The sequence below is a fragment of the Bufo bufo genome, chromosome 4 (genome assembly GCF_905171765.1).
Source record: "Bufo bufo chromosome 4, aBufBuf1.1, whole genome shotgun sequence".
NCBI lineage: Eukaryota > Metazoa > Chordata > Amphibia > Anura > Bufonidae > Bufo > Bufo bufo.
Window position 1 is genome coordinate 489734035 of NC_053392.1, and position 288358 is coordinate 490022392.

Consider the following 288358-nt stretch of genomic DNA (forward strand, 5'->3'; position numbering starts at 1 on the left):
TTGACATAGAAATTCATATTCCATTAAGTTCATGAAAAACGTACAGTAATCCGGTCCTATACAATGCAGATGTCTGGAGTGGGACAATAATGCAGGGCTTTCAGAGAGAGATGGGGTAGTTAGATATATACATGTTGTCCATTATGCTATAATATATCTACCCCGTGTCTCCCTTGAAGCACTTACATCTGCATTGTATAGGACCGGATGTACGATTTTCTTGAATGTACAAGATCTGAATTTCTATGTCAAGTCCACAAAGATGAAGCACAGCTACATTCGTTAATGAGGTAAGTTTACCGGCAGTTCTATGTAACTCCAGAACACATGTTGCCTTCAAAACAGACTACAAACTCTGCTCCACTGGATGACAGTGGAGGTGCTCCCCGGTGCCTGTCAGCCCCTTCCTGGTGAAGTCTGCCCCGGGCTGTGTGCGACTACCCCCCGTGTGTAGTCAAGCATCGCAGCTAAAGGCTTATTCAGCAGCATGACATGCGATCGATGATCCGGGCTGCGCACTGGAGGCAGCCGCCGAGAACCCTGCCAGTAGCCGGGGACCATGACAGAGTCATCAACGAGAGGAGGGGAACTGATCCCGGCGGCAGAGCCAGGGACACTTCCACACCCGGGACGAGGCAAGCTGGTTCCTCAATGGCTTCTGTGCTCTGACAGGCAGGGGACGGCTGGGTGCTGCCGATGGCTGGAGCATGGCGTGTGTGTGGCGCTGATAATGTGTGGGTCGTGCGAGCATCGGTAACCATGACTGTTCACAGACAAAAGGAGGATGAGAGAGCAGCTGCTAAACCCCGCCAGTCCTGCTGCCCTCTGGCTTGGAGGAATCAGCACACGGCGCGGCAGGCTGCGTTACCGCAGGATTTTTCTCCAGACTCGATGTGCCCAATATGGAAACTAAGAAACAGACTAGTGTGGGCAGCGCGTAGAGCGCTGTGAGCCAATTGGTATCTGAGAAGTCTATTTACCAGTATGGTTTATGTATGGAGGGCAGTGTCCAGAGATCACACAGAGGACTAAGGGTTACACTATACTAGTGCTAAAACGATTAATCAATTGAATTGATTTATTTGACACTAAAAGCAAATGTGGTCAAGTTCCCTTGACATTTAAGATCTACTGTTCCTATTAATGCTTATGCAAAAAAAAAAATAATAAATAAAGGTCCTGACCATCCGGACCAAGCTCTAGCTCACTCTCCTGCATTACCACCCCCAAGATGTCCCTCTCACTGTCGCTGTCAAACAGCATCACAGTCGATTCTTGGGGGCTGGGGGCTGGTCCTGCACTAGGTGGCGAGATGCTGCTGCTGAGAACCAGGGCAGAGGACTCTGTGCCACTGGTTTGGGTCACGAATGACACCACTGCCTCGGCGTCCTACGATAAAATGGGTCGGCTGCCGCGCCCAAAGAAATCACGAAGAAGGAGGACGCCCTGGCCACCTGCGCCCGCCCCTCCGTGGGTAGAGGAGCGGCCCAGCACTAAAACCAACTCCCCTACCACTACCACGGCTGACTGTACGGCCACCTGCACTCATGATGTTGGTTTATATATTGACCCAAAAAAAAAAGTAAGTAAAGAGTGAATTTGGTTAAACTTTTTTGGGGTGGGGACAATGGTGCTGTAATGAACTAAAATATACAATGAACCCAAAAACTGTAAAAGCGGGGGGTCTCAGCCGAATCCAATACATTGCCTTTACTTTTAAAGGAATATATGGATGTGTTCTTCTCCTCGAACCCCAAGTTGCTACCGCCCCATAGACCTTATGATTGCACCATTGAATTGGTAGAGGGGGCCAGATATCCCAAGGGACGTATCTATAATCTTTCCAGACCTCAACGCAAGGCCATGAAAGAATATATTGAAGAGAGTCTCAGTAAGGGGCACATTAGGCCTTCTGTATCACCCATGGGGGCAGGATTTTTCTTTGTCAAAAAGAAAGATGGAGGCCTCAGACCTTGCATCGACTACCGGGAGTTAAATAAGATTACGATCAAGAATCAATAGTCCCTTCCATTGATTCTTGATTTGTTTAATCAGGTAATGGGGACTTACTGGTTCTCTAAAATTGATCTGAAGGGGGCATATAACCTGATTCGAATTAAGGAGGGAGACGAGTGGAAGACAGCTTTCAATACACCAGCTGGACACTTCGAATACCTTGTAACGCCTTTTAGACTCAGCAATGCGCCAGCTATGTTTCAAAACTTTATGAATGATATTTTTAGAGAATTCCTGGGTAAATTTGTAATTGTTTACCTTGATGATGTTTTGATTTTTTCCCCTGATTTTGAGAGTCATGTGTGTCATGTGAAACAAGTGTTGGAGGTTTTGAGGAAGAATCAATTGGCGGCCAAACAGGAGAAATGTGTTTTTGGGGTACAAGAGATTCTGTATCTTGGGTATGTCCTTACTCCTCATGCTTTTAAAATGGATCCCAGCAAAGTATTGGCAATTTTGGACTGGATAAGGCCATCATCCTTAAAGGCCAACATTTTTTAGGATTTGCTAATTATTACCGTAGATTTATAAATAATTTTTTGTTAATTGTTAGGCCCTTGACCGACTTGCAAGGCCAGTAGGCAGGGACAGGGGTGAGGGTGGAGTTCAGTGGTCACTACCTTACCCCCTGTGAGTGTGACGTCACTGTTAAAGGGGCTGGTACTGTGGAGGTCACTGTTAAATGGGGCGGCCACTATAAAGGTCACTGTTAAAGGGGTGGTCAATGTTAAAGGGGCAGGTACTGTGAAAGTCACTGTTAAAAGGGCGGTTACTGTTAAAGGGGAAGTAACTATGAAAGTCACTGTTAAAGGGGCAGTCATTGTGAAAGTCACTGTTAAAGGGGCGGTCACTGTGAAAGTCACTGTTAAAGGGGCGGTCACTGTGAAAGTCACTGTTAAAGGGGCGGTCACTATGAAAGTTGCTGTTAAAGGGGCGGTCACTGTGAAATTCACTGTTAAAGGGGCGGTCACTGTTAAAGAGGCGGTCACTGTGGAGGTTACTGTTAAAGGGACAGCACTGTGAAGGTCATTGTTAAAGGGGCGGGCACTGTTGAGGTCAATGTTAAAGGGGCGGGCACTGTGGAGGTCATTGTTAAAGGGGCGGGTACTGTAGAGGTCACTGTTATGGGGGAAACTGTCTATATCTTTTTACGACACACGGAAACATAAAATTAAATAGATAAAATATACCCGTACGAAGCCGGGTCCTTCTGCTAGTCTCTTATATATATATATATAAATTTGTTTCTGTCTGTCTAGATGTCTGTCTGGGCGTTCTTTATGCACGATTAAACGACTGGACCAATCTTCACCAAATTTGACACACAGGTACATCAGGTGTCCAGGAAGGTTTTTAGACCGTGTCTCAGATCTCTAGGACTTACCGCTCCTGAGATATTCCCAAAAAATGACCTGCATTTGCCAATAGAAGCCAGCAAGCCTTTCACTTAAATCCGAACTGCCATTTACACGGTCACATGTCCCTTATTAGCCAATAGAAGCTCGCAGGTCCTACTCCAGGTTGCCAAACCAACTGATCACAGGTTTTAGCAGTTCGCAGGTTCTCAAATATTCAGTCATATGACGGCACAATAACACTGCTACATGCATGGGTGGCAGGGGACACTATTAAACGTATGGGCGCTGTGGAGTTCACTGTTAAAGGGGCGGGAACTGTGGAGGTCACTGTTAAATGGGCAGGCACTGCGGAGGTCACTGTTAAAGGGGTGGGCACTGTGGAAGTCACTGTTAAAGGGGTGGGTACTGTGGAGGTCACTTTTAAAGGGGTGGCCACTATGAAAGTCACTGTTAAAGGGCTGGTCAATGTTAAAGAGGCAGGCACTGTGGAGGTCACTGTTAAAGGGGCAGGTACTGTGAAAGTTACTGTTAAAGGGGTGGGCACTGTGAAAATCACTGTTAAAGGGGCAGCCACTATTAAAGGGACAGACAATGTGGAGGTCAATGTTAAAGGGGAGGGCACTGTGGAGGTCATTGTTAAAGGGGTGGGAACTGTGGGGGTCTCTGTTAAAGGGATAGGCACTGTGGAAGTCACTGTTAAAGGGGCGGGCACTGTGGAAGTCACTGTTAAAGGGGCGGCCACTATGAAGGTCACTGTTAAAGGGGTGGTCAATGTTAAAAGGGCGGGCACTGTGGAGTTAATTGTTAAAGGGACGGGCACTGTGGAGGTCTTTGTTAAAGGGGCGGGCACTGTGGAGGTCAATGTTAAAGGGCAGACACTGTGGAGGTCACTGTTAAAGGGGCGGGCACTGTGGAGGTCACTGTTAAAGGGTCGGTCACTATTAAAGGGATGGGCAATGTGGAGGTCACTGTTAAAGGGGCAGGCACTGTGGAGGCCACTGTTAAAGGGGCTGGCAGTGCGGAGGTCACTTTTAAAGGGCCGGGCACTGTGGAAGTCACTGTTAAAGTGGCAGGCACTGTGAAGGTCCGTCCCTTTAATAGTGGCTGCCCCTTTAGGTCACTGTTAAAGGGGTGTGCATTGTGGAGGTCACTGTTAAAGGGGTCGGCACTGTGGAGGTCACTGTTAAAGAGACGGACACTGTGGAGGTCACTGTTAAAGGGGCGGGCACTATGGATGTCACTGTTAAAGTGGCAGGCACTGTGAAGGTCACTGTTAAAGATGCGGTCACTGTTTGAGGGGTGGGCACTGTGGAGGTCACTGTTAAAGGGGAGGCCACTGTGGAGGTCAATGTTAAAGGGGACGCCACTGTGGAGGTCACTGTTAAAGGGGCAGTTGAAGAAATGTGTACTCCGCACACCATAAATTTACTGTGGGTGCCCGTGAGAGTTGTAGAACAGATATAAGGTTAATCCACGGCACTCCAAATCATGTGCAAATTTTTACATTTTATTGTGTTTACAGATTACCATTGTATACATCCAGAGTAAATGATTAGTATGTAGCCACATAAATCATAGTTCCCGGACATTTCGGTCTAATATGACCTTCCTCAGCGGGATCTAAAGAAACATATAATATAGCTGTGGTCATAAAAAATTCTGGTATACAAAACAATCTGGTAAGAAAAGAAGAAATAGGGGGAAAAAATTGTCCAATCCGTAAATTGCAAAAGAGGATCACAGAATGGTAAGTAAGTAAAAAGCCGAACCTGATCATAAAATGATAACAAGTCAATTTCTGTAGTGATATAAGAAAGGGGATAGGTCTATGGTAAGTGTGCTGATGAGATGAGCCTAGAGTTGGAGGAAGTAAGGGTTAATAGATAAAAGTAGAGGAATTAGGGTTGTTGAGAAAGCGCCAGCAAGAGATTAGAACGTAAGAGCTGTATATATAATTACCTTAGTGGCGGTGCAGTAGGTATGACGCTGGATGTGGCGTGCACGTGTGCCATTGTGCAATAAATAGTATCGGCGGCTGGTGAGGAGCCGTCAGAGCGCAAGAAAATTACGCCAGTGCGTCCGGAGCCGTGAGTGCGGTGCGCGCATGCGCACTGAGTTAGAAGGTAGAGTGTGGGCAAGGAGGTATGCGCAATTGGCGATCCTCAGAACAGAAAGGGGAAAAGACAGGGAGAACTTATAAGTAACATAAATTTTTATAAGGCGCATGTGCTGGTTGCAGTCTGGTGTATGCGGACTTCAGTATTAAAGGGGAGGACATCAGCATGTCAGGTCTAAGTGCCAAGTTGGCGCAAGCGCATCGAATATATGGATGTTCTGAGGAATGTGAATGAGAGGTCTATGCAAAATATTGAAATGAAACGGGTTACTCAATAATATAACCAGGGACAGTGCAAGGATTTTTGCCGCCCTAGGCAAGATAAAAATTGCCGCCCCCCTTATCAGATGATCTGCCCATATCATGACATCACATATGTTCCACCCCTTTCCCCGCATTAAAATTAAAAGAGAGTTATATGTTGCAATAAAGCCCCCTATTAAGAATGGTGGAGAATAACTACCATAACTTAAGCCATAGCTAAAGAAACAAGCCTGGGGCGAAAAACAATAAGGCCCCCCCCCATGACACTTGATGACTTTTACAGAAGAAACTGTATATTGTGTGGCACAGTGTTTGCTATATGTGTATAACATAAACATATTTCATATGAAAACTTACAGTTACTTGGCTTGACCCTTGGGGATCTCGGACACCACTTCAACACTTGGCTGGGGGGCTCGGCGGAGCTGATGTGTTTTATCCTAATGAGAAAGATTTCATTATAAGAATTTGGAGAAGGGGCAGAGGAATAGCAGAGCAGGGAGAGGCTGGTGCTGCTACTAGAGGGTCATACCATGGGGGAGTAATAAAGCCCACCATAATGCCCCCCCCCCCCCGTAGAAATAATTCTCCTTATAATGTGACAGTGCAAAAAATACCCCCTTGTAATGCCCCCAGTTGAGCTAATGTCCCCATAGTGCCCCCATAATGTGCCAGTATAAAATACCCTTATATAGTGCCCCCAGTAAATGCCCCCATAGTGCTCCTCTCCCCCCTCCCTCCTAGTGCCCCCCCATTATGTACCAGTATAAAATGCCCCATATATAGTGCCCCAGTAGGTGCCCTCAGCGTTCCCCATAATTTGTAAGTATAAAATACCCCTTCTCAGTGCCCCCGTAGATGACCCCATAGTACTCCTCTCCCAACTTCCCCATAGTACCCACCATAATGTGTCCCAGTATAAAATGCCCCTATACAGAGCCCCCATATAAAATAGCCGTTCATTGTGGCCTCAGTAGATGCCCCTATAGTGCCCACCAATAATGTGCCAGTAAGAATTGCCCCCAATGTGCCAGTAATAAGTGCCCCCATAGATGTCCCCCAATAATGTGCCAGTAGCCAGAGCCCCCCTATATCATGTGCCAGTAGCCAGAGCCCCCCCTATCTCATGTGCCAGTAGCCAGAGCCCCCCTATCATGTGCCAGTAGCCACAGGCCCCCCCGATCATGTGCCAGTAGCCAGAGCCCCCCATCATGTGCCAGCCCAGTAGCCACCAGTATTGACAACAGCAAAAAAAACAACTTATACTTACCTCCATGTCAGCGATGCGATGCAGGCCTCTTCCGGCCTGTGTCCCGCGCTGTACGGCTCAGGGCTCAGGCGGCGCGATGACGTCATTGCGCCGCCTGCGCCGGCCTCTGATAGGCTGCCGGCCTAGTGCCTGCAGCCTATCAGAGGAAGGGGAAGGGACACACCTCTCCCTCCCCTGCCTCAGCACAGTCATCTGTATCGCTGTCCTGAGGACGGCGATACAGATGACTGGAGATGAACGCTTACACAATGGAAGTGCTCATCTCCGTGTCCACAGTCCTGACTCCTGCCTATAGTTAGTTGCGGGCCGGCGCCCCTAAGGACTCTATGGAAGTGCCCCCCTTGCTTACTAGAGCGGCGGCGCAGCATGAGGGGCGCCGCCGGCCACTTAATCATCGTTTATTTTTTTTTAAACCGCACGGTTCCGGCGCCCCCTGCTAAATTGCGCCCTAGGCGGCTGCCTAAGTCGCCTTACAGGTGGCGGCGTCCCTGAATACAACCATAATGTCAATTGTAACAATGCCTTAATAACATTATAAATAACAACGTTGTAGTGTAATATAAAGTATATAATAACACAGTAAGATCTTGAAGGCATACATAGAAATCGCATCAAAGATCAAAAATCAAAAATCAGGGAAAACTGCTAGCATGCAGTGAGAGGGGGAAGAAAAAGGGGGGGTTAGGGGAGGGGGGGGAAGGGAAAAAAGGGGGGGAAGGAAAAGGGGGGAAGGAAAAGGGGGGAAGGAAAGGGGGAAATTCTCATCCACGTTTGCCTAGTCCCCGTCAACGAGCCTGAGAAAAGAGAAGAGGCGGGTTATAATCAAGATAGTACAAGGAAATCGCATTCTCTATTTAAACCTCTTGGTTCCAATGTGTCCAGTTTATGGATCCAGTATGATTCTCGTTGTTGTAATTGCAAGATTCTATTGCCTCCACGTCTTGATGTTAAAACCTGTTTGATAACTTGGAATCGAAACTGAGAGATTTGATGTCTGCATTTCTTAAAATGTGCTGGTAATGGTAAAAGGAGCTGTTTTGTCCGTATAGTCGATTTGTGTTTACAGATTCGATCACGGATATGTTGTGTCGTTTCACTGACGTGAGCTAGGCCGCATGGACATTTAATCAGGTAGACAACAAAATATGAGTCACACATAAAGAAATCCTTAATAGGAAACCGTTTGCTCGTATGTGGGTGTGTTATGAAATCACCTTTTGTAATATTGGAGCATTGGACGCAGTGTAGACAAGGAAAGGTTCCATATTTTAGATTTTTCAGAAAACGTTGTTTGGGGACATTTTGAATCCCTCCAAAGTCTGCACGGATAAGCTTGTCTTTTATATTGGGACCGCGTTTGTAACAAGTAAGTGGGGGATTTTCAAATTCCTTCACTAATGGGTAGGCTCGTTGTAAGATGTAACAGTTCTGTCGCACTAAATTGTGAATTTTGGGCATAAGTGGGTGGTATGTAGTTATGCATGGAATGCGGGGAGCGTCTTTCTTAGATCTTTCGAGTGGCCAATTGTTTGTTGGGTTATGTCTTGTCAGTTGTGGTGGGTATCCCCTATTGATAAACTTTACGCTCATTAAGGATAATCACGTAGTTCTTATTGAGGGGTATGTGACGATCCATTCTACCCTAGTGATTTGTGATTGTGAAAGTGCTCTTTTGGTGGTATTGGGATGACAACTTGTATAATGCAGTTGGCTATTTCTGTCAGTTGGTTTGTTAAAAAGATCGAATTGATGGTGGCCTTGGGTATCTTTTTGTACTAGTGTGTCCAGAAAGCTGTCTAGTGTGTCCAGAAAACGGCACCTGAGGGGTTAATTGCGTGGACAGCAGCTCCCTGTCAGAGGTCGGGTGCCGGGAATATTTCTACAATGTTTGCATTGGTGGACAGTGCGCCCTCCCCCCCCCTTCCCAGTATTAAAATCATTGGTGGGCAGTGCGCCCTCCCCCTCCATCATTGGTGGCAGCGGCAGTTCCGATCGGAGTCCCAGCAGTGTAATGCTGGGGCTCCGATCGGTTACCATGGCAGCCAGGACGTTACTGAAGTCCTGTCTGCCATGGTCAGTTACTCTGCAGCATTATACTTACATGCGGTGTGGCCACCCGGCGCTGCTCCTTCTTTTTTTTTTTTTTGAACAATAATTTTTATTGAAGGATTTTATAACAATAGGTTACATAGAAATGAAAAGCAATCACATGTACATATTGAAATAGGTAACATTATGGCAAATATGTAGTTATTGTAAAGTTACACTTTTTTCACAGCATACGGATGCAAATGTTGAGCTTGAAAAGGTAGAAAAGTTGTATGGGTACATATAAAGGAGCAAGAAAAGGGGAAAGAGTAGATACTTGAGTCGGCTGTAGAAAAGTAAGCATGAGTCAAACTTTACACTCTAATGGAGGCACTAGGAGGTAGATTACATCTCTTGTGGTTCAACCAAACTTCCCATCTCTTCAGAAATGTTATTTTCGTATTATTAGATGATGCCCATAAACCTTCATATAAGCAGCTATTATCCAGGGATCTGCAAATCCTATTAACATTGGGAAGGTTCCCAGATTTCCAACAAGCAGCTATTTTCAAGCGAGTTATAAATATTAAGTGGCTAGCTATATATCTAAAGTGATAAGGAAGGTCTATCAGTCCTACAGACAACAAAGCCATCTTAGATGAAGGTTCAATAGGGTAGCAAGCTAACGAAGATATAAATTTAAATATTGAAATCCATAGGACTTTAACAGTCAGGCAATCCCACCACATATGTAAGAAGCTACCTGGAACTTGACCGCATCGCCAACATTCTGGAGATGATTCGGGAAAGATTTTATTTAGATATAAAGGTGTTCTATACCATCTATAGAGTATTTTCCTCGCTCCTTCTAAATAATCAGAACATTTAGACAGTTTGGATACAGAGGTGAAGGCTTCAGACCAATCAGAATCCGAGAGGTCAGAGCCTAGCTCATGGTTCCAGAGGTCTAGGGTATGCTGTAAGGGGTTAACGCATGACTCTTTCAGTAAGGTATAGCCTTTAGTAATGCCTTTATCTAATTTTTGGGCCATGTGTATCCATTGTAAAAAAGCTTGGTTGTTTGTATTATGTGTAAAATTTCTTGGGGATTTCAGTAAGTGTCTTAATCTTAGATATTTATAAAAATCTGAATTGGGGATATTAAAGTCTTTATGCAGTTGAGCGAACTCTATAAACACATCGTCCTTCCATAATTGTTTGACTTCAGTAATACCTAACTCCGCCCAATTATCTAGTCTAATGTCTGGGATAGCTAGCTCACAAACCTTCAGGGGCATTGCAAAAATTGAGGTATTAATTAATTTATCTATTCTAGCAACAGAATACCAGGTGTTTAGTATTGTTGTCAAGGTTAATAATGGAGAGTTATGTTTGATACCAAAAGCCGCTGAAGCAGAAAGACGCAGGTTTATGTTGTAGGAGCCCATAATAGTTTTTTCTAATGCTACCCATTTTTTTGTGGAGTCATCTTTGAGCAAATATCTCAGTTGGTCAAGTATAGATGAGACATGATAATGTTTAATAGAGGGTACATTGAGACCTCCTGTTTTGAGTGGCTTGTTAAGTATGAGGGTTTTCACTCTGGGTCTACGTTTACCCCAAATGTGGCGATTGATTAGTGATTGGAGCTTAGTTATGTATCCAGAGGGGATAGAGATAGGGATATTGCGAAACATGTAGATAATTTTGGGTAGAATAACCATTTTCAAAGCAGCTATTCTCCCTAGCCAAGAAATGGAATCCATCCTTAGATTGTTCAAGGAAATATTAATTTTATCATATAAAGGCCAAAAATTGACCTTGAATAGTTTGTTAGTAGGAAAGGCAAGTTGAATACCCAGATATGTCAAGGACTCGTTTGCCCATGGGAATTTATATAATCTGGAAATTAAACGCTTAGTAGATGTGGGTAAGCCCAAGTCCAGGATTTGAGATTTATTTACATTTACCTTATAGAAGGAAGCTCTACCAAACATAGATATGATGTCATTAATGGCAGGTAAAGCCATAGTTGGGTTTGACGTAATAATTAAGACATCGTCTGCAAAAAGGCCTATGCGATGGTCTACTTCTCCTACTGTTATCCCTTTAATAAGCAAAGAGGATCTAATATGTTCTGCGAAAGGTTCCATTGCAAGCGCAAATATCAAGGGTGACATAGGGCATCCTTGTCTGGTTCCATTCTTAATATTAAATGGAGCAGAAAGAAAACTGGACGAATATATAGAGGCACTTGGATTAGAGTATAGAGACATTACTGCTGATAAGTAAAAATCCCCAAACCCAAACTTTTTTAATGTTGCGTAAATATAATCCCAGTGTATTCTATCAAATGCCTTCTCTGCATCCAAGGATAGAAGCAGAGAAGGAGTTCGAGTGCTCCTTCTTCATGTAATTATTTTACATATGAACCCTACACACGTAGAGGCTTAAATATGTATAAGCAATGCGCCGCACAGACCTATGAGTTACAAGAAGAAGGCGCGCCAGGCAGCCACAGCGCATGTAAGTATAATGCTGGAGAGTAACTGACCATGGCAGACAGAACTTTAGTAGCCTCCTGGCTGCCATGGTAACCAATCGGAGCCCCAGCATTACACTGCTGGGACTCCGATCGGAACTGCCGCTGCCACCAATGATTTTAATACCGGGGAGGGGGGAGGCACTGCCCACCAATGATTTTAATACCGTGGGAGGGCGCACTGCCCACCAATGATTTTAAAACCGGGAAGGAGGGGAAGGGCGCACTGCCCACCAATGCAAACATTGTAGAAACATTCCTGGCACCCGACCTCTGACAGGGAGCTGTGATCACATTAACCACCTCCGGACCGCTGTACGCAGATTCGCGTTCCGGAGGTGGCAGCGCTGCGCACAATCACGCATATACGCGTCATCTCGCGAGACGCGAGATTTCGCTCAAAGCCGGCCCGCGCATGCGCATCGCGGGCCGGCAAAATTCAAAGAACAAGTTTGTCACCAGCCTGCCAGCAACGATCATTGGCTGGCAGGCTGGCGATTTTCAAAAAATCCAATCAAAAGTCATATAACAGATCATATTAGTAAATATGATCTGTTATATGGCTTGTCTGCTCCTGTGCTGGTCCTTTTCGTCGGTTGGATCCAGTACAGGAGCAGACTGAACTGTGAGTACACCAAACACTACACCTTAGCCCCAGATCACCCCCCTGCACCCCAATTAACCCTTTGATCACCCCTTTGATCGCCCCTGTCAATCACTAGTGAAAGGAAAAAAAGTGATCAGTGTAAACTGTCACTTTTTTTTTTTCACTGGTATTGGCTGTTAGGTTTTAGGGATAGTTTAGGCCCCTTGGTTAGGTAGTTAGCGTCAGTTAGCGCCCACCCCACCGCACCGCAGTCACTTTTATTCGCTGAATAGCGTATCGCTAATCAGCATTTGTACTTTTATAGTATCTGTAAGTGATCAAAACTGATCACGGTCAGATCTATAATAGTATTAGTGTCACTTTAGTTCGCCCTCCACCCAAAACGCAGCGTTTGCCCGATCAGGCCTGATCAGTCGCCCACACGTGCGTTCACCCACACCCGCCCCACCGCAGTGACAAAAAATATATATTTTTTGATCACTGCACATTCATTTTACACGCACTGCGGCGATAAAAAAAATCAGTTTTGATATTTTTTATCAACCGCAGCGGCCTCCGGTACTTCGCTAGCCTCCCCTTTGTAAGACAGGCTTGCTTTTTTTCTTGGGTAGTCTCAGGGAATACCCCTAAATTTAGTAGTCCAAATGTCAAACAGGGGGTATTCTTCTGAAGAGGCCTACAGGATTCTGACCCAGTCGGATGAGGAGTGGGAACCCTCATCTGACGAATCTAGCGGGTCAGAATATGAACCTGTGGAAAGCAGTGGCTCTCTGACCCAAAGTTCGGACGAGGAGGTGGAGGTCCCTGGCAGCACCAGGCGTACCCGGCCCCGTGTCGCTAGACCACAGGTTATGCAGGATCCGCTTCAAGAGCAGCAGAGTGGGGCTGTCGCTGCCGGATCACGTGGTGAGGCATACACCAGCAGAGCAGCCCTCCCTGGACCTAGTACCAGCACTGCCGTACAACATGGTGACGTGGCGAGCACCAGAAGGGCAGTTGAAGCTGGTACGGTGGCACGTGCACTAGTTACCCCGTCGCAGCCACCGCACAGACAGGCCCGTAGAGCCCCTAGAATCCCTGAGGTGCTGGCAAACCCTGATTGGCAGTCACCAACTTCAGCCGCACCTGTAGTTCCCCCTTTCACCGCCCAGTCTGGAGTTCGGGTTGAGACAGCTCAAATCGGTTCGGCCCTGGGATTTTTTGAGCTGTTCTTGACTGCAGAGCTCTTGGACTTAGTCGTGGCAGAGACAAACCGGTATGCCACACAATTTATATCCGCCAACCCGGGAAGCTTTTATGCCCAGCCTTTCCGGTGGAAACCAGTCCAAGTTTCCGAACTTAAATTTTTTTTGGGCCTTCTCCTCAACATGGGCCTGAAAAAAAAGCATGAATTGCGGTCATATTGGTCCACGCACCCGATTCATCACATGCCCATGTTCTCTGCTGCTATGTCCAGGGCACGATTTGAGGCCATCCTCCGTTTCCTGCATTTTAGCGACAACACCACCTCCCGTCCCAGAGGCCACCCACGCTTTTGACCGGCTCCACAAAATTCGGCCCCTTATAGACCATTTCAACCAGAAATTTGCAGATTTGTATACCCCCGAGCAAAACATCTGCGTAGACGAGTCCCTAATACATTTTACCGGGCGCCTTGGCTTCAAACAGTACATCCCAAGCAAGCGTGCCCGGTATGGGGTCAAATTGTATAAGCTCTGTGAAAGGGCCACAGGCTATACCCACAAATTTCGGATCTATGAGGGAAAAGTTCAGACCCTGGAGCCGGTCGGTTGCCCTGACTACCTGGGGAGCAGTGGGAAGACAGTCTGGGACTTGGTGTCACCCTTATTCGGCAAGGGGTACCATCTTTATGTGGACAATTTTTACACAAGTGTGGCCCTCTTTAGGCATTTGTTTCTAGAACGGATTTGCGCCTGTGGCACCGCGCGAACTAGTCGCGTGGGCTTCCCCCACCGGCTTGTAACCACCCGGCTTGCAAGGGGGGAGAGGGCTGCCTTGTGTAACGAAGAACTGCTCGCGGTGAAATGGAGAGACAAGCGTGACGTTTACATGCTCTCCTCCATTCACGCAGACACGACAATCCAAATTGAGCGAGCAACCCGTGTCATTGAAAAGCCCCTCTGTGTCCACGACTATAATGCGCTCATGGGAGGGGTGGACTTCAATGACCAGATGTTGTCTCCGTATTTAGTTTCCCGCAGAACCAGACGCTGGTATAAGAAGGTGTCTGTATATTTAATTCAATTGGCGCTGTACAATAGTTTTGTTCTCTACAGTAAGGCTGGGAGAACACGATCTTTCCTCAAATTCCAGGAAGAGATCATCGAGAACCTCCTTTACCCAGGAGGTTCCGTGGCCCCATCCACCAGTGTAGTTAGCCGTCTACACGAGCGACATTTCCCCAGTGTCGTTCCTGGTACCTCAACCCAACCGTCACCCCGAAAAAGATGTCGTGTCTGTAGCAGGAGTGGAATAAGGCGTGACACCCGCTATTTCTCTCCTGACTGTCCTGACCACCCTGCCCTATGCTTTGGTGAGTGTTTCCGGAAGTACCACACACAGGTACACCTAGCATAGGGATTGCATCTCACAGGACAGGCACACAGGGCTATTAGGGCCCTTTTACTCTCAGCTGCTGCAAACCTCTCCTTTCACCTGGGATAAAGTGCATAACGTACTTCGCCACATCTTTGGGCGATTTGCGCTTTGCACATTGTCCCATGGGGAAGGAGAGGTTTGTTCTATAAAGGTAAAAAAAAATAAACAAAAAAAAAATTACCGGTAAGTAAAAAAGTTAAAAAAGTAAAAAAAAAGTTAATATGTTCTGTTCTAAAGTTAATAAAGTTATTGCTTTGCGGCCTGGTTTTTTCTTTTTTGTTTTGTTTTTTTTACCTTCCAGGTGGACCAACCGATCGACCAGCTGCAGCACTGATGTGCATTCGGACAGAAGCATTGCGCTGCTGTCAGATTACACGCAAGTCGGTGTATGCGGCGCTGCAAGACGAGATTTCTCCTCTGCAGTAAAAGATATGTTTGCCGAGGCATATGAGCTGAGGAGGTGGCGGTGTTCATATACTTTGGCAAACACTTTGTATATATAAAAAAAAAAATCCCGGCAATGATTTATTCATCCACATCGATTGATGTGAATGGAGAAATCTGGTTTGCCAGGGCATACGAGCTGAAGTGGGTATGGATGTTGGGCGGAGCTCCTATGTCCTGGCAGACGCCTTTCCCCTCCTTTTTCTTTTTTTGGCAGAGATTTTTTCATCCACATTGATCGATGCGAATGAAGAAATCTGTGCCGTTCATTTTTTTCTTTCAGCCCAGAGGCTGAACGGAAAAAAAAAATCTCATTACCCGTATGCTCAATATAAGGAGAATAGCAGAAACTCCTAATGCTGGGCATACATGTAATGATTGCGGAGACCCTCAAATGCCAGGGCAGTACAAACACCCCACAAATAACACAATTTTGGAAAGAAGACACCCCAAGGTATTCGCTGAGGGGCATATTGAGTCCATGAAAGATTGAAATTTTTGTCCCAAGTTAGCGGAAAGGGAGACTTTGTGAGAACAAAATCAAAAAAATCAATTTCCGCTAACTTGTGCCCAAATTTTTTTTTTTCAATGAACTCGCCATGCCCCTCATTGAATACCTTGGGGTGTCTTCTTTCCAAAATGGGGTCACATGTGGGGTATTTATACTGCCCTGGCATTTTAGGGGCCCCAAAGCGTGAGAAGAAGTCTGGTTACAAATGTCTAAAAATGCCCTCCTAAAAGGAATTTGGGCACCTTTGCCCACCTAGGCTGCAAAAAAGTGTCACACATCTGGTATCTCTGTATTCAGGAGAAGTTGAGGAATGTGTTTTGGGGTGTCTTTTTACATATACCCATGCTGGGTGAGATAAATATCTTGGTCAAATGCCAACTTTGTATAAAAAATGGGAAAAGTTGTCTTTTGCCAAGATATTTCTCTCACCCAGCATGGGTATATGTAAAATGACACCCCAAAACACATTCCCCACCTTCTCCTGAGTACGGAGATACCAGATGTGTGACACTTTTTTGCAGCCTAGGTGGGCAAAGGGGCCCACATTCCAAAAAGCACCTTTCGAATTTCACAGTTCATTAACCTACTTACCACACATTAGGGCCCCTGGAAAATGCCAGGGCAGTATAACTACCCCACAAGTGACCCCATTTTGGAAAGAAGACACCCCAAGGTATTCCGTGAGGGGCATGGCGAGTTCCTAGAATTTTTTATTTTTTGTCACAAGTTAGTGGAAAATGATGATTTTTTTTTTATTTATTTTTTTCATACAAAGTCTCATATTCCACTAACTTGTGACAAAAAATAAAAACTTCCATGAACTCACTATGCCCATCAGCGAATACCTTGGGGTCTCTTCTTTCCAAAATGGGGTCACTTGTGGGGTAGTTATACTGCCCTGGCATTCTAGGGGCCAAAATGTGTGGTAAGGAGTTTGAAATCAAATTCTGTAAAAAATGACCTGTGAAATCCGAAAGGTGCTCTTTGGAATATGGGCCCCTTTGCCCACCTAGGCTGCAAAAAAGTGTCACACATCTGGTATCTCCGTACTCAGGAGAAGGTGGGGAATGTGTTTTGGGGTGTCATTTTACATATACCCATGCTGGGTGAGAGAAATATCTTGGCAAAAGACAACTTTTCCCATTTTTTTATACAAAGTTGGCATTTGACCAAGATATTTATCTCACCCAGCATGGGTATATGTGAAAAGACACCGCAAAACACATTCCTCAACTTCTCCTGAATACAGAGATACCAGATGTGTGACACTTTTTTGCAGCCTAGGTGGGCAAAGGGGCCCATATTCCAAAGAGCACCTTTCGGATTTCACAGGTCATTTTTTACAGAATTTGATTTCAAACTCCTTACCACACATTTGGGCCCCTAGAATGCCAGGGCAGTATAACTACCCAACAAGGGACCCCATTTTGGAAAGAAGAGACCCCAAGGTATTCGCTGATGGGCATAGTGAGTTCATGGAAGTTTTTATTTTTTGTCACAAGTTAGTGGAATATGAGACTTTGTATGAAAAAAATAAAAAATAAAAAAATCATCATTTTCCACTAACTTGTGACAAAAAATAAAAAATTCTAGGAACTCGCCATGCCCCTCACGGAATACCTTGGGGTGTCTTCTTTCCAAAATGGGGTCACTTGTGGGGTAGTTATACTGCCCTGGCATTCTAGGGGCCCAAATGTGTGGTAAGGAGTTTGAAATCAAATTCTGTAAAAAATGACCTGTGAAATCCGAAAGGTGCTCTTTGGAATATGGGCCCCTTTGCCCACCTAGGCTGCAAAAAAGTGTCACACATCTGGTATCTCCGTACTCAGGAGAAGGTGGGGAATGTGTTTTGGGGTGTCATTTTACATATACCCATGCTGGGTGAGAGAAATATCTTGGCAAAAGACAACTTTTCCCATTTTTTTATACAAAGTTGGCATTTGACCAAGATATTTATCTCACCCAGCATGGATATATGTAAAAAGACACCCCAAAACACATTCCTCAACTTCTCCTGAATACAGAGATACCAGATGTGTGACACTTTTTTGCAGCCTAGGTGGGCAAAGGGGCCCATATTCCAAAGAGCACCTTTCGGATTTCACTCGTCATTTTTTACAGAATTTGATTTCAAACTCCTTACCACACATTTGGGCGCCTAGAATGCCAGGGCAGTATAACTACCCCACAAGTGACCCCATTTTGGAAAGAAGAGACCCCAAGGTATTTCGTGATGGGCATAGTGAGTTCATAGAACTTTTTATTTTTTGTCACAAGTTAGTGGAATATGAGACTTTGTAAGAAAAACAAAAAAAAAAAAAATCATAATTTTCCGCTAACTTGTGACAAAAAATAAAAAGTTCTATGAACTCACTATGCCCATCAGCGAATACCTTAGGGTGTGTACTTTCCGAAATGGGGTCATTTGTGGGGTGTTTGTACTGTCTGGGCATTGTAGAACCTCAGGAAACATGACAGGTGCTCAGAAAGTCAGAGCTGCTTCAAAAAGCGGAAATTCACATTTTTGTACCATAGTTTGTAAACGCTATAACTTTTACCCAAACCATTTTTTTTTTACCCAAACATTTTTTTTTTATCAAAGACATGTAGAACAATAAATTTAGAGCAAAATTTATATATGGATCTCGTTTTTTCTGCAAAATTTGACAACTGAAAGTGAAAAATGTCATTTTTTTGCAAAAAAATCGTTAAATTTCGATTAATAACAAAAAAAGTAAAAATGTCAGCAGCAATGAAATACCACCAAATGAAAGCTCTATTAGTGAGAAGAAAAGGAGGTAAAATTCATTTGGGTGGTAAGTTGCATGACCGAGCAATAAACGGTGAAAGTAGTGTAGGTCAGAAGTGTAAAAAGTGGCCTGGTCTTTCAGGGTGTTCTAGCACTGGGGGCTGAGGTGGTTAAGGCCTCGTTCACACCAGGAGTGCGTTCCGGCCTGATTCTGTCCAAAATGCACTGCACCGCATTGCTGCCGGCTAACTATATTGTGGGGCAGGAGGGGGCGTAGTGGTCTGTTGAAGTGATTGGCACCATAACCATGCCCAATGGCTGCAATGTGATCGGCTGCACAGGATCGCAAGGCACATTATGCAGCATTTTGACCGAACCTCAGGCAAAATTGTGCCTTGTGATCCCGTGCATCTGATCGCCTGCGGCTGTGGCTACGGTGCCATTAACTTCAATGGATCGTCACACCCCCTCCTGCCCCACAACATAGTGAGCCGGCCGCGATGTAGTGCATTCTGGACAGAATCATCTGGTGTGAACGAGGACTAAACTTAGAGTCATTTCACACCACAAAGACACAAAGAACGCAAGCCAGCCACCTCCCTGCATAAGGAAGCGTGGCGGTGCATTGAAATATGGTTTTAGTTAAAAATTATTTTTTGTATCAGGACAAGTAGATTGTCATGAGGGACAAGTAGATCGAGCCCCCGCTTTAGTCCTTCGACACCTTCGAGTCCTTCGTCCTTTCCACGCCCCTGACTAGAGATGAGTCGTTGATCCAGGGAGTAATTCTGATTGCCTGATTGGAGTCGGGAAGGAATTTTTTTTCCCCTTAAGTGGGTAAAATTGGCTTCTACCTCACTGTTTTTTTTTTTGCCTTCCTTTGGATCAACTTGCAGGATAACAGACCGAACTGGATGTATTTTTTCGGCCTTATATACTATGTTACTATGTTACTATGTATCTTCAGTAGCTATATAGGCTGCGATTCCAGTAAAATACTAATAGTTTTAAAACTTTTCAATTTCTAATGCTAAATCTATAAAATATTGACCCTATAAAGGTAGATAGCGCTTTTGATATTTATTCATTCCGATATTCTCTCCAAGGTGTCCACAGTTTTAGAAGGCTCTTATTTGGTAGCAGCTCTGATTCTAATAGATCGTGACAGAAATGCACAGGGGAGCGTACCCTGCGCTGAACTCGTATTAAAAATAAAATCTTGCTAACAGTAGTGTGAACTAAATGGGCATGTACTAGAAAGTGAAGCAGGCTTTATCGAAAGCCACAATAACATCTTTTCCTTTTCCCAGAGTTAAATTATACTTTCTTTTCCAAAGGTGGAATTTTTTTATTTTTTAGCAAAAATTAAAAATACAACATGACTAATGTAAAAAATGAAAATCATTGATCGTATATTAAATGACAATCTTTTTCTAACAAATCTAGAACCAGCCCGGTACCTCCCATGGAGCCAGAGATCTCCCCATTCATTGTTCTGCTAGATTTATATCAAGCTGACAGCTGAGGGGAGTGTCTTTTCTGCTGGAGCTCAGAGGGCGTGTCCATGCTCTTCCTATCACAGCTCAGGAGGCAGTTGAAGAACTTAGCATGTGCGACCATCTCAGTGAGCAGTACAAAGAAATAAGAAAAAAAAACAGCAGGTGGCGCTATGCAGATACATTTTATTGAATAACTCAGATACAAAAGTAATCAGATCCAGGTGCTGGTTTGAAAGCTGTAGAAAATGTTTTTCGTGGGACAACCCCTTCAACACATATGGAATATTTAACCCCCTCCTGATGCAGGAATTTTTGCTTTAGTTTTTTTTACTCCCTGCCTTATAGGAGCTATTGCCTTTTAATTTGTCCATTCAAATTGCTGTATAAGGGCTTTTTTTGTGGGACAAGTTGTACTTTCTAATGACATAATTTAATATTGCATACAAAGTAGTTGGAAGCTAGAAAAAAAAATGCAATTCCGCAATCGTTTCATGGGTTTTGTTGTACAGTGTGCACTGTATGGTAAAAGCGAAATGATAACAGGCCTGCTTCTACCATAAGGCAAGATCAGAATCTCGCCTCAGGTGGCAGCCTCAGGTGTGCTCCCCGTGCCCGTGCTGCCGACCGCACATTGCGGTCCGCAATGCGCGGGCACCGACAGTGGGGATGCAGCATGCGGATTGCGACCCCATTCACTTGAATGGGGTCCGCGATCCGTCCGTCCCGCAAAAAGGTAGGACAAGTTCTATCTTTATGCGGAACAGAAGCACAGAACGGAACCCCACGAAAAAACTTTTTAGTGCTTCTGTAGAGTTCCGTTCCGTTCTTTCGTTCCGCATCTCCGGATATGTAGACCCATTCAAGTGAATGGGTTTGCATCCATCATGTGGAATGCACACAGCCGGTGTACCGTGTATTGCGGACCCGGCCGTGTGCAAGAGTCCTTAGGGTGCGGCAGTTTGCCTCTGGCTCCCGTCCCTGCTGTTCAGCCTCATAGGATGAGTGAAGCGAGCTTCAGATCCTAGATTTTAATTTTTGCGCATGTGGTGGTTCCAACAGTTGTAACTTTTTTATTTTTTGGACTACCAAAATAATTTTTGCAACATGTTTTTATGTGACACATAGGGCTTTTTTATATATATTTTCACTTTTTTAGTTTTATTTGGTGCAAAACATTTTTAAAAAGTCATTATATATATTTTTTGTGTGTTTTATAAATTTTTTATTTAATTATATACACTCACCTAAAGAATTATTAGGAACACCTGTTCTATTTCTCATTAATGCAATTATCTAGTCAACTAACCACATGGCAGTTTCTTCAATGCATTTAGGGGAGTGGTCCTGGTCAATACAATCTCCTGAACTCCAAACTGAATGTCAGAATGGGAAAGAAAGGTGATTTAAGCAATTTTGAGCGTGTCATAGTTGTTGGTGCCAGACGGGCCGGTCTGAGTATTTCACAATCTGCTCAGTTACTGGGATTTTCACGCACAACCATTTCTAGGGTTTACAAAGAATGGTGTGAAACGGGAAAAACATCCAGTATGCAGCAGTCCTGTGGGCAAAAATGCCTTGTGGATGCTAGAGGTCAGAGGAGAATGGGCCGACTGATTCAAGCTGATAGAAGAGCAACGTTGACTGAAATAACCACTCGTTACAACCGAGGTATGCAGCAAAGCATTTGTGAAGCCACAACACGCACAACCTTGAGGCGGATGGGCTACAACAGCAGAAGACCCCACCGGGTACCACTCATCTCCACTACAAATAGGAAAAAGAGGCTACAATTTGCACGAGCTCACCAAAATTGGACTGTTGAAGACTGGAAAAATGTTGCCTGGTCTGATGAGTCTCGATTTCTGTTGAGACATTCAAATGGTAGAGTCCGAATTTGGCGTAAACAGAATGAGAACATGTATCCATCCTCTGATGGCTACTTCCAGCAGGATAATGCACCATGTCACAAAGCTTGAATCATTTCAAATTGGTTTCTTGAACATGACAATGAGTTCACTGTACTAAAATGGCCCCCACAGTCACCAGATCTCAACCCAATAGAGCATCTTTGGGATGTGGTGGAACGGGAGCTTCGTGCCCTGGATGTGCATCCCTCAAATCTCCATCAACTGCAAGATGCTATCCTATCAATATGGGCCAACATTTCTAAAGAATGCTATCAGCACCTTGTTGAATCAATGCCACATAGAATTAAGGCAGTTCTGAAGGCAAAAGGGGGTCCAACACCGTATTAGTATGGTGTTCCTAATAATTCTTTAGGTGAGTGTATATATATATATATATATATATATATATATATATATATTTATTTTTTTTACATATTTTTTTTATATATTTTTGCCACGTAATTCACTGGAAGGAGCCCCAGTTACAGGTGAAAAGAGCCTCCTATGGGGGCTTTGTACAAGATAGAGCTGATCAGGGTCTACTGACCCTGCAATTCTGCTCTGCCGCACCGGTGATAACGTGATCGCAAGGTCCTGTGCCACTTCCTCTGTTCGCTCTGTTCTGAGGAGAAGGCAGAAGCTGTCACTGACCCAACCTGCTCCTGCTGGAGAGCAGGAGATATAATCCAAGGCAGTGCAGCACTCTGGGAAGCAAGACCATGGGCGCAAATAGTGGCTGAGTGGGCCGCATGCGACCCATGGACCGTGGTTCGTGCACCCCTGTTTTAAACGCACCAATGGGAACCAGGAAAGTACTATTACCACATAGGGGCAGTAAATGAACATTATAACTGTAAGGGGGCATAAAGATGGGCACACTACTGTGTGGGGCACTATTACCAGCTGGAGCACTATGTTTTTGGCACTAATTTTTGGGAGGGTAGCTATAGATTAGACATCATTATTTCTTAAGTTGAATTTTGGGAGCATTTTACTACACAAGAAGCAGCGATACGATACTATTAAAGTAGAGAAGTTTGTGTAGATATGTAAGGACTGGAAATGGTTTTCTACCTACCAAAGAAATCTAAGCAGCAGACTCTGCAGAGACAAGTCATGGTGTTCCGGGTCGGAAAGTCACCTGTGAGTGACTGGATTTAGCTTTACTGTATTCAATTATATGGTGTGCAGACTACCTGTGTAGAACTGATGTTTACTACTACGGTATATGGTCACTGTATGTTGGTAAAATTGGCCTTTGTATAGTGTGTTTTATTCAGGGACAACACAGTAGTATTATTCAGACACCATCTGGTCGTAATATGCAGTTACAATGTGGTGCCATCATTTGTCATTTATAAACTGGTATTACATAGTAACTGTATGAACTTTTGGTTAGTTACGCTGCTATCTGCAAGTTCGTCCCGCTCATTCCAGGTCTAAAATTGTTGGCGTTTTGTGGGTGGATAGGTCATCAGTATCTGAAAGGTGGGGGTCCGACACCCAGGACCCCCACTAATTAGCTGTTTGAGAAGGCAGCGGTGCTCCTTTACGGCCTTTTATCTGCTTTTCCTACACCAGTAACATCACGTTCATTGTTCACGTGGCCTCTTTGCAGCTCAACCCTATTTAAGTGAATGGGTCTGGGTGCAATACCAAGCACAGCTGCTATACAATGTACAGTGCTGTGCTTAGTGAGCAGCAAGAAGTTAGCGGCGCTCACGGGAGAGCCGTTGCCTTCTCAAAACAGATGACCAGCAGGAGTCCCAGGTGTCAGACCTCCACCAATCAGATACTGATGACCTATCCATAGGATAGGTCATCCATGAGAAAATCTCAGAAAACCCTTCTAGAGACCCGACATCCACCATACATGTACAGCCAATGTTGGGAAGGGGTTAAAGAGCACACTTCGCCTGCATGGTGTGCTCTCCATTTACTGCTGTGAGACTCCAGAAAACAGTTAAGCTAGCACTCAGCTATTTTCAGAATTCACATAGAGGTGAATGGAGGGATGGCCGCACATGTGAGGCTTGTTCTCCATTCACTTTGGGGCCCTCGTTCTTGAGATAGGAGAGGATCCCCCAGAGATGGGATCCACACCTGTGGGGCAATAGTGGCATATCTTATTGATATGTCATAAAGGTGCCAGTTGGGACAACTCCTTTAAGCATTAACTGCGCATTCTTATCTCTATAAAATTACGGTAAGTTACATTTTAAATTTGACGTTACTGATTTAGTGTATTTAATTCCCTATTGTGGTTGCGGAGGGGTGTGTGGAGAGGGGGAGGGGGGCACCAAAAAGACTTTCTGCCTGGATGCATGTAACCTAAGGCCGGCCCTACTTACCAAACTAACTTTTAGCAACTAAAGTTGCATGAATTGCATCTGAGAACACAATGTGGATTTTAAAGAAGATTCATTATTTATCCCTTCTTCTGAAGGTTTTCAGAGTCCGACTGCAGATCTTGAAAACAATCTACTCCATTACATGGATGAGTAAATTCATGTGAAATCTGAAGCAAATACACAAAAGCTTTCAAGGTCACAATTCTAAACCAGATAAGCCATCCGCATTGCACATCAGCTGCGTTCTTTCTGTGTGATTTTCTTTTTTCTAAGTACTAAATGTAAAATCCCAAAAGATTTCACAGCTTAAAGAGTGACAGAGAAAATGCAAAGAGCAAACGTCACTTTTGGAAGTCCGATCTCTAAACTACAGTATCAGTATTTGTCTAAGCCATGCAGGTCAGTGCACTAGTAAATATTAATATAGTGTAAGCTAAATATCATTATATACCGTACACTGATGTTCACACATGGAGATTTCTGCAGAGATTGATGGTATGAAGTTCAAGTAGCTTATAGTAATAGTTAAAGAGGACCTGCCCCCTCTTCTTAAATGTTAGTTTTAGTAACTACTTGCATTCATCATGTAACACCAGTTCTGGAGCATCTATTCCTATGAGTCTATGTTGTGCCATTCCTGTATTATTCCTGCTAGAAGTTTACAAATAAATCGCCAGCAGTCTACAATTAAGTTACTTCTGGGTGTTACCAGTAGTGGATGTATCTAAAGCTGTCCAACGAGTGCTGCTGGTGTCAGACTGTGCAGGGGCACACCCACAACTGGAACACACCCACAGATGCTGGCAATTCATTCTGAACTTCTAGCAGGAGTAATACAGGAATGACACATAGAGTCATAAGAATAGATGCTCCAAAATTGTTATTATATGGGGAATGCAAGCAGTTACTAAAACTGACATGTCTTGGAGAGGTGACAGGTCCTTTTTAAATCATTTTTTGCAACTATAAAAATTGTATCGTAATTTTACCACATGCAAAAAAAATTCAAGACAAATTACCATATTGCATAGCGGTCTTAATGTTCAGGCCCCCTCGCTAATGTGCTCTAATCTTAATGTATTCTAAAGTCTCCTGATGTGTCTGGGATTTGAACCCACAACCTCCAATGTATCAGTGTATCAGAGGCAAAGCATTTACCCTCACAACCATAAAGGAGGCATTGCAACTGATTGAAAAAATTTGACACTTCTACTGTTATAGCTGGCTAAGTGTACATCTATACACATGACAGCTGCTATATCTATACACACCCAGCACTGCTATATCTCTATATATATGCAGCTGTCATGTGTATAGATGTACACTTAGCCAGCTATAACAGTAGAAGTCTCATATTTTTTCAGTCAGCAGCAAGGCATCTCTTATGGTCTTGTGGTTAGATGCTTTGCCTCTGATACAGAAGGTCGTGGGTTCGAATCCCAGCAGAAACCTTTTCTGAAATACAAGCACTGACTCCATATATGGACATACAGGGCGGGACACAGGAAGAGGCTGCATCGCATCGCTGACATGGAGGTAAGTAGAAGTGTTTATTTTTATTTATTTTTTAATACCCGACTGTTACTGCCATGGGGGGAGCGGGGGGAGCGGGGGGCACTTGATACTGGCACATGGGGGAGGGGGGTTGGCACCTGACCTGATACTGGCACCTGGGGGGGGGGGTTGGCACCTGATACTGGCAAATGGGGGGAGAGAGGCACCTGATACTGTGGATGGCACTGTTTAGGGGAGGGGGATCTGTGTATGGCACTATTTAGGGGAGGGGGATCTGTTGATGGCACTATTTAGGGGAGGGGGATCTGTGGATGGCACTATTTAGGGGAAGGGGATCTGTGGATGGCACTATTTAGGGGAGGGGGATCTGTGGATGGCACTATTTAGGGGAGGGGGATCTGTGGATGGCACTATTTAGGGGAGGGGGATCTGTGTATGGCACTATTTAGGGGAGGGGGGATCTGTTGATGGCACTATTTAGGGGAGGGGGATCTGTGGATGGCACTATATAGGGGAAGGGGATCTGTGGATGGCACTATTTAGGGGAGGGGGATCTGTGGATGGCACTATTTAGGGGAGGGGGATCTGTGGATGGCACTATTTAGGGGAGAGGGATCTGTGGATGGCACTATTTAGGGGAGGGGGGTCTGTGGATGGCACTATTTAGGGGAGAGGGATCTGTGGATGGCACTGTTTAGGGGAGGGGGATTTGTGGATGGCACTATTTAGGGGAGGGGGATCTGTGGATGGCACTATTTAGGGGAGGGGGATCTGTGGATGGCACTATTTAGGGGAGGGGGATCTGTGGATGGCACTATTTAGGGGAGGGGGATCTGTGGATGGCACTATTTAGGGGAGGGGGATCTGTGGATGGCACTATTTAGGGGAGGGGGATCTGTGGATGGCACTATTTAGGGGAGGGAGATCTGTGGATGGCACTATTTAGGGGAGAGGGATCTGTGGATGGCACTATTTAGGGGAGGGGGATCTGTGGATGGCACTATTTAGGGGAGAGGGATCTGTGGATGGCACTATTTAGGGGAGGGGGATCTGTGGATGGCACTATTTAGGGGAGAGGGATCTGTGGATGGCACTATTTAGGGGAGGGGGATCTGTGGATGGCACTATTTAGGGGAGGGGGATCTGTGGATGGCACTATTTAGGGTAGGGGGATCTGTTGATGGCACTATTTAGGGGAGGGGATCTGTGGATGGCACTATTTAGGGGAGGGGGATCTGTTGATGGCACTATTTAGGGGAGGGGGATCTGTGGATGGCACAGAGGGGGGGGGCCATACATTTTTTTTACTATGGGGCCCATGCATTTCTAGCTACGCCCCTGACGCACCTAGATTTTTTAGGAGGAAAATAAGAAAAAATATATTTTGAACCAAAAAGTGTGCTTTTGGTGGGTTTTGAACTAATAGTGGTCTGTGGATGACGCACTGTTATGGGGGGATCTGAGAATGACCACTGTTATGGGGGGATCTGTGGATGATGCACTGTTATGGGGGGATCTGTGGATGACGCACTGTTATGGGGGGCTCTGTGGATGATGCACTGTTATGGGGGGATCTGTGGATGATGCACTGTTATGAAGGATCTGTGGATGACGCACTGTTATGGGGGGATCTGTGGATTATGCACTGTTATGGGGGATCTGTGGATGATACACAGCAAACTCAAAGCAGCGGTCAGGCCGGTAGCGTAACGTCACTCACTCAGTCAGTCATGCTCCTGCCAGCTTCATTAATGAACATTTGGGGGGGGGGGGGAGTGCATCTTATAAAGTGAAAAATACGGTACTTTTTTATTTTTTACTATTGTCATTAGAGATGAGCAAAGTTTTGAAAAATTTGATTCAGCAGTTTCACCGAAGTTAGCTAAGAAATTCGATTTTTTATTAATTCATTTGTCATGAATTGCTATAAATCAGGTATATCCAGGTCACTCTGCCTTAGGGTACGGCCACATGCGGCCATGCTGCAGTGAAGAACCACACAGCCAATTAGCCTGCAGCTGCCTTTCATTTAATTATGAAAAACCGTACTGTATAGTGCTCAATTGTTAAGGGTTGCGCTGCACCTTTTAGGAGCTGTTGCTGGTTAGGGGTTTGGCTGGTTAGGTTAGAGGGACAATATGCATATTATTGCTGTTCTTGCCTGCTATCTCCTGCAGGGTATTTGACAGTAAACACTTAATATTATTCAGCTCTGGCATACCCACTTCTCCAGCCGCGGTGTTCTCCAGCCCTACAGGTGGGAGCCCTTCTTCTGCCATCTGCTTTTCCTTCTTTTATACATCATCTAATATCAATAAGAATACATCATCAAGAACATCCAGCTCCTCTTCTCTCTGCATCTTGCTGATTTTTGTAGGACATGGAGACCAAGAAGGATGATTTGGAAGAAGTAAAGCCAGCAAAAAATGAGACCTGGTGCGCCTAAGGGGTGTAGACTGGATGGTATTGGTTGGCGTGCTGGCACCGGAATTGACTTTTTTTCTGCCATTTTAGAAAAAACTGATTCGTTACCACGTAACGCGAGGAAATTCGGATTCGTTGCCAATCAAAGTTTTCCTAAACTTTGGTCCGAATTCCACTTTGAATGCTTCGCTTTGCTCAACACTAATTGTCATCGACTTTCGGCTGTGTCTGTGAAGCAAGCAGGGTTGCCAACCAGACAAATTGGAAAACTATAATGAATAATAAAGATTATAAGTAATCCATGTCTATAGCTCAATATATTGATAGGATGATAGGAACTCATTACCAGCATTTACTGTGAGCTGTAAAATGATGATAATTACCACCAAAATAATGTAGTCAAGTACCAAAAGCCTGAAAAAAATCATGGACACATTAATTTTTTTTCACAGACACAGGAAAAAAATTGGTCTATTCCTTTACGTCCTACCAGCAGCACAGATGGGGTTAACTACCCCCCGTGGACTGGTAGGACCGGCAGAATTTTAATGAGCCCAAGAACCAATAATAAAGATTTACAACACTACAAAAGGAGGGGACACCCACCAGCCCATTGTGTTCTTTTCTGTCTGGTGGACTGGCGGTTCCCCTCCGTTTTAGGGGAAGTATTTATCTTTGTGCTGGCGTTTTTCTTTTCCTAAATCCACCGCCTATTTCTGCTGTATTTTTTATTTCACCCCTCTTGCGGGGGTTGTTTTTTCCTGCTTACCTCCCCTCTCCTCTTGCTGTCGCCCGGCGCGGTGTTTTCGGGGCGGGGGGGGGGAGGGAGGTAGTTATCAGCCTTAACTTACCTTAACTTAGGCTTTTTTTTGAGGAAAATTGGATCTAAGGATTAGATCCACCTGGGGGCGGGAGCTCCGCCCTGTGGGCGGTGCCCTCCCTATTTAAAGCTCCTGCTGTTTCTCATTCTTTCTCTGGCAGCACACGCTTTCTGAGCTAGCTCCCAGAGCCCACTAGTACTTTGTACTTTCTCAATTTGTGCGGTTATTTGTTGCGGTCTTGCTACTACGCTACTTTGGTGGGCCTCTGCTTATGCTTCGCCTGATGGTTTCAATTTGTTCATAATTATTAATTCTTTTTTTTTTTGCAGCGATGGCTTCCCCTAAGGACCCGGAGTCCCGGAAAGCTTCCTCAAAGAGGAAGCACTTGTCCTGCTTTGATTGCAGTATGCTGCTGGATGACAATTGTCCCTACTCAAGGTGCGAGGCGTGCCGTAGATCACAGTCGGCTACGGAACCCACCATGCAAGAGATGTATGCGTGGGTCAAGGGATATGTGGATGAATTCATCAAGGGAGTAGTCAACCTGCTGGACGAGAGGCTTCCTACCCCTACTCAAGCCCCCATGGAGACCTCTGCGCCCGTGGAGAGGCCCGCTGCAATTTCTCTAGGCTCCACCTATTCGGATGAAGAAGAGCTAACTTCCTGCTTTTTCCCACCAGAAAAGACCCAAAAATTGCTAAAGTCCATCAGGTCGGGGGATCATGATGTTGACACCGGGGCGTCCTCCGATCCCGCCGGTCGGGCACAGCGTGTCTTTAAGGCGGATGAAACCCTCCTTTCCGTTATGATAATGGAATGGAATAAGCCTGAAAAGGCCCTGTCCTGACAAAAAAAATTCAGGACCATGTTTCCCATGGCAAACTCCTTGGTGGAATCGTGGGGTTCCATTCCCAAGGTGGACATGGCTATTACCAAACTGTCCAGACGCACTCTGGTGCCAGCAGACGATGGGTCTAGTCTGCAAGACCCCCTTGACAGGAGGGCAGAGTGCACTCTGAGGAGAGGTTATTCGGCTGCTGCAGCCTCCGCGTCTACCGCTATTGCGGCTACGGAAGTCTCTTCCTTCCTGCGCTCCCGTCTCAACCAGATACAGACGGATGTGGACGAGAGAGTGCCCCGGGACGATATTCTGGCCGCATTTAAGACCGTTAATTTAGCCACGGACTTTCTGTGCGATAAAGCACAGTTGCAACTGAAGCTGGTAGCCAAGTCGATGGACTTAGTTTCCGCAGCCCGCAGGCCCTTATGGCTTAAGCCATGGGTCGCGGATAATGCATCCAAATACAATCTATGTGGTTCGCCTTTTGAGCCTGACCGCCTGTTCGGCGCTCAGCTGGATAAAATTATGGAGGATCTTTCTGACAAAAAAGGGAAGAGTCTTCCCCAGCAGCCCTTTCGGGGTCGGGGCAGACAGGAGCATGGCGGTAGATCCGGCCAACAGTCTAGGTCACGTAGAGACTGGGGGGCGCAGCGAAAATTTTCAAAGCGCCCTCGCAGAAGAGCTAAGGAGGCTAAGCCCTCCTGACTATGGGCCTCTTGCATGCTCTCGGTTGACCCCCGTTACTCCTGCCATCCTTCCCGAAGATGTTCCCATTCCTTGTCCCCTGGTGCCTGTCGGGGGGCGTCTCGCCCAGTTCAAGGATGTCTGGGCTCAGGAGATTCTGGACCCTTGGGTCCTAAAGGTCATTTCCGAGGGCTACATAATTAACCTCAAGTCGCCTCCCCCGGACAGATTTATTGTCAATCAGTGCCTCCTGCCTGCCAAACAGGCAATTTTGGAGGCCTATATTCAGGACTATATCCTCAAGGGCGTTCTGAAGGATGTTCCGGCAGGAGAACGGGGCTTAGGGATCTATTCTCCGGTTTTTCTAGTTCCCAAGAAATCTGGAGACCTCCCGATGATTATCGATTTGAGATTTTTCAATCGATTTATAAGGAAGGTAAAGTTTTGCATGTAAACTATCAAGTCAGTCATCCCTCAGTGGGACTTATAAGTCGTGCTCAGGGGTCTAGCATCTCCCCCCTTCGAGCCTTTGGAGGAGGTGGATTTCAAGTTCATGACTCTGAAGTTAGTCTTCCTACTGGCAGTAACTTCGGCAAAGAGAATCTCAGAACTTCAAGCCTTCTCGGCCTCAGAACCCTATAATATCTTTCTTCAAGATCGGGTTCTCCTGAGATTCCTTCCATATTTCAGGCCTAAGGTCCCTTCATTTCACAACATCAATCAGGTGATTTCTTTACCAGTTTTACTTTCTCCTTCTCCCTCCTCCAGGGATCCTGTCAAGCATCCGTTGGATATCTCGAGATGCCTCCAGATCTATGTGGATAGATCCAATAAGTTCAGGATAGATGAGAATATCTTTATCCTGTTTGCCGGTAAGTCTAAGGGCCACAAGGCGTCCAAGGCGTCGATTGGTAGCTGGATTAAGGAGGCCATCAGATAATCTTTTGTCTCCCAGGCTTTAGATCCTCCAGAGTTTGTGAAGGCCCATTCCACTAGGGCCATCTCCTTCCTCTGGAGATGATTTGTAAAGCTGCCTCCTGGAGCTCTGAATCCACTTTCATCTCCCACTACAGACTAGACGCCAGGGTAGCTGAGTTTTCGGCCTTTGGGCAGACTATTCTTAGCTCTGCCAGGCATGAAGGCCCTCCCTAGGGGTTCTTCTTGCTATCTCCCCATCTGTGCTGCTTGTAGGACGTAAGGGAATCGTTAATTTCTAACGATAATTTTTTTCCCCTTAGTCCTAACAGCAGCACACAAATATCACACCCTAGTAAGGTTATTCTTGCTATAGACACAATGGGCTGAGGGGTGTCCCCTCCTTTTGTAGGGGTGTAAATCTTTATTATTGGTTCTTGGGCTCATTAAAATTCCTCCGGTCCTACCAGTCCACGGGGGGTAATTAACCCAATTTGTGCTGCTGTTAGGACTAAGGGAAAACAAATTATCGTTAGAAATTAACGATTTTTAGTGACTGTTCTGAAATTTCTGGACAGTTGGCAACCCTGGAAGCAAACTCCGTATGCTGACATCACCTGATCACATGACTCCCGCAGCTGGCCATTGAAATATCATGGGTACAAGTTTAGAACCACAGCTCCACTGTAATGTAATAAAACATTTTCTAAGTAATCACCCTTTTATGCTCTGGAAGCCCTCTGAGGTTTGGAGTCTTGCCCATAGCAACCAATCAGATTCCACCTTTCATTTTTCAAAGGAGCTCTTAAAATTAAAAGGTGGAATCTGATTGGTTGCTATAGGCAACTAAACCAGTTTTTCTTTACACCAGTTTTGATAAATCTCCTATTCATCTCAGTGGGAAGACCTATTTAATTATGGAGTTGCGAACACTGGCAGTTTGTAGATCTTTTTACTATTGAATTTACTTTAAAACTTCTTCAAAGTGTACAGAAATATTCCTTAGAAGCCAAACTTCTTAATTTATAATAAAAAGTACAGTACGTACAGATACTGTACTTGAAAAAAGGTTTCAGGGATAGCAGCTAATTTTTACAAGCTCTATGTATTAGGGTACTTTCACACTTGCGTTTTTCCGGTTCCGTCCTAGGGGCTCAATACCGGAAAAAAACTGATCAGTTTTATCCTAATGCATTCTGAATGGAGAGCAATCCGTTTGTATGCATCAGGATGTCTTCAGTCCAGTCGCTGTATGTTTTTTGGAAGTAGAAAATACCGCAGCATGCTGCAGTATTTTCTCCATCCAAAATTCCGGTACACTTGCCGGAATGCCGGATCCGGCATTATTTTCCATTGAAATGCATTAATGCCGGAACCGGCCCCAAGTGTTCTGGAAAAACTGATCCGGTTTTGCGGTCTGAGCATGTGCAGACCTTTAAAAACGTGAAAAAGATAAATACGGGAGAGACAGATCCGGTATTGCAATGCATTTGTGAGACGGATCCGCATCCAGATCCGTCCACAAATGGTATCCATTTGCATACAGATTGCCGGATCTGGCAGGCGACGGAACTGCCTGCCGGAATCCAACAACGCAAGTGTGAAAGTACCCTTACCTGGCCTTGCATACACAACTGTTGCTAGCAGTAAACCTACACAAGAGATTATCTGAGTTTATAAAAATACAGAACAGTATCTGTGTCTGAATGATTACCAGGTGATGCTAACATATCTTTGAAGTTCTTATTCTTCACTTTCATTATCTTGCCCAGCTTTATGCCACACAGTTGCTTTCATGTTATCAGTGTTTTCTGTGGATGGTATTGTCAGGTTACAGGACTACATTTACTGCCTGTTTAGGCCTCATGCACACGACCGTATTTTTTTGCGGTCCGCAAAAACAGGTTCAGTTTTTCCGTGATCCGTGACCGTTTTTTCGTCCGTGGGTCTTCCTTGATATTTGGAGGATCCACGGACATGCCTGGCCGTGCGGAGCCAAACGCATCCGTCCTGAATTACAATGCAAGTCAATGGGGACGGATCCGTTTGACGTTGACACAATATGGTGCAATTTCAAACGGATCCGTCCCCCATTGACTTTCAATGTAAAGTCAGGAGTTAATATACCATAGGATCAGAGTTTTCTCCAATCCGATGGTATATTTTAACTTGAAGCGTCCCCATCACCATGGGAACGCCTCTATGTTAGAATATACCGTCGGATTTGAGTTACATCGTGAAACTCAAATCCGACAGTATATTCTAACACAGAGGCGTTCCCATGGTGATGGGGACGCTTCAGGTTAGAATATACCAAAAGAACTGTGTACATGACTGCCCCCTGCTGCCTGGCAGGTGCTGCCAGGCAGCAGGGGGCAGCCCCCCCCCCTGTAGTTAACACATTAGTGGCCCCCCCTCCCCTGTAGTTAACTCATTGGTGGCCAGTGGGCCCCCCTCCCTCCCCTGTAGTTAACTCGTTGGTGGCCAGTGGGCCCCCCTCCCTCCCCTGTAGTTAACTCGTTGGTGGCCAGTGGGCCCCCCCTCCCTCCCCTGTAGTTAACTCGTTGGTGGCCAGTGGGCCCTCTCCCCTCCCTCCCCCATCTAATTAAAATCTCCCCCCCCCCTATCATTGGTGGCAGCGGAGAGTACCGATCGGAGTCCCAGTTTAATCGCTGGGGCTCCGATCGGTAACCATGGCAACCAGGACGCTACTGCTGTCCTGGTTGCCATGGTTACTTAGCAATTTGTTGAACCATTATACTTACCTGCGAGCTGCGATGTCTGCGTCCGGCCGGGAGCTCCTCCTACTGGTAAGTGACAGGTCTGTGCGGCGCATTGCTTAATGACCTGTCACTTGTGGCCACCAATGTGATAACTACAGGGGGGGGGGCCCACTGGCCACCAATGTGTTAACTACAGGGGGGGGGCTGCCCCCTGCTGCCTGGCAGCACCTGCCAGGCAGCAGGGGGCAGTCATGTACACAGTTCTTTTAGTATATTCTAACCTGAAGCGTCCCCATCACCATGGGAACGCCTCTGTGTTAGAATATACTGTCGGTTCTGAGTTTTCACGAAGTGAAAACTCAGCTATGAAAAAGCTTTTATGCAGACGGATCTTCGGATCCGTCTGTATAAGGCTACTTTCACACTAGCGTTCGGGGCTCCGCTTGTGAGCTCCGTTTGAAGGGGCTCACAAGCGGCCCCGAACGCGTCCGTCCAGCCCTAATGCATTCTGAGTGGAGGTGGATCCGCTCAGAATGCATCAGTCTGGCGGTGTTCAGCCTCCGCTCCACTCAGCAGGCGGACACCTGAACGCTGCTTGCAGCGTTCGGGTGTCCGCCTGGCCGTGCGGAGGCAAGCGGATCCGTCCAGACTTACAATGTAAGTCAATAGGGACGGATCCGTTTGAAGATGACACAATATGGCTCAATCTTCAAACGGATCCGCCCCCATTGACTTTCAATGTAAAGTCTGGACGGATCCGTTCAGGCTACTTTCACACTTAGAAATTTTTCTAAGTTATAATGCAGACGGATCCGTTCTGAACGGATACAAACGTCTGCATTATAGGAGCGGGTCCGTCTGATGAAACATCAGACAGACCCGCTCTGAACGCTAGTGTGTCCAATGGCCACGGATCACGGACCACGGATCACGGACACGGATGCCAATCTTGTGTGCATCCGTGTTCTTTCACGGTCCTATTGACTTGAATGGGTCCGTGAACTGTTGTCCGTCAAAAAAATAGGACAGGATACACGGATCACGGTCTCGGCTGCAAAACAGTGCATTTTCCGGAAAACGACACAACGGCCACGGATACACACAACGGTCATGTGCATGAGGCCTTACAAAGGCAATACAATGAGACACTGTTTTGCTACACAGACACTTCTATATGCTGCCCAGAATGTGAAACAGGCATCCCTGGAGAAAAAATTAAGGGAAAGGGGAAAGCCCGGGAGAATTAAAGAGAAGCAGTAGGAGAAGAAATCGGGATGTGGGTGAACTGGGCATTTACTTTGAAAGAGAAATTCTGGTGGGTCGGTCAGGTCCTTAGCTGCTTCAGACAGTGCTATCATAGAACTTCAGGGTATCTGCAATTCAGCCTCCATCCCTGCACTCCTGCACAACAATGCATGCATTTCTGTGGAAAATATTGTACTGTATATCATGGTTTTGCTGCAAATCACATCAAAACGAGAATGATGTACACAGACAGATATATGCAGGAACCGCTTGTCTGAAGTATTTATATTCCAGTGGCCTAAGGACCTGAAAAAGGGCCACATTTCCAAATCACTTTGCCATATCACAGGTTGCTAGGTCACAAGAACATAAAAATTCCAGGGTGAGACGAAAGAGCTGTAAATTATATGTGTACGTGTTGTGTGTGCATGTAGTGCAACATATGGTATAAAGGTGTACATATAACTGTGCATATGTAGTACATACCTGTGTACAGGTGAAACTCGAAAATTTTTTAATATTGTGCAAAAATTCATTTATTTCAGTAATGCAAATTAAAAGGAATTGCATTAATGCAGCTTAAAATTAGAATTTTGTGAAAAGGTTCAATATTCTAGGCTCAAAGTGTCACATTCTAGTCAGCTAATTAATCCATGTCCCCTGAGCAAAGGGTACCTGAGATTGTGACTTTGGGGTTTCATAAGCTGTAAGCCATAATCATCCAATTTATACCAAATAAATGCTTGAAATATCTCGCTTTGCATGTAATGAGTCTATCTCTTATGTTAGTTTCACCTTTTAAGTTTCATTACTGAAATAAATGAACTTTGCAGGATATTCTAATTTTTCGAGTTTCACCTGTATATGCAATGCAAAGTATAGTATATAACTGTACATGTTATTGCATGTATAGTATATAACTGTGCATGTAGTACATACCTGTGTATATCTAGTGCAAAGTATAGTATATAACCGTGTATATTTAGTATATACCTGTGCATATGTGGAGCAAAGTATAGTATATACAGTACCTGTGTAAACGTAGTATATACCCAAGTATATGGATTGCAAAGTATAGTCTATAACGGTATGTATGTAGTGCCATTTGTGGTACCTAGTCATCAGTATAGCAAAAGCGGAGAACCTCTTTAAGCCCTTTTCGATCTCCGGCATACATGTACGGCGGCAATCGGCACTTTAATGATGGTGCCCGCCAGGGCTGGGACAAGGTCCACCACCAACAGAGGCTGAGCTGCCAAAGTGCGCCCCCCCCCCCCCCCCGCCATTTAGATATGTATGTTTGTTATTAATCAGACATCCACCCCACCCCAGCCCGGCAGGCGCGGCAGCGGCAGCGACGTGGTCAGTGGCCTGCGTGCCGCCCAGAGGCTGGGGAGCTGGCCTGCGCCCTGAGGCTGGAGCCTCCCCAGCCTCTGTGGCGGCCCGGCCCTGTATATATATATATATATATATATATATATAAAAAGTCCAGTAGCTAGAGTGCCACAATGATGATTAATTATCAAGCTCTGTGGGCTGTTATCATGGAAGTAAAGATGAGAATGCTGTCAGGGTCCCAGTCCAAAAAAGGCCCATTCCAAATCACTCTGGTCTCCTTTGCAGTACAGTAGGCATCCGACCCATACATTTTCAGTTTAACCACTTGAGTTCACCATGCAACAACAACTCTCAAGCATCTTTTCTTATAACTCTGTCATCTGCCACCCCTGTATTATTCCTGCCAAATTCATGAATAAATGTACAACTGAGTGTTATCAGTTAGGATTGTGACCCTGTACAGTCTGGCAATGTCCAGTCAATCCTGCCAGCGACACCTCTTCCTCCCCAATCTGGTAAAACCTGGTTGTACATTTAATCATACATTTCTAGTAAGAATAATGGAGTAATAACACAGCATTGAGTCATAAGAATACATGCTCTAGAATATTCATCTGCATTCAGAAAGTCTTTTTTTCACATTTTGTTATGTTGCCCTTTGCTAAAAAAATAAAAAAGTCTTCCCCAATCATTCTGCACTAAATCCCCTATAAAGAGAAAATGACAACAGAATTGTAGAAACTTTAGAAAATTTATTAAAAATGGGAAACTAAAATTTAGCATGGATATAAGTATTCAGATCACATGTTTTCTGTGACACTTCCCATTTCCCTTGATGATCTTTGAGATGTTTCTACACCTTGATTAGAGTCCACCTGTGGTAAATTCAGTTTATTGAACATGATTTGGAAAGACAGATTCCTGTTTACATAAGGTCTCAAAAGCGGACAATGCATATCACAGCAAAAATCATAATGAGGAAAGAACTGCCTGTAGAGCTCAGACAGGAATGTGTGAAGGCACAGATCTGGAGAAGGGTATAAAAAATTGTGCTGCACTGAAAGTCCCCAAGATCTTAAATGGAAGGAATCTGGAACAACCATGATTCTTTCTTTAGCCAGGGGTATACTAGGAACTTAAAGTGGCCTTGGAAAAATACCTAAAAGTTGCCCCGATATTGTAGGTGGGTCCAATTTGACAGAAGACAGGGAAACACAAGTAGTGTGTCATAATGCAGCACAAAATACTGCTTTAACAGGACCAAATACCACAGTGCAGCATAAATTACTGCTGTCCTCACCATAATATTCAACTGTATCACTTTCCTGAGGAAGGTGATACAGTTGAGCTCAGGAGGGCACCTGCGGCCGTTGGCCAGGTGCATAAGTACCTGATGCTCCCAGCATTAATTAAAATGTTTTTCCAGGATTTTATAACTGATGACCTATCATTTGGATAGGTCATCAGTATGTGATCGGTGGGGGTCCGACACCTGGGACCCCTGCAGATCAGCTGTTTGAGAAGTCAATGGATTAATACAAGGCATTTACTAATGTATTATGATTGTCCATATTGCCTCCTTTGCTGGCTTGATTCCTTTTCCCCCCACATTATACACTGCTTGTTTCTTGGGGTTATGCCCCTGCAATCCAGCAGCAGTGGTCGTGCTTACACACTATAATAAAAGGCGCTGGGCTCTCTGGTGGTTGGATACGAGCAAGGTATTATGTGATGGAAAAGTGAATCAAGGAAGCAATATGGACATTCACAATACATTAAGTGACTTGTATTAACTTTATCTACATGATAAATGCCATTTGCTGAACCCTTTTAAGATGAAACATATTCTGGTCCTTAAAGTGTTAATGAAGTTGTCCTGCCGTTTATATTAAGGACCTATTGTCACTATAGATCATCAATATCTGATCAAAAAGCATAAGCCCACTCCCCACGCCAAGGTTGTCTCCTCGAGTGGGAACCTACTATAAATTTGGCATGGCACTGCATGGCGACCACTGATGGTGCAGAACCGCACCAGCAGGCAGCAGGACACAGCAGTTAAACAGCACTTCTGCTGACTGACAATGCCCAGACACTGGGCACCACTAACCCACCAGCACAGCACCACAGCTTGAATGGAGAGAGCACTTATTACACTGTACCGCCGAAACTTCGGAGACGAGGGGCTTCAAACAGCTGATTGGTGGGGGTGCAGGGCGTCGGACCCCTGCAGCAGGGGTGCTGTTTGACTGTTGTGTCCTGCCGCCTGCTAGTGCGGTGCTGGGCGTCTGTGGTCACCACGCAGGGTGCCGGGTGTTGGACCCCCCTCGGATCTGATATTGATGACCCATCTTGATGAAAGGTCATCAATAAATGTCAAGACAATTCCTTTAAGCAAGTTCCTAGACCCAATGGGGTATACATTTCAGCAGGCAAAAATAACATTTTATTTTAAAAAAATGATCATGAAACTTTATATCCAATGCCTTGCCTGCAGTCAAATTACTTCTTAATACCATTTGCAAAGATGTTTTATCTTGGTCTATGGCTGCTATGCAATGGCATGAACATTTTGGAACCAAAGTTGTGGCAATACCAAGCAAACTTTGCAGAATTCTCAAACTTTAAGGCCCCTTGCAGACGAGCGTGTCCGGATAAGGTCCGTATGCGTTGCGGGAAAATGCGCGATTTTTCAGCATGAGTGAAAAACATTGTAATGCGTTTTGCACGCGCGTGAGAAAAATCCACTTGCTCGCGCAGCCCAGCTTCTCTTAGGGTGAGTTAAATTTTTTTAAAAATTTTTTTAACCCCTCCAGCCCTATTGTACTATGCATTCTGTATTAAAGGATAACTGTCACATTTAGACCATAATTTCAATTTTAATATACAGTTGCAAGAAAAAGTATGTGAACCCTTTGGAATGATTGGCAGTGGCGGCCATCTTAACTGAATAGTGAGATTGCAGTTTTATGCAGACTGGTTGCTAAGGGCTGAATCTTATTAAATATGGGGTACGTCAGTTCAATTGTAACTGATTCTGCAATATCATGTTATTAGTAACTACATACAGTTGCAAGAAAAAGTATGTGAACCCTTTGGAATGATATGGATTGCTGCACAAATTGGTCATAAAATGTGATCTGATCTTTATCTAAGTCACAACAATAGACAATCACAGTCTGCTTAAACTAATAACACACAAAGAATTAAATGTTACCATATTTTTATTGAACACACCATGTAAACATCCACAGTGCAGGTGGAAAAAGTATGTGAAACCTTGGATTTAATAACTGGTTGAACCTCCTTTTGGCAGCAATAACTTCAACCAAACGTTTCCTGTAGTTGCAGATCAGACGTGCACAACGGTCAGGAGTAATTCTTGACCATTCCTCTTTACAGAACTGTTTCATTTCAGCAATATTCTTGGGATGTCTGGTGTGAATCGCTTTTTTGAGGTCATGCCACAGCATCTCAATCGGGTTGAGGTCATGACTCTGACTGGGCCACTCCAGAAGGCATATTTTCTTCTGTTTAAGCCATTCTGTTGTTGATTTACTTCTATGCTTTGGGTCGTTGTCCTGTTGCAACACCCATCTTCTGTTGAGCTTCAGCTGGTGGACAGATGGCCTTAAGTTCTCCTGCAAAATGTCTTGATAAACTTGGGAATTCATTTTTCCTTCGATGATAGCAATCCATCCAGGCCCTGAGGCAGCAAAGCAGCCCCAAACCATGATGCCCCACCACCATACTTCACAGTTGAGATGAGGTTTTGATGTTGGTGTGCTGTGCCTCCTTTTCTCCACACATAGTGTTGTGTGTTTCTTCAAAACAACTCAACTTTGGTTCCATCTGTCCACAGAATATTCTGGCCAGTACTGCTGTGGAACATCCAGGTGCTCTTGTGCAAACTGTAAACGTGCAGCAATGTTTTTTTTGAACAGCAGTGGCTTCCTCTGTGGTATTCTCCCATGAAATCCATTGTTGTTTAGTGTTTTACGTATCGTAGATTCACTAACAGGGATTTTAGCATATGCCAGAGACTTTTGTAAGTCTTTAGCTGACACTCTAGGATTCTTCTTCACCTCATTGAGCAGTCTTGCAGTCATATTTACAGGATGGCCACTCCTAGGGGGAGTAGCAGCAGCGCTGAACTTTCTCCATTTATAGACAATTTGTCTTACCGTGGACTGATGAACAGCAAGGCTTTTGGAGATACTTTTATAAACTTTTCCAGCTTTATGCAAGTCAACAATTCTTAATCGTAAGTCTTCTGAGAGCTCTTTTGTGTGAGGCATCATTCACATCAGGCAATGCTTCTTGTGAAAAGCAAACCCAGAACTAGTGTGTGTTTTTTATAGGGCAGGGCAGCTGTAACCAACACCTCCAATCTCATCTCATTGATTGGACTCCAGTTGGCTGATACCTCACTCCAATTAGCTGTTGGAGATGTCATTAGTCTAGGGGTTCACATAATTTTTTTACCTGCACTGTGAATGTTTACATGGTGTGTTCAATAAAAACATGGTAACATTTAATTCTTTGTGTGTTATTAGTTTAAGCAGACTGTGATTGTCTATTGCTGTGACTTAAATGAACATAAGATCACATTTTATGACCAATTTGTGCAGAAATCCATATCATTCCAAAGGGTTCACATACTTTTTCTTGCAACAGTATGTAGTTACTAATAACATGATATTGCAGAATCAGTTACAATTGAACTGACGTACCCCATATTTAATAAGATTCAGCCCTTAGCAACCAGTCTGCATAAAACTGCAATCTCACTATTCAGTTAAGATGGCCGCCACTGCCCTCACCCTGAGGCTAATCCCACCTGCCCTTACTAGCCAGTAACAATAGCCCCCAAAAGTGTCAGTAACCAGAGCCCTCCCCATAAAGGGTTAATCTCCTGCAGCACAAATAACTGTATTGTTTGAGAACAATTTTCTGTTTGGGGATGTATTTTACTTGCAGAAATGGGGGACCGCGATGGTTTCGAACGTGGCCCCGCTCTACAAAAATATATTTATGTCATCATTTGAAGAAACCGTGTCTACAATAATACACACTTCCGGGCACATTAATTGATATGGAAAATATTTACTGACAACATTTTCCGCATATGGAACCTTCTTTGAACAACTAAATATGGCTTGCGCTGGTTTGAAATTCACCATAAGTCGACCATCCCGAACAGGATACCTTTTCTTGCCATTACCATTTCACTTTCATCAATATCACCACTCCATTTCTCAGTTAAAATACCTGGTTCTGGAACAGGTGAAAAGACCGAGAAGAGGTGGTGATATGAAAAACCATCTGCTGCGAAGAGAGGCTTATTGGATACATACACTAAGTACATTACAGCCTAGGGAACTTAAAAGAGGATATGAGATTGCACATTTGATGTAAAGTGATATTTATTTTATTTTGTTATATACTTCTTTTCAGGCAGCTTCCTCCAGGTAACATACTCTGGATATATGGATCCATTAAAACTTTCCTTGGTTCCTCTGCCTCAGATGACAGGGTGAACTTGGTTGTTCCCAAGTAGTTTGGTCTGTGGTGGAGAAAGGAAAGAAGAATTTAGGGCCAGTGAAATACAGAGACTTATGCAAGGAGGAGGGGGGGGGGGGCTATAATTTAAGATTTGGCATCTATCTATCTATCTATCTATCTATCTATCTATCTATCTAATAATTATGTCTATCCATCCTTCTATCCTCTCATTTATGAATCCAAACATTCATTCATCCTCTCATCCATGCATCTATCCATCCATCCACCCATCCAATCAACCAACCTTTGATCCATCCACCTATTAATCTTTCCATTCAAATATCCATGCATCAATCCATCCATACATCCAACCAAGCAGAAACCAATCATCCATCCGTCCATATATCCGTTTATCTACCATCCAATGATCCACCCAGCCAATCATCCATCCATTTACCTTGTTCCAATAACAGCAACCTTCAGATAATGTCCCTGCGCTCCTTGACTCCTCTCCTTGTGTCTCAGAGGACACAAGGTAAATACGGGCACGCCGAGGTAGTTTGTTCTGTGGTGGAAAACAGAATTTAGTATCAGTGAAATACAGGGAAATATGCAAGGGGGGCTATATCTATCTATAGATCATCTATCTATATATCTATCAATCTATATATCTACCTATAAATCTATCTAATTTCTATCTGTCTGTCGATCCGTCCTCCATCCATCCATTCATTCACACACCCAACCAACCATCAATCCATCCACCCATCAATCTTTCCATCCAACTATCTATCCATACATCCAACCAAGCAAAATCCAACCAACCAAGATCCACCCATCCATCAATCCAATTATCTACCATCCAATGATCTATCCATCCATCTATCCATCCAACTAACCGTCCTCAAATTCATTCATTCATATCATACTTCTATTTACCTTTCGGCATGCAAGGGAATGGGGGGGGGGGGAGGCCCTTAGTGGTCTGTAGATAGGCAACAGTGTTTAGCAGAAGAGACTCTGCCAGACTGCATGAGTGACTAAAAAAAGGCGCTGAGACAGGAATACTCTGCCACAGATCCTGGATCACCAGTTTTGTGACCATGGAGGCAGCCGGACGACTGAGCCACAGACCCTGGGCATCCAGCGTTTGGCCATGGAACCATCCCTCTGAGCACGATAGGGACAGCTAGCTCAGGCATTTCCTCAGCACAGAACCTTCTGCTGCCAGAGAGGAGACTGGAGAAGCCAGCTCAGTGCCTCGCCTGTATTATTTTGCGCTTGAGTTCCTCCAATAAAGAAGCACACTGGTTTACTGCAGGCCCTGACTCTTTGGACTTTTTGACCCTAGCCTGTTCTGACTTCTGTCTAAATCTCTGTACTGACCTGCTTGTCCTGACCTTGGCCTGTCCCTCACTACAGTTATGCCTGATGCATTGGTCCTCTGCACCGGTGTCTTTTGACATGGTCAACAGTCAACCAAACAGAGATTACTCCAAGAGCTAGCGGCTAGGTGGTTCCCCTGCAGCGAAGTCCAGATCCCTGTGTAGGGTTTAAAGGGTAAATACTAGGGGGGACACTAAGATTATGCCTTAGAAATAGGCCCAAACAAATTTGTTTTAGTGGCACACCAGATCCACAGACACTTCGTAATATGGAGATCCCATGGCTATGTGCTTCATTTTATAAATATACTTACGATGAATGCGGCTGAAACATCTGAGCTCAATATTCAGGAGGGAGGTCCCACTTTTGGCCATATAGTGTATATTATAGCATCTCCTAGAAGCAATGCTCATAGGGTAGAATACTTTTCATGGAGCATTTATTTATTTGATGCACTTATATAGTGCTGACATATTCCACAGCACTTTACAGACATTAGCATCAAGCTGTCCCCAGTGGGGGTCACAATCTAAGTTCCCTATCAGTATGTAAACACGGGGAGAACATACAAACTCCATGCAGATGTTGTCCTTGGTCAGATTCAAATCTAGGACCCCAGCACTGCCAGCAGGGCTGGGACAAGGTCCACCACCAACAGAGGCTGAGCTGCCCAAGTGCGCCCCCCGCACCCCCCCCCCCCCCCCGCGCCATTTAGATATGTATGTTTGTTATTAATCAGACATCCACCCCAGCCCGGCAGGCGCAGCAGCAGCAGCGACGTGGTCAGTGGCCTGCGTGCTGCCCAGAGGCTGGGGAGCTGGCCTGCGCCCTGAGGCTGGAGCCTCCCCAGCCTCTGTGTTGGCCCGGCCCTGGTGCCCGCTTGTGCGTGCAGCGGACGCCATAGACGTTGTGTCTCTGCTGTTTCAGGGACCTGTGGCGGATGTATGCGATGAGCCATAATGCTGATCACATACATTTAACCCCTCAGATACTATGGTCAAATGTGACCACGGCATCTCAGTAGTCCATAAGTGGGAGCCGCAAGCTCCCACTCCCATAACAGCGTTAACAGGCGGAGACCGGGTAGCTTGTTACATTATCGTAATAGCCAGAAGACTCAAGCAAGCTTCGGTAGCTATTACTGAAATATATATGTAATATTGTAAATGAAGTGTTCAATGATGGCTATATAGCCATCACAGAACACAATGAACAATCTATAGTCACCCAAGGTGACTTAAAAAAAAAGTTTTTAAAAATATAAAAAAAACCATAAAAGTTCAAATCACCCCACTTTCCCCAAAATAAAAATAAAAATACATAACCATTGAAAAGTACACATCATGGACATTGCCGCGGTGAATGGTGTAAAAGAAAAAAAAATGGCCAATTCGCAACTTTTTGTTGCTTCAACTCCCCAAAATGAGCTAAACTCCTTCAAAATGATATCATTGAAAAGATCGCCCTGCAAAAAATGAGCCCTCACACAGCTCCATACACATAACTACAAAAAAGTGATAGGGGTCAGAATACACTACATTACAAAAATGTGTGCCCTGTCCACAGGATAGGGGATAAGTGTCTGATCACTGGGGCCTCTGCCGATCAGTGGAACGGGGGCCCGTTCTCACTACCGTGGATTGAGCGGTGAATCACGCAAGTGCACTGCCGCTCCATTCGAAAGAAGAGCATGCGTCCCCACTCTAGTTATTGGTGGGGGCTCCAGCAGCTGAATCCCTGTCGCTCGGACACTTATCCCCTATCCTGTGCATAGGGGATATGTTGTTGTAATGGGGCAACCTCTTTAAGTGAACAGATTTTTACCCCCAGTCATTAACCAGTAATTTGAGAGATCAGTGTCACCCATGAATCAGCAACTTTCAAGCTGTCAGATGAACTCTTCAGTCTGTAAATCACTGCACTGATCATTGATTACTGGGCTTGTATGTGATAAGGACCTGTGCCAGGGAGTGTTACCAAAGTCCACAGCACAGTGATAGATATTGCCATTTAAATACAACTTTTAGACCATCCAACATTGCCGTACACTGGCATCACTTCATAAAGGCGAGGCTGGCAATAGACAGCTGCTTCTGTGGTGGTAACTTTACATAGAATGTTTGGAGTGGCACAGTGGCAGTGCCACTGGGTGGTAAGTGGCAGCAGGAAACAGTGGCAGTTTGGTGAATAAGTAGAAACCAACCAAGGAGGGAGATGAAGCAGCCAATAGGTCTGGATAACATGAATTCAGGAAATACATCCTAAATGTTCTTGTATTCTAAAAGATTGAAATGACATGAGAATGGCATAAGATTTGCGATGGGCACCAGACAGGACAAGTAGCTGGATATACCTAGCCCAGGGTTGGGCAAATCTGTAGCCAGGGCACCTAAAAGCCTCTCTGGTGTCGTTCTGACATATTTTCTATCTATGGCTATAGATGTTCTTATATGAATATTATGAGACAGTAATATACTTGTGCCAAATAAACAGAATGACATGTATTACATACCATAGAGTGTATGGATGTACAACAGAAAGCCTATGCACAGTGATAGTGTTATTCCACCTAGAAATGTATGAAAAAATTGGACCACTGGGTTTTAGTATTCCCTTTGTGTTCGTATATAGTGTTGAGCGAATTGAAGTCCAACGAATTGACTTTGATCCGTATTTCAGGAAAAATTTGATTCGCCATGAAGGCGAATTTCCTTGCGCTTCATGGTAATGAATCTATTTTCCTGAAACAGTTGTAAAAAAAACAAAAAAAACCATACTCATCTCATTAATTTGCTCGTGGAGTGGCCATTTCAGCCATCTTAATTGAAGAAGCCGTGTAAAGTGTTTTTTTAATTTCCATTCTAGCACAACATAACAAAATGGGAAAAAAGTGCAAGGATCTGACACTGAGGACTTTCTGAATGCACTGTATATAGTGGCCTCATACAATGTTGAGCCCAGTAATTGGTTGCATTGGTCATCTGGGTATGGGGCACATCATTGCTACAGCCAAGTAAACAAAGGCCCACTGGGACCACCAGAATATCGGTGTTGGACCAGCAGGAGATTTATCAGATATCTAGTCTTTTGTTATTTTATGTCATTTCCTCCCCCTTGACCAATTATTTTCCAAAACCTGAAAACCCCGTTGTAATGAGTGAGGCTAAGTTGCTATACCAAACACAGCTTATAGTCAAGACAGACATTGTGTCTGTAATTATTGTGGACAGATCTTTGGAAGAACAAAGAAAGGGAGGATAAGACACATGGTCCAGAATGGAGGAAAAATAAGCTGCCCTAAACTCTCTGGCTGTTGAATGTGAACTTGGTAGATGGGCCCTGGCTTTTAAGTTACTTGTTACGGTCCTGATGCAAACCAAGGATGTGCCCTTTTGGTGTTAAAGACCTAATTGTTATGATCTCTGGAGTTTCTTTTAATTTTTTATAAGACTTTAAAAGTATTTCTATGTGGTATCGCTAGGATATGCCGTCAATGTCAGATAGATGCAGGTCCCACCTCTGGGACCCTCTCCTATTTCTAGAACATGCTCCCTGAAGTGAAGGTGGATGCAATATGGAAGCACGGCCACCCTCTATTTACCACTATCGGAGGTCCAAAAAATAGCTAAGCGCTGGAGGTGGCCGTGCATGCACAGTGTGCTCTCCTATCACTTCTATGGAACGTCTGAAACGTGCTTGCTCGCCTATTTTTGCAAGTCCCATAAGATTCAATGGAGAGCACACCACGCTAGTGTAACGCCCCAGAGTGGCATTACCACCTTTTACACCTCCTCACTATCTTCTATGGTTGATCCAGTGTCTTCATGTGTATTTATTTCCATGTCCTGCAAAATGTGTGTATTCATTTCCATGTAACTGTTATGTATAATGTAATGTGCCTGGTTCACCAGCAGATGGTGGCAAGCATGGCAGAGCTACAGGGACAGAGGATTGAACCTTCTTTCCATTCTCTTCTCTCCCTCTAGGAAGGAGTTTAGCTAGTAAAGGTCAGTTGAGTGGACCCCTGCCAAAGGGAGGTTGTGCTGCCGGGATCTTGTTCCTGTTGGACAAGCCCTGCTTAAGCCAGCAGAGCACCATCAGCTCTGCTGGACCTGGAGCCATGGAGAGACAGCTCTCCCGGATAAAGCAAGTTAAGTTACAGCATACAGCAAAGGAAAAGTTCCTATTTAATCCTGACAGGACTGTAGAGCTAGAGAGCAACTGATGTAGCAGGGCTGAGTGTTTGCCTGCCAGAATTTATTCCAAAGCTTGCTGGTGACCAAGATAAAGTTGGAAGATTGTTGCCTGATGAAAGTTTATTCAAGTAAAGCTGTTATCAAGTTCATCACAAGGTCTGGACTCCAATCATTTCTTTACACCACCATTCAACTACCTCTTTTCCTGCAGCGGACGACGATGCCTGGGGTTCCAGTGTATCCAGGTAGGAGCACCATGACAAGTGCTATACCACTAAGGGACATTAGGCCACCCTTACACCACTCTGGCATTCCTACAACTGGGTGCCATCCACATCACTAAAATGGGGCCTTGTGCCCTCGTTGCTGAAATGCAACTGGCATCACGACAAACTCACTTATACCATCTTAAAGGGACCTCAAGTAGTGCCTGTTGGCCATTGCACTAGCACAATGCATTTTATTTAACTTTGGGGGACCCTTCCTGGAGATAGGTGTGGGTTCTACTTCCGTGACCACTCCTATCTTATATTGATGGCATATCCTATCAATGGGCCAACCCCTTTAAACATTTAAAGTGATTTTCTAGGACTTATGAGCTGTTTCTAGCAGTGCTGGAAGCTATACAGTGGATAGAGTCAGAAGCAGAAGGTGGAATGGATGCTGAGCTGCAGTACACTGCCTCCGGAAACTACATGGTGGACAGAGCCAGTGGCGTAGCATAGGTTGCCTGCACCCGGGGCAAGCCAAAAATTGCGCCACCACCCACCCACCCACCCCGGGCACGCCCCTTTTAACAGATAATGTAGTAGATCACTAGCAGTCCTATGTAACACCACAAATAACAGTGATAGCTCTCCGTGTACAGATAATGTAGTAGATTCACCTGCAGTCCTATGTAACACCTCAGATAACACAGTGATAACTCTCTGAGTACAGATAATGTAATAGATGTTCCCTGCAGTCCTATGTAACACCTCAGATAACACAGTGATACCTCTCTGAGTACAGATAATGTAGTAGATGTCACCTACAGTCCTATGTAACACCACAGATAACACAGTGATAACTCTCTGAGTACAGATAATGTAGTAGATGGGTGTGAGCCCCCAGAATTCAGAACACGCACAGTGTGACCTGGTCTGGGACCAGGATGCGGCAGGGTGGGCCAAATTCTTAATCTCCTCCCCCCAACCCTACCGTGAAACAGATATGTGGATGGACATTATTATATACAGGAGAATACAGCACCATACCTGTTACATCCAGTGACGTCCCCTGGGATAAAGACTCTTGATCAGTCCTAGAATCCGGATCAATATCACTGATGTCTATTATAAATTACCAACTGTAGAAGACAAGCCATGAAGCGTCCATCCACATGTTACACATCATCTACTGCTGCTGAGCCAAACTTATGAACTTGAGGTTCTTATGGAATTTGAATTTGCAATTGGTGGAACTGTAAGTAAACACACATATAACTGGTTCAGTATACAGTTCTAATCACTATATTAACAGTAGGAACATTATATAACTGTTTTAAATACCTATTTTGGCCTCTCTGCTTCCTTAAAACACAGCTGTTAGTGGAGTGAATGTCTGTTCAGCTTCTTTCCTCTGGTGTAATGATTCTAGAAGCTCCTGCCAGGGGAATTTCCCACACAGGCTGTGTGTGAGGCTGACTGCGATTGGTCAAGACTCCTGCCCAGCAACAACAGTTTAACTCTATGCTTTCTGTTGTTTCTGCTGTGTCATTGAGCTTACCTTGATTAGGTGGTACATATAGGTGTGCTTGCTCCTCCTCCCATCGGTTGCTTGATGCACATGGAGGTGACTAGGAGCAGCACACCATATGTGCGGTGTCTGAGCTCCTAAACATAGAAGCCCAACGGCTTAGGTAGGTTTAGCGTAGGACCCTCCTGACCTGAGACCACCTCGGCACGTGGTAGGCGGACACAGATGTGTTTTGATCAAAATATATTGGCTAAATGTCTCAGATTTTATTACATCAGAGCGAGGGCTTGGTCCCTATATAATGCTTGCATCTATATTATTAAGTGCATTATTATCTTTTTTTCTGTAATTTTTTTCATAAATGTTGCCAGGGACATCCGCAGATTTATCTATCATATCGGGGTTTTTTTTGTTTTGTATTTTTGCAGATTTTATCTATTTTTTTACAGATTTTATTAAGCCCTTTGTAAATTTCAAATGCTACAGCTGACCCCTCAGATTTTATTTTTTAAATGCCTTTTTTTGTCATTTAGTGGCATTTTTACAATAGCTGTAAGCCATGTGGGGTTTAATTTTAGCTGTTTATACTTGTTACATACAGGAATACATTTTCCAGTGTAATCACCCAATGTGGATTTAAAGCTCTCCCATTTATCCTCAGTATTAGGGTCCATTCACAAGTCCGCAATTCTGTTCCGCATTTTGCGGAACGGAATTGCGGACCCATTCATTTCTATGTGGCCGCACAATGTGCTGCCCAGATCCGGAAATGCGGACCCGCACTTCCGGGTCTGCATTTCCGTTCCCCAAAAAATAGAACATGTCCTATTCTTGTCCGCAATTGCATATTCTATTATAGTGCCGGTGATGTGCGGTCCGAAAAAAGCGGAACGCACATTGCCAGTGTCCATGTTTTGCGGATCCGTGGATCTGTCGATCTGCATAACACACACGGATCTGTGAATGGACCCTTATTATGTGACAGTAGTCGCTCCCAGTCTATGACCTGAAATGTTGCCCTCAACCCAGGGAATTTGGCCTTTTTAAAATTCAGTGTTTTTGCTCTCCCAGCCAGAGTTTGCTTTTTATAGTTCAGGGGGAATATAAATATATATCTCCTATTATGACCACTGTACCAGCCTGTTCAGCATGCTCTGTTTGATTATACAGCTAAACTTCTATCTCCTCTGTGATGTTAGGGGGTCTATAGGTTACCACCCATAAGGTTTCAACATTCTTACTATCATCACCCTCCTCACATACAGGCACACGCCACCGCATTTTCTATTGACCCTATCTATCCTAAATAGTGTAAAAACCTGAATATTAAAAGCCCGTTCGTGAGAAGACACCAGCCACGTCTCAGCCATACCACTACATCTATGAGTTCCTCTATTACCATAGACTCCAGCTTCCCCATTTTGCTTGCTAGACTTCTGGCATTTGTGAACATTTAATGTGACTATTGTATGTGACTATTTCCCACATTCAGTTCCTGGATAGTGAATATCTGTGATATTGTGGGTACCTTCGTTTATATTGTTGGTTTGTAACAGGTCCATGTTACCTACTGTAGAGCCTGTAACCAACCGAGAAGTCGGCCCAGTTCTCCATGAACCCAAACCATTCCTTTCTGCACCAGCTTCTGAGCCACTTATTAAACTCCCTAAGCTTCCTCTCTCTCTCTAGTGAGGATTGTGGCACTGGTAGTATTTCTGAAAACACTACCTTGGAGCTCCTGGACTTGAGCTTTTCTCCTAGTTCACAAAAATAATTTTTAAGGACCTTCTATCTCCCTCTAACTTTGTCATTGGTACCAATGTGTACCATGACCGCCAAGTCTTCCCCAGCCCCACCCAGCAATCTGTCTATCTGATCCGCAATATGCCAAACCTGAGCACTCAGAAGACAACACACTGTTTGGCATTCACAGTCTCGGTGACAGCAGTGGCGTCGCCAGGGGGGGCCAGAGGGGGCCACGGCCCCCCCTACATCATGCTGTCCCCCCCCCATGTGCCCCCCCAACTAAAATACCCCCCCAAGTTAGCCGCCACAGTCGGGCACAGGGAGATGAGCGCTTCCATTGCGCTCATCTCCATAGTAGTCATCTGCCTGCCTGTGCTGCGGCGGTGCAGGGGAGGGAGAGGCGTGTCCCTTCCCCTTCCTCTGATAGGCTGCAGGCACTAGGCACTGACGTCATTGCGCCGCCTGAGCCATACAGCGCGGGACACAGGCCGGAAGAGGCCTGCATCGCATCGCTGACATGGAGGTAAGTATGAGTTGTTGTTTTTTTACAATAGTGTTACTGGCACATTGGGGGGCTTATTACTGGCACATTAGGGGGGCGGCTTATTACTGGCACATTGGGGGGGGCAGCTTATTACTGGCACATTGGGGGGCTTATTACTTTCACATTGGGGGGGCTTATTACTGGCACATTGGGGGGGCTATTGCTGGCACATGGGGGGGCTTATTACTGGCACATTGGGGGGGCTTATTACTGGCACATTGGGGGGCTCTTGTTACTGGCACATTGGGGGGCTCTTGTTACTGGCACGTGATGGGGGGCACTTGTTACTGGCACGTGATGGGGGGCACTTGTTACTGGCACGTGATGGGGGGCACTTGTTACTGGCACGTGATGGGGCACTTGTTACTGGCACGTGATGGGGGGCACTTGTTACTGGTATGTGATGGGGGCACTTGTTACTGGCACGTGATGGGGGCACTTGTTACTGGCACTTGATGGGGGCACTTGTTACTGGCACGTGACGGGGGGCACTTGTTACTGGCACGTGATGGGGGCACTTGTTACTGGCATGTGATGGGGGACTTATTACTGGCACGTGATGGGGGGCTTATTACTGGCACATGATGGGGGGCTTATTACTGGTACGTGATGAGGGCTTATTACTGGCACGTGATGGGTGGCTTATTACTGGCACGTGATGGGGGGCTTATTACTGGCACGTGATGGGTGGCTTATTACTGGCATGTGATGGGGGGCTTATTACTGGCATGTGATGGGGGGCTTATTACTGGCACGTTGGGGGGATCTTGTTACTGGCACGTGATGGGGGGCTCTTGTTACTGGCACGTGATGGGGGGCACTTGTTACTGGCTCGTGATGGGGGGCACTTGTTAATGGCACGTGATGGGGGCACTTGTTACTGGCTCGTGATGGGGGCACTTGTTACTGGCACGTGATGGGGGCACTTGTTACTGGCACGTGATGGGGGCACTTGTTAATGGCACGTGATGGGGGCACTTGTTACTGGCACGTGATGGGGGCACTTGTTACTGGCACGTGATTGGGGGCACTTGTTACTGGCACGTGATGGGGGCACTTGTTACTGGCACGTGATGGGGGGCACTTGTTACTGGCACGTGATGGGGGGCAGTTGTTACTGGCACGTGATGGGGGCACTTGTTACTGGCACGTGATGGGGGCACTTGTTACTGGCACATGATGGGGGGCACTTGATACTGGCACGTAATTGGGGGCACTTGATACTGGCACGTTATTGGGGGCACTTGATACTGGCACGTTATTGGGGGCACTTGATACTGGCACGTTATTGGGGGCACTTGATACTGGCACGTGATGGGGCACTTGTTACTGGCACGTGATGGGGCACTTGTTACTGGCACGTGATGGGGGCACTTGTTACTGGCACGTGATGGGGGGCACTTGTTACTGGCACTTGTTACTGGCACGTGATGGGGGGCACTTGTTACTGGCACGTGATGGGGGCACTTGTTACTGGCACGTGATGGGGGGCACTTGATACTGGCACGTTATTGGGGGCACTTGATACTGGCACATTATTGGGGGCACTTGATACTGGCACGTTATTGGGGGCACTTGATACTGGCACGTTATTGGGGGCACTTGATACTGGCACGTTATTGGGGGCACTTGTTACTGGCACGTGATGGGGGCACTTGTTACTGGCACGTGATGGGGGGCACTTGTTACTGGCACGTGATGGGGGGCACTTGTTACTGGCACATGATGGGGGCACTTGTTACTGGCACGTGATGGGGGCACTTGTTACTGGCACGTGATGGGGGGCACTTGATACTGGCACGTTATTTGGGGCACTTGATACTGGCACGTTATTGGGGGCACTTGATACTGGCACATTATTGGGGGCACTTGATACTGGCACGTTATTGGGGGCACTTGATACTGGCACGTTATTGGGGGCACTTATTTCTTGCACGTTATTAGGGGCACTTATTACTGGCACGTTATTGGTGGGCACTATAGGGGCATCTACTGAGGCCACAAAGAAGGGGTATTTTATATGGGGGGCTCTGTACAGTAGCATTTTATACTGGGAAACATGGTGGGTACTATGGGGAAGGGGGGAGTGGAGTCCTATAGAGTCATCTACGGGGGGCACTAAGAAGGGGTATTTTATACTTGCAAATTATGGGGGACACTGAGGGAATCTACTGGGGCACGATATATGGGGCATTTTATACTGGTTCATTATGGGGAACCCTAGGAGGAAGGGGGGAGAGGAGCACTATGGGGGCATTTACTGGAGGCACTATATAGGGGTATTTTATGCTGGCACATTATGGGGGACATTAGCTCAACTAGGGGAATTACAAGGGGGTATTTTTTGCACTGTCACATTATAAGGAGAATTTTTTCTACGGGGGGGGGGGGGCATTATGGTGGGCTTTATTACTCCCCCATGGTATGACCCCCTAGTAGCAGCACCAGCCTCTCCCTGCTCTGCTATTCCTCTGCCCTTCTCCAAATCCTTATTATGAAATCTTTCTCATTAGGGTGAAACAAAACATCAGCTCCACCGAGCCCCCGGCCAAGTGTGGAAGTGGTGTCCGAGATCCCCAAGGGCCAAGCCAAGTAATTGTAAGTTTTCATGTGAAATATGTTTATGTTCTACACATATAGCATACACTGTGCCACACAATATACAGTATACCTCTACACTGTACCACATAATATACAGTATACCTCTACACTGTGCCACACAATATACAGTATACCGCTACACTGTGCCACACAATGTACAGTATACCGCTACACTGTGCCACACAATATACAGTATACCTCTACACTGTGTAGTCTGTTCTATAAGCACCCTTGTTCTGTGGCGGCGGAAAGAAAATAATCTGGAAGTGCCGCTCCCAAGACCAGGCTCTGGATCCGCCACTGGACCGCTCACAGGAGTGTACATTTCTTCTAAACTGTAATCCGTATCCTCTGACCTGCAGAAATCAGCACTCGCTCGGTAACAACTAACAGGCAGTACCTGTAGGCTGTAGCCTGGCCCTGTTACCGAAGCTAGCTGAGTGGTGTAAGGTTAAGGTACTAGCGGAGATGAGCGGCCGCTTAATCCTGATTTAAAGTTAAAGTTACTGCAGGATATGGATTACAGTTTAGAAATGTCAAATGTACACTCCTGTGAGAGGCGGGGAGGGCGATCTGTGGATGACACCGTTATAGAGGGGGAAATGGGGATGACATTGTTATAGGGAGGGGGTCTGTGGATGACACTGTCATGGGGTGGATCTGTGGATGACACATATAGCATAAGATGCTATATACGGTATGTGTCATCCACAGATCCCTTCCCCCCATAGCCATGTCATCCACAGATCCCCCTCCCTATAAAAGTGTCATCCACCGGCAGCTAGGACATGTTGAAATCGGAGTGATTTTTGTATATTTTTTTTTAAACCACAGACAGCAGGACTTTTCTTCCCTGTTGCGGTTTTAGGTATTGGGTAATGTATCGCAGCATTTCTAAGCTACTTGTGTAAATGTATAGTTGTTATAGCTGCCCCCCTACTTTTGTCCTGGCCCCCAGTGTGCCCCCCCAAAATTTGAAAGCTAGAGACGCCACTGGGTGACAGATGACCCTGTCTGTCCTCCTAATAATAGAGTCAACTACCACCAGCACCTGCCTGACCTTTGCTGCACTCCTCTTCCCATCCATCCTACAGCGGTTATCCTCCTGGTTGCTAGGAGCAATTCTCTGCTGCAGTATTGCTGGCCCTGGACTTTCATCCTTAATATCAGACAAACAGGCATATTTACTAGGGTGTTCCAGCTCAGAACTAGCCTCCCTGGCACTTTTTCCTGTACCCCTCCTTGTAACATTAACTCAACTACTGACCCCGTATTCCTGATCTTGCCCTGCTCCACCCACCCCAGCCAGTGCCTGCACAGTGAGGTCTAAGCCTCTCTCCAGGTTTGCAATCTTCTGTGTGTTGCAAGCTGTGCATTTAGATCCAGAATCTGGGTTTCTAAATGTTCAATATGCTTGAATCTAGGGCAAATTTATTCACCCTCTGCAAGGCATGCATACATTCCACAGGACACACACTTAGTAGCATTATGCACATGTCTAAATGAGGATGAACAGTAAAGAAAAAAAAGAAACAGTATATATGACTTTAAATTTAGACCCCTGTAATTGGAGAACTTGCTAGGATCAAGCAAACAATGCACAAGGAAGATCTATTAAACCTTGGTTCCTATGTCCTTTTGTTGAACTATAGTAAAGAGATCCCAGCGGGCGTAAATCTTCAATTGATGTATCCTTTATTTCATAACAATGTAACAATGGACGCGTTTCGGCCCGTCCAGCCTTCGTCAGCTCAAATTAATACAATGTTTCAATATCTTAAATAGCAAAGGAATCAATCACCTGTGGTGACGTCAGACGTCCACAAATGTGTGCGGTCCTCAAATCAATATAATCCAGTTCTCTTATACAAAACAACTATAATCAAATAAAATAACAAAACATAAATGCTGATGTAATGCCGATTCAACTTGCAGCAACTCATCTCTGATTTGCTGTCTGTAAGGGAATGCAAAATTGTTAAAGATTTAATTTAACGGCAACACAATTCACATATGCATAATCTCATATTTCCTATTTAATCCTCTGGGTTGTAATGTACCCAGAGTGTGGATCCAATAGGCCTCTCTTCGTAATAATTGTGTCTTGATGTAACCCCCTCTCCTGTGTTGTTTCACTTGCTCCAGCACCTGGAATCTCAATTGAGAGATTCTATGTTGGTGTTTATGAAAATGAAAAGGCAGGTCGGAGCAACAAATTGCCTGTGCGAATATCCGATTTATGTTTGCTAATGCAATCTTTTACCGCTTGTATGGTTTCCCCTATATACACCAAACTGCAGGGACATTTCACCAAATAAACGACATTAGCAGAATTGGAAGTAAAAAAAACTTAAATTTTAAAGGTTTTTCCTGTATAGGGATGGTGGAAGGAATCTCCTTTAATTATATGGGAACACTGTATACAATGTAAACAAGGGTAAGTGCCATTCTTGCCACTACCAATTGTCTTCTGTATTAATGCAGTTTTTATAGTGCCAATATCTGCACGTACCAGTTGATCTCGGTAAGTGGCACTACACTTGTTGCAAATCAAAGGTGCATTATTGAACTCAGCAATCTGTGGGTATGCCTTACCTAACAGTGGCCAATGTTTGCGTATAATACCATCAAATTTTCCATTATATGGATGGTATTTATGGATAAATGCAATACGTAGGTCCCCTTTATTTTTATTTTTCTCTTCTGGGGAAATAGCTTCTGTTAATATCTGCGATGGATAACCCCTCATCTCAAATCTTTGCAACATCTCATCTACCCTCTGTCCCTGCAATTGGGGATCGGAAACAATTCTTTTCACCCTTTGTACCTGTGATTTGGGGATGGATTTCTTTAGGGGTAGAGGATGTGCACTTGTATAGTGCCGCACACTATTCTTATCAGTCTTCTTCCTATAAAGATCTGTATGCAAATTACCCTCCTCATCCTTGATAATCAATGTGTCTAAAAAACTAATCTCAGTCTGATCATATGAGACTGTGAATTTTAACTCGGCAAACACCCCATTCAGTCGATCCAGGAAGGACGCGAGGGGCTCGAGTGGCCCCGCCCATACACAAAACACGTCATCAATATATCTTTTCCACAACAAAACATGGTTCTTTATATACATGGTTATCCTCAAATGATGACATGAAAGCGTTTGCGTAGGGTGGGGCCACATTCGAGCCCATCGCGGTCCCCCGCCGCTGAAGGTAGTAGACGTCACCAAACATAAAATAATTTTCATATAGCACCAAAACGTAACAATTCCATGAAAAATTCTCTCTGTATGTCAGTATAATCACTAGTTTGCAACAAGCGTGAAACTGCGTGAAACTGCCTCCACCCCGCCATCGTGACTGATGGAGGTGTAGAGGCTGACCACATCTATCGTGACAAGCCAGCTTTCCTTAGGAACCGTGTGTATCTGTTTAATAATGCTCAGAAAAGGTGATGTATCTAAAAGGAAAGATGCTGTCTTTTTTACAAGGGGTGTCAAAACTTTTTTCAAAAAATGGCTAAAGGTGATAAGATAGACTCAACTGATGCCACAATGGGGCGTCCTGGGGGATCCACTAACTCTTTATGCCTTGGGGAGTATATAAAACACCGGAGTAATTGGTGACTGATTAATTAAAAAATCACAATTTTTTTTATCTATCACTCCCAAACATGCATAATGATCAATGACACCCAATATCTTATTTTTTATCCTAAACACTGGATCACTATCAAGAATCATATAAGTATCCTTGTCTGACAATTGACGCATTATTTTACATACTTAGCTTTATCCAGAATGACAAGCGATCCACCCTTATCAGCGGGTTTTATAATCAAATCTTTATCTTCTGCTAGGGACCGGATCGCCTGTCTTTTTTCAACTGTCACTGGGACTCAAATCAGGATCTTGTTCTGATTTAGAAAATTGGGCTTTAAGTCTTACTCGTCTAAATAATTGTTGCAGGTCAATGTCCATCTGGAAGCTATCAAACTTCATACTTGGACTAAAAGACAACCCCCGTTCTCAATTGCATCGGGTTGATAACCTTAGATGACAGATTTATTACTAATGAAGAGTCTGTACCTGTGACCGGGTCTGTACACTCTGCGATGGACCGGCTACAGTCTCGTCGCCGATGTTTACGGCCCGCCGGCCGTCCCCCCTGCGAAAAAAACGAGAGTGAGGCTCCTGACGTCCCGTCGATTCACTCCCGGAACTTGAGGAATAATAGTACTTGCGCGCTGGTCTTCTGGCTCCTGGCCAGGAAAGGATTCTTGCCACTTATATACCTTTTTCAGTAAGTAATCTTCATTATCCTGTAAAAATTTTGATCTCTTTTTCTCCTCCGCCTCCTATTTATAGCTAGCAATGTAAGTATCAACAGTGTCTTTTAATTTGGTGAACTCGTCTGAGCTCAAGGAATCCTGCAACTGGCGCTCCGTAGTTTCCACTTGTTCCTTAATGTCTATGATCGCCCTCTGCAAGCGGTCCACCGTCAGCAGTATCAAATCTAATGAACATTTATTGATAATCTTTTCAAAGTCGCTGCAATAGGCCGTATCTTCCGAAAAGAAGGTGAGCGCAAATGAACTCGCAGCCCCTTTGGAATTCTATTCAGCTTATGATACTCAGCCAATGTTGCTGCATGTAACTCATATGAAGTCACTCTCCTCAATTCCCGCTCCCAGTGTCTTTTTTTGTATTCACTGGTTGGAATGGTGAGGAATTCACTAGTTTGCGTCACCTGTGACAATATCCTTGTTGCATCGGATTCATTGAAACTCAGCGTAGATGTCGTAGTAGACATGGAGAGGTCGGTGCACGTACCCAAGACAATAAGGTGTAGTAAAACGGTCAACACTTCAACCCCACAGGACGTCCGCACGGGAAAGGAGACTCCTCAAATGTAGTACCCCGAAATAAATCCATCCCCAAATCACAGGTACAAAGGGTGAAAAGAATTGTTTCCGATACCAAATTGCAGGGACAGAGGGTAGATGAGATGCTGCAAAGATTTGAGATGAGGGGTTATCCATCGCAGATATTAACAGAAGCTATTTCCCCAGTAGAGAAAAATAAAAAATAAAGGGTACCTACGTATTGCATTTACCCATAAATACCATCCATATAATGGAAAATTTGATGGTATTATACGCAAACATTGGTCACTGTTAGGTAAGGCGTACCCACAGATTGCTGAGTTCAATAATGCACCTTTGATTTGCAACAAGCGTAGTGCCACTTACCGAGACCAACTGGTACGTGCAGATATTGGCACTATGAAAACTGCATTAATACAGAAGACAATTGGTAGTGGCAAGAATGGCACTTACCCTTGTTTACATTGTATACAGTGTTCCCATATAATTAAAGGAGATTCCTTCCACCATCCCTATACAGGAAAAACCTTTAAAATTAAAGTTTTTTTTACTAGCAATTCTGCTAATGTCGTTTATTTGGTGAAATATCCCTGCGGTCTGGTGTATATAGGGGAAACCATGCAAGCAGTCAAAGATCGCATTAGCAAACATAAATCGGATATTCGCACAGGCAATTTGTTGCTCCGACCTGCCTTTTCATTTTCATAAACACCAACATAGAATCTCTCAATTGAGATTCCAGGTGCTGGATCGAGTGAAACAACACGGGAGAGGGGGTGATATCAAGACACAATTATTACGAAGAGAGGCCTATTGGATCCACACTCTGGGTACATTACAACCCAGAGGATTAAATAGGGAATATGAGGTTATGCATATGTGAATTGTGTTGCCGTTAAATCAAATCTTTAACAATTTTGCATTCCCTTACAGACAGCAAATCAGAGATGAGTCGCTGCAAGTTGAATCGGCATTACATCAGCATTTATGTTTTGTTATTTTATTTGATTATAGTTGTTTTGTATAAGAGAACTGGATTATATTGATTTGAGGACCGCCCACATTTGTGAGCGTCTGACGTCACCACAGGTGATTGATTCCTTTGCTATTTAAGATGGTGAAACATTGTATTCATTTGAGCTGACGAAGGCTGGACGGGCCGAAACGCGTCCATTGTTACATTGTTATGAAATAAAGGATACATCAATTGAAGATTTATGCCCGCTGGGATTTCTTTACTACATTTGAGGAGTTTCCTTTCCCGTGCGGACATCCTGTGGGGTTAAAGTGCTGACCGTTTTACTACACCTTTTGTTGAACTATGGCCTAGTGGTAAACTATACACTTATCTGTAATTTCGACACTTTTCTGTAATTTTGAAGTACTGTACTTGGCAAAACCTCACTGCACTCGCAAACCTTGCTTGCAATTTCTGTGGCTTGATTTTGCAGTCATTGAATCGATCATGATCTCCTCTGTATACTAAGATCTCCTAAGTATTCTAGAGTCAAATGTGAATCCATCTATTCAACAGTTAAAGCTTGGCCAAAACTGGGTCATGCAACAGGACAATAATCAACAACAGAATAGCTGAAGACAACAATCGAAGTGCTGCAATGACCAAGTCAAAGTCCAGACCTCAACCCAACTTATATTCTATGCTTCCTGGGGCTGGCTCCACACTCCTTCTCCTCCTGGCCTATGATACACTGCTGTGCTCCTTTGCTGTAAGCATCCGGTTTGACATGGCTGCAACCAATCACTAGCCACAGCAGTGACCAGCTCTCCTTACATCATGACAAATGGTCACATGACACAAGGGGATCCAGTCACTGCCTCAGGTAGTGATTAGCTGCAGTCATGTAAAACCGGACATTTACAACAAGGAAGTATCGCAGGCCGGGAGAAGGAGCGGATAGGAAGCTAGTGCTAGGAAGGAGGTAAGCTTCCTTTTACAGGTCCCTTAAGGCCTTCTAAGGACTAGATTTTTTAATTATATCCTGAGAATTCAAAAAGTGTGTACTTTCTTTTTCTCAGGAATGTATATATATATATATATATATATATATATACACTCACCTAAAGAATTATTAGGAACACCTGTTCTATTTCTCATTAATGCAATTAACTAGTCAACCAATCACATGGCAGTTGCTTCAATGCATTTAAGGGGGTGGTCCTGGTCAAGACAATCTCCTGAACTCCAAACTGAATGTCAGAATGGGAAAGAAAGGTGATTTAAGCAATTTTGAGCGTGGCATGGTTGTTGGTGCCAGACGGGCCGGTCTGAGTATTTCAGAATCTGCTCAGTTACTGGGATTTTCACGAACAACCATTTCTAGGGTTTACAAAGAATGGTGTGAAAAGGGAAAAACATCCAGTATGCGGCAGTCCTATGGGCAAAAATGCCTTGTGGATGATAGAGGTCAGAGGAGAATGGGCCGACTGATTCAAGCTGATAGAAGAGCAACGTTGACTGAAATAACCACTTGTTACAACCGAGGTATGCAGCAAAGCATTTGTGAAGCCACAACACGCACAACCTTGAGGCGGATGGGCTACAACAGCAGAAGACCCCACCGGGTACCACTCATCTCCACTACAAATAGGAAAAAGAGGCTACAATTTGCACGAGCTTACCAAAATTGGACTGTTGAAGACTGGAAAAATGTTGCCTGGTCTGATGAGTCTCGATTTCTGTTGAGACATTCAAATGGTAGAGTCCGAATTTGGCGTAAACAGAATGAGAACATGTATCCATCCTCTGATGGCTACTTCCAGCAGGATAATGCACCATGTCACAAAGCTCGAATCATTTCAAATTGGTTTCTTGAACATGACAATGAGTTCACTGTACTAAAATGGCCCCCACAGTCACCAGATCTCAACCCAATAGAGCATCTTTGGGATGTGGTGGAACGGGAGCTTCGTGCCCTGGATGTGCATCCCTCAAATCTCCATCAACTGCAAGATGCTATCCTATCAATATGGGCCAACATTTCTAAAGAATGCTATCAGCACCTTGTTGAATCAATGCCACGTAGAATTAAGGCAGTTCTGAAGGCAAAAGGGGGTCCAACACCGTATTAGTATGGTGTTCCTAATAATTCTTTAGGTGAGTGTATATATATATATAGTCCAGAAAATGAACGGCACTCCAGTAGGTCATGAACAAATAACTGCTTTAATCACCCGTGCGGTACAACGTTTAGGCTCAACACTAGAGCCTTTTCCAAGGCTTGCAAAAGGCTCTAGTATTGAGCCGAAATGTTGTACCGCACGGGTGAATAAAGGAGTTATTTGTTCATGACCTACTGGAGTGCCGTTCATTTTCTGGACTATTTATTGGGGTAATAAGCCTATTCCCTCAAGAACATGCACCCAACCTTTCACTTTTTGCCAGTGCCGCATTTTTCTCTGATATATTTATATATGTATTTTATTTAAGACACCAAACCTGTTGCTACTTGCCAAACAGATAATTTTTGGAACACTTGTACAAAGCAAGCCATTGCCACTTTTGATGTCAACATGTATGTATAAACACGGTCAGACACCTTTCTCCAAAAGGGATCATTCTTGGATCGTTTTTAATTTTTTTATTTTTTTGAATGCAAAACATCTGACAGTGCTGTGTGATTTTAAATAGAATGTTTTTAACACTAGCTATCATGCATTTATTTCCTTATAGCCATATATGTCACTAGCACTTTGTCATTACCAGTGTTGTCTTGGTGTTGAAAAGGGTTGTATACAGTTCTAGGAGATCTCAGAGTGTCATACACAAATTTTAGTTAAAAAAGATTGTCCCCACACAGGAGTGGTGATAAAATAATTAAAGAACATACAGTATACTCACCTACTGCTACTTCTAGCACTGCCCTGATCCTCCCCATCACTGCATCTATAACTTCTTGGTTGCAATGATGACATGCTGGCCAGCCTCAGTTATACCACACATGACTGCTGAGGCCAGTGATTGGCTTCAGCAGTGTCAGAGTGTAATGGCACGTCATCACTGCAGCCAAGAAGTTGATATCATGATTTCAGTGACAGACAGAATCAGAACAACAATGTTGAAGGTAGATACAGATAAAATAGCTGAGTATACATTCTTTCATTATTTTATGACCATTCCTTCCTGGAGTGAATTTTTTTATTTTTTTACTTGGACAACCCATTTAAGGTTTTTCCTTTTAAAAATTATATATTTAGATATAAATCTAATTGTTCTCCTGCTGGTCCCCATCTACTAACCAAAAAGCCAATTGACCGCACTCGGAACCAGCAATTATCTTCTGCATAGTACAGAGGTGTGGGTGGTGGTGGAGGAATGCCACACTATCAGCAGTCTAATGGGGTAACCTCATTGGGGTTACACAGGATTGTGTGTGCAGAGACAGAGTTTACCTGTCAGATTTGATAAATTTGGAATAATTACAAAGGAAAGCACTGGTCTTTCCTATAAGGAAAAGGCCACAAGATGTACTGTTGTTCAATGAGTGGGTCATTAATAAATTTGTGGACGTGGATTATAGTTGTATGTTTTAAAAATCCTTCAAACATAGTTTACAAACAATAACATTATTATTAATATTTAAGAATAAGGGTACTTTCACACTAGCGTTTTTCTTTTCCGGCGCTGAGTTCCGTCCTAGGGGCTCAAATCCGGAAAAGAACTGATCAGTTTTATCCTAATGCATTCTGAATGGAGAGCAATCCGTTCAGGATGCATCAGGATGTCTTCAGTTCAGTCTTTTTGACTGATCAGGCTTTTCAGAAAACCGTAGCATGTTGTATTTTTACCTCTGGCCAAAAATCCTGAACACTTTAACTGAACGCCGGATCCGGTCTTTTTCCCATTGACTTGCATTAACGCCGGATCCGGCGCTGTGTGTTCAGTCAAACCGGATCCGGCTTTTGCATGTTAAACTCGAAAAATGTGAAAAAAAAGTTAAAGTCCATAAATGGCGGATCCGTTTTTTCCAATGCATTTTTTCATTGTGATCAAAATCCTGATCAGGATTCAAATGTAATCCGTTTTCACACGTTTTTCCGGATCCGGCGGGCAGTTCCGGTGTCGGAATTGAATGCCGGATTCAAACAGCGCTAGTGTGAAAGTAGCCAACACATTCAAAACTCAAAGGGAACCTTGTTGAGGGCAGCATAGTAAAGTGAGAGACCCACTGATGTCAGCAGGCTAGCATTCACCACAGTCTAGCTGGCCCCGTGCCCCCCTACCTCCTGACCATGACTGGCAGGTTTCTTTCCTGTTACAAATCGGGGAAAAAAGTGTCAGTCATGGCAGGAGGCGGGGAAGGGCAGGGGGACAAGTCCCCCCGGACTCACCTCCCTCACAGCGCACTCCAGTGCTATGATGTTCTGTAGCCCAGAAGTGACAGATCGTTGAAATAAGCTATGCTGTCTTCAGGTTCCCTTTAACTAAAGATGAGCAAATCAATTTGTAAGAATCTATATGTCTCAGTTGCAGCTGTGACGGGTGTACCCAAAATTTAGGAGCCATTTGATTGATAGGGCTTGACTGACATCTCAGCTAGCCCCGACAATCCCGCACCTATTCGGAGCAGCAATTGCGCTTGTGTCGATGCACTTGTGGGTAGCGGTGCCTGAACAGTCGCTGCAGAGCTTGTGGAAGCACAGCTTTGGCATTTGCGTCTCTACTCTGAGCAGCGGTGCAGGCACGAGATTATCAAGGCTGACTGAGATGTTTCTGTCAATCAAGCAGCAAGGGGAGCGACCTCAACTTTGGGGACACTCCATTGCAGGTGCAGAACTGTGCTTGATGAGACAAATAGATTTTTACTAATCGATTCGCTCGTCTTTAAAATTAACGTCTGAAATAATTTTTGGGGTATTTATCCAATTATTATTTGCAGGTAGAATTTTATTTTCAAATTATACAGTATTTAAAGAGAACCTGTGTTCATTGTAATATTTTTTGCACCAGGAATTTTTCTGTAATTTCTTAATAAATTATACTTTTGCTGTTATCTTTAATAAAAACCCATACAATGTACTGATAATAGTGATGAGGAACCCTGCTTCTACTACCTGTGTATGCCCCGCTAGCATCTAGGTACACCCAGACGTTTAGCGGTGCATGCAATATTATTAGGGATGAATTTTGGGGTGTCCGTGACACGGACCCGAACCCGAACATTTTCGTAAAAGTCTGGGTTCGGGTTCGGTGTTCGGCGCTTTCTTGGCGCTTTTTGAAAGGCTGCAAAGCAGCCAATCAACAAGCGTCATACTACTTGCCCCAAGAGGCCATCACAGCCTTGCCTACTATTGGCATGGCTGTGATTGGCCAGTGCAGCATGTGACCCAGCCTCTATATAAGCTTGGGTCACGTTGCGCTGCACGTCACTCTGCTGATTCAAGCATAGGGAGAGGTTGCAGCTGCGACGTTAGGGCGAGATTAGGCAGATTAACTCCTCCAAAAGACTTCATTCTGTGATCGATCTGCAGCTGTGGATCATTGAAGTGCTAATATTGACTTGCACACTTTTTTGAGGCTGCCCAGAGCGTTTTTAGATCACTTTTTTTCTGGGGTGATCGGCGGCCATTTTGTGACTTGTGGTGCGCCAGCACAAGCTATCACCAAGTGTATTTAACCATCAATAGTGTGGTTATTTTGTGCTATATCCTACATCAGCTGCAGGCTGAGCCTGTGTCACCGAAGTGCATTTAACCATCAACAGTCTGGTTATTTTTTGGCCATATACTACATCAGGTGCAGGCCGAGCCTGTGTCACCGAAGTGCATTTAACCATCAACAGTCTGGTTATTTTTTGGCCATATACTACATCAGGGGCAAGTTGAGCCTGTCACCCAGCGCCAAAAAAATAGACCTGACATTTCTATTCAACCAAATCTGTACTGTTTTAGCTGGTCAAGTTATTTGTAGTGACCTTAAAAGCACATTTTTTTTTCTGGGTTGAAAAACTATTCCCAAATTTGCCATTCTCAAAATAACTAGTTTCTGGTATTTGAGGCCTACTTGAAATCTATCCCAAAAAGGATATCTTACATTGAAGGTGCTGATAGTGTCATTCAGAAAAACCTAAGACACACGCTACCGTGCAGATAGAAGTCTGATTCTGTGATTAAACCTATACCTGTCACACAGCGCAAAAAAAAACAGGCCTCACATTTCTATTCAACCAAATCTGTACTGTTTTAGCTGGTCAAGTTATTTGTAGTGACCTTAAAAGCATATTTTTTTTTCTGGGTTGAAAAACTATTCCCAAATTTGCCATTCTCAAAATAACTAGTTTCTGGTATTTGAGGCCTACTTGAAATCTATCCCAAAAAGGATATCTTACATTGAAGGTGCTGATAGTGTCATTCAGAAAAACCTAAGACACACGCTACCGTGCAGATAGAAGTCTGATTCTGTGATTAAACCTATACCTGTCACACAGCGCAAAAAAAAACAGGCCTCACATTTCTATTCAACCAAATCTGTACTGTTTTAGCTGGTCAAGTTATTTGTAGTGACCGTAAAAGCACATTTTTTTTTCTGGGTTGAAAAACTATTCCCAAATTTCCCATTCTCAAAATAACTAGTTTCTGGTATTTGAGGCCTACTTGAAATCTATCCCAAAAAGGATATCTTACATTGAAGGTGCTGATAGTGTCATTCAGAAAAACCTAAGACACACGCTACCGTGCAAATAGAGGTCTAATTCTGTGATTAAACCTATACCTGTCACACAGCGCAAAAAAAAAACAGGCCTCACATTTCTATTCAACCAAATCTGTACTGTTTTAGCTGGTCAAGTTATTTGTAATGACCGTAAAAGCACACTTTTTGTTCTGGGTTGAAAAACTATTCCCAAATTTGCAATTCTCAAAATTGTGGTGAACGGGAACAATGAGGAAAACATCTAATAAGGGACGCGGACGTGGACATGGTCGTGGTGGTGTTAGTGGACCCTCTGGTGCTGGGAGAGGACGTGGCCGTTCTGCCACAGCCACACGTCCTAGTGAACCAACTACCTCAGGTCCCAGTAGCCAGCAGAATTTACAGCGATATTTGGTGGGGCCCAATGCCGTTCTAAGGATGGTAAGGCCTGAGCAGGTACAGGCATTAGTCAATTGGGTGGCCGACAGTGGATCCAGCACGTTCACATTATCTCCCACCCAGTCTTCTGCAGAAAGCGCACAGATGGCGCATGAAAACCAAGCCCATCGGTCTGTCACATCACCCCCATGCATATCAGGGAAACTGTCTGAGCCTCAAGTTATGCAGCAGTCTCTTATGCTGTTTGAAGACTCTGCTGCCAGGGTTTCCCAAGGGCATCCACCTAGCCCTTCCCCAGGGGTGGAAGAGATAGAATGCACTAACGCACAACCACTTATTTTTCCTGATGATGAGGACATGGAAATACCACCTCAGCACGTCTCTGATGATGACGAAACACAGGTGCCAACTGCTGCGTCTTTCTGCAGTGTGCAGACTGAACAGGAGGTCAGGGATCAAGACTGGGTGGAAGACGATGCAGGGGACGATGAGGTCCTAGACCCCACATGGAATGAAGGTCGTGCCACTGACTTTCACAGTTCGGAGGAAGAGGCAGTGGTGAGACCGAGCCAACAGCGTAGCAAAAGAGGGAGCAGTGGGCAAAATCAGAACACCCGCTGCCAAGAGACTCCGCCTGCTACTGACCGCCGCCATCTGGGACCGACCACCCCAAAGGCAGCTTCAAGGAGTTCCCTGGCACTTCTTCAAACAATGTGCTGACGACAAGACCCGAGTGGTTTGCACGCTGTGCCATCAGAGCCTGAAGCGAAGCATTAACGTTCTGAACCTTAGCACAACCTGCATGACCAGGCACCTGCATGCAAAGCATGAACTGCAGTGGAGTAAACACCTTAAAAACAAGGAAGTCACTCAGGCTCCCCCTGCTACCTCTTCTGCTGCTGCCGCCTCGGCCTCTTCTGCTGCTGCCGCCGCCTCGGCCTCTTCTGCTGCTGCTGCCGCCGCCTCGGCCTCTTCCTCTGCCTCTGGAGGAACGTTGGCACCTGCCGCCCAGCAAACATGGGATGTACCACCAACACCACCACCTGCGTCACCAAGCATCTCAACCATGTCACACGGCAGCGTTCAGCTCTCCATCTCACAAACATTTGAGAGAAAGCGTAAATTCCCACCTAGCCACCCTCGATCCCTGGCCCTGAATGCCAGCATTTCTAAACTACTGGCCTATGAAATGCTGTCATTTAGGCTGGTGGACACACACAGCTTCAAACAGCTCATGTCACTTGCTGTCCCACAGTATGTTGTTCCCAGCCGCCACTACTTCTCCAAGAGAGCCGTGCCTTCCCTGCACAAACAAGTGTCCGATAAAATCAAGTGTGCACTGCGCAACGCCATCTGTGGCAAGGTCCACCTAACCACAGATACGTGGACCAGTAAGCACGGCCAGGGACGCTATATCTCCCTAACTGCACACTGGGTAAATGTAGTGGCGGCTGGGCCCCAGGCGGAGAGCTGTTTGGCGCACGTCCTTCCGCCGCCAAGGATCGCAGGGCAACATTCTTTGCCTCCTGTCTCCTCCTCCTCCTACTCAGCTTCCTCCTCCTCTTCTTCCACCTGCTCATCCAGTCAGCCACACACCTTCACCACCAACTTCAGCACAGCCCGGGGTAAACGTCAGCAGGCCATTCTGAAACTCATATGTTTGGGGGACAGGCCCCACACAGCACAGGAGTTGTGGCGGGGTATAGAACAACAGACCGACAAGTGGTTGCTGCCGGTGAGCCTCAAGCCCGGCCTGGTGGTGTGCGATAATGGGCGAAATCTCGTTGCAGCTCTGGGACTAGCCGGTTTGACGCACATCCCTTGCCTGGCGCATGTGCTGAATTTGGTGGTGCAGAAGTTCATTCGCAACTACCCCGACATGTCAGAGCTGCTGCATAAAGTGCGGGCCGTCTGTTCGCGCTTCCGGCGTTCACACCCTGCCGCTGCTCGCCTGTCTGCGCTACAGCGTAACTTCGGCCTTCCCGCTCACCGCCTCATATGCGACGTACCCACCAGGTGGAACTCCACCTTGCATATGCTGGACAGACTGTGCGAGCAGCAGCAGGCCATAGTGGTGTTTCAGCTGCAGCACGCACGGGTCAGTCGCACTGTGGATCAGACACACTTCACCACCAATGACTGGGCCTCCATGCGAGACCTGTGTGCCCTGTTGCGTTGTTTCGAGTACTCCACCAACATGGCCAGTGGCGATGACGCTGTTATCAGCGTTACAATACCACTTCTATGTCTCCTTGAGAAAACACTTAGGGCAATGATGGAAGAGGAGGTGGCCCAGGAGGAAGAGGAGGAAGAGGGCTCATTTTTAGCACTTTCAGGCCAGTCTCTTCGAAGTGACTCAGAGGGAGGTTTTTTGCAACACCAGAGGCCAGGTACAAATGTGGCCAGACAGGGCCCACTACTGGAGGACGAGGAGGACGAGGATGAGGAGGAGGTGGAGGAGAATGAGGATGAAGCATGTTCACAGCGGGGTGGCACCCAAAGCAGCTCGGGCCCATCACTGGTGCATGGCTGGGGGGAAACACAGGACGATGACGATACGCCTCCCACAGAGGACAGCTTGTCCTTACTTCTGGGCAGCCTGGCACACATGAGCGACTACATGCTGCAGTGCCTGCGCAACGACAGCAGAGTTGCCCACATTTTAACGTGTGCGGACTACTGGGTTGCCACCCTGCTGGATCCCCGGTACAAAGACAATGTGCCCACCTTACTTCCTACACTGGAGCGTGATAGGAAGATGCGCGAGTACAAGCGCACGTTGGTAGACGCGCTACTGAGAGCATTCCCAAATGTCACAGGGGAACCAGTGGAAGCCCAAGGCGAAGGCAGAGGAGGAGCAAGAGGTCGCCAACCCAGCTGTGTCACGCCCAGCTCCTCTGAGGGCAGGGTTAGCATGGCAGAGATGTGGAAAAGTTTTGTCAACACGCCACAGCTAACTGCACCACCACCTGATATGGAACGTGTTAGCAGGAGGCAACATTTCACTAACATGGTGGAACAGTACCTGCGCACACCCCTCTACGTACTGACTGATTGTTCGGCCCCATTCAACTTCTGGGTCTCCAAATTGTCCACGTGGCCAGAGCTAGCCTTTTATGCCTTGGAGGTGCTGGCCTGCCCGGCGGCCAGCGTTTTGTCTGAACGTGTATTCAGCACGGCAGGGGGCGTCATTACAGACAAATTCAACCGCCTGTCCACAGCCAATGTGGACAAGCTGACGTTCATAAAAATGAACCAGGCATGGATCCCACAGGACCTGTCCATCCCTTGTGCAGATTAGATATTAACTACCTCCCCTTAACAATATATTATTCTACTCCAGGGCACTTCCTCATTCAATACTATTTTTAATTTCATTTTACCATTATATTGCGGGGCAACCCAAAGTTGAATGAACCTCTCCTCTGTCTGGGTGCCGGGGCCTAAATGTGTGACAGTGGCCTGTTCCAGTGGTGGGTGACGTGAAGCCTGATTCTCTGCTATGACATGAAGACAGATTCTGCGCTGACATAAGGCCAGATTCTCTGTTACGGGACATCTCTCCTCTGCCTGGGTGCCTGGGCCTAAATGTGTGACAGTGGCCTGTTCCAGTGGTGGGTGACGTGAAGCCTGATTCTCTGCTATGACATGAAGACAGATTCTGCGCTGACATAAGGCCAGATTCTCTGTTACGGGACCTCTCTCCTCTGCCTGGGTGCCTGGGCCTAAATATGTGACAGTGGCCTGTTCCAGTGGTGGGTGACGTGATGCCTGATTCTCTGCTATGACATGAAGACAGATTCTGTGCTGACATAAGGCCAGATTCTCTGTTACAGGACCTCTCTCCTCTGCCTGTGTGCCTGGGCCTAAATGTGTGACAGTGGCCTGTTCCAGTGGTGGGTGACGTGAAGCCTGATTCTCTGCTATGACATGAAGACAGATTCTGTGCTGACATAAGGCCAGATTCTCTGTTACGGGACCTCTCTCCTCTGCCTGGGTGCCTGGGCCTAAATGTGTGACAGTGGCCTGTTCCAGTGGTGGGTGACGTGAAGCCTGATTCTCTGCTATGACATGAAGACAGATTCTGTGCTGACATAAGGCCAGATTCTCTGTTACGGGACCTCTCTCCTCTGCCTGGGTGCCTGGGCCTAAATGTGTGACAGTGGCCTGTTCCAGTGGTGGGTGACGTGATGCCTGATTCTCTGCTATGACATGAAGACAGATTCTGTGCTGACATAAGGCCAGATTCTCTGTTACAGGACCTCTCTCCTCTGCCTGGGTTCCTGGGCCTAAATGTGTGACAGTGGCCTGTTCCAGTGGTGGGTGACGTGAAGCCTGATTCTCTGCTATGACATGAAGACAGATTCTGTGCTGACATAAGGCCAGATTCTCTGTTACGGGACCTCTCTCCTCTGCCTGGGTGCCTGGGCCTAAATGTGTGACAGTGGCCTGTTCCAGTGGTGGGTGACGTGAAGCCTGATTCTCTGCTATGACATGAAGACAGATTCTGTGCTGACATAAGGCCAGATTCTCTGTTACGGGACCTCTCTCCTCTGCCTGGGTGCCTGGGCCTAAATGTGTGACAGTGGCCTGTTCCAGTGGTGGGTGACGTGAAGCCTGATTCTCTGCTATGACATGAAGACAGATTCTGCACTGACATAAAGCCAGATTCTCTGTTACGGGACCGCTCTCCTCTGTCTGGGTGCCGGGGCCTAAATATGTGACAGTGGCCTCTTCCAGTGGTGGGTGACATGAAGCCAGATTCTCTGCTATGGCATGAAGAGACTGATTCTCTGCTGACATGAAGCCAGATTCTTTGCTATGGCATGAAGAGACTGATTCTCTGCTGACGTGAAGCCAGATTCTCTGCTATGGGACCTCTGTCCAATTGATATTGGGTCATTTTTATTTTTTTTATTTTTATTTTAATTCATTTCCCTATCCACATTTGTTTGCAGGGGATTTACCTACATGTTGTTGCCTTTTGCAGCCCTCTAGCTCTTTCCTGGGCTGTTTTACAGCCTTTTTAGTGCCCAAAAGTTCGGGTCCCCATTGACTTCAATGGGGTTCGGGTTCGGGACGAAGTTCGGGTCGGGTTCGGATCCCGAACCCGAACATTTCCGGGAAGTTCGGCCGAACTTCTCGAACCCGAACATCCAGGTGTTCGCTCAACTCTAAATATTATTTAAAAAATAACTTTTTTTGTTTACTTTTTTGTTTATTTTTAGCCCCCAACTGGCTATGGGCACCTGCTAATGGCACCAGCTTTAAAATCAGACATTTGCTGTACATGTTAAGAAGGGGTTAAAATCATGACTTCCCACTCCCCCCCCCCCCCCCCCAAAAAAAAACCTATTTTATATCACTGTAATCATTCTGACCTATAGAATAAAGAAAACATGTTTTTTATGTTTTTTTGTGAATGGGGCAAAATGTGCAACACATAAATAGTGTCAGAATTGTGCGGTGGACAGTATGATGGCTCAGTGGTTAGTACCTTACAAAGGGGAGACATAGGTAGAAATCCAACCAAGGACAACAGCTGCATGGGGTTTGTATGTCCTCCTTGTATTTGTGTGAGTTTCCTCCTACACTCCAAAGACATAGGGAATTTAGATTGTGAGCTCCACTGGGGACAGCAAGTAATGATAATGTCTGTAAAGCACTGCAGAATATGTCAGTACTATATGTATAAGCAAATAAATTGCTGTTTTTTGCACTCCCTCCCCATTTAAAGAACATTAATCTCTAAAGACTGTGCCATTGAAAAATTTAAATTAGGGCTCATGCACACGACCGTATACCCTCCAAGACATACGGTCCGTGAGCGGGCCATATGTTCCGGAGCGGCATACATCGTGTGCATGGGAGCGCACAGCATCATAGGTTGCTATGATGCTGTGCGCATCGGGCCGCACGCGGGACTATTGTCCTGCACTCATAATATCATACGAGTGCGGGACAATAGTCCGGCTGGCAGCCCAATGCACACAGTGTCATAGTAACCTATGATGCTGGGCACTCCCGTGCACACGATGTATGCCGTTCCGGGACATATGGCCCGCTCACGGACCGTATGTCTTGGAGGGCATACGGTCGTGTGCATGAGCTCTTACCCTGTAAAAAACAAGCCATCATACGGTTTTGTCAAAAATAAAAAGTCTCATAGAAGCCAGGAATAAATAAAGCAGAAAAAGGAAAAAAAATAAGCTGTTAAAGTCAAAATACCTGTAGCCGGAAGGGGTTAAAAGTGATTGTGCATAGGTTCTGTATAGACGGAGTGTGTGCATTCAGAATCATTTCCCTCGGGCCCACATACCTCCAGCATCTGAACTGTAACCACAACCCCCAGCGAATCTTCATTTATATTAGGTTTTGATGCACACAACAGTTGTACACTTTTATACAGTTTTATTCAAACCCTAGTACTTGACTTGCCTTCTGTTAATACAACATAACGCATGGAGATGAAAGACTGTTTCTTGCAGTTTCTTTTTAAATAACATTGAGGAACGGCAAACACAATTTAATACCAGAAATCCAGTGATTCAAGGAAATAAATACAAGTAGTGTGAGCATTGTTGAGCCATTTACATGGGTTGTAGCCACTATAAGTTTGGTTGGTACTATGGTTTTTCCATTATTTAGTAGTTTTATTTTTTTTAGTTTACGTTCCGTTTTTTGCGTCTCTTATACGGTCCGTATACGGAACTATTCATTTCAATGGGTACGCATGTACTCTGTATGCATTCCGTTTCAGTATTTCCATTTCTCCGTTCCGTTTAAAGATAGAACATGTCCTATTATTGCCCGCAAATCAAGTTCCGTGGCTCCATTCATGTCAATGGGGCTGTAAAAAAAAAACGAAACGAATACGGAATGCATCCGTATGTCTTCTGTATCCGTTCTGTTTTTGCGGACCCATGTAATGAAAATGTTATGCCCAGCCCAATTTTTCTATGTAATTACTGTATACTGTATATGCCATGCTTCAGAAAAACAGAAACCCAACGGAAAAATGGAACGGAAACGGAAACACTACTGAAACAAATAACGGAAAAACGTATCCATTCAAAACAGACTGCAAAACACTGAAAATGCCATACGGTCGTGTGCAAGAGGCCTAAGTTGGACAGAACTGTGGGGTTTGTTTAGGGAAATATGTCAAATAGGAAACAGTATATTACTGTAGATGTGGTAGTTGTAAAGACAGTTCACAGGTCAAGTATTTCTAGATCTAGATTTCTTCATCAATAACTTATTATGTATCATGATGCTTTAGCACTCCGGGCTGCTCACATCCATTTGGCTTTTCTAGACCAGCTATCGAAGATTCTCCCCAAATCCCTACAGTACTTTAAAGGGGTTGTGCAAGAATGATGGGGTGGCAAACCTCCCCCTACTTAGCCAAACCGTTAATGGAACCTGCTTCCCGGAGCTACCTCCCCACTCCTTCTCCTTCCAGCCTGTGATTCTCCGCTGGGCTTCCTCGCTGAAAATATCCGGTTTCACATCGACTGAAGCCAAGTTCCCCTTACCCCATCACAAATGACGGAGACCACTGTGGCCAATAATTGGCTGCAGGCAATGTCAAAATGGATGTCTTCAGCAAGGGAGCCCAGCAGAGCATCACAGGCTGGGAGGAGAAGGAGTGGGGAGCTGGAGCCAGGAACCAGGTAAGTAACCTTCCCTTTACGGGTCCAGCTAAGTGGGACCCCCATTCTTGCACAACCAATTTAAAGTTTTATTCTGAGATTTTAATATTGATAGTCTTTCCTTAGCATAAGCCATCAAAATCTGATTGGCATGGGTTCGACATGCCGCACCCCCACCTCCCCATCAATCAGCTGCTTCAGATCACAACTCCTGTGCCAGAAGTCGGTGCCAGAATTACACAGCTCCGTCTTTTGTGTAGTGGATGGAGATGGTTCCTGCGGCGCTGCTCCATTCACTTCAGTGGGAGAAGAACTGCATTTACCAGCTCAATCAACTACATAATACATTAAGCTCTGTAGTTCTGGAGACAGATCTTCTATGAAACAGCTGCAGTATTTTAGACCCCTACCGATCAGATACTGATGCCCTATTTTGAGGATAGAACATCAATGTTAAAATACCGGAAAACCCCTTAAAAGGGAATCTGTCAGCTCTTAAATAGCCGCTTACTACAGTAAGCATTGCATAGTGTAGCGATTGCCGATTCAGATGATGAGATTTGTATATTTTTACTGACCCCGTTTCCTTGCTGTGCTCCCACAAACCAGAAGTAAACGGATCTGAGAGGACTCATCCTGGAGTCCTCTCCATTATGTACATGCTCAGCAGTCCTCTTGATAAAGTTATTGCCAGTTCGTGGGAGCACAGAGGGGGAACAGGGGTGAGTATAAACATGAAAAGACATAATCTGAATCAGAGATTGTTCCACTATGCAATGCTTACTTCCGTTTTGGGGGCTGTTTATGAGCAGACAGATTCACTTTAACAAGAGAGTAGCAGTGTATTCTACATATTGTCAGTTCTCCCAAATCATCCTGCTGGTATGTGATCTACTAACACATTAGGTTCCACCATACTACAGTTTTGCAACATAAAATTTGACTCCTCAAAGACCACATTCATGATTTCCTACGAGTCTTTTTATCTCGTATGAGTAGTCTTATATTTAGTTACCTATTTGATGGCACAGGAATGTCTGTGATTCTGAAATGCGTGGTTAAGGTGATGTCTGAATGTCACCAACTGGAATCACATGGAGCTACTTGTAATAAACTCATGGCACAAGTAGATCCTTGGGTCTCATAATTATTAAATAATATTTTAGTACTCTTCACTTGCTCTTCTAAAAATAAATACCAATCACACCTTTATGCACAGTCTCTGCAAACCTACTGCTGTTTAGCTATGTACAAATATTGGTGGGATATAGTTAAGTCACATGAAGTGACCAACTCCAAGTCCAGCTGTAGAAGTCCTTTCAAAGTGTCTTCTTTCCATCTCTTGCTACACTCTGTTTTTCAGTGAGTAAAGTTCACTTGTAGCTCAAAGACACAAACAGTGCTCTGTCCTACTTCTTTCTTTTCATTGCCAGGTAGTCCAGGTCAATTTTCTGCTGTCCATGGCTGCTTACAAGGAATTTCCAACCTCAGCCAGTGTCCGTTTCTTCTTGGTTTACAGAAAACTAGAGAATCAACGGTCCTGTGGACATATAGTATGAAAAAGAATGAAATATGATTACAAAGTTTCGTAGGGATATTTTGGGGACCTAAACGGTCATAAAGTATGGGAACCTGCAGAGTACCCAGAAAAGCAATTTTTAACCCGCTTCTACTGTAGGTGATTTGACCAAACAGTTTAGTGGATCTAGCCCGTTCAAGCACTTGGATGTGTCTAGTCAACTTTAGAGTCATTGGTGGATGTGGTGATATGACTTTTTTCTATTCTCTGCAGGTTCCCACAATGCAATCATGATTGATAGCACCCTCAAATATCCATTGCATTAATGAATACAGTGCACATTATTATAAAAGACATCATCCTCCTCAAACCATTCAGCTCAGACATTGTGTGAACCATTAATCCTCTGTCCCATTACATAGGTATTTTAGTTGGAGTAGATTACTTATGTGGTTTGGGAAGAATATGTAACAAAACCGTCCAGTAGGATCCCAAAAATATTACTGGAACTAATGGCTTGCCCTAATGGTTTACACTGAAGCTCAGATTTCAACCTCTAAGAACATGGTGATACAATGGGTGAGTGCATCCTCTGAGTTGTATTGGGCTGTAATATGGCACTCATAGCTTACTCTGGGGATCTACTGTACCTGACTCATACTCTCCATACTAAAAAGCAATAGGCATTCATTGTGCTGCATGTGATGCTCTGTTTGGCACCGTACTGTATGTCACAGTTAGGGCTCATGCACATGGCCGTACCCGTATTGCGGCCCGCAAACAGCAGGACTGCAAAATAGGGGCCCCGGCCGTTTGTGCACCGCATCATGGATGCGGACCCATTTGTCGTCACTGGCCTAGGAAAAGCTGATAGAAGGCCGTGGCGCTACTGCCAGTGCCACTGCCTTCTCGAACAGCTGATCGGTGGGGGTACCCAGTGTCAGACCCCCACTGATCAGATACTGATGGGCTCTCCATAGGATAGGTCATCAGTATAAAAGTCTCAGAAAACTCCTTTAACATCCAAGTAGTTATTGAAAAAGATATTTTATACATTAAAAATGTATATGTCATTGTACCTCAGTGCTGATCAATTCCTCCTTGGTCTCTGTCCCATTGTGGTCTTGAAGGTGCTCCATAGTCTGTACTTCCATAATATCCATATTCGGGTGCATGTTTGGCTTTTCATTCTCCCATTTGGCAAAACCTTTGTTCTTGGTTGACTTACTATAAAATTTGCATTTCATCTTAGGAAATGTATGAGAACCTGTGTCGCTCCAGCCAGAATCAGCCCACACTGGATCTGTTTGTGTAGCCTGGCTAGTTGTAGACCTCTGTAATCGGACTGAAATTTTCCTAGAAGACCCAGTGACCAAAGTGATTGCTCGTGCATCCAGATCTTGACTTTCTCTTCCAGAAGGGGGGAACTCAAAAACTTCATCTTGTGCTGCAGAAATTCATAGTGTTAATTAACATACGGCACCTTATTCTTGTGTTTGCAATACAAAAGAAGTATTGCTAGGGTATAAGGACAGGAATATATCTAGCTAGGGCTGATTAACTACCCTATGTACAAAGTTTGAGCATTATGACATCCCTCCCTTGACTACTAACTGACTTACAAGGATTAGGGCTGCATTATCCATTCATGCAATAGGTCGTGGGGGTGCTCCTAGCATGTTGATGAAGTGCACCCACTGCGTACCCGAGTCTGTTTCAAATTTCACTTTTTAAAACCATTACATCTCTTCCATGTACAGAAATTTGTGATAGTAGTTTTGGTTGTGGCCAGTGACTCTGCAACCATTCACTGGGCAGATGTGACCGTTAAGGGATTTTCAATTTCAGATTGGTGGGTGTCTGACTACCGGTAATCAGTTGTTTGAAGCAACCCTGATGCTTGGATGAACACTGCAGCCTCTACATAGTATACCAAGTACAACTCCATACATTGTTAACCCTTTCAAGACCAAGCCATTTTTCACCTTCGTGACCAGGCTTAATTTTGCAAATCTGACATGTGTCACTTTATGTGCTAATAACTTTGGAATGCTTTTATTTATCCAGGCTATTCTGAGATTGTTTTCTCGTAACATCTCGTACTTGATGTTAGGGGTAAATTTGGGTCTATAACTTTTACCTTTACATTATAAAAAATCCCAAATTTTAAGAAAATTTGGAAAAGAAAATTGAATTTTCTAAATTAGAATTTCTACGCATTAAAGGCAGATAGTGATACCTCATTAAATAGTTTTTACTTAAGATTCCCTATATGTCTACTTTATGTTGGCATTATTTTGAAAATAACATTTTATTTTTATAGGACGTTAGAAGACTTTTAGAAGAATTTAAGAAACAATTTTAATTTTTTTCTATAAAATTTTCAAAACCGACTTTTTTAAGGACCAATTCAGTTCGGAAGTCACTTTGAGGTCCTTACATAATAGAAAAAAAACATAAATGACCCAATTTTAGAAAATACACCCCTCAAATTACTCAAAACTGGTTTTACAAACTAGGTTAACCCTTTAGGTGTTCCACAAGAATAAATTGAAAATGGAGGTGAAATTTACAATTTTCAGTTTTTGTGCAGATTTTTTATTTTAATACAATTTTTCCTATAGGGTTAACAGCAAAACGAACCTCAATATTTATTACCCTGATTCTGCAGTTTACACAAACACCCCATTTGTGTTTGTAATCAGCTGTATGGGCACACGGCAGTTCTCACAAGGAAAGGAGCAACATATGGTTTTTGGAGAGCAGATTTTGCTGGATATTTGAAGGCACACTAAGGCACCCCTACAGAAGAAACCCCCCAAAAAGTGACTCCATTTTGGAACTACACCTTTCAAAAAATGTATTGAGGGGTTTACTGACTACTTTTACCTCAGAGGTGTTTCATAATATTTAGAAACACTTGGCTGTGAAAATGAAAAATGTTATTTTTTACAAGAAAAAGTCGCTTAAGCCAAAAATTTTCACTTTAGCAGGGGATAACTAGTTTTGAGTGCGAATATTCGAATAGTAAATTTTAATCACGAATATCACTACTTCAAGAATTTGCAAATATTTAGAATATAGTGCTATATATTCGTATTCGCGAATAGTGTTGAATATTCTAATCGCAAATTTATTGCAAATTAATATATTACATTGCCGATTTTCGCAATCAAGTAAACAATAACTGGAGATCACAAATTCTCGAATTTGCAAATTTATGGGAAATATTTGGCCAAAAATGTCAAAATATAGCGAATTTGAATATTGCTTATGCCGCTCATCACTACAGATAACAGGAGAAAATGCACCCATAATTTGTTACCCATTTTCTCCTGAATACGACAAAACCCTACATGTGGTCGTAAACTGCTGTATGAGCAGACGACAGAATTCAAAAGGAAAGGAGCGACATCTGCATTTTCTAACATGGAATTTGCTGAAATAGATTTTAAGGGCCATAGCTTTTTTATTTTTTGTTGATTGAGCTGTGTGGGGGCTCATTTTTTGCGGGATGGGCTGTAGTTTTTAATGGTACCATTTTTGGGTACATATGACTTTTTGATCACTTTTTATTTAATTTTGTATAAGGTGAAAGGGGCTAATATTGCAATTCTGCCGGTGTTTTTTTATTTTAATTTTTTTATGGGGTTCTCCATGTGGTATATTTAATAAGATAATTTTATACTGTGGGTTGATATGGTTATGGTGATACCAAATGTATATTGTTTTATTTATGTTCTACCACTTTTATATCATAAAATCACTTTTTATTAAACATTTTTATTTTTTGCATCACCAAATCGAATGACCCATAACTTTTTGATTTTTCCATCAATGTAGCTGTGTAAAAGCTTGTATTTTTGCAGGACAGGCTGCAATTTTTTCTGGTACAATGTTGGGGTCCATATGACTTTTTGAGTGCTTTTTATTCAATTTTTTAGGAGGTGAAGCTGGCAAAATTGCATTTCTGTCAGTGTTTTTTTAATTTTTTTATGGGCTTCTCTATGTGGTATATTTGATATGATAATTTTGATCTGTGGGTTGATACGATTATGGCGACCAAATTTGTATTGTTTTTTCATGTTCTACCACTTTTATATCATAAAATCACTTTTTATGAAACATTTTTTTTTTGCATCACCAAAATCTAAGACCCATAACTTTAAAAATTTTCCGTCAACATAGTTATATGAGGACTTATCTTTTGCGGGCTGTAGCTTTTATTAGTATCATTTTCGGGATGCATATGACTTTTTCATCACTTTTTATTCATTTTTTTAGAGAGGTGAGGCAAAAAAAACAGCAATTACGCAATTTTTTAAAATTTTTTACAGTGTTTACCATGTGAAATTAGTACCATAATCATTTTATAGATCACGGCATCACGGACGCGGCAAAACCAATTCTGGGTAGTTTATTTTATTTTTATTTATTTTTTTAATCTTTTATAAATGAGCAGATATGGGAAAAAGTTATTTATTTTATTTTTAATTTTCTTTTTTAGAATTTTTTTACATTTATTTATTTTTTAACTTTTTTTAATTTTCACCATTTTTTTTAAATCAAGTCCCACTTGGATCTTGAAGATCCAGTGGGGCTGATGGCTGTACTATACATTGCAATGCTCTTGCATTGCAAAGTATAGTACTATTAGGTTTCCTGATAGATGGCAAGACTGGACGCCTTTGCAAAGCGTCCAGTTGCCATGGCAACAATCGTCCGCTGCCATCGCAGAGCAGCAGCCCGATGGTTGAGAGAGGGAGCCCCCTCCCTCTATTAACCCCATAGATACAGCTGACACTCGGTGCTGATGGCGGCGGCTCAGGAACTGAGCCGCTGCCATCACATTCAAGAGGACCACAGCAGGGGGCAAAGATGAATGCTGAGAATACAGTAAGGGGCAGAGGACATAGGTAGGTTTAGTTGTTGCTAGGGACAGGCACATGCGGAGCAAGGGGGAAAGAAGATATGTTGCAGGCATTGATCGAGGGATAGGGCAGATGGGGGAGGCAAGAGGCATTAGGGCATGCTTATAATGGCACAGATCAGGAAGAGGGCTAAATGACGGGCACATATTGGGGGCACTGATCAGCTAATGCCTGCATAGTGCAGATCAGAGCCTGAAACTGGCATTTTTACACTGCCGCGATCCGATTGGTTAGTCTGCACAGACTAACCAATTGGAGCGATCGCCGGCAAGGGACCACTCTAATTGGTCCCTTGCCGGCATTACCGGACTCTGCACTGTCCCTGACAGCGGCAGTGCAGGGGCAGAAGCTTTAATCCAAGCGTTTTGCAGCGCTTGGATTAAATTGGTGCCATCACGTTTATATACGTGCTATCTGCACGGGATATGTGCAGATAGCACGTATATATAGCCATATGGCAGTCGTGAAGGGGTTAATGTGCTCTGCTTGATATTGTAGCTCAACTCCATTCACTTGAATGGGACTGAGCTGCAGAACTGGCATGTAACAGACTGAAGTGATGTCACAGGAAAGGAAGGGGCCTCAACAATCACCTGAGGACCACACAGTGATCGGTAGTGATGGACGAACATCGGCCGGGACATTTCGCGAACACGCGTTCGCGATCAAATGTTCACGAACCACGCGATCACGGCGTGCCCCATTCACTTTAATGGCAGGCGAACCTGAAAAACTTTTAGGTCATATTTGCAGCCACCAAATACTTACTAGAAGTGCACAAATAGTCCCACAACATGGACAGTGAGATACCAAAGGGGGATCAATGGCAAAAATTCCCACAAAAAATATGTATTTTAATCAGGGGCCATTTTTATGCATCTTAAAGGGAAACTCTCAAAAATGTGCCCTGCTTGAGCCTAGAAAGATTTTATTTTAGGCCAAGAGAGTACAGGCCCTAAAAATTAGGCATTCGCTTGACAGAAAAGAATAATTGATTATGTTGCTAGAGGTACATTAGGCGGTCACTGAATAACAATTTTACTGTAGGCCAGTGGAGTGCAGGCCCAGAAAATTAGGCATTCACCTGACAGAAAAGAACATGTGATTATGTGGCTGGAGGTATATTAGGTGGTCACTGGATAACAATTTTACTGTAGGCCAGTATGGGCCCCAAAAATTAGGCATTCACCTGACAGAAAAGAACAAGTGATTATGTGGCTGGAGGTACATTAGGTGGTCACTGGATAACAATTTTACTGTAGGCCACTGGAGTAAAGGCCCCAAAAATTAGGCATTCACCTGACAGAAAAGGCCTTTTATGCTGCCGCCTATACATAAGACAAGGACCATTCTTTGTTCTGGGTGGTGGTGGATATGTGTGGGCTGTCATGAGGAAATTCCATTACACGTGGTCGTCACAGGTGTTGAATTCCTCCGAGATCCATGCCTCCTTCATTTTTAGAAATGTGAGGTACTCCACACTGTCGTGAGCTAGGCGAGTGCGCTTATCGGTCACGATTTCCCCTGCTGCGCTGGGACAGGACACTCGACGAAGGGAAAGCCAAGCGTTCCATGGCAAATTGTGCCAGCTCTGGCCACAGGTCAAGCCTGCCCACCCAGTAGTCAAGGGGTTCCTCGCTTCTCAGAGCATCCACATCGGCCGTTAACCCGATGTAGTCGGACACCTGTCGGTCTAGGTGTTCCCTGAGGCTGGAGCCGGAGGGTGGCTGTCGATAGGTTGGCTGCAAGAATAATCTCATATCTGAAGTGACCAATACATCTTCAAACCACCCTCTTCTTGCAGGCGCAGTAGGATTGGTACCCGCACCTGTTTCACTGTGGGCGGAAATTCCTCTGCCAGCGCCCGCAACAGCAGAATGCAGCGTCTCTCGCAGCAAGGCCTGGAAATGCTGCATTCTGACAGCTGTCTGTGATGCTGGTAACATGTCTGCCATTTTGTGTTTGTACCGGGGGTCTAAGTACGTTGCCACCCAGTACTGGTCCTTGCCTTTTATGCTTTTATACGGGGGTCCCTCTTCAAACACTGGAGCATGAAGGCCCCCATTTGCACTAAAATGGAAGCGGTGGAGCGCCCTGGCTCCTGCTCATCGCTCAGGAGAATGTCGTCCTCAGTCTCCTCTCCCCAGCCACGGACAAAACCAGGGATCCCCAAAAAGATTAAAGCCCCCCTCAAAGCCTGCTCTTCTTGCTTCTCCTCCTCCTCCCCTTGGGGGGTGCAGCTTAAGAGGCGGTAGCAGTGGAAAAGGAGGAGTCAGCCAAGGAGAAGACGGAGGATGGAGTAGGAGGAGGAAGAGGAGAAGAAGAGGAAGGCCTGCATGCAATCCGTGGCGGTAACATCAAATCCACATTGGTGCCATGGGTTACATGCTTGACAGCTGTCAGAAGGTTCGCCCAGTGGGCAGTAAAAGTTATGTACTTTCCCTGCCCGTGTTGGCTAGACCACGTGTCTGTGGTCAGATGTATCTTGGCACCGACACTGTGTGCCAGAGATATATGAACGTGGCCATATAGCTCTGGGATGCCCTTCTGGGAGAAATATTTCCTTCAGGGGACTTTCCATTGTGGTGTGCTAATCGCCACAAATTTTCTAAAGACCTCCGAGTCCACCAGTTTCTATGGCAGTAGTTGGCGGGTTAGCAGTTCTAACAAGCTCAGCCGTTGGGCAAGAGGGTTATCAACTTTTTACACTCTAACATTTGGGCCACGGAAGCCTGCCTTCTGCCAGATGAATGCAACGACGGCACGGTGGAAGGTGGAGTGGAGGACAAATGAAAGTAGAGAGGAGAAGGAGAAGAGGCAGGACGTGGAGCGCCAGGAGTATGGCTTTGTGGGTTCTGATGGCGTTGCTCCCACTGGGCTCGGTGATGGGAGGCCAGGTGCCTTCTTAAGGCGGTCGTCCCTAGGTGAGCGTTGTGCTTACCGCGACTTATGTGTTGACAGTACAGGCTGCAGATGACAACACTATTGTCAGTAGCTGACACATAAAAAAAGCCCACACTGCATAGCAGGGGCGCCACTAGGTAAAAGCATTCAGGACCTAGGCCCTGGATGTTTTGTCCCCGGCCCCGAATGTACTGCCTGCTAATGAAAAAACAGGGAAGACTACTGACCAGGAAGCACGGCAGGAGCTGAAGGACCTGTGATGATATCACAGTCAGGTGATCTAGAGGCAGAGCTCAAGGTGGATAAGGACCTGCGATGATGTCACCGTCATGTGATCAGTGCTGGAGGTGCGGAGCTCAGCTGTGAAGAGGAGAACTAGTTGAGAAGACCCTGTGATGGCTTCTGTGACATAAGGAGAGGTAAGTGAAGGGAGATATTCAGTGTGAGAGCCAAAGGAATGCTGGGAGTTGCAGTTCTCCTCTCTTACACCACCTCTGTATGTTAGGGCTGAAGGGAGGGGTGTTATTTACATATGGAGGGATGTTATTTACATCGGACTGTATGTTGGAGGGGCTGAAGGGAGGGGAATGATATTATTTACATGGGACTGCATATTGAAGGAAGGGGAGTGATTTTATTTACATGAGACTGTATGTTGGAGGGGCTGAAGAGAAGGAAGTGATATAATTTACATGGGATTGTATGTTGGAAGGGCTGAAGGCATGGAAGTGATGTTATTTACATGGACTGTATGTTGGAGGGGCTGAAGGGAGGGTAGTGATGTTATTTACATGGGACTTCATATTGAAGGGGCTGAAGAGAGGGGAGTGATGCTATTTACATGAGACTGTATATTGGAGGGGAGTTATTTAGGTCGTGTGACAGCAGTTTAAGTAGCGTCCATCACAAGGCCATTTTTATAACCAATTGCAACCTATGTGACTGTTCATATGGCTGTTTTTTGTTTGTTTTGTCTTGTTTTGTTTTGTTTTTTAATGGCCAGTGAATAGCGGCGGTCAGAACCCAGGACATGTCCTATTTTTCGCGGTGAAATCAATGGGACCATTTTCTACGGCGGTTAAGACAGGAGTGCGCCCGTGTAACAACTGATAAAAAAAGGGTACAGTGGGGAGAAATGACATTTCAGGAGTTAAAATCATTTAAAAAATACTTCCTTCATCTAACACGCTGCAACACTGACTCCTCATTGGATGCAGCAGTGAGGAGCGAGTGTCCCCGCCTGTGCAAGTGGATGAGGTATGGTTTTTTTTTTGTTGTTTTTTTGGGGGGGGGAAGTCAAAAGAAAATGCTGGGGACCACATTATTAATGCTGGGGGCCACTATGAGAGACATAAGTAATGCTGGGGACACTATGGAGGACATTATTAATGCTGGGGTCCAATATTGGGAACATTATTAATGTTATGGGCCACTATGTGAAACATTATTAATGCTGGGGGTCCCTATGGGGGACATATTACTGCTGGGGGCCACTATCGAGGAAATTAATAATGCTGGGGGTCACTATAGGGGACATTATTAATGCTGGGGACCACTATGGGGGACATCATTAATACTGGGGGTCACTGTGAGGGACATTATTAATGCTGGGGGCCACTATGGGGAACATTATTAATGCTGGGGGCCACTATGGGGAACATTATTAATGCTGGGGGCCACTATGGGGAACATTATTAATGCTGGGGGCCACTATGAGGGAGGTTATCAATGCTGGAGGCCAATATTGGGAACATTAATAATGTTAGGGGCCACTATGGAGGACATTACTACTGCTGGGGGCCAGTATAGGGAACATTATTAATGCTGGGGGCCAATATGGGTGGCATTTCTAATGGTGGGGGCCACTATGGGGAACATTATTAATGCTGGGGGCCACTATGGGCGGCATTTCTACTGGAGAGGGCCACTATGAGGAATATTATTAATGCTGGGGGCCACTATGGGGGGCATGATTACTGCTGAGAGCCACTATGGGGGACATTATTACTGCTAGGGGCCACTATGGGGGACATTATTACTGCTAGGGCCACTATGGGGGACATTATTACTGCTGGGGGCCACTATGGGGAACATTATTAATGCTGGGGCCACTATGGGGAACATTATTTTTGCTGGGGGTCACTATGGGGAACATTATTAATGCTGGGGGCAACTTTGGCGGACATTATTACTGCTGGGGGCCACTATGGGGGACATTATTACTGCTGGAGGCCACTGTGGGGGACATTATTTATGCTGGGGGCCACTATGGGGGACATTATGACTGTTGTGGGCCATTATTGGGGACATTTTGTATGCTGGGGCCATTATGGGGGGGACATTATTACTGCTGGGGGACATTATTTATGCTGAGGGCCAATATTGGGGCATTTTTTACAGTTGGGGCCATTATGGGGGTTAGACTAAGCCAATAAAATTCATCTGTTTTTAACAGCCAGGTGGCGAGAAAATGGACGCACAAAGGGTTAGAAAATGGTCATAAAAAAGCAACTTTTTAAAAAAACATTTTCGTGTGCATGTAGCCTTATATGGGACTGTATGATGGAGGCAGTTTAGCAGGGAGTGATGTGTCTTACATGGGAGTGTGTGTTGCATGAGGCTGAAGGGAGGGAATGATGTTTTTTACATGGGCCTGTATGTTGGAATGGCTGGGGCATTATAATTTCTGAGGGCACTACAGGAAGGATTATAACTATAAATACTGATGACATTATCAGGGTCCTGATTGCTACAGGGGGCTCTATAGGAGTGCTTATACATCGACCTTATTACTACTGTGAAGTCTGTAGAGAGCTTTCTTACCACTGGGGGGGAAATAGGGGAGCATTATAAATACTGAAAGCACTCTTGGGGAGCATTATCACTGTTGGGGGCTCTATAGGGACATTTTAAATCCAGGGGACAGTATAGGCGTTCTTATTACTACTGGGGGGCTCTATAGGAATGACTTATAGATCCTCCTTATTTCTACTAAGAGTACTGTGGGGCCGTATTACTACTGATGGGTCTGTAGAGAGCTTTATTAATACTGGGGGAACGATAGGGGGGGGCTTATTTCTACTGGGGGCTCTATGAGGGCATTATTAATACTGGAGGGCTCTTCTACTAATCACTGTTTGGGGCACTATGGGGGGCAGCATTATTTATGAGGGCATTCTAGAAGGGAATTTCTATTGCTGGTACTTTGAGTAGCACTATTTCTATGGGGGGACAATCTGTATGGCACTATTATTTCTTCAGGATAGTATTTGGGGGTATTGGGGCGCACAGCGAGCAGCAGCATAACACTGTTGAGACTCAAGGATGGGGGATGATGATAGAAATGTGAGGAACCTCAGATGTCTGTGTGTCACACTCTGCAGAAACGAGGCGGCTGAGAGAAGTTGTCCGGACTTAAAGGGATTCTGTCACCAAGTTTTGGGCTATAGAGCTGCGGACATGCACGGCTAGATCGCCGCTAGCATGTCCGCAATATACCGGTCCTATAGGGCTGTGTGCTTTAATTTTCTTTAAAAAAGGATTTGAGAGATATGTAAATTAGTCTTGTATGTGTCCAAGGGGCTGTACGAACCTTCCTGGAGCCCAGCCACACCCACCTGTGAAGGAGCCCAGCACCACCTATGTCCGAATCTCCTCCTTTCATCAACGATAGATTAATTTACATATCTCTAGACTAATTTACATATCTCTAAAATCCCTTTAATGAAACAGATGAAAGAAAACATCTACATCAGAGACGTCACTTGAGAGGCTCTGTATGTGAGAGGTATGCGCTGCTGTATAGTCCTGTATGTTTGATAGTGTCTATGCAGCAAATAAAGAAAGTAAAATGTCTTTACTGCTAGTGTGGGCGGGGGGCTTCGACTGGGGCCATATGCATTGGGGCTTGGGCCCCAGATCTTTTGAGACCCTAACAACGACCCTGCTGCGGAGCCATGTGTGACTGTGCATAGTGGATGGCTCGCTCCAGATACATTTGCAGTCTGCTTTTTGCCTCCTGTGCACTGCGAGTTCTGCCTGCTTCTCCCCCTTCTCCTACCTATCTGCTATCTCCTATCTCCATCTCTCCCTCTCTCCCTCTGAACTCCCCTCCTCTTCCTCTCTTGTGGGCACCCACGTGACGTCCATCGACCCGTCATCATCGTCACCTTCATCACCACTGACATTAGAGATCTCGGAGTAGGCAGCAACAGCGGGGACCACCCTCTTTGGGCTGATCTGGGTACTGTCGTCAGACCGCTGGGTGGCGGCCGTTGCTACCTCCTCTTCCTCATCCGATGCCAAGAATGGCTGCGCATCTGTAAGGTCTGGGAATGGATAGAAAAATAATTCCTCTGACTCGAGTGGAGGGGCTATGGTGGTGGTGGTGGTGGTGTCTTTGGGGGTGCACACAGCAGAGAGTAAGGAGGGTGCAGATACAGAGGATGAGGAGGGTGCAGAAGTGGAAGGCTGAGTGAGCCACGCACCTTCTCCACATAGGCTTCGGCCTGGTGTACCTGCCTGACCCCTACCACCCCTGCGGAATGGCCTGCCTCTTCCTCTGCCTGTCATTTTCAAAATGACCCTGTACCAAACTCCCTAGAGAAGAGCAGTATTTGTGGAAGCAGGTATATCGCAGGCCTGAATCAATATTTGGTGGAAGCAGGTATATCAATCCCCTTAATCCGTATTTTGTGGACGCAGGTATATCGCAGGCCTCAATCAGTATTTGGTGGAAGCTGGTATATCAAACCCCTTAATCAGTATTTTGTGGAAGCAGGTGTATTGCACGCCTCAATAAAAAAAATTTACACCGTTTTTATTTTATTTTTTTTCACCTGAGGGGTTAGGTCATGTGATATTTTTATAGAGCAGGTTCTTACGGAGGTGGCGATACCGAATATGTATACATTTTTTTTGTATTTACTTAAGTTTTACACAATACCAGCATTTTTGAAACCAAAAGAATTATGTTTTAGTGTCTCAATATTCTGAGCCATAGTTTATTTTTTATTTTTTGGGCCATTGGCTTAGGTAGGGGCTCATTTTTTGTGGGATGAGGTGATGGTTAGATTGGTACTATTTTAGGGGGCATACGCCTTTTTGATCACTTGGTGTTGCACTTTTTGTGATGTAAGGTGACAAAAATTGCTTTTTTTTTACACCGTTTTTATTTTTATTTTTTTATGGTATTTATCGGACAGGGTGGATCATGTGATATATTTATAGAGCCAGTCATTACGGACGCGGTAATACCTAATATGTGTGTGGGTTTTTTTTCAGTTTTTTATTATAAAATAAGGGGAAAGGGGCTTTTTTTTTCTTTTTTTACTTTATTAATTTTATTACTTTATTAATTTTATTAAAAACATTTTTTTTTTACTTTTTTTTTTCTTTACTTTATCTCTGATGTTCACTTTTGGGGGTCTGATCCCCTCTCCAATGCATCACAATACATCTGTATTGTAATGCATTCCCTGTTAGTGTATTACACAGAGTAATACACTAACAGGTTGCCTAGGAGACCCAGCTTGAGGCTGGATCTCCTCGGCTCCCATAGAAGGCAGTTCCCGATGCCGTGCAAGGTATCGGGCTGCCTTCTGAGACATCGAGTCCCCGCCACAGCAGCACGGGGACTCGATGGGCTCCCTCAAACACAAACCCCTTCTATGCCACGGTAGCGGCATAGAAGGGGTTAATCTGCAGCGATCTGCAGCGATCGCCGATACAGGGGGAGTCACAGGACCCCCCTCGGCATTGACCCAGGGTGCCTGCTGATTGATTTCAGCAGGCACCCAGTTCCGATCACCGCCCGCCGCACGGCGGTGATCGGAAATACACAGGGCGTACAGGTACGCCCTCTGTCCTTAAGTATCGGGACATCAGGGTGTACCTGTACGCCCTGTGTCCGTAACAGTTGAATTAACGAAACACTTCCAAGAAAAATAACTGTTTGTCTACAAATCTTAAATGAGTTGTCCCAGTTACAAAGCAAATAGCATTTATCATGTAGAGAAAGTTAATACTTTGCTGACTTGATTCATTTTTTTATCACATTATACACTGCTGTTTCCAGGGCTTGCGGCCACTATTGCAGCACAGAAATGAGGTGGGAGTTGGTGAGAATGCATGTCTAGGCATGCTCCCATGATCCCGACCCCAAAGAGGCCAACGCTTTTTCCTATAGTGTGCAAGCACGACCACCACTGCTGGATTACAGGATGGTCATAACCATGGAAATGAGCAGTGTATAATGTGATGGAAAAATTTATCCAGCCAGCAAAGGATGCAATATGGGCAATAACAATACATTAGTAAGTGCCTAGTATTAACTTCCTCTACATAATAAATGCCATATGCTGAAGTTAGACAACACCTTTAATGCTCTGTTCATGAAATGTAAGGCATATCACTGTCTATAAAAGTGCAATGCTGGTAGGTGAAGACACTTTTACCTTCTATCCTGTTAATGTCATTGTTTGATATACTCTTTTCAATGTCTTATGCTGCATTAGATACACTATACCTGGAGCTATAGATGGGCTGCTGGGAAGGGAACCATGGCTGCTGCCAACAGATGCTGCTCTGGAGAGTTTCCTGCATGCCAGCACAAGGAGATCCTTACATTGTTTATGGCAATTGGCTCCACAGTCTGAAAAGGATAAAACGTTTAAGACCGTAACTAGATATTAATCAGAACTTCTACTTATTTATTCCTATGAATCAAATCATCTGTAACTTGCCCTCTCATTTGCTGCTAATCTCTGAAGGCAAAATCACCGCATTGTGCATTGTCAATATGGAATGCAATATACCGTTATGTAAGACACAGTTACTTCTGACAGGTTGACAGATCATGGGTGACACTTTGGAGCCCTTGATATTTACCTTTGCATTTGTATCCTTGTTTGATTATACCCCATAGCTGAAATGAAAGATATAGCAGTTTAATAGAAGCAGTAAGGAAAGATGTGTCATAAAGAAGGAAGTAGCAATTGCTATACTAACAAAACAGGATAAACCAACACCCTTTCTGACTTCAACAGCTCCAGATCATGTAAATTCTAAATGCAGTCCTTCCAGATTTCTCACTAAGAAAGGATTGATGGTCATAGGGAGCGAGGGTGTGCTTATGAATCATAAGTGCAAGTGTTCAGTGGTGGAGTCATAGTGTACTGATTATGTCATTTTAGTTAATATTATGGTCATGATCTATTATTTATCACATGCACATAATATGGGACAATATTATAGGGGCATCCCCAAAATGATGGTCATAACATAAAAATATGCAGGGCAGCTGAAGCAATAAAATGCAGCTCCAGTACGACTTCCAGTCTAAGAGGGTTTAAATTAGGGGGGAAAGAGTGTCTTGCTTGTAAAAGGTTAGGAGAGTTGGAGAGGTTTTTTTAGATGATAAAGTGGGAGGATTGATTTTGCCATGGTGCCCTCCCACCTTAGTGTATGCCCCGACTATGCTCTGACCACTTTATTGCTCAAACCAGCACCTGGATTTTAATACTTTTGTAATTGAATGTAATTTAGTATAGCCACTAAGTTATTCAATAAAATGTATCTGTATAACACTGCCTGCTGTTTTTTTTTTCTTCTTATATCTTTGTCCTGCTTACTGAGAAGGACGCACATGCTCAGTTTCATCTTTCACCTGTCTCCTGAGCTGTGATAGGGAGAGTTGAGACACGCCCCCTTAGCTGCAGCGGAAAAGTCACTCCCCTGAGCTGCCAGCTTGATATAAATCTAGCAGAACAATGAATGGGGAGATCTCTGGATCCATGTGAGGTACAGGGCTGGTTCTAGCTTTCTTAGAAAGATATTGCCACATACTATATGATGCCTGATTTTAATTTATTTTACATTAATCATGGGATAACACCATCTCTATCCAGAATCCACTGCAATGTCGTCTACTAGTGCCTAATTATAAAACATATGTACAGCGTAATAAAATGAACATACAAATCCTGCACAATGCTCGCAGAAGGTCGGCTTTCGATATGTCATCTCATGGAAGTTGTGAATAAAGCCTGGTCCCATTTTACAATGAAACTGCGATTTTGCCCTCAAAAAATAAGCCATCATTTCTTCTTTGCTGATTAGACCATCTCTATGGAATAAAATATAAATGCAAGAATATTTTTTAAATATATTAATATAAACTATGTTTCTTCATAGATTTCTAGCTCGTCTGATTTATATAGACTTTAGCATGTTAGTACTGCATAAAACAAACAGAAGTGTGTAAAGATCACAAAAAGTTTAAGACATCGCAACCAACTACAGCGGGTTAAAGGAAATGTTATCTGCCAGTTAAAACCAGACAGCAACACATACTTTGATACAACCCCCTTAGCTTAATACATTTTATAATTTTATTTAAAATTGTCTGTTTGGTTTATGTGTTTTTATATTTTGGGTATTTTTAACTTGCACTTGTAATTCAAATTATTACACATTAATACATTTGGAAAATGAGCTTCTCCTATTGTTTCACCACATCTTACCAAATTTAATCATTTAATGATCCTTTGCCAACAATAATATCATAGCAGAATTAAACAAAGTGTGAGCCAACTTACTGATCCTTGTCTAAAACACAGAAGGAGTCCAGAAACGGGAAGTTAGCAGCAATACTTTCAAAGTCTTCTTGAGAAATATAGCCGTCGTGATCATGGTCATAATTTCTAAAAACAGACTTTAAAGAATATGTTACGTTTTAACTGTGATCAAGAATATTTTAACAACATTTGGACTTTTGCATTAATTTTTATTGTTCAAATTCATCAAAAATAAAAAAAGACAAATATTCTTAATTAAAAATATTATGTGGTGTGTTTTTGCATATACAGCTCTTATGCAAACTATTGTCCCGCACTCATATGATATTATGAGTGCAGGACACTATTCCCGCGGGCGGCCCGATGCGCACAGCATTAAAGTAACCTATGATGCTGTGCGCTCCCGTGCGCACGATGTATGCCGCTCCGGGACATATGGCCCGCTCACGGACCGTATGTCTCGGAGGGCATACGGTCGTGTGCATGAGGCCTTATACACACAGCCCACCCTCCTTTTTCCCTCTAATGCCAGTAAATGCAGGCCTGCCGGTCCTGTATAATGCACTGGCAGAGGTGCCAGAAAGAAAAGAGCAATGTGAGAGGGGATTTCAGCAGTGGTGGTCATGCTGGCATGCCATGGAAAAAGGAGCCCGCCTCGCTCGTGGCCAGGACCGCGGGAGTGCACGTAGGCCAGCACTTTTTCCTATAGTGTGCATGCACGGCCACAGATGCTGGATTACAGGGTGGTCGTAACCTCTGCATACCAGCAGCATACAATGTGATGAAAAAATGAATCAAGGCAATATGGGCAATCACAATATATTAGTAAGTGCCTTGTATTAACCTTCTCCAACTGACACGCGGAAAGCTAACACGCAGTTGACATTTTTGCAAACATTTCCAGGTAGTGTAACAGAGGAACTCTACAGTGCAGAGCTGCAAGAAAAGGTGCTTATTTCATGGAAGATTTCATTAAAACAGACAAGTCAGGAGAGCTGACTGGTCTTTTTTATTTTCTCATGTTACTTGTACAAAGGGAAATTATACAGTAGTCTTTGACCAAATATTTGTTCCCACTTTCAAATGCAAGAATCATTAGTGATCTTTAAATATACAAGAAATAGACTCAAACACGGAGATTCTAATAATGCACTGCCAACCCTTCATCCTGCACACTGAAGGATTTTGCTTCAGTTATGTGAGATGACTCGAATATTTCAGACATTTATTTTCAGTGTTATAACATAATGTTCTCTGCCGTGCTTTAAAACAGTGTCAGGAACTCCGAGGCTGGTAACACTAAGGCTTTATTTTACAGAATAGAAAACTCTACAGTTAATTACTAAATAATTACAGTTTATCACATCTACGAAATGGAAAATTTCCAATGCACAAAATATTCTTTTATAGGGAGTATAAGAATGAAGAACTAGTGTTTAAGGCATCATGTTGCCCGGCCGTGGTCATATTGCGGCATGCATGGGTCAGCAATCCCGAGCTGCGGTGTGCAAAAAAATAGAACATGTTATATTTTTTTGCGGTGCAAACGGATCACGGACCCATTCAAGTTGATGCATGGAACGGCCGTGTGCACGAGGCCTAAGGCTTATATTAGATGGGCAGATCTTCAAGGCGATTGTCGGGAGGGAAGCATTCCTTCATGGCAATCGCCTGTTCGCTAGCAGAGGAGACCGCTGCTATTCCATGCAGAAATCTCCTCCTCGGTATGGGGACAAGCGTTCGCTAATGCCACTGCTCGCCCCCATACTGAATCACTGTTTGCTGGCAGCAGATCGTGATTACACATCCTGAACTTCCGCCGTTAAACAATATTTTTTCAACCTGTTGAAAGAGTCCAAATACCCGAAGAACGAGCGCTCACCCGTTAATCAGGTAATTGGCTGCAGTATTACACTGACAGATCATCACTAACGAGCATTCATATGAACGCTCATTAGCAATGATCTGAATGATTACCTGTGTAAAATAAACTTTATGCCTTAGGCTACATGCACACGAGCGTGGTGTGTTTTGCGGTCTGCAAATCGCGGATCCGCAAAACACGGATGGCGTCCGTGCGCGTTCCGCAATTTGCGGAACGGCAAGGACAGCCTTTAATATAACTGCCTTTTCTTGTCCGCAAAGCGACGCGAGAATAGGACGCGTTATATTTTTTTTCCGGGGCCACGGAACGGAGCAACGGATGGGGACAGAACACGGAGTGCTGTCCACATCTTTTGCGGCCCCATTGAAGTGAATGGCTCCGCATGCGAGCCACAAAAACAACGGCCGTGTGCATGAGGCCTTATTCACACATCAGTGTTTGGTCAGTGATTTCCATCAGTGATTGTGAGCCAGAAACAGTATTGGAGCCTCCACAGACATAAGGTATAAGGGAAAGATCTGCACCTGTTCTGTGTTTAGAGCCGCACCTGGTTTTGGCTCAGAATCATTGATAGAAATCACTGACTGAACACTAACGTGTGAATAATACATTAGACTGCTCCTGTTTTTGGCTCACAATCACTAATGGAAATCTCTGATCAAACACTGACTTGTGAAAAAGTCCCAACGAGACTGAACCATCTTTAACTTATCATTGGGTAGTTAAAACACCTGTATCTATTACACCTACATGGATGTTCTTTCAGTTACTGACTGTGAGATATATTTCAGAAATAACTAAATTCTGTTTAAAGCAAAAAATATTAGTTGTGTAACTGCTTTGCACAATATGGAGAAGTGAATGGAGAGTTTCCTAAAAGGGGTTGTCTGAGATAATTAAAAATATCATCATATATTCACCGCTTACTCCAGCGCCGTTCTCTGCAGCGCTCCCCTCAATCTTCCGACTACTGTAACATTTACAGGGATGTGCTTGAATTTGGCATCTCACCACTGCAGCCAATCACTGCCTCAGCTGTAGACTACTGACAACAGTGATTGGCTGCAGCAGTCATGCGCTATATGTACGGATGTGGCTCAAGGGACATTAAATGTATTACTTTGCTATGTTGTAAATTGTATAATTACTGCAACATCTCACTTTGGTCAGTAGATGGCAGCAAAGGATAAGATGATAAAAGTCTACATTGGAGGAATACTAATAAACTATTTAGTTTGCAAAGTTGGGAAATAGCTAATTTATGGGCTGTTTTGGACCCTTACAAGTGTGATAGCAAACTGAATATGCAGGTTTGACACTACAATTAGCAAATGACTTATTGCATCACACTCTCCCTGTGTAAGGGCAGGAGGTTCATCTAGAAGCAGGTAAGCAGACGGAGGTTGTTTGATGCTACTGGAAACCACAAGGGATCATCTCTGCTGAATCTGGAAGGGAATGGACCGGCTCACGGTGGAGACTGGCGACAGCACGAAGGGGAGGTTTGCAGCAACCACCCCAGGAGTGTCGTGTCTGTAGGATCCAGTTCTGGAGTGGACCAGGAAATAAGAAAAAGCACCAAGAACCTGCTCAAGGAACTGTAAGTGCGGCTTTGCCACGTCACATTGCACCACACTGCCCCGTCCTTCTTCCTGTCGGCGGCCAGAAAACTTGCGCAGGCGCAGTACCGCCTGCGCGATCATCAAACTCCGGAGGGCAACAGCCTCAAAAGTCTCACTGGGCATGCGCCGAGCCCAGTGATGTAACCTGAGCGCTGTTGCCCTGAGGAGGTTGATGATCGCGCAGGCGGTACTGCGCCTGCGCAAGTTTTCTGGCCGCTGACAGGAAGAAGGACGGGGCATTTCTAGAAGGTAGACTATGACGTGGGGAGGGAGCGGAACAGTTTGCCGGGCTGTGGGAGGTTATTTCAGGATAAGGAGGCGTTCTTGGGCACTGCAGGGGGGCGTCACTGGGCACCGGAGAGGGGAAAAAAACGCCCCTCTGGGCACCTTGGACCCTCATTAGCATATCATAAAAAGCGCTTTTATATCAAAAGGACAAAATGAAATCAAGTAAAAAGAAGACTGCTAGAAATAAGGTACTTTAGTGAACATAGTGATGGTGACAGCTTAAAATGCTAAAAGCAGGTGACAGATTCCCTTTAATGCTGAATACAAGATTCTGGACCACCGACAATGTATCCTGAAGTTACCATGCTAGTGAGGTGTGATGAAGGCACCAAGGATGGACTATGATAGGTGAGGACCAGTGGGGCATTTGCCCCAAGTGCTAGGACTGAGTGGTCTACTGGAAATAGCATCAAGAGTTGATAGGGAAATTTTAATAATTTAATAATAATGATAATGGAAATACAAACTATTTTGGTAACAGACTGGTGCATAATAAAGAAGGTTGTTTAAAAGGAGGTTGTTTAGAGCAGTGTTTCCCAACCAGTGTGCCTCCAGCTGTTGCAAAACTACAACTCCCAGCATGCCCGGACAGCCTTTGGCTGTGCGGGCATGCTGGGAGTTGTAGTTTTGCAACAGCTGGAGGCACACTGGTTGGGAAACACTGGTTTAGAGGACACTGGCAAAGGAAGGTATAGGTAATTCTATGTGATTAGAGCTATGGTAACAGCTCTTTGTGATTCATACTGGTCTACTAGGGGGTTGTTCCTGTTCTGTCTAGGCATGTAGAAAAAACCTGGGGCATATCTTCACATAACCCCCACTGTGCTTGGGTCCTTCGGTTGGCACTTAAAGGGACATGTCATGTAGGCACATTTTATCGATGCACTAATTTAAAGGGGTTGTCTCACTTCAGCAAATAGCATTTATCATGTACAGAAAGTTAATACAAGGCACCAAAAAACGGGTTCCGTAGTTCCGTGATCCGTGTCCGTTTTTTCTTCCGTGGGTCTTCCTTGATTTTTGGAGGATCCACAGACATGAATGAAAAAGTTGTTTTGGTGTCCGCCTGACCGTTCGGAGCCAAACGGATCCGTCCTGACTTACAATGCAAGTCAATGGGGACGGATCCGTTTGACGTTGACACAATATGGTGCAATTGCAAACGGATCCGTCCCCCATTGACTTTCAATGTAAAGTCAGGAGTCCTTATTATACCATCGGATCTGAGTTTTCTCCAATCCGATGGTATATTTTAACTTGAAGCGTCCCCATCACCATGGGAACGCCACTATGTTAAAATATACCATCGGATTTGAGTTATATCGTGAAAACTCAGATCCGACAGTATATTCTAACACAGAGGCGTTCCCATGGTGATGGGGACGCTTCAAGTTAAAATATACTAAGAACTGTGTACATGACTGCCCCCTGCTGCCTGGCAGCACCCGATCTCTTACAGGGGGCTTTGATCCGCACAATTAACCCCTCAGGTACCGCACCTGAGGGGTTAATTGTGCCTATCATAGCCCCCTGTAAGAGATCAGGTGCTGCCAGGCAGGAGGGGGCAGACCCCCCTCCCTCCCCAGTTTTAAATTGATTAGTGGCCAGTGCGGCCCCCCTCCCTCCTCTGTATTTAACTCATTGGTGGCCAGTGCGGCCCCCCTCCCTCCCCTGTATTTAACTCATTGGTGGCCAGTGCGGCCCCCCTCCCTCCCTCCCCTGTATTTAACTCATTGGTGGCCAGTGCGGCCCCCCTCCCTCCCTTGTATTTAACTCATTAGTGGCCAGTGCGGCCCCCCTCCCTCCCCTGTATTTAACTCATTGGTGGCCAGTGTGGCCCCCCTCCCTCCCCTGTATTTAACTCATTGGTGGCCAGTGCGGCCCCCCTCCCTCCCCTGTATTTAACTCATTGGTGGCCAGTACGACCCCCCCTCCCTCCCCTGTATTTAACTCATTGGTGGCCAGTGCGGCCTCCCTCCCTCCCCTGTATTTAACTCATTGGTGGCCAGTGCGGCCCCCCCCCTCCCTCCCCTGTATTTAACTCATTTGTGGCCAGTGCGGCCTCCCCTCCCCCTCAATTATTGGTGGCAGCGGAGAGTTCCGATCAGAGTCCCAGTTTAATTGCTGGGGCTCCAGTCCTGGCTGTCATGGTTACTTAGCAATTTTAGAAGCATTATACTTACCTGCGCTGTCTGTGACCGGCCGGGCGCTCCTCCTACTGGTAAGTGACAGGTCTGTGCGGCGCATTGCCTATAGCACAGACCTGTCACTTACCAGTAGGAGGAGCGCCTATGTCGGCCCTAATCACCATGTCCCTGATGTTTCTTGCCCTTTTGTAGCAGATCATGGGAGGGTTCTGGAGTTCTGCAACAGTGAGGTAAGAGGATTTAACTATATTTCAATGTTTATACATGACAGATCTGATGCGATTAATCCACGGATGATATTTGACCACAAATGGAATTCTTTTGGGGTTGGATTTTTTTGGTGTTGCATCAGTACTGTTGATTTAGGCCCTTTGTTGTAATAAAACAGAACTGGGATATCCTCTTTGTTCGAATTTGTCAGTCATCTCACTCAATCGTGTGTCACGAGTTGTGGGATCACTGACAATTCTGTGGACTCTTTTGTACTGGGAGTAGGGTAAGGATTTTTTTACTGCAGGGGGATGGTTACTATCATAATTGAGTAAACTTTTACGGTCAGTCTCCTTGGTGTAGAGGTCTGTTATACACCTGCCGTCAGTCCCCTTTATAACCCAAGTGTCCAAGAAGGATATTCTGTGGGGATCCCAGTGGAGTGTGAATTTTAGTTCAGGCCAAATATTATTGATGTAGTCAGTGAATTCCTGTAAGGTTTCTACGCCGCCCTGCCATATGCAAAATATGTCATCTATAAATCTTTTCCAAAATTTGCAATTTTGATGAAAAATGGGATTTGGATATATATAATCATTCTCCAGCTGTGACATATAAGTATTTGCATACGGCGGTGCGGCGTTAGAACCCATCGCGGTCCCGCAGCATTGTTGGTAGTATGTGTCCTGAAATAAGAAGTAGTTTTTTTCTAGTACAATGGTAAGCAATGAGGTAAAGAAATTTTTCTGGTTGGTATTGTAATGACTGTTGTCTAGTAGTGATTTAACTGCCGCTACCCTTTGCATGGGTTATAGATGTGTATAAACTGGATACATCATATGTGACCAGGAGGCATTCTTCACCTACATGTACCTGGCTAAGCTCTTCTAGGAAATGCTGTGTGTCCTTAAGGTATGAGGGGGTTCTTTGTGTAAGAGGGGTCAATACCTTGTCTAGTAACATGGCTGGGGGAGAGAGTATGGAATCTGATGCTGCCACTATAGGTCTACCTGGGGGGACGTTCCATCGATTTGTACACTTTAGGCAAGTACTGATGCAACACCAAAAAAATCCAACCCCAAAAGAATTCCATTTGTGGTCAAATATCATCCGTGGATTAATCGCATCAGATCTGTCATGTATAAACATTGGAATATAGTTAAATCCTCTTACCCCACTGTTGCAGAACTCCAGAACCCTCCCATGATCTGCTACAAAAGGGCAAGAAACATTAGGGACATGGTGATTAGGGCCGACATAGGCAGCAATAAACTAAACATTAGACAAAGGACACTTGCCACTGTCAGAAAGGGCACCTTCCCTTGTCTCAATTGCGTCCACTGCTCAAGTGTCATTAAAGGGGCATGTATCTCACATCCCCACACAGGTGAGCAGATCCCAGTGAGGGGACACTTCACATGTGACAGCTCCTTTGTTGTCTACCTGCTGAAGTGCCCCTGCGGTCTGTGTTATGTGGGTGAGACCAGCATGCGCATGAAGGAACGCTTTGGTAAACACAAATCTACCATACGCAATGAGAATTTATTACTCCCCATTCCTCAACACTTTCACCAGCAGCGACACAATGCCTCACAACTCCGGTTTCAGATCATTGAAGAAGTCACTTTACCTAGACGGGGTGAGAACCGTATAGAAATGTTACTCAGACGCAAGGCTTTTTGGATCCATCGGCTACAGACACTGGTTAAACCGGGACTTTTTTGCCTCTCTCTCTCTGTTGGTTGCACACTGTTGCAATATATAACAATTAGTGAATGTTGCTACCATGATATGTTCATATGCACAATTTGTGTCACTTACTTACAAATTTACTTTTCAGGGTGTGACCTCTGTGAAGACTCAACAGGAGGCGTTCACTCAGATTGTTGTTTATGTGTCTCCCCGGCAACGTGATGTCATCATCACATGACCAGGGGCGGGTTATTTAAACCTGTTTTGTTTGTATGTTATTCCACTCATACTGCTGCTCACTTCTTGTTTGAAAAAGGCACCTGTGAGTGCCGAAACGCCGCGCGTCATATGAGTGACCAATAAATCTATCACCAGCAAAGATTTTTGGGAGTGCCGGTTTTCTTTCATCCTTCTGATTTTGAGATTACCTCCACACAAACCGAGCACCCCTCAACCAGTACGCTGTGCCGCCTGACTTCATTACACAGGATCAGCGGATCCGTCTGTGTGAAAGTAGCCTACGGACACAGATCACGGACGCGGATGCCAATCTTGTGTGCACCCGTGTTTTTTCACGGACCTATTGACTTGAATGGGTCCGTGAACCGTTGTCCGTCAAAAAAATAGGACAGGTCATATTTTTTGGACGGACAGGAAACATGGATCACGGAGGCGGATGAAAAACGGTGCATTTTCCGAGTTTTCAATGGACCCATTGAAAGTCAATGGGTCTGCAGAAAATCACGGAAAACGGAACAACCAATGCACACAACGGTCGTGTGCATGAGGCCTTACCCATATTGCTTCCTTTGTCTGCTAGATTCATTTTTCCATCAAATTATACACTGCTCGTTTCTATGGTTATGACCACCCTGCAATCCAGAAGCAGTGGTCGTGCATGCACACTATAGGAAAAAATGCCAGCTTCTCTGGTGGCCGGGACCATGGGAAATCACATAGACTGGTACTTTTTTTTTTATATAGTATGCAAGCACGACCACCACTGCTGGATTGCAGGGTGTTCTGTAACCATGGAAACGAGCAGTGTATAATGTGATACAAAAATGAATCCAGCCAGCAAAGGAAGCAATATGGACAATCACAATATATTAGTAAGTGCCTTGTATTAACTTTCTCTACATGATAAATGCTATTTCCTGAAGTGACACAACCCCTTTAACGGATTTAACTTTTAGTTATAAAATACAAGATCTATAAACATCAAAGAGTCAATCATGCAAAATAACACCTGCAAAACAGCAGCAAAAAGAGAAGTCATCTTACCTCAACTAACTTCCTTATATGTTTGTTAATAATTGTAGGGTCAGGCTTTGGCGTCACCCCAGAAGCCCAGTCAAGTGGTACGTCATGTTTATTGGGAGTTGTAGGGGAAGTTGGCTGTGATTGAATAAATAACCAAGGATAATATTAAAGTTTGGCAGGACATATAAAATAAGAGTTTAAAACAGTTTATTGTAAAAGAATAGTTGTTTTGAGGTTTTCTAGTTTTATTTGATTAAGGCCTCATGCACACGGCCGTTGTTTGGGTCCGCATCCGAGCCGCCGTCTTGGCGGCTCGGATGCGGACCCATTCACTTCAATGGGGCCGCAAAAGATGCGGACAGCACTCCGTGTGCTGTCCGCATCCGTGGCTCCGTTCTGCTGCCCCGCTAAAAAAATATAACATGTCCTATTTTTGTCCGCACTTTGCCTATAAATAGGCATTTATATTGACGGCCGCCCATTCCGTTCCGCAAATTGCGGAAGGCACATGGGCGGCTTCCGTTTTTTGCGGATCGCAAAAAACGGCACGGACGTGTGCATGAGGCCTAAAGCTGATGATGAGGTCATTAATATCTGATCGACTGAGGTTCAACACCCTACAAGCCCGACCTTCAGCTGTTTCGGGGGAAGCACCAGCAACAAACTACTCAGCTCCATCCAGCTCCATTCACTTAAAGGGGTTATACATGATTGATTTAAAAAATTAAACTCGGACATCATACAGTACATGACTATCCCTTTCTAACAAACCTAGAACCAGTCCTGTAACTCACATGGAACCAGAGATCCCCTTATTCATTGCTTCAATTGCTCTGCTATATTCTCTTCAGACTGGGAGCTCAGGGGGTGTGTCCTTCCTGCTGTAGCTCTTTAGGCCTCATGCACACAAACGTATTTTCTTTCCATGTCCGTTCCGTTTTTATGCGTTTTTATACGGAACTATTCATTTCAATGGGTCCGCAAATAAATAGAACATGTCCTATAATTGTCCGCATTACGAACAAGGATAGTACTGTTCTATTAGGGCCCAGCTGTTCCATTCCGCAAAATACGGAATGCACACGGACGTCATCCATATTTTTTGCGGATCAGTTTTTTGCGGACCGCAAAATACATACGGTCGTGTGCATGAGGACTTACCTGTAACTGACACAGCTTCTAACCGAAGCTATGGCTGGTGGCAGTTGCAGATTTTAAACTGAGCACGTGCGACCACCTCAGTGAGGTGGACAAGAAATAAAGAAAAGAACAAACAGTGGGTCAGGCTATACATATAGATTTCAGTGAATAACTCAGTGGCTATACAAAATTTTTCATTACATGCAATTACAAAATATTCAGATCCAGGTGCTGGTTTGAAAAATGTAGAATGTTTCATTGCACAACCCCTTTAGGTAACCACAATAAACAGATCTGTGCAGTTCTGACACTGACTTCCACCGACTTGGAGCTACAAGTTAACAGCTGATTTGTGGGGATGTGAGGTGCCGGACCCCTGCCCATCAGATAGTGATGGCCTATCCTGAGGATAGGCCATCAATAGTAAAATCCTGGACAACACCTTTAATCACTGTATAATCAAAGGTATAACAAACTTTCTATTATACTTTATGTTTCAATTTCTAAATATTTTTCACAATCTTTGCTTGGCAGCAAACAAACCTGTGCATAGTTGAGATGTGGATATTGTATCCAGTCAAGGCAATGCTCTGTGACATTCTGGACTGCAGATTGACACATTCTAGATTTGTACCACTGCTGATGTGTTCACTTCATAGAGCGTTGTCTATACTGGACACAATGGACAGCAAATAATATCTTGAAAATAGTGACGAGTTAAAGCACAAAGTATATAAAAAACGTAGAACTTGCCCCAGGGGGCCAGACCTGCAGTGCTGAACCGGAGGGACCTTTAGTGGAAGAGTTCAGCTTATTTCTTTGTTTTATAAGCATGGTTTCTCCCCTGCAAATTTTCAGGGTCAGATTTTTTTTTAACCTAAAAACAGATAAACCCTTTAAAGGGATTGTCCCATGAACAACACTTATCCCCTATCCACAGCTCTGTACTCGAAGACCTTTGGCAGTGGCATAAAGTTAAATGGAGTCCCATGTTCTCTATTCAAATGGAATGGCGATCATATGTGGCCGATGCTGCTCTATTCAACGCCATTCAGATGAGGAGATACAGGCCGTGATCAGTGGGGGTTCCTGAGGTCAGACCCCCACTGCTCAGACTTTTATTCCCTATCCTGTTGATAGGGGTTAGGTTTAAACCTTGGACCAAACTCTTTAATGAATACAGTGAAACCAAAGCTTACTTTTCACTCCTTCGTAGAATTTACTATATTTTAGGATTTTCAATGACATACAGCCACTATAAGTCAGTATCTAATTATACAATTCATTTACAGAATGTCAGTACAGTAAATAATAAATTAATGTATAAACAGAATTTTGGTCTTTATCGTTGTTTGCAGAACCCCTCTTCATGTGCACTATTATGGCTATTATTTTTAATGGGGGCCTCTGTTCAGGGAAGCCCTTTCAAAATACTGTACCTTTTTTAGAATTATTTTTAGAATTATCTAGCTATGGGGACAATAAGGAAGACTTTTTTCCATGTTTAGCAACTTTTGCCACAATAATCCAGGCGGCTTGTTTTGTCTTTCTCTGGATCAACTAGCTAGGTCTGAAACTGACTGTCCATTACGTAATATATACCAATTGTTTGTATCATCAGACTGACTGTGCAAAAAAGTTTCCTACCGATTTTGGATTCCGAGGCTCAAGCACCAATGAAAGTTTATAAATATCATCTTCTGTATGGTATAAATCAAGTGATAACTGAAGAAAAAGAAAATATATTATCAGACCCAGATGATCCACTGATGATTTGCATTACACGTTATATACATCATGCTCACGGGACTGTACTAATACACATTATAACTGATGGGAATTTTGATATTTCAGTCTAATACCATGTTTCTGTAAAATATGTTACACCTATATTACCCCTGTAGGTACCAGCTACCATACCAACTTGTACATATACAGTACAATGGAGGGCTAATGCTACAGTACATCATGGAGAACTGTTTCCTTATCAACTAAGTGTTGATAAACTTCACAGCATAGACGATTGCCTTCAGATGATACGAGATGTGCAGCACCTGAAACTACGGATACTGGAAGCCTGTGCTAGCATTTCTCCTGCGGTGTTGCTATCAGTGTGTGAAGAGTGGGAGAAAAGGGTTGCATTGACAATCCAACACAATGGGCAGCACATTGAACACATTTTGTAAGTGGTCAGAAACTTGGAAATAACTCATGAAAGAATAAAGTTACGTTAAAACCAAGCACACCATTGTTTTTCTTGTGAAATTCCCAATAAGTTTGATGTGTTAAATGACCCTCTTCCTATTAAAAAAACAAAAGTTGGATTCAAAATGGCCAACATCAAAATGGCCGCCATGGTCACCACCCATCTTGAAAAGTTTCCCCGCTCACATATACTAATGTGCCACAAACAGGAAGTTAATATCACCAACCATTCCCATTTTATTAAGGTGTATCCATATAAATGGCCCACCCTGTATATATATATATATATATATATATATATATATATATACACACACTCACCTAAAGAATTATTAGGAACACCATACTAATACGGTGTTGAACCCCCTTTTGCCTTCAGAACTGCCTTAATTCTACGTGGCATTGATTCAACAAGGTGCTGATAGCATTCTTTAGAAATGTTGGCCCATATTGATAGGATAGCATCTTGCAGTTGATGGAGATTTGAGGGATGCACATCCAGGGCACGAAGCTCCCGTTCCACCACATCCCAAAGATGCTCTATTGGGTTGAGATCTGGTGACTGTGGGGGCCATTTTAGTACAGTGAACTCATTGTCATGTTCAAGAAACCAATTTAAAATGATTAGAGCTTTGTGACATGGTGCATTTTCCTGCTGGAAGTAGCCATCAGAGGATGGATACATGTTCTCATTCTGTTTACGCCAAATTCAGACTCTACCATTTGAATGTCTCAACAGAAATCGAGACTCATCAGACCAGGCAATATTTTTCCAGTCTTCAACAGTCCAATTTCGGTGAGCTCGTGCAAATTGTAGCCTCTTTTTCCTATTTGTAGTGGAGATGAGTGGTACCCGGTGGGGTCTTCTGCTGTTGTAGCCCATCCGCCTCAAGGTTATGCGTGTTGTGGCTTCACAAATGCTTTGCTGCATACCTCGGTTGTGACGAGTGGTTATTTCAGTCAACGTTGCTCTTCTATCAGCTTGAATCAGTCGGCCCATTCTCCTCTGACCTCTAGCATCCACAAGGCATTTTTGCCCACAGGACTGCCGCATACTGGATGTTTTTCCCTTTTCACACCATTCTTTGTAAACCCTAGAAATGGTTGTGTGTGAAAATCCCAGTAACTAAGCAGATTGTGAAATACTCAGACCGGCCCGTCTGGCACCAACAACCATGCTACGCTCAAAATTGCTTAAATCACCTTTCTTTCCCATTCTGACATTCAGTTTGGAGTTCAGGAGATTGTCTTGACCAGGACCACCCCCCTAAATGCATTGAAGCAACTGCCATGTGATTGGTTGTGTAACGGTCGCGTACACACACACACAGGGGGGAGGGAAGTGACCACTGCGCTCCACCCTTACCCCTGGCCCTGCCTACTTGCCTCGCGAGTCCTAATGACAGGGAACAAATGGACGGCAATCCCTAACTTGGAGTAAGTGCAGGGATGACAGACAGACAAACAACAGGACGTGAACGGACCGAGTCAATACCAGGAAAGCTGCAAAGTACAAATGGAGCAAGCAGAGAATTGTCAGGAGAAGCCGGGGTCATAAATACCAGGAGAGCAGAGAAGTACAAGAGGAGTCCTAAGAGAGTAGTCAGGTGGGAGCCGAGGTCACAATACCAGGACGGAAGCGCAGTACAGGAGGAGCAGGCAAAAGGATGGTCAGGGAACAGGATCAGGTAAGTATTCAGCAGTCCAACAAATAGCCAGGAACCTAGAAATTAACAGGCAACCTGTAGCCAGCAGGCTGCCTGTATTTATAGTGGGGAGTGAGGGTCATGTGACATGGCCAGCGTCACATGACCGACAGACCAACCAGACGAGCACCGAGTGATCAGCTCGGCGCTCAAGGCAGACTAGGAGCAGGGAGCCACCCAGCTAGTAAAGCCGCCCTGGGAATAAGGTCAAACACAGAACCTCATTCCAAAAGCTAAGCAACAGTTCTGCGGGCAATGGGGGACCGAGTGCACCTTCGGAACCCCGTGACAGGTTGACTAGATAATTGCATTAATGAGAAATAGAACAGGTGTTCCTAATAATTCTTTAGGTGAGTGTGTGTGTGTGTATATATATATATATATATATATATATATATATATCATATAATTATCATCTTGTATTGGAGAAAGGAAGAGACAAAAAGTTTAACCTTTCACTATAAAATGCAGTGTAATCTTCAGGCCGCCGGTTATAGAGCAGGAGGAGCTGAGTGGATTGATATGTAGTTCCGTGTGCAAAGCTTCAATAAAACTTGTTATTTATACATTTTTATACATTTAAAGGCTATGTACACCTTTGGGGGCAATTTTTGTTTATTATTGCATTGTACTCATTTTGAGCAAATTTTTTTTTTTTAATTGGTCTTTATTAAAAATATGGCTTTTTTCTGTACTGCTGAGATGCTCTAGTAGCACCCTTTGTATTTTCTGTCTTTTCCATCAGACCAGGAGCAGACGGACTCCTTATCTCTGCTCTCTGACCTCCTAAGCAATCATTATAGCTCAGTTCTTATCTTACTTATAATAATGTGGCTTAAATAGGTGTTTATGACCTCTTAGTAGTTTATAGATAAGGGTAATTAGATGACCGGCACAAAGTGATAGTACCAGTCACACAGCTAAAAAAAACTGTTAACCCTTTGTGACAGAACAGCTCAACATTTTTAAAAAGGCCAATTGAAAAAAACATTTTTTGCCAAAAATTAGTAACATGCATTAAAAAAATTGCCTCAGAAGAGTTCAGTTGAACACAGGGACCATATTGTGAATCAGTGAATGATAGCGTTTTCTGTGTAAGGCCCCTATTAGATTGCCTAATGTTCAGGCAGGAAGAGCGCTGATTGGCGATAAGCACGTCAATCAGTGCTCGTTTGCATTGACACAGAAAGATGCAGATTAAATGGGAGAGAAACAATTGCTACCTAAGCTCTAAAGATTATAGTCATCACATCCGTGCTAATAATCCTGCATCTTTCATCCTGATGCAAACCCATTTGACTCATTTATCAACTGATCGGTGGCACAATTATACGGGCCAGTTATCAGAAAGAAGCATTCCTATTAAGACTTGCTACCGATAATTAGCCCAAAACTCTTCAATTTAATTGAGGTTTACAGAAATATCAGACATTCAGATTGTCTTCAAAATGCTGTGCACACTTTACTTTTGATATCAATTTTATGTTAACAAAATAAAGAATGAAGAAGCTTTGCAAAATTCCTAAAAGGGTTGCCTGAGATTTTGATATTGATGCCCTATCCTCAGGACAAGTCATCAATATGGGACTGAGCTGCACATAGGTCACGTGACCTATGAAAGTGATGCCACTGGTTTACGAAGAGGCTGCAGCAGTCATCTGAGCTCCACAGCCTCGTCAAACAGCTGATCGGAGGGTATGCAGGGTGTCAGACCCCCACCGATCACCTGTTTGACGAGGCTATTGCTCTCTGGTGACAGCTGCAGCCTCTTCCTAAGCCAGTGACATCACATTCATGGGTCACTTGGCCTACTGTATGTGCAGCTCAGTCCCAAGTGAATGGACCTGAGCTATAATGCCAAGCACAGTGGCTATACAATGACATGATACTGTCCTGGGTAAGCTGTGAGGAGTCGACGATTGCAGCCTCTTCAAACAGCTGATCAGCTCTGCCGATCAGATATAGATTACCTATTCTGAGGATAGGCCATCAAAATCTTGGACAAAGCCTATAATTAAAAATATCTAGTCCGGGTGGACAAACTACAATGTCAGTCTAATTAACAAAAGATCTGGGCCAAACTACACTGAAATCCAATGTGTATTTTACAAGAGGATCCATGGCAGAAATCCGAGGCTGACATTTAGATTTCTGACATGGATGTGCAGTAGATGTGGTGCAAATCCCCACAAGAATCAGCCCTTTTGTCATTCCATAGAGTTACTATGAGGCTTTTTCATGCAGAATCCACGAGAAGACAAAAATCCTGCGTAAATGGGACAGTGCTGCAATACCTCATACAACCAGTGGACAAGTGTGGCACTGTTTTTGGAAGAAAGCTACCTTTTTTCTAAATCAGTACAGCCTTTTTAACAGTATTTAAACCCATACTTTCAGGGATTACGATATTTGCTAAATGGACAGAATGCAGCAATGCTGTATAAAATACTCACCGTTAAGAGGTTAATTAAATCCATACTGGTTTCTAGGTGATGAGAGGCACTCTGCAGTGAAACCAGTTCATTGAGGGTGACATATAACTGCTGCATTTTTACCGTGTTCACTTTGTTGTCATCTATCCAGTCGGGAAAAATAACATGCACCGCTATTAAGTCTTTTAAATGAACACCAAGAATGGGAATTTTGAATCCTTCACACTCGGCGAAGGCTTTGCGATAATTACAGTAGTTTCCATTAGATGAGACCAGCTCAGTCATTTCATTCCACACCTGCAAGGGAAGTAAGAGAAAATTTTATTATATTTGATTGTTTTATTACTATTTCACTAAACATGAAATGTTTCCGATCATTTGACGAAAGATATTGTTATCTTAGTATCTTGTTATGCTTTGTTGGCCAACCTGCATATGTCTAGGAACGTGTACCACACATGGGTATCATCTTCATCAAAGTAGATGAAGATGCGGATAAAGCTCATGGAGGACCTATAGGTCAGTATTATAGACCTAGGTAACCCTTGTAGATCATTGCTTGTGTGCCATCATTTAGCGCCTCTGTAAGCAAAATACCTCTGTAATTTGAAATAATAATTTATGCATAAATTTATACTGTATAATAATTCAATAGTTTTATAATTATAAATAAATAATTTAATAGTTTGGAATATAAAATTGTTTTTTTCTCTAAGATTCAATGCAGCAATACACATTGGGGGTCATTTACCACATTTACCAACTGATATACACCAGTTTTCTGGCGTATAGCTGTCACAGATTGCGGTGCAAAGGTTATTTGGGCTGCAATCTGCAACTTTTCCCTGGTCATGCCAGGTCTAAGAAAGCGGGCTTGGCATTGACTGGGAAGGAAACAGAACAGAGGCCCCTCTCATTTATCATTATTTACGCCTGTTGTAGGTGTAGAAAAAAGCCTAAATGTAAGACCAGCTAGGAAGCTGGCTGACATTTAGACCGGCGGTGTATACGCTGAAGTTATGTAGAAGCCGGCGCCTCTACATAAATTTGGCGGATCCATGGCAAGCACAAGGGTTATTAAGACTGGCGTCTATAATGCTGGTCTTAATAAATGACCCCCCAAAGTGTTTATACGTCCATAAGGCTACTTTCACACCTGGTGTGAAGCTTTGGCACGGCTGTTCCACCAGACAAGCGGGGAATAAGCTGGACACAAACCGGAGCATGCAGTGGTTTGTACCTGGCCGGTTTTCCGCTTGTCTTCCGGAATGCGTATGGATCTCGCCAGACCCCATTATACTTAATAGGTCCAGATGATATTCCATCCGCATCCAGAAGCACTGGATCCAGAGAATTCCAGTAGGCTGTTCTCTGCTAGAACAGCCTGCAGGAATTCAAACCGGAGATGTGAAGGTAGCCTAATATATGTAAGTAGGCATTCTCTGTGCTACAGAACATTGCCCCTGTGAGGTAGCCTCGGGCAGGCCCTTGGGAACAGATGAATCCGCCGGTAGGCTTCTGAGCAAGGAGGGCCCTAGTCCTCTGCACAAGAGGCACGTGGCATAGTAGACTGACGAACAGATATGGTGGCTGACATGCAATACATTGCCTATGTTCAAATGAAAACTGGGTAAATTATTTAACAAAGTACCTAGTTTATTATCATAGATGCATCAGGAGGCTGAGATGATGTCTAGGTACAGAGTCTAACCTGTAGAAATAAATAATTGGAAGGCTGAGCACTCACCACCTGGGCCAAACAGAGATACGTACAAGTATGGGTAATGGTGTCAATTAAATATTTATTAATACACCTAATGCAGATTTGACAACTAAAATATACAATGATAAAAAACCAATAATATTACAATCTAGCTGACAATAAAATAATGGATAACAATAATGACTAATATAAAATACACTCCAATATGTTTAAAAAGATAAAGGTGATTGCTGAGGTGAAAAAAACATCATTCAAATATATATAACATAGTATAATTAACTTCTATGGCATATAAAACCCTTGCGATTGAATAATATCGATAGTTTAAAATTCGATAAATTTTCGCTGATAAAATGCCCAATAAATTTTCAGATGACTGTCTGAACAAGAGTCACATTCGATAGTCTGTGTTCGATATTATAACAAATTCGGCATATATTCGCTGACTGAGATGCTGTGATTACACCTCCTGATATGGTATAGTTCAACGGCTCGAATGATTCTGCGGTCACTGATATTCACGATCTCCAATGGACTTCCGAACTTTCTCTAATTGTGGAGGGTATTCAAGTGGGATCTCGCAGTTGTCAGAAGCGAATATTTAAATCGAGGCGTTCAGTCTATGCCAGAGAATCGAACTTGTATAGTCGAGGGCTCCACAGGAATAAGGATCCAATTCCAAAGTGTGTGGATAAGAGTATGTCCATCAGCTGATGGACGGGTCTTAAAACAACCAGACGCGTTTCGGGGTCTTTTCCTAGCCCCTTCCTAGCCCCTTCCTAGCCCACTGAGGAAGGGGCTAGGAAAAGACCCCGAAACGCGTCTGTTTGTTTTAAGACCCGCACATCAGCTGATGGACATACTCTTATCCACACACTTTGGAATTGGATCCTTATTCCTGTGGAGCCCTCGACTATACAAGTTTGATTCTCTGGCATAGACTGAACGCCTCGATTTAAATATTCGCTTCTGACAACTGCGAGATCCCACTTGAATACCCTCCACAATTGGAGAAAGTTCGGAAGTCCATTGGAGATCGTGAATATCAGTGACCGCAGACTCATTCGAGCCGTTCCCGCTGACGAACTGTAATCAAGTACCGCCATACCCGACATTGCCAGCCACGTGGCAAGTCGTACGGCAATTGAACTATGCCATATCAGGAGGTGTAATCACAGCATCTCAGTCAGCGAATATATGCCGAATCTGTTATAATATCGAACACAGACTATCGAATGTGATTCTTGTTCAGTCATCCGAAAATTTATTGGGCATTTTATCAGCGAAAATTTATCGAATTTTAAACTATCGATATTATTCAATCGCAAGGGTTTTAAATGCCATAGAAGTTAATTATACTATGTTATATATTTGAATGATGTTTTTTTCACCTCAGCAATCATTTTTATCTTTTTAAACATATTGGAGTGTATTTTATATTAGTCATTATTGTTATCCATTATTTTATTGTCAGCTAGATTGTAATATTATTGTTTTTTTATCATTGTATATTTTAGTTGTCAAATCTGCATTAGGTGTAATAATAAATATTTAATTGACACCATTACCCATACTTGTACGTATCTCTGTTTGGCCCAGGTGGTGAGTGCGCAGCCTTCCAATTATTTATTTCTACTTCTTTTTATGACTGGGTGAGTCATTCAGGCTTAGCAGCACCCAATCCACAGCTATTGACACAGTGAGCCACCATATTCTTATATTTAGAGTCTAACCTGTGTCCTCTTTCCCCAGGGACCTGCCCTCTCGAAGTCATTGTAGGCTCCCCCATATTCAATGCTGCTGCCACTACTCGGTAACCAGGTATATGCATGTAACTTTACAGTGGACCCAAGGCACCTCAGACCGCTATGAGGCACCATATTCTCTATAACACCTCCGTAATGCCGCAAGTGATGAAGCATGCCACATCCCTCTGTGTGCCTCTGTATGAATTCTAACACACACAGAGGGCCCATAGGATCTGTATGCATTAGCTCTACGCATTTTCTGCTTGGCCTTATTATACTAAGAAATAATAAGACAGTAATGATGTAATGATCCAATGTCACAATGTTTCCTATATTATAGCAGAATTTACATTATATACCTTTGTTACATCAGAACTGAGATGTGCATGAGTGTCCTTAAGGCGAGATATAGAGCTGTGACTTAGCCCACCAACCACAGACATCAGTGTATTGAAGTTCTGGAGGTCCAGTAATTTCTGCAGTGAAATAATTCATAGATTCAGTAAGATTACATGTAATATATATTCCATATCTGGCCAAAATATAAAAGGTATGCTATTGAAGTCCTCTATTGTCATTGATCGATTGCCAAGGGAGTTGAAAACATTAGAAGTGAGGAGTATATTGGGTTCATTTAACTGGAATTTTCATATTGATGACTTATCCTCAGGATAGGTCTTCAATATGAGATCAGTGGGGGTCTGACTCCTGGGACTCCTGTGATACTGTTTGACGAGACGGTGGGGCTCCAGTGAGTGCTTAGGGCTCTATCTAGGCCAGTGACATCACGGTTATTAGTCATATGGCCCACGTGCAGCTCAAGTGAATGGGCCTGAGCTGCATGTACAGTGCTCCGATGAGCGCCAATGCCTCCTCGCTTCTTACCAAGCACATCGCTTTCCAATTTATAGCGGCCGTGCTTCATATTGCAGCTCAGCCCATTCTCTTGAATGGGACTGAACTATGACTAGGCCATGTGACCAATGAACGTGGCATCACAAGGCCTAGGAAGAGGCCTAAGTGCTCACGAAGTGCAGCTTCATACAGCTGATTGGCAGGGGTCTCGGTAGTTGGACCCCCACTGTTCTCATATTGATGACCCATCCTGAAGGCAATCAATATGAAAATCCCGGAAAACCCTTTTAATTACACATATATTGTTAGTCTTCACTAATGTAGGTCACAGAAGATTTTAAAATTTTACATTTTAAAATCTTCAAGTGATTTGCTAAAAGTTAAAAAATAAAAGTTACCTCAGCAACATTGATATACTTTGTAATGACTTCCGCTCTTTGTTGTGGGGTTGGTTTACTGAGAACCATAAGTTGAACCCACTTTGAGATTCCATTAAACAGAGCGATGGATCTCTCCAAAGTTGGGTTATCCACTAAACTTCCGTGGATTACGTAGCTTTGGTAATCTGTAAACTGGAGAACAAGAAAAGTATACAGATGAACTTAGGTGTGTAATTTAAAAAAATACACATTTCAAAGATTTTTAAAAATTACAACAATCTGGCACAACCAGGACAATGACTAACATGTGAGCCGATCATCACAGCCTTGGCTTCTGCATAGTACCATCACATGCTACTCTAGTTGGACTATCAGGGTACCTGCACACGTAGAGGAATGCGCAAGGTTTTTCCGTGTGGATTCCGGTGTGGAAAAACCACAGAGTATTCTTTGTATTCTTGGATTGTTATAGGATGCTATATCACCATACTGTTTAAGCCCCTTAAAGGCCCAGGGATTTTCAGCTTTTTTGTTTTCGTTTTCTCATACTTACCTTTCTGGAGCCACAAATTTTTTATATTTCCGTTCACATAGTTGTATAAGGTCTTGTTTTTTGCTGGACAAGTTGTACTTTTTGATAGCATACTGTAGTGAGAAACTAAATGGAGTTGAATTGGGAACAAATGCCATTCAGCCATAGTTTTATAGGTCTGGTTTTTACACGTTTCCTATGTGGTAAAAATCATTTTAACAGTAACTATAGCGATACCACATTTTTATGTTTTTTTATGTGTTTGAATACTTAAAAAAAATTAAAAACATAAAAAACTATTTTTCTTTGCCTCGTCTTATTCTGACTCCCATATACTTTTTATATTTATGCCTATGGAGCTGTGTGAGGGCTCATTTTTGTGGGATGATCTGTAGTTTTCATTGATACCATTTTGAGGTGTATGACTTCTTATCACTTGTTATTCGATTTCCTTTGGTAGGTAAAGCGTCCAAAACACGGCCGGTGCCATCTTTAAAGACCTAACATCCTCCATACATGCACTTCGGATGTTGGGAAGGGGTTAAAACAACCTGAGCAAATTTTTTTTTTGTATTGCATGTGTAAATGCCGACCTTGTCATATATCTGTCCCCTTATATAGTAGTTTCTAGTGATTGCTCTCTTAGGCCTCTTGCACACAACCCTATGTATTTTGTGGTCCACAAAAACAGACCCGCAAAAAATACGGATGACGTCCGTGTGCATTCCGTATTTTGCGGAACGGAACAGCTGACCCCTAATAGAACAGTACTATCCTTGTTCGTTATGCGGACAATAATAGGACAAGTTCTATCTTTTAGCGGAACGGATATACAGAAATACAGAAACGGAATGCACACAGAGTACCTTCCGTTTTTTTTTTTGTGGAACCATTGAAATAAATGGTTCCGCATACGGACCAAAAAACGGAAAACGCAAAAACGGAATGGAAACGGAAATAAAATACATTAGTGTGCAAAAGGCCTTAGTGTGTTTGATATGTTCATTTCGAACATTTTAATGAAAAAGGCATATACCTAATGTGTAAATTTTAATTACATTTTAGTCATAGTAATTGTTTTCTTGATTTTTTTAACCCCTTCCTGACATCCGCTGTAGTACGGCGGTTGTCGGGTCATTAAAGATGAATCGCTCAGGGTTTCTGCTGTTTTACACAGGCATCTGGATGCAAAACCTTTAAGCAGGCCAATTATCATTTTTTCAATTGTGTTTTTGCCTCCCAACCTTTCAAGAGCCATACCTTTTTCAGTAGTTTTTTTTTTCTGGAATGGCAAAAAAATTCTTTGGGGGGCTGAAAATAAAAAAAAATGGAAAATGGAATTTTTGGGGTTTGTTATGATTTTACAACATTTACTGGGCAGTAAAAATTACATGAAAACCTTATTCTTTGGATCAATACACTTATAGCAATAACAAACTTATTTTTTATTATATTTTTACTACCTTTGGAAAAATATAATTGTTTGAAAAATTCAAAAATGTATTTGCACTGCCATATTCTGACATTTATAACTTTTTTATATTTCCATCTACAGAAGTGTGTTAGGGCATTTTTTTGCAGGGTGAGCTTCAATTTTTATTAGTGCCCTTTTCAGGTGCATGCAACTTTTTGATCACTTTTTATTAAAAAAAATTCTGTTATACATTCAACATACAGGATAAAAACTTCTATGTTTTAACAGTTCAGACAATTTCGAACACGGCGATAGGAATTATATATTAAATTTTTTTGTTTATTTTTTTTATATGTAAAATTTGGAAAGGAGGTTATTTTTTATGTTTAATCCTTTGCATGTTTTAAATATTTTTAAAAACATTTTATTAAATTTTACTTCTATTCTTTCTAGTCCTAGGGACTTCAACATGCGATAATAGGATAATATTGAAGTCTATGGGATTTTCCCAGGATACTGCAGCCAGGGCTCGATGGGCAGTTTCCTATGGCAGGCCTGGAAAGCTGCACAAGGCTTCAGGTTCCTTTACGGACCAATCGGCAGCCCGCAGTTTGGCTGCAAGGGGTATGTTTACATGGAGTGGTTGGGAAAGAGTTAAACAACTTGTGATTTTTTTAGAATATGCAAATCTTTTATGGCTTAAGATAATAAGGTTTTTATGATAGCTCTTCATGATGTCAACTAAAATGCAGTTTCCCACAGTAAATAATAGTATTACATGCAAAACAGAGTGAACAGCACAATCTGTGGAAGCAGATGGGCCCCATATTGTAGACCGTGCCTGCAGCCTTATTAGTTGTGCTTGTATGGCCCTTCATAAGGAGTGTTAAGGTTATGTGTTCTTGCGAATAAGGACCTCAATATCTTCCATTAGGAACAAATATACATTTAGAGCTTGTCATATTGTCAATGCAAACATAATAGAAGGTGAATGAAATAGGATGTATCCTTACAGCTATCCTTCTGAATGCTTTATATTCAAGAAATGTTAGGTGCTCTGCCAGCTCAACTGGCTCCAGATGGTCGAACAGAAGGCAAACCTTTCCCTTCTTTGATGTTTTTTTCCTCTGTGTGACTCTTCGCATCCAGTCATAAGACGGTCTGAAAACAAAAGTGACAATACAGACTGTCACTGCAAAATGCTGAAATCAATAAACAATTAACAATGATCTTGTTGTGGTGCCTTCATATCCTTGTGTCTCTCTGGATCCCATCACTTATGCTTCATACCCCAACAATACACCAGAGACATAAAACATATATGCTTTCCATTACCGATTGTCTTATTGGGGTGTAGAGTAATTTACAATACTAATGTATTATTATTATAGTCAGTTAACATAGTTGATTATCTCCTAAGACTGAAGATTTTGTACAGCTTAATTTGATTCCATTACTAACTAAGTTGAGGTCCAAAATTGGGATATGGCTCCGACTTCCCTTATCTAGAGCGGATAGAGTCTCCCTGATTAAGATGGTGATTTTGCCCCAGCTCCTATGTATTCTCATGAATTCACCTATATGGATAGAGGATACTTTTTTTAAGCTTATCGAGAGAATTAATAATGTATTGTTGTGGGGAAGAAAGAGGGTAAGGCTTAAATTGGAATATTTATATAAGCCCTTGGATCAGGGAGGATTAAATCTTCCCTATTTTAAGGGCTATTTTATAGCCGGGCAACTTTGGCTATATTGTGAATGGAAGAAAAGTGTATTGTAATGTGTACTACTCTGGTGAGGAGATCTCCCCATAACAACATTTTCACATTATTGGAAACGGGGCAATTAATATACAACAGGAGTATAGAGTGGCTAAAAAGTGATTATCTAAGACATGGGACACTATTAGAAGATGGCTAAAAATAACAGGATCTCTTCAGTGTACTTCCTTCTGGTACAATTTTCAACTACAGGTTTTAGATAAAATAGCCAATGACCAGTAGTGGAAAAAAAAAATTATGTTGTATATATAGCACAAGTGGTGAAAAATGGAGAGATACTTCCGTTCTCGGTGTTAGGACAAACTGAGACTATGGCTGGTTTGTCTTGGTTTAGATATTTTCAATTACGTTCGGCACTTTCTAGTGTAAAGAATAAATCACTGTTGGAGATAGATATCTCTATCTCCTTAAATAAATTTCTAGGCAATTTAGGATTGCACACTTGTATAAATTCCTACTTAAGGCACTATTTAATAAAACACAATCACGAGGACAAAGGGCCTGGAGAGTCGATTGTCCAAGGATTGAATTAGAGGGATGGAGAAATATTTTACGGAATTTGAGTTCAATATCACATAACTTTAATCACGTAGTAATAAAATTTAATATTTTACATAGATGTTATGTCACGCTTTTGTGGCTCAATAAATGTAGGTTAAGAGATAGCTCTAAGTGTCCATGGTGTGGTTCTTTTGGGGGTGATCACTTACACATGCTCTGGTCTTGTCCAGAATTAAAAGAATACTGGTCTGCCATTAGTGTTTTATTAATAAGAAATTGAGACTCACGATTCCATTTTTGGTTGAATGTTGTATATTCAGTGATCTCTCTAAGGTAAATTGCCATAAGTATTGGAAGATTCTTTTGAATAGAATATTGTTTTTGGCGAGACTTCTGATTACCCTAGTTTAGTTCTCACGAGATGTTCCAAACTTATGTGGTTAATAAGGTTAAAAACTATAAGAAGGCCCTATATAGGCAAAGAAACAGTCAGGAGAAGTGGACTAAGATATGGGAAGCTTGGAAGCCTTGATCCTTTTTTATTACCTATTTGAGTAGGATTATAGAGCGCTGTAAAGTTGCAGACACCGGGAGGCCATCGGACGCTGCACGCTGACAGAAAACACTGCACACTGGTTCAGAGTTATCATACATGGACTGGGCCCTGTAGATTTACCATCTAAAAGGTCGGCGGAGACACCACTGAAGTACTATTATATCCTTCTGATTACTGGAACCCGGCAATTAGTCAGTACTACACACGGCAATACAGACACATCTTTCTGCATGTTACAACTCATAAAGCCAACCATAACTAGGTGGCTGCTACTACATGGAGATATCGGGTATAATGCCCTCATCCGTGATACGCAAGTAGACAAATATTTATCAATGTCATAACTACCAATTGAAATATCATTTAGATACTAAGCCACTATTTATACCCCTGTTTCTGAATACAATTTGGTTCCCTGATGAACCTGAGTACAGTAAGGGTGAAACATGTCGGGACAATGCTGTCATCAACTTAGATGGCATCATAATATCTATGAAATAAAGGGATATTGATACCACCAACTCTAGGTGATGTCAAACATTCTATTTAACTAGAATATGGGATTATGTGCTATCTGACAACTAATAGTATGCATCTACAAGTATAAGCAGGAGATAGACTAATCATTTCATGATCTGTCTCTAAACTTTCATAACATTTTATGGTATATTTGTTTTTTGTACCTTTTGTCGTTAGCTATTACAATAACGATTAACTAATAGGTTAGCTTACAATAGCTAACAGGGACATCCCGACTCAGGGCCATCCAAGGGCATTCAGGAGGTTCCTGATACGGGATCGCCCCTATCGGGGAGGCCATTCCGTTTGTAGGCAGGGCACAAATAGCGAGAGGGTCAGCTATAGGGAGAGAGCCTGTAGCTATATATTAGGCCCAATCTCTGCCATTCCTAGCCCCAAAGCTAAGTATCAACCTAATGATATCTTTCATCTTGTTTTCTCATTTTACTGGTTTGTGTTGGAGGGTTTGTAGCTATTTTAGATAGATATTAAAAGTTAAGTTTTAAGGGTGGTTATCTGTGACATTGAATATTATTCTGGACATAAAGGTATATTTGAAAAGGGGATACAGTACCGTATGAACAGTAATGGTCTAGGGTGGTGACACATTCCCTTTAATATTTGTGCCTTGAATGTGTAAAATGTTATTAAGTAATGCTTCAAGATTTGACAAATAAAACTGACCTATCCCCGTTCCTCCAAATACCCCCTTCAATTTTTTTCCCCTCTGTAGCCTACACAGTACATTGCAAATTTACATTACCTCTATATTATTATGCCTATACAACATGTAGTCTTTGGAGTCATTTTTCTGGCATACAAAAGTCACACTTTTTTTGAACAAACAGCATTTTTCACACAAATTTGCCTCTTGACACTTCTGGGTGGAGATTAGTGGAAGAGGTAGGGTCACAATAGGTCTACACATCTACAATAATTTACACCAGTAAATTGGAAATACATGGAGTGTGAAAGCCATCTTTAGTAAATGAGCCCCGATGTTGCAGATAGTACTTTAGTAATAGGTTACCAGTTATTGACTGTTTCTTAAAAGTTATAGGCCCTGATTTATCAAGACCGGTGTGTGCTACACCAGTCTTGATTAGCTCTGTGCCGCAAGAGGATGCATTTAATTTATGACGAGGCACACACCTCAATATAAATTAAATGCCTCCCCCAGCAGTCCTTGCGCAAACTGAAATGTGCTCCAGCTCGTAGCTAATGTAGATTTCAGTCATCATTTATACTACTTCCAGGTGTATATTATGATAAATGTGCTGGGACTGATGGACTTTTCTCACTATGCCCTCATTTTGGAGACTCCCGAGACCTCCCTAATCAGCTGTTTGAAGAGGCAGCGACACTCTGGTGAGCCCTGCGGCCTCTTCTTACTCCAGTGACATTGCCTACATCGGTCACCTGGCCTAGGTCGAGCTCAGTCTGAATGGGCATGAGATGCAATACTAAGCACAGCCACTATACAATGTGTGGCACTGTGATTGTTAAGCTGTGAGGTGACTGCAGCACTCACCGGCCTGTTCAAACATCTGATTGGCGGGGGTGCCGGCAGTCGGGCCATCACCGATCTAATATTGATGACCCATCCTGAAGCTAGGTCACCCACAGTCTTCATACCATGCTTCGGTCCAGCATGTAAACTTCTGGCATGGACAGGGTCACCTGCACCACTGCAGCAAATGACTAGCTGCATCGGTGACGTGTTTGCAAGCAGCACATGACCCAGGGTGACATGCTGCTTGACATCACTGCTGCTATAAGTCATTGGTTGCAACAATGCAGTGAGCCCATCCATGACAGACGTTAAAATGTGGGGACCGATGCACAGAGAAGACTGTGGTGGATCGTAACTTTGCGTCAAGGAGCAGGAAAGTATACCTCCCTAGAAAGGTCCCTCTGGGTGGGGGGAGGGATATTTAAAAACTATATGAAGTTGGACAACTCCCTTTTTAAAAACTATTTTATTTGTTATATTTTATGTTATTGTTAATAACATTGAATTTGTCTACAAACAACCTACGAAACAACAGAAAACCCTAACTGCCACAATGTTCCCAAAACCGGTTTTGCTATTTATTACATATTACATTCAGCTTTTAATGGAATTGACAGTTTTGTCCTTTATAAAGACTCAAATTTTGCATGTTTTACAGTGTGATCTGCCAGCAAGGTGTGTGCTCAGATTTAGAGATGATATTATGTGTAGGTACATACAGAACACAGTATAAAATGACAGTTAAAATCCAAACAATACAAGGGCAGCTGTAACATGAATCGTACACACGACATCTGCTTTAAGAAGTTAGATCAGCAGTTTCCGCTTTCTAAATATAAAACAATGCTTGCAGGAAGTGTGTATAGCGTGCACAATCCCACAACAGACTCACTGATGCAATTCATGGCACTGACACTGACATTGTGAAATCCAGTAAAAAACACGGGCAAGGCCTCAGACACATGGCCATGTCCCTATTTCGGTCACAGACAAAAAAATGAATCCACAATTCTGTGCGCATTCTGCTTTTTTTCTCACTCCCATCAATAGAAAAGGCTATTCTTCTTTACAAATGCATAAGACCTGTGCTGAAATTTGTAGATTGGTCTGCATGGTTCTACAAAAAGAACAGATGTGTGCATGGCTTCACATAAATAAATGAGCCAGTGTGCTATGCGTGAAAAAAAAACGGACAGCACACTGAAGAAAAATACAGTTCTGTGCATGAAATATTCACATAAAAATTTCCACCTTCATACCATTCCTGGGCAGCAGCAGGCAAACTCCTTATTACAGACCAGTAGGCACCCTGCATAACTTTGTGGTGCCTCCATATTGCATTATTTTCTTCCCTAGAAGCAATACCTTTAAATACTTCTAGTGATAAGCATGCCATTATTTTTTTCAGGGATGTTTACAGAATACCTGAGAAATATAAACTCTATATGACGCCATATAAAAGGGGAAACACACAAGGGTACAGTATTGGCGCATAGTTGGCTATAGGTAGGGTATTACAGATCGACAAAAAATAAGTCTAATACTACAGTATGAGGACAGGGGACCACCTTTCCCATCATTTTGCAGATCAACAAAAAAAAAATGTTCTTGCCGTTCAATGACCTATACAATGGTCCAGTTTGTCTAGAAGGTGGTGTCTGTCTCTCTACCCTGCAGCTGTGGCTTTATTCCATGTGGCCGTGCTGTGGGAGATCAAGAGTGGCACATACGCCAGTCACACCGATGTTCCTGGAAGGTTGCCACATCTAATATAGAGGTGGGATGTCGAGCCAAACAGGCCTCTGGCTTGCAGTTCAGTAAGAGGGCTAGGTGGGGGATTTAAATTAGGCACTCTTGGTCAGTGCCTGTGATTTCATATGTGTCTTGGCTCCTTTTTATACTACTGTGCTTAGTGCTCATCCCTTATTATTGCGTAGATATCCTCTGTGTACCAACTTTGGCTTAGCTCCTGATTAACCCCTTGTCTACTGATTAGTTTTCAACTGATTTTCCTGGTTTTACCCCTGGCTAGTTGGCTACTCTTCTGTTTTCCCTCTTGGTCCTCCGAAAAGGTGTGCTACCTATGAGCTTGCACCAGTTTTCTGTCGCCTTATTCTGCAGATGTAACCTGGGTCCCTAGCAGCCAAGTCCATTTAGCTTTGGTGCAGGTTCTGGTGAATAACCTAGAGATAGCCTTAGATTCTACTAACCAGAGTGGTGTAGGAAGATTGGTAGCAGTTTTAAGTTTGCTTGGCTGTTTTTATGGATGGTGACCTTTATATTTTACCTCCATAGTTTACCTTACAGTCTGTCATGGTCTTACCTGCTTGCTGCTCTCCTTCGTTTGACATGTGCTGGCGGCCATCTTGGTTTCTGGGTTTCTTGTAGCCTTCCACCCTGCAGCTCCTCCTTCCCCTGGGAGGAGCTGGATGCCTAGCTCATATATATAGGAGGTCTGTGGCTTCAGTTCCTTGCTTGGTCCTCTTGTGTTCACATGCTTCTAAGACTGCTGCTGCTTCTGGTTCCTGATCCTGGCTTCGTCTGACTACCCTGCTGGTTCCTGATCCTGGCTTCGTCTGACTACCCTGCTGGTTCCTGATCCTGGCTTCGTCTGACTACCCTGCTGGTTCCTGATCCTGGCTTCGTCTGACTACCCTTCTGGTTCCTGACCTCTGGCTTCACAAAGACTCTGCTCGGTTTCACCATCCGTTTGGACTTTTTGCTTTACAGCTTTATTTTCAATAAAGCCTTCTTATGTTCACTTATCTCTTGTTGTACGTCTGGTTCATGGTTCCGTGACATTAGGACCAAGCCATGAATTCTGACGGTACAGGGCCATCCTCGCTACCCACGCTGGTTGCCAGACTTGATCAGCAGGATCACCTGTTGGGTCGGTTCGCTGTGGCGTTGCAAACCCTGCTTGAACGCACGGCTCATTTCGCTCGCGTTGCCGATGGGTCGGTTGTCGCTCCTGGGCTCGCTCCTACTGCCGCTCCGGTTGTTGCGCCAGAGTCTACCCCGACACCTGTTGTTGCGCCTGCGGTGTTTCGGGGTATGACCGGTTCTGCCCCTCTTCCACAGCGCTTTGGGGGAGAGCCAACTCAGTGCCGAGGTTTCCTTAACCAGGTGGGCATTTTCGGTTGGCATGTCCGAACCGTCCGGGAAACGCTCGTACCCTGAGATCCTGTCGGGGGCAGATCTTGGGTGGAGTCTCCTCGTCCCCGGTTTCCCGTGTTGACAAACCACTGATCACTGTTGTCCTCTCCTGGGTCGGGGGCTCGGTGACGACCCAGGCGTTGGTGGACTCTGGTGCTGGTGGTTTGTTCATTGATAGTGTGTTCGCTGCCGCCAATTCCATTCCTCTGCAGGCTCGAGGTTCCCCACTGGCTCTTGAGGCGATAGACGGCAGACCCCTTCTGCCGCCACACGTGACTCATGAGACCCTTCCAGTGGGGATAGCCATTGGTGCCGTTCACAGAGAGTCGGTCTGCCTCCAGGTTATTTCGTCTCCACACTACTCGGTGGTCTTGGGGTACCCCTGGCTCCAGAAGCATAATCCGACTTTCGATTGGAGATCGGTCGAGATCCTCTCGTGGTCACCGCAGTGTGGGGCTAGTTGCATCCATGGGTCTGTCAAGTTGCTGTGTACTTCCTCGGACTCTCTGTTGTCTCCTGAATACGAGGAGTACCGGGATGTATTCGATAAGGTGCGCGCGGTTGCCCTACCTCCGCACCGCCCATACGATTGTGCCATAGAGTTACAATCTGGTGCCGTTCCTCCTCGTGGCAAAGTCTATCCACTGTCGGTAGCGGAGAATGAGGCCATGGAGGAGTACGTGAGGGAGGCGCTTTCACGCGGACACATTCGCAAATCTTCGTCCCCGGCAGGGGCTGGATTTTTCTTTGTGAAAAAGAAGGGCGGTGAGTTGAGGCCTTGCATCGATTACAGGGGTCTCAATCGCATCACGATCAAGAACGCTTACCCGATACCCTTGATTTCCGAGCTGTTCGATCGCCTTAAAGGGGCCACGGTCTTTACCAAACTCGACCTGAGGGCGGCATATAACCTGGTAAGGATCAAGGCGGGCGATGAGTGGAAGACCGCGTTTAACACCAGGACCGGTCATTACGAATCCTTGGTTATGCCCTTTGGGTTGTGCAATGCGCCCGCAGTCTTTCAGGAATTCATCAACGATGTTTTCCGTGACCTGTTGCAGCAGTGTGTGGTAGTCTATTTGGATGACATCTTGGTATATTCTGAATCCATGGAGGCCCACATTCTGGATGTCAGACGAGTGTTGCAACGGTTACGAGAGAACAAGCTGTTCGGTAAGCTTGAGAAATGCGAATTTCACCGATCCCAGGTAACCTTCTTAGGTTACATCATTTCCGCTGAGGGGTTCTCCATGGATCCTGAGAAGGTTTCGGCTGTCTTACAGTGGCCCCAGCCCAGTGGTCTTCGTTCCCTGCAGCGCTTTTTGGGCTTCGCCAATTATTATCGGAAGTTCATCAGGGACTTTTCCATGCTGGCCAAGCCTCTCACGGATCTGACCAGGAAGGGCAGTAATTCCCAGGTCTGGCCACTCGAGGCCATCCGAGCTTTTGAGGCCCTAAAGTCCGCCTTTGTGTCGGCTCCGATTCTGTCGCATCCCAACCCTGGGTTGCCCTTTGTCCTCAAGGTGGACGCGTCTGAGACGGGAGTAGGCGCCCTTCTGTCTCAGCGTAGAACACCAGAGGGTCCTCTGCTTCCTTGTGGGTTTTACTCCCGGAAACTGTCTTCCGCGGAGTGCAACTATCAGATTGGTGACAGGGAGTTATTGGCCATCGTGCAGGCCCTTAAAGAATGGAGGCACTTGCTCGAGGGTTCGGTGGTTCCGGTTCTCATCCTGACGGACCACAAGAATCTGACCTACCTTTCTGAGGCCAAGAGATTGACACCACGTCAGGCCAGATGGGCTCTGTTCTTGTCTCGTTTTAATTACGTGGTCTCCTACCTACCCGGTTCCAAGAACATCAGGGCGGATGCCTTATCACGGCAGTACTCCGAGCTGTCCAGGGAGGAGTCGATTCCGACTTCGGTCATACCTCCGAATCAGATCCTCGCCGCCATTCGCACCAGCCTGACCTCTCCCCTGGGTGAGCAGATTTTGGCGGCTCAATCTGGTGCTCCCTCTGGGAGACCCAACGGCAGATGTTTTGTGCCTGAGGAGTTGCGCACTCGGTTGTTGCGAACCTACCATAACTCCAAGACCGCGGGGCATCCTGGAAAGAATCAGCTGTCCTGGGCTGTTTCACGTCTGTTCTGGTGGCCTTCCCTACGTTCCGACATCGCCGCATATGTAGCGGCATGCTCCGTTTGTGCCCAGAGTAAGTCCCCTCGGCACCTTCCGTTGGGCCTTCTGCAACCCATAGCCACCGGGGAGCGCCCATGGTCACACCTGGGGATGGATTTCATTGTGGACCTCCCTGCATCCCGAGGCCATACGGTCATTCTCATGATTGTGGATCGGTTTTCCAAAATGTGCCACTGTGTTCCTCTCAAGAAGTTACCCTCTGCACAAGAGTTGGCCACGATTTTTGCCAGGGAGGTCTTCCGGTTGCACGGTTTGCCTAAGGAGATTGTGTCGGATCGGGGGAGTCAGTTTGTGTCCAGGTTCTGGTGCGCCTTTTGCTCCCAGTTGGGGATTCATCTCTCCTTCTCCTCGGCCTACCACCCTCAGTCCAATGGGGCCGCAGAACGATCCAATCAGGCCTTGGAGCAATTCCTTCGTTGCTATGTCTCCGATCACCAAGACAATTGGGTTGACCTCCTGCCTTGGGCTGAGTTTGCCAGGAACACGGCGGTGAACTCTTCCTCTGGGACGTCTCCCTTCATGGCCAATTATGGGTTCCAACCTGCCGTGTTACCGGAGGTATTCTCTCCCCAGGATATTCCGGCTGTGGAGGATCACCTTTCCGTCCTACGTGCTTCTTGGGTACAGATCCAGAAGTCCCTTGAGGTCTCTGCGCAGCGCCAGAGACTCCAGGCTGATCGCAGACGAGCGCCTGCTCCTTCCTACCAGGTCGGAGACCGTGTATGGTTGTCCACCCGCAACCTCAACCTTCGAGTGCCCACTCCCAAGCTGGCGCCTCGCTTTGTTGGTCCCTTCCGAGTGCTTCGCAGGGTAAACCCGGTAGCCTATGCCCTTGCGCTTCCTCCTGGCATGCGGATCTCCAACGTGTTTCATGTCTCCCTGTTGAAGCCACTGGTGTGTAATCGTTTCACTTCCTCGGTTCCTCGGCCTCGTCCGGTCCAAGTGGGCAATCGTGAGGAATATGAGGTGAGCAATATCCTGGACTCACGCCTGGTCCGCGGTCGGTTGCAGTTTTTGGTCCATTGGCGTGGTTATGGTCCAGAGGAGCGTTCCTGGGTTCCCTCCGCAGATGTCCATGCTCCTGCCTTGCTCCGAGCCTTCCACGCACGCTTCCCTCAGAAACCGTTTTGTGCTCCGCGGAGGAGGGGCCCTTGAGGGGGAGGTACTGTCATGGTCTTACCTGCTTGCTGCTCTCCTTCGTTTGACATGTGCTGGCGGCCATCTTGGTTTCTGGGTTTCTTGTAGCCTTCCACCCTGCGGCTCCTCCTTCCCCTGGGAGGAGCTGGATGCCTAGCTCATATATATAGGAGGTCTGTGGCTTCAGTTCCTTGCTTGGTCCTCTTGTGTTCACATGCTTCTAAGACTGCTGCTGCTTCTGGTTCCTGATCCTGGCTTCGTCTGACTACCCTGCTGGTTCCTGATCCTGGCTTCGTCTGACTACCCTGCTGGTTCCTGATCCTGGCTTCGTCTGACTACCCTTCTGGTTCCTGACCTCTGGCTTCACAAAGACTCTGCTCGGTTTCACCATCCGTTTGGACTTTTTGCTTTACAGCTTTATTTTCAATAAAGCCTTCTTATGTTCACTTATCTCTTGTTGTACGTCTGGTTCATGGTTCCGTGACACAGTCATAACAGTCACTGGCTGATGCTGGATGATAAATGTGGTGCAACTTTAGCATGTCTAGTCTCAGTGTATACCGCCTATTATTTGCCATACTTTGCACCAGAATTATGTTCCACAATAAGCAGTTGCCCATTTCCTGCTAAGCCATACTCACTTTCTGCTAAGTCAAGTGTGACATGAAAAGACTATCAAATTCTGGCACATGTGCAATAGTAAATCTGCCCCATGTAGTTCAATTCAGGACTGACTAGCTACTAAGGAACTTGCATTAACCAGCCAGGTTTAATGCTTCAGGTCATTATTCATTTGATAATTCCATCCCAACTAATCTGTATGCAGATATAAGGCAGCACAATCTTCTCTGGGATTGTTTCAGCATCACTGTATTCATTCTCCTTATGATGAGTTTCAGAAGTGCTGATGTCTGAAGACGAGAAGCAGACATGGACCATCACACATATTCACTCTACGTGATGCAGAAAAAGCATTATAACCTAACCATGGTAATAAACATCTTCTTACTCCATCGCTGCCAAACATCAAGCAACTGGGCTCTTCTGGATAAACAAAAAAAAAAATATATATATTTTTTGCCAACATGAACCAATCCTTAAATTCCTTCATTTGATTCATGTTTTTTTCTTGCAAGAATTCATCCATGCAATCGTATGATTTGCAAGCAATGTCTAATGCTCCAGTGACTGCATGTGGCACATCTGTCCTATGTTCTTAATTGCTTCCATTCTGTAATACAACTTCAGTAACTTCTTGACATCTGAACTTGATTTTATTTTGACAACTTTTTATTATCCTTGATGATCTTCCGTTTCTACAGTATACTTGATTTATTTATTTATTTATTTTAGAAAATATTATAACCAGATCCCCCATTTGCATTCTTAGCGCCAAGAAATTGTGCTGTCTCCTATGGCTTTCCTAATTTTAAGATATTTGTCGTAATTTTAATGACAGCAAAAGTCCATAATGAGCACTAGGTGACAGACATCCATAATCCTGTGTGACCTGTCCTGTAGGATGCTGCACTTTGCTCCCCAAAGGTGGCATGTGGCTACTGCCATACAATTATTCATCATTCTCACCACCAAGAGGCTGCTCCCAATGTCCAGTAAGGACCTTTTCTTAAAACATCCATAAATTCATGGACAAGCCACACAAAATTGAGACTTTTGGTCACTGTGTAAATAGGAGAATAAATGTCCATATGAAATTTTTGGGTTTTAGCTGCAGAAGTGTGCACAGGTTATTGTTATTGAAATTATTAGCATATTACTGCTTATGTTTCTTATTAGTATGTGACCTATAGACATACATGGCTTATAGTTTTTATCATTCTTTTTTTTATTTCGCCAATAAAAGTTTTATTACTATTTCTAGCTACGTTTTTCAGAAAAAATAGCTAATCTTGACACTTGTGCTTACCACTGGGATCTGCTATTGGAGCATCATTCGCAAGAACAAAATGGTAACCAGGCTGTTTAAATAAACCGGTATGTATCTTGGTAAATGTCAACAAGACTTCAGGACACAGACTAGCCAAAACGACCACTCGTGTTTTGGGCGGATCCATCATGGATCTGCAAAAACAGATCCGTTACAATAATACAACCGCATGCATCCGTCATGAACTGATCCGTTTGTATTATCTGTAACATAGCCAAGACGGATCCGTCATTAACTCCATTGAAAGTCAATGGGAGACGGATCTGTTTTCTATTGTGCCAGATTGTGTCAGAGAAAACGGATCCGTCCCCATTGACTTACATTGTGTGCCACGACGGATCCATTTGGCTCTGTTTCGTCAAGCGGACAGCAAAATGCTGCAGGCAACGTTTTGGTGTCCTCCTCCAGAGCGGAGAGGCGACTGAACGGAGGCAAACTGATGCATTCTGAGCGGATCCTTTTCCATTCAGAATGCATTAGGGCAAAACTGATCAGTTTTGGACCGCCTGTGAGAGCCCTGAACGAATCTCGCAAACGGAAAGCCAAAACGCAAGTGTGAAAGTAGATGTATTCAATGATGGTTACAAGACAAACATGTTCAGAGAATCAAACAGGACATACGGGTAAGGAACAATGCATACCTAATCTCCACCCAACTACTGTCTCTACCTACTTGGACAATCTGCACTAAACGACAGCCCCCAACTGGTTGAAAGTTCCTATTCTGGCTAGGTGCAGGGACAATGCACAAGCACCTTTGGTAAGAAAACCAGGGACCTGTACACACAGCCGGAACCCATACATACTAAACAGACATGAGACAGGAGTGCAGCGTCCCACTACGTGTGTGTGGGCACTGCTTAAAAGTGCTTTTTGATCCTAACAATTGCATTGTACAGTATAGTATAACTTTGCATTTATGTATCTGCCAAATCCCTGTTAACAGGCCTATAAGGTGCAATTTATACATCCCACCACTAGATGGGGATAAAGTTCAGGTCCTATATATATCTAGGTCAGGCCTAGTTAGTTAGTTGAGGCAGAATAGAGTGGGGACAGAGACAGGTCAGTGTGAAGATCAGTGTGTATATTGACACTGAGAGAGTGAAAAGGTGCAGATCCAGCACGTCAGCTCTAAAAAGAAGTTTTAGTCCAGAAAGGGACAAGAGAAAGGGACAGATTCAAATTCATCCAAAGGATAAAAGCCATAACCCAGGCATAAAGGACCTTTGGGATATTTTAGGTGAAGGATACCCTAGCCTCCGGCAACCTCACCAAGATTCCACTGACATTGAAGTAACCCACTGCTCCAAAACCAAGAAACCTAAACAGCCTAAAACAGTGGATTTACAGAATTAACTCTGTACCATCTAAAGACTGCATATTTGTACTGCTGAAACCAAAAGACATCCAAAGTAAAAGTTGTGAGTTGCATCTTACCACTGTCTACCTCATTATTACTACCTATGGTTGTACCACCATTAACGGTACTGGCGTCACGACAAAACCATCAAGGGACTCAGCCGCAACAAGCACCCTAAGCACCCTTAACATCAAGGGCACCTCAACCACCATCTTGGCTGATGCTTCCTACCACAGAGCGTGCCCCGGAGGATTTCGTGCTGTCCACCTCAACACTGTGCTGCCAGCCCAGGGAGGCTCTCTGCTAACCGTGAGTAAACTGATGAACTGTGTGTTATACCATTTGACCCCTCATCGGTCCACCGTGCACCTCACGTGTTCCCCCTGCGACTGGCTGGCTGCAGGAGCACAAGGCCAGACCAAAGGCACAAAATCAGGAACAAAGCATAAACTAAAAGCCATGTGGATCAGAACACACACAGGAATCATGGCCTTCACAGGCAGACCAGGACATAACCAAAGACATGACAAAGATGCATCAGACATTGTTGACGTATGCGACATCAATGAACAATCAGGATGGCCACACAAGTCAGGTCAGAAGTACAAACACTCTGGTCAAGACAGCAAGCAGTCTGCACACAGCTTTCCTGGAGACAGAAGACAGACTGACCTCAGCAGGGTAATGAAGACACCCGACCACCTAATGTTCAGATACAGACCAGAAAACATGAACTCTTACATGAACAGACACAGAGAGCATAGAAGTCACAGGGAACAGTTTGCACACACCTACAGATGACCACAGCCAACACGCACTACACAACCAACCAGCATACACGGGAACATGTCCTCCGCAGGCAGTAGGCGAGAGCGCAGCCAGCCAGCCAACATGGCAACACAGTATCACAGTGAACCGCACTGTGACAGTTAATTACAGAGTTGCCTATAGCTGCCGTTTGGTTAAAGGGAAAAGCTTTCATGCATGCCAGAGTTCACATTAAAAGGACATGTGGCTGATTTCTTGCAAAAACAAAAAAACTGCAACTGTTCCATACATCTGAATGAAGTGCATATGCTGCAGAATCATCTTCAATCTTTGTGAACATACTCTAGCTTGGAAATTTTATAGGAAATTTATCAATGCTTTATTGCCACTTTTGTGGCGAAAAGTTGCAAATTATGGTGCACGACATATTTGCTAAATAACTTTTTTATTTTATGGTTCAATCAGTTTTTATTGAGTTATCCAAGCAGATTAGCAATAATAATTACCAAGCGTTGTAAGAGGTAATTGTGAAAAGCACATAAAAAAATGTAATATATCCAAAGATATAAGACACTAGTAATGTTGATTAGTATCCACTTATGAAACATTTGAGGATATGAATATAATAAGTAGAACTAAAAAAATAAAAATAAACAAATAACGAAAATGTAGAGGTAAGGAAACATGAAGAAGGATAGAAGGGGAGACAAGACAGAGACATTAGGTAAGGAACACAGATATCGGGAGAATACATGGAGACAAGATATACCATATCTAGGCTGATAATATCAGAAGAACTTAAAGGTCATGAAAGAGAGCCATCACTCAACCGAGCCGAGAAGCGCGGGGAGGAACGGAACTGGAGCCAAGACTCCCAAGTTACTGTATAGACCGGGCCGGGTAAACTTGAATCAGCTAACTTTTTTATTTTAGTGGGAGGGAGCTCAAGTCTAGACCTGCTCTGGCTTTCTGGATCACAGAGGGTCAGAGATGTGCCTAATTTATTAAGACGAATCTCACTCCAGCGAACAGAGGATGCCCGTTTTGATAAATCTCCCCCTTTGTGTCTGAACAGATGCTTGCCGGTAACATTGCTTACAAGTTTTTTTATACCTCAAGAGGAATTATGCTGCAACATACTTGAACCAATGGGGCAGTAAAGGAGGATCCTAAGGCATTGCAATAAGGCACTGTGGGGAACTTGTACTGCCACTGTACAGGCTTAGGGAATATGAATTTAATTTTAAAGGTGCAAAAATCCATCTTATTAACATAAAGGGTTAAAAAACAGTTTCAGCGTGAAAAATACAGTAAAGACTCACATGCTGGAAATGTCTATAAGATTAATATGTTCGTCATAACCCAGTTGGCTCGCCAGTTCTCTAAATTCCTCTGTCATCTGTATTAATCCCAAATCCAAATTAAACTCTGCAGGAAATTCCAGAATCCAGTATCTAGAACAGACATAAGGGTTATCATGACTTTTTGTCCTCATAAAAGAGAACGTCTTTGATGATAATATTTTAATTGAATAGCTGCCCCTTGATCAAACATTCCTAAAAGTCAAAATTATCAAAACGGTAATTAAAATGACAGCTGAGTTATAGATGTAAAACACATTATGGGGGTAACGGTGGAATCAACAATTGCAAACTTTTTAATTTTTCATAAAATATTTAAGGAATATTAGTAAATTGCAGAACTTTTAAAATGGTGCTTGAAAATTTGTGAACCCTTCAGAATTTTCTATATTCCTCCATAAATTTGACCTAAAACTACATCAGATTTTCTCACAAGTTCTAAAAGTAAAGATAACCAAATCAAAGAAGTTAGTCAAAAATATTAGACTTGATCATTTCTTTATTGAGAAAAATAATCCAATATCACATGTCTGTGTCAAAAGTATGTGAACCTTTGCTTTCAGTATCTGGTGTGACCCCCTTGTGCAGCAATAACTGTAACTAATCATTTTCTGTAATTGTTGATTAGTCCTGCACATCTTCTTGGAGGAATTTTAGCCGATTTCTTTGTACAAAATAGCTTCAACTCTGTTATGTTGGTGGGTTTCCTTCCATGAACTGCTCATTTCAGGTTCTTCTAAAACATTTCTATTGGATTAAGGTCAGGACTTTTACTTGGGTATTCCAAAACTGTACCTTTATTCTTCGTTAACCATTCTTCGGTAGAACAATTTTTGTGCTTAGGGTTGTCGTCTTGCTTCATGACCCACATTGTCTTGAGAGTCAGCTCATAGACAAATGCTGTGACATTTTCCTTCAAAATTTGCTGATATAATTTAGAATTTATTATTCTATCACTGATAGCAAGCTGTCCATGCTCAGATGCAGCAAAACAAGACCAAACTTTGATGCTACCACCACCATGTTTCACACATGGGATGCAGTTTTTATAGTGGAATACAGTGTTTTCCTTTCTCCAAACATAACACTTGTCATTTAAATGAAAAAGCCCAATTTTGGTCTTATCTATCTATGAAACATTGTTTCAATAGCCTTTTGGCTTGTCCAGGTGATCTTTGACAAACTGCAGATGGGCAGCAATTTTCTTTTTGAAGAGCAGCAGCTTAATTCTTGCAATCCTGCCATGCACACCATTGTTGTTTGGTGTCCTCCCAATGGTGAACTCATGAACATTAACATTAACTAATGTGAGAAAGGCCTTTAGTTGCTTAGGGGTTACCTTGGGTTCTTTTGCGACCTTGCGGACTATTACATGACTTGGCGTGATCTTTGTAGGTTGACCGCTCCTGGGAACGTTCATAATAGTCTTCAATTACCACACTATCTGACTGTGGTTTGGTGGAGTCCAAACTCAAGTTTTATAACATTTTCCAGCCTCTAAATAAGTAAATGAACAAGTCTAATATTTTTGACTCATTTGCTTGATTTGGTTATCTTTATCTACTTTTAGAGTTGTGTGAAAATCTTGAAATTGAGGTGCGATCGAGGCCAACTATATCTCAAGAAAAAACATGGTTTTGCCACCAGAGATTTTACAGGTGAAACATTTAAACTGCATGAACTTTTTTCAGGAGCAGGTTTGATTCGCTTTTACTCACACTTCAACTGCTATTAGTTACATTGTGATAAAAATGTCACTTTCCTTCCTCCTTATATCACTAACTAGTAATATAACCAGGCTCTGATATCCCAGAGCCACGGCAACACAAAGGCCTTCTCCTTGTTTAAGAAATACATATCTCCTTCCTGCCATATGCACATCTCTATGGACCTACAGTTTATGTCTTATTGTGGCTCTGTAATGATAGTTATAGTGATTCCATCCAACAACATTACCTCATAAAGTGACATGTTTTTAAGCGCAAGTCATTGCTGTTCTCTCCACTGGAATTTCGATAGGTGTACAGGTTAAAAAAACATATATGACAATGATTGGAAAAACGAATCAACAATACAATATATCTCCATATGTCGGTACCTGTCTGTCTGTCTGTGTATCTGTGACCACTGGAGAGCTGTTCATGCACATCAGATGTGTATGCCAAACCTGAAGAGTCTGATGTTACCAGCTAACTATCTGATGTGTATGGAAGCCTTGCAACTCTCCCCAATAGCTGATGTCACTTTCAGGTGAGATACAGATCAGGCGGTCAGATTTTAACTGCCTGATCCATTTGTTCTCAGCTGAAATAAGTTGCCGAAAGAGGCGAACGTTGGGGTGACACCTATCTAATAAGAATGGCCATCCAATGATGTTGGGGGAAAACTGCTTGTTGTATATCAGGAGAGGAATCTATATAATGGAATGAAACAAGGTGCTTGTTCTCTCCGAGAGGTCTGCCATAAAATGTAAGTTGGATCTGCATAATTTCAAGGGCATAGCTATAGGGAAAGTGGCTGCTTTGGGGCCCAAACCCAGAAGGGGCCCACCCATGAGGAGGACTAAAAGATTTTATTGTTAAGGCCCCCTCAACAGTATTACACAATGACATTATATACAGTGACAGTATATAGAGTGACATGACATACAGTCATGCAGGGCCTGGTGTGACAGAGCGACTATGATTAGCCACAGGCTTGGTCATTACATGGGAGGAGGGGATTGCAAAAGAAGTTGCTGGGGGGGCCTGTTCAAATATTTTCTGTAGGGCCCACTCGGGTCCATTCACACGTCCGTTGTTTCTTTCCTGATCTGTTCCGTTTTTTGCGGAACAGATCTGGACCAGATCTGGACCCATTCGTTTTCAATGGGTCCTGAAAAAAAATCAGACATCGAGCTGTCCGATTTTTTTCAGGACCCATTGAAAATGATTGGGTCCAGATCTGTTCCACAAAAAACGGAACAGATCAGGAAAGAAACAACGGACGTGTGAATGGACCCTTATTATGCCATAAGTTATAGGGGAAACTACATGAGCACACAAAGTTTCAGGTAAATAAAGTATTTAATTCAAATTTTTCTAACAAATGGACCATCATGTAATAAATCAGTGTGCCTAGTCTTCCCCCAAGAAATAACGATTCTGGAGCACCTTTTTTATAATCAAATGTTGTGCTGTTCCTCTATTATTTTATGCTGTAAATTCCTGAATAAATTGATTACTGGGTGTTGCTATTCCCCTTGTCAAAGGAGTGTGTCCCTGCCTCCATCTGTCACTGGCAGCACTAATTGAATTGTGTCAGACTGTCAGAGGACAAACCGCCAAATGTTAACACCCAATTGGCGATTTATTCTAAACTTCTCGTATGAATAATAAAGGAAAGGCACAACATACAGTTATAAGAAAAGATGCTTCAGAATTGTCATATCATGGGAAATACTCAAATTATTTACTCATGCAGACTTGTCAGGAGTGGTGACAGGTCCTCTTTAAGTGGGAACTCATTGTCTTCAATATGAAAAGGGAGTGCACAGTTTGTGCCATATCGTACATCATCGGTGGATAAGGTGACGGTAATGTGTGTGTTTTCTTGCTTTATAAAGGATATAAAGAGATAAGTTTTCCAGCAAGTTCAGTAGAAGACAGATACCAACGATGCATTAATAACACCGTTCTCGGCAGCAGGTTGTTGTCAGTCAGATCCCCTTTCTCATCTGAGAAGATAAAAAAAATGATACCATTGTTAGCTCCTGAGGTATCATATAGTATACGTCTTCAAGTGTAACTATAAAAACTGCCTGAGAACACAATAAAACCTAAACAATTTTATTAGGAGGTCGGTAAAATACAAAATGGCTTCCAACGTCAGGCTAATGCTAGGGAATAATTGGAGAGGGGTAGACTTTTCACACATATAGGTCCCCCCTATTAGTCCTTTGCAGTGCTGGCATATATATTTCAGTTTGTCCTAAATTGTCCCTCTAAAGTCAACAAGGCTAGATCTCTGAGAATCGCATAAACACTATCTCTTAAACAGCCCCTGATTACCTAGTCAATAAATGGGCACTGTGATGGCGAGAGGCTCCGATGGCCGCACAGCATCCGTGGTGGGCAGAATTCTATCATTTTAGGCCATGAACTGTGGTGTAGATGACCACACACTACTGGTGTTTAGCTTCCTACACCACTTACCTCACCGCTCTGTGTGCTCCTGATGAAACGCCATTACCACGGCAAAGAAACATACGAACATACGATTATAGGTAGCACGTGTTTCCTTCTAAAAGAGCCTATATGGTGAATCATTTGCTGTTAGATGAGACAAGTGTCCATGTGATTCTCAGAACATTAAGCTGGTTGACTTTTTGGGACAATTTGGGACAAACTGAAATATATACCAGCACTGCAAAGGAGTAATCGAGGGGACTTACATATGTGTGAAACGTTCATCCCTCTCCAATGGTTCCATTAGGTTGATGTGGAGGGGAAGCTATTTACTATTTTAACAACCTATTAATAAAATGATTTGCTTCGGTTTTAAGGTTTTCTCAGGCAGTTTATATTATTAGCTCCTCCTTAGTATCTGTCCAATGTGTCCTGAATCCATAGATTTTCTATAAAGTTTAGACTGCATGAATTATTTAAAGCAGATAATGGGCAGCAAGGAAAGAAGGGGAAAATACATTCCCACACCTACTAAAATAGAGCTGTGAATGACACAGATGTGACTTAATGCTTTTGATTAGGTGTGAAGCACAAGTTCCAAAGTAAACTGATGGCAGAATCTGTATTCACAGTTTTACTGTTAAAGCGTAACTGTCATTTCAAATAATTTTTATACAGACAGTAAATTAAAACATTTTTGTAAACTATATTTTTAGGGTAATGTGTTTATTTTAACTATAAAATTCCATGTTTATTGTCTGCTTAGCAATAATGAGTGTTGCTATGTATTACAGAGGCAGGTTTCTTAGCATGCCTCTTATCTCCCTATCCCAGCATCTGCCTCTCTACATGGGCCCTAATGATGTCCTACCTGTTCCTGCTTATCTGACTTGCTGCTAGCACTTGCACATATATCACTTCCCTGCACTTCTCTGTTAGTGAGTGCAGGAAAAAGCCTGGTGAACGGTGCTGCAGTGATCAGCGGTGACAGAAAGAGAACAGGAACTTAATACACATACTATCAGTGCTGATTGTTGCAGTCCTACTTCTCTCTGTCTTCCCAATGTGTCTCTGTTTAGCGTTAGGAAGATAGGGAGATGAGCAGGGCTGCAGTGATTAGCACTGACAATAAGTGTAATATCTTCCTGTATACTTAGTGTCAGTGCTGATCACTGCAGTCCAGTTCACAAGAAAGCATAAGGAAGATAGAAATGTGCAGAGCTATCCGCAATCAGGTGGGAACAGGTCAGAAATGTGGTCGGGCAGATAGAGAAGCAGAGGCTGGGGTAGGGAAATAAGAGGCAGGCTGAGAAGCCTGATACTTTATGTTAGACATGGCCATTTTCAACGTAAAGTAGGTGCCAATGACAGGCTCTCTTTAGCAACACTGAGTTAGAGTGTTGCTAAAGAGACACTTTTCATTAAATTTTATTATAAAACAATACACACATTTCCTAATAAAATATATTACGATTATGCTTAAAATCACTGTCCATACACAATATTACAAATAAATAAAATGCCCCCTGAGAATCACTCTGATCATGAGAATGGGGGTCCAAAGTCACTATGTGAAGTGAGCGGAAGGTCAAGCATGGACACTGCCACTCCACTTTTGGGACTGCCAGAGACACCTTAGAACTGTACTGTGTGCATGTTTGATCACCATTCCATTCAAATGGGGAGACACCAGAGTATCATTCTATTGATTTTTGCAGGTTCTAGTGGTCGAATCCATAGCGATATAACCGTTATCCCCCAATCCAGGGTATAGGGAATAACTTGTTCTAACTAGAATACCACTTTAAACATTTCATTAACATCATATTGTTTGCTTGTTATCAGAATGACTGTAGATAGAATGGCATCACACATACCAAACATCTCCATGCAAGCGTACAGAAGTTCATCCAGTGAAGCTGCCTTTCGAAATGTACTGGATCCCATTGTTTGCTCATCAATGATTCATACTTCTCTAGAATACCATATTTCACATGAACTTCTCCTTAATGTAAAAGTCCTACAAAATCATGACAACAGATATTTTGAATGAATGCTAAAAAAAAATGACAAGTAATTTAAAAACTTTAGATACTTAATACTAAATTACTTAAGCAATTTAGAAACTCTAAATAACAGATATTTGTCCCTGAGGATTTTAAAATGTGGCATTAAAATATTTCTACAACCATGTTATAGACCACTGCTGGGTTTGATTACAACAATATCACATACAGTAAGGAACATAAGTATTTGAACACTCTGCGATTTTGCAAGTTCTCCCACTTAGAAATCATGGAGGGGTCTGAAATTCACATTGTAGGTGCATTCCCACTCTGAGAGACAGAATAAAAAAATAAATAAATCAGGAAATCACATTGTATGATTTTTAAAGAATTGATTTGTCTTGCACTGCTGAACATAAGTATTTGAACACCTGAGAAACAGCAAGAATTCTGGCCCTCAAAAACCTGTTACTGTGCCTTTAAAAAGTCCACCTATACTCCACTCATTAAGCTAACTTAGTAGCACCTGTCTGAGCTCTTTAAAGACACCTGTCCATCCCACAGTCAGTCAGACGCCAACTACTACCATGGGCAAGACCAAAGAGCTGTCAAAAGACACCAGAGACAAAATTGTGGACCTCCACAATGCTGGAAAGGGCTACGGGGCAATTGCCAAGCAGCTTGGTGAAAATAGATCAACTGTTGGAGCAATTATTAGAAAATGGAAGAGGCTAAAGGCGACTGTCAGTCTCCATCAGACTCGGGCTCCATGCAAGATCTCACCTCGTGGGGTATCACTGATGATAAGAAAGGTGAGGAATCAGCCCAGAACTACAAGGGAGGAGCTGGTCAATGACATGAAGAGAGCTGGGACCACAGTTTCAAAGGACACTGTCGGTAGAACACTCGTCGTGTTTGGAGGAAAAAGAAGGATGAGTTGCATCCCAAGAACACCATCCCTACTGTGAAGCATGGGGCATGGGGTTGGTAACATCATGCTTTGGGGGTGATTTTCTGTGAAGGGGACAGGACAACTGCACTGTACTAAGGAGAGGATGAATGGGGCCATTTATTGTGAGATTTTGAGCAACAACGTCCTTCCCTCAGTCAGAGCATTGAAGATGGGTCGTGGCTGGGTCTTCTAACATGACAACGACCCGAAACACACAGCCAGGATAACCAAGGAGTGGCTCCGTAAGAAGCATATCAAGGTTCTAGAATAGCCTAGCCAGTCTCCAGGCCTACTGTAAATCCAATATAACATCTTTGGAGGGAGCTGAAACTCTGTGTTGCTCAGCGACAGCCATGAAACCTGACAGATCTAGAGGAGATCTGTGTAGAGGAGTGGGCCAATATCCCTGTTGCAGTGTGTGCAAACCTGGTCAAGAACCACAGGAAACATTTGACCTCTGTAATTGGAAACAAAGGCTTTGGTGCTAAATGTTAACACTGATTTTCTCAGATGTTCAAATACTTATGTTCAGCAGTGCAAGACAAATAAATTCTTTAAAAATCATACAATGTGATTTCCTTATTTTTTTTATTTTTCTTATTCTGTCTCTCAGAGTGGGAATGCACCTACAATGTGAATTTCAGACCCCTTCATGATATCTAAGTGGGAGAACTTGCAAAATCGCAGGGTGTTCAAATACCTCTATTCCTCACTGTATATATAGTTTTCTTTGTGTTTTAATACTGAATTATTGGGGTCATTTATCAAACTGGTGTAAAGTAGACAAACAAATCATATTCCACTTTTCATTTTCCAAAGATGCTGTCAAAAATAAAAGGTGGAATCTAATTGGTTGGTATTGGCAACTAAGCCAGTTCTACTTTACACCAGTTTGATAAATAACCCCATATGTTTTTCTTTTCATAGCCATATTCTGACCCCCATAGCTTTTATATAGTTATGTTTACGGAGCTGTATGAGGGCTCATTTATGCAGGACTATCTGTGGTTTATACCGTTTTTGGGTGTGTATGACTTTTTGAGTGACAAAAAAAAACGGCAAATCAGGCAATTTTGATTATTATTTTTTTAATTATGCTGATTGCCATATGGGATAAATATTTAATATTTTAATAGACGCGAGGATGCCTATGATGTTTAATTTCTTGTATTGTTTGTGTATTTATTTTTTTATTTTAGGGAAAGAGGGGTTGGTATGAAATTTTATATATATTTTTTTATATAAAGTTTTAACTTTTTTCAAATTTTTTAAGTCACCCTAAGTAGCTTCACCATGCAATCACTGGATTGCATCATGTATTCTGTATTGCACATCTATGCAATACAAATACACTGTACTCAAGCTTTGTGGTGCAAATAACATCAGAGCTATGATTTTGATTAATAAATCTACCTCAATGTCTCAAAGGTCATTCTTCTGTAACCTACTACTATCAGTTATAATGTTGGGAGACGTGGAGGGTTACTGGCTATTTAAATGTTGGGTTCAGAGGAGAAATGAGTTGTGATTTAGCAATGTGGTCTTAAAATACATAGCAGAGTATGGTACTTAGTAGAGTATGATATTTAGGAGAGTATGATACTTAGGGTACTTTCACACTTGCAGCAGAGGATTCCGACAGGCAGTTCCGTCGCAATCCGGATGCAAACTGATAGCATCCGGATCTGTCTGACAAATGCATTGAAATACCGGATGCGTCTCTCCAGTGTCATCCAGAAAAACCGACCCGGTATTAATTTTTTTTGCATTTTTAAAGGTCTGCTCATGCGCAGACCAGAAAGCCGGATCCGTTTTGCCAGAACACTTAATGCCGGATCCGTCACTAATACACTTCAATGTAAGCATGCTGCGGTATTTTCTTCATCCAAAAAACGTAAATGGGACTGAACTGATGCATCCTGAACGGAATGCTCTCCATTCAGAATGCATTAGGATAAAACTGATCAGTTTTTTTCCGGTATTGAGCCCCTGTGAGGGAACTCAATTCCGGAAAACAAAAACGCTAGTGCGAAAGTACCCTTAGTAGAGTAACAGTGGGGGTGATTTCCCAGGCAAAATGAAAACTACAAGTACTGTACGGTGCAACTGTATTGCAAATTGCACCATAAAATGGAGTCCATGATGGACGTTGTGCTTTTTTAAGTTCCGCAATGAGTCTTCAAGAGAAAGCTAATATAAAATGCTACAAATGTATTAGATCTGTTCGATTGCTTGGTGCAAAATAAATACCGGTCTACCAATAATAAAAACTCAAGTTTCCATTGCCGTTGCATCCTCACCCTCCATCAAAGGATAAAGAAGAGATGTGTCCAGTTGGATAAGTTATGATTGAACGCAAGTTTCAATTTAAATATACCGCATGTACAGCGCCTTAGGTATAGTAATCCAAAATCCAGCCTGTCCCACCACATACAACATGTAAACTTACTGTAACATATAAAGATCACATTAGTCAGTACACATTGGACATGCTCTATAGCAGTGATGGGCACCCTGCGCTGATGAATGGCAGGAATAGTCTAAGGCATATTGGAACGCCTTAGACTTTTTTCAGGTGGCGGGTGCCCGTCTCTGGCACCCGTGCCATAGGTTCGCCACCACTGCTCTATAGTAATCAACACAGAGGAGGATCATATGATATTACAGATATTTAGGAAGATGGTGGAGAACTCGCAAATGAAATTTAATTTGGATATATGTCAGGTTATTCACTTGGGCCAAGGAAGCAAATGTTCTGATTATGTATTAAACAGTAAAACACTTGGTAAAACTGCCAATGAAAAAGACTTGAGGGTATCCATGGACAGTCTACTCAGCTTTAGCAACCAGTGCCAGGCAGCTGCTACCAAGACAAATAAAATCATGGGATCTGTTAAAAGAGGGAGAGATGCTTGTGATCGTTTTACCTCAATACAAATCATCAGTTGGACCAGACATTGAATATTGTGTATAATTCTGGGCACCTGTGGATAAGAAGGACATGGCTGAACTAGAGTGGGATCAGAGTATCAAGGTAATGAAGGGAATGAATTGTGGCACCAAGACAAGTTATCAGACTTGGGGTTGTCCAGGTAGGTGATCTAATGACAATATATCAATATATGAACAATACAGAGCCCTTTATAAGCATCTTTTAGGCCCCTTGCAGACGAGCGAGTATTCCGCGCGGGTGCAATGCATGATGCGAACGCATTGCGCCGCACGGAACCCAGACCCATTCATTTCAATGGGTCTGCGCGCATGAGCGTTGTTTTTCACGCATCACCTGTGCGTTTCTTTGAAAATCGTAGCATGTTCTATATTCAGCGTTTTTCACGGCCCCATAGAAGTGAATGGGGCTGCGTGAAAATCGCATCGCATCCGCAAGAAAGTGCGGATGCGATGCGCTTTTCACGTACAGTTGCTAAGAGATGTTTATATACCTTCAGTTTTTTATCACGTGCGTGCAAAACGCATTAAATCGCATTGCACCTGCGCAAAAAAAACTGAACAACTGAACGCGATCTCAAACAAAACTCAACGAACTTGCTTGCGAAACCGGGCATTTTTCACTGAACGCATCCGCAACGCATCTGGACCTAATCTGCTCACGCTCGTCTGCAAGGGGTCTTACACCTAAGGCTGTAACTTGTATTGAGCGATTCAAAGTTAAAAAGATTAACTTTGATCTGAATGCCAGGAAAATTTTGATTCGCCACAAGGCGAATTTCCCGGCGCTTCGTTATAACAAATAAATTTTTCCTGAAATATCGGGGGGGGGGGGGAAACCTTGCCTCATCCATTTGCTTGCGGAGGTGCCATCGTGGCAACCTTTATTGAAGAAACTGCTCCAAATATCGCATAGGCCAACGTGTGACATCATCACATCATTACGCTGCCCGGGGCGCAGTGACGTCATCATGTCAGCGTGCACAGGATTTAGCGCGTTTACTTCAATCAAAATGGCCGCGACGGCCTCTCCGTGAGCAAATGGATGAGGTATGTATTTTTTTAACCCCTAACTAAACCCTGAAAGGCCTCAATATGACTGTCAGATGCCGTGATCAATGTTGAACGCATCGACCCAGCAAACTTCAGGGCTGTACAACGCGTTTGCCGATCAAAGAGGCGCAGATGCAGCCACGAGATTTCAGAGCCAGATGCAAATATCTCTACACTGCTTGGTGCTTTTACTCAGAGCAGGCAGCACATAAAGTGGAGCTCGGGTGCAACAGCAATGCCCTCATTGCACCAAGGAGTTAATTTACATAATATTAAATTGCTTATATCTGTAGATTGGTACCATCAATCAACATGGCACCAGTGGGATTGGATTCAGCTGCCAACCGCACATCTCTAGTGTCAGGCTACTTTCACACTGGCGTTTTGGTTTCCGTTTGAGATCCGTTCAGGGCTCTCACAAGCGGTCCAAAACGGATCAGTTTTGCCCTAATGCATTCTGAATGGATAAGGATCCGCTCAGAATGCATCAGTTTGCCTCCGTTCCGTCTCCATTCCGCTTTGGAGGCGGACACCAAAACGCTGCTTGTCCCTTTGACGAATAGGAGCCAAACGGATCCGTCCTGACACACAATGTAAGTCAATGGGGACGGATCCGTTTTCTATGACACAATCTGGCACAATAGAAAACGGATCCGTCCTCCCTTGACTTTCAATGGTGTTCAAGACGGATCCGTCTTGGCCATGTTAAAGACAATACAAACGGATGCGTTCTGAACGGACGCAGACGTTTGTATTATCTGTGTAGATCCAGGACGGATCCGCACCTAACGCGAGTGTGAAAGTAGCCTCAGCTGGATTTATTTCAAAGTGTGCGGTGACAGATTTCTTTTAAAGAGGTTTTTACGGTAGTTATTGTTTTTACGGTAGTTATTTAGGAACAGCAATTTAATTGTCGACATTTTCCACAGCTATTAACAAAAAAAAAATATTCCGAGTTTTTGTTTCTTTCTTCATTTTAAACTCTCCTCCATCATGAATATTGTATGCCACCAAAAGAGAAAGTGTTTTCAAGCTGCCATCACAATTATTAATTACAGTTTCTTAGTAAAATTGCACAGAAAGAAATGTTGCAGCATGTTATTACTCAGATGCCTGCTGAGAAGAAACATTTATTTACTTATAATGGCGCGGTAATATAATTATGGCAGCTTATGCAATCGTACCTTTGACTGGACATCATTTTTTTTAAAAAGGTAATAAAAATTTGTGTTTGTGTAGAAAAGGTGCTCCTTTTTGAGATGCGATGTACAGAACAGAATGTTCCTCTTGTATTAGTTTTTCCAGAACTGAGGTTTATACTGTAAAGAGCTGAATATAAATTTATATATGAGAACAACATGAACATATCGATGTCAAGAAGCAATGTGTTTGGAAAGGAAGTAGCTTTGTCCTGAATTCCTTGGACCACTGTCAGAGGGCTACAATGCAGAGCCATTTTAGTGTCTGCATTAGGGCTCATGTACATGACCGTTGCGGATCCACAAAACACGGATACCAGGCGTGGGCATTCCGCAGATCGGAAGGGCCGGCCCCTAATAGAACAGCCCTATGCAGACAATGCGGACATTAATAGGATATGCTCTATTTTTTTGTGGAACGGCCATGCAGATGTACAGACACGGAATGCGCACAGTATTTTTAGTTTTTTTTTGAGGCCTCATTGAAGTGAATGGTTCCGCTTACAGGCTACAAAAAAAAACAGAACAGACACGGAAAGTAAAAATGTTCGTGTGCATGAGTCCTTAGAACCACAAACACAGCTCATCCATTTTTACTGAAACATGAAATATTGGAAAGATACATAGGGGGTCATTAACTAATCTGAAATACGCCTAAATTAGGCCTATGTCAGTCGCAGAAAGCGGCCCAGGCCCATCTTATTCACCTCCACTCACAGTATATACACAGCTCCTCCACACAGTATAAACATTTCTCCTCCACTAGCAGTATATACACATCTCCTCCACACAGTATATACACATCTCCTCCACACAGTATATACACATCTCCTCCACACAGTATATACACATCTCCTCCACACAGTATATACACATCTCCTCCACATAGTATATACACATCTCCTCCACTAACAGTATATACACATCTCCTCCACTAACAGTATATACACACATCTCCTCCACTCACAGTACATACACATCTCCTCCACTCACAGTATATACACAGCTCTTCCACACAGTATAAACATTTCTCCTCCACTAGCAGTATATACACATCTCCTCCACTCACAGTATAAACATTTCTCCTCCACACAGTATATACACATCTCCTCCACTCACAGTATATACATATCTCCTCCACTAGCAGTATATACACATCTCCTCCACACAGTATAAACATTTCTCCTCCACTCACAGTATATACACATCTCCTCCACTAACAGTATATACACATCTCCTCCACTAACAGTATATACACATCTCCTCCACACAGTATAAACATTTCTCCTCCACTCACAGTATATACACATCTCCTCCACTAACAATATATACACATCTCCTCCACTCACAGTATATACACATCTCCTCCACACAGTATATACACATCTCCTCCACACAGTATATACACATCTCCTCCACTCACAGTATATACACATCTCCTCCACTCACAGTATATACACATATCCTCCACTCACAGTATATACACATCTCCTCCACACAGTATATACACATCTCCTCCACACAGTATATACACATCTCCTCCACTAACAGTATATACACATCTCCTCCACTCACAGTATATACACATCTCCTCCACTCACAGTATATACACATCTCCTCCACTCACAGTATATACACATCTCCTCCACTAGCAGTATATACACATCTCCTCCACTCACAGTACATACATATCTCCTCCACTAACAGTATATACACATCTCCTCCACTAACAGTATATACACATCTCCTCCACTCACAGTATATACATATCTCCTCCACTAGCAGTATATACACATCTCCTCCACTCACAGTATATACACATCTCCTCCACTCACAGTATATACACATCTCCTCCACTAGCAGTATATACACATCTCCTCCACTCACAGTATATACACATCTCCTCCACTCACAGTATATACACATCTCCTCCACTAACAGTATATACACATCTCCTCCACTAACAGTATATACACATCTCCTCCACTCACAGTATATACACATCTCCTCCACTAACAGTATATACACATCTCCTCCACTAACAATATATACACATCTCCTCCACTCACAGTATATACACATCTCCTCCACACAGTATATACACATCTCCTCCACTCACAGTATATACACATCTCCTCCACTAACAATATATACACATCTCCTCCACTAACAGTATATACACATCTCCTCCACACAGTATAAACATTTCTCCTCCACTCACAGTATATACACATCTCCTCCACTAACAATATATACACATCTCCTCCATTCACAGTATATACACATCTCCTCCACACAGTATATACACATCTCCTCCACACAGTATATACACATCTCCTCCACTCACAGTATATACACATCTCCTCCACTCACAGTATATACACATATCCTCCACTCACAGTATATACACATCTCCTCCACACAGTATATACACATCTCCTCCACACAGTATATACACATCTCCTCCACTAACAGTATATACACATCTCCTCCACTCACAGTATATACACATCTCCTCCACTCACAGTATATACACATCTCCTCCACTCACAGTATATACATATCTCCTCCACTAGCAGTATATACACATCTCCTCCACTCACAGTATATACACATCTCCTCCACTCACAGTATATACACATCTCCTCCACTAACAGTATATACACATCTCCTCCACTAACAATATATACACATCTCCTCCACTCACAGTATATACACATCTCCTCCACACAGTATATACACATCTCCTCCACTCACAGTATATACACATCTCCTCCACTAACAATATATACACATCTCCTCCACTCACAGTATATACACATCTCCTCCACACAGTATATACACATCTCCTCCACTCACAGTATATACACATCTCCTCCACTCACAGTATGTACACATCTCCTCCACTCACAGTATATACACATCTCCTCCACTCACAGTATATACATATCTTCTCCACTAGCAGTATATACACATCTCCTCCACTCACAGTATATACACATCTCCTCCACTCACAGTATATACACATCTCCTCCACTCACAGTATATACACAGCTTCTCCACACAGCAGTGGCGTTGCTAGGTTAAAACATTCGGGGCCTGGGCCCCTGATGTTTTGTCCCAGGCCCTAAATGTACTGCCTGCCTGCTAGATACAACTGTATTGCTGTCCTCTGGATGGCAATACAATTGAATCTAATGCCCTGCAAGAGCTGAAGGACCTGTGATCACATCACAGGTCATGTGATCAGTGCTAAGCAGTAGCTGAAAAGGATCTGCGATGATGTCACCGTCATGTGACCAGTGCAGGAGAGGACGGCTCAGCAGTGAACTTGTGAAGAGAAGTCCTGGGAAGAAGCTGTGGTGAGGTCTGCTACATGAGGAGAGGTAAGTGAAGGGGTAGATTACTCAGCGTGAGAGGCAGAGCAATGTTGGGAGTTGTAGTTATTTAACTGGGACTGTATTTTAGGGCTGAAGGGAGGGAAGTTATTTACATGGGACAGTGAGGTGGAGTGATGTTATTTACATGGGACTGAAAGTTGAGGGAGTGATGTTGTTTTTTACATGGGAATGCATGTTGGAGGTGGCTGGAGCAAGGTTATGTTATTTACATGGGACTATATGTTGAAGGCGGCTGTGGAAGGGAGGGATTTTATTTACATGGGACTGAATGTTGAGGGGTAATGTGATTTACATGGGACTGCATGTTGGAGGTGGCTGGGAAGGGGGTGATTTTATTTACATGGGACTGTATGTTGAAGGTGACTGGGGAGGGGGTTATGTTCTTTACATTAAACTGTATGTTGAAGGCGGCTGGGGAGGGGGTAATGTTATTTACATGGGACTGTATATTGAGGGGCAGGAGAGATGGTGTGATGTTATTTACATGGGACTGTATTTTGGAGGGGGCTGTAGATCGAAAGGGATGTTATTTACATGGGACTGTAAATTGGAGGGGGCTGGAGAGATGGTGTGATGGAATTTACATGGCACTCTATGGCGGAGAAGGGAAATAATGTTATTTACATGGGACTGTATGGTGGAGGGGCTGGGGAAATATAATTTTTGAGGACAGTAAACGGAGGAATATAACTACAGGGGGCACTGCAGGGGGCATTGTAAATACTGGGAGGGCTTCAGGGCGAGCATTATAATAGTAGGGGGCGATATAAATACTGGGGGCACTGTGGGGGCATTTTAAATCCAGAAGACTTTAGGCATTCTTATTACTACTGGGGGCTCTATTGTAGGGACTTAGAGATCCGCATTATTTCTATTAAGAGCACTGTGGGGGTCTTATTACTACTGAGGGGTCAGTAGAGAGCTTTATTACCACTGGGGGAACAATAGGTGGGCCTTATTTCTACTAGGGGCTCTGTAAGGGCACTATTAATACTGGAGGGCTCTTCTACTAATGGGGGCACTCTTGGGGAGCATTATCACAGTTGGGGGCACTGTAGGGGGCAGTATTACTAATGAGGGCATTCTAGAAGGGAATTACTATTGGTGAGACTATGAGGAGCACTATTAATATGGGGGCAGTCATTTTTCTACAGGATAGTATTTGGGGTACAGAAAAATAAGGAAGCTACGATGTCTATGTGTCACACTCTGTAGAGACGAGGCGCGGCTGAGAGAAGTTGTCTGGACGGAATGGAGAAAATGATGATAGAGAAGATCTACATCAGAGAAGATGTCACCTGGGAGGAACTGGATGTGAGAGGTACATGCTGCTGTATAGCTGTATAGCTATAGCGGGCTTAGGGGTCTGTTGGTCGACTTAGAGAATTGGGCCATATGCATTGGGGCTTTGGCCCCGGATCTTTTGAGACCTTAGCAATGCCCCTGCCACACAATATAAACCCTTCTCCTCCACTCACAGTATATACACATCTCCTCCACACAGTATAAACACTTCTCCACTCACAGTATATACACATCTCCTCCACTAACAGTATATACACAGCTCCTCCACTCACAGTATATACACAACTTCTCCACTCACATTATATACACTTCTCCTCTTCTCCTCCACTCACAGTATATACACATCTCCTCCACTCACAGTATATACAATTCTCCTCCACTCACAGTATATACACAGCTTTTCCACGCATAGTATATACACAGCTCCTCCACTCAGTATATACAAAGCTTTTCCGCTCACAGTATATACACAGTTCCTCCACTCACAGTATATACACAGCTTCTCCACACAGTATAAACACGTATCCTCCACTCACAGTATATGCACATCTCCTCCACTAACAGTATATTCACAGCTCCTCCACTCACAGTATATACACTTCTCCTTCACTCACAGTATATACACATCTCCTCCACCAACAGTATATACACAGCTCCTCCACACAGTATAAACACTTCTGCTCCACTCACAGTATACAATGAGTAACAGAAGTATTTGAACACCCTGCGATTTTGCAAGTTCTCCCACTTAGAAATCATGGAGGGGTCTGACATTCACATTGTAGGTGCATTACCACTCTGAGAGACAGAATTAAATTTAAAAAAAAATTGAAAATCACATTGTATGATTTTTAAAGAATTTATTTGTCTTGCACTGCTGAACATAAGTATTTGAACACCTGAGAAACAGCAAGAATTCTGGCTCTCAAAGACCACCTGTACTTCACTCATTAATCTAACTTAGTAGCACCTGTCTGAGCTCTTTAAAGACACCTGTCCACCCCACAGACAGACACCAACTACTACCATGGGCAAGACCATAGAGCTATCAAAAGACACCACAGACAAAATTGTGGACCTCCACAAGGCTGGAAAGGGCTATGGGGCAATTGCCAAGCAGCTTGGTGAAAATAAATCAACTGTTGGAGCAATTGTTAGAAAATGGAAGAGGCTAAAGACGAATGTCAGTCTCCCTCGGACTGGGCCTCCATGCAAGATCTCACCTCGTGGGGTATCACTGATGATAAAAAAGGTGAGGAATCAGCACAGAACTACAAGAGAGGAGCTGGTCAATGACATGAAGAGAGCTGGGACCACAGTTTCAAAGGTTACTGTCGGTAGAACACTATGCCGTCATGGTTTCAATTCATGCATTGCATGGAAGGTTCCCCTGCTCAAGTCATCACATATCCAGGCCAGTCTGAAGTTTGCCAATGATCATCTGGATGACCATCTGGATGATCCAGAGGAGGCATGGGAGAAAGTCATGTGGTCAGATGAGACCAAAGTAGAACTTTTTGGTCAAAGCTTCACTCATCGTATTAGGAGGAAAAAGAAGGATGAGTTGCATCCCAAGATCATGCTTTGGGGGTGCTTTTCTGCGAAGGGGACAGGACGACTGCACTGTGCTAAGGAGAGGATGAATGGGGCCATTTATTGTGAGATTTTGAGCAACAACCTCCTTCCCTCAGTCAGAGCATTGAAGATGGGTCGTGGCTGGATCTTCCAACATGACAACGACCCGCAGCACACAGCCATGATAACCAAGGAGTGGCTCCGTAAGAAGCATATCAAGGTTCTGGAGTGGCCTAGCCAGTCTCCAGACCTAAATCCAATAGAACATCTTTGGAGGGAGCTGAAACTCCGTGTTGCTCAGCGACATCCCTGAAACCTGACAGATCTAGAGGAGATCTGTGCGGAGGAGTGGGCCAAAATCCCTGTGGCAGTGTGTGCAAACCTGGTCAAGAACTACAGGAAACGTTTGACCTCTGTAATTGCAAACAAAGGCTTCTGTACCAAATATTAGCACTGATTTCCTTAGGTGTTCAAATACTTATGTTCAGCAGTGCAAGACAAATACATTCTTTAAAAATCATACAATGTGATTTATTGAATTTTTATTTTTTTTATTCTGTCTCTCAGAGTGGGAATGCACCTACAATGTGAATTTCAGACCCCTCCATGATTTCTAAATGGGAGAACTTGCAAAATCGCAGGGTGTTCAAATACTTCTGTTCCCCACTGTATACACATCTCCTCCACTCACAGCATATACACATCTCCTCCACTCACAGTATATACAAAGCTCCTCCATACAGTATAAACACTTCTCCTCCACTCACAGTATATACACATCTCCTCCACTAACAGTATATACACAATTCCTACACTTACAGTATATACAAAGCTTTTCCACTCACAGTATATGCAAAGCTCCTCTATGCACAGTATATACAAAGTTTTTCCACTCACACTATATACACATTTCCTCCACTCACAGTATATACACATCTCCTCCACTCACAGTATATACACATCTCCTCCACTCACAGTATATACATATCTCCTCCACTCACAGTATATACACATATCCTCCACTCACAGTATATACACATATCCTTCACTCACAGTATATACACAACCCCTCCACTCACAGTATAAACATATATCCTCCACTTACAGTTTATACACATCTCCTACGCTCACATGAAACATATACAGTTCCTCCCCTCACAGTATATACACAGCTCCTCCACTGACGGTGTATATACATAGTTCCCTTGTGCAGTATATACTGTGTAACACACAGACAAGCCCCATAAACATATATGGATGATGATGGACTCACATGAAGCTTCCCTTCATGGCTAGCACATCTCTCTGCTGCTCCATGAACTGGCACAGGCTGCTGCTGGGCTGACACATGGCATTTACAGAAGGCTTTTCACACTCCAGCACTGGTGACCAGGAGAACTGGAGCAGGACAGGCAACTGCAGCTCTGGAGTCTGCTTGCCCTGTTTGGGTACAAACTCCTGCACTTGATGGGATGTGGTTCTGGGCTGCTAGGCCTGACTGAGGGGCTAAGCACAAGCCCTGCTTAAAGGAGTTCTCTGGGAATTAAGAAAATGAAAATACTTAAATATTACTTTATTATAAATATATTCCCAAATACCTTTCATTAATTATAATGGTTTGTTTTGTCTAGGGAGCAATCATTAGAGGACATAAAATGTCCGCTGTCCTATTAGTCCACACAAAACCTGTCCTAATCACACAGCAGGACAAGTTACTTCCCAACACTGAGGTAAAGAGCTGCCTCGTCCTCCTCTCTGCTCTGCTTTCAGGGAATATGATCCTGAATACAACTGTTAAGATCTTCAGCTGAATCTCTGTAGTAATGGAGTTCATGAAGAGACATGAAGTACAGAGAGGAGGTGTGGATGTGGCTAATGAGCAGCAGCACTTGTATGCAGTCTCCATTACCACAGTCTGTCCTGTCCAGCCTCTCTGTACTTCATGTCTCCTCATGACCTCCATTCCTACAGAGATTCAACTTAAGGTCTTATCAGCTGTATTCAGGATCATAATCCCTAACAAGTAGAGCAGAGAGGAGGATAAGGCAGCTCCTTACCGAAGTGTCCTGAAGTAACCCGTCCTCCTGTGTGATTAGGTCAGGTTCTGTGTGCACTAATAGGACAGCGGCCATTTTATTTCCTCTGATGATTGCTCCCTAGACAAAACAAACCATTATAACTAATGAAAGGTAATTGGGAATATATTTATAATAAAGTAATATTTAATATGGGACGGTTGGTAGTTCTGATAGGACTGTACTTGGATATATTTGTTTACTTATATATAAATTATTATTATTTTTCTCTCCTCTTCTCTCTTCCCTTCTCCTTATTTCCTTTTGAGGGGGGTTGGGGGGGGCGGGGGTGGATGCATCGCAGGGTGGGGGGGTTAAGGGGAAAAATGTTAAAAAATGTATAATAAGCTTGAACTGTATTTTGTGTATTTTCTTTTTATAGTAATAAAGATGTTAAATAAAAAAAATAAAAATAAAAAGTATCTTCATTTTCTTAATTCCCAGAGAACCCCTTTAATGGCCTCCTACTAAGCCACCAGTGTGGAGCTGCTTCATGGTTTTAGTACACTTCAGCAGGGGGCACAAGGGAGCTGCTGATTAAAGGTTTAATGTGCCTGGCTAAAGTCATTTGGAACTGCCAAGCAGCACCTCCCAGGTGCCTCACAGGTCCCAGATTATGCATAGTGATGCCCGGGACCAGACTGGGACTAAAAAACAGCCTTGGCACTCAAACCCCAACAGCCCACATACAAAATCAACCTGAAGATAATCATTCTTACTGGCATCACCAATGTGGCCAATGATTGGCGACAGTGGCCTACACACTTTCCATACACTGGGAGTCATTTGTAACTTGCAGACATTTTGCTCACAATCTGGAGTCAGTAAGATTAGGCACACTGTTTGAGAGATTTTCCTTGTGTAGAGACAGTGGGGGTCATATTTTAAAAACCTGCAATTCACATACCAGAGAGGAACTGTGTTGGAGGAAGATCTGATCAGTTTATTAAGAGGTGCACACTTATTAATAACTGCTGTCCGTGCAGCGGAAACTGAAATCTGTTCCATCTAGGACAGGGCTGGCCAACCTGCGGCTCTCCAGCTGTTGTAAAACTACAATTCCCACGACACCCTGCTGTAGGCTGATTGCTGTAGGCAGTCTCGGGATGCTGGTAGTTGTAGTTCTGAAACAGCTCGGGTTGGCTATCCCTGATCTAGGAGCTTAAGTAGCTTTAAGTTAAATTTACATTAGCTTTCTTGGATAAATTTTTGGTGTGAAAAAGTCACGAGATTTATCACAAAGGTGTTTTGTGCAAAATTTTTTAAACTATTTCTGTTTTTCATAATTTTTTCCACTTTTTAAAAAGCAGGCTCATTAGTTTAGCATATGATGGCAAGGCCACTGTGGCCCAAAACATGTAGTATAATTTATCCAAGAAAGCTAATGTAAATTTAACTTAAAGCTACTTAAGCTCCTAGATCAGGGATGGCCAACCCGAGGCTCTCCAGCTGTTTCAAAACTACAACTACCAGCATCCCGAGACTGCCTACAGCAATCAGCCTATAGCAGGGTGTCGTGGGAATTGTAGTTTTACGTACATATGACCCAACGACAGGAAAAGCTGAGTGAGGAGCACACTCACAGGGAGAAGACTGGAAGATCAAATAATCCCGCCTAAGTCTCCTTCTCATTTCCACCACCCACTACCTAATGCAGCTGGCTCACAATCTGCATCCTCAGCCATGGGAGGGAGCGGAGCTACAGGGAAGTCAGGAGCTGAGACTGAATGAAGCGGAGAGCTGGTGGCCAACTAGGGTGACTGCCCCATATGGCATTTTCCAGAATTTCCATATGGCAGGCCATCTCTGGCCACACCTCTGGGGCTATCCCATTAGGACGACTTCTGTCTATATGACTTTTTAGGGCACTCTAGCAGATTAGTCAGAGCAAACAGGTGCTGCAAGTGGGAGCTTCAATTCTGTAGAATGACCATGTAGGTAATACACGGTCACACTCATTACAATGGGCGCCAAGCAATACTACATACCTCCTATGTTGCCGCTGGCAGCTTCTCTGGTCTATGAGAACTGATAACGTGAGAAGTTATTTAGACAAGGGATTGACTTGATCTGACAATTCTTTTATATTGTTAGAGAAGAGTTGTATTTACACAGATTTTGATAATAGGGAAGTTCTCCAAAAAGAGAAGAAAATTAAATCAGATTTGATTTTAGTTCCCCATTGAAACAATATTCTTTATATTTCCCACAAACTTCTCATTTCTCTAAAAACATAGCGAGCTCTCACTTCATTTTAAACGGTTCCTTCAGTAGGGCTCCAGTTTATACCGTCGGCCATTACAAAGCATCTCCAACTTTTCAATCGTACAATACAATAACTTTATTTAAAATATTCCGCTTATGTCATTAGGCAGGATTTGGCCGCATGCCTAGGCCTTTCCGTGTGCAATGACTCTCGTTAATACGCAAGTTGCTACATTGTTTTTGTCCTAGTGAAAAGTACTTCTAAGTTAGAGATTTCCTGTTTTTAGAGCATTATGCAGATTACATTTATTTTTAGACAAACATCGAACCACCTATGGCTACTTTCACACTCGCGTTTTGTGCGGATCCATCATGGACGGATCCGTTCAGATAATACAACCGTCTGCGTCAGTTCAGAACGGATCCGTTTGTATTATCTTTAACCCCTTAGGGACGCATGACGTACTGGCACGGCATGTTTCCCGAGTCCTTAAGGACCCATGACGTACCGGTACGTCATCTATAGTTCCGATCACCGCCGCCCGGCGGGCGGTGATCGGAACACGGTGCCTGCTCAAATCATTGAGCAGGCACCACGGCTAAATGCGCGGGGGGGTTCCGTGACCCCCCCGTGTCGGCGATCGCCGCAAACCGCAGGTCAATTCAGACCTGCGGTTTGCGGATTTTTATTGTGCGGGTGGTGGTAGTCGCCGGTGCCATCGGGTCCCCATGGGGCTGTGGGGAGGACCCGATGGCATGGAAGGCAGCGCGATGCCTAAGGAAGGCATCGCGCTGCCTTCTGGTGAAGAGCCTGTGAGATCCAGCCCCCTGGATCTCGCAGGCCGGAAGCTGTATGAGTAATGTATTACTCATACAGCCAATGCATTCCAATACAGAAGTATTGGAATGCATTGTAAAGGATTAGACCCCCAAAAGTTCAAGTCCCAAAGTGGGACAAAAAATAAAGTGAAAAAAAAAGTTGAAAAAAGACAGTTTATCCCCCCCAAAAATTTGAAGTTTCAAGTAAAAATAAACAAAAACGTCATTTTCCCCAAATAAAGTAAAAAAAAATGGGTAAAGGATAGGGGGAAAAAAAAGTATACATATTAGGTATGTATATAGAGACACTAAAACATCATTTTTTTTGTTTTAAAAAAGCTGTTATTGTGTAAAACTTACATAAATAAATAAAAAGTATACATATTTGGTATCGCCACGTTCGTATCGACCGGCTCTATAAAAATATCACATGACCTAACCCCTCAGATGAACACCGTAAAAATAAAAAATAAAAACTGTGCTAAATAAACCATTTTTTGTCACCTTACATCACAAAAAGTGTAATAGCAAGCGATCAAAAAGTCATATGCACCCCAAAATAGTGCCAATAAAACTGTCATCTCATCCCACAAAAATCATACCCTACCCAAGGTAATCGCCCAAAAACTGAAAAAATTATGTCTCTCAGACTATGGAAACACTAAAACATGATTTTTTTTGCTTCAAAAATGAAATCATTGTGTAAAACTTACATAAATAAAATAAAAGTATACATATTAGGTATCGCCGCGTCCGTATCGACCAGCTCTATAAAAATATCACATGACCTAACCACTCAGATGAACACCATAAAAAATGTAAAATAAAAACTGTGCTAAATAAACCATTTTTTGTCACCTTACATCACAAAAAGTGTAATAGCAAGCGATCAAAAAGTCACACGCACCCCAAAATAGTGCCAATAAAACCATCATCTCATCCCGCAAAAATCATACCCTACCCAAGGTAATCGCCCAAAAACTTAAAAAAATATGGCTCTCAGACTATGGAAACACTAAAACATGATTTTTTTTGCTTCAAAAAAGAAATCATTGTGTAAAACTTACATAAATAAAAAAAAGTATACATATTAGGTATCGCCGCATCCGTGACAACCTGTTCTATAAAAATATCACATGATCTAACCTGTCAGATGAATGTTGTAAATAACAAAAAATAAAAACGGTGCCAAAACAGCTATTTCTTGTTATCTTGCCTCACAAAAAGTGTAATATAGAGCAACCAAAAATCATATGTACCTTAAACTAGTACCAACAATACTGCCACCCTATCCCGTAGTTTCTAAAATGGGGCCATTTGTTTGGAGTTTCTACTCCGCATCAGGGGGGCTTCAAATAGGACATGGTGTCAAAAAAAACAGTCCAGCAAAATCTGCCTTCCAAAAACCGTATGGCATTCTTAACCCTTGCTTTGTTACTGGGAAAAATGGATAAAAATTGAAAATTTGCCCAAAAATTGAAATTCTGAAATTTCATCTCCATTTGCCAATAACTCTTGTGGAACACCTAAAGGGTTAACGACGTTTGTAAAATCAGTTTTGAATACCTTGAGGGGTGTAGTTTCTTAGATTGGGTCAAAAAAAACAGTCCAGCAAAATCTGCCTTCCAAAAACCGTATGGCATTCCTTTCCTTCTGCGCCCTGCCGTGTGCCCGTACAGTCGTTTACGACCACATATGGGGTGTTTCTGTAAACTACAGAATCAGGGCCATAAATATTGAGTTTGGTTTGGCTGTTAACCCTTGCTTTGTAACTGGAAAAAAATTATTAAAATTGAAAATCTGCCAAAAAATTGAAATTTTGAAATTGTATCTCTATTTTCCATTAATTCTTGTGGAAAACCTAAAGGGTTAACGACGTTTGTAAAATCTGTTTTGAGTACCTTGAGGGGTGTAGTTTCTTAGATGGGGTCACTTTTATGGAGTTTCTACTCTAGGGGTACATCAGGGGGGCATCAAATGGGACATGGTGTCAAAAAAAACAGTCCAGCAAAATCTGCCTTCCAAAAACCGTATGGCATTCCTTTCCTTCTGCGCCCTGCCCTGTGCCCGTACAGTAGTTTACGACCACATATGGGGTGTTTCTGTAAACTACAGAATCAGGGCCATAAATATTGTGTTTGGTTTGGCTGTTAACCCTTGCTTTGTAACTGGAAAAAAATTATTAAAATGGAAAATCTGCCAAAAAGTGAATTTTTTAAATTGTATCTCTATATTCCATTAATTCTTGTGGAACACCTAAAGGGTTAACAAAGTTTGTAAAATCTGTTTTGAATACCTTGAGCGGTGTAGTTTATAGAATGGGGTCATTTTTGGGTGGTTTCTATTATGTAAGCCTCGCAAAGTGACTTCAGACCTGAACTGGTCCCTAAAAATTGGGTTTTTGAAAATTTCTGATAAATTTCAAGATTTGCTTCTAAACTTCTAAGCCTTGTAACATCCCCAAAAAATAAAATATCATTCCCAAAATGATCCAAACATGAAGTAGACATATGGGGAATGTAAAGTAATAACTATTTTTGGAGGTATTACTATGTATTATAGAAGTAGAGAAATTGAAACTTGGAAATTTGCTAATTTTTCCAAATTTTCGGTAAATTTGGTATTTTTTGATGCAAAAAAATTAACTTTTTTGACCCAATTTTTGCAGTGTCATGAAGTACAATATGTGACGAAAAAACTATCTCAGAAAGGCCTGGGTAAGTAAAAGCGTTTTAAAGTTATCAGCACTTAAAGTGACACTGGTCAGATTTGCAAAAAATGGCCAAGTCCTTAAGGTGAAATAGGGCTGAGTCCTTATGGGGTTAACATAGCCAAGACGGATCCGTCTTGAACACACCACTGAAAGTCAATGGAGGACGGATCCATTTTATATTCTGCCATATTGTGTCATAAAAAACGTTTGGCTCGGTTTCATGCAGCGTTTTGGTGTCCGCCTCCAAAGCGGAATGGAGACGGAACGGAGGCAAACTGATGCATTCTAAACGAATCCTTTTCCATTCAGAATGCATTAGGGCAAATCTGATCCGTTTTTAACCGCTTGTGAGAGCCCTGAACGGATCTCACAAACGGAAAGTCAAAATGCGAGTGTGAAAGTAGACTATGCCTGCTACCATGGTAGAGATATACAGATACAGATCTATATATATATACAGTACAGACCAAAAGTTTGGACACACCTTCTCATTCAAAGAGTTTTCTTTATTTTCCTGACTATGAAAATTGTAGCTTTACACTGAAGGCATCAAAACTATGAATTAACACATGTGGAATTATATACATAACAAACAAGTATGAAACAACTGAAAATATGTCATATTCTAGGTTCTTCAAAGTAGCCACCTTTTGCTTTGATTACTGCTTTGTACACTCTTGGCATTCTCTTGATGAGCTTCAAGAGGTAGTCCCCTGAAATGGTTTTCACTTCACAGGTGTGTCCTGTCAGGTTTAATAAGTGGGATTTCTTGCCTTATAAATGGGGTTGGGACCATCAGTTGCGTTGAGAAGTCAGGTGGATACACAGCTGATAGTCCTATTGAATAGACTGTTAGAATTGGTATTATGGCAAGAAAAAAGCAGCTAAGTAAAGAAAAACGAGTGGCCATCATTACTTTAAGAAATGAAGGTCAGTCAGTCAGTCATTGGGAAAACTTTTAAAGTAAGGGCTATTTGACCATGAAGGAGAGTGATGGGGTGCTGCGCCAGATGACCTGGCCTCCACAGTCACCGGACCTGAACCCAATCGAGATGGTTTGGGGTGAGCTGAACCGCAGAGTGAAGGCAAAAGAGCCAACAAGTGCTAAGCATCTCTGGGAACTCCTTCAAGACTGTTGGAAGACCATTTCAGGGGACTACCTCTTGAAGCTCATCAAGAGAATGCCAAGAGCGTGCAAAGCAGTAATCAAAGCAAAAGGTGGCTACTTTGAAGAACCTAGAATATGACATATTTTCAGTTGTTTCACACTTGTTTGTTATGTATATAATTCCACATGTGTTAATTCATAGTTTTGATGCCTTCATAGTCATGAAAATAAAGAAAACTCTTTGAATGAGAAGGTGTGTCCAAACTTTTTGTCTGTACTGTATATATATACACTGACTAAAAATATAAATGCAACACTTTGGATTTTGCTTCCATTTTGCATGAGCTGAACTCAAAGATCTGAAACATTTTCTACATACACAAAATACCCTCTGAAATATTGTTCACAAATCTGTCAAAATCTTAGTGAGCACTTCTCCTTTGCCGAGATAATCCATCCCACCTCACATACCAAGGTGCTGATTAGGCAGCATGAATATCACACAGGTGTGCCTTAGACTGCCCACAATAAATGACCACTCTGAAATGTGCAGTTTGATCACACAGCACAATGCCACAGATGTCGCAACGTTTGAGGGAGCGTGCAATTGGCATGCTGACTGCAGGAATGTCTACCAGAGCTGTTGCCCATGCAATGAATGTTCATTTCTCTAACATAAACCGTCTCCAAAGGCGTTTCAGAGAATTTGGAAGTAAATCCAACCAACCACAAACCACATGTAACCACGCCAACCCAGGACCTCCATGAAATTTTAAGTGTTGACGTCTCTTCCGATCATATGATCGGAGGACTCACGTGATCTAGAAAGACGGAATGAGGGAAGAACCGCTATGGGATAACGCCCCCTTTGGTCATGTGGAAGGTCATGTGATCTAGTCATGTGATCCACGTGACCAGATGGGGCGGAACAAGGAAAAGATCACGTGGGACAACTAATGAAGAGAGACGTCAAGAATGATGTCACAGCGCATGCGCAATACGATAATGAAGACACCAGAAGTATCGAGGCGAAAAGCGCAATGTATCCTTAATGGACGGATCCCACAGCCTGAAAATGGTGGTAAGAAACAGAATTTAACATCTGAATTGGATATAGAGAAGTGGATAATTAGAGATAAGATTTTTTTATATGTAAGGGGTGGAACTAATTGGAATAGGTGGAGTTAAGTTGAACCAATTGTAGCAACTTTGAGACTATATATGTTTACAAATGCTGTATAAGTTTGAGCTTGATAAAGACCATAAGGTCGAAACATCGCGGTTTGGGTGAAATAAAGAAAGAAAACCATTAAGAAATTGGAGTGCCGCAGTTTTCCTTTACTATTCCAAGCTTTCATATGTATTATATACCGGATGCATGTAATTTAAAACATGCATCCTGTATATAATATATATGAAAGTCACAGATATGGTGGTGAAACGCGTTGCCACAAAAAAACTGATTTCATCTATAATCTTGTATGGACTTGAGTCCTCTCAGTGGATGCCCTCACTCAGGCTCGGACTGGCCCAGAGGGGTACAGGTGAATCGCCCGGGTCCCTGAGCAAGGTGGGCCCCTTGTCTTCCACCACCTACATGAGTGGCACATAACACAGTAGACTGATTGCACTACATACAGATAGGCATTATACAACACCTCAACCAGCCTATGTTTGTATGAAAAACTGGGTAGAATATTTAAGAAACTACCCAGCTTCTTATTATAGACACGCTCATGTGGCTGAGATGACTTCTAGGTACAGAGGCAGGACAACCAGTACCCTCCTTTCCCAGTGACCTGCCTTCTCAAAGTTGCTGCAGGGACCTCATAATCAATCATCTTGTAGCATCTAGCTGCTGTGCAAGCAGGTAATATTTGGATGTATCCGTATGGTGGGCCCCCAAAATAAATTTTACTGGTGGGCCCTAGACACCCCAGTCCGACACTGCCCTCACTCCACAAATTCCTCATCTACTTCTAGAATATTTGATTGTCATAATAAGAACACCATTTCTCATGCTCTAAATTGGTCTGTTTGTGGGATCATTTATCAAACTGGTGTAAAGTAGAACTGGCTTAATTGCCCATAGCAACCAATCAGATTCCATTTTTCATATTGGAAAGCTTCTTTTGGAAAATGAAAGGTGGAATCTGATTGGATACTATGGGCAATTAAGCCAGTTCTACTTTACACCAGTTTGATAAATGATCCCACAAACAGACCAATTTAGAATGACTCCACTGGTTTTCATTAAAGAGGGTAATTGAGAATCCAAGAAATTGATAATTTTTCATAATTAGGGCTCATGCACACGACCGAATGTATTTTGCGGTCCGCAAAAAATACGGATGTCGTCCGTGTGCATTCCGTATTTTGAGCAACGGAACAGCTGGCCCCTAATAGAACAGTACTATCCTTGTCCGTAATGCGGACAATAATAGGACATGTTCTATTTTTTTGCGGAACGGAAATACGGACATACGGAAACGGAATAGACACAGAGTAACTTCCGTTTTTTTGTGTGGACCCATTGAAATAAATGGTTCCATATACGGGCCACAAAAAAAAAAATGGAACGGACATGGAAATAATATACGTTCGTGTGCATGACCCCTTATAGAGTAAGGCCTCTTTCACACGACCGTTTTATTTTTTTCCATTTATGGGCCGTTTTTTGCGTTCCATATACGGTCCGTATAGGGAACCATTCATTTCAATGGTTCCGCTAAAAATACGTAATGTACTCCGTATGCATTCCGTTTCCGTTTTCCCGTTCCGTTGAAAGATAGAACATGTCCTATTATTGCATGCAAGTCACTTTCCGTGGCTACATTCAAGTCAATGGGTCCGCCAAAAAAACAGAACACATACGGAAATGCATCTGTATGTCTTCCGTATCTGTTCTGTTTTTGCGGAACCATCTATTAAAAATGTTATGCCCAGCCCAATTTTTTCTATGTAATTACTGTATATGCCATACGGAAAAACAAAACGGAACAGAGACTGAAACACAACGGAAACAAAAAAAACGGAACAACTGATCCGTGAAAAACCGTGACATACGGTCGTGTGTAAGCAGTGGCGTAGCTAGAAATGACTTGGCCACACAGCAAATTTTTTTAACGGGGCCCCCCTCCCCCAGTAATTTTTTCGCAACCCCTTCCTTTTATGCCGCCCCCATTCCTGTGGCTAGTAAAGATCGCTCTCTCAAACCAGGGCCGGCAGCTGTTCCATCTATTTTCTACACTATACTGTCACTGTATATAATTTCATTGTGTAATACTGTTGAGGGGGCCCTGACAAAATCTTTTAGTCCTTCTCCTCCTGGATGGCCCCTTCTGGGTCAGGGCCCGAAAGCAGCCGCTTCCCCTTCTTCCCCTATAGCTACTAATTTCAGGTCACTGGCGCCATCGGGTATCTCACTATATATATATATATATATATATATATATATATGTCAAAAAACAGTCAGCACTCCATAAAATAGAAAAATCTTTATTCACCCAGACAGGACATGCGACGTTTCAGCTCTATGCTGGAGCCTTATGGAGTGCTGCCCGTTTTTCGACTTTTACATATTGGGTTTGCTTAATCCCAACTGGGCCAGCTGCACCCCCTTGTCTTCTTAATAGACGGTGATACCACTTTTTTTCTTTTTTATATATATATATATATATATAGATTCCAAAAACGAGGCAGCACTCCAATGGAAGTAAAAACGTGGATCCTTTATTCCCCTCTGTGCAACGTTTCAACCGTCTCAATGCGGTCTTTCTCAAGCATAACAAAAAAGGTGTCATCAAGGGGTATATATACCCATAATACATTGCAAATAATGAACGTGACAATTATATAATCTTCAGACCAATGAAGCATAAACCATACAATCCATGGTGTACAAAAAACAAAAGTCATGTATAGCCGAATGGTCTACATTGCATAATATATATCATAGTGCAAAACAGTGTACATATATATTTGATCATTATGATAACGATCAACTGAAATAATTGACCAATATCTAGTTAATCAAAAAAGTGTAACATCACCTGTGCAAATGAATAAGTGCATGTAGTTTAAAAAGGAACTCACACCGGATCGTATGGGACGGCGCGCCAAACTTCCGCGTCCTCACCGTCAAAGTGCGCATGTCCCAAGTGCCTGCCACGTCACCAGACGGACGCTCCAAGCCGAGGAGCCAGGCGTCATCACCATGGAAACGTGTGGGCACATGACCACAGCGATAGACACGTGACTCCTCAGGAGGACGCGCCGGGTAGAAGCACGCCCACAAGGCCGGCCCCGCGTCGCTAGGCAACAATGAAACATTGCTCCCCCAGCATCAGCAGTCCCGCAGTGTGTATCGTAGTCCACCCACCGGCCACACGGCAGGCACAGGTACCCGGGCACATAAGAAACGGCAGGAAAGGGGGAATTAACAGACGAGAGGAGAGAAAAAAGGAAGACACTGGCATCGCAACAATGAACTATGTGGGTAGAAGGACCAAAACCGGTCACTGTAGTTTGTATATTTATATATATAAATAAAAATCAGAGTGAACGTGGCTTGCATGAAGTATATCAGCACTGGAAATAAGTAATAACCCGTGCCATACTTCAAAAATAGGACAACAGGCCGGGGATCAAAAGGTCCCGCCGTTGTCACGGCAGAACCCCTGTTCCATGGAAGGCGAGGGATCAGAGACACGTCCATGCCACAGGTCCCAAACCCAGACACCGACCCTACAGTCCAAGATGAAATAAACAGACCACCACTCCAGATAGACAACATAATTATAGTAAACCCACACGTTACATGGCAAAGCCAATACAAATGCATCCAGGGATCTCTCCCATCATCATAATCCCAACATGGATAAGCAGAAGAGGGCGCATACCGTCCACAGAGAACGCCAGCGGAGCACCAATGATCTAAAGAAAGAAAGAGTAGAATATAAGCAATAAGACAGAGAATTATACATCTGTATGTAACAAATTGGTTATATATATCAAAAGAATGACACCAATACGGAATTCACATACACCAGGACACGACAAGGGGAGGGGCAACAGGGAATAGCTAAAAAAGCCACATCCTATACTACACTCCACTTAAAATCAACATTGAGACCATGGGGTCTCAGTGTGTTGAGACGATGGATCCATCTAAGCTCACGTTGTTTGAGAGCCAATGTCCTGTCACCTCCCCTTCTAGACAGAGAAATATGATCCACTAACATAAACTTCAAATCCTTCTCCTTGTGGTTGGCCTCGACAAAGTGTTTAGGCACGGGCAGATCTTTTCTTTTTTGTCGAATGGAGAAACGATGATTGTTCAACCGTGCCTTCATGTCACAAGTGGTCTCCCCAACATAGAGGAGGCCACAAGGACAGGAGAGCACGTAGATCACATATGAACTATTGCATGTCAAGAAATGTCCAATCCCATACTGGATCCCCGTAACAGGGTGAGTAAACTTCTCCCCCCTGGTCATGTAGGCGCAATTGACGCAGCCAAGGCAGGGATAAGAACCCACCCTGCGAGGGCCAATATGAGATTGTACTAAAGTCTTGACGGGAATGTCCGCACGGACCAATTTATCCCGGAAATTGGCAGGACGTCTGTAGGAAAGCAGAGGTGGCACCGTCAAAGGTATAACACTGGGAAAATTGCTCTTGAGTATTGCCCAATGTTTACGGACAATCTGAGCAATCTGAACACTTTGTTCCGAATAAGTTGATATAAAAGGTATTCTCTCAACTTTATTTTGTGTGGCACCTAGGGAGATCTGTGGATTTTTTACCTTGTTAAGGTGTTTATCAATCACCCGAGTCGGGTAACCCCGTTCCCTAAACTTGTGCACCATGTGAGAGAAACGAGTCGGGAGTAAGTCTGGATCCTGCACCAACCTCTTAACCCTGAGTAGCTGACTGTAGGGTACGGAATTAATGATGGATCTAGGGTGACAGCTGCCATAGTGCAGCAGTGTATTACAATCGGTGGGCTTCGTGTAGATGTCAGTGGATAAATGGTCACCCACAATGGTAACTGTCATGTCTAGAAACTGGACATGTGAACTCGAGTGTACAAGGGTAAACATGATATTGGGGTCCATGTGGTTCAAAAAGTCATGAAAGCTGCCGAGAGAAAGAGAGTCACCAGACCAGATGAGGAAGACGTCATCTATGTATCGCCACCACCCCAGCACATGGCTGAAGTGGTGGGACACATAGACAAGGTCTTCCTCGAGGGCCGCCATGAAGACATTGGCATAAGTCGGTGCCACATTAGACCCCATGGCGGTCCCTCGTAACTGGAGATAGAAGCTGTCCATGAAAAGGAAATAGTTGTTCCTCAAAATCAAATTCAAAAGCTGGACTAAAAAATCTTGACAAGCTAGTGAATAGTTACTGCCAGATAGCTGTCTCCGAACCGCAGCCAGCCCTCTGTCATGGTCAATGGAGGTGTAAAGGCTAGTGACATCAAAGGATGCCAGGAGACAACCATCTGGCAGCACAATCTCAGAGATCCTATCCAAAAAATCGCCAGTGTCCCTGATGTAGGACCTGGCGTTTATCGCATAGTGTCGAAGTACTCGATCCAAAAAAATTGAGATGTTGGAAAAAATAGATCCGGTGCCCGAAACAATGGGGCGACCTGGTGGGTCCAGCAATGACTTATGAATTTTGGGGAGAACATATATAACTGGTGTACGTGGCTGAGCTACAGTTAGAAAGGCATAGAGCTCACCATCAATGATGTCCCGACTCAGAGCTGTGTCAAGGACACCCTTGATGCGTCTAGCTATATCAAACCTAGGATCCCCAGTTAATACCCTGTATACACTCGAATCGCCCAGTTGTCTTTTGATCTCCTGGATGTACTTAGGGGTGTCCATGACAACAACCGCACCACCCTTGTCCGCCGGTTTGATGGTGAGGCTGCTGTCATGGCACAAACCCTCCAAAGTAACCATCTCAGAAGTAGTCATGTTGGGATGTCTGAGGGGCACATTGGTAATATTATCCCGTAGGGCGGCTATATCAATAGAGACCGCCTTCCTAAATGTATCCAATGCAGATGAACTATTGTGAGGTGTAAAATCACTCCTATTAAAAAGCCCAAAAGCTTTAAGTCTCAATTCCGTATCAACAGATCCTACAGTCGACTGCTCCACTGGAGGGCGACCTGCAAACCATACCTTAAGCTCGATGTTCCTGTATAGGCGCTGCAGGTCGACCTCCAGGTGGAACCAGTCAACCTTGGTAGATGGACAAAATGAAAGGCCCTTAGACAGTACATTAATTTGCACATCAGTTAAAGGTACAGAAGAAATATTTACCACATTGGAAACATTACTATTCATCATAGGGCATGATTCCCCTTTCTGCGTAGTGCCATAGGTTTGGTCACTTTTGGAGACCTGGGATTTCCGCCACCTGTGGTGTCTTCTGCCACCCCGTCTGGTTCTCTGACTGTCACAGGGCCTATCCCTAAAAAAGGCTTAGTAGATACCGGATTATTGGTGGTCACTGGCCCAGGCTGTCCCGGCTGGGGGTGTTTTCTGTTATTCGGACGGTGTGGAGGAAACTGTCTCTGTGGTGTATCATTTTGCCATGTATAAATTTTGCCTTTAGCATAATCTTCGGCATCCCGCTGCCATTTTTTTCTTTTAGTTGACTCCTGTTCCTTAATAAATTTGGATAAGTGTTCCATGCAGTTATCATTATATTTACGGAATTCATCTGGTCCCAACATCGTTTCCAAAGCACTCTTAGTCTGGTCCTGCCGTGTTCTGCTATCAGCCAGTTCCTGTTGCAAATACTCCAAATTCAAAAGAATAATATCATATGCATATTTATTTGATATTTGAGTAAATTTCTGTGCATATGGAGAGTCACTAGGAAAAAGATTTGGTTTAAGCTGTGACCGAATTCCCCTAGGAATTCTGTGCTCCTTGAAGTATTGGCCGAGGGTCATCATATGGAGGTCAGTGGACACTATTTTCTTGGCGTCTGCCTCGAAGTTTCTCTTCAGGTCAATTAAAGTGGGTGTAGATAAAAATGCAGGCTCACTCACCAAACCCTGTAGAATCCTCTCCTCATCAGCCCTGGTGTATGTGAAGACATCAGGGGTATCCATAACGTAAAAAGGTGAAATAAATGAGTAACGGTGCAGGCTGGAAAAGTCCAAAATAGACAGAAACCAAAAACAGAACTCAGCAGCACAAGACAAAAAGCAGTGGGTGCAAGTCCTCTCAGCCGCAGGCTAAGACGGCTATAAATAAGTATAGATTCCAAAAACGAGGCAGCACTCCAATGGAAGTAAAAACGTGGATCCTTTATTCCCCTCTGTGCAACGTTTCAACCGTCTCAATGCGGTCTTTCTCAAGCATAACAAAAAAGGTGTCATCAAGGGGTATATATACCCATAATACATTGCAAATAATGAACGTGACAATTATATAATCTTCAGACCAATGAAGCATAAACCATACAATCCATGGTGTACAAAAAACAAAAGTCATGTATAGCCGAATGGTCTACATTGCATAATATATATCATAGTGCAAAACAGTGTACATATATATTTGATCATTATGATAACGATCAACTGAAATAATTGACCAATATCTAGTTAATCAAAAAAGTGTAACATCACCTGTGCAAATGAATAAGTGCATGTAGTTTAAAAAGGAACTCACACCGGATCGTATGGGACGGCGCGCCAAACTTCCGCGTCCTCACCGTCAAAGTGCGCATGTCCCAAGTGCCTGCCACGTCACCAGACGGACGCTCCAAGCCGAGGAGCCAGGCGTCATCACCATGGAAACGTGTGGGCACATGACCACAGCGATAGACACGTGACTCCTCAGGAGGACGCGCCGGGTAGAAGCACGCCCACAAGGCCGGCCCCGCGTCGCTAGGCAACAATGAAACATTGCTCCCCCAGCATCAGCAGTCCCGCAGTGTGTATCGTAGTCCACCCACCGGCCACACGGCAGGCACAGGTACCCGGGCACATAAGAAACGGCAGGAAAGGGGGAATTAACAGACGAGAGGAGAGAAAAAAGGAAGACACTGGCATCGCAACAATGAACTATGTGGGTAGAAGGACCAAAACCGGTCACTGTAGTTTGTATATTTATATATATAAATAAAAATCAGAGTGAACGTGGCTTGCATGAAGTATATCAGCACTGGAAATAAGTAATAACCCGTGCCATACTTCAAAAATAGGACAACAGGCCAGGGATCAAAAGGTCCCGCCGTTGTCACGGCAGAACCCCTGTTCCATGGAAGGCGAGGGATCAGAGACACGTCCATGCCACAGGTCCCAAACCCAGACACCGACCCTACAGTCCAAGATGAAATAAACAGACCACCACTCCAGATAGACAACATAATTATAGTAAACCCACACGTTACATGGCAAAGCCAATACAAATGCATCCAGGGATCTCTCCCATCATCATAATCCCAACATGGATAAGCAGAAGAGGGCGCATACCGTCCACAGAGAACGCCAGCGGAGCACCAATGATCTAAAGAAAGAAAGAGTAGAATATAAGCAATAAGACAGAGAATTATACATCTGTATGTAACAAATTGGTTATATATATCAAAAGAATGACACCAATACGGAATTCACATACACCAGGACACGACAAGGGGAGGGGCAACAGGGAATAGCTAAAAAAGCCACATCCTATACTACACTCCACTTAAAATCAACATTGAGACCATGGGGTCTCAGTGTGTTGAGACGATGGATCCATCTAAGCTCACGTTGTTTGAGAGCCAATGTCCTGTCACCTCCCCTTCTAGACAGAGAAATATGATCCACTAACATAAACTTCAAATCCTTCTCCTTGTGGTTGGCCTCGACAAAGTGTTTAGGCACGGGCAGATCTGCGGACATTCCCGTCAAGACTTTAGTACAATCTCATATTGGCCCTCGCAGGGTGGGTTCTTATCCCTGCCTTGGCTGCGTCAATTGCGCCTACATGACCAGGGGGGAGAAGTTTACTCACCCTGTTACGGGGATCCAGTATGGGATTGGACATTTCTTGACATGCAATAGTTCATATGTGATCTACGTGCTCTCCTGTCCTTGTGGCCTCCTCTATGTTGGGGAGACCACTTGTGACATGAAGGCACGGTTGAACAATCATCGTTTCTCCATTCGACAAAAAAGAAAAGATCTGCCCGTGCCTAAACACTTTGTCGAGGCCAACCACAAGGAGAAGGATTTGAAGTTTATGTTAGTGGATCATATTTCTCTGTCTAGAAGGGGAGGTGACAGGACATTGGCTCTCAAACAACGTGAGCTTAGATGGATCCATCGTCTCAACACACTGAGACCCCATGGTCTCAATGTTGATTTTAAGTGGAGTGTAGTATAGGATGTGGCTTTTTTAGCTATTCCCTGTTGCCCCTCCCCTTGTCGTGTCCTGGTGTATGTGAATTCCGTATTGGTGTCATTCTTTTGATATATATAACCAATTTGTTACATACAGATGTATAATTCTCTGTCTTATTGCTTATATTCTACTCTTTCTTTCTTTAGATCATTGGTGCTCCGCTGGCGTTCTCTGTGGACGGTATGCGCCCTCTTCTGCTTATCCATGTTGGGATTATGATGATGGGAGAGATCCCTGGATGCATTTGTATTGGCTTTGCCATGTAACGTGTGGGTTTACTATAATTATGTTGTCTATCTGGAGTGGTGGTCTGTTTATTTCATCTTGGACTGTAGGGTCGGTGTCTGGGTTTGGGACCTGTGGCATGGACGTGTCTCTGATCCCTCGCCTTCCATGGAACAGGGGTTCTGCCGTGACAACGGCGGGACCTTTTGATCCCCGGCCTGTTGTCCTATTTTTGAAGTATGGCACGGGTTATTACTTATTTCCAGTGCTGATATACTTCATGCAAGCCACGTTCACTCTGATTTTTATTTATATATATAAATATACAAACTACAGTGACCGGTTTTGGTCCTTCTACCCACATAGTTCATTGTTGCGATGCCAGTGTCTTCCTTTTTTCTCTCCTCTCGTCTGTTAATTCCCCCTTTCCTGCCGTTTCTTATGTGCCCGGGTACCTGTGCCTGCCGTGTGGCCGGTGGGTGGACTACGATACACACTGCGGGACTGCTGATGCTGGGGGAGCAATGTTTCATTGTTGCCTAGCGACGCGGGGCCGGCCTTGTGGGCGTGCTTCTACCCGGCGCGTCCTCCTGAGGAGTCACGTGTCTATCGCTGTGGTCATGTGCCCACACGTTTCCATGGTGATGACGCCTGGCTCCTCGGCTTGGAGCGTCCGTCTGGTGACGTGGCAGGCACTTGGGACATGCGCACTTTGACGGTGAGGACGCGGAAGTTTGGCGCGCCGTCCCATACGATCCGGTGTGAGTTCCTTTTTAAACTACATGCACTTATTCATTTGCACAGGTGATGTTACACTTTTTTGATTAACTAGATATTGGTCAATTATTTCAGTTGATCGTTATCATAATGATCAAATATATATGTACACTGTTTTGCACTATGATATATATTATGCAATGTAGACCATTCGGCTATACATGACTTTTGTTTTTTGTACACCATGGATTGTATGGTTTATGCTTCATTGGTCTGAAGATTATATAATTGTCACGTTCATTATTTGCAATGTATTATGGGTATATATACCCCTTGATGACACCTTTTTTGTTATGCTTGAGAAAGACCGCATTGAGACGGTTGAAACGTTGCACAGAGGGGAATAAAGGATCCACGTTTTTACTTCCATTGGAGTGCTGCCTCGTTTTTGGAATCTATACTTATTTATAGCCGTCTTAGCCTGCGGCTGAGAGGACTTGCACCCACTGCTTTTTGTCTTGTGCTGCTGAGTTCTGTTTTTGGTTTCTATATATATATATATATATATATATATATATATCTAGCATAGGTGCTTCTATGGGCTCCAACAGCTGAGGTGACCTAACTCAGAACCATGGAAAGCCAATAAGGAAAGGAAAAGACTAGATATATGCCTATATTAGGGGACATTAGCACTGCAATCTGCAACTTTTCTCCCATTCACGCCAGGTCTAAAAAAGCAGGCTTGGCATGGGCGGGGAAGGGGACAAGCCAATAGGCCCATCTCATGTACCATTTTCTACACCTGGTTTAGGCGTAAAAAATGGTCTAAAAATAATCCAGCAAGGATGCAGTCTTACATATCTCTGGTGGATCCACCGCCAGCTATAGGCGGTATTAAGACCGGCTTCTAAAACGCCGGTCTTAATAAATGACCCCCTGAATGTTTTCACTCTGGATGCTGATGAAGGTCACGTTTGAGAGGGCCCACCTGTATATGTTTTGCTATGGGATTTGTTAGTTTACACTGCAGTCTCTGCTGCACTTTTCTGCAGTGGAAGAATTGCATGTTCCAGATAAATGTGAATGGGATCTATTGTGTCAGTTATTTTCTACTGAAAACCAAATATAATCATAATAACACATTTTTGCTGTGATTTTTGCAGTGGTTTTTCCACTGGATCCCTAAAGGGATTATCCAACAGTATAAACACCCCCCGCAATGCCTGGGCCTTTCTTATGGAAGATACTTACCCTGTTCCCATCACCCACGTCCCTCCTGATCCCTGTCACTATCACGGCCTGCTATTGGCTGCACCCCCCGTCACCAAGTTTTTCGATCCGCGCAACGAGGAGAAACAGGCCGATCAGGGACGCGAGTGCCAGGGGCCAGGTTAGTATCTTTCATAGGAGGGGCCCCAGCATTGTGGGTGTTCATACTATTGGATAACCCCTTTAAAGGGAATGTATGACATATATGGTGTGTAGCAATTAAGCCAAATAAGCATACTTTTTTCTATTCTGTTTTATCTTGTACATCTTGTTTTGATTGTACATTTATTAACTCTATTTTCTGTACAAGATTATGGGAGCAGCCATCCTGACCGATTTTTCATTCACAGATATGCAGTACCCCAGACTTGGGGGTATCTACAAAGTTTTTTTATGCAATGTTTTTTTCATGTTCTTGTTATGCACTGTACACCAGTGGACGGGTATGTAGCTGGCAGCGGTTGGCATTCAGAATGGGACTAACTGTCCCTTTCATCCCCTCTTCATAGAAGTGGGCTGGTCCTACTTCCTGCCAGCAGGGGGAGTCTTAGCTACACTAGTGACTAGCTAGACTTATTTATGGTCCCAAACTGGTAGAACCATCACTTTTAAAACAGCATGCCTTTATATAATATGATGTGAAGAATGTGGATAGATAAATATTCATTTTGAATAACTAGCAATTGTGAAGACTATCCTTTAATATGACATATATTTCTGAAACTATAAAGGTATTCTCTAATTGCATTTATTTTAACCTTTGTAAGTGTTCCCAACCATTGTACACCCAGATAGTAATCAGACAGAATAATTGTTGTCTGCTTCCTGCATGTCATTGCTGGAAAACCGTCTTAAATTTGGGTTGTATACTAGAGGAATACAGAGAAAAGCTACAGAGTGACAAGTCTTATTTGTTACATTATATCAACATGTTACTTTTATAATAAACATATTTCTTATAACCGTAAAGGGATCAAATTTCTTCATGTTCCTTTTACAGACGCACCTACTGTATATCACTTTGCAGCGTCCCACTACGTGTGTGTGTAGGCACTGCTTAAAAGCACTTTTTACTCTATTACAAGCACTAGGTTGTTATGTGTAACTTTGCATTTGTGTATCTGCAAAATCCCTGTTAACAGGCTTATTAGGTGTAATTTATACATCCCACCACTAGATGGGGATAAAGTTCAGGTCCTATATATACCCTGGACAGGCCTAGTGAGAGGGAGGAGATCAGATCAGAACAGATTAGTTCAGGTCAGTGGTTAGTGGAGATCAGTTCAGCTGAGACCACAGGTCAGTGTGAAGATCAGTGTGTATATTGACACTGAGAGAGTGAAAAGGTGCAGATCCAGCACGTCAGCTCTAAAGAAAAGTTTTAGTCCAGAAAGGGACAAGAGAAAAGGAAAGATTCAACCTTATCCAAAGGATAAAAGCCGTAAACCAGGCATAAAGGACCTTTGGGATATTTTAGGTGAAGGATACCACAGCCTCCGGCAACCTCACCAGAAGTTCCACTGATATTGAAGTAACCCACTGCTCCAAAAACCACAAAACCTGACAAGCCTACAACAGTGGATTTGCAGAATTACCTCTGTATCATCTAAAGACTGCATAATTGTACTGCTGCAACTGAAAGACCTCTAAAGTAAAAGTTGTGAGTTGCATCTTACCACTGTCTACCTCATTATTACCACTATTGGTTGTACCACCATTAACGGTACTGGCGTCACGACAAAAACCATCAAGGGACTCAGCCGCAACAAGCACCCCTAACATCAAGGGCACCTCAACCACCATCTTGGCTGATGCTTCCTACCACAGAGCGTGCCCCGGAGGATTTCGTGCTGTCCACCTCAACACTGTGCTGCTAGCCCAAGGAGGCTTTCTGCTAACCGTGAGTAAACTGATGAACTGTGTGTTATACCATTTGACCCCTCATCAGTCCACCGTGCACCTCACGTGTTCCCCCTGCGACTGACTGGCTGCAACTTCACTAAGTCATTTGAAAAGTATACTATATATCATAGGACAGTGGCGGTGAACCTATGGCACGTGTGCCAGAGTGGGCACTCAGAGTCCTCTCTGTGGGTACGCGCGCCCCGGAAAAAGTCTAAGACGTACCAATATGCCTTACTGTGAATGGCACAGGCAGTGCAGCGATGCTAAGGCTGCCTGAAACAATCAATAACAAAGCTCCTTACAGAGAGGAGCTTTATTATTGGTCACTTTGAGGGGGCAAATGGAATGGTATTGTCAAGAGAAAGATAAGACACCAGACCCAACAATGCAGACAAGCTGAAGGCCACTATCAAAGCAACCTGGGCATCTATAACACCTCAGCAGTGTCACAGGCTGATCACTGCCACTCTGCATTGATGCAGCAATTAATGCAAAAGGTCAACATTTCTGCATTAAAAATAATTTTTTAATTGGGTATTTGGTTTTATTTGCTTATTAGTAATATTCTATTTTTCGGAGATACTGACTTTTGGGTTTTCATTAGCTTAAGCCATAATCATCAACATTTAATGAAATAAACGCTTGAAATACACCACTTTGTGTGTAATGAATTGAATTACTGAAATAAATTAACTTTTTAATGATATTCTAATTTATTGAGCTGCCCCTTTATTGAGATGTGCATAGAGCAGTGTGCTGCTACTTGTAGTCCTTGTTTGCTTTTGCATTGCAGCCATGGTAGCGTGCGCCTGAACTCCCTTTTTACACATAGTTTAGAGGTATGATCCAGCGAAGGTGGTGGGACTACTAGCAATGAAATGATCTACCTAAGGGCTGGGGCTTCTAGCGATGATACGATCCAGCTTAAAGGGTGGGGCTTCTAGCGATGACTGCACCCAACTAACAGGTGCTTAGCTGACCTGAAAGGATAGGCATGCTGTAGCAGGGCTACAAGTGGAGGAGGTCATATGATCGGCAGATGCAGCATCATGCCACATATTTGTACTCTTGCTCGTTGTGGTCATATGACTGGGGGTCAGAAAGGGGAGCTGTATCCAAAACTGGAACTACTTTAGTTAGTAAGTGAATTGTTTTATGTCTAGTTTTATATGGCTGCGCATCCCCTTTAATACAGGTCCCTCTAATGACACTAGGGCCACATTTAAGACTCTCAAAATGTGACAGTTTCACATCCACTGCAATATGTTCTACAGTATCTCACAAAAGTGAGTACACCCTTCACATTTTTGTAAGTATTTTATTATATCTTTTCATGGGACAACACTGAAGATACGACACTTTGATACAATGTAAAGTAGTCAGTGTACAGCTTGTATAACAGTGTAAATTTGTTGCCCCCTCAAAATAACTTAACACATAGCCCAACATTAATGTCTAAACTGCTGTCAACAAAAGTGAGTATACCCCTTAGTGAAAATTGCCAAATTGTGCCCAATTAGCCATTTTACCTCCCCAGCGTCATGTGACTCATTGGTGTTACAAGGTCTCAGGTGTGAATGGGAAGCAGATGTGTTAAATTTGGTGTTATTTCTCTCACACTCTCTCATACTAGTCACTGGAGGTTCAACGTGGCACCTCATGGTAAAGAACTCTCTGAGGATCTGAAAAAAAAGAATTGTTGCTCTACATAAAGATGGACTAGGCTTTGAGAGGATTGCCAAGACCCTGAAACAGAGCTGTAGCATGGTGGCCAAGACCATACAGCGGTTTAACAAGACAGGTTCCACTCAGAACAGGCCTCGCCAAGTTGAGTGCACATGCTCAGCATCATGTCCAGCGGTTGTCTTTTCAAAATAGATGTATGAGTGCTGCCAGCATTGCTGCAGTGGTTGTGGGGGTGGGGGGGTCAGCCTGTCAGTGCTCAGACCATACTTCGCACACTGCATCAAATTGGTCTGCATGGCTTTGGTCCCAGAAGGAAGCCTCTTCTAAAGATGATACACACAAAAAAAACACAGTTTGCTGAAGGCAAGCAGACTAAGGAACCATGTCCTGGTCTGATGAGACCAAAATAAACTTATTTGGTTCAGATGGTGTCAAGCATGTGTGGCGGCAACGAGATGAGGAGTACAAAGACAATTGTGTCTTGCCTACAGTCAAGTATGGTGGTGAGTGTCATGGTTTCCGGCTGCATGAGTGCTGCCGGCTGTGGGGAGCTACAATTCATTGAGGGAAACATGAATGCCAACATTTACTGTGACATACTAAAGCAAAGCATGATCCCCTCCCTTCAGAAACTGGGCCGCAGGGCAGTATTTCAACATGATAACGACCCCAAACATACTTCCAAGATGACCACTGACGGTAAAGGTGCTAGACTGGCCAAGCAGACATAAACCCTATTGAGCATCTGTGGGGCATCCTCAAACAGAAGGTGGAGGAGTGCAAGGTATCTAACATCCACTAGCTCTGTGATGTTGTCATGGAGGAGTGGGAGAGGATTTCACTGGCAAACTGTGAAGCTCTAGTGAACTCCATACCCAAGAGCGTTAGGGCAGTGCTGGAAAACAATGGTGGCCACACTAAATAATGACACTTTGGGAACAATTTGGCCATTTTCACTTAGGGGTGTACTCACTTTTGTTGCCAACAGTTTAGACATTAATGGCTGCGTGTTGAGTTATTTTGAGGTCACCCCAAATTTGCACTGTTATACAAGCTGTACACTGACTACTTTACATTGTATCAAAGTGACATATCTTCAGTGCTGTCCCATTAAAAGATATAATAAAATATTTACAAAAATGTGAGGGGTGCACTTACTTTTGTGAGATACTGTATATTGTCTGTATGTATGTGTCCTACTGTCTGGTTTTTATACTCAGATGATCCCCTAATTTGTAGAAAGCAAATCATTTCAAGCATGAGAGTTATAATGGTGCAGACTTTTTACAGGACTTCTTGTCAGTAATCTTATAGTCAGCATTTTCCCAAACTGAAATGACTGCCTATAGGGATCAACATGTAGGTTGACTCTGTGGGCCTAAGAGTGCAAAAGAGAGCGGCACTACCTTCCAACTTGTCACTTTATTATCACATCGGTGTGAATACATGCGACACGTTTCAGCTCAGGCACAAGCCATTTTCAAAAATAGATACTCCTAAAGTGAAATGAAACCATTCAAATAACCCGCCCGGCACCAGTTGATGACATTATATTACCATGGTTACAACTATATACAAAACAGAGATAATCTCCACAGAACAGTCCACACAAATCTTTTCCTATTGCCAAAAACTATGGAATCCAATTTAAATTCAATGTTGCAGTTGTAAATGAAATATACATATACAGTTCATGATGTAGAAGCTCACTAAATCCAAATGGAAAAGTAAATCAAGAGACATTTATAAAAATAAAAAATAAATTGTAATTCATATTCTCAGTTCAGGCCCATAGGATCCAGTTTTTGAAGCCTTTGGATCCAAAACGCTTATCTCTTTTTCAGTAGAAGTACAAGGTTGCCTCCTCTCCGTGGTTGTGCTACATATTCTATGATCTGAAAATGCAATTACACTCAACAGTGATGTCATAAAGATATGGTAGCTCAGTCACAGGCTTCCTCTAGATGAAGAGGAACGCATCCAAGCAAACGGTGATTGACCATAATGGGGAGCCACTAAGTATCTGCAGCTCTAGCAGGGGAGGACCTTGCTCATCCATGTATTACATAGCCAGCCATTCATTTGAACAGCCAGAATGTAATACTGCATTTCCCATACAGCAGCTTTTAGGCGGCCAGAGCTTTCCCTGGCAATAACGGCTAATCACCAGGGGTTCCTTGATTTGGACCTGCAGCAATCAGCTGACTTCTAAGGGGTCTAGAAGCCAAACCTATGATGATCAGCTGATCAAAGGGACAGCAATATTTAGAGAAGGGATCATCTTGTCACAATCCCTTTTATTCATTTTATGTTAAGAAAAAGTTCTCATATATTTGTGCTAATGGCAAGAAAGACAGTAATTCTAAACTTACATATTGACTGTCACAGAGACAGTAATAACATATAGAAGTTTCTTAAACCTATTACAACTGAAGATAGAAAAGATAAAGGTAAACTTGTAAGAGGAGGTATTTGACTACACAGCGCAAACTTCCTGTCCATTAATCCTAATGGAAGCATCCTGTGTTTAGCCTTTTCTCATGAGATAGCTGATAACATAAGAAAACGTCTGGGTTATCCCACAAAAAACACATTTATCACCTATCCACAGGACCATGAAATCAGTCATTAAAAAAGACCATTGAAGCCATCAGTAAAACCGACACCCCCATTCTAGAGGAGTTTGAATACACTGATGGTTACGCATGGTCACCTGGTCCATTCAGGGTCTGTGGGACTGATGGAGATAGCCAAGTGCTGTACTCATACACTTGCGGATAGGTTTTTATTTTCTAATTCCTTAGCCATCTCCCTGGCTTTGTTTGTTCTGATGGATCCCAGGTAAGGATTGAAGTATTCACATGTTGAGACTATGACTAAGCTCAACTACACATTATTGAAGCACGTAAAAAACTCTTCATATGTCATAGCATCATATCAAAGTTTTTCATTGGTCGGGCCAGAGTTTGAGTGCTGAGACCCTCACCGATCGCTAGAACGAGGAGAGAGAAGTATTCACATATCACGCTTTCTCTCCTCACTGCAGGAGATGGGCTCAGTAGGAAGTCTATGAGTCCGTCTCGATTCCGTCTCCTGCAGTGAGGCGAGAGAGCGCTCTGTGTCAGCGCTTCTTTCTTCTCATTCTAGCGATTGGTAGGGGTGACAGATCCGCTTCACGGATCAATAAGTCGCTGTGATATATCTTGAGTTTTTTCAAAGTACAGGTACACTTAAAGCAATAATGATGAGGGGATTTTGGCAAGCCCCCCCACACACACACTTGGCTGAAATTGTAAAGGAACAATGACTTACCTGCTTCCCGATGCCGACTCCCTGCTCCTTCTCCTCCAGGCCTGCGATTCTCCTTTGGGCTCCCTCGATGTCAACATTTGATATCTCCGCTGCCAATCACTGGCTGCAGCGTTCACTGGCCCCCCTTTAGTCATTACAAAGGGTCACATGATGCCAGGGGATCCGGTCTCAGCCATGGCCAGAGATTGGCTGCGATTATGTCAAACCGAATGTTGACATCGAGAGAGCCCAGAGGAGCATCATAGGTCTGGAGGAGAAGGAGCGGGGAGCTGGCGCCGGGAAGTAAGTAAGTAATCTATCCTTTATACCCCCCCCCCCCCCCCAATTCTTTCACAACCTCTTTAAACACCAAGTTTAACATACTATCAGCAATGACACTTGGCGTAAGCATTGAACATCCACTTGAAAAGTAAATACAAAAATGAATGCATTTAGGCCCAGTAAAGGCTCCTTATGCCAGGCATCCATTACACCCTTTCAGCCTAACTAGGCAATAAGTGTACTGACAATATCTACTGTTCTTGGCTTTTGATTATAGTATTCACTCTAGAATCTAGTGACTAGAAATTTCACTCAGTAACTTTGTTGAAATGTGCAGTCACTTGAGATATGTGCAGCAGCCCTCGTAAATGGATACGTGAGAAACTGAATATTTCAAAGGGACCCCTGGGTCATGGTTTCCTTTGGACCTACCCTTTAAACCTTTGAACATTTCCTTTTTTGTATCAAATTAAACAAGATAATTATTTATAGAAATGTTTAATTATAAAAAAAATTGTAGACAGTAAAAATAACAATAGGGACTTTGTAGCAAGCTAAGGCCCACTTCATATATATCAGGCGATCCGGCTCAGTTCCCATTATGGTATGGTACAGAGGGGAGCTGAAACCAGAACTGATCCCATAGCTTTCTATGGGATAGTTCACATACATCCAGCGCATCCATCATGACGCCGGATGTCAAACAGTGCCAGGCAGAAAAACGCTGCATGCTTCATTTTTCTGTCAGATGGTATCAGTGTATGGAAGCTGGACCTGTGCACATATAGTTGTGTCCAGCTCCAGGCCTAAAACAACTGGCAGGGCACAACTGATATATGTGAAGTGGCCCTAAACCAATAAAACCAATGCTGCTACCGAGTGTAAAGCTTGGTCCAAATATGTTGCGCTTTACAGGTTTTCTCTTCCAATAGAAAACCAGTAAAACTTTTTTTATTTTATTAAATGGAAGCACCAGAACCAGCATATGCTGCACCCCAACCATGCCTGATGGACCCAATTGACTATAATGGGGTCAGTTGGATTTCCGTTATAGTTTTCTCTATTCTGCCTAAAATAATACCTCTGCATAATCAGTAAATCAATACCTCTGCAAATCTGCGTTGGAGGCCCCTAGAGGAACCTCAGCTGCAGATGTGAACATTACCTAATACTGGTAAAATTACTATAGGGGAAGGTAAACCGAGGAAACAACACAAATGTGAGCAAACACTGTGTATAGGGCTTAATTTATCAAAACTCTCACCTTATCTAGTCTTATTACCCATAGCAACTAATCACAACGTAGTGTCCATTTTTCCAGTACAGATCAAACCATAAAAGCCACGCTGTAATTGGCTGCTATGGTCAGTACCCATTTATATGCATAGTATTTAACACTGTATAATAATGTTATTAGATTGCTGTTTTATGTATAGACTTAAGAGCTGCAGTTGGTCGATGTACAGTACGTTGGAATTATCTGAGCAGTGTATGTTGTCATTACTTTGGCATTGCATGACACTGTATTGTATAGCAGTGTACACACTGCAGTGGATAGTGGTAACAGCACTGCATGGCTTTGTAATTTAGGCAAATGTGTAGAATTGTTAATTGGCCATCGAATGCCACTGTTAATAGGGCACCATACAAAGGGCACTTCTAATTTGGCATTGTTTAATATAGTTATTTAAACAATATAGGGAGAGGGCACCAACAGAAGGTACCACACTGGTCACATCCAATTTAAGAAAGGCCCTGGTCGCAGTGCCCTGACAATCATCCCCAGTTTCGTGACACTGCCTATTGACATGTCAAAACACATTTTACAAACCCTTATTTATTTATAGTTGAACAGATAAAGCTGGATTAATGTTGACTGAACCTGTTGATTTTAGTGGGACCAGCCAACCATCTAATTAGGCCTCTTTCACATTTGCGTTGTCCGGATCCGGCGTGTACTCCACTTGCCGGAATTACACGCCGGATCCGGAAAAACGCAAGTGAACTGAAAGCATTTGAAGACAGGGCCGTCTTCAAATTGCGTTCAGTGTTACTATGGCAGCCAGGACGCTATTAAAGTCCTGGTTGCCATGGTAGGAGCGGGGAGCGGGGGAGCGGTATACTTACAGTCCGTGCGGCTCCCGGGGCGCTCCAGAATGACGTCAGAGCGCCCCATGCGCATGGATGACGTGATCCATGCGATCACGTGATCCATGCGCTTGGGGCGCCCTGACGTCACTCTGGAGCGCCCCGAGAGCCGCACGGACGGTAAGTATACTGCTCCCCCGCTCCCCGCTACACTTTACCATGGCTGCCAGGACTTTAGCTTCCCGGCAGCCATGGTAACCATTCAGAAAAAGCTAAATGTCGGGTCTGGCAATGCGCCGAAACGACGTTTAGCTTAAGGCCGGATCCGGATCAATGCCTTTCAATGGGCATTAATTCCGGATCCGGCCTTGCGGCAAGTCTTCAGGATTTTTGGCCGGAGCAAAAAGCGCAGCATGCTGCGGTATTTTCTCCGGCCAAAAAACGTTCCGTTCTGGAACTGAAGACATCCTGATGCATCCTGAACGGATTTCACTCCATTCAGAATGCATTAGGATAAAACTGATCAGGATTCTTCCGGCATAGAGCCCCGACGACGGAACTCTATGCCGGAAGAAAAGAACGCAGGTGTGAAAGAGCCCTAAACTATATGACCAGCTATAACTAAATAGAGCAAAGATGGCAGATGTTGCGGGAATGAAGGATTGAGCTGCTGGATTTCAACTTGCCGTCATTTTTTCCTTGGGAGATGAGCTCCTGGAAGAGGTGTCTGACATTCATGTGTGTGGGAGTGAAATCTAAAGAGTATGGCCAGCCTTAAGGCCCCCCATACACATTCAATAACTGTCAGCCAAATGATCATTCAGCTGACAGCTATCTCTCCTCCCTACTCCCTCCCGGCTTCCCCGAACATGTATGTGTATTCAATGGGAATAGCAGACAAAGCCGCTGCCAGACACCTCTAGTGGCAAATTATCTCCCAGGAGAACAAAAGGATCGGGCGAAAATATTTATTTTTGTCTGACCCTCCTCTCCCTCAATATCGTCTGCCAAGGGAGAGTCAGGAATATTGGCCGAACCTGCCGACAACGCTGCTGACAATACAGCAATGTTTACGGGGGCCTTAAACACTCATGTGCACACTTTGTATAATAGAATGAAAGAGGTTGTAAAAGGCATATCAAAGTATTAAAATACTAATAATAAACCTTTAACTCGCTGCTCCAAACCCCCTCTGTTCCAGCACCGCTGTTCCAATCCTCTCGGTCTTTGTTTACATGACTGCAGTGAAGATGTGCCCATATGCCACATGTGACTGTTACATCCAACTGGCCTCAGTGGTCTTATGTTGTATACTGATGAGGCTAGTGATTGGCTACAGCAGTCACATGTGATATATGGCACATCATTGCTGCAGTCAAAACCATATCTGCAGCAGTGGTGAGGATCGGAACAGCTGTTTAGGGGCAAAGGGGTTTCTGAACAGTGAGTATATTATTTTTTTTGTCATTTTAATACTTTCCCATGCCTTTACCATTATTTTTAATATTATATCAACTTTATGCTAACCTCACTGAGGGCAGTATAAAGTAGTGACAGAAATGCTGATTTCATCGGTGTGTCACACATCAGCTAAAAGTAAGTGGTTGCTGAGAACCAGCATCATAATCATTGCAGCCCAGGCCTGGAAAAGAGTCAAATCCACCTGAGAAGAGTCATGGTCAATTCACGAATTCTTGCTCTCCCTGCTGATGATTGACAGGCTTCTACCTAGTTTTCTCCCTTGCCTCTAGGAGAGAACTGCCAATCATCAGCAGTTGGTCGGGGAGAGGAGGAGATTAATGGATCCCTTTAAAGGGAACCTGTCACCTGGATTTTGGGTATAGAGCTGAGGACATGGGTTGCTAGATGGCCGCTAGCACATCCGCAATACCCAGTCCCCATAGCTCTGTGTGCTTTTATTGTGTAAAAAAAACGATTTGATACATATGCAAATTAACATAAAAGAGTCATATCTTACTTGTGTGACCAAAGAAGAGTCATATTTTCAAGCTCTGACTCATCTCAGGTTAATTTGAATATGTATCGAATCGAATTTTTTTTACACAATAAAAGCACACAGAGCTATGGGGACTGGATATTGCGGATGTGCTAGCGGCCATCTAGCAACCCATGTCCTCAGCTCTATACCCAAAATCCCGGTGACAGGTTCCCTTTAATAATACAGAATGCTATAAGTGCTTTTATTAAGTGCTCACAGTTAATGGCTAATACTTAGCAAAAGGGTTGCTCAGCACCACTAATTGGCTAAGAAATACAGTAACAATGTAAATGAATTTACACTGCATTGCTTTCCAGGCCATGTGTTGATGCTAACTTGCTGTGAAAACCTCTAGTGCTCACAGTATGGACTAAAATAGTAACATAATCTTAATACGTGATCTTTAATTCTCAAGTGGCAGAAATAAATTTCAGTACAGAAGCACGGGAGGAGCCGGTACACAGGTGCAAAGAACCATACTGCGACTTTTTGTTCAGTCCTATACACACAGTATACGTATAATATAAGATATATATATATATATATATATATATAACATAGGTATAATATAGGTGTATATATATAGAGTATGTGTAAAATTATATAAATAAATAAAAACACAATTCAATTTCTATTTCCCTTTTTTATAGGCAATACATGGAATGGCAATGTATTTGTAAGCACAATCATGAGACAGCCTCAAGCGCTTGGTATCCAGCATGATTAGCAGACAAAAAAACTCATGACTTGTTAAGAATGTACACAGTGTTGTAAGCAGCCCAGAGGTACTGCGAGCCGACCTAAGCCTACTTCACAAATCACAACAGCACAGATCCTGCTTTCCAGAAGTAAGCCTGAACTAAGTCGTTTGCAGTCATTGCCTATGCCAGCACAGATAAGAAAAAGTAAAAGTTTGTGATGCAAAGTTCTCAAACTACGCCGGAGGAGGAGGGGGTGCTAAAATTAGATGTGAAATCCGCCAAAAATAGTTTGTGGTCGCGTACTGGAGAATCGCATCCTTTTGTCACTTTAACTAATTCACAACCAAAAAAAAAACAAAACAAAAAAACAAAATGCATAGCAATCATATACAAGACGGATCTGCCCGTTGCACATTTATTTGATTGTGGCTGCAATGTTCTGGAGGATTGTGTGGACAGGAACCGAAAGAGTGCCACCATCGCAGGACAAAACAATAGGAAAATGCCTGGGTTACTTACGGCAATGCTCGGTGCGGAGGTATTCCACAAACATCCCAGCTTCTTGCTCACTTGCCAAGTGCTAATGTATGAAATGAGCAGCTGTTTCCTTTGAGCTTGTGCTGTGTCTTACCAAGTCACATGCCCCTCCTCTGGTAAATCTAACTGCAGACTTTGCCAGGAGGTCAACATTTTGAGTTTTTTTTTTTTTTTTGTTAAAGATTATTTTATTTTTAGATAGTCATGGCCTGAGCGGTGGCACAACACGACGTTATGCTGCAAAACACCACAGCAGGCGAGAAAAGGGTTTAGAATCACAGATCCTTCAGGAGCACCTGACGTGTGAAATGCATGTGACTATCATTATTGGCAATATTATTATTTTGCAGAACTTCTCTTTTTTAGCCTTATGCTCCAATTACTTTATGTAGTTTACGTCATCGTGAAATCCCTTATTCGTGTCACAATAATGTGATTCATCCATGTTAAATCTTCAGCTGTCGCAAGTCATATCTACTGTTGGAAGCCGAGGCAGTTACAGGGGAAGAGCGGCAGAAGAGAGGACATGTCCTCCGAGCTTCCAGCCTGCAGAGAATCTTGCAAAATAATTGGTGCAATGAATGGGGAGGTCTCTGGTTCGATATGAGCTATAAGGCTAGTTCTAGCTTTATTAGAAAGAAATTGTAATGTACTATATGATGTCTGATTTTAATTTTTTACGTCAATCATGACATAACCCCTTTAAGTGATTAAACACAATTGCTGACCAATAGAGGATATTATTTTAATTCATTATCCAACTCCAACTCCATCACCCAAAAGATGCGCTTGTGCATTTTTAAATTGCATTAAAAGTAGTGTTAAGAGAAGTGAGCTTCAGATGCTTCATCCAAAGTCGCTTCATTCAAAACTTCGGAATAATACTGTACGGAGATCCGTCTCCGTACATTAATTAGAATGTATGGGCTCAGATGAGCCGAAGTAAGGCTACTTTCACACTAGCGTTTTTACTGGATTCGGCAGGTTTCAGCAAATACGCTTCCATTACAGATAATACAACTATTTGCATCCGCTATGAACGGATCCGGTTGTATTATCTTTAACGTTGCCAAGGCGGATCCGTCAATAACTCCACTGAAAGTCAAAGGGGGACGGATCTGTTTTCTATTGTGGCAGAGAAAATGGATCCATCCCTATGGGCTTGCATTGGGGGTTATGCCGGATCCGTCTTGCTCCGCATCCCAGGACGGAAAGCAAACTACAACATGTTGCGGTTTGCTCTCCGGTCTGGGAACACAACTAAATGGAACGGAATGCATTTTGGAGCATTCCGTTCTGTTCAGTTCAGTTTTTTCCCCATTGACAATGAATGGGGACAAAACTGCATTTTTCTCCGGTATTGCTCCCCTATGACGGATCTCAATACCGGAAAACTAAAATACTAGTGCGAAAGTAGCCTAAGTTATTCTCCAAGTTGTGTGTAACTAGTACCTCGGAACAGAAGCCAAGTTTTCCACTTAAAAAATCAACTACCGAAGTTATTCAACAAAGTCACGCACAACTTTGCGGATAACTTACTTCGGCTCATCGGAGCCCATACATTCTAATACTGTACGGAGACGAATCTCCATACAGTATTATTCTGAAGTTTTGAACAAAGCGACTTCGGGTGAAGCATCCAAAGCTCACTTCCCTCAACACTAATTGAAAGTTTTGTTGTATTCATTGTGGACACCAGTCATATCATGGACAACTTCTTTCTGAGAAAATTCTAAATAAGTGGTAGACTCTAGTACCAAATGGTCTGCAAGTAAAACTGAAATCTGTAAACTTCTGCTGAGCCCCCTGGTTCCTGTTCAGGCTGGGCAAGGTTCTGTTAATACAATGGTAGGCTCATTCAAAGGTTTCATGAGTGAACCCCCAACATCCCCCCCACCCCCAACTCACATTTGTTGATTATCTTAAAATGTCTTCACAGTCTCCTAAACCACTGATCTGCCAGCTAAACCGTTTTTTAAATATGTTGGAAATTCAAAGTTATAAAACATTCTTTCATACTTTCATTATAATAACTGCCTCACCATCCCAACTTCAGCACCAATCCACTCCACTTTCGGGTTGGTTTTCGGGTTGGTTCTGACACAGAAAAGGAGTATTCCTCTTGTCTGTGTTGTCACATTAGTAATGACATGCTTGAAGAGGGGTGGCTGCCTGGCTGAGTGCAATAGCTAAACCAGCCCCCTTCTCTGCATCAGGTTTGACATGGGGAGCTTGCTTAGCAATTACACTGAGCCAGACAGCCAGCCCCCTTCAAGCATATCACTACTCATGTGCCAGCACAGAAATGGAGGACGTTTCCTTTTTGTGTCAGACCAAATTAGAACATGGAGCAGAACAACCATGAATCAGGACATCTAGGTCATTATCACAATTAAGCTTTTATTAGTTTACTTTATCAATTTGTATTTCAAACACATTTAACTAAATTTTAATCTGTTAAGACAACCCCTTTGAACATTGTAAACAATTATGTCTACTTGGCTATATTTTAGACACAATAATGAGACATTTTTGACTCACAGATGATGTCACCTCTGATTGGAGAATGTCACTTTCCCTTTTTTTCTCTGTCTGACCCAGACTGCCATGACAACTTCTTCCAGCCACATCTCCCAGTTTGTACAGTTTGTTGCTAATGCATATTTGGCTTTACTTTTCATTTATATTCTACTTTCACAAAAACTCTACATCCTACTTCTGCCCTTAATGTTGTGCCTGTTGCTTCCTTGTTATTGTACCTGCTATATTGCAAACTGCGCACAAATATTGTACTTGATAAATAAATGATAGCACTGCACAAATATGATACCTTGATAAAAGGGGCGATATGGGCCTGGCAGAGGAAATTAATTAAATACAATGCAAATAATCATATGGACTTAAAGGCTTTTGGAGGCAATTTTTATGATTGCATTTTATTTATTTTTGGCTAAAAATCATGTTTTCAATTGGCCTTTATTAAAAATATTCAGCCATATTCACAAAGGCTTAAGTGGTTTTCTAACTGTGCGACTAGTGCTTTAACTCTCGCTTTGTGCTGGTTATCTAATCACCCTTATCTCTAAACTACTAAGCGGTCATAAACATTTATTTAAGCCATATACAAATGGAAAATACAAATGTGATAGCACTCTACATCCAGCATTCTGCCCTGCCTCCATGCTGGATGAGGCATTGGTGTACATTTTGGCCAAAGTGTAATAAGCCACTCACCACGTCAAGGTCGCCTCTATTGAGTGGTCCCTAACACTACCTAGAACCTACCAGTAGCCATTTGGCTCCAGGAGAAGTATATGGTGGGCTCAGCGTGCATGTTGGTACTTGTATCCCTGGATCCGATGAAAGCTGTAATGGCACCGGACGGAGTTAAAAGCAGAGTGTGCTTGGCTTGCATGCTGACCTGCATTCCCTGGACTTTGTGTGGCTGTCATGGCCCATAAACAGGTAGGAACTAGTGTTAGGGACCACTCAATAGAGGCGACCTTGACGTGGTGAGTGGCTTATTACACTTTGGCCAAAATGTACACCAATGCCTCATCCAGCATGGAGGCAGGGCAGAATGCTGGATGTAGAGTGCTATCACATTTGTATTTTCCGTTTGTATATGTATTTCGCCATAGTGATGTGCACCTACATACAGGTTGTGCTGACCCAATCCCCCAAATTTATTTAAGCCACATTCTTATAATGAGTGTTAATAATGTCAGAGAGAGGAGATAAGGAGCCCATCAGCTCCCCAAATGACGGAAAAGTCCGAAAATCCACAGGCTTTCTACACAAAAAATGGATTCCATATTTTTAATAAAGACCAATTGAAAAATATATCATTTTAGCTCAAAATAAGTACAATGCAAAATTTTTTTTAAATGCCCCAAAAGGTGTACATAGCCTTTAAGTCACAATAATAGTCCAGCTCCTCATTAAAAAGTCCTATAAAACATATCTCTTTATTGTTTATATATTAATGAAAGTTATTAGAAATGGCACTGCTTGTTGTGTGTTGGCTGTTATCTCATCACACCACTCTCCTACAGGGTTTGGGTGTCTGGACAACTTCCTCCTACTTCACGTTATCACAATATACCTTGCTGTTTAAACCTTTTCAGACAAAGTCGTCAGTCTGTGTCTTATTCCCCTGATGATCCCATAAATACAAACTCCTGAATACAGGATAAAGACGTCAGAATAAAAAACGGATTCCAGAATAAATACAGATCCCAAAATAAATCCAGACCCCAAAATTAACTACAGACAACAGACTAGGAATGCTCTGAGCAGTGGCGCAGCCGCAGAGGCTCTGTTCCTGTTACTGAAGCAGCAGCTACGCATGCACCACTACACTACTTCAGCAGCACAGAAGTCAGATTGTCAGGGCCAGGCAAGATGTCAGTCAACAGACAGAAGGGAGCTTCTTCATCTCTGGGGACAGCCCCTCACAGGTGAAGAACTTTTGCTAATGAGATGAAGGAATCTCTAGAAAAAACTCACCCATTCGTACAACAGACCCCCTAAATACAAATCGTTGAATAAAAACAGATTCTAGAATAAATACAGAACCCAAAAATAACTACAGGAACCTGACCCCCTAATTACAGACCCCACGATAAATAAACACCTCAGACTAGACCCCAATGAAGACACCTGAATAAATTTGTACAGTACCTTATATGAAATACAAAACCCAGATCAAACTTTCTAAACAAATACAGACCCCCGAAATATACTCCCTAAATAAAGATCCCCTAAATAAAAACAGTTACACAGAAAAGCTTGCAGTCCGTTCTCTGGCTTCAGACCTTTACCATTTTTGTCATGTAGCCCTGCAGGTCCTCCAACAGTAATAGGCTCTGCAGAGGAAAGGAAGGATCATCATTGGTCTCTCTCCCTCTCTCTCTTCTGCCATGATACCCACAAACACTGTTGCCTTTGCTGCGAAGGTGCCTGATGTAGGTGCACTGTGTGCCCTATGTGAACACAGCCCTGGATCCTGGGCCTGCTGTCCTGTTTATCTGTGAGCCTATATACATTAAGAGACAGTGGCAGGGAAAGTGATCAAGGGTTGTTACTTTTTTCCAAGATTCCTCTCATATGTGTATTACACTCCTGGAAATGTATACCTCTTCTGGGAAAAGCTTGGTGAGATATAAGGAATCCAGGAAAGCTGACTTTTTCTAGCAAAGAGTAGTCTGCTATGGGCTTTGGTAGGTCTTGTTTTCAGGCCTGGATTTTTATGAAATGATGGGCAGGTTGGTAGTGGAGCCTATCATGTCCTTCCAGTTTGTGCAAGGTGCAAGATATATCTATCTATCTATCTATCTATCTATCTCATATGTAGCTATCTCATATCTATCTATCCATATCTCATATGTAGCTATCTCATATCTATCTATTGTAGGAAGGCGCAAGGGTCCGTCATTAACGGAAGATATGTGTCACCGAGATTACTGGCCTCGGTGAGGTAAGAGCTGGTAATTTCATGTGTCAGCGGCAGCTAGTACTGGCTAACATGGTTTTGCTATTTAGTATGGCTATAAAGCCGATCCGGGCCAGCTCTTACTGGGAGCAGCCAAAGTGCAGGGTGGGTGGCTTCTCCCCACGTTCCAGGCCGGGTCTTGGTTTGGGCTATAAAACACAGGCAGCACTGTCAGGTGGTGGGAATTTACTCCTCTCTGACAGTAAAGCTGTGGCAGTCTCTGTGTTGGGACCTGGGAGTTTGGTCCTGGGTAAAGGCCTGCTACCTTGTTGGCACGAGAGCATCTGGTTTCTGCTATGTCCAAGGACTATCCATGGTGTGAACAAACACCAGACTCAAGGTGACTGTTTTATCTTGAAACTGACTTTTTGTTTTGCTTATACTTATGTGTTAATAAACACAGAACTGTTTAAGTTAAAGATGTTGTCGTTGCCTCTATACTGCGTCCGCAAGCCTGTCTATCAGAGCAAATCCCCACACTATCTATCTATCTATCTATCTCATATGTAGCTATCTCATATCTATCTATCTGATATGTAATTGTATCATATCTATCTATCTATCTATCTATCTATCTATCTATCCAGGGCCGGACTGGGGATAAAAACCAGCCCTGGAAAAAGTTGCATACCAGCCCCACAGCATTGCGTCATTATTTACTTGTTTATAATAGGAGAAAGCATTCATTTTAAAACACATTTGTAAACACGAATATGAACTTTGCCCCACAATAGCTCTTTTGTAGAACCCCCATTGTTCATATTATCACAGTGTTTTCCCAACCAGGATGCCTCCAACTGTTGCAAAACTACAACTCTCAGCATGCTCAGACAGTGTTTTACCATGCCCTTTGACCCGCCCCTTTTTTGTTGGCCACCTATTTAATGATTGTTGCATGCAACATTTTACTTGACCAGCTATTTTAGATATTCTACTGCAGTCCTGTTACAATGCCCCCAATGAGCCTTTCGACCAAATAATACAAATATTTATAAAATCTCACCCATATGCTGCAAAAAATAAAATAAAATCTGCAATGTAAAATCGATAATAAAGATCAACTACAAACATAAACATATTTCACATAAAAACTTACAGTTACTTGGCTTGGCCCTTGGGGATCTCGGACACCACTTCAACACTTGGCCGGGGGCTCGGCCGAGCTGATGTTGTGCTTTATCCTAATGAGAAAGATTTCATAATAAGGATTTGGAGAAGGGGCAGAGGGATAGCAGAGCAGGGAGAAGCTGGTGCTGCTACTAGGGGGTCATACCATGGGGGAGTAATAAAGCCCACCATAATGCCCCCCCAGTAGTAATAATTCTCCTTATAATGTGCAAAACATACCCCCTTGTAATGCCCCCAGTTGAGCTAATGTTCCCATAATGTGCCAATATAAAATACCCCTTCTCAGTGCCCCTGTAGATGACCCCCATAGTGCTCCCCCCATTCCCCATAGTACCCACCATAATGTGTCCCAGTATAAAATGACCCTATACAGAGCCCCCCATATAAAATACCCCTTCTTTTTAGCCTCAGTAGATGCCCCTATAGTGCCACCCAATAATCTGCCAGTAATAAGTGCCCCAATAGATGCCCCCAATCATGTGCCAGTAAGATGTGCCCCATAGTTGCCCCAATCATGTGCCAGTAATAAGAGCCCCCCCACCATTATGTGCCAGTAGCCAGAGCCCCCCCATATCATGTGCCAGTAGCCAGAGTGCCCCCCTATCATGTGCCAGTAGCCCCCCTTATTATGTGCCAGTAACCCCCTTATGTGCCAGTAGCCCCCCCCTTATGTGCCAGTAGCCGCCCCTTAACATGTGCCAGTAGCCGCCCCTTATCATGTGCCAGTAGCCGCCCCTTATGTGCCAGTAGCCCCCCTTATGTGCCAGTAGCCCCCCTTATGTGCAAGTAGTCCCCCTTATGTGCCAGTAGCCCCCTTATGTGCCAGTAGTCCCCCTTATGTGCCAGTAGTCCCCCTTATGTGCCAGTAGCCACCCCTTATGTGCTAGTAGCCGCCTCTTATCATGTGCCAGTAGCCCCCTTATCATGTGCCAGTAGCCCCCATATCATGTGCCAGTAGCCCCCATATCATAAAAAAAAAACACTTATACTTACCTCCAGCGATGCGATGCAGGCCTCTTCCGGCCTGTGTCCCTCGCTATACGGCTCAGGCGGCGCAATGACGTCATCGCGCCGCCTGCACAGGCCTCTGATAGGCTGCCGGCCTAGTGCTATCAGAGGAACAGGAGGGGACACACCTCTCCCCCCCCTGCCGCAGCATAGACATCTGTATCGCCGTCCTGAGGACGGCGATACAGATGACTATGGAGATGAGCGCTTCCACAATGGAAGCGCTCATCTCCTGCTGCTGTGCCCTGCGCGCTGGCCGCCCCCACTTGTCACCAGGGCCGCGGCCTTGCGGCACTCAGGCCTGCCGGCCTAGTGGGAAATTTCCTGGTATCCCGGCAGGCCATTCCGGCCCTGTATCTATCTATCTATCTATCAAATCAAATCAGCTTTATTGGCAGGACTAAATACATTTTAGCATTGCCAAAGCAAGTAGTAAATAATTGGGTAGGTTTGGTGGGTGGGGACACATCCAGGCTGGGGATATAGGAGTCCATGGTATATCAGGCTCTTCTCAGTCCATGGCAGGCAGTAATATATTGTGCTGCTATGGCCGCTGTGTTCTCCTCTTCCCCCAGCAGTATGGAGAGTCTTTCCTCCTCCTCCATGTAGGTGAAGTCTGGGCAGAGATCAGACAGTCTCCTGAAGTTAGAATCCCTCACTGCTGAGTATTTGGGGCACCATAGCAGGAATTGAGCCTCATCCTCCACGGCCTCCTAGTCGCACTGCTGGCACAGTCTGGATTCAATGAACAGGCTGTGGGCGCTCAGTCTGTAGCGGCTCAGGATCTGTCTGTCTTTTGGATTGGGCAGTTTCTTTAGATATGGGGCCAGTTTGTACTCCCTCTGCAAGCTCTGGTATACTGTCGGCTTCTGTGATGTTCGTATGTCGTTCCTCCAGACGTTAATATACTCCTCTTTACCCTTGTGTATCATCATCTGGATTTCCCCCTTTGCCAGGCTGTATTGGTTGGTGGCTTGGGCAGGCTGGTTTTGGGTGACTTGTTGCAGGGTGCTTTGTTTTTCTGGGGCTTCTTGGTGTAGCAAGGCTTTGTGATGGTAGGAGCTAGGACTGCTGCTATGCAGATGGACTCTGAATGCTAGCACCCTCTTCTGGACAGCAAAGTAAAGTGGGAATCTGCCCAGTTCTGCTCAAAAGGCGCTGTTTGAGAAGCTCCTGTGAACCTGGAGAAAGTGTTTGCAGAGTTCTAGGTGGAATAGTTCTGTTGGCCCAAAGTCCCACTTTGCCCAGTCTGGGAATATGTCTGGGCCCCAGACTTCACTGCCATACACGAGGATTGGGGTGATTATGGTGTCAAGGATTTTAAGCCAGACGGTCACTGGTGCCTTAATGTAGTGTCCCACTAGGTAGGGGTGGGCACTACACAAGGGTCAATTGGGTCACGTGTTACTCCTAAGGGACAGTGATATTATATTTAACCATGTACTTTAATGTATTTTCTATGTGTTTTTACATGTATTGTTCCCCTGTGACATGCATAGCAGGCCTATTAGGGTGTAGTTAGGCATCCTAGACACTAGAGGGAGATAGGGAGCCCCTAGTATAAATGTTCAGGCCCAGACAGGGAGGAGTTAGTCAGGAGTCAGGAGTCTGTGGACACAGAAGTGAGAGGGCATCTTAGCCAGAGATATGCTGAGGGCCTCCTCCTGACATGCAGCTAGATAGTCCAGGCTGCTAGTTGCTACCAGGAGGCTAGTGAAGGATTATAGCCTGCCTGTTGATAAAGTGAGCCACAGTTAGCTCAGAAGATTACCCCAAGAGAAGAGATGTGCCTCCTGGGAGAAACCTGCAGACACCCTCAAGCCAAGCAGTGCCAGTACAACCAGCTCAGATAAGTAAGCTGATGGGCAGAGGTACTATAAAGTGAGAGCAAGGGCCAATACGGGAGGAAGATTAACTACAGTGGTAGTGGTCAGCCACTGAAAATACCAAAGGCATCAAGGCCATATTGTTAACAGGATTTCCTGCCTGCTTCCAGAACTAAAAAGCCAAGTTGTGCTCATTTTTGTTTGCACCTTTAACCCTTTTTAACCCCCTTTTCAGGTTGATTAAGGGACATTGCAGAACTTATTTTATACACCATTTTTGATAATGTGGACTTTTATTGTGCTGTGACTTTTATATGCAACTTACGCTCCAAGGAAATGTGCCCAGGGATAGACTCTAATGTACGTGAGCCTCTGAGATTTTTGCTACTTTAAAGAAATGTGCCCAGAGATGACTCTAACGTATATGGGCCTCTGAGAAGCTGCTTTGCTATTCTGTCTTGGCAATCCTCCAGTATTTATTACTTACACTATCTATTATAAGAAGGAAACCTGGGTACGGACTCATTTATATACCTTGAGCCTCCAAGAATTGTTATTTGATGTTTGCATTTTCTATGGGACTACTGTGTTTTATTATGGACAATTGCACTTCAATTTTATTATGGACTATCCTGGTATTTCTTGATACGCTGCACCAGGTCAGCACCCCCTGTTCCCTTATACTATCCTGAGAGAAGAGAACGACGCCCCTTTTCACCGGACTTGTCCCTAATCCAGCAGTACTGCCTGATATATATATATATATATATATATATATATATATTTGCAAATGTAGATGTATGTTACTGCTTTGCATTATTTTTGTTTTCCAGATGCAGTCTCCAGCTGGGCAGGGCCCCTTTATGTTGCGCCGAGGACGGGCAACATTGTAGCATGGGGGTATGCAGTGTCCCACTAGGTAGGGGTGGGCACTACACAAGGGTCAATTGGGTCACGTGTTACTCCTACTCCTAAGGGACAGTGATATTATATTTAACCATGTACTTTAATGTATTTTCTATGTGTTTTTACATGTATTGTTCCCCTGTGACATGCATAGCAGGCCTATTAGGGTGTAGTTAGGCATCCTAGACACTAGAGGGAGATAGGGAGCCCCTAGTATAAATGTTCAGGCCCAGACAGGGAGGAGTTAGTCTGTAGTCAGGAGTCTGTGGACACAGAAGTGAGAGGGCATCTTAGCCAGAGATATGCTGAGGGCCTCCTCCTGACATGCAGCTAGATAGTCCAGGCTGCTAGTTGCTGCCAGGAGGCTAGTGAAGGATTATAGCCTGCCTGTTGATAAAGTGAGCCACAGTTAGCTCAGAAGATTACCCCAAGAGAAGAGATGTGCCTCCTGGGAGAAACCTGCAGACACCCTCAAGCCAAGAAGTGCCAGTACAACCAGCTCAGATAAGTAAGCTGATGGGCAGAGGTACTATAAAGTGAGAGCAAGGGCCAATACGGGAGGAAGATTAACTACCAAGGATTAAAGCCAGCATTTAGGCATCCAGGCCTTGATACAGCCAGCCAGAATAGCTGTGAGATAGTGCAGCCTGTCTGTGAAGCATTAATTGTGTACCCTCCGAGTATCTTGCAAGATTATTACCTGCCGTATTGTTAAGAATAAGCCTGCTTGTGGAACATTGATATAAGGGACTGCATCATCATCTGTATGTACAAAGTTGGACTGTTTAAAGTAAAGCAACGTTTGGTTCACTATACCACCTGTGTACCTCACTTATTGCTACTGGAAACCGGTGTGCCACCGTTACAGGCACTGGCGTCACGATCCTTAAAGGGACCTTGCCCCAGGCACTCAAAACACCCGCAACATCCTGGGCACCTCATCCACCATCAGGCCTGGTCCCTACATACAGAGTGTGCCCCAAAGTAACTTTGTGTCAGCCTCTCCTTCACTGCCGCATGCCTGCCCAGGGTTCTCCTCCAAACAGTGAGAAACCCTCGATTGCCCATAACCGTGACCTCACTTCGCAATATCCTGCAGGTCTGGCGTGCTGCATAAATTGGCGTCACAAACAGGATACGTTCATATCCGCGCCATTGTGGATTACAAAACTGTGTGCCATTATAAGCCTATAAAGTGAACAAGCCCTACGGTTTATTGAAAATTTCTGGGCCAAAGAACTCTCATAAATTGCGGTGTGAAGAACTGGAATTGCATGGACTGTTTTCTGCTTATTAAGCCACCGCTTGCTGTCAGTGAATAGACAGCGTTTTGCTCAAAGATGGCCGCTTAGCTTGACTGGATTTATTGCTGCGTCATCTTCATACTTTGCTGGCGGGAAAAATTGGCGCCTTCTGCTGAAAGTGCGGGAAAGGCTGTATGCCCGTGCCACCGCCCTGTCTACAAATTAGCATGTCTTCTATAATGGACTCCGCCTCCCCTATGCTGGAGTACCTGGGGGGCGGCCTCCCGGAGCAATGGGAGGATCTGTCTACAATTATTGATGCCGCCCTGTCGCTCTCCAGAGAAGGATCGAGCATGTTGGCGAGTGAAGACTGCTCTGAAGCAATGTCAGCACCGGGTGGATTAAAAATGAATCCTACTGATTTGGAGCAAGAGGATGCTCCACCGGCCTACTCTTCGGGACTGGAGAAACCCACCTGCCCGCCACCGAGGATGCAGCCGGAGCCCTACTATGGCTCCTGGAGAGACTTTTACCAGCCCTCATTTAAGTGGTCGGCACTTATGGCAGATATACGGGAGGCCGCGATAAAAAAGACGACCAGAACCAAGATCTATTTTGAAGAACTGGCCAAGACTGTGCACGAGCGCCACACTGACAACCAACCCCACCTGGAAAGGAGAAAGGGGTTGGTAGTGGCCTTTGATAAAGACAGAGGCTTCGGCTTCATAAAGGATTATATTACCGGCAGGGATCTCTATGTTAACCGGAGGTCCGTCAAGCGGAGCTACCTCCCAGAACACATGCACAACCTCCACGAGGGAGAGGAGGTGGAATTTACCCCTGCCGAGGGCCTGCGAGGCCCTTACGCCACTGATGTGACCCGTCCCAAAAAAAGCCGGATGACTGGGAAGAAGACGAGGACTATACTGGCTGCGAGCGCGGACCTGAGCGCTCTCCAGAACCTGCCCATAATGCCTTTCAAGAGCGGGGCTCCTTCATTGGCCCGAACGTCTTCTGGCAACCAACAGTGGTGGAAAAGTGGGTGAGCCCGTATCCGTCCCCTGAGCTGCCCCGCCGGGCGAAGACTCTAAAAGAGTTAGAAAACTTGGAGCGATTTCATGCTACCATGGATAACATCCGAAAAGGGAAAAGAGCAGACGCCCCACCTGAAACTGCAGCGGCTGCGCCGGATGTGCCAGCTACTCTACCTGTGCCAACAGCGTCATCGGAAGACAGCGACGCTGAGCCCGAGAGCCTGGATGACCAGATCGACCGACTAGAGGAACAGCTGCGGTGCCTGCGCCGGCTTGCTACCGCCAGGATCCGGACTCCACCTAAGAAGGAGGAAAGTAGACTCCAGTACTCGGACATCGCTGGGTCTGAGGTAAGGGTACCTGTCCCTGCCAGTCAGCCACCTATAGTGTCTGCAGCTGCAGTAAGGCCCCCAAGGAGGCCCTCTTATACCGTACACCGCCGCGTAGAGTAAGTCATCCCTGAACCTACAGAACCGCTTGCAGTGGCGGTGCCCAGACCAGTGCAGCAGCCCACGATTATTATGCCTGAACCGATGCGGTCACCAACTGTAATTACCCTTAGGCCTATGGGGCCAATACCAATTAGGGGTCCTTTTATGCTGCAGTTGCCCCCAATACCGTTTTGTGGGCCCATCCGTCTGTCGAATCCCAACACAGGCCCAATTTTCAAATGGAACCAGGGAATACCACTGTTATGCCAAGTGGATTTGACATGCCCCTGTGAGTAGGGCTGCCAGGCCACTACGTGATTACTTTTTGCCAAGGGACCCTATCAAAGTGGATTAACCCTTTCAGGACAGGAGTCCTTTGTTTTAGCCCTATGTTGCTGCTGCCAGTTTCCCACGGCTCAGTGGTAGTGGTCAGCCACTGAAAAGACCAAAGGCATCAAGGCCATATTGTTAACAGGATTTCCTGCCTGCTTCCAGAACTAAAAAGCCAAGTTGTGCTCATTTTTGTTTGCACCTTTAACCCTTTTTAACCCCCTTTTCAGGGTGATTAAGGGACATTGCAGCACTTATTTTATACGCCATTTTTGATAATGTGGACTTTCATTGTGCTGTGACTTTTATATGCAACTTACGCTCCAAGGAAATGTGCCCAGGGATAGACTCTAATGTACGTGAGCCTCTGAGATTTTTGCTACTTTAAAGAAATGTGCCCAGAGATGACTCTAACGTATATGGGCCTCTGAGAAGCTGCTTTGCTATTCTGTCTTGGCAATCCTCCAGTATTTATTACTTACACTATCTATTATAAGAAGGAAACCTGGGTACGGACTCATTTATATACCTTGAGCCTCCAAGAATTGTTATTTGATGTTTGCATTTTCTATGGGACTACTGTGTTTTATTATGGACAATTGCACTTCAATTTTATTATGGACTATCCTGGTATTTCTTGATACGCTGCACCAGGTCAGCGCCCCCTGTTCCCTTATACTATCCTGAGAGAAGAGAACGACGCCCCTTTTCACCGGACTTGTCCCTAATCCAGCAGTACTGCCTGATATATATATATATATATATATATATATGTATTTGCAAATGTAGATGTATGTTACTGCTTTGCATTATTTTTGTTTTCCAGATGCAGTCTCCAGCTGGGCAGGGCCCCTTTATGTTGCGCCGAGGACGGGCAACGTTGTAGCATGTATGCAGTGTCCCACTAGGTAGGGGTGGACACTACACAAGGGTCAATTGGGTCACGTGTTACTCCTACTCCTAAGGGACAGTGATATTATATTTAACCATGTACTTTAATGTATTTTCTATGTGTTTTTACATGTATTGTTCCCCTGTGACATGCATAGCAGGCCTATTAGGGTGTAGTTAGGCATCCTAGACACTAGAGGGAGATAGGGAGCCCCTAGTATAAATGTTCAGGCCCAGACAGGGAGGAGTTAGTCTGTAGTCAGGAGTCTGTGGACACAGAATTGAGAGGGCATCTTAGCCAGAGATATGCTGAGGGCCTCCTCCTGACATGCAGCTAGATAGTCCAGGCTGCTAGTTGCTGCCAGGAGGCTAGTGAAGGATTATAGCCTGCCTGTTGATAAAGTGAGCCACAGTTAGCTCAGAAGATTACCCCAAGAGAAGAGATGTGCCTCCTGAGAGAAACCTGCAGACACCCTTAAGCCAAGAAGTGCCAGTACAACCAGCTCAGATAAGTAAGCTGATGGGCAGAGGTACTATAAAGTGAGAGCAAGGGCCAATACGGGAGGAAGATTAACTACCAAGGATTAAAGCCAGCATTTAGGCATCCAGGCCTTGGGATACAGCCAGCCAGAATAGCTGTGAGATAGTGCAGCCTGGTCTGTGAAGCATTAATTGTGTACCCTCCGAGTATCTTGCAAGATTATTACCTGCCGTATTGTTGAGAATAAGCCTGCTTGTGGAACATTGATATAAGGGACTGCATCATCATCTGTATGTACAAAGTTGGACTGTTTAAAGTAAAGCAACGTTTGGTTCACTATACCACCTGTGTACCTCACTTATTGCTACCTCACTTATTGCTACAGGCACTGGCGTCACAATCCTTAAAGGGACCTTGCCCCAGGCACTCAAAACACCCGCAACATCCTGGGCACCTCATCCACTATCAGGCCTGGTCCCTACATACAGAGTGTGCCCCAGAGGAACTTTGTGTCAGCCTCTCCTTCACTGCCGCATGCCTGCCCAGGGTTCTCCTCCAAACAGTGAGTAACCCTTGATTGCCCATAACCGTGACCTCACTTCGCAATACCCTGCAGGTCTGGTGTGCTGCATTAAGATGAAACAGATGCCTTCTGATGGCATAGAAGGTTTTGCTCGCCTTGTCTTTCAGTGTTTAAATTGCTTTATTACAACTCCCTGATTGGCTGATTTCTAGGCCCAGGTAGGTGTAGCTGTCAGTTTCTGAAAGTGGACAGTTGTTTAGCAGGAAGGGAGGACGCCCGGCTGCCTTCCGGTTTCTTTTCTGGAACACCATGATGTTGGTTTTCTTTGGATTGATGGGCAGTGCCCACGTGTTACTGAACTTCTCCAGGATTTTCTTGGGAACCTTTCTCAGTTGGAGATAGTAGCAGAAGATCATCTGCATAAAGGAGACATTTGGAGGTTGAGACCAGGTGCTGTGGAGGACTCCAGAGCCGCCGCCAGCTCATTGATATAGATGTTAAACAGGGTTGGACTGAGGCTGCAGCCCTGTCTGACTCCTCGGCTCTGCCGGAAATAAGCCGTTCTCCTCCCATTTACCTTCACGCTGCATCTGTTCTCAGTGTAGGAACTTTTGATTACATCATATGTTTTTCCTCCTATTCCGCTTTCAAGAGATTTCAGGAATAGGCCCGGGTGCCACACTGAGTCAAAGGCCTTCTTAAGTCCACAAAACAGGCATAGATCTTTCCATGCTTTTGTATTGTGGACATGACTCTTGATGAGGCTCTGCAGGGTGTAGATGTGGCCCGTGGTGCGGTGGTTTGGCATGAAGCCTGCTTGGCTTCTGCTTAGGAGGTTGTGCTGGGTGAGGAAGCTGCTGAGGAGTTTCCCCAGGTTGCTGCTGACGCATATCCCTCTATAGTTGGCTGGGTCATACCTGTCTCCACCCTTGTGTATGAGGGTGATGATGCCCTGGTTCCAGCTCTAGGGGAAGTAGCCGGCACTCAGCACAACATTGTCGAGTTTTATTAATGCGGCCTGGATACCTGGCGGGCTATATTTGATAATTTCTGGAAGGATACCATCTGGGCCACTGGCTTTTTTACTCTTTATCACTGCGATCCTCTCTGTTATCTCCTGCGGTGTGATCGGTGTGTCTAGAGGGTTTTGGAAATCTGATTTTTTTTTCCCTCCATATCCTTCAGCTTTTTCGTGATTTATTTTTGTTCTGGGCTTTGGTCCTCCCTCAAGATTGCTTTGTAAAGATCCTTGAAGTACTGGAGACAGATGTTGCCGTTTTGGATGTGGAGGTTGGTTTTCTTGCTGGTTTTGTCCATGTGCTTCCATAGAAGGAGTTGTCCTGGAGAGCATCTTGGAGTTGGGGGAGCTTGTTTGAAATGTTGCCTTGCTTTTTCTCTCTGAGGATGGTTTTGTATTGCCTTTGTATGTTGTTGTAGGCTTCCCTCAGACTGGAGTTGTTCGGATCTTGGTGTTTTTTATTTGAGGCCATTCTTAGCACCTTCCGTATATCTTTACACTCCCGGTCAAATCAACTGTTAGATTATTGCTTTTTTGGCCTTTTGTTGCATCTTTTGAGGTCAGACATTTCCGCCATGGTGTAAAGTATATTATTAAAGTCCCTTACCGTGAGATTTACTCCTTCTGGGTTCAGCTCATACACTTTACTATGGAAGTTATGGAGCATCTCCTGGATCTCTGCGCTGTTTTTGGTCTCCATATACTTTGGGGCTGACATTTTGGACCATTTAAAAGATGGAGGTAGGCTGAAGAGGCCGGTCTGCTGTGATGTTTATGCCGGTGGTTTACTTGTGGATTTAATGTGTAGGAGCAGTTGGTTGTGGTCTGACTATAAAGCCACCAACATTTTTGGGGTCCATATCTGTTATGGAATAGTCTACCACACTGTTGCCTACATGGGAGTTTAGGGTATATCTACCAAGAGAGTCTCCCTTGGTGCGGCCATTGAGAATATGAAGTCCGAGGCTTCGACATAAGTTCAGCAATTTTCTGCCACTTTTATTTACTGTGCTGTCATAGCTGTTCCTCTCGGTGTGCACTGAGCTGTCAGTCATTGTCTGCTCTGAATATATAGACATTTCCGTCAGTTGTCAGGTAGTCTCTCTCCCTCCCTATTATTGCATTGAGGTCTCCAAAGATGAGAACATTGCCCAGGGCCTGGAAATGGGCCGCTTCCCTCTGTAGGATATCAAAGCTGTCAGGATTGAAGTATGGAGACTCTGGTGGAGCTATGTACAGGGCCGGTGCAAGGATTTTTGCCGCCCTAGGCAAGATAAAAATTGCCCCCCCCCTTATCAGATGATCTGCCCATATCATGACATCACATATGTTCCACCCCTTTCTCAGCTTTTAAATTAAAAGAACTGCTATGTTTCCCTTAGGGTTAATCCAGCTTCCTGTAGCTGTCTCTTTTTGCGGAACGGAATTGCGGACCCATACATTTCTATGGGATCCGCAATTCCGATCCTGAAAAAAATAGAACATGTCCTATTCTTGTCTGCAATAGCGGACAAGAATAGGCATATTCTCTCAGTGCCCGCAAAATGCGGAATGCACATTGCTGCTGTCCGTGTTTTGTGGATCCGCAAAACACACATGGATGTGTGAAGGGACCCTAAATGTGAGGTAAATTAGTCTCCAATGTAGTATTAATAACTAAACAATTACATAATAAACATATTGCATTGTCTACTTACCACCAGGACAATAAGATGATCTGGTCTCTGGCTGCAGTCTGGCTCTTGGTCTGGCTCTGGGGACTCCCTTGTCACTTTCTTCTCCCCCCCCCTCCCTTGTCACTCTCATTCCAGCCCCCCTCCCTTGTCACACTCATTGCAGCCCCCCCCTTCCTTGTCACTCTCATTGCAGCCCCCCCCTTCCTTGTCACTCTCATTGCAGCCCCCCCCCTTCCTTGTCACTCTCATTGCAGCCCCCCTTCCTTGTCACTCTCATTGCAGCCCCCCCTTCCTTGTCACTCTCATTGCAGCCCCCCCTTCCTTGTCACTCTCATTGCAGCCCCCCCTTCCTTGTCACTCATCGCAGCCCCCCCCTTCCTTGTCACTCTCATTGCAGCCCCCCCTTCCTTGTCACTCTCATTGCAGCCCCCCCCCTTCCTTGTCACTCTCATTGCAGCCCCCCCCTTCCTTGTCACTCTCATTGCAGCCCCCCCTCCCCTTCCTTGTCACTCTCATTGCAGCCCCCCCTTCCTTGTCACTCTCATTGCAGCCCCCCCCTTCCTTGTCACTCATTGCAGCCCCCCTTTCCTTGTCACTCTCATTGCAGCCCCCCCTTCCTTGTCACTCATTGCAGCCCCCCCTTCCTTGTCACTCTCATTGCAGCCCCCCCTTCCTTGTCACTCTCATTGCAGCCCCCCTTCCTTGTCACTCTCATTTCAGCCCCCCTCCCTTCCTTGTCACTCTCATTGCAGCCCCCCCTTCCTTGTCACTCTCATTGCAGCCCCCCCCTTCCTTGTCACTCATTGCAGCCCCCCCCTTCCTTGTCACTCTCATTGCAGCCCCCCCCTTCCTTGTCACTCTCATTCCAGCCCCCCCTCCCTTGTCACTCTCATTGCAGCCCCCCCTTTCCTTGTCACTCTCATTGCAGCCTCCCCCCTTCCTTGTCACTCTCATTGCAGACCCCCCTTCCTTGTCACTCTCATTGCAGACCCCCCCTTCCTTGTCACTCTCATTGCAGCCCCCCCTTCCTTGTCACTCTCATTGCAGCCCCCCCCCTTCCTTGTCACTCTCATTGCAGACCCCCCCCTTTCCTTGTCACTCTCATTGCAGCCCCCCCTTCCTTGTCACTCTCATTGCAGACCCCCCCTTCCTTGTCACTCTCATTGCAGCCTCCCCCCTTCCTTGTCACTCTCATTGCAGACCCCCCTTCCTTGTCACTCATTGCAGCCCCCCCCCCTTCCTTGTCACTCTCATTGCAGCCCCCCCCCTTCCTTGTCACTCTCATTCCAGCCCCCCCCTCCCTTGTCACTCTCATTGCAGCCCCCCCTTTCCTTGTCACTCTCATTGCAGCCTCCCCCCTTCCTTGTCACTCTCATTGCAGACCCCCCTTCCTTGTCACTCTCATTGCAGCCCCCCCTTCCTTGTCACTCTCATTGCAGACCCCCCTTCCTTGTCACTCTCATTGCAGACCCCCCCTTCTTTGTCACTCTCATTGCAGCCCCCCCCCCCTTCCTTGTCACTCTCATTGCAGACCCCCCCTTTCCTTGTCACTCTCATTGCAGCCCCCCCTTCCTTGTCACTCTCATTGCAGACCCCCCCTTCCTTGTCACTCTCATTGCAGCCTCCCCCCTTCCTTGTCACTCTCATTGCAGACCCCCCTTCCTTGTCACTCTCATTGCAGCCCCCCCTTCCTTGTCACTCTCATTGCAGCCCCCCCTTCCTTGTCACTCTCATTGCAGCCCCCCCTTCCTTGTCACTCATTGCAGCCCCCCCCTTCCTTGTCACTCTCATTGCAGCCCCCCCTTCCTTGTCACTCTCATTGCAGCCCCCTCCTTCCTTGTCACTCTCATTGCAGCCCCCCCTTCCTTGTCACTCTCATTGCAGCCCCCCCTTCCTTGTCACTCTCATTGCAGCCCCCCCCTTCCTTGTCACTCTCATTGCAGCCCCCCTTCCTTGTCACTCATTGCAGCCCCCCCCCCCTTCCTTGTCACTCTCATTGCAGCCCCCCCTTCCTTGTCACTCTCATTGCAGCCCCCCCTTCCTTGTCACTCTCATTGCAGCCCCCCCTTCCTTGTCACTCATTGCAGACCCCCCCCTTCCTTGTCACTCTCATTGCAGCCCCCCCTTCCTTGTCACTCTCATTGCAGACCCCCCCCCCTTCCTTGTCACTCTCATTGCAGCCCCCCCTTCCTTGTCACTCTCATTGCAGACCCCCCCCCCTTCCTTGTCACTCTCATTGCAGACTCCCCTTTCCTTGTCACTCTCATTGCAGCCCCCCCTTCCTTGTCACTCTCATTGCAGCCTCCCCCCTTCCTTGTCACTCTCATTGCAGACCCCCCTTCCTTGTCACTCTCATTGCAGCCCCCCCTTCCTTGTCACTCTCATTGCAGCCCCCCCTTCCTTGTCACTCTCATTGAAGACCCCCCCCTTCCTTGTCACTCTCATTGCAGCCCCCCCCCTTCCTTGTCACTCTCATTGCAGCCCCCCCTTCCTTGTCACTCTCATTGCAGACCCCCCCCCCTTCCTTGTCACTCTCATTGCAGCAGCCCCCCAGTCACCTCTAGTGTAGCGTGGCCGAGCTCTGTTCGGTCCGCGGTACAGGAGCATTTGTTTCCTGTACCCGGCCGGACTGAAAGGAAGTGCACACTAAGTGAGCACTTCCTGTCAGTCCGGCCGGGTACAGGACCACGGACAGCACAGAATGACAGCAGGCGCAGGCAGGCTGCGCAGCACTGAGCCGGCGGCCGGAGATTCTTTAGAGCGGCAAGCGCTCAGCCGCTCAGGAGGCGCAGCATGAGGGGCGCCGCCGGCCGGCCGAACTTATATAACCAACTTATTTTTTATTTATTTTTTTTACACTGCAACGGGCGCCCCCTGCTAAATGGCGCCCTAGGCGACTGCCTAAGTCGCCTTACTGGTGGCGCCGGCCCTAGCTATGTATGCTGCACAGAGGTAGACGTCAGCCCGAGAGGTGAGGATGGAGCGACCTATTCTTACCCAGATGTGGCTGTCTCCTCTCTTTACTGGTCTGATCGGCTCATGGAGCTCCTCTTTATATCAGACTAATATTCCTCCTGAGTTCCGGCCCTGCTTGACGCTTTTGTTTTTCAGAGCAGGTACAGAGATCTCCCTGTATCGGTGGGCACCAGGGATTTATTCTCTGTCTTAGTCCATTTTTCTAGAAGGATCTGTATGTCAATGTTTTTTAGGCTACTTTCACACTGGCGTTTTGAATTCCGTTTGTGAGATCCGTTTCAGGGATCTCACAAACGGTTCAAAACGGATCAGTTCAGCCCCAATGCATTCTGAATGGATAAGGATCCGTTCAGAATGCATCAGTTTGGCTCCATTCCGCCTCCATTCCGCTCTGGATACGTACACCAAAACGCTGTTTGCAGCGTTTTGGTGTCCGCCTGGCGATGCGGAGCCAAACGGATCCGTTTTCACTGACACAATATGGTGCAGTTGAAAACGGATGTAAGTCAGGACGGATCCGTTTTGACTTAGACTTTTTTTAAAAAGAATAATGCAAACGTATCTGTTCTGAATGGATACAAGCGTTTGCATTATAGGTGCGGATCCATCTGTGCAGATACCAGACGGATCCGCACCTAACGCAGGTGTGAAAGTAGCCTTAGTCTTTGGGTAAAGTTTGGATCGTGCATCTTACATTCGACAGCTGAAGCGTTCAGGTCCTGAATGTTCCAGCTGCTGACAATAAGAGAAGTCATTTTTTGTCCGTATACCTTGTAATGAGCTGCCCTGCATAGGACAAGCTGGATTCTTGACTGGTGGCCATGTTGTAGCAGTTTGGTCCAGTCAGTGTTCTGCATAGAGTGCTGAGCAGGGTCTTTATCTCCTCAATGTTTCTGCTCTGCATTACTCTATGTGAGGCAGGTGGATTCCTCCATGGTTTGTGCCTCTGATGGCCATATTTGGGGTAAAGGTCACCATTTCCAGTTTGTTAAGGAGGGTATGAGGTTTCAGGTCTATTTGTTGTTGGTGGCTTTTCCATAGATTTTTGTCTTGTGTGGGGTCTGGGCCGGGGGTCTCTGTTGAGCACTGTGTCTTTGAATTATTTGGCTATAAGGCTAACTCCTTGGTTATTGAGGTGTTTATGGAGGGGTGTTGTGCCAGGGTGATGCCTGGCATGGCGCTGATTTTAGCTGCCAGATCTGTGTTGATGCTCTGGGTGATGTGTTCAGGGATGTCCTTTCTTAGGAGCAGAGATGACAGGATGACTTTACAGCTGGGAAACTTCTGTTGTGCGGTCCCTGCTAGCTGGTTCAGTTGTCCTGCTATCTGCTGGTGTTGGTCCTGGAGGTTATTGGTGCCTGTGTGTATGATAATGTGGTTGGGTTTGGTGAAATATAGATTATTGATGATGATTGTTGCTTGTTCGATAGTAGAGCAGCGGATTTTACTGACTCTTTATCCTGGGAAAAGTCGCTTTGCGTCCAAGTATTTACCTTTGGAGTCTATAATCAGAACAGTATCAGGGCACGGTGGCTTGCTGCTCATGTTCGTGTCCTGCCTGCTGCTCGGGCGTCTTGTAGGAAGCTGCTGTGTTGGGTTTCTGGTAATGGTTGGCTCTGTTGTTGGGGTCTATTGTGGTTGTGTACTTGGGGTTGTCAGCTTTGGCCCCCCTTTTATTACTCTACTGTTCTTTTCTTTGCTCTCATTTCCTGTTATTTCCATTTGGTAGTTAGTTGATATATTGTTGTCATGGCTGCTGGCTTTCATTTGGTTCTCACACCCTTCTTTCCCTGGTTTCCTCTCCTTGATTAGGGTATAAGCAGTGGCGCACCTACAGGGAGGGTCCAGCGGGTCTGGACCCCCCTAGAACAACCAGACATATTTTTTTTTTATCCCTCAGGGCCGCACTGCCGATCACCACAGGCGGCGCGGCCCTGGATGTAATTGCGGCAACGGTGGGGGGGCCGGGCGGGCAGTAGGAGATGAGCGCTTCCATTGTGGAAGCGCTCATCTCCATATCCATCCTGTGCTGCGGCAGGGGAGGGAGAGGTGTGTCCCTCCTCTGTTCTTCTGATAGGCCGCAGGCACTAATGCTTGCAGCCTATCAGAGGCCGGCACAGGCGGCGCGATGATGTCATCATCGCGCCGCCTGAGCCGGGCAGCACACAGCTGGGACACAGGCCGGAAGAGCCTGCATCACATGGCTGCTGATGGAGGTAAGTATCAGGGGGCCACCATGGGGGAGAGGAGCACTATGGGGGGCATCTGGGGGCTCTAAAGGGGCTTTTTTTTTATTGACACATTATCGGAGGCACTATAGGAGAAAATGGCACTATGGGGCATCTGGTGGCACTATAGGGGCATTATTTGGGGGCACTATGGGGGAAGTGGGGGTTCTAAAGGGGACTTTTTTATTATTAGCACATTATGGGGGGCATTATGGCATCTGGTGGCACTAAGGGGGCATTTTTTTTACTGGCAAATTATGAGGGGGGGCACCATGGGGGAGAGGAGCACTATGGGGGCATCTGGGGGGTCTAAAGGGGCTTTTTTTATTGACACATTATGGGGGGCACTATAGGGGAGAACGGCACTATGGGGCATCTGGTGGCACTATAGGGGCATTATTTGGGGGCACTATGGGGGCATTATTTGGGGGCACTATGGGGAAGTGGGGGCTCTAAAGGGGCCTTTTTTTCTTATTGGCACATTATGGGGGGCATTATGGCATCTGGTGGCACTAAGGGGGCATTTTTTACTGGCACTATAGGGGAGAGCGGCACTATGGGGCATTATTTGGGGGCACTATAGGGGAGTGGAGCACTATTGGGGCATATGGTGGCACTTAGAAGGGGCATTTTTTACTGGCATATTATGGGGGACACTATGGGAAAGGGCGAGAGGAGCACTATGAGGGCATTTACTGGGGCACTATATAGGGGTATTTTATACTGGCATACATTATGGGGACATTAGCTCAACTGCGGGCACTAAGCGGGGGTATTTCATGTACTGTCATATTATAGGGAGAATTATTACTACTAGGGGGTATTAGCTTTACTACTACTGGGGGGCTATGAGGAACATGATTACTAGTATGGGCACTATAGGAGCATTATTACTACTAAGTGTGCTCTGGCAGAGAATTATTTCTATTGGTGGGATTTTGGGGAGCACTGTTACTTTGGGGGGCACCCTGGCACAGTATCAGCTTAGCACAATAATTTTTGGGGGACATTATCTTTATACTATTAGTGTCTGGGCGCAGTTATTTTTTAGAGCACTGTGTGCCAATAATTGTTGAAGGGGGCACTATCTGTGTGGTAGCAGTATTTCCAGGGGGACTTTCTCTGCAGTATAGTATTGGGGGTGGCAGGAAAGGGTGTTCAGAAGATGATGGAAATGTGGGAAACTAATGTCTGTTTGTTAATCTCTGCAGAGACGGGAGATGGCTGAAAAATCATCATGGCCGTCTGGTCTGAATGGAAAAGATAAAGAAAGAGAACGTCTACAACAAAGGTGACATCACTGGATGTAAGAGGTATGTGGTGCTATGTAGGAGAGGAGATGCTCCGGCTCCTCCCCCTGCCATTTGCAGAAGGAGGATTCAGAGCTGGGTGAGGACGGCCAAAGGGGGCAGCAGGCCACGGGCGGGTGACAGATGGTGGGGGGGAACCACAGGCCTTGAGCAGGATCAGGGGAGGGAGGAGGACGGAGGAGCTTCCTGGCTGTAGCTTGTTGTATAAGCAGGCAGTGCAGGCAGTGCAGCCAGGACAGACCCTCTCCCCTCTCCGTATGATATGTAGAGACAGGCCTCAACTATAGAATTTCAGCTGTACAGTGTTTGTTGGGCGTGGCCTATTATATGTAGGAGGGGCTTTTAATAATGGGCAGGGCTAAAAGATCCTGCAGAGCTTTTAGAAATGGCCAAGTAAAAGAATCAGCGCAACATACTACAGCCCCCCCCCCCCCCCCCACACTACACATGCCACATTTTTTTGCCTTTCGGACCCACCCTAGACAAAATTCCTGGGTGCTCCCCTGGGTATAAGTCTGGGATTTCAGTTTTTCGATCTCTCATCTCAGTTCTGTGTTTTCTTGCTTCGGTTTTTGTAATTTACCTCTGCAGGGCTGAGGCCTGTTCACACTTCAGTCTGGTTATCTCTTCAGTTACTTGGTCATTTGCATTTTTGTCACCAGAATTTCTTTGACGCTTCTCTTGAAAGTGTATAAACTCTCTTTCTAGCTGAGATAAGCAATCTCTGAGGGTCTCTAGGGAGGGGTGTGAGGATTTAGGACATGGGGCTGGAGGGTGTCTCTGGTGGTTTTCTCTGTAGGGGTAAGGGGGTCTCTGGTGGTTGTCTCTGTAGATTTAGGATCATCACTGCTCTTAGTCAGTTCTTTGTAGGTTTGGCCCTGGACTTTAATATGAGGGAAGATATCTTCAAACCGGCCGAGGTTGTCCTCAGTTCCCTGGATAACTATGGTGCCATTATTGCACACGTTGATGGTGAGTGTGACGTCATTGTCCTTTTGTGTTTTTTTTACCCTGATCTGTCGGCCCTTGTTGATGCCACACCTGATGATATTCTTATAATGCCTGCATAGGGCTGTGTGCCAGGCAGTGGGCTGCTTGTTATAGAAAAGCACATTAGTTTTTCTCTTTTCTTCTTCCATTAAGGTAAAATCACTGAAAAGAGTTTCTGGTCTTTCTCTAATTTTGGCATGTTTTATGGCTCTTCTCGCTTGATTGCTTCTCTGGCCTTCACAGTATGTGATCTCCTGGATGTCTGACCCCCTGCTGTCTGAGGCTACAGTCTCCAGCTCTATCCTATGGTCAGTTACATTCTTGGAGCTTTCTTTTTCTAAATTATCATTTTTTGAATTGTAGTTTTCAGATGCTCAGCTCTGTCTGATGCTCCCTGTTGCTTGTAGTCTGTGTTTTAGGTAGAGTTCTTGTCTGATCAATAAAATCCTGTTTTTATCCTTCTTTGTCCTTATTTTCGGAGACATGGAGGCCTCCTTGTTTCTCTCATCCATGGAGTCAGTATTTTCCAGGTTTTGTCTTACAGGTTGCTCATTACAAGGTATAAATTGGTGAAAACTCAGGAGCTCATGTTTAGTGCTGCTTACTCCTGGGACTCGTCTATCTATCTAATGAAACAGAAAATGGCAGCACCAGAGCAAAAGACAAAGCAAAAAAATAAAGAGGTGCAAGCCTAATGGGACTAGACTATTGCCCAAAAGTAAAAAATGCAAACAGCAGCAAACTCAAATGAATAAAAAAATATATTTTTTCACCCATGTGGACGCAACGTTGGCTTGAGAAAGGTTTTAATGTTGAGCTGAAACGTTGCATCCACATGCGTGAATAAATATATATTTTATTCATTTGAGTGTGCTGCCTGTTTGTATTTTTATCTATCTATCTATCTATCTATCTATCTATCTATCTGTCTACCTATCGCTATGTGCTATCTTAACCCATTAGTGACCACCAATACACTGGTCACCAAGGGGCTTTAGGCTGGGCCGCTGCCTTTTCATGGTGGCCCGGTCTAAGCACCGCAGGGGTTTCCTGTGCAGCGGAGAGCAGGGACTCGCCTCTCACATGAGAGACGCACTCCTGGTCTAACAACCCAATCTGGCTGGTTTAACCATTTACAAGCCTTCGGCCAGTGTTGGTCCCTACTAAACATTTTACTCATTCCATTTGATAAACTTGATATTGGGATTTTTATGGTAAGCTTAGTTTAAGTATTTTTGGAATACTTTTATTGTCAGTCTTAGTGGAGTATTTTTGGGGATATGAGTAAATCATTGATTCTTCATTATAGGTTGACATATTACCTAAGGAGTGCTTTTCAGGGCACCCCTTAGGGAATATGTATACAGTACTATCCACAAATTTCAGGCAGGTGTGAAAAAGATGCTGCAAAGTAAGAATGCTTTAAAAAATACAAGCGTTAGTAGTTAGTAGGCATCTGATTGACTCCAAATTTATTCTGCAGCAGGACAACAACTCCAACAAGGAGTACAGAAAGTGATTATATAGACCCCACAGAGTCCTGATCTCAACATCATGGAGTCTGTCTGGGATTACATGAAGTGACAGAAGGATTTGAGCAAGACTACATCCACAGAAGATCTGTGGTTAGTTCTCCAAGATGTTTGGAACAACCTCCATGCTGTGTTCCTCCAAAAAGTGTGTGCAAGGCTTCCCAAAAAAAGCATGAGGGTGGTCACAGCAAATACTGATTTGATTTTGATTTCTCTTTTGTTCATGAACAAAAATAAACTATTAACGCTTCTATTTTTTAAACCATTCTTACTATGCAGCATTTTTTTCCACTGCTGCCTAAAACTTTTACACAGTGCTGTAGTACCAAATATCAATGAAATACCAATGAAAAATCATGCCAATGAAAAATGTCCTCAGGGAGTTGGACTGCAAGTGGCATGCACTTCTCGTTCTGGTGTAGCACGTCCGTTCAGTTGGACCACAGGTAGAACGTAAGCCGCATCACTTAAGGTCATAAGAACGAGATACTTTCGGTTAGCGGGGAACTGGGAATACAATGTTTAATGCTCCTGAAGAATGGGACATGTATGTCCTGAAATGCATTTAGCTATATACGATGGTCCCTCAAGTTACAATATTAATTGGTTCCAGGACGACGTATGTATGTTGAAACCATTGTAACTTGAGTAATTGGTTCCAAAGCCTCAAAATGTTACCCAAGATAAGAGAAAATGAAGATTTAAGAAAAATAAGCAGATAATTAAAACAGATAAAACATGTCCTTACATATAACATTCAGGAATAGATGTTAACTAGTAACTAATACAGCTATTTTATCAGAGAAGTGACCTTGATTGGTTGGATCTGAGTCTAAAACATTGTATGTTGAGGCTAGTTTCAACTTACGATGGGTCAGAAAAGACCATTGTATGTTGAAAATATTGTATCCTGAGGCCATTGTATCTTGAGGGATCACTCAACTTTATTGAGAGCAGTGCATTTTATTGAGAAGAAATAAACAGTGAAATGAGACTTGTGGTAGAGCTCTCTTAAAGTGCCTTACCGTCAGGGGCGCACTGTCAATGAGGCTATGTGAGGCAGTTGCCTCAGGCAGCGCCATCTAGTGGAAAGTGGGGGGGGCGGAAGCAGTGATGCGCAGTGCTGGATTAAAAGCAGAGAACACGGGCCGTCCACCGCTTAACTAAATGAAGAGGCCTCCGTCAACTGTAGCGAACTGGGTGTGTGTGTGAGAGTCATGAGCAGTGAAAGTGCCAGCCCTGCAAGCCTGCAGAAGTTACAGTGAGATGTATATTCCACATTCCACACTGTGGTACATACATAAACGGAACCGTCTTGAACACCATTAAAAGTCAATGGGGGACGGATCTGTTTTCTATTGTGCCAGATTGTGTCAGATAAAACGGATCCGTCCCCATTGACTTACATTGTGTGCCAGGACGGATCCGTTTTATCTGACACAATCTGGCACAATAGAAAACAGATCCGTCCCCCATTGACTTTTAATGGTGTTCAAGATGGTTCCGTCATGGCTATAGAAGACATAATACAACCGGATCCGTTTATGACGGATGTATGCAGTTGTATTATTGTAACGGAAACGTTTTTGCAGATCCATGACGGATCCGCAAATAACGCTAGTGTGAAAGTAGCCTAATCTGTGTGTTATATGTATGTATATGAATGTGTGTCTGCATGTAATGGTTATTGATGTGTGGAATGTGTATGGTAAAGGTTGCAGTAACGCCTCTGTGTGTGCATGCATAATGATAGACCAGCTTCTCATGGAGTCCTGGTACTTGTAGGTTTAATCAGATTTTCGACGGAGGAAACAAATTTAAGGACACACTGTAATATATATATATATATATATATATATATATATACACTGCTCAAAAAAATAAAGGGAACACTTAAACAACACAATGTAACTCCAAGTCAATCACACTTCTGCGAAATCCAACTGTCCACTTAGGAAGCAACACTGAGTGACAATCAATTTCTCATGCTGTTGTGCAAATGGGATAGAAAACAGGTGGAAATTATAGGCAATTAGCAAGACACCCCCAATAAAGGAGTGGTTCTGCAGGTGGTGACCACAGACCACTTCTCAGTTCCTATGCTTCCTGGCTGATGTTTTGGTCACTTTTGAATGCTGGCGGTGCTTTCACTCTAGTGGTAGCATGAGACGGAGTCTACAACCCACACAAATGGCTCAGGTAGTGCAGCTTATCCAGGATGGCACATCAATGCGAGCTGTGGCAAGAAGGTTTGCTGTGTCTGTCAGCGTAGTGTCCAGAGCATGGAGGCGCTACCAGGAGACAGGCCAGTACATCAGGAGACGTGGAGGAGGCCGTAGGAGGGCAACAACCCAGCAGCAGGACCGCTACCTCCGCCTTTGTGCAAGGAGGAACAGGAGGAGCACTGCCAGAGCCCTGCAAAATGACCTCCAGCAAGCCACAAATGTGCATGTGTCTGCTCAAACGGTCAGAAACAGACTCCATGAGGGTGATATGAGGGCCCGACGTCCACAGGTGGGGGTTGTGCTTACAGCCCAACACCGTGCAAGACGTTTGGTATTTGCCAGAGAACACCAAGATTGGCAAATTCGCCACTGGCGCCCTGTGCTCTTCACAGATGAAAGCAGGTTCACACTGAGCACATGTGACAGACGTGACAGAGTCTTGAGACGCCGTGGAGAACGTTCTGCTTTCTGCAACATCCTCCAGCATGACCGGTTTGGCATTGGGTCAGTAATGGTGTGGGGTGGCATTTCTTTGGAGGGCCGCACAGCCCTCCATGTGCTCGCCAGAGGTAGCCTGACTGCCATTAGGTACCGAGATGAGATCCTCAGACCCGTTGTGAGACCATATGCTGGTGCGGTTGGCCCTGGGTTCCTCCTAATGCAAGACAATGCTAGACCTCGTGTGGCTGGAGTGTGTCAGCAGTTCCTGCAAGATGAAGGCATTGATGCTATGGACTGGCCCGCCCGTTCCCCAGACCTGAATCCAATTGAGCACATCTGGGATATCATGTCTTGCTCTATCCACCAACGTCACGTTGCACCACAGACTGTCCAGGAGTTGGCAGATGCTTTAGTCCAGGTCTGGGAGGAGATCCCTCAGGAGACCGTCCGTCACCTAATCAGGAGCATGCACAGGCGTTGTAGGGAGGTCATACAGGCACGTGGAGGCCACACACTACTGAGCCTCATTTTGACTTGTTTTAAGGACATTACATCAAAGTTGGATCAGCCTGTAGTGTGTTTTTCCACTTTAATTTTGAGTGTGACTCCAAATCCACACCTCCATGGGTTGAAAATTTTGATTTCCATTTTTTTTTTTTTGTGTGATTTTGTTGTCAGCACATTCAACTATGTAAAGAACAAAGTATTTCAGAAGAATATTTAATTAACTCAGATCTAGGATGTGTTATTTTTGTGTTCCCTTTATTTTTTTGAGCAGTGTATATATATTATACATACACACAGTAAATACATACATACATACAGCAGAGGGTTTGATTTAAAAAGAAGTATATATACACTATAGAAGCAGCGTAACTTGTGCTACATTATTTACTACATTATTTACTTAGCTCCCATTTACTACAATAGGAGTTATGCAAACAGCAGAATGCCTGCGCACACAGCTGTTTGCATAAGCCCAGCCACCTAGGGTATCACTTAGGCTTTCTAGCGTTAGTTTGTCCGGCAGGGGAACAGCCTGACGGATCCGTACTAACGCTTGAGAGGTGACTGGACAAATACCAATGTGTGCGGCATGCTGCGGTATTTGTCCGGTTGCCTCTTTGCATGTTTGCCGTGCTGCGGCCACATCTCCTGCCAGTCCCCATTATAGTGAATGGGGCCAGGCCAGACTTCCGGCAGCACACATGTGCAAGCATTAGTACAGATCCGGCATGCTGTTCCCCTGCCGGACAAACTAACCCTAGTGTGAAAGTAGCCTTTGTCCCATCCCGTCGTGGAAACCTTAAGAATGGACAACCCCTTTAAAGCAGATATATCTGCTTAACTTGCTTCTCTATGGAAAGGCAGCATATCACAGCTAGAGGTCTGAAGTACTAGTAGCCAAAACAGCATAAAAATATATATTGTGCCATTTGGTAACTAGAAGAGAATACATCAGTCTCATAGTAACCCTGGGTATATACCTGGGTATATGAGGTATATTATGAGAAGATCACTCAGGGCAGTGATTTGACAGGCTGCTCAGTATGCACATATCCACTGCAATGATCAATTTCAAAATGTTTTTAAAAAAAATTGTAAAAAATCATGCTGCCCATATGAAGAATAAAAAATGTGCAAACTATTTGCTACAAAGGGGGGCTGATATTGCTACAAAGGGGGGCGGTGTTGAGGAGCATTATCGCTAACATATTCCAAGTATGTCTTTAACAGTAGGGCTGGAGGAAAGGGTTAGGTTGAGAATTTAGTATGAGGGGTGGGGGCGCCGTTTCAATTTTCACCTCAGGCAGCAGAAAGGCTAGGTGAACCCCTGCTTACCGTATATTCCAAAGTGATCTTGGATGTAAGGGTAGGGATTACACAGGATATCCGCTGAAAGGTGTGTGAAATAACTAAGACAGATTCACCTTTGTACACTATTTTGAAAGATATATGATATTGCGCTGTCCGTTATGCACATGTTTTTATTGTATATTGCTGTATGTGTGTGTGAATATCCAGGGGATGTTTGGAACATGGATCATGCTGCTTAATGTGATTAAGGTCATCTGGGAGTTGCGACATAGGGGTAGGACTAACCGTCTCCACTCCCTATAACGGGTGTGCTACATTGGTGAAGGGTGCTCTTAACTTTTTGGTCAAAGTAGGATTTAGCATCATTTAACGTCTGTATTCTATCTCTTCTGATTCACACCAACGTTTCAAGGTCTATAATTATCTGCTTAATTCTTTTAAAAAGGTTTATAGTGGAAAAAGCAAAAATTTTCAGAGACTGCCAAACCCAATCCATAAACTAGTGTGATGATAAATGATAAATCCATGGCTACCTAAAACCACCACTAGAGGGATCCCAGGCGCTTTCTGCATACTGTGTTATTATTGAATTTAATGTATGAACAGAAAGCTTCTAAGCTCTTAAAGCCAGAATATTACGTTTTTAATCTACTACTGTAGATGTGTATACAGTGGATTTGGAGCACTGTATCAGAAAAAAACAAAGCCCTGACCACTGTAAGGATATATTAAGAAATTGATCAGAAAGTGAAAAAAGAATAGTCATTAGGGGTAATTTATTATGACCCCCTATGCCAGAAAAGTCGCAAACCCACGGTTTGAAACTTTTTAAATGCCACTGTGCCTAAATCTAGGCACACATTGCATTTGTTAGCCACCCTCGTCAATTTTAGAAACGGGGGAGTGGTGGGGATGGGACATGGTGTAGGAGGAGCCATCTGCCCTGGCTCATTCACTATTATTTACACCAGAAGTTGGAGTAGATTTCAGTCTAGGTGCAAGCACTGCTGGGGGAAGCACCTTATTTCTGATGAGCCTGCATCTCATCAAAAATTAGGCGCATCCTCCAGTGGCATAGGGAATATCAATGATATTTGATAAATGACCCCTATTATATTCAGAGGGAGGCCAAACGTTTTTAAAGGAGCATCAAAATGTTAGCAGTAATTCAACAGTTATTAGTAGTAGCAATCATTCATCCCCATGCAACTCTGATCATCACCTTATGTAACTACTGCAGCTAAACAACCGGGCAATGATCAGAAAAGAATGGTTTGTTCCCAATCATTGCCCTGTGTATTGACCCATGTAAATAGGCCCGAACTATTAGAGTTTGTGTTCCACAATCTAGCTTGTCTGAGTGGCAACCCTTGTAAGACCTGTACAGGTAGTCATTTAACTGTTTAAGGGTCCTTTACATGGCCGAGAATCGCTTTCATAGCAACCCTCATTAGCGATGATCGGGTGGTGTAAATGTACTACCGATTGCACTAAGAATGAGCAGCACTTAGTTTATCGGGCAATCCGATCGTTTGTGCATATGCAAAAATGATCGTTTACCGGCAGCAGATCGTGCCTTGTAAACACGATCTCCTGCCAGCAAACAACGAGTTCTTATGGGGAAGAGTGATGGCATGTGGCTTTGCTTGATTTCTGTTTGATCAAAAGACCTTAGATTTAGTCATAACACTTTTCTCTAATTCTCCAATGTATGTGCTCATTTACTCATTTTATTCTTTAACTTTTTTTGGCCAGTCTCAGATATGTCCCTAAAACCAAGCATCAATCATGGCAGCATTCATTAGTCTTAGGCCTCCTGCACATGACCATATCCGTTTTGCGGTCTTCAAACCCTGGATCAGCAAAATACGGGTCCTAAAATCTGTATTACTAAAATCTACTTTCATTCATTCAAAAAGCACAAAACATGCCATCTGGTAACTCGCAACTCAATAATTTACATGCACAAACACCTTCATGTAACCTTGAACAGATTCTGCTTTACTGCCATTGCTTATTAATGCTTAGCATATACAGGAATACCCTAACATATGTTTGATATCAGAATCACTCCTGTTCTGAAGAGGAGAGTTCCATACTTACAATGATAGAAAAAGAGAGATTATCCCCCCACCACCACCATTGCCCTGCAAGACCTTTAGAAGAATACTGGCTGCTGTTTATAGGAGCATGATTCCTGCCTATAACCCGGCAGATACATGTTGGTTACTTTTGCTGAAGCTACTGATCTATTATGAGAAGATTCCTTTACAAAAGATCATAATATGATCTTGAGAAGATATACAATAGATAATTGATGTTCATGTGTGGGGTTGGACTGACCCACCAAAGTACCAGCAGACCCTCTAGTTTTACATTAACACCAAAATGTTCCAGGAGGCTGTTCCGGCAGAGGAACAGCCTGTTGGAATTCATCGTATCCGGCATAGCTAGATATTGCTTTTCCCTGCTGGAGCCCATTGACTATAATGGGACCTGGAGGGGATCCGGTCTATTTCCCGTAGTAGTCCTGGGATTAGGCCAGACAAAAACACTGCTTGCAACAGTATTAATCCAGCTAAATCTCGGCACAAATTCTGGATCCCCAACGGGTCCCATTATAGTCAATGGGGCCTGGTTATGCTAGATGCAATGAACTCCGGAAGGCTGTTCCTCTACTGGAATTTTTTTTAGCGCTAGTGTGAAACTAGTGTACGACCACTTGGTCAGGTTTCCTGATGCAGTTTTGAAAGCCAAATCAACAGTGGATCTTGAAAGGAGAAAAAATATAAAGGAAAAATTTTGGCTTCCAAAATTGCATGCAGAAATCTGATCGTGTGGCTGTACCCTTAGAGCTGACATAATAACAGGCCTCAAAGGTGCAGAACAACCCACTTGGAACTAACTTTGGAGCCAAACACTTGAAAATAGGCCTGAGAGCCACATATAACTCTAAGATTCCGTGCCTCCATTGCTAGTTCTGGCAGGTTTTCCATCCCATTTAACAGCATGAATTGTGCAGCAGACAGTACTATTTTTATCATCACAATGATGAAAACCCCATCAATGATGTCTATAAGTAAACAATTAGATCTTCTATGCAAAGTGTGAACATAGTGAACATAGCCTAAATATGGTTGTAAGTGTGGTGGTACAACCACCCAGCGAAGAGATGCTGAAAAGTACAAAACAGCAAGATACATTCCACTGTTAAAGGGGTTATCCGGGTTCAGAGCTGAACACGGACATATGCAGCGACCGGGACACGCAGGGGAAAACACGTGAGGCTCACGGTGGGCCGATTGGGTCAGTAGTTGTTTGTACTCATGGTTAGCAGATGCCTCCCTGGGCCGGCGTGCAGTGATGAGGAAGACAGCACAAAATCTTCCGGGGCACTCTCCGTTGCAGGGAACACCAGCCAGATGTTGGTTGAGGTGCCCTTGATGGTGGTGGTGTTTAAGATACTTTGGTGGCTGGGCCCCTGGTTCGTGACGCCAGCACCGTTAGGTGCAAATGTTGAGAGTAGTAGAGGAGTCAGTTGTAATAAACATTTGAATGTTTACTGAATCAATTGTCTTCAGGTAGTCAGTACAGATACAGTTCATATGTATGATATAAGTGATGACTCAGAATTAGGCTCAATTGTAATCCTATTATCAGGTAGTGGCACTTGTCAATGGATGGATTATTCTACTGCTGATTCTCTACAGGCAAACTGAAGATTTACTTTAAGTTCCAACTCTACTACTCTGGTACTGGAAATTATATTTGCTTACTTTATATTTTGAGTTATCAAATAAGAGCGTTCCCCTCGCAGCAGACAAACACTTCTGCTTCATTATTTGCAGGATAATCTTCTGAAAAGGTTTAGATTTTTCCACTATGACCTGGAAGGCTTGTGTAGTGGATAAGAACAATCCTGCGCACTAACTGTCCATTTGTGTCCTGGCACTCGGAAAGTTGCTCTCAGGCACTTGTGCTAATGAGGTCCATAGGCTAGATTCAGCTGTAACCCTCACTAGTCTCTCCCCATATCCAGACATAGACTTACTTGTCTGTGCTAAGCTGCTGTAGATAAATGTTCGGTGTACTCCCTTAGCCTGGCCATGACCAAGGGGTAGAAATAGCAGACTAAATGTGGGACGGTGCCTGTTTCTCTCCTCCATGAACTTGCTTCTCCTCCTCTCACTAACTCCTTCACTTCAATTAACTTTATTAATACACCCAAAGCTATATATAGTGTGGTGCCAGCACCACCTAGGGGAAAATGGATGTAAATGACATTGCCAGCCAGATAGTAGGAAATACCATACAATGCAAATAAACACATATATATTCGGATGTTTAAAGTGTCCCATTTACACACATATGTGGAACGCTGCATGAAAGGGATTTTCATAAATCGTTTGATACATCACAGATAAGACATATATTATACAAGCCTCATCTCTTATGCATGCAGCACATCGAATTAGCACGTAACACACCCTCTGCCAGTGCTGGACACAATAGCAGCATCTCTGAACAAAGGACCTATCTAACATCTCACCTCACATACAATGAAACAAACTAAGATAGCCTATTCACCTTGTTAGCATATAGAGGGAACCCTGTTCAATGTAAAATAGCTCTTTTGCAAGTATTGTATACAGCAGATACCAGCATTGTTTAACAAAGTTTCAACTGTAATTTGGTGACACATGTTCCCAGAGCCTCTTTAGAAATACCAGGAGTGTTCCAATTGGACCTTGAGAGACAATATGCACCCACCCCCAAAAAAGCCCTATAAGTATGTGATGAAAAATAAAGATGTCAGATATTTAACAGCCTAAGTTCGGTCTGGGCTGATATTTATCTCTCTGATCAGAAGCAAAGGGATATTCATTGCACAGGGAAATATTCAAGGGTTGGAGGTCTGATCCCTCATCTTATACCAGCATAAACCTGCCTGAAGAAAACCGCTAACACTGCACATATCTCCATTTTTACCCCACTAGCCCCTCTGACATGAGCATCGGAGCATTTCATTCTCCGATGCTCTCCCTTGCTCTGCGCTGTATTGCGCAGGGCAAGGGCTTTTTTGTTTACATTTTTACACTGCTAGGCGGAGGCTTCTGCCTAGCAGTGTTCCCAGTGATGTCACCAGCACTAATGGGCGGCTTTAGCACTGTCCTAGCCTGTTTTACAGGCTAGGGCAGCGCTGAAGCCCGCCCATTAGTGCCGGTGACGTCACCAAGAACACTGCTAGGCAGAAGCCTCCGTCTAGCAGAGACCTGGTACGTCACCGGATCTGCAGAAAAAGCACAGGACAAGGGAGAGCATAGAAGCATGAAATGCGCCGATGCTCATCTCAGAGGGGGTGCCTGGGTGAAGAAGGGGATATGTCCGGGTTCACCTCTTAACACAGACAAGCCCCTTAATTCCCTGGTAAATTGACCCCAATACAAATGCAGTTCTGATGGACTATATCCATTCTTGTATACCATCCATGTATTGTAAAATGTAATATACTAGATTCATAATTCTGTCTAAAGCTGATTAATTATATACAATGATACATTTTTCAATTTGCCTTTTATTGGTAAAGATAAAAAGGGATTTGGATATGAATGCACTTGAACCCAGGACTCTATGTTCTTCGGTTTATAGGCTTATCAAGTTCTTGTGTGGAATGAGGAGAATTTCTATAAAATATATTCTGGTCTAAAGAGAGTTAATTCCTTGACATATTTTCGGATACTAGCAGTAATCACATGTGGGTCACTAAGGACCATAGGGAAAGAAAACAAAACAGCACCATTCAGAATGTAATAGCAGCAATTCATTGCTAATGAGACTTTTCATTTGTGTCCTCTGGCAGTAAATACTGTATATACAGTAGGATTTGAAGACATTTATGTCTGTGACTTCAGGCTGTCAAGGAATATAATAAACATTATTGTCTCATTGCAATAGCAGACATAAACCTTCCATACAATATTGTCCGCAAGGTAGAAAGTATTTCATACCAGTAATCACATCTGGTTAAATGGTTGGTACCTATAGATGCAGATCCCTATAGATGCAGTAGACAACTAAATAGAAAACGGTGCTTATGGTGCCAGGTTGGAAGGTACAGTGTAGCTATCCTACATGTCAACCTTCAGCCTTTTAAACAGGCCTGGAAACATAACTTTGGATTATAGTCAAGCCAGTATCTCATCTGCAGACAGCTGTTGTAGGGTGATTGCCCCCACATAAGTGCACAGCAGATAAAACTGGCTTAGCTGAGTGAGAGGACTTTGTCAGTGATCCTGAATGTACTAGTGGCACATGCACAGTCACTGCTCTGGAAACAGAAGCAAAGTCTCTGCGCTTGCACCACTACTCAGAGCAGTAGCGCAGGTGTGATATTGTTAGGACTGGGAGGGATGTCCTACCCTGTCACTCAGAGGGGAGCTTCATTACTTCTCCTTATAATGCGTGGCAGTAGAAAAATGCGCCTAATGTGTGCCAGTGCTAAAATACCCCCTTATAATATGTGCCAATACTAAAAATAACCCATTACAGTGTGCACCCCTTAAAATATGTGTCAGTGCTAAAAATACCCCCTTACAGTGTTCGCCAGAACTAAAAATACCCCTTTATAGCGTGCACCGGATCATAAAATACCCCTTTATAGTGTGCGCTAGTACAAAAAATACTCCCGTATAATGTGCATAAGCACAAAAAATACCCACTTTATAATGAGTGCCAGTATGAAAAAAGTTCCCTCTTAGTGCCCCCAGTAGAGTCAACCCATAATGTGTGCCAGTACAAAAACAAGCCCCCTTATGTGTGCCACAACAAAAAGCCCCAATTTAGTGTCCCCAGTAGATGCCGTCATAGTTCTCCAACCCCCCATGGTAGCCCAACAGCATGGTGCCAAATAAAAAACAATAAACTCAAATACATACCCTCATGCAGCTGGCAGCGATGCGATGCAGGACTCTTCTGGCTTGTTTCCTGAGCTGTACGCTGCCTGTCTCAGGTGACTTTATAAAGATTACGTCATCGCTCTGTCTTTGCCAGAATCTGATAGCCTAGAAGAGGGAAAGATGGGGCAGGGAGACATCACTCCCTTGCCATGCCACAGCACTTAACCGTGCCCCTAAGCTGGGGGGGGGGGCACAGGGCCTCCCTTGCCATCCTCAATTGAGACCGTGGCTTAGGGGCACTGTCTCAATTAAGACTGCTGAGACCCCTATAACTACACCCCTGCTACTAGGCAGTATGCTCGTTGTAAGAAAGTTGATCCTGCTAAAAGGTGTTCTTTAATTTTTTTATGTATTTGTACACGACAGTCTCTTTGTATCACACTTAGTACCTCACATGGATCCAGAGATCTCCACATTCAATGCTCCAATTACTTTGCTAAATTTATTTGAAGCTGGCAGATGAGGCGGTGTGCACTTTCTCAAGGGTTGTGTCCTTTCTGCTGCAGCTGGTGGCATTTAAAGGATGGAACTGAACATGTGCTTCCATCTCAGTGAGCAGGACAGAGAAATTAGAACAAGAGCAAACAGCAGGTGGCGCTATACAGATAGGTTTTAGTGAATAACTAACTGGCTATACTACATTTTTAATTACTTGCAATTACAAAAGTATTCAGATCCAGGTGCTGGTTTGAAAAATGCTGAATATTTTTTCGTAGGACAACCCCTTTAAATATTTACGTCGAAACTTACGTACATTAGCAAAAAGAGAATCATACTACAGTGTTTGTTATTAGTCTGCAACCGCTCGGTCTCCATTGTAGCTTTACATTTAAAATCTGTAAAATTTGTTTTGATTACGCATTAAATTAAAAAAAGGTGGCAAACTTGTATGGTATAATCTGTATGCCTATTACTGTGATTTTTATCCGTCTTTTGTAGGTGCTATGACATGAAATTGTCATCGTTTTGATTTATACAGTATGACCTTTGCTGCACATACATTCACGTAGTTGTGTAAATACCACAAGACATACTTATTGCCAATATTTATAGCATTCAGATTTAAATATAGACTTCACATCTATAGCACATGACATAAAGTAGTATGACAAGAAAGTATGTGAAGAAAGAAGCTTACTTTCCATTACATTTAATCAGTAACAGATTACTTAGCAGTCAGACCCCATGTGCACAATTCCCAGAGAAAACACAGCATATGAGATATCAAAATATTTCGTACTCTTTCATCATTTTATTGCTTCAGTGCATGTAAAATAAAAAATAAAATAAACTGCTTTAAAAAATGTATTGATTTAAAACACTACTGTTTTGGGTGTACAGCTCCTATGCAGACTTGTGTGCCTCTATTTTTACAGGCTGCAAACAAGGCTGTGTAGTCTAATTTATCAAATGTTGGTAATGAAACAAAGAAGGATGACTTCTGGATCAGACTATACATGATGTGTTTGTAGTCTGTTACCATGGAGACACATATATCTGTTTAGGGAAATAGGAATTGTTATGAAAATGAGTATATAAAGTAATGGAGACTATTTGGTAAGCAGGCGTAGGTACTCTTAGACACCAGGGACTACCTCAACTGGTACCTCAGCACCCCCTAAGTAACTACACATGTAGCATAGATTAGCAATATATATACTGTATATATACACTGCTCAAAAAAATAAAGGGAACACTTAAACAACACAATGTAACTCCAAGTCAATCACACTTCTGTGAAATCAAACTGTCCACTTAGGAAGCAACACTGAGTGACAATCAATTTCACATGCTGTTGTGCAAATGGGATAGACAACAGGTGGAAATTTAGGCAATTAGCAAGACACCCCCCAATAAAGGAGTGGTTCTGCAGGTGGTGAACACAGACCACTTCTCAGTTCCAATGCTTCCTGGCTGATGTTTTGGTCACTTTTGAATGCTGGCGGTGCTTTCACTCTAGTGGTAGCATGAGACGGAGTCTACAACCCAAACAAGTGGCTCAGGTAGTGCAGCTTATCCAGGATGGCACATCAATGCGAGCTGTGGCAAGAAGGTTTGCTGTGTCTGTCAGCGTAGTGTCCAGAGCATGGAGGCGCTACCAGGAGACAGGTCAGTACATCAGGAGACGTGGACGAGGCCGTAGGAGGGCAACAACCCAGCAGCAGGACCGCTACCTCCGCCTTTGTGCAAGGAGGAGCACTGCCAGAGCCCTGCAAAATGACCTCCAGCAGGCCACAAATGTGCATGTGTCTGCTCAAACGGTCAGAAACAGACTCCATGAGGGTGATATGAGGGCCCGACGTCCACAGGTGGGGGTTGTGCTTACAGCCCAACACCGTGCAGGACGTTTGGCATTTGCCAGAGAACACCAAGATTGGCAAATTTACCACTGGCGCCCTGTGCTCTTCACAGATGAAAGCAGGTTCACACTGAGCACATGTGACAGACGTGACAGAGTCTTGAGACGCCATGGAGAACGTTCTGCTGCCTGCAACATCCTCCAGCATGACCGGTTTGGCATTGGGTCAGTAATGGTGTGGGGTGGCATTTCTTTGGAGGGCCGCACAGCCCTCCATGTGCTCGCCAGAGGTAGCCTGACTGCCATTAGGTACCAAGATGAGATCCTCAGACCCCTTGTGAGACCATATGCTGGTGCGGTTGGCCCTGGGTTCCTCCTAATGCAAGACAATGCTAGACCTCATGTGGCTGGAGTGTGTCAGCAGTTCCTGCAAGACGAAGGCATTGATGCTATGGACTGGCCTGCCCGTTCCCCAGACCTGAATCCAATTGAGCACATCTGGGACATCATGTCTCGCTCTATCCACCAACGTCACGTTGCACCACAGACTGTCCAGGAGTTGGCAGATACTTTAGTCCAGGTCTGGGAGGAGATCCCTCAGGAGACCGTCCGCCACCTCATCAGGAGCATGCACAGGCGTTGTAGGGAGGTCATACAGGCACGTGGAGGCCACACACACTACTGAGCCTAATTTTGACTTGTTTTAAGGACATTACATCAAAGTTGGATCAGCCTGTAGTGTGTTTTTCCACTTTAATTTTGAGTGTGACTCTAAATCCAGACCTCCATTGGTTGAAAAATTTGATTTCCATTTTTTTATTTTTGTGTGATTTTGTTGTCAGCACATTCAACTATGTAAAGAACAAAGTATTTCAGAAGAATATTTAATTAACTCAGATCTAGGATGTGTTATTTTTGTGTTCCCTTTATTTTTTTGAGCAGTGTGTATACATATATAGGAATGCCCCTTTAAATACGACCTGTAATCTCTCCTGAGATGTCTGTTGTAGCAGATGCTTTCACCCCCCTTGTATTATCAACAGGGACAGATTGGTCATAGACCTTACAGGGAAATTTCCCGGTGGGCCAATGCCCAGCTCTCCTCACGGCTGCCAGCCCGGTACATAATGATCGGATGCTCTCCGCATTTATTAGGCCAGTCACCGCATCTTCCCTCCTGAACTCAGCTGTATCTCCACCCTCAATACAGTAATACCGTTGAATACTGTGGTGAGAGCAGCAGTATTTTGTGCAGCACGGTGGTCTTTGGTTCTGTTGAGGTGGTGTATTGTGCTGCACTATGGTATTGCAGTCCCTACCTTTTTGTGTTGGCCCTGTCTTCTGTCTATTTGGAGCTGCCTACAACATGGGGCCACTTTTAGTTTTTTTCCAGGGCCACTTTAAGTCTGCCCCTGATTATTAATTTTGAAATATCTATTACTATTGCTCTCTAATGTGCCTTTATTATTCCTGCTAGAAGTTATGAATGGGGTAGGTGGGTGTTTTGAGTTGAGAGTGCCTATGCACAGGCTGACACTATCCAATTAGTGCTTCCATTGTGAGACTCTCCAGGACACCCCCCTCCACCCCCCAACCGGTAACACTCATTTGGACCTTTATTGCAAATTATTTGTAACTTCTAGCAGGAATAATAAAGGAATGTCACAACATAGAGTCATAAGAAAAGTGCTCCAGAATTCTTATTACCTAGGGAATACAAGTAGTTACTAAAAAGACATGTCAGGAGAGGTTACAGGTCCTATATAAGAAGAGGTATAACACATATAGGGGGTCATTTATTAAGACCAGCGTTTTAGATGCCGGTCTTAATAAAGCCCCATAGCTGGCGGTGGATCCGCGGAAGTTGTGAAGAGACACAGGCCTCTCCATAACTTTGGCGCATCCAATGCCTGTCTAAATGTAAGACAGCTTCCTAGCGTCTAAAACGGGTGTATGAAATGAATGAAACAGGCCTGCCGGCCCGTCCAACCCCCCCCCCCCCCACCCCCCGCATCACGCCCACTTTCTTACACCTGGCATGAGTGGGGAGAAGTAGCAGATTGTGGCGCAACTAACCGTTGCACCACCATCTGCGCCTGACATATGCCTACTGGGTCCATTAGCATTTTGTTCAGTTGTTTATACTTTATCTAATAGGTTTCTTTCCATTTCTGGCCATCATTTTCTTGGTTTTAAGACTTGTTTGAATTGTGGAGACATTATCTTCACTGATATCAAAAATGTGTTAAAGTCTCTTTGGTTGGAGAGTGTTTTAATGTCAGGACTCATTATTTTTAATTGAATGCAGTTACTGAATCAGGAGGAGGTTTATCACATGAAATGTAACTAGAAGCAAATCTAATTGTTTAATTAAATGTAAAATGCCACCCTCGATATCACTTTTATTCTAAATTTACACTTCTCATTCTAGTTCTTTAAAGTTGTGTTAAAAAAAGATTTACTGATGTTAGAACTGCCTTGTGACTTAAAGTAAGAATTTGATTAAAGCCACATCAAAAATAAATGAAAGCTACATTACAAGTCAGTCTTACAACATCGCACATATGGGGTATATAGTATTTACATCTGCATTTTCTGCACCTTGTTGAGACGGCACTTGATGACCTGAAAGTTCTTAAGGCCGTATTACACAGCCCAATGTGGCAGACGACTGTCGGGAAGGAAGCGTTCCCTCCCAGCAATCACCTGCTCGCTAGACCGCTGCTATTACATGCATGGATCTCTTCCACAGCATAGGGAGGAACGATCGCTATGCCATCGCACGCCCCCATGCTGTATAGAAGTTTGCCGGTGCCAGATCATGATTAGACACCACGGTATGGCGCCTGCAAACGATTTTTTTTTAAACATGTCAAAAAGTTTGGATTGCCCAAAGAAAGAGTGCTTGCTCGTTCACCGGGCAATCGGTAACGAGCAATCGCTAACGAGCATGTAATACAGGCTTTGCGCCTTATAAGAGGATATGGACATCTTCGGGGAGGGGTTTGGGTCCATTGTGTTCCAGAGAGCTGCAAACAAGCAGTTCCCAAGTGGGATGTCCATATATTAAGTGGATGCCCAATGGCCCATTGACTTGGCTACATGTAATACTGTAATACTGCATTTGTCATGTAGCAGCTGCAAAAGGGAAAATAAACAGCTCACCACAGCATCCCAGGATGATACAAAGCTTTTAAAGGGCATCTGTCAGCATATTTGTACCTATGAAACTGTCTGACCTGTTACATGTGCGCTTGGCAGCTGAAGGCATCTGTGTTGGTCTCATGTTCCTATGTGCCCGCATTGCAAAAAAAAAATGAAGTTTTAATATATGCAAATTATCCACTTAGAGCAATGGGGGCGTTGCTATTACTCCTAGAGACTCTGCTCTCTCTCTGTAACTGCTGGACCCTCTGCACTTTGATTGAGAGGGCCAGGCGGTGAAAACGTGATCATGCCTGACCCTGACATCTCCTAAAGACTCTATCATTGCGCCATGTGCTTCAGTATCCTGTACGTTACTGGAAAGAGGGTCGCAGTACTAAAGAGAACTGCCGGCAAACATCCTTCCTGTACTGCGCCTGTGCCTGATTGAAGCATACGGTGCAGCACGGGAAGTGAGGGCCAGGCATGGCTGTGGTAGAGAGAAGAGGTCATGGCTGTGGTAGAGAGAGCAGAGCTTCTAGGAGTAATGGCAACGCCTCTCTTGCTCCTAGAGACTAATTTGCATATGTTAACATTTTTCTCATATATGAACATGGGACCAACACAGATGCCTTCAGCTGACAAGGGCACATGTAACAGGTCAGCCAAAGAGACACTTCCATCAGAAAGGGGTATTTTAAAAAATATTCATAGAAAACCATTTTGTTTAGAATTTATGGCTGGTTTTCTGTTTTTATCCTGCTCTTTCTGCAGTAGAATCACACAAAAAATTAAGTTCTAAATATTATCCTTCTGTAGCAGTCGACAGAAATGACCTTCTATATAAATAGCTAATCCATTTACTGTTGCTGTGAGGGGAAGGTGTTACCAGAAAGGTAATACTCATATAGTAGATGTAGAATATATGACAGCTCTATTGTTCTCTGAATAGACCTAGTCCACTAAAGAGCATTGCATTGATTAGAGTAATGCGAGATGCTCTGCTCTGATGCCGCAATGGTGGTCTGACTGAAATAGTTAAGTGAGATTGCCGTGCTAAAAGTTGAAGCAAATAGGAAGTTCAAGAGCCATGTCAGGAAGCTGAATATTTAGAGTGACTTCAAAAACATTATAACCAGAAAATCATCTGTAAATTTTTTTAAAATTAAAAATGGCCTACAATGTTCACATATTGGTTATTAATATGTGATTATATATGTATCCCTTAAAAAGGGAACCTGTCATCAACTTTATGCTGACCGTACTGAGGGCAGTATAAAGTAGTGACAGAAATGCTGATTTCAGCTAAAAGTAAGTGATTGTTGAGAACCAGCATCATAATCATTGCAGCCCATGCCTTGAAAAGAGTCAAATCTACCTGAGAAGAGTCATGGTTATTCATAATCTCTTGCTCTCCCTGCCCATCTGCTGATGATTGGCAGTTCTCTACTAGAGAGAAAGAGAGAAAACTAGGTAGAAGACTGTCAGTCATCAGCAGGTGGGCAGGAAGAGCAGGAATTCATGAATAACCATGACTCTTCTCAGGTGACCCTTTTCCAGGCCTAGTCTGCAATGTTTGTGATGTTGGTTCTCGGCAATCACTTACTTTTTAGCTCATGAGTGACACACCACTGAAATCAGCCCTCAGTGAGGTCAGCATAAAGTTGATGTTAGGTTCCCTTTAAAAGAAGCAAATGCAAAGGATAAAATAAACCAGTTAGTTTTACTACAGAAAAAATGCCATAAAAACGAAACCCTTAAAATTGTGGCGGAATTTGGAATTTTTTCTAGCTTCCCACTCAATTGGATACAATATTAAATGGTGCCATTAGAAAGTAGAACTTGTCACACAAAAAAACAAGCCCTCATATGGCTGTGTGAACTGAAAAAAAGAAAAATGGCTCGGTCCTGAAATGGTTAGCTTCACTTCTGCCTCGATCATTGGGGTTGTCCAGTTTGGACATAATGGACACCCAACAGTAAACTGAAGACATAGTGTCTTACTGCTGAGACCTCCAGCTATCAGTTGTAATAAGTAGGGAAACCTGGAAACATGCTATTTCGGTGCAGCACCACTACAGAGCAAAAGCATTATACAGTTTCCATGTACAATAAATCCATGGGATGCCTGCCTAATGTATGGACCTGCCGAGTCCTCCAGACATAGCTATTCTCTGTTGTGGCCATTAGATGAGGTTCCTGAATGGTGACATCCCCCCAAATTGAATATTCCATAATACAGTTTTTGACAAACATTTTTCTAATCCACCCAACCACTTTAATGTTGCAATATCAACTCTGTGGTGACATATTATTTGTATTCTTTGGACATTTGAAGCACATGCTAATGACTTTTGACTTTGGGATATTTAAGGATATCTTTTTTCCTGCGGCTCAGAGGATGCTAAATTTGCATTTGACTGTTGTTATCCAGCTGAGAAGTTACGATGAGGAAGTAGAACACAGGAAGTGGATTAGAGCAGACAGGAAATCCAGGCTTCTAATACACTGGCAGTGAACACACGACAGACCTTAAACCAATAGAAACTGTAAAAAAATAAAATAAATGCAGCATATAGATTTTATTTTACTTCTCATATTTATGATTTAAATCTCAAAAAGTTTGACTCGCATCACCAGTCATTATCTAGCTATCTTCATAACTCAGTAGTCAATCATCTTTAGATTCATAAGAGTAGAGATAAAATAACAGTGTGCCTTGTGTTAAAGCACCCACTCATCCACAATTCCTGGCACATAAACTAAGGTTAAAGAGGTTGTCCACTTTTTGTTCGAGGGGTTTCCTAATAATAAGCTGATCACAGGTTGTACCACTGAAGGAACCACCAGCAATCAGCCGTAAATGTTACCTTCCCCGCAGTTCTATTACACTGTGTGTAATCAAATCAAAGTGCTCTCAGTTCATAGACTTGCTGGTTCCTCCAGAGTGTCACTCTTTGTGGCTACTCTTAAATCAAGTTGGATCTTAGGAGAGGGAACAAGAGGAAAAATGTCAAAGGAAAGTTTGAGACTTTCTGTAGAATTTCTTCATCTAGGATTTGTTTCCTTTTTTTTTAGGTATCTAAAAAATGAAGTAACAACAGGTTTTGCTAACCATAGCTGAGCCCTATCTCTGTTACACACATTCTACTGGAATTATCTACTCATAGGTACTCATGATGTCAACCTAGCTTAGATGTAGAGGATCCCCTGATCTGTTACCAACTTATCTTCAGAATAGATGGGCAATCTGCCTAGATCAATTGTACATTATTTAATATTTTATATGCCAAATTAACTATAACCCATTTGTCATCAGATCCAGCCATTTTTATATTGCCATGTTAGCTGCTAGAGATGAGCGAAGTTTTGAACAAATTCAATTTGGTAGCTTCGTCGAAGATCGACAAGAAATTTGATTTGTTACAAATTATTTTGTCATAAATCAGCTATACCCAGACCAATCTGCCTAAAAACAGAACTGATTTCAGACGGAGTAGGAGCAAACGGATGTCAATACAATGACATCCGTCCTCCATTGAAGTGTAGGTTAAATAAAACGGAAACGTTTGTTTCCGTTTGAACCCCTTAAAGACCGGGCCTATTTTCATTTTTGCATTTTAGATTTGTCCTCCTCATGTTCCAAAAGCCATAACTTTTTTATTTTTCCGTTCACATAGCTATATGAGGGCTTATTTTTGGCGGGACAAGCTGCATTTTTTAATGCCAGCATTTAATTTACCATGTCTTGTATTAGAAAACAGGAAAAAAAATTCTTTGTGTGGCAAAATTAAAAAAAAAACTGAATTCTACCAAGGTTTTTGGGGTTTTGACATCGCAGCATTCACTATGCACTAAAAATGACCTGACGTTCTTATTATGCGGCTCAATATGAATGCGGCGATACCAAACTTCAACATTTTTTGTTTTTGTTTTACTACTTAAAAAAAAAAAAAACGTTCGAAAAATCAACATTTTCTTTGCATCACTATATTGTGAGGGTCTAACAATGTGGATTGCCAGTAGTCATCCCTCTGCCGAATCCTGACAATGCAGCTGTCACTACGCAAACATAAAAGCATGCATCTGGCCATTTGCACAAGGGACTCGGAGAGCCTACCTGCCTCCATCTCCACTGCATACTGCGATGGTCTGTTGGGGTCATCTGCTTCGTCTTCATCGTCATCCTCCAACCCCCCATGCTCCAGCTCCTCTCCTACTCCCCTGGTCAGATAAACCACCTAGGTGTGTATAAAATTTCTAGGAGTTTATGTCCTCATCCTCCTCCTCTGCCAGTTTATCCTCCTCAGTGCTTAGGTGGCGATGAGATGTAGGTGCCACATTTTTTGTCCACTCGCCAATCATATTTCTCAATATCCGCTCCAGGATGTGAAGGAGTGGAATTACATCATTCATCCCGTAGTTCTGCCAACTGACAAATAAAGTGGCCTCCTCAAATGGCCTTAACAAACGGCAGGTGTCACACAGGAGCTGCAACTGGGTAAGATGGAAATTACACTGGGGAGTAGACCTGTCCATCTGTTGCATTAAGAAACCGTTGACCTCCTTCCTCTGCTCATACAGGCAGTCTAACATATGGAACATGGATTTCCAACGGGTGGAAAAATTGCATATCAAGTGATGTTGGGAAAGCGCATTTTGCCTTTGCAGCTCAAGGAAGGCATGTTTTGCACAGTAAGAGTGGCTGAAGTGCATGTACCCTTTCCTGGACATTTTTAACAGCTCTTGCAGTCCAGTGAAAGACTTGAGGAACCAGGTGACAACAAGATTGAAGATGTGCACCATGTAGGCACATGGGTCAGCCTTCCCTGATGCAGTGCAGACAAAATGTTCTTCCCATTATCAGTAACCATGATTCCTATTTCCAGCTGGCGAGGAGACAGACAGTATTCCATTTCTTTATTGATGACTAGTGTTGATCATGAATATTCTAATCGTGAATTTTTATTGTGAATATCGACACTTCGACAATTTGCAAAGATCTAGAATATAGTGCTATAGCTTCATAATCGCGAATATTCTAGATTTTTTTTTCATCAGTAACCTCCCTTCTTACTTGTGGGCCAATGAGAAGGCTGCAATATCTTTGTCTGAGCTTAGCAACATCCCTAGCAACCAATAGGAAAGATTCCTATGTACCCCTTACTATAAAGGAGACTTCCAGCAGCCATTTTCTGCTGTTTTTTTGCAGTTCTGAGCGAGAGAGAGGAGTGTCATTGCTGTGCTCTGTGCTTTGCTGAGTCATCTGGATCCTTATTCAATTACATTAGATAGATAGTTAGTTAGTTAGTTAGTTAGTTAGTTAGTTCATATATATAATACAGATAGTTAGTGGGAGACAGTCAGTGTAATACTTACCACGCTCCCAGGCACCTGCGTCGCTCCTGATGCCCTCACGACTGCCGCTGCATCCCCCTGTCGTGCAGATCCGGCAATGGGGGGCGGTTGGGGTGTAGTGCAGCCAATAGAAGGCCATTACGGGAATGAGCCTCCCTAGCGTCACCCGCGATGCAAGGGAGGCTCTTCCCATCACTGCCTGCTATTGACTGCCCCAACATCACCGGATGTTTTCATCCGCGTGATGGGGAGATGCAGCGGCGGCCATGCTGGGGAGCGGAGTGCTGGGGAACGGGGTAAGTATTACCTTTATGCGGTTCCCGGGCATTTTTGGCGCTTAGTATGCATAAATACATACACACTTCACAGTAACTGAGTGGGGATGGGCTGCTGGACACATACTGTCCTCTATATGAGCAATTCATCAGCAAGCAGAGTTCATGGGGAGGGGGGTCCTCTATGAGCCTTATATACAAGTGTCCCCCTACCGCATAGGAACTCTGCTTGCTGATGCCCTCTGTCTTCCTTCCATCAAGAATCCCCCCATGAACTTTTTTTAAATTACTGCTCAGACTGTGGGTGGCTGTTGCTGGGCTGGCAGCAGTGATGCTGGGGCTGCATTCAGTGACTGTTCCCTGTTCGGTGGGTGGCTGATGAGGCAGGTGAGCAGCGCGTGAGCGCAGCATACAACTGCCGCACCCGCACAGTTCTGTCTGCTGGGCCCGCTGCGCTGCTCCTGCTGCGAGCGATACACTGGCCAATCAGCAGCAGGAGCTTTGCACTGCTAAATGCTGATTGGCCAGTGCAGTGCCCAGCAGACAGAAGCGAGAGCGCTATGCTGCCTGGATCCTGGATGTTACTGGTCAGACATCGGTGATTGCTGTGGAATGGGGGAGGGGGGCCCTGAGCATAGGGGAAGCAGGATTCCCCCCCCCCCCGTGCCATAGGCCCCATAGCAGCTGCGTGGTCAGCCTATATTGGTGGTATGCCCCTGGATATAGTGTAGCTGATAGGATCCAGTGCAGGGTGTTAGATAGTGTGATAGGAATTACTGTGCTGTGATAGATAGTGATTAGAGTCTTTGTCTTTCGTCTTTGAAAAAGAAAAAAAAGGAATTTGCTGTCTGTTTTTCTGTGCTGATAGGGATTACTGTGCTGTGATAGGGATTACTGTGCTGTGATAGGGATTAGTGTCTTTGACTTTCATCTTTGAAAAAAAAAAATATTTGCTGTCTGTTTTTCTGAATCCCTATTTTATTAGATTTTTTTCCCCATTGTCCCAAACCCAATAAAGTCTTCCCAAAGTCCCTCTTTATTTTCTTTGTATAGTTTTTTGGCTGTAAATACATTTCACAGTCACGAAAGTTGCTGCCAACCATTTTCTCCAGTCTCAGGAAATGTTTAGCAGCTTGAAAATATATTACATTGCCGATTTTCCCAATCAAGAAAATAATGACTGGAGATCACGAATTCTAGAATTTGAAAATTGATGGTGAATATTAGGCCAAAAATTCGCAAAATATTGTGAAAATGAATATTGCCTTTGCTGCTCATCACTATTGATGAAGCGGAGTAGTTCCTCCCCCGGTGTGGCTCAGTTCGCCCAGGCTTCTGAGGTGCAGAACCACGTGACAACCCCTAGCTTTGAATAAGTGATGTGATGGAGGACAGCTGTGAACCTAGAGGGAAGGATGAGGACAAGGTGGAGGATGAAGAGGAAGAGGAGGACATTGGCACAGAAATTCCACGATTACAACGCGGAGGCAATATTACTATCACCTGGTCAAGTTGCTGGTGTGCTAGAACAATATTTATCCAGTGGGCTGTGAAAGACATATATTTTCCTTTACCATAGTTACAACTCCATATGTCAGCTCAGCGCTGGTGTGAACTCTACCAGACACTGAGAGGCCCAAGGACTGGCCCACCTTCTGCTCAAGGTACATGTGCAGGGATGGTACAACTTTTTGGGAAACTACTTGGAAAGAGAGGGACTATAGTACCAGCAACTTGGCCAGGTGCATGTTGAGCTTCTGGGCCACTGGATGATTGCACTCATACTGTAGGCTTTTTGCAATCATCTTGTGATCGATTACTGTCGAAACAAGTGATGAGGAGGAGGAGCATCAGGAGCAATAGACAACATTGAAGTCGATGAGAAGGAATGACATCTTCCTTCTGCTGACATTGACAAGCCCTTACTGATGGAGAAGGGGTGCAGACTGGTGGGAAATGTAGCTATTGCTGTATCAGGCTGTAAGACTAAATGAGTGGCATGGTTGTCCCATGTTACATTATGTGACGATCATTGTGTTGACGCAGGGCCATCATGTCAAATATGCACCCTGGCCATACCTGACCTTCTGCCCACACATCCTGCATACCGCCACACTAACGTCCCCCAGTGACTGTCTGAAATATTCCCACACTGGCGAGTATCGCATTTTCCCTCTACCTCTGTGTGATGCCTGCATGCCGCTGCTTTTATGAACCCATGCACTGCCAGTGTGTACCTCACAGGTAGTCTCCCGAGTACACTACCACCCTTTCCCCCTGATGATGACAATGCCCCCTCTTCACCCGATTCCCAGGTGAGATTGGCTACATCATCATCTACATATGTTTGCGAGCCACTTGTATCACCCTCACCCAGGGGCAGACTGGGAACTTAAAGTAGCCTTGGAAAAATTACTAAAAGTGGCCCCATTCTGTAGTCGGGTCCAAATTGATGGAAGGCAGGGCAAGGAAAAAACATATTCTGGCACATACCATTCCAAAAAAGAGCCAGATACCACAGTCCATGACAAAATACTGCCACTAGCAGCATAAAATACATCCCAAAAACTTCCACTGGCTGGCCTTGAGGAAGGCTCAGACGGCACCCTGGGCATTGGCCCACTGGGAAATTTCCCTGTAATGTCTATGGCCAATCCGCCCCTGCCCTCACCTGTTTCTTCCGCACATCCCTGACCTCGCACAACATGTGCTCCCACCTAACTGTCATCATCGGTAGTTGCATGCCTAAGGGAGTCTGCAGCAGACCTCTCCTCCAAGTCTGTGCTGGCCTGTAACTGTTGACTGCTCTCAAAAAGGTCATTGTCACTGTAAAGCGGAGCAGAGACGGTGGCTATTATTTGGCTAACAGACAGAGCAGCAAATGCAAGAGGCAGGTTCAGGACAGGTGAGGACATAGTACCAGTTTTTGGGCCATGGCAACATGGCGTCAGAGGAACCCTCCGTTTCATGGCTGTGTGTATCTGTTGTAACTTAAGATAATTGTGAGGACCGAGTTAACCATTCCAGTACAGCTAGATTGTTGGTCCAAACAAAACTGCTGGATGACACTGGCAGCTCTGGCCTGTTGCTGCAGCTGCTTCCACCACCCCTTCTTCTGCTGCTGCTTGTGCCAGCTGCAGCATCATTTTTTGCCACTGCCCGTTCCTTTGGAGAGCCCAGGCAACTCTCTGTTGGTCATAGTGTATAACAACTGTATCGCTAACAGAACGGATTAGCTATAAATATTGGTGCACTGCACACTTATGTTCATGATCAATATTAGACTGGGGTACCTAGGGCCCACCAATAAAGTTTATTTTGAGGGACAACTGTATTGATACATTCAAATAATACCTGGTCACACAGCAGCAAGACTCTATAAGACTACTGATTATGGGGGTCCCTGCATCGACTTTGAGAAGACAGGTCCCTGGGAAAAGAAGGCTACTAGTGTTGATCGAGCATGCCCGGCCAAAAAAATGGATCTGTGACATACAGTGTACTTTTTCAATAGACAGTGTCCATTTCTGACAGTGACATTAGCTGCGCCACGTCTCCAGTGTAAAGTGTGCGCATCCCAAAAATTTCTGTGACATCCAGTGTACCTTTTCAATAGACGGTGTCCTCTTCTGAGAGTGACATTACCAGTGCCACATCTGCAGTGTAAAGTGTGCGCTGAAAAAATTTATCTGTGACATACAGTGTACTTTTTTCGTAGAAGCTGCGGACAGTGACATTACTGGTGGTACCTCTCCTGTAAAACGTTTCCTCATCCCAAATATCTGTGACATTCCCTATAATTTTTTATTATCCGCTGGTGACAGCATTGACATTATCTGCGGGATATCTCCTGTGTGACGTGCGAGTTGAAACTGTGCCTGCTGCCAGAGCACAAGAAAACCTATCATCCACGATACATAGCTTCATGTCCCAGTTTCCAGGGTGGTGCAGGACACCACTCTTGAAGTCAGACCAGTGCGACCAGGTGGTCAGTTGGATTGCAGCAGATAATGCTTCAAGTTGGTTAAGCACCACCCTGTCTTCCACCAAGTCCAGTCTTAGTAGCCAAGAGTCTGCCCAACCCAATCCTCACTGTGATCCTCCTTCCTCTTACCATGGAGAGTCTGGGCAAATAAGTGATCCCACACTCAGATATTCCGAGGAGTTTTTTTCAACGCCATTCCTTGATTTGGCCCTCTCGCCAAGCACGATTGAAGAGGGACAGATCTTGTGCCCTGATTCCCAAACTCTTGAGCATCCACAATCACAAGAAGATGACGGTGGGGAACGGCAATTACTGTTTAATGAGGTGGATGATGATGAGACACAGTTGCCAATAACTCAACGGCAATTACTGTCTCAAGAGGTTGATGAAGAGGATGAGACACAGTTGCCAATCACTGACGTAGTGGTTAGGTCAATAAGTCAAGAAAATGAGCAGAGTGAGGAAGTGGAAGAGGAGGTGGTGGACGATGAAGTCACTGACCCAACCTGGGAAGGTGGAAAGCCGAGCGAGGACAGCAGTACAGAGAGGGAGGGATCTGCTGCACCGCAACAGGCTTAAAGAGGCAGTGAGGTGTCAAAAGGGAGAAGGCGGGCCACGCCAAACAGCCCCGCAACTGTTCCCCGGAGCACCCGCTTGCGGCAATCTCCCTTGCCAGGGGGTAGGTGTTCTGCAGTATGGCGCTTTTTTGAGGAAAGTGGGGACGACAAAAGAATAGTAGTTTGCAGCCTGTGCCGTACCAAAATGAGCCGGGGCATGAACACTAGCAACCTCACCACTACCAGCATGATCTGCCACATGGCATCCAAGCACCATAATAAGTGGGCCGAACGCCTGGGTCCACAATCTGTGTCTGCGGGTCACACAACTGCCTCCTCTTCCCCTATGCTACGTGCTGGCCAATCCCCTGTCGAAGGTGCAGGCCCGGGTGCCTCCCTCCCTTCACCGGGACCTTCCCAAGCACCATCAGCGACCACATCCACTTCCGTGTCCCAGTGCAGCATACAAATGTCCTTACCCCAGGCATTTAAACGCAAGCGCAAATACCCAGCCACCCATCCACAGGCCATAGCACTAAATGCGCAAATTTCCAAATTACTGGCCCTGGAAATGTTGCCATTTAGGCTTGTGGACACTGAGGCCTTCCGCAGCCTGATGTCCCCAGCCGCCACTATTTTTCAAGATGTGCCGTGCCTGCCTTACACCAACATGTGTCCCATAACATCACACATGCCCTGACCAACGCAGTTACTGGGAAGGTCCACTTAACCACGGACACATGGACAAGTGCTTTTGGCCAGAGACGCTACATTTCTGACGGCACAGTGGGTGAACTTTGTGGAGGCTGGGAGCGAGTCGTACCCTGGGATGGCACATGTGCTACCGACGCCAAGGATTGCGGGCCCTACATCAATCAAGGTTTCTGCCAGCATCTACATTAATGGCTCCAACCCCCACTTCTCCTCCTCTGCCTCCTCCTCCACTTCCACCTCTGAATTATCCGGGTGCAGCACCAGTCAGCCATCAGTCGGTAGCTGGAAGCAGTTTATCACTGCAGTGGGGAAGCGGCAATAGGCCGAGCTGAAGCTGATATGCTTAGGGGACAAACAGCACACCGCCTCAGAGCGGGAGTCCAAGATGCATCCAGACATCCTCCCCATGCTGTCCCCGAACCATTTCAGTGGTGTTTCCATCAATTTCTGACCTTTTCATGTGAACCAGACACCCTCCCCTCTTCAGAGCAGGGGGTGCCTGGTTTAATGCTCAGATTATCCCATTGACTTCCATTGTGCACAGGTGCTCGGTAGAGCACCCGAGCATCCCGAGGTGTTTGGCCCGAGCACTTGAGAACTTTGGTGCTCGATCAACACTAGAGGCTACTAGCTGAACTAGCTCTGTGCCTAGAAGTCTCAGTGACCTGATCATGTCTATAATAATAAACTGGGTAGTTTCTTAAATAGTCTACCCAGTTTATTCTATGAACTTGGGCTGGTTGAGGTGCTGTACACTGCCTATATATGTATACCTATAGTTAGTGCAGTGAGTTTACTGTTTATTTCAGCAGTCTCCTATGCTCTCCCTATACCCTCTTTGCACTCTTCCTCTCCAATATTGTCCTACACTCTCTGCTAAGAGCAACACTGTCCCTAGTGCATGAGCATCTTGTCATGTCTCTCCATACGCTCAGCTCTCAGGAAAATGGTGGCGAACGAGTGGGATCAGGGTTTTATAGGGCTTTTCCTAGCTGTGACATCACAGGGGATGGCTACCTGCAGATTGGCTGGCTGCACGACATTATGAGCGATATAGTGTTCCCAGGCTTGTCTCCCCTACACTTACTTTCACTTTCTAACACGTGCAGCCGCCATTTTAGGAAAACTGATTCATTACCACGAAGCACAAGGAAAATCTGATTTGTTTAGAATTGAAGTTTTCCTAAACTTCGGACCGAATTCCACTTTGGATGCTTCACTTTGCTCAACACTAGTACCTGCCATTACTATTTCTTCTGTTAGCAAATCATGTGTTTTTTAAAAAATGCCTATGTTGGTGGAAGTGCTTAATACTCTTGACATTGACAAGCCCTCAGGAAGAAATGCCTCATCTCAGGATATGAACTTCCCATTCCCTTCATAAGGCATCAAATCAACAGCCAGACCTTGCATCATCTCATCTCTAGAATTCATACCGTATAACTATAGCAAATTGAATATCCATCTGCGTTTTCATGTCTACCATTTACAATACATTGTACTCAGTTTCTGAGACCTTTTTCATATTGTTTTTCTCTAACATTTATATAAAAATAAAAAAATTCTGTAAAGAATGGGTATTTTATAATACAAACCCCAAAATTCTGTAAAGAATGGGCATAAAACTCCTGAACGAGCTCTAATATTTAAACCTAAGGTACCAATTAGTCTAAAGCTGATGAAAATGAGTGATTCCACCCAAAACAATCATTTGTTGGGTGAAATTGAATAATGAAAGATTTTTTCAGATCATTGACAATAGTTGAACCAGAGGTCTCTTTCTGAGAAAAAACGGTCCCAGAAAGGCAATTATATCACAGTAACAAATATGCAAATCTATGTTCACAAGACCAAAAATTATATACACAACAATGTCACTTTTTAGACCATATAAGCAAAACATCACAACCAAACTATTAAAATCAATAAAAAACAGACAAGCTAACAGTGAGGGACACTTAAAATAGAAGGTGACCCTCATAGCTGCACTGACTTATAATATTAAAGTCAAATGGTGTGGTGGTTTCAAGCAGCACTTTACTTTTCCACCCAATGGTAGTGGTCTCTTTCACATTGCAGAGTATCATTATTGATTTGGGTTGGATTGTGTATTGCATGTCACAGTGTCACTTCTGTCATAATTGCTTTTTTTTGGGTGTGCATACAGTTTTTTATATGTGTTACGTGATATGATTGCTTGGCTTTTCAGGGATACCCACTATTCTTTAGCTCATTAACTTTAAGTATTGGTAGGTCTTAGGGCACAACCCTAATGCCTGACTGGCTCTAAATAAAATATTCATATTTCATCTAACTGTATGAAAGCATAAAAGTAATAAAACAGAACATATTTCACTGAACGGGCTGTCCTAGTGAAGAATTACAGCATACATCAGGTAAGAATACATATATTTCATTAAACATTATCTCACAGGTAACAACACTGGCACTTAAAGGAATTCACTGAACTGTCTTAAATTACCATAAATAAATGACTACAGCAGAAGAGTCAATCTATGCCCAAAATAAGCAAAAACAAAGTCAAATGTCTTTACACATTTAGTTCCATTCTGAGCCTTCCTCGTGAGATGTGAACCATGTGTTCCTCTGTCAGTGGCACTGTGCTATATAAATAGGTGTCAGAGGCAATGTTGCAAGTTTGCTTGAATTCACTTGGCATGAAAATCAAGTTTATTTTAAGATATTACCTCTGATCTCAGAATTGGCTTCTACTCTGCAGATGTATAACGTTACCTAAAAAGATCCATGAGATTCACCATTTCTGACCTTGTCCTAGGCTCAGTCCTCTTCCTCCTGCGCACCAGGTCACACGTATTTTTTTTTCTGAGACGCTCCTTGGATTTTATATTAAGATTTTGTTCATTTTGCCAGGTCTGGACGGTGTCCTGCTCCCTCCCAGTAGGACGACATAAAAAGCTTGTATGAAGGTCTTTGCCGTAAAATTGTAGATGACTTGACTAAGCAGCAAACACATTTCCTTCTATTCTTTCTTAAGTTCATTTTCCTGCTTCCAGTTATGTGTTTTTTTTTTTTCTTCTTCTTAATTTGACTATAAATAGGTTTGACAACCACAGCTCGCAGTAGCAGCCCAGGCAGGAAGTATGCGGCAAGCAAGGTATAATTATTTTTTGTTTCAAACAATGCATAAACCTGAATGCATGTATCCTGCGCTCAATATGATCAAACAGGGCATTGAAAGTGCTGGGACTGCCCAAGCCAAATTAAATTTAAGGTTGCATAAAGGTATATTGGGGTTGTCTCGCTGCAGCGAATGACGTTCATCATGTACAGAAAGCTAATACAAGGAATATCCAAAAATAAGGGTGTACAGGTATAGTGAAACGTAACCTTTAATAACCATGAATTAAAAACTGAAGTGCCACAAAGTACAAAAAGGAAATAAAAAGGGACAAATAAAGTGTATATGCGTCGCTGACAATGTTAATCCAGGACCCAAAATCAACAGCAAATGCCATAAAAAGCTTAGTAGTAACAACAAATGAGAGGATTTTTACCCAACACAACAGCATATGGTATGCTAGTTCTCCAGGTGAAAGTACAGGTGGTGCCATCGTCCTATATTTCACTGAAAGATACCGGTGGTATGCAAATGTTCTAAATCTTCACACGATGCAACCCTGGACCACATGTGAGGGTTACAAGGCTTGTGGTCAGTGGACTACAAATACATTTTCTAGATCGTAGTTACTCTGGTATGCAGAGTTAATGCAAGCCACTTTCTAATGTATTGTGATTGTCCATATTGTCTCCTTTGCTGGCTTGATTCATTTTTCCATCACATTATACATTGCTCGTTTCCAGGGGTTGCGACCATCCTACAATCCAGCAGCGGTGGTCATGCTTGTACACTATGGGAAAATGAGCCGACCTCTCCGGTTGCTGGGACCATGGGAGAGCACATAGGCCGACACTTTTTCCTATAGTGAATGAATGAATCAAGCCAGCCATGAAAGCAACTTGGACAATCACAATACATTAGTAAGTGCCTTGTATTAACTTTGTCTACATGATAAATGCCAATTGCTGAAGTGAGACATTTAAGTTTAAGAGAAAATAATTCTCTCATTATCAAAATCAGAACAGTGTTAGGTCTCATTCTGTGACCAGATGTTAATGTCTATATTACAGCCACAAGACCCAGGCCCACCACAGTTTAAGTAACTCACCGAGCAAGGGGCAAAGCAACGACTGGATTCTAAACAAAGGAAAAGTATCAAGTATTGACTAAGGAACTGTTCACATTGCTTTTTGGGTGAAAGTTCAGTAGATGCAGAATGCCTTGAAAATCTTCCAGCTTATACACCAAACCCCAAGTATGTTATCATATACCATATAATGGCATACGTGGCCCACAGGATTTTGTGTAAACATTTTAGCATAGTTTTTTAAAAAAAAGGAAAATGCCAACACATACCCCTCCACTCTTGGAATATGCCAAATAAATGGAGCCGTATGGATGTTTTCGGTGTATTCCTTTCAAGGATCCAATCTGTTTTTGCCTTGACCAGTAAGCGTCAAAAACGGCATGGTGTGAAGAAGACCTTACTGCTCATGCAACTTCTCATTTATATAAGCCATATATTGAGCATTTGGTTGCTTTGCTATCCTACAAAAAGATTCCCAGAGTGTTCATTAGCTCTGATGGTGGACATCCCCTCTAAGCCAACTTAATTTCTAACGTAGAGTATAAACTTTTACATTGATTAAAAATAATTTTAAGTTTGACTTTTTGATGCAATTTTTTTTTTTTTAGCTAAAGCCAGGAGTGTATCTAACAGGAAGGAGAAACATAAACCCTTCCCATATATTTTCAATTCCTCTTGAATCCACTTCTGGCTTTGGCTCAAAAACTGTAACAAAATTTGTCACAAAAACTGCAGATTGAGTGTGAAACCACCCTAATACCAACTATTTTTAATTCTGATGATGAAGTGTATCTTAAATATCTCTGATCACCCGGGGTGTTGTAGGGTTTTGAATAGTGATCTGTTTCACCTCAGAGCGTATCCTCTCTATTGTTTCTTCCAGACAGGAGAGATGAGCTATTCCGTAGTGTCCTGTAGCTATGTTTTGTCTATTCTTGTTAACGGATTTCTTATCAAGACTTCTTAAACAAAAGCAGATTTCTAACATTCACATGAGATAACTAGCCAAGCAGAAGGCTGAGATCAGTGCAAACGTCATTACCTCCCCATGAAATGGTAATGAGCAAAGTGACAAAAGCCATTGTTCTGTCCTCAGATCTAAATCTAGTTATTTCTGTGTGTTTATCAGTTTAGACATTGCTATTACCTGTGTTGTATTCCATCTGCATTATATTGTATGGTAACAGCACCATCTACTGGTGAGTTTAGTGTATTTTGTTTAGACTCAAGTTCCCAGGGCATTGTGGGTAGTTCCTGGTTCTTTGTGTCTTGTGCTTGTTTAGAAGCAGCAGCCATCTTATGTCTGTTTTAGAAGCCACATTCTCACTTTCTGCTCATCATCTGTTTTACAGCCTGTTTCAAGCATAGTCGGTAACGGCACTATCTATGTGTTGGTATACTGCAGTTTATTATATGTTTGTTGCATTTGATAGCATTGTCATTGCATTATTACCTCATGTACTGTATGTATAGCAGATTATTATGTATCCTATACAATATACTATGGATATCTATGTTCTGAAATACTACAGTTTTATTCTGTAGTTTCACCTTTCCTGTCACAATCTACTAGCAATAAAAGAGAAGGTTACAGCTGCACAGCCTTTTTTCTTAAGAAGACAGGGGGTTTAGCTACATGTCAGATTACACACCGTGCTAACGTGTATGAGGACAGTATAGCCATAGTGACATGGTTTAAAGTGGGCACAATCCGAAAATAGAACAATATTGGAAGTTTTTAAAAAAAATCCATTTAAACATATTTTTTGGAAACTTTTTGATAACTTTTTAAATTTTCCATGTCCCTTTCTAAATAAAATAAAAAAAATCCTAAAGTCATGCATCTTTCACACTGGATACTAGGCCTAAAATATGGCAAGATGATTTTGATGATAATGAAGTGAGGATAATGCAATAGCTGAAGTTACATATACAGAACAGGAAGTCTGAATAATGCCAATGATGCCCAGGAAGAAACCGCTACATAGGTGAAACCCAGGTTTGGGCTTGAAGGTTTGCCATCCTATGTTTGTTTTTATTTGATGATCTCATTTTTACTGACTCCCTTATGAGTATATAGAATAAAGACTACTTCACTTAATCATTGCTGGATGGTCTGTGCTGTTTATTTTCCCCATTTTTGCCTCTTTCACATGTCAGTGAATCATAGACATCTGCTGTCCATAGTCTCCATGGATCGCTTATGTATCCATTGACTTTAAAATGTGTATTCACACATCAGTGGTTTACCACAGACCGTGGAATACAGATGATATACGGAGGACAAAAAATGGACACACAGACCAAACACAGATCCTTCACGGACAGCTTGAGAGATGAACCACTGACCATCTTGTTACAGATGTCATCATGGACACAGACGTGTGAAAGAGTCCTTACTCTTTGATGTAGGACTAGCAGTGTCAAAGTTCTATATGCACGGTGAATGAGACACTGAAAATCATATAAGGAGATAGAGGATTAAAGGATAGTGTGTCTAGAGATGCTTAACATATTGTTTTAAAGGAGGTAAGTGAAACACTGTGCCTACTTATACTAATTCCCAGAGTAGAGGATTGAAGGGCTTTTTCACTTGGATGATTCCAGATATGTGTTGGATTTATATTATTAGGCCTAGTGACTTAACACTTAACTTGGAATGTTTTCCGAAATTGTTCTATCATGCCAGCCTGTCCTATCCTGTATCAATGTTTCTGTATTGCTTGAATTGGACTCTATATCGAGCTGCCCACAGATATGACTTAATGTACAATGTGATAGGTTCACTTTAAGGAGGACCTGTCACCACAAAATGCGGCGCAGTCTGCAGGCAGCATGTTATAGAGCAGGAGGAGCTGTGTAGACTGATATATATATACAGGTGAAACGCGAAAAATTTGAATATCGTGCAAAAGTCCATTTATTTCATTAATGCAAATTAAAAGGAATTGCATTAATGCAGCTTAAAATTGCAATTTTGTGATAAGGTTCAATATTCTAGGTTCAAAGTGTCACACTCTAGTCAGCTAATTAATCCATACCCCCTGAGCAAAGGGTACCTGAGACTGTGACTTTGGGGTTTCATAAGCTGTAAGCCATAATCATCCAAATTATAACAAATAAAGGCTTGAAATATCTCGCTTTGCATGTAATGAGTCTATCTCTTATGTTAGTTTCACCATTTAAGTTGCATTACTGAAATAAATGAACTTTACACGATATTAAAATTTTTCGAGTTTCGCCTGTATATAATTGTGGGAAAATATTCTGTAAAACATGTAATTTATACATTTATATCTCTGCTCTTTCTATACTTAAGACCACACCATGTACATCTGTCAATGACTGACAGCTATCTTGTATATTCACTTACACAGAGAATGCTATAATTCACTAATATCACCATCCCCGTGTACAAATGAAGTTAGAATAAAGCAGAGATATAAATGAATCTTTTCCCACAAAGCTATATCTCAATCTTCTAAGCTTCTCCTGCTCTGTAACATGCTGCTTGCAGGTTACAATGCATTTTGTGGTGACAGGTCCTTTTTAAACCCTTCCTGCAAAATCGCATAAATATACATTGCTTGAAATGGCTTTCCCGTTATTATGATCACACAGGGCACAAAAGCTGTGTCATTGTGATTACCTGCTTGAGAACAGCGGTGAACAACACCAACCCACCAGAGCTTCTTTTCCCAATTGCAGCCATTCCTGTACCATGACTAGGGCTTCCTTTGTTACTTCCACCACAGGACTGGCATTGCCATTGCTGGGGGTGATGGTTTTTAATACTGTCAGCCAGAAGCTTAGCATAGGTGATCTTAGGTGTGCCCTAACAGGTACAGTGCTTGCTTAAAGGGGTTGTCCGGGATCACAGTCTTTTTAACTAACATTAGTATTCACCGTTAAATGTATCTGTAAGGTCCTCCTGAAGGTTCCCAGTTTTTTTTTTCACTCCTCCGGGTCCCCGAAGCTGCGCTTCGTAATGTTTACATTGCAGCGCTCCCTCTATGTCATTTCCTGCCGCACTGCCTTATGGGTCCCGCAAGGCAGTGCGACTCTGTAGATTGACGTCTCGATCCCAACAATGGGAGGCGTGTCTACAGGACATGGGAGGCGTGCTTACCGAATTCATGCGGTGTACATGCAGATGAGAGGCGTGCACTATGCTAAACAGCAGCGTTCTCTGCCTCCAAATCAAAATCAACCTTCTTCAGCCCAGAATAACGCCCGTCTGTGCCCGGTGACGTAACAGAGGGGCATTCTTTAGCGATGCCAGTTCCCTCCTACAAAACAGCCTCCTTGAGCACTCCAGAACGGCTCTCTGTGCCGGTGACGTCACCGGGCTCTCTGCTAAGCGGAAGACGAGGCTTAGCACACCAGTAAGGAGTCCGGTACGTCACCAGCTGAACAAAAATAACACTTCCGGTCCGCAAATCCAGTCTGAGGAATGGGGGCATCAGAATAAAGAAATAAAGGTAGAACCCACATATATGTAGGCTGTTAGTGAAAAGCAGCCTATTTACTAATAATCACCGAACCCGGACAACCCCTTTAAAGGTGTATTTCCATTACAGACATTACGCCATGTTCGCATGATTTGTCATAAATGCTTGATAGATGCAGGTCCCAGCTCATGCTTGCCCACTTTTAAGAAGGTACATCAAGGAGATTCAGAAGAAAGTCATACAAAGTGGCATCCTATGCACAATACACTTTTGGTCGTATGCCATTTATAAAGGATATGCCCCCAAATTACAGTTTTTTTTACAGAAATAGTACATATGACTCTTTCATCACACTCCAAAATAATAACAGACCCCTACACCAGACACACTGAATATACAGAGACCCTTGAAATAACACCCTGACAACTGCACTAAATATAGACCCAGCACCTCAGAACGCACTTTGCATTGATATAGACACAAGATCCCTCTTTTATACAAACCACCCACCCCTTTATACAGACCCCATACCCTCCATTTATATAGACCACAGGCTAAACCCCCAATCCCAGACCAGACTTCTATCTATACAGACCCTCCCATGAGACCTCAATTTATATAGATCCAAGACTCAGCATTTTTTCTTTCCTAAGTCCCTCTTTTCTCCATGGTGCCACTGCAGATATTGTCCTGACCCTGGGGCCACACCAGCACATTGTCTGCAGTTGAGTCCAATGGCAAAGAGAAAAGCAGGAATGAGTGCAGGTGAGTATAAAAAAAAACCGATGTGCACCCAAGTGATTTGCTCTCTACCTTCTAGTCTGGAGTCCGGCAGATGTCCCCATCAGGAGGTTCCGATTCTGAACGTAGTTGCCATTCCCAGTGGTTGGACTTTCATATATCAGACATTTATTGCCTATCCTGTGACTAAGCCAGAAATGTATGTGATTTGAAAACTCCTTTAAAGGCAATGTTGACTTGGTCCTTATCCATCTTCCATGATCATGTTCTGTTTCATACGTGGGCAGACTGTCCATAGACCCTACAAGGAAATCTCCATTCGGGCTGATGCCCAGAGGGCCACCCAAGCCCTCCTCTTGCCCACTATCCAGGTACATAAAGATCTGATGCTCTCTGCATTAATTAATTTGGCAGCATTTTGTGCTGCACTGTGATATCTGGTTCTGCTGAGGTAGTGTTTTCTACTATACCGTGCTATTGCTGGCCCTGCCTATTCGGTTGCCCCGCCTTCTGTCAATTTGGACCCTGCTACAACATGGGGCCACTTTTAAGTTTTTTTTTCCAGGGCCGCATTAAGTTCCCAGTCCTCCTTTGGTTTCATATTGCAATCAAAATTTTATATACGTGTGTGTGTGTGTCCCAGAAATCGCTCTTTTTTAATCCCACCCTCCCCCCTTAATAAAAAGAAAAATTCTCCACACAACATTGTTTGCAGTAGGAATCCAGGAACAATTGACCCATTCTTTTGCTAAGCCCCACCTGAAAGCTATAATATCAGGGATCATTACACTTTTTCTTTCTTTCAGAAAAATGCAAAAAAAAAAAATGGGGCAACAAAAACAGAGAGCAACATCATCTCCTCTTAACTTTTATCATTTAGTTCTGGGTTTAGTTTTTACTAGTAAAATGCCGAATACTCATCTCCCTCTTTTACTCAGACTAAGGGCTTGTTCACACGAACGTGCCGTGTTTTGCGGTCTGCAAATTGCAGATCCGCAAAACACGGATGCCGCCCGTGTGCCTTCCGCAATTTGCGGACTGGAACGGGCTGCCCTTTGTAGAAATGCCTATTCTTGTCTGCAAAACGGACAAGAATAGGACATGACTTATAATTTTTGCGGGCCAACGGACCGGGCAAGTGCTGTCCGCATGTTTTGCGGCCCCATTGAAGTGAATGGGTCCACACACGAGTCGCAAACAATCCGGCTCGGATACGGACCAAAACCACGGTCGTGTAAATGAACCCTAACAGCAGCATAAAGTACAGCCTGCGCAAGATGAATTTCTAGCCACATTTTGGTACAGTGCCAAATCTACAGTTGCTCAGACAACCGTTCCATTATGAAATCACTTTGTCTATAGTGGAGATAGATTTAAGGAAGTTGTTCCATTATTTTATTGTTTTTAAAAGGCTGAGAAGGCATTAAAATAAGAAAGCAATGTTATAATTAGGGATGAGCGAATCGACTTCAGATGAAACACCCGAAGTCGATTTGCATAATACTTTGTTTGACTACTGTACGGAGCGAGCGCTCCGTACAGTACTAGAGTGTATTGGCTCTGATGAGCCGAAGTTATTAGTTCACGAAGTCTCGCGAGACTTCGCATAATAACTTCAATTAATTACTACTGTAAGAAACCATTTCCCGAATTCGGGTTAGGTTCCAAGTGGTACCTTGGAACCAAAACACTTCGTGAACTAATAACTTCGGCTCATCGGAGCCAGTACATTCTAATACTGTACGGAGCGCTCGCTCTGTACAGTATTTAAACGATGTATTATGCAAATCAACTTTGGATGTTTCATCCGAAGTCGATTCGCTCATCCCTAGTTATAATCATTATTCTGAACCCCGTCCTCCAGTGCAACATCTCCGTTCCTCCCTTCCGGGTCTAACCACGCGGCAGTATTTGTTCAGCCAAATGGCCAGATCTCCACCAGGCCCCATTATAATGGGGCCAGTGGGTAATCTAGTAACATCTAGCAATGCCAGATCCAGAGAGCTCCAACGGGCTGTCCTCTGCCAGAAGTCCTGCCAGCAGTGTGAACCAGGTCTTATATGACTACAGTTGTGACATGTCGTATACCACACATGACTGCATCGGCCATTCACTGTACTCAGTGATCAATATACCACTAGGGTCGGGGATTGACTGCAACAGTCATGTGCAGTATATGGGCACATCATTGCTGCAGCCAGGGACATGTTGTAATAGATGCAGTGATGATGAGGAGGATTGGAGTGGTGGCGCTGGAAAGGAAGGGGTTCAGAATTGTGAGTATAAATTGTATTTATTATTTGTATAGTTTCCCTTCTTTTCCCCCAAAAGTGTATTAACTTGTAATAACAATCTCTTCAAAGAGATTAAAGTGTTTAGTGTCCTTTGAATTTTTTCTCGGTTCTTCTCTTCACTATTTCTAACATCCATACTTTATTCATTAGCTTATCAGTTTTCTGCACAGTAAGAGGAAACACTTGTGGGGTAATTTATTACGAACAGCATTTAAGACACCGGTCTTAATAACCCCTATATCTGGTGGTCGATCTGCCAAAATTATGAAGAGGCGCCGGCCTCTCCATAACTTCCAGTGCCAGTCTAAATGTAAGACAGCTTTCTTGCTATGTTACATTTAGACCATAGTCTATACCTAAAACAGGCGTAGAAAATGTTGAATGAATGTATTAACTTGTACAACCCCTTCAAAGAGATGAAAGTGCTCAGTGTCCTTGGAATTTTTTCTCGGTTCTTCTCTTCACTATTTCTAACATCCATACTTTATTCATTAGCTTATCAGGTTTCTGCACAGGAAACGCTTGGGGGGTCATTTATTAAGAATCGCTTTTAAGACGCCGGTCTTAATAACCCGTATATTTGGCGGTGGATCTACCAAAGTTATGAAGAGGCATGGAGCCGCCAAGATTTCCACACACCAGTGCCTGATGCATCAGACTAACTAATCCATGGTGCCACACCTAAACTTTGTCAAAAGAGACCTGTTTCTTCTAGCTACCTGCTTCAGCTACTATTCTCATGCTGCCACCCGCCTGATGCCACACACCTGCTGCCAGGTGCTCCTACTGCCACCCACCATCTTCAGCTGGTACTGGTATTGTCCAGCACCTCACCACTATGTCACTGGGCCACTCTGTGGTCTCCTCATGCTGCTGTCACCTCACCACTTTGTGGTCTCCCCATGTTGCTGCCACCTCCCCACTCTGTCACTGGGCCACTCTGTGGTCTCCTCATGCTACTGCCAGATCACCACTCTGTGGTCTCCTCATGCTGCTGCCACCTCACCACTATGTCACTGGGCCACTCTGTGGTCTCTTCATGCTGATGCCACCTCACCCCTCTGTGGTCTCCTCATGCTGCTGCCACCTCCCCACTCTGTCACTGGGCCACTCTGTGGTCTCCTCATGCTGCTGCTAGCTCACCACTCTGTGGTCTCCTCATGCTGCTGCTACCTCACCACTCTGTCACTGGGCCACTCTGTGGACTTCTCATGCTGTTCCCACCCTCCCCACTCCATGACTGTACCACTATTTGCCTTTTTGGCCTGGATGACATCACCATTTATTTGACCCTTCTTCTGATCTGTCATAAGAAAGAAAAAATTAGACACACAACAGATCCTGTCTATGTAGCAGCTGGAAAATTCTTTTTGGAAAATTCAGCAAACCGACCAAATCGAATTTTTTATAAATTCGCTCATCTCTAATGGAGAACGAACCATTCACTCCCACAAATTGACTGCTAGTCAGAGGAGATGAGAGCTGCATTCGCAGGCTGCAATCACTATTACTGCTTTTCCCCATACAGATTTATTGTTTGTGGGCAGCGATTCCTGTTTACACAGCACAATCTCAGAAGTGATGATTTAGGTGTCCACATCAGCAATGCTTTCATACGACAAATGAGGGTTTAATCAGTTGCACTTTTGCATGGGACAATTATTGGGAGCAAGCGTTTGCTGATAATTAGCCCAATAATTGGACCGTGTAAAAAGGGACCTTAACATCTAGAACTCCTTGCTACAATTGAACAGTTCAGACTAGTTTAGAGCATTTCAACCAAATTACAAAAAAAAACTATTATATGAAGAAAAATTCAGCATTACTGTAATGTGTAACAATTTTTTACATTTGTGTGAATGTAGTGACAAGAACCATGGACAGGATGACATTTTTTAAAACTGTGCCAGTTTTCCCAGGTCAGCTCCTACCAATAGTCAGTCAAAACCACAGCTATCTGTGTTCTGTCAGTGGTTTTCATGGACCCATGTTTTTCATGGACTTCAATGTTGGATGCATTCTAATCACTAATAATGGAAAAAAAAGTGAGTCCCTCTGTATTTCATACAGTGTAGAAAATAAAATCTTCAGGTCATTATAGCCATTTTAAGCCAAACTACGCAACTCAGACTTCCGGCACCGGTATTGTTTGAAGTCTCCCTTACTGACCTCACATCTGACAATGCATCCTGGCCGTGCATCTAAGGTAGCAAGCGAAGACAGCCTCCCTGGCAGGGAGGGCTAGATAAAGATTGTTTTGTCTTTTTTTCAGGCTGCTCTTGGAATTACTAATGCTTCCTGTTGGATTTCAGAGTTTCCAACAGTTTGTTGACATCCGTGCAAACAGATCTGAGGAGAAATGATTACGATGACTGGATGGCGGAATCCTTCAGTATACAACAATGTGCTTTTTTTTACATGGTTGTAAGTGATGTCATTCTTTAAGAAAGCAGCACACAGGTTCCAATATACGGATGTAAGGGTGGCAAGCATTATATTCCCTCCTTAAAGGCATTGTCTCATCTTTCGTTGGAATATGCCACCAATTTCAGATAGGTTTGGGTCCCACCCCCAGAATGAGCCCTCAAATGTAAAGGATAGCGCCCCACACATGAGCGGTGTGTTGTTCATTAATTTCTAAGGGAAAATAGCAGAGCAAGCGCACTTGGCTATTTCCGGAAGTACCATAGAAATGAATGTGCACCGCTCCTGCCAATTCTATGGGTCTTCCAGGGATAGCGGAGAGAGCACTCAGCTATTTTTGGCAATCCCATAGAAATGGAGGGTGGTGACACGTGTATTGTTGTTCTCTGCTCACTTTGGGAGTCCCGTTCTGGAGATAGGTGTGGGTCCCAGAGGTAGGACCTGCATCTATCTGACATTGGTGGCATATCCTAGCAATATGCCAACAATGTCTCAGTTGAGACAACCCCTTTAAGATAACTGTTAAGACTATATGTTTCACTGTAAGATGCTGCTTTAGTTCGCTTTGCATTGTTTTTACTTTTGCATTGTATGTACATGTATGCTGCATTAAATTGTATGCTGTGCTGTGTGATGCCTCACACAGACTGTCTACCTTGACATCCTGGGTCACTGGGACTTCAGTACTCAGCGGTGCTTCATGTTCTGTTATAGTAGCTGGAAGTGAGAATGGCTAGTTTCTCAGCTGTCAGCTAATACGTTAGGTGCCAATGCCAGCATAGCCCAGGAACAGCTCGACATTGAAGGGATAGGAGAGATGAAGAGGAGCTGATAAAAGGGAGTGGTTTAGTGCCAAGAGTCTGATTGCAGATGGTCCACATTAAGGTGCCTGGAAGACCTTCCATTGGCCTGTGTGACTGTTGGGCCTGGGCTTGTTCATCCATCTTGCATTGGTAAACAGGAGGACAGGCAGCTTGTTCATTGTGGGAGTGTTGTGGACTGAAGGCTACAGATGCTTGTTCACCACAAGAAAGGCAGCGGTCTGGAAAGAGAGGCTGTAGAGATGCTGCATAGTGGGTCATCTGGCATGCTCCTGTAAGACCCATAATACAAGAGGTGCTATTATGATATCACCTGGAGAATGCCAAATGGGAATCAGACAGTGAGCTGACGGAAGGAATTTTGCCTCTTTAGAGTAGTTATGTTGGGACAGTATTAGCTGCTAGAAGAGACAGACTACAGGGCGGTGTGCGGGCAGTCGCTAAAGTGATGTGGGCCAAGCATGCTTTCACCTGTGGAATCTGCTGGGGCTGTAAAGGTGGCCATACAAAATAGATAGAAGGTGGTTGATAGTTGAATACCAGTGAAACATCTGGTGGACATTCCTTTCACAGACACGAACATACACATTTTAGTCATTTACAGTTGTTCAAATTGCCCATACACATTCTATGAAAACTGGGCAATGGACAAAAGATCTTTCTGGGAATGTTGTTTCAAAGAAAGATCTTCCGTTCACAAACAACCTTTCATTAAATGAAAGATCTTTAATCCGTCTATGGGACGAAAATAATAAACACGGCCAACTTTTCAAACATTAATGCTCTGTCATCAGTTGCCTGAAACGATCATTGTTAAATTTCAACCGATGAACGTCCATTTTGATTGACATCATCTATTTTGATCAACTATAGACTAATCTGTCTTGGCCACTTTAAGAGACATCAGCTGGAACCAAAGTAGGATAGGTGGTGTTAGAGTTAATCCTTGGTGAGCTTACAGCTACATCTAGGAGACACTGTGGGGGTCTACAACCTGGTCGGTACTAGTCACCAGTGTGTAGTGGGATGTTGGCTGGATTGATGCCTGGATGATTCAGACTTGTGGTGAAGTGGACTGAACAGGAGTTGTACAAGGGATTGCTTGAGGAAGGTCACTATCTCCCTGTATAAAGTTCCCAAAATGTTGTGTTCAGAACTTTGTAGTGTGAGTTATCATTTAACTGTTTTATTGCTCGCATTAAGGGAACAATATGAGCCTTGCAGGTATAATATTAGTAAACAAAAATTAAAGCAATTATCTTTTATAGCTAGCCTTTGAGACAATAGAGTTGTCTTATAAGCTCGCTATGTAACATCTTTGCTCTTATTTTTGTTAGTTGTCAAAAAGTATCATACCTGTAAGACTCTTAATATATATTCACTTAAAGAAATAACACATTTTCAACTGGCTAACATGGTAACAGACTTTTCTTTTCTTTTAACATTTATCTGTGAAGGAGACACTGATCTGTGGTATCTGTTATAGGATATAGGTGGGTCAAGTTATTTTCTAGAAAAATGAAGAGTCTGCATCAAAAGCATTAATAGTGACCGATTACAGCACCACTTTGGGGGTCATTTATTAAGCTGAAATATGCCTATATCAGGTGTATTTCAGGCACAGATTGCGGCACAATGGTTAGTTGCGCTGCAATCTGCGACTTTTCCCCACTCATGCCAGGTCTATAAAAGTGGGCGTGCTGTGGGCAGGGAAGGGTCAGCAGGCCCGTCTCGTTTACCATTTTCTAGGCCTGATTCAAGTGTAGAAAAAGGTCTAAATGTAAGACAGCATGTCAAAGGGGTTGAGCTGCAATACCAAGCACTGCCACTATATGATGTAAGGCGCTGTGCTTAGTAAGTTGCTGCGAGCTGGCCGCACTCACCAGAGCTCCGGTGAGAGCCACAGCTCCCTGAAACAGCTGGACTCTGACCCTCACCGATGTGATAATGATGACGTATCCAGAGGATAGGCCATCAGTATCAATTCCTGGATAACCCCTTTAATGGAGTAAAAATTGCAAGCAATAGCAACTTTTCACTGTTCTCGCTACTTTTGAAAAGTGGGGAGAAAAGTGCTGGCGCTAAGTGGGAGGGGTGTGCCGCTATGGTTCCTCACATTTGCTATAATTTACACCAGAAACTGGCTATACTAGGTCTTAGCTAGTGCAGATTTGAATTTGTGGTGCGCAGACATCCGTCACATGTGCCAAATTTATTAAGAGGTCTGTACTTCTTAATAAATTTGGAGCATTTTGTACCGATGTATAGTCTTCGTACATCCACCTCTTTGAGTTTAACCCTTTCCTGACATGAAAATTTAATTTTTTTTAGTATTTTTGTTTTTTACTGTCTGCCATCCCGGAGCCATAACTTATTTATTTTTTCTGTTCACATAGCCATATTAGGACTTGTTTTTCACAGGACAAGCTGCATTAAATATTGGCAACAATGCAGTGGTAAAAATACCTGTGCCCGGCATTCTCTGGGTCAGTATGATTACAGCGATACCACTTTTGTATAGTTTTTCTTATGTTTTAATGCTTAAAAATATAAAAGCACCATAACGAATTTTATAATTAAGTCTACAGAGGTGTGTGAGTGCTCATTTTTTGCGCGGTGATCTGTAGTTTGCAGTGATACTATTCAAGCTTGAAAAAGGCGGCGTGGGCACGCTGAGCCTAAACTTCCATGCAGACAGTCTCCTTTCACGTGACTTAGTATATACTTTGGACATTCTTGCAACTATTTGGACAATTGCATTTTTTGGGACTTTCTATGCTGAAACTTTTGCACTTTAAGCCATTTTGATGATGGTATGTGATTTGCACAAAATATTAAGTTATAAATAAATGCTTTATGAGATTGTTGGAGAAAGTTCAGAGGGCCTCTCAACACGATTGTGCATTATAGTCTAGTCCCTTGCTTGCTATTTTTGAATACCTTGCATTATTACATGCAGCCAGTCTCAACTGGGGATATCATACTAGTCATACTGGTCATGGGAGAAATGAAACAGTAGTCAGGTGGCATTTAGAGGGGCAGGGTGGTAGCATTTAGAGGAGCAGAGTGGTGACACATTGGGGTGGGGCAGATCGGTACCATTTAGAAGGGCAGAGTGGTGGAATTTGGTGGCAGAGAGATTGGTGGCACATTAGGGGCAGAATGAAGGCATACTGAGTAGAGAGTGGTAGGTGTCCCTCAAGAATCTCTACAATCAATACATTCTGCATTCCATGCAGCAATGCCTATACAGAGCGTTTTCTCAATGATGAGCATCACATGGAGACATGAGAGAAATCATATTGAGGTACAGGGCATCAAGGCAGAACTTCAGATCTGTGTGAACTTCACAGAAGGATGTACTACAAGTTCCTGGCCAAAAGCAAACTCATGGAGGCAGCAAGAAGAGGAGTTAAGTATCGCAAGTAGGCGTTGTATATATACATATATAGATTAAAATTCCCATTCTGTGTGTTGTAGTATTGTGCCCCTGTCCACATTGCTGTTTGGTTTTTCTAGGATTCTATGAAAAGATCTGGAATCTGACTGATTGCTATTGGGACCCATTTAAAGGGATGGAAAGATAAAACCGGACAACCCTCCGGATCAAGCTGCAACGAAGAATGGGTAAGTACCTCAGTTTTACACCCGAAGAGGCCAGTGATTGGCTGCAGTGGTTATGTGTTGTCAACGTGATGTCACCGCTGCAGTCGGGTAAATGGAGCCAGAGCAGATAGCGTGGGATATGGCAGGTAAGTACTTAGCTGTTCTTGACTGCAGCTTTATCTGGAGGGTTGTTCTGTTTCATCGTGAAACTGGACATCCCCTTTATCTGTGTCTGTGCATCAGCTGTGTTAAACCTCCACATTTTTTGCTATCCGTTTATGTGCAATGACTTTTTCAGGTAAATCTCTAGCAGAGAAAGGATGTGACTGTCTGTCTCCAAATACTGAAGAAATCTATGAAGTTAGGTTGATGAAGGCTGTACATAAATCAAACCAGGCCTCCTGCTATATTAACACATCACCATCTACTGGTCAAAAGAGGAACATTCATTCCCTGTGATATGCCTTGTTTTCTAATAACCATTAGAAAGTTTTATGTTGTCATAACTAGAGATGAGCGAAGTTTTGGAAAATTTGATTCCGAAGATTTGCAGAAGTTCTTCAAGAAATTAGTTTCGCTACAAATTTATTTGTCACGAATCATGATAAATCTGGTACACCAGGCCCGTCTTCCTAATCCTACAGATCCCACTTGGTGGACCAAGGGTACTTTCACACTTGCGGCAGAGTGATCCGGCAAGCAGTTCCATCGCCGGAACTGCCTGCCGGATCAGGCAATCTGCATGCAAACGGACAGCATTTGTAGACGGATCCGGATGCGGATCCGTCTCACAAATGCATTGCAAGAACGGATCCGTCTGTCCGTTTTTCATATAGACAAACAGATCTGGTTAAATTTTTTTCACATTTTTAAAGGTCTGCGCATGCGGTATTTTTAATGCCGGATCCAGCACTAATACATTTCAATGTAAATTAATGCCGGATCCGGCATTCTGGCAAGTGTTCAGTTTTTTTGGCCGGAGAAAAAACTGTAGCATGCTGCGGTATTTTCTCCGTCCTAAAACGTCAAAAAGAATGAACCGAAGACAACCTGATGCATCCTGAATGGATTGCTCTCCATTCAGAATGCATTAGGATAAAACTGATCAGTTCTTTTCCGGTATAGAGCCCCTAGGATGAAACTCTATGCCAGAAAAGAAAAACGCTAGTGTGAAAGTACCCTTATCTCAGTGCGAAGGCTTGGAAATTAAACTGCAGGGACAGTACAGAGAGAATGTATGGCAGTGTGCATTACATTCTAGTGCACCCACATGTCCACCATTTTGTGTTTGTACCAGGGGTCTAAGTACGTTGCCACCCAATACTGGTCCTTGCCCTTTATGCTTTTTATACGGGGGTCTTTCTTCAAACACTAGAGCATGAAGGCCCCCATTTTCCCTAAACTGAAAGCGGTTGAGTGGCCTAGCTCCTGATCATCGTCCAGGATAATGTCGTCCTCGGTCACCTCCCCCCAACCACGGACAACACCAGGGATCCCAGAAACGTTTAAAGCATGCTCTTCTTGCTCCTCCTCCTCCGACTTGGCACCATCCTCCTGTGACTCCTCTTCAGACTCCTGTTGACTTGTCTCAGATGGAGTAGCCCCCCTGGGAATTCATCCAGAATTGAGACTTCCTCATCTTCCTGCTCCTCGACGGCTTGATCAATGACACAACGCAATGCACGCCCCAGAAAGAAGGCGTAAGGTACGATGTCACCGATGGTGCCCTAGCTGCGACTGACTAGTTTAGTGATCTCATCAAATGGCTGCAGAAGTCTGCATGTGTCGCGCATGAGCAGCCACTGGCGCGGTGAGAAAAAAAAACAAGCTCCCCAGAACCTGTCCTGCCGCAGAGTTCGTACAGGTAGTCGTTAACTGCACGTTTCGCTGGAGCAGCCAATCAAGCATATACAAGGTGGAGTTCCAGCGTGTCGGGCAGTCACAAATCATACGTCTGACGGGCAGGTGGTGTCGCCGCAGAACGTTAGCAAGGTGAGCCATGGTCGTGTAAGATCTTCTAAAATGGGCAGAGAGTTTCCTGGCCTGCCGCAAGACGTCCTGGACCACGGGGTATTTGGCAACGAATCACTGCATGACTAAGTTCAGGACGTGTGCCATGCACGGCACGTGTGTCATTTTGCCCTGTTTCAGTGCGCTCAGCAGATTGGCACCGTTGTCGCACACCACTTTACCAACTGTAAAATTGAGCGGGGTTAGCCACTAACTGGCCTGTGACCGCAAAGCTGAAAGGAGTGCAGGTCCGGTGTGGCTCTTGGCTTCCAGAGACAACAGCCGCAGCACAGCATGGCAACGTCTCACCTGGCACGTCGAATAGGTTCTGGGGAGCTTGGGGGGCGCAGCGGTAGAGGGGGTAGCAGTGGAAAAGGAGGAGTCAGCCGAGGAGGAGACGGAGGATGGAGTAGGAGAAGAAGAGGCAGGCCTGCATGCAATCCGTGGCGGTAACACCAAATCCACACTGTTGCCATGGGTTGCATGCTTGACGGCCGTCAGAAGGTTCACCCAGTGGGCAGTAAAAGTTATGTACCTTCCCTGTCCGTGTTTTCTAGACCACGTGTCTGTGGTCAGATGTATCTTGGCACCGACACTGTGTGCCAGAGATACATTCACTTGCCGCTGAACGTGGCCATATAGCTTCGGGATGCCCTTCTGGGAGAAATATTTCCTTTCGGGGACCTTCCATTCCGGTGTGCCAATGGAAGGTCCCCGAAGTGCCTCCGAGTCCACCAATTTATATGGCAGTAGTTGGCGGGCTAGCAGTTCCGACAAGCCAGCGGTCAGCCGTTGGGCAAGAGGGTTATCCGGCGTCATCATCATTTTACGTTTGAACATTTGGGCCATGGAAGCCTGCCTTTTGCCAGATGAACTCGACGATGGCACGGTGGAAAGTGGAGTGGAGGACAAATTGGAGGTGAGAGGAGAAGGAGAAGAGGCAGGACGGTGAGCGCCAGGAGTGTGGCTTTGTGGGTTCTGACGGTGTTGCTTCCACTGGGCTCGGTGATGGGAGACCATGTGTCTTCTTAAGGTGGTCGTCCCTAGGTGAGTGTTGGGCTTACCGCGACTTATGAGTTGACAGCACAGGCTGTAGATGTGACCGTGCATGGTGGATGGCTCGTTCCAGATACATTAGCAGTCTGCTTTTTGCCTCCTGTGCAATGTAAGTTCTGCCTGCTTCTCCTCCTTCTCCTCCCTATCTGCTGCTCCGTCTCTCCCTCTGAACTCCCCTCCTCTTCCTCTCTTGTGGGCACCCATGTGATGTCCATTGACACGTCATCATCGTCACCTTCACCACCACTGACATTAGAGATCTCGGAGTAGGCAGGAACAGCGGGGACCACCCTCCTTGGGCTGATATTGGTACTGTCGTCAGACTGCTGGGTGTCGACCGTTGACACCTCCTCTTCCTGATCCAATGCCAAGAATGGCTGCGCATCGGTAAGGTCTTGGAATGTATGGGAAAACAATTCTTCCGACTCGAGTGGAGGGGATATGGTGGTGGTGTCTTTGGGGGTGCACACAGCAGAGAGTGAAGAGGGAGCAGATAAAGAGGATGAGGAGGGTTCAGAAGCGGAAGGCAGAGTGAGTCGCTCAACCAAGTCTGGTGCATCCCTTGACGTAATCGCACGCACCTTCTGCAACTTCCCACTTAGGATTCGGCCAGGTGCACCTGCCCAACCCCTACCACCCCTGCGGAATGACCTGCCTCTTCCTCTACCTGTCATTTTCAAAATGACCCTGTGACAAAAGTCCCTATAGAAGAGCAGTATTTGTGGAAGAAGGTATATCACACCGCTGCCTCAATCATTTTTTTTTGGGGGGGGGGGGGGGCAACTGGTATATTACACCAGTAGAAATTATTTGTTCAAATAGCGTTTGTTACTCTGTGTAGCTGCGGTAACGCAGCAAAACCGCAAACAAATGCTGCACTACCCAAATGCACTATATAGAAAGTATATTATTCAATCATTTTATTGGGGGGGCAACTGGTATATCACACCAGTAGAAATAATTTGTTCCAATAGCGTTTGTCACTCTGTGTAGCTGCGGTAATGCAGCAAAACCGCAAACAAATGGTGCACTACCCAAATGCCCTATATAGAAAGTATATTATTGGTATATCACACCCCTGCTTCAATCAGTTTTTTTGGGGGGAAATTGGTATATCACAGCAGTAGAAATTACTTGTTCCAATAGCATTTGTCACTCTGTGTAGCTGCGGTATCGCAGCAAAACCGCAAACAAATGCTGCACTACCCAAATGCACTATATAGAACGTATATTATTGGTATATCACACCCCTGCCTCAATCACTTTATTTGTGGGGCAACTGGTATATCACACCAGTAGAAATTATTTGGTCCGATAGCGTTTGTCACTCTGTGTAGCTGTGGTAACGCAGCAAAACCGCAAACAAATGTTGCACTACCTAAATGCACGGTATAGAAAGTATATTATTGGTATATAACACCCCTGCTTCAATCAGTTTTTGGGGGGGCAACTGGTATATCACACCAATAGAAATTATTTGTTCCAATAGCGTTTGGCACTCCGTGTAGCTGCGGTATCGCAGCAGAACTGCACACAACTGCTGCACAATACAAATGCACTATAATACACTTTCTATGTTAGAAAATATATTATACGTATATTACACCCCTCAGTAAGTCACACCTATACCAGTCCTTAAAAGGACTTTTGTGGCTCTATTAGCTAGCGTTTGGTGTCCCTAACAGTCTGTCCCTGCTCCACACAGCAACCTCTCCCTACACTGGCAAAAGACTGAATATACCGTATTTTTCGCCCCATAAGACGCACTTTTTCCTCCTCAAAAATGCGTCTTATGGGGCGAATGCTGGCAGTTTTACATCGCTGGATGCGATGTACGGAGCGGGGGCCGGGGGAGGGACTGGGAGGAGGAGCTGGGGCTGGCAATAGCGGTGGGGCAGTGCGGTCACTGTACTATAGCCCCGCCCCACCGCTCCGGTATACTAATATAAAATGTATTATTGAATTAAAAGTTATTAAACATGCCCCCCTCACTCCTAATAGTACCGTATATCCTAATTTCTTCTGTATAATGCCGGCAGGCAGGACGGGCGGGCGGCAGCGTAACTCCCTGATGTCACGTGCCTGCGCCGCCTCCTTTATGAATGAAGCAGGCGGCGCAGACAAGTGACGTCACTGAAGGACGCGCCGGCCGCCCGGCCTGCCTGCCGGCATTTTACAGAAGAAATTCGGATATACGGTACTATTAGGAGTGAGGGGGGCATGTTTAATAACTTTTAATTCAATAATACATTTTATATTTGGCGGCAGCGGCGGGGGGGGGGCACACGGAATCTGTGGATGGCACAGTTAAGGGGTGGGGGTCTGTGGATGGCACTGTTATGGGCTGGGGGGGCACTGTGGATGGCACTGTTATGGGGTGGGGGGTCTGTGGATGGCACATATATAACAGTGCCAGCCACAGATCCCCCCCTGTAACAGTGTCCGTCATCCACAGATCCCCCCATAAGTTTCCGTCATCCACAGTTCCCCCCATAAGTGTCCGTCATCCACAGATCCCACCATAAGTGTCCGTCATCCACAGATCCCCCCATAAGTTTCCGTCATCCACAGATCCCCCCATAAGTGTCCGTCATCCACAGATCCCCCCCATAAGTGTCCGTCATCCACAGATCCCCCCCATAAGTGTCCGTCATCCACAGATCCCCCCCATAAGTGTCCGACATCCACAGATCCCCCCATAACAGTGTCCGTCATCCACAGATCCCCCATAACAGTGTCCGTCATCCACAGATCCCCCCATAACAGTGTCCGTCATCCCCAGATCCCCCCCATAACAGTGTCCGTCATCCACAGACCACCATTAGTTCCAAACCCAGCAAAAGCACACCTTTTGGTTAAAAAATTATTTTTTCTTATTTTCCTCCCCAAAAACCTAGGTGCGGTAAAATGGCAGCGATCGGGTTAATTTATAAGGTAGGGGGTATGTTCATGTGCTGAAACGTCTCAATTGGCTGTTCTGTATTACCTGATGGATGTGTCATGGGTAAAAAATTCTTCACAATGTAAAAGAATATGGTGCGGGCAGACATCTCCATATGTTCACCCATTCACCGAACCGCAAACGAGCAAAATTCACCACGAAACGACTGCCGGGCGAACCGTAAGGACATCTCTACTGGTTTTAACCTGAATACATGTTGAAAGCAAAATACCATTAAAGAGGACCTTCACTGGTCCTAAATTACAATATTATTATCTGACAGTGTAGAGCACGGGTGTCAAACACAAGGCCCGCGGGCCGAATCCGGCCCGCCAGACCTCGTCATGTGGCCCGCGTAGCCGCAGGCGGCCCCCGCTCCTCCTGGCTCCTGTATCGGGTGTATCGCATAAGGAGCGCTGTGTATTACCGGTACTTACAGATACAAGCGCTCGCCGAGAGGAGGCAGGCTGGGAGGACGGGCGCTGGCAGTGTGAGTCATACGTCACGCGCCTGCGCCGCCCACTTTATGAATGAAGCAGGCGCGTGACGTATGACTCACGCTGCCAGCGCCTCTCCTCCTGGCCTGCCTCCTGCCTCCTCTCTGCTACCTACCGAGCGGCGAGCGCTTGTAGTTGTAAGTACCGTAATACCCAGCGCTCCTTATGCGATTACATACAATTACAATTAACTATTAGACATAGGATTATACAGTGAGCGGGGCCCGTGTAGTAGAATAGTCACTGCACGGGCCCCGCTGACATAATAAAAGCAGATGCCGGCCCCTAGCCCGTGTATTGGGGGTCATTCACACTACAGGGACACTTATGGAGGGGATCTGTGGATGACACATAGCATAAGATGCTATATATGTGTCACCCACAGATCCCCCCCATAAGTGTCACCCACAGATCCCCCATAAGTGTCACCCACAGATCCCCCATAAGTGTCACCCACAGATCCCCCATAAGTGTCACCCACAGATCCCCCATAAGTGTCACCTCAGATCCCCCATAAGTGTCACCACAGATCCCCCATAAGTGTCACCACAGATCCCCCATAAGTGTCACCACAGATCCCCCATAAGTGTCACCACAGATCCCCCATAAGTGTCACCACAGATCCCCCATAAGTGTCACCACAGATCCCCCATAAGTGTCACCACAGATCCCCCATAAGTGTCACCCACAGATCCCCCATAAGTGTCACCACAGATCCCCCATAAGTGTCACCACAGATCCCCCATAAGTGTCACCCACAGATCCCCCATAAGTGTCACCACAGATCCCCCATAAGTGTCACCCACAGATCCCCCATAACAGTGTGTCACCCACAGATCCCCCATACCAGTGCGTCACCCACAGATCCCCCATACCAGTGCGTCACCCACAGATCCCCCATAACAGTGCGTCACCCACAGATCCCCCATAACAGTGCCATCCACAGATCCCCCATAACAGTGCCATCCACAGATCCCCCATAACAGTGCCATCCACAGATCCCCCATAACAGTGCCATCCACAGATCCCCCATAACAGTGCCACCCACAGACCACAATTAGTTCAAAACCCACCAAAAGCACACCTTTTGGTTCAAATTTTTTTTTTCTTATTTTCCTCCTCAAAAACCTAGGTGCGTCTTATGGGCCGGTGCGTCTTATAGGGCGAAAAATACGGTAACCCTTACAGTTCTGGAATGTGTTGGATAACACTGACAGCATTATGTCAGTGTTATCCAACACGTTCCAGAACTGTAAGGGTCACATAGCATCATGAATCAGTATAATGCTATGTGACCCCAGTCAGCGCTTGCAGGTCAGGCCGGGACCGGCCCTTTGAGGGGGACCAAACTGCTGATGCGGCCCCCGATGAATTTGAGTTTGACACCCCTGGTGTAGAGCTTTATTAGGAGATTTCAGGGTGCTTTTTCTATTTCACATTGGCTGTCCCGTTCCTTCCCTGTGCCCCCATTCAATTTTGCTGCCCTGTATGCTAATTAGCAGCATCGGTACAAATAAAGGATACGGCTGGGTTTCTTAATGGGCGTCTCCTTCTCCCTGGCTGTGAGCTGCCCAATCGCAGCAGAGAGCGTCACAACCAGGGAGAAAAAAAGCTCACCTTCTCCCTGTGACGTGCTCCGCTGCAGTTGGACCGCTAAAAGACCATATTAGCTATGATGAATTTGGGTAAAGTTTGTGGAGTGATTTGTATGGCTCGTTCCGATAATCAACCACACTACTCCGATATGGTAATAATCCAGCTGCCAGCTTTCATCCATCCAGCAAGTTCGGCTCATCTGGTTTTAACCTTAATACAAGGATTTATTTGACCTCAGGCATTCCGTATCCAACTTCCTGGAGGGCCAAGTGGTGCTCAGCACTAACTGTTCTGTGATGCCTTACATGTGTGGGGCTGCACACACTACAATGAAGGGATCGCCATGTGTCTACCCTTTGCCAACAGATACGGATTACCTACTCAATGTTGTTCATCAAAGAGATCGGGGATTGTAATACTGGAGCAGACTAATTTATTTGGTAAAAGACTCATTTATTCGCTACAAGACTAAGGTTTTTGCTAAAAGAATAATTTTTCAGATAAAAAGAATTTTTTCAACAAAAAACGATGATCAACTGGGGGCAACTCTGAGTGAAGAATCAGTTTATTTGCACTGCCCACAGGGTGTTAAATAAGACTGCTTTGTAACACTAAATCACAGTAACTGTTAGGCTATAGAGATGTCGCAAACATTAAATTTTCGGTTCGCAAACGCGAATTTCCGCAAATGTTCACGAACGGGCGATCCGGGCGAACCGCCATAGACTTCAATAGACAGGCGAATTTTAAAACCCACAGGGACTCTTTCTGGCCACAATAGTGAAGCAAAAGTTGTTTCAAGGGGACTAACACCTGGACTGTGGCATGCCGGAGGGGGATCCATGGCAAAACTCCCATGGAAAATGACATAGTTGACGCAGAGTGTGGTAAGTTAAATTCGCAATGCGATTAATATAACCTGTATTAATCGCATTGCGATTACCACTTAGATCTGAGTTCCTAATGGTTGTATTGCTAGAATTGACGAATATAACGAATATAGCACTATATTCTCAATCTTCGTTATATTCTAGCAATACAACAACCATTAGGAACCCAGCTCTAAGTTGAATTCGCAATGCGATTAATATAACCTGTATTAATCGCATTGCGATTACAACTTAGATCTGAGTTCCTAATGGTTGTATTGCTAGAATTGACAAATATAACAAATATAGCACTATATTCTCAATTTTCGTTATATTCTAGCAATACAACCATTAGGAACCCAGCTCTAAGTTGAATTCGCAATGCGATTAATATAACCTGTATTAATCGCATTTGCGATTACAACTTAGTCAAATTTGTGACACTGCAGCTTAAGAATGAATCTAAGATGAATGCTGTCCTTGCTTTTTGATAGGAGGTGGGAGGGTCTGGGAGGGAGGGTATGCTGATTGGCTGGAATGTGTCTGCTGACTGTGAGGTACAGGGTCAAAGTTTGCTCAATGATGATGTATAGGGGGCGGACCGACTTATAATAATAATAATAATACTAGTGGACGTAACAGGGATTAAACTGATAGGAATAGTACTACTTAACACACCACTCATATCTGGTGGCACAGTACATTGCATGCGCAGTGCTCCAAATTGGAAGTAGGAGGACCGACCAAGCATCTTTTTCCATCTCCCGGTTCCTAAAATCTATTCCATACACGTCCCCTGATAGGGGACGTAACAGGGATTAAACTGATAGGAATAGTACTACTTAACACACCTTATAATAACGCAGAGAGAGGCAACGCAGAGAGAGGAGTCTGAAGAAGAGTCAGAGGAGGAAGGTGGCTTTGAGGAGGTGGAAGACCAACCACAGCAGGCGTCCCAGGGGCTTGTTGTCACCTTTCGGGGACCCTTGGTGTTGTACGTGGCTGGGTGGAGGAAGAGACCTTCAATGACATCAGTGAGGACAAGGAACGGGACATGGCTAGCTTGGTATCCAACCTTGTGCAAATAGGGAGTTTGCGGTTGTGCAAATAGACTGTTTGCGGTTGTTTGCGGTGCGCTAAACGGGGAGTTCCTCTATGCGTAACCCTTACACTACCTGATCGATACAACATCATACCTGATGTTTTAAAGCACGTTATTCCAAACAATTTAGGAATGTTAGGTGATTTATGCCCTTTATGGATTAATACCCGACTCTGCGTCAACTACGTAATTTTCCATGGGAGTTTTGCCATGGATCCGCCTCCGGCATGCCACAGTCCAGGTGTTAGTCCCCTTGAAACAACTTTTCCATCACTATTGTGGCCAGAAAGAGTCCCTGTGGGTTTTAAAATTCGCCTGCCTATTGAAGTCTATGGCGGTTTGCTGGCCTGGGCGCGGCTAAGCTCCATTCAAGTGAACAGAGCTTAGCCCCGCCCAGGCCATAGATACTAGTTGTGACTTCACTGGGCCAGCGGTAAACAGCGAGAAGGCCGCGGCGCTACTGCCAGCGCCACTGCCTTCTTAAACAGCCGAGTGTCACACCCTCGCCGATCAGATGCTAAAGATCTATCCAGAGGATAGATCATCAGTTTAAAAAAACTGCAGAACCCCTTTAACTGCTTCTGTTAGCCTAATAGAGATGGCAAAACTCCCATGGAAAATGACATAGTTGACGCAGAGTGTGGTAAGTTAAATTCGCAATGCGATTAATATAACCTGTATTAATCGCATTGCGATTACCACTTAGATCTGAGTTCCTAATGGTTGTATTGCTAGAATTGACGAATATAACGAATATAGCACTATATTCTCAATCTTCGTTATATTCTAGCAATACAACAACCATTAGGAACCCAGCTCTAAGTTGAATTCGCAATGCGATTAATATAACCTGTATTAATCACATTGCGATTACAACTTAGATCTGAGTTCCTAATGGTTGTATTGCTAGAATTGACAAATATAACGAATATAGCACTATATTCTCAATCTTCGTTATATTCTAGCAATACAACCATTAGGAACCCAGCTCTAAGTTGAATTCGCAATGCGATTAATATAACCTGTATTAATCGCATTTGCGATTACAACTTAGTCAAATTTGTGACACTGCAGCTTAAGAATGAATCTAAGATGAATGCTGTCCTTGCGTTTTGATAGGAGGTGGGAGGGTCTGGGAGGGAGGGTATGCTGATTGGCTGGAATGTGTCTGCTGACTGTGAGGTACAGGGTCAAAGTTTGCTCAATGATGATGTATAGGGGGCGGACCGAACATCGCATATGTTCGCCCGCCGCAGCGAACGCGAACAAGCTATGTTCGCTGGCGAATAGTTCAGGACATCTCTATTAGGCTAACAGAAGCAGTTAAAGGGGTTCTGCAGTTTTTTTAAACTGATGATCTATCCTCTGGATAGATCTTTAGCATCTGATCGGCGAGGGTGTGACACTCGGCTGTTTAAGAAGGCAGTGGCGCTGGCAGTAGCGCCGCGGCCTTCTCGCTGTTTACCGCTGGCCCAGTGAAGTCACAACTAGTATCTATGGCCTGGGCGGGGCTAAGCTCTGTTCACTTGAATGGAGCTTAGCCGCGCCCAGGCCAGCGAACCGCCATAGACTTCAATAGGCAGGCGAATTTTAAAACCCACAGGGACTCTTTCTGGCCACAATAGTGATGGAAAAGTTGTTTCAAGGGGACTAACACCTGGACTGTGGCATGCCAGAGGCGGATCCATGGCAAAACTCCCAAGGAAAATTACGTAGTTGACGCAGAGTCGGGTATTAATCCATAAAGGGCATAAATCACCTAACATTCCTAAATTGTTTGGAATAACGTGCTTTAAAACATCAGGTATGATGTTGTATCGATCAGGTAGTGTAAGGGTTACGCATAGAGGAACTCCCCGTTTAGCGCACCGCAAACAGTCTATTTGCACAACCGCAAACTCCCTATTTGCACAAGGTTGGATACCAAGCTAGCCATGTCCCGTTCCTTGTCCTCACTGATGTCATTGAAGGTCTCTTCCTCCACCCAGCCACGTACAACACCAAGGGTCCCCGAAAGGTGACAACAAGCCCCTGGGACGCCTGCTGTGGTTGGTCTTCCACCTCCTCAAAGCCACCTTCCTCCTCTGACTCTTCTTCAGACTCCTCTCTCTGCGTAGCCTCTCTCTGCGTTATTATAAGGTGTGTTAAGTAGTACTATTCCTATCAGTTTAATCCCTGTTACGCCCCCTATCAGGGGACATGTATGGAATAGATTTTAGGAACCGGGCGATGGAAAAAGATGCTTGGTCGGTCCTCCTACTTCCAATTTGGAGCACTGCGCATGCAATGTACTGTGCCACCAGATATGAGTGGTGTGTTAAGTAGTACTATTCCTATCAGTTTAATCCCTGTTACGTCCACTAGTATTATTATTATTATTATTATAAGGTGCGTTAAGTAGTACTATTCCTATCAGTTTAATCCCTGTTACGTCCCCTATGAGGGGACGTGTATGGAATAGATTTTAGGAACCGGGAGATGGAAAAAGATGCTTGGTCGGTCCTCCTACTTACAATTTGGGGCACTGCGCGTGCAATGTACTGTGCCACCAGATAGGAGTGGTGCGTTAAGTAGTACTATTCCTATCAGTTTAATCCCTGTTACGTCCCCTATCAGGGGCCGGTGTATGAAATAGATTTTAGGATCGGGAGATGGAAAAAGATGCTTGGTTGGTCCTCCTGGTTCCAATTTGGGGCACTGCGTGTGCGCCGTGCAATGTACTGTGCCACCAGATATGAGTGGTGTGTTAAGTAGTATTATTCCTATCAGTTTAATCCCTGTTACGTCCCCTATCAGGGGACGTGTATGGAATAGATTTTAGACAACCGCAAAGAGTTGTCAATAGTTGACACACTCATGACATAAATTTTATTCCTCTATGCGTCAATCTTGGTGTAGTGATGACTGTGCTCGTGCGCACGTTTGGGAGATTGCAGGCGATGGGGTTTTTTCAAAGCCTATGGTCGTGCTGAGGTAGTTCAGTGACAGTTAAGTGACCCAGAAAACAATGATTCTGCAGTGTGGGCCCATTGTTGGCCTAGTAGGCTTTAATTATCACCTTAGATGATCAAAAAGAAAATTAATGTTTTTTCTATGCAAAATTATCCAGCCGATCGCTTTTGGTCTGTTCACAATGAAGCAACGACCTTATCATCTGGGGTGTGCCAACATTGCCATTGCCAACACACTCATAGAGGTGGTCGCTTCATTGTGATACGCAAGCCCCTTCACCACAACAAGGTAACGATCATGAAGGGGAATTGACACATGTATGTGCCTTTTTTTTTTGTTTTGTTTTTTGCAGCCACAGTGCAGCACCAGAGGCCAGGAAAATTAGGCATGTACACATGCCTGAAAAATTAGGTATTGTTGCAGCCGCTGAAAAAATTGATGGCAGGCAGGCAGAAAGTGCACTAAAACATTTTGGCTTGAACCCTAGTTGGTGGCAGATAAGTCACGCAAGTCATCCGGCATGCAGAGTTAAAATACAGCAGCATGTGGACCATTTTTAGCCCAAGGCAGCTCATCTCATCACCAGGCCTTTATTAGTCAAATGTATCGCCCACTGTCAGTCCCTTCGGGATCCATGCCTCATTCATCTTAATAAAGGTGAGGTAATCTAGACTTTTTTGACCTAGGCGACTTCTCTTCTCAGTGACAATACCTCCTGCTGCACTGAAGGTCCTTTCTGACAGGACACTTGAAGCGGGGCAGGCCAGAAGTTCTATTGCAAATTGGGATAGCTCAGGCCACAGGTCAAGCCTGCACACCCAGTAGTCAAGGGGTTCATCGCTCCTCAGAGTGTCGATATCTGCAGTTAAGGCGAGGTAGTCTACTACGTCGGTCGAGTCGTTCTCTGAGGGTGGACCCCGAAGGGCTGTGGCGATGCATAGGACTTAAAAAGCTCTGCATGTCCTCCATCAACATCACGTCTGTAAAGCGTCCTGTCCTTGCCGGCGTGGTCGTGGTAGGAGGATTACTTTCACCTATTCCCCTGTTAGATTCCCGTTGTGCTGTGATATCACCCTTATACGCTGTGTAAAGCATACTTTTTAATTTATTTTGGAACTGCTGCATCCTTTCCGACTTGCGGTAATTCGGTAACATTTCAGGCACTTTCTGCTTATACCGGGGGTCTAGTAGCGTGGCCACCCAGTACAGGTCATTCTCCTTCAGCCTTTTTATACAAGGGTCCCTCAACAGGCACGACAGCATGAAAGACCCCATTTGCACAAGGTTGGATGCCGAGCTACTCATGTCCCGTTCCTCGTCCTCAGTGATCTCACTGAAAGTCTGTTCTTCCCCCCAGCCACGTACAACAGCACGGGTACCAGATAGGTGACAACGAGCACCCTGGGATGCCTGCTGTGGTTGGTCTTCCTCCTCCTCCTCCTCAAAGCCACATTCATCCTCTGACTCCTCTTCCTCATACTCCTCTTCCAGCGTTGGCGCAGGTCCAGCAAGTGATGCTGATAAGGCTGTTTCTGGTGGTGATGGTGACCACAACTCTTCCTCTTCACGCTCATCTATGGCCTGATCCCCAGCTCCGCAGAGGCTGTCCTAGCACCCCGGTCATACAAATACTCGTTGACGGCTTTTTCTTGTTGGAGCAGGCGGTCAAACATTAGGAGTGTTGAATTCCAACGTGTCGGGCTGTCGCAAATCAAGCGCCTCACTGGCATGTTGTTTCGCCGCTGGATATCTGAAAAGTGCGCCATGGCCGTGTATGAACGCCTGAAATGGCCACACACCTTCCTGGCCTGCTTGAAGACGTCCTGTAAGCCTAGGTACTTATGCACAAAGCGTTGTACAATCAGATTCAACATACAGTACAGACCAAAAGTTTGGACACACCTTCTCATTCAAAGAGTTTTCTTTATTTTCATGACTATGAAGGCATCAAAACTATGAATTAACACATGTGGAATTATATACATAACAAACAAGTCTGAAACAACTGAAAATATGTCATATTCTAGGGTCTTCAAAGTAGCCACCTTTTGCTTTGATTACTGCTTTGCACAATCTTGGCATTCTCTTGATGAGCTTCAAGAGGTAGTCCCCTGAAATGGTCTTCCAACAGTCTTGAAGGAGTTCCAAGAGATGCTTAGCACTTGTTGGCCCTTTTGCCTTCACTCTGCGGTCCAGCTCACCCCAAACCATCTCGATTGGGTTCAGGTCCGGTGACTGTGGAGGCCAGGTCATCTGGCGCAGCACCCCATCACTCTCCTTCATGGTCAAATAGCCCTTACTTTCAAAGTTTTCCAAATTTTTCGGCTGACTGACTGACCTTCATTTCTTAAAGTAATGATGGCCGCTCGTTTTTCTTTACTGAGCTGCTTTTTTCTTGCCATAATACAAATTCTAACAGTCTATTCAGTAGGACTATCAGCTGTGTATCCATCTGACTTCTCCTCAACGCAACTGATGGTCCTAACCCCATTTATAAGGCAAGAAATCCCACTTATTAAACCTGACAGGGCACACCTGTGAAGTGAAAACCATTTCAGGGGACTACCTCTTGAAGCTCATCAAGAGAATGCCAAGAGTGTGCAAAGCAGTAATCAAAGCAAAAGGTGGCTACTTTGAAGAACCTAGAATATGACATATTTTCAGTTGTTTCACACTTGTTTGTTATGTATATAATTCCACATGTGTTAATTCATAGTTTTGATGCCTTCAGTGTGAATCTACAATTTTCATAGTCATGAAAATAAAGAAAACTCTTTGAATGAGAAGGTGTGTCCAAACTTTTGGCCTGTACTGTATGGGCCATGCACGGCACATGTGTTAACTTGCCCAAATTCTATGCCGCCAACAAATTGCTTCTGTTGTCACACACCACTTTGCCAATCTCCAGTTGGTGCGGAGTCAGCCACTGATCCACCTGTGTGTTCAGGGCGGACAGGAGTGCTGGTCCCGTGTAACTCTCTGCTTTCAGGCAAGTCAACCCTAAGACGGCGTGACACTGTCGTATGCGGGATGTGGAATAGCCCCTAGGGAGCTGGGGGGGTGCCATTGATGTGGAGCAAGACGCAGCAGCAGAAGAGGACTCAGCCAAGGAGGTTATGGAAGAGGATGGAGTAGGAGGAGTAGAGGAGGTGGCAGCAGGCCTGCCTGCAAGTCGTGGCGGTGTCACCAACTCCTCTGCAGAGCCACGCATTCCATGCTTGGCACCCGTCAGCAGGTTTACCCAATGCGCAGTGTAGGTGATATACCTGCCGTGACCATGCTTTGCAGACCAGGTATCAGTGGTCAGATGGACCCTTCCCCAACACTGTGTGCCAGACATGCCATTACTTCCTTTTGCACAATCGAGTACAGGTTGGGGATTGCCTTTTGTGCAAAGAAATTTCGGCCGGGTACCTTCCACTGCGGTGTCCCAATAGCTAAAAATTTTTGGAAGGCCTCAGACTCCACCAGCTTGTATGGTAAAAGCTGGCGGGCTAAGAGTTCCGACAAGCCAGCTGTCAGACACCGGGCAAGGGGGTGACTTTGTGACATTGGCTTCTTACGCTCAAACATGTCCTTGACAGACACCTGATTGTGGGCAGATGAGCAGGAACTGCTCAAGGTGAGAGACGGAGTGGCGGATGGTTGAGAGGGGGCAAGGAGAGAACAGCAGTGGTTGACGTGGCTGAAGATGCTGGACCAGGAGGAGGATGGTGGCTTTGAGTTTGTGTGCTGCTTGTACTCATGTGTTGCTCCCATAAGCGTTTGTGATTTGAGATCATGTGCCTTCGCAAAGCAGTTGTACCTAGGTGGGTGTTGGACTTCCCACGACTCATTTTCTTTTGGCACAGGTTGCAAATGGCATCGCTGTTGTCAGAGGCAGAAACACAAAAAAAAATGCCACACTGCTGATCTCTGCAATGCCGTCATTCTGGTAGTGGCAACAGCATGCGTTGATTGGCGTGCTGTCTGGCTGACCCCGGGTGCCGGTGCATGCTGCCTGACTGTGCCACTAGCTCCTTGCGACGACCTCCCCCTGCTTCCAACTCGTCTCCTCCTCCTCTCTGTCTCCCCATCTGAACTTTCCCCCTGTTCTTCTCCTCTTCGAGCGGGCACCCACGTGACATCCACGGACACATCGTCATCATCAACCGCTTCACTTGTATCTGACAACTCAGCAAAGGAAGCAGCAGCGGGTACAACATCATCATCATAACACCGTACGTCCATGTGTGTAATGCTGCCGGACTTCTTTAAATGTAATCTACTGTGACACCAGATATGAGTTTCCCTATTAAATCAGCAGCAGCTACACTGTCCCTCCTTTCACTAAGAATGCAGCTTCCGAATGAATCTAAAATGGATGCTGTCCAGGAGGTGGGAGGGTCTGGGAGGGAGGGTATGATGCTGATTGGCTGGAATGTGTCTGCTGACTGTGAGATACAGGGTCAAAGTTTACACAATGATGACGAATAGGGGGCGGACCGAACATCGCATATGTTCGCCCGCGGCGGTGAACGCGAACAAGCTATGTTCGCCGGGAACTGTTCGCCGGCGAATAGTTCGGGACATCTCTACTGGTGTGATTTACCAGTTGCCCCCAAAAAAAACTGATTGAGGCAGGGGTGTGATATACCTGCTTCCACAAATACTGCTTTTCTATAGGGACTTTTGTCACAGGGTAATTTTGAAAATGACAGGCAGAGGAAGAGGCAGGCCATTCCGCAGGGGTGGTAGGGGTGGGGCAGGTGCACCAGGCCGGAGCCTAAGTTGGAAGTTGCAGAAGGTGCATGCGATTACGTCAAAGGATGCACCAGACTTGGTTGAGTGGCTCGCTCAGCCTTCCGCTTCTGCAACCTCCTCATCCTCTCTATCTGCACCCTCTTCACTCTCTGCTGTGTCCACCCCCAAAGACACCACCACCACCACCATATCCCCTCTGCTTGAGTCAGAGGAATTATTTTTCCATCCATTCCAAGACCTTACCGATGCGCAGCCATTCTTGGCATCGGATCAGTCCAAGGGGGGTGGTCCCCGCTGTTGCTGCCTACCCCGAGATCTCTAATGTCAGTGGTGGTGAAGGTGACGAATCCGATGATGACGTGTCGATGGACATCACATGGGTGCCCACAAGAGAGGAAGAGGAGGGGAGTTCAGAGGGAGAAATGGTGCAGCAGATAGGGAGGAGACGTAGGCAGAACTTACAGTGCACAGGAGGCAAAAAGCAGACTGCTAATGTATCTGGAACAAAACATCCACCATGCACGGTCACATCTGGCGCTCCCTGGACGCCGGCACATGGCTCTGTAGTGTGGGCTTTTTTTAATGTGTCCACTGCTGACAATAGTGTGCCATCTGCAGCCTGTGCTGTCAACGCATAAGTCGCAGTAAGCCCAACACTCACCTATGGATGACTGCCTTAAGAAGGCACCTGGCCTCCCATCACCGAGCCCAGTGGGAGCAACACCGTCAGAACCCACAAAGCCACACTCCCGGCGCTCACCGTCCTGCCTCCTTCTCCTTCCACCATGCCGTCGTCGCGTTCATCTGGCAAAAGGCAGGCTTCCTTGCCCCAAATGTTCGAGCGAAAAAAGATGATGATGCCGGATAACCCTCTTGCCCAACGGCTGACCGCTGGCTTGTCGGAACTGCTAGCCAACTACTGCCATATAAACCGTTGGACTCGGAGGCCTTTAGAAAATTTGTGGCCATTGGAACACCGCAATGGAAGGTCCCCGGAAGGAAATATTTCTCCCAGAAGGGCATCCCAGAGCTATATGGCCATGTTCAGCGGCAAGTGAATGTATCTCTGTCACAAAGTGTCGGTGCCAAGATACATCTGACCACAGACACGTGGTCTAGCAAACACAGGCAGGGAAGGTACATAACTTTCACTGTCCACTGGGTAAACCTTCTGACGGCCGTCAAGCATGCAACCCGTGGCACCCGTGTAGATTTGGTGTTACCACCAAGGATTGCATGCAGGCATGCCTCTTCTTTTCCTTCTCCTACTCCATTTTTCCTCTCCTCCTCGGCTGACTCCTTCTGCTACAGTCTCTTCTGCTGTCCCCCCCCCCAAGATCCCCAGAACCTATTCGACATTTCAGGTGAGACGTTGCCATGCTGTGCTGCGTCTGTTGTGCCTGGAAGCCAAGAGCCACACTGGTCCTGCATGCCTTTCAGCTTTGCGGTCACAGGCAGATCAGTGGCTAACCCCGCTTAATTTGACAGTTGGTAAAGTGGTGTGAAACTACGGTGCCAATCTGCTGAGCACGCTGAGACAGGGCAAAATGACACACGTGCCGTGCATGGCACACGTCCTGAACTTAGTCGTGCAGCGATTCGTTGCCAAATACCTGGGGTCCAGGACGTCTTGTGGCAGGCCAGGAAAATTTCTGGCCATTTTAGAAGATCTTACACGGCCATGGCTCGCCTTGCTGACATTCAGCGGCGACACCACCTGCCCGTCAGATGTCTGATTTGTGACTGCCCGATGCGATGGAACTCCACCTTGCATATACTTGATAGGCTGCTCCAGCAGAAGCATGCAGTTAACGACTACCTGTATGAACTCTGCAGCAGGACAGGTTCTGGGGAGCTATTTTTTTTTTCACCGCGCCAGTGGCTGCTCATGAGCGACGCATGCAGACTTCTGCGGCCATTTGACGAGATCACAAAACTGGTCAGTTGCAGCCAGGACGCCATCAGTGACATAGTACCTTACGCCTTCTTTCTGGAGCGTGGATTGCGTTGTGTCATTGATCAAGCCGTCGAGGAGCAGGAAGATGAGGAAGTCGCAATGCTGGATGAATTCCCAGGGGGGGCTACTCCATCTGAGACAAGTCAACAACAGGAGTCTGAAGAGGTGTCAGAGGATAATGGTGTCGGGGCGGAAGAGGAACAAGAAGAGCATGCTTTAAACATTTCTGGGATCCCTGGTGTTGTCCGTGGATGGGGGAGGAGAACGAGGACGACATTATCCTGGATAATAAGCAGGAGCCAGGCCACTCCACCGCTTCCAGTTTAGTGCAAATGGGGGCCTTCATGCTCCAGTGTTTGAAGAGGGACCCCTGTATAAAAAGCATAAAGGGCATGGACCAGTACTGGGTGGCAACGTACTTAGACCCCTGGTACAAATACAAAATGGCGGAAATGTTACCACCATCACAGAGTGCTGTCATAATGCTGCACTTCCAGGCCTTGCTTCGAGAAATGCTGCATTCTGCTTTTGCGGGCAGAGGAATTTCCACTTACAGAGAAACAGTTGCGGGTACCAATCCAACAGCGCATTGAAGAAGAGGGCTGTTTGAAGATGTGTGGGTCACTTCGGATATGAGATCATTCTTCGACAGCCGTCTTCTGGATCCAGCCTCACGGAACGCCTAGACCGACAGGTGTCCGACTACATTGGGTTAACGGCCGATGTGGACGCTCTGAGAAGCGATGAACCCCTGGACTACTGGGTGTGCAGAAAAACAAGAACGACCCCAAGTGTGCCAAAGGGGAGGGAAAGGACAGTGCCCACCCAATATAACCACAAGGGGCACCCGTAATAGGTAACTCGTTACAAGCTCCCGAGTACAATAGCAGGAAAACAAGAAAATGGAGCTCAAAGTACCAAAGAATGAAAGTGTATGTTTAAATTATATTTAATTTTATAGAAACATGATTAAAAGTACATGGATGCCATAAACAAAGTGAGTAAGAGCAGGGGAAAGAAAAGAGCGCCACCCTGGGAGAACACATAGGTCAATAATGCATCATTACATATGGATCATGAAAAAATGCTCGGTGCAATGACCAGCCTATAAACAGAGTGTAAGCTAAAATACACTGCTCAAAAAAATAAAGGGAACACAAAAATAACACATCCTAGATCTGAATTAATTAAATATTTTTCTGAAATACTTTGTTCTTTACATAGTTGAATGTGCTGACAACAAAATCACACAAAAATTTAAAAATGGAAATCAAATTTTTCAACCCATGGAGGTCTGGATTTGGAGTCACACTCAAAATTAAAGTGGAAAAACACACTACAGGCTGATCCAACTTTGATGTAATGTCCTTAAAACAAGTCAAAATGAGGCTCAGTAGTGTGTGTGGCCTCCACGTGCCTGTATGACCTCCCTACAACGCCTGTGCATGCTCCTGATGAGGTGGCGGACGGTCTCCTGAGGGATCTCCTCCCAGATCTGGACTAAAGCATCTGCCAACTCCTGGACAGTCTGTGGTGCAACGTGACGTTGGTGGATAGAGCGAGACATGATGTCCCAGATGTGCTCAATTGGATTCATGTCTGGGGAACGGGCGGGCCAGTCCATAGCATCAATGCCTTCGTCCTGAAGGAACTGCTGACACACTCCAGCCACATGAGGTCTAGCATTGTCTTGCATTAGGAGGAACCCAGGGCCAACCGCACCAGCATATGGTCTCACAAGGGGTCTGAGGATCTCATCTCGGTACCTAATGGCAGTCAGGCTACCTCTGGCGAGCACATGGAGGGCTGTGCGGCCCTCCAAAGAAATGCCACCCCACACCATTACTGACCCAATGCCAAACCGGTCATGCTGGAGGATGTTGCAGGCAGCAGAACGTTCTCCACGGCGTCTCCAGACTCTGTCACGTCTGTCACATGTGCTCAGTGTGAACCTGTTTTCATCTGTGAAGAGCACAGGGCGCCAGTGGCGATTTTGCCAATATTGGTGTTCTCTGGAAAATGCCAAACGTCCTACACGGTGTTGGGCTGTAAGCACAACCCCCACCTGTGGACGTTGGGCCCTCATATCACCCTCATGGAGTCTGTTTCTGACCGTTTGAGCAGACACATGCACATTTGTGGCCTGCTGGAGGTCATTTTGCAGGGCTCTGGCAGTGCTCCTCCTGTTCCTCCTTGCACAAAGGCGGAGGTAGCGGTCCTGCTGCTGGGTTGTTGCCCTCCTACGGCCTCCCTTACGTCTCCTGATGTACTGGCCTGTCTCCTGGTAGCGCCTCCATGCTCTGGAAACTACGGTGACAGACACAGCAAACCTTCTTGCCACAGCTCGCATTGATGTGCCATCCTGGATAAGCTGCACTACCTGAGCCACTTGTGTCGGTTGTAGACTCCGTCTCATGCTACCACTAGAGTGAAAGCACCGCCAGCATTCAAAAGTGACCAAAACATCAGCCAGGAAGCATAGGAACTGAGAAGTGGTCTGTGGTGACCACCTACAGAACCACTCCTTTATTGGGGGTGTCTTGCTGATTGCCTATAATTTCCACCTGTTGTCTATCCCATTTGCACAACAGCATGTGAAATAGATTTTCGCTCAGTTTTGCTTCCTAAGTGGACAGTTTGATTTCACAGAAGTGTGATTGACTTGGAGTTACATTGTGTTGTTTAAGTGTTCCCTTTATTTTTTTGAGCAGTGTACATAGGTGAATTAATGGTCAGCAAGGGACCTACCACTGCAATAAAACATGGTATGTTGAAACAAATGGAAAGAATGGAAAGTAAACAACAAACCAAAAATAAATAAAGACCAGGTGTGGTGGAACACCAAAGTCCAAAAACCGTGGAGGTACTGGCAGAGACCAGGGCTCACCTGAAAAGGACCATGTGTGAATCAACCCAGGATGGCGCTACCCCAACGCGCGTTTCGGCGATATAAATTGAAACAGATCACCATGGAGATGAGCGCTTCGCTTCCACAATGGAAGCACTCATCTCAGTGCCTGCCCCGCCGCCGCCGCACACTGCCTGCCGCCGCCGCTGCACACTGCCTGCCCCGCCGCACACAGACAATGCCGCTGGCCTGGCTGGAGCCTGGGGGGGATTTAACCAAACCTGTCCCCCTCGCATTATTTCCTGGGGGGGATCCGTCCCCCCCGCTTCCTACGCCCATGCCGACAGTTATATATTTATCCTGTGACTGCCTAATGTACCTCCAGCCACAGAATCCTACAAAGTTGTGTGCTGTCAGGTGAATGCCTATAGGCTAATTTTTTGGGCCTGTACTGGAGTGGCAAGTTCTCACAACAATACTTAGTGCACCAATCACTAATATCTCATGAGACCTTATAAAATGTGAAGTTGTGTGTACCGGGAAAAAAAAAATCGCATCATTAGGGATTTTCGCAATGGCGCTTTTTTTAAACACTCGATCTGCATATACAGCGATTGTTATATTATGCATGTGAAATGTAATCAAATACACTGCTTTAATGTCAAATTACTTACAGTGATCAGAAATTCTTCCTCAACGTCGCGATGTTGCCAACAATCTTTTCTGATCGGTCTGGTGGAAACCCAGTTGCTGTAGTAGGCCACGCATATTTTGCGCATAAGCATAGGCGAACATTACATTGGGGCGTGTGGGGAGGCGAAAATGACATACCGATATTTCGCATTGAAAAAAAAAATAATTGTATTCGGTGGCTGCAAATATGACCTGAAGGTATTCCGGGTTCGCCTGCCTTTAAAGTGAATGGGGCCCGCCGCGAACTTGCGGTTCGCAAACATTTGATCGCGTTCGCGAACCGCCCCGGCCGATGTTCGTCCATAACTAGTCCTGGGTGTCGGACCCCCGCCGATCAGATGCTGATGATATATCCAGAGGATAGATCATCAGTTTAAAAATCAATGTGGACATGCCACAAACAGTAGAATGGGACAGGTGTATCACCCCAATTTGTGAATCAGGGCCTAATAGAATTGCTTATCTATTAATCAATGTGGACATGCCACAATAGTATAATGAGACTGTCATGGTCTTACCTTCTTGTTGTTCTCCTTCGTTTGACATGTGCTGGCGGCCATCTTGGTTTCTGGGTTTCTTGTAGCCTCCCACCCTGCGGCTCCTCCTTCCCACTGGGAGGAGCTGGATGCCTAGCTCATATATATAGGAGGTCTGTGGCTTCAGTTCCTTGCTTGGTCCTCCTGTGTTCACATGCTTCTAGACTGCTGCTGCTTCTGGTTCCTGATCCTGGTTTCGTCCGACTACCCTGCTGGTTCCTGATCCTGGTTTCGTCCGACTACCCTGCTGGTTCCTGATCCTGGCTTCGTCTGACTACCCTGCTGGTTCCTGATCCTGGCTTCGTCTGACTACCCTTCTGGTTCCTGACCTCTGGCTTCGCAAAGACTCTGCTTCGGTTCCGCCATCCGTTTGGACTTTTTCTTTATAGCTTTATTTTCAATAAAGCCTTCTTATTTTCACTTATCTCTTGTTGTACGTCTGGTTCATGGTTCCGTGACATTAGGACCAAGCCATGAATTCTGACGGTACAGGGCCATCCTCGCTACCCACGCTGGTTGCCAGACTTGATCAGCAGGATCACCTGTTGGGTCGGTTCGCTGTGGCGTTGCAAACCCTGCTTGAACGCACGGCTCATTTCGCTCCCGTTGCCGATGGGTCGGTTGTCGCTCCTGGGCCCGCTCCTACTGCCGCTCCGGTTGTTGCGCCAGAGTCTACCCCGACACCTGTTGTTGCACCTGCGGTGTTTCGGGGTATGACCGGTTCTGCCCCTCTTCCACAGCGCTTTGGGGGAGAGCCAACTCAGTGCCGAGGTTTCCTTAACCAGGTGGGCATTTATTTCGAGTTGCTGCCACATGCCTTTCCTACTGAGAGATCAAAGGTGGGCTTCTTGATCTCGCTGCTCTCGGACAAGGCCTTGGCCTGGGCCAGCCCTTTATGGGAGAACAACAATCCGGTGGTTGCCGAGTTTTCCGGTTTTGTTGCTTCTCTTCGGAAGGTATTCGATGTGCCGGCTCGTGCTGCCTCTGCTGCGAAGCTCCTTATGTCCATCAGACAGGGTTCACGATCCGTAGCTGAATACGCCATTGAGTTTCGTACCCTGGCAGCAGAGGTGGGCTGGAATAATGAGGCTCTGGTCGCTGCTTTCTCTCATGGTCTCTCGGATGCCTTGAAGGATGAGGTTGCAGCTAAGGACCTACCAGTGGAGATCGAGTCTCTTATTTCTTTCCTGATTTTGATTGACACCAGACTCAGGGAGAGACCTTCCTTTAAGGAGAGCCTGCGGAGGTTTTCTAACAGATTGGCGCCTTCGTTTGCTGTCCCACCCGTGCCTCCCTCTCCTCCCACGCCTCCTGGGGATGACTTGTCTGGGGGTGAACCCATGCAGCTGGGGTTTGCTCGCCTGTCCGAGGGGGAGAGGGTACTCCGGAGACGCGAGGGCCGATGCATGTACTGTGGTCTCGGTGGGCATTTTCGGTTGGCATGTCCGAACCGTCCGGGAAACGCTCGCACCTGAGATCCTGTCGGGGGCAGATCTTGGGTGGAGTCTCCTCGTCCCCGGTTTCCCGTGTTGACAAACCACTGATCACTGTTGTCCTCTCCTGGGTCGGGGGCTCGGTGACGACCCAGGCGTTGGTGGACTCTGGTGCTGGTGGTTTGTTCATTGATAGTGTGTTCGCTGCCGCCAATTCCATTCCTCTGCAGGCTCGAGGTTCCCCACTGGCTCTTGAGGCGATAGACGGCAGACCCCTTCTGCCGCCACACGTGACTCATGAGACCCTTCAAGTGGGGATAGCCATTGGTGCCGTTCACAGAGAGTCGGACTGCCTCCAGGTTATTTCGTCTCCACACTACTCGGTGGTCTTGGGGTACCCCTGGCTCCGGAAGCATAATCCGACTTTCGATTGGAGATCGGCCGAGATCCTCTCGTGGTCTCCGCAGTGTGGGGCTAGTTGCATCCATTGGTCTGTCAAGTTGCTGTGTACTTCCTCGGACTCTCTGTTGCCTCCTGAATACGAGGAGTACCGGGATGTATTCGATAAGGTGCGCGCGGTTGCCCTACCTCCGCACCGCCCATACGATTGTGCCATAGAGTTACAATCTGGTGCCGTTCCTCCTCGTGGCAAAGTCTATCCACTGTCGGTAGCGGAGAATGAGGCCATGGAGGAGTACGTGAGGGAGGCGCTTTCACGCGGACACATTCGCAAATCCTCGTCCCCGGCAGGGGCTGGATTTTTCTTTGTGAAAAAGAAGGGCGGTGAGTTGAGGCCTTGCATCGATTACAGGGGTCTCAATCGCATCACGATCAAGAACGCTTACCCGATACCCTTGATTTCCGAGCTGTTCGATCGCCTTAAAGGGGCCACGGTCTTTACCAAACTCGACCTGAGGGCGGCATATAACCTGGTAAGGATCAAGGCGGGCGATGAGTGGAAGACCGCGTTTAACACCAGGACCGGTCATTATGAATCCTTGGTTATGCCCTTTGGGTTGTGCAATGCGCCCGCAGTCTTTCAGGAATTCATCAACGATGTTTTCCGTGACCTGTTGCAGCAGTGTGTGGTGGTCTATTTGGATGACATCTTGGTATATTCTGAATCCATGGAGGCCCACATTCTGGATGTCAGACGAGTGTTGCAACGGTTACGAGAGAACAAGCTGTTCGGTAAGCTTGAGAAATGCGAATTTCACCGATCCCAGGTAACCTTCTTAGGTTACATCATTTCCGCTGAGGGGTTCTCCATGGATCCTGAGAAGGTTTCGGCTGTCTTACAGTGGCCCCAGCCCAGTGGTCTTCGTTCCCTGCAGCGCTTTTTGGGCTTCGCCAATTATTATCGGAAGTTCATCAGGGACTTTTCCATGCTAGCCAAGCCTCTCACGGATCTGACCAGGAAGGGCAGTAATTCCCAGGTCTGGCCGCTCGAGGCCATCCGAGCTTTTGAGGCTCTAAAGTCCGCCTTTGTGTCGGCTCCGATTCTGTCGCATCCCAACCCTGGGTTGCCCTTTGTCCTCGAGGTGGACGCGTCTGAGACGGGAGTAGGCGCCCTTCTGTCTCAGCGTAGAACACCAGAGGGTCCTCTGCTTCCTTGTGGGTTTTACTCCCGGAAACTGTCTTCCGCGGAGTGCAACTATCAGATTGGTGACAGGGAGTTATTGGCCATCGTGCAGGCCCTTAAAGAATGGAGGCACTTGCTCGAGGGTTCGGTGGTTCCGGTCCTCATCCTGACGGACCACAAGAATCTGACCTACCTTTCTGAGGCCAAGAGATTGACACCACGTCAGGCCAGATGGGCTCTGTTCTTGTCACGTTTTAATTACGTGGTCTCCTACCTACCCGGTTCCAAGAACATCAGGGCGGATGCCTTATCACGGCAGTACTCCGAGCTGTCCAGGGAGGAGTCGATTCCGACTTCGGCCATACCTCCGAATCAGATCTTGGCCGCCATTCGCACCAGCCTGACCTCTCCCCTGGGTGAGCAGATTTTGGCGGCTCAATCTGGTGCTCCCTCTGGGAGACCCAACGGCAGATGTTTTGTGCCTGAGGAGTTGCGCACTCGGTTGTTGCGAACCTACCATAACTCCAAGACCGCGGGGCATCCTGGAAAGAATCAGCTGTCCTGGGCTGTTTCACGTCTGTTCTGGTGGCCTTCCCTACGTTCCGACATCGCCGCATATGTAGCGGCATGCTCCGTTTGTGCCCAGAGTAAGTCCCCTCGGCACCTTCCGTTGGGCCTTCTGCAACCCATAGCCACCGGGGAGCGCCCATGGTCACACCTGGGGATGGATTTCATTGTGGCCCTCCCTGCATCCCGAGGCCATACGGTCATTCTCATGATTGTGGATCGGTTTTCCAAAATGTGCCACTGTGTTCCTCTCAAGAAGTTACCCTCTGCACAAGAGTTGGCCACGATTTTTGCCAGGGAGGTCTTCCGGTTGCACGGTTTGCCCAAGGAGATTGTGTCGGATCGGGGGAGTCAGTTTGTGTCCAGGTTCTGGCGCGCCTTTTGCTCCCAGTTGGGGATTCATCTCTCCTTCTCCTCGGCCTACCACCCTCAGTCCAATGGGGCCGCAGAACGATCCAATCAGGCCTTGGAGCAATTCCTTCGTTGCTATGTCTCCGATCACCAAGACAATTGGGTTGACCTCCTGCCTTGGGCTGAGTTTGCCAGGAACACGGCGGTGAACTCTTCCTCTGGGACGTCTCCCTTCATGGCCAATTATGGGTTCCAACCTGCCGTGTTACCGGAGGTATTCTCTCCCCAGGATATTCCGGCTGTGGAGGATCACCTTTCCGTCCTACGTGCTTCTTGGGTACTGATCCAGAAGTCCCTTGAGGTCTCTGCGCAGCGCCAGAAACTCCAGGCTGATCGCAGACGAGCGCCTGCTCCTTCCTACCAGGTCGGAGACCGTGTATGGTTGTCCACCCGCAACCTCAACCTTCGAGTGCCCACTCCCAAGCTGGCGCCTCGCTTTGTTGGTCCCTTCCGAGTGCTTCGCAGGGTAAACCCGGTAGCCTATGCCCTTGCGCTTCCTCCTGGCATGCGGATCTCCAACGTGTTTCATGTCTCCCTGTTGAAGCCACTGGTGTGTAATCGTTTCACTTCCTCGGTTCCTCGGCCTCGTCCGGTCCAAGTGGGCAATCGTGAGGAGTATGAGGTGAGCAATATCCTGGACTCACGCCTGGTCCGCGGTCGGGTGCAGTTTTTGGTCCATTGGCGTGGTTATGGTCCAGAGGAGCGTTCCTGGGTTCCCTCCGCAGATGTCCATGCTCCTGCCTTGCTCCGAGCCTTCCACGCACGCTTCCCTCTGAAACCGTTCTTTACTCCGCGGAGGGGGGGCCCTTGAGGGGGAGGTACTGTCATGGTCTTACCTTCTTGTTGTTCTCCTTCGTTTGACATGTGCTGGCGGCCATCTTGGTTTCTGGGTTTCTTGTAGCCTCCCACCCTGCGGCTCCTCCTTCCCACTGGGAGGAGCTGGATGCCTAGCTCATATATATAGGAGGTCTGTGGCTTCAGTTCCTTGCTTGGTCCTCCTGTGTTCACATGCTTCTAGACTGCTGCTGCTTCTGGTTCCTGATCCTGGTTTCGTCCGACTACCCTGCTGGTTCCTGATCCTGGTTTCGTCCGACTACCCTGCTGGTTCCTGATCCTGGCTTCGTCTGACTACCCTGCTGGTTCCTGATCCTGGCTTCGTCTGACTACCCTTCTGGTTCCTGACCTCTGGCTTCGCAAAGACTCTGCTTCGGTTCCGCCATCCGTTTGGACTTTTTCTTTATAGCTTTATTTTCAATAAAGCCTTCTTATTTTCACTTATCTCTTGTTGTACGTCTGGTTCATGGTTCCGTGACAGAGACAGGTGTATCACCCCAATTTGTGAATCAGGGCCTAATAGAATTGCTTATCTATTAATCAATGTGAACACACCACAAACAGTAGAATGAGACAGGCGTATCACCCCAATTTCTGAATTAGGGCCTAATAGAATTGCTTATGTATAATCAATGTTGTCACACCACAAACAGTAGAATGAGACAGGTGTATCACCCCAATTTTTAAATTAG

At 44.4% G+C, this 288358-nt stretch overlaps 1 protein-coding gene across 3 annotated transcripts; it reads right to left on the reverse strand.

Annotated features, from left to right (window-relative positions):
* Nucleotides 1-74471: 74471 nt before the first annotated feature.
* RASGRP3 (RAS guanyl releasing protein 3) lies at nucleotides 74472-243388 on the reverse strand. Of its 3 annotated transcripts, XM_040429554.1 has the most exons (18): nucleotides 154219-154228; nucleotides 142111-142118; nucleotides 139105-139247; nucleotides 136671-136776; nucleotides 135018-135080; nucleotides 133023-133154; nucleotides 117274-117421; nucleotides 114333-114506; nucleotides 113439-113555; nucleotides 109630-109905; nucleotides 104913-104990; nucleotides 102147-102260; nucleotides 93040-93155; nucleotides 92420-92567; nucleotides 91331-91367; nucleotides 90969-91094; nucleotides 77687-78054; nucleotides 74472-76628 (listed from the first exon to the last, which is right to left on the reverse strand). In XM_040429554.1, exons 3-18 carry the CDS (start codon nucleotides 139172-139174, stop codon nucleotides 76620-76622), a joined length of 2082 nt encoding a protein of 693 aa, XP_040285488.1. In that variant the 5' UTR covers nucleotides 139175-139247; nucleotides 142111-142118; nucleotides 154219-154228; the 3' UTR covers nucleotides 74472-76619. The 3 variants fall into 3 exon arrangements, with proteins under 3 accessions (XP_040285488.1, XP_040285487.1, XP_040285485.1); XM_040429553.1 differs by lacking the exons at nucleotides 142111-142118; nucleotides 154219-154228 and adding an exon at nucleotides 243303-243388; XM_040429551.1 differs by lacking the exons at nucleotides 142111-142118; nucleotides 154219-154228 and adding an exon at nucleotides 185700-185900.
* Between the last annotated feature and the right edge of the window lie 44970 nt (nucleotides 243389-288358).

Excerpts from the sequence above, each read along its gene's own strand:
- RASGRP3 (XM_040429553.1), bottom strand. The coding sequence starts at position 139,174 with ATGGGATCCAGTACATTTCGAAAGGCAGCTTCACTGGATGAACTTCTG. Across the intron at positions 93,156-102,146 it reads ATATAAGGAAGTTAGTTGAG|TCTGTTTTTAGAAATTATGA; the intron begins GTAAGATGACTT and ends TATTCTTTAAAG. Across the intron at positions 78,055-90,968 it reads CAGCCCATCTATAGCTCCAG|CACAAGATGAAGTTTTTGAG; the intron begins GTATAGTGTATC and ends GAATTTCTGCAG.